General features: G+C 46.0%; 2 protein-coding genes and 2 gene segments (V, D, J or C); all 4 read left to right on the top strand.

Annotated features, from left to right (window-relative positions):
- Window positions 1-48,289: 48,289 nt before the first annotated feature.
- LOC131811716 (immunoglobulin lambda-1 light chain-like) lies at window positions 48,290-257,401 on the top strand. Its single transcript, XM_059140505.1, has 5 exons — window positions 48,290-48,359; window positions 48,744-49,018; window positions 72,014-72,034; window positions 255,594-255,633; window positions 256,917-257,401. The coding sequence occupies exons 1-5, from the start codon at window positions 48,314-48,316 to the stop codon at window positions 257,234-257,236; spliced, it is 702 nt and encodes a 233-aa protein (XP_058996488.1). The 5' UTR covers window positions 48,290-48,313; the 3' UTR covers window positions 257,237-257,401.
- LOC131811715 (immunoglobulin lambda-1 light chain-like) lies at window positions 71,531-275,719 on the top strand. Of its 3 annotated transcripts, none has more exons than XM_059140502.1 (4): window positions 71,531-71,591; window positions 71,739-72,034; window positions 273,814-273,853; window positions 275,260-275,719. In XM_059140502.1, exons 1-4 carry the CDS (start codon window positions 71,546-71,548, stop codon window positions 275,577-275,579), a joined length of 702 nt encoding a protein of 233 aa, XP_058996485.1. In that variant the 5' UTR covers window positions 71,531-71,545; the 3' UTR covers window positions 275,580-275,719. The 3 variants fall into 3 exon arrangements, with proteins under 3 accessions (XP_058996485.1, XP_058996486.1, XP_058996487.1); XM_059140503.1 differs by lacking the exons at window positions 71,531-71,591; window positions 71,739-72,034 and adding exons at window positions 79,662-79,753; window positions 80,139-80,431; XM_059140504.1 differs by lacking the exons at window positions 71,531-71,591; window positions 71,739-72,034 and adding exons at window positions 111,518-111,669; window positions 112,052-112,344 and having other exon boundaries at window positions 273,817-273,853.
- On the top strand, window positions 93,621-252,076 carry LOC131811713 (immunoglobulin lambda variable 4-3-like). The segment is given in 3 exon segments: window positions 93,621-93,681; window positions 193,423-193,710; window positions 251,592-252,076. Coding segments are annotated over 3 exon segments (654 nt in total).
- Window positions 260,828-262,726, top strand: LOC131811746 (immunoglobulin lambda constant 7-like; the record flags this gene model as incomplete). The annotated part of the segment is given in 2 exon segments: window positions 260,828-260,957; window positions 262,242-262,726. Coding segments are annotated over 2 exon segments (450 nt in total), but the record flags the coding sequence as incomplete, so codon positions are not given.
- Window positions 275,720-288,358: the final 12,639 nt, after the last annotated feature.

Below are 288,358 nucleotides of genomic sequence, written 5' to 3'. Positions count from 1 at the left end.
TTGGGGTTGGTGCCTACTCACATGTTTCTTCCTCAAACATCTTTCACCACTTTCCTTTTTGTGTTTCTTCCAACTCTCCAACCATCCAGCCAAACTGAGTCAGAGAACATAGGTTAGAAATAAGCCACTCTGTCCGGGTGAATAAAAAAAGCACTCTGCTCAAATGTTGCCTTATTGAAAAAATTTCCATATTCTGCAGGACTGCAGTCCTGCAGTCCCAGATGAGGGCTGCAGGACTACTATTGTTAACTAGCAGAGTTGGATGCACATGACACAGGAACATCTTAAACAAACCATGGTTTTTCCTCTGGATCAGCTGTTCATAGGATTGTCCCCACTGGGTCATAATTGTGCCAGACAGAGCAGAGACAATGCAGTATAGATTGGGGTCCTGGCCATCAGGCCTTTCCCTCATGCAACTGGCCTGTGCCTTCAGGACATGGGGAAGCCTAATCTCAAATCTATCTCTTTTGTTGGATGATGGAGAGCTGCTGTGACTGTCCAATTCCCTGGCATGGTTGATCTGAAAACACTCATTTCATGCAGGCAGCTTGATGACAGAGTAACTTAGTTGCTAATAAGGAGCATACAGTCTCCTTTAAGATTCAGAAACAAGCCAAAGCATGTGTCAGTTGGAACTTTCTAATAATAGAGATGCACAAAAAATTGGTAAGCTGCCCATATATTTCAGTTCTATGAACACTGCCATTCACCGATATCAGTGTGTTCTGTCAAATGAGTCTGATTGCTAACTTGGTCCTGTCATTCATTATGGTAACAACACACACCTTATCATTGGTGATAATAAGGAACTGCATGTCTCCTAAAAATGCAAAGACCCCCAAAACTACAACTTTGGCACCCAATCCAGAGATCAGAATCTCTAGAAAACGTATGTGTTTATACCATACGTAAAGGTATATATGTACACAAACACATCTCCAACATATACACAGCAGACACAATTCGTATATATGCACACAAGCACTCACAAGTATCTTCATAAATATGTATGTGTATCAGTATATGATAGAAAGGAGTGTGTGACAGGAATTGGATGTCATGTGGAAACACACACATAACATGTGTCATGTGGCACCACACAGAAGCCACAGTGACTGTCAGCTACAAACAGTCTCCAGCATCCCACTCAGTTTTCAGGGAGGTTCACATGGGGCTACTCTTGTGACTCACCTTCCCTGGAAACATACCACAGAGAATTCTAACACATCACACCCGTCACTCAGTTTTGAACATATGGGAAAATATCACCTTGGAACTCACAGACACCTAAGTTCCTCACTGTCCCTGCATCCTCAGACAAAGCAGACTCTTTCCATAAGACTGACTCCAAACACACTTCAGTTCTTGTTCCTTCTCTCCATCCTGGCAGCAGCCCCACAGTCCCTCCGCAGAGAAGCCTCCTCCAGCCTCTCCGCACACATGACCAGCCCGTCATTTTGTCTGATATCACTTCTTTCTCTGCACATCAACCAACACTGTCCAGGTTCTCCTATCATTTAATTAATTGATTGTTTTGTATGCGTTTTTATCCCAACTGGTCAGGAAGTTTTAATAAAATACATGCCCATCTCAATCAGAGGCATGAACATTCAAGCATCTATTTTCCTGCAGACAGAAGTAAGTCCGAAGACAGATTGTAGTTTTCCAGGTACTACCAGCTCTGAGAGGTACCAAATCCTCTCACTGTCTCTCGCACCACCACTACTATGGAGGCTTTGCTTTACCTTGTTGTTGACAACAGACCTCGGGATGGCTGCTACAGCTCTAGCTATGACTCATGAGTACAAGAGAAAGAGCCCTGCATAAATCTAGTCTCTTTCATTCACAGACAAAAGTCCCCAGAAAGATTCCCAGCAGAATGACACATCGATGGGATAGCTCTGGGACACAGGGTCACTGCTGACCTAGACATAAATAAGAATAGCAATAGTGGGGCTTCTCAATGATTATAGAAGACAAGATGAAGGTAGACGGGGTTAGTGATGGTGTGCTGTTTCACGAAAGCAGTTGTGTCCCCAGTGCTGTGCTGCCCAAGGCAGGAACCCAAGAAACACTTATGCCTTATTTACACTGATTTCTAGGGTGGAACCTATGGAAGACCAAGCTGGATCTGAATAAATGTTTCTTCAGTGACTGTCCTCTTGTTTCTCCCTTCAAGGCTGGAGCCATCATCACACTACTTGATGCTCAACAGCCAGATCAAGTGAGACAGTCCCTTATTCTTGTTCAGCCCCCAAACCACACCCATGACCCACCACCAATCCAGAAAGATGAGCCCTGAGGCCTCAAATTGGTCCTACTTTCTCTTCACATGAGCCTCTTCCAATTTTCATGGGAAATCTGACACCTCCTGCCTGCTCTCAAGGCTTCCAAGGGCCCCAAAGAGAAGAGAAAATCTTCTCCTGGGGCCAGCAGTGCATGGTTCAGAGGAATCAGGATGTGAACATTGGGTCATGAATCTCCACCTGGACAAAGGAGTTCCCTGCACTTCCAGCTTCCAGTGTGGACTCGCCACTAGGAAGCAGCAGAGATCACCTGACAAAACCTCAGGGATTCCAACTGGGAGGATTGGTTACCAGGACCCAAGACCAGAAGCTAAAGGTATAGGTTTACTACACTATCACCTTTGCTTTGATGTAAAATTCTGACTCAGAGTCTCTCATCACTACCCTGTGGAATTTGTCTTGGGCTCTAGCACACGTCCAGGACTTCATGACACTCCACCCCACCCCATTCCTGCTATACTCAATCACTGTGAATCCTTGCTCAAGCACTGGGTCTGTCCCTGGCAGGGAGGGCAGCCTTGGGATACTGAGGCACAGCATCTATGACCTGCCCCAGGAGCTCTCCCTTGGCACAGACTCCTATAGCAACATCAGTGGCTCCCTAAAACTCCATGTGCACCTGGCAAGGGAGGGATTTTGTTCCGGTTCTAATGTTCACAATATAAACCAAGAGTAGGACACACACTGACCCATGATCCTCTAGTACCTACAGAGGAAACTTTCTATGATGGGTTCAGAAAATGCAGACAGACTCCACCTCACAGCTCTGCTGTGAAGATGCCTGCCCAGAAGACAGGTCAGGACATGGAGAGGCATAGATTTTGGACCCCAGATTACAGAGACACAGGATGAGGGAAAATCCTCTGGCTTCAAGGCGGGTCCTCAGGGGCTGCCCCTCCCATCTCTGTGTCTCTTGGAGCTGAGCCCATTTCTAAAACCACAAACCCAGAGCTCTGGCTCATTTGCATAACCAGCAGCTGTCTCTAGCAAGGGGATAAGAGAGGCCTAGGAGGAACCCTGCCCAGCCTGAGCCTTAGGGAGAAAAATCGAGGGACCTGCACCATGGCCTGGACCCCTCTCCTCCTCGGATTCCTGGCTCACTGGGCAGGTGGTAAGACCAGGCTCACGTCCATCCCATCCCCGGGTTCTGGGACACTCCAGTCCTGGATTCTGAGCTCAGAAGTGGACTGTCAGTTGGTTGGGGGGGGACAGGATGATCAAGACCCTGCTGTGGGATGACAGGCTGGTGATAAACCTCCACTGTGCTCCCTGGCTCCTTGTTAGTCCCAAAGGGCTGCACCTGCCCAAAGAAATGGGGTGGGTGATTTTCATTTGTTCAAAGGCTCAATCTCTAAGGCAGGTAGGCCCAGGACCTAAGAGGACAGCAGGGTGGAAATGGCCTAAGGAATTGAGAAAGCTCAGGCCAGACAGGTGACATATATAGGGGATGATACCCTGGCTGGAACCCCAACTCTCATCTCCTCTCTTGCAGGATCCATGGCCTCCTATGTGCTGACTCAGCCTCCCTCGATGTCAGTGAACCTGGGACAGACGGTCAGGATGACTTGTGGGGGAAACAACATTGGAAGAAAAAGTGTTCCATGGTACCAGCAGAAGCCAGGTCTGGCCCCTGTGATGATTATCTATGGTGATAACAGCCGGCCCTCAGGGATCCCTGACCGGTTCTCAGGCACCAACTCGGGGAACACAGCCACCCTGACCATCAGCGGGGTCCGGGCTGAGGACGAGGCTGACTATTACTGTCAGGTATGGGACAACAGTGCTGATGCTCACAGTGACACAGACAGATGGGGAAGTGAGACACAAACCCCACCCCATCTGTGTCACACTTTCCTCCAGCCTCAGGAGATCTGCACACAAAGCAGGGAGCACTTCTGGCCTAGGTCCTCTCATCTGAGATCCCCACACCTCCCTCCCCATCCAGCTCTCCAGGCAGCTCTGCACAGGGTGGTCAGGAGAGCATTTACAGCTGACGGCACTAGGTTGCCTGCTTCTCTGGGCCTGGGTATCATCTACAGACAGAGGGACTGGGTAGAAAAAAGACACAGGGAGACTTTCATCCAGTGGTCATGATCTCATCATTTCCATGTGTGGTTGTGTGCTAATGCCCTCCCAACTGAACAGTATTAGAGCCCAACATGTCCCAGCTCAGCTGAGCTCCTGAAGCCCTGGGGACATGGGTGGAGATGCTTGTCCCACAGTGGAACAGACAAGTACAGGAGACACTAAGGTGTCACCCACATCTCCAGAGCTCTCTATTCTATTCCACTGATCGTGTCTGTTTTTGTGCCAATACAAACTGCCTGGTTGATTACATCTTTGTAATACAGCTTAAAGTCCGGAATTGTGATGTCACAAGCTTTGGTTTTCATTTTAAACATTCCCCTAGTTATTCTGGATCTTTCTAGTTCTATACACATGTTAGGATTATTTGTTCCAGCTCTGTGAAAAATGTCAATGGTATTTTGTCAGGGGCTTCAATTAATGTGTAGATTCCTCTTGGTAGCATAGACCAAGAATATGTATTCTTCCCACTCATTAACGTGGAATGTTTTTGTATTTCTTGTGTCTTTTCCCAATTTCTTTCACAAGTGTCCCGTAGTTTATAGAGTATGGATCCCTTACCTTTTTGGTTGGGTTTATTCCTAGGTATCTTATGGTTTTTGGTACTACTGTGAATAGGATTGATTCCTTAATTTCCCTTTCTTCTGTCTCATTGTTCCTGTATCTGTGCATTGATGGTATATCCTGGCACATTATTGAATTGCTGTATGAGTTCTAGCAATTTTGGAGTCTTTGGGTTCTCCACATAAAGTATCATGTCATCTGTAAAGAGTGAGAATTTAACCTCTTCTTTGCCACTTTGAATGCTTTTGTTTCTTTTTGTTGTCTGATTGATGAAGCTAGGACATCTATCACTATTTTGAACAAATAGTGCTAAGAATTGACACCCCTGTCACCTTCCTGAACTTAGGGAGAAAGCAGTGGTTTTCCCCATAGAGAACGATATTCATGGTGGGTTTTTTCTATATTACCTTGATGATATTGAGGTAGGTTCTCTCTATCCCTACACTGTAGAGAGTTTTAACCAAGAAAGGATGCTATACTTTGTCAAATGCTTTTTCTGCATCAATTGAGAGGATAACACAGCTCCTGTCCTTTCTCTTTTTTATGTAGTGTATCACACTTACTGATTTGCAATTGTAGAACCACCCTTGTATCCCGGGAATAAATCCTACCTGGTCATGGTGAAGAATCCTATTAATGCACTGTTCCATCCTGTTGCCTAGTATATTGGTACATAATTGGCATCCAGATTCAACAGGGATATTGGTCTATAGTTCTTCTTCGTGGGAAATTCTCCTTGTCTTATTTTGGGATCAAGGCAATGCAGGCCTCATAGAATGAGTTTGGAAGTCTACCTTCTGTTTCTGTTTTTTGAAACAGTTTCAGAAGAATAGGTAGTGATTCTTCCTTAAATGTTTGGTAGAATTCCCTTGGGAAGCCATCTGGTCCTGGAATCTTGTGTGTTGGGAGATTATTGGTTACTGCTTCAATTTCCTGGTTGGTTATGGGTATAGTCAAGTTTTCTATTTCTTTCTCTTTCCCTTTCAGTTGTTTATATTTCTAGGAAATTATCCATTTCTTCCAGATTGCTTAATTTGTGGCATACATGTGCTCATAATATGTTCTCAAAACTGTATTTCCTTGGTGTTGTTCATGATCTCTCCTCTTCTGTTCATAATTTTATTTATTTGGGTCCTTTCTCTTTCCTTTTTGGTAAGTCTGCCTAGGGGTATATTGATTTGGCAGTTCTTCAGAGAACCAGCTTCTAGTTCGCTTGATCTGTTCTACTGTTCTTTTCGTTTCTCTTTCATTGACTTCTAGTCTAATCTTTATTATTTCTCATCTGCTCCTTCCTTTAGGCTTTATTTGCTGTTCTCTCTCCAGATCCATTAGGTATAAATATAGCTTGTGTATTTGTGAATTTTCTACTTTCTTGCGATTATCTTGTATAACTATGTACATCCCTCATGGGACCAACTTTACTGAAATTCAAAGGTTTTGAACTGTTGTGTTTTTGTATTCATTTGCTTCCATGAACTTTTTAAATAATTCTCTAATTTCCTGGTTGACCCATTCATTCTTTCATAGAATGATCTTTAACCTCCATGTATGTGAGTTCCTCCTAAATTTCCTCTAGTGACTGAGTTCACTGTTCAAAACACTGTGGTCTGACAAAATGCGGGAAACAATCCCAATGTTTGGTGGGGGCCTGATCTGTGACCCAGAATGTGATCTTCTCTGGAGAAAGTTCCATATGCCCTTGAGAAGAATGTGTGTTATGTTGCTTTAGGATGGAATTCTCTGTATATATCTGTGAAGTCCATCTGGTCCAGTATGTCATTGAAAGCCCTTGTTCCCTTGTTGATCTTCTGTTTAGATGATCTGCCCATTGCTTTGAGTGAGCAGTTAAAGTCCCCTACTATTGTTATATTATTATCAGTGTGTTTCTTTAAGTTGGTCATTAACTGGTTTATATAATAGACATTTCCCATGTTAGGAGATAAATTTTATAATTGTTAGGTCTTCTTGTTAGATAGACACTTTAAGGATGATATAATGTCCCTCTTCATCCCTTGCTATAGTCTCTGGTTTGAAATCAAATTTGTGTGATAGGAGGATTGCTACTCCAGCTTTCTTTGATATCCATTACAGTGATAAATGTTTCTCCACCGCCTCACTTTCAATCTGGAATTGTCTTTGGTTCTAAAATGATTCTCATATACACAGCATATGGATCAGTCTTTTTTTTTTTATCAAATCTAATATCTAATAACTTTTTTTTTTACTTTTTTAAATATTTTTTAATTTATTTATTTTCAGCATAACAGTATCATTATTTTTTCACCACACCGAGTGCTCCATGCAATCTGTGCCCTCTATAATACCCACCACCTGGTACCCCGACCTCCCACCCCCCCCGCCACTTCAAACCCCTCAGACTGATTCTAATAACTTTTGATTGGAGCATTTCACCCATTTACATTCAGGGTAAATATTGAAAGATATGAATTTAGTGCCATCGTCTTACCTTTAAAGTCACTGTTCCTGTATATTGTTTCTGTTCCTTTCTGGTCTATGTTACTTTAGGGCTCTCTCTTCACTTACAGGATCCCCTTTAATACTTCCTTCAGGGCTGGTTTCATGATAACAAATTCTTTTAGTTTCTGTTTGTCCTGGAAGCTCCTTATCTTTCCTTCCATTCTGAATGACAACCTTGCTGGATATAGTATTCCTGGCTCCTTTTTTTCTTATTTAGTACCCTAAGTATATCCTGCCATGCTTTTCTGGCTGTCCAGGTCTCTGTGGATAGTTCTACTACCAGTCTAATGTTTCTAGCTTCGTAGGTTATGGACCTCTCATCTCAAACTGCTATCAGGATTTTTGCTTTACCTCTGAAATTTGCAAGCTTCACTATTATAGGTTGGGGTGTTGATCTCTTTTTATTGATTTTGGGAGGTCTTCTGTGCCTCTGGAACTTGAATACCTGTTTCCTTTCCCAGATTTGGGTACTTCCCAGCTATGATTGTCTCAACTACACCTTCTGTCCCTCTCTTACACTTTCTTCTTCCTCTGGGCCACAATTATTGTAATAGTCTTCCACTTTATGGTATTACTGATCGTTCAAGGCCTCTCCTCATAACTCATTAGTTGTTCTTCCCTCTTTTCTTCAGCCTCCTTGTGTTCCATCATTTCATCTTCTATGTCACTGACTCTCTTCCTCCTCATTTACTCTACTAGTTGAAGTACCCATTTTCAACTGCATATCAGTTAAAAATTTTTTTTATTTCAGCCTGATTAGTTTTTAGCTATTTTATTTCTGCATAAAGGGATTCTCTAGAGTCTTTTATGCTTTTTTTTCAATCCCAGCTAGTATCCTTATAATCATTATTTTAAATTCTACATCTGATGTTTGACTTATATCCATATGAATTAAATTTATGCCAGAGAGTACTACTTCTGATTCTTTCTTTTGTTGTGAAATTCTCCTTCTCATCATTTTGCCCAGAGAGGAATACATGAACAAAAGAACAAAATCAAAAATATCAACTATGACCCCAGCAAAATATATACTAAACAAACACAAAAAGATCAGTAACCAAAAAAATGAAGGGGGTGGGTAGGAAAAAATATATAATCTAAAAGACACTAGATCCCAAAATTGAAAGGGAAGAAAAACATATGTATACAAAAATAAATGTGAATACAGTGAGGGAAAGCCAAAAATGAAAAAAAAAATTATCTATCAAAGGTAAATGTAAAATGAAAATTTAAAAAAATACTCAAAAACAATGAGTTGATAAAATAAGAATCTTGTTAAAGAGAATAGGAAAAAAGTAAGTAATTTAAATGAAAGACTCAAGAGTCATGAGGAAAACCCCTCAAATTCCATATATTATTTTCCCCTACCACAAGCATTTTTCAGGTCTTTGTGATCCATAAGCTTGGTGTTAGCCTGATGTTCCTGCTGGTCTTCTGTGGGAGGGGTCCACTGGGCTGATTCTCAGGTGCCTTTGCCCTGTGGAGGGGCACTGCCTCTGGCCAGGGACCAGGCTCAGTGTAAGCTGCTTTGGCTGCTCTACATGCCTTTTGTTCCTGAAGACTTTCTGCACCTCAGGAGAGGATGAAACTGAAAATGACAATGGCCCAGTCTCCAGTCCCAGAGGTCAAAGATGGCAGTCCCCACTCTTCAGTTCACCCTCAGGGAAAAGGAGTCAGTCACTTCTGTGTGAACCAAACTCCACAGATTCCTTTAGTGTTCACCAGCCTGCTCCTCCAGGTGAAGGACAAGTGTTGGGGCAGTTGTCATGGTTGATTTGGGGGCCTCTAGTCAAAGAGTGTTTGCCTGACCATGCCACGGTTCATGGTCAGGTTACACCTAACCGAAAATCCCACTCCTGGCTTGCTGATTGCCACTGATTTCCCCATTCTAATACATAGTAACTCTACCACACTGATCCTCCCTTCTTTTCCTGTGAGCTAGGTTTCCTGAAACACACTCCCCCCCTAGGATTCAACCCTATCTTGCCACTGGAAGCCTTCTCAGGTAGGGACATCCCTCACCAGAGCAGACTTCTAAAAGTTCCAATTTGCAGATTCTGCTCTATCATCTTTTGGTAACAGGATTACAGAGGCTCCCTCCCCCCATGGCTTATCTTCCCATATATCCCCTCTGATTCACTTCTGCACAACTCCTACCTTGCATAAAAGTGGTCACACTTTGTAGAGTTGCAGCAGTTCCTTCTGTTGAGTCTGCAGATGGTCAGAATGATTTGATAACTATCTAGCTGAACTCCAGGGACTAGATGAAACAAGGGTCCCCTACTCTTCCACCGTCTTCTATCCTCTCTGACAGACTCTATTCTTAGACCACTTTTTTCACATCGCTACAGGAGCTAGGAACTGAACCAAGCTCCACTGACCGGAGCAAGAGAGTTAAGCCCCATGTCCCAGGTGGCACAGTAGGACCTAGGGAGATAAACAGAGGAAGTGAGATCCTCCATGTTGCCCTGAAGCCTTACCCTATGAAGCTCAGTGAACACACAGTCCCCTGAGGTGGGGGGTGCTCCCCAAGATGCTTCGGCATCCGCACAGTTCCAGATGGGGCCCAGGCATCCGCAGGTGGAACAGCTCCCATTCCTGCCAATGATGCTGGTCTTCCAGACACATCTGCGTACTTTCACCCCTGCTCCCCTGCTCTTCCCAAAACAGATGAGATGCCCACCAACAGACACAGTGTGAGGCACAGCTGTTCTGTCCTCCTTCCCACCCAGGGTCCATGGCGTTGGGCCCTTCCCTCACCAGTGTCCACATTGCTCCCTACTCTCAGGGCTGGGTCTTTCATTCATCCTGGGTCTGACTCAGCCTCCTATCTTCCTTAGAACTCTCTCCTCTCCTCTCTCACAGGCTCCATGCCTCCCCCGACCTGATGCTGACTCCCTCTGTGTCAGTGGCCCTGATCAGGCCTAAGATCCCTGCCCCAGGGATGAGCTCAGGTGTGAACCTACTTTTTGGCAGCAGCAGAAGCCAAGCCTGGTCCCCCAGCTGGTATATATACAGATATGAATGACCATCAAAGCCTGATTCTGAGGATGCAATACAGAGACATGACCCCACCGAGGAAGACCAGACTGAGGGTGAAGACTAGACTCACCATTGCTGTGACACTGACTGTGGCAGTGGGATTAACTGACAGTGACTTAGGTGACACAGAAGGATGGGGGGTGGTACACAAACTGTTCTCCATGGCCTGGTTCTCACTCTCCCCTGCTCTGCCCTGTCCTCTGTGCAGCAGCTGGTCAAGCCTAAGAGAAGGTGTCCTCCCTGATCCTGGCCTGGGCCCTGATGGAGGGGAGACTCCCACAGGTTCTCTGTTCTCACATCTGAGTTTACTCTACTGAGTAATGACAGAGTTAGGGGGCTCTTCTGACTCTGGGGACATAGATAATACAGTAGATAATACAGATTAAGGATGTCATGGTACATTACATGGGCTCCAAATATAATCAGGGCTCATTCAGGAGGGAGAAAGCTGTCTCAGCTCATTTCTGTGGAAATTCATCTTCTCCATGGCAATGGGCAGCCTGGGTAGGCTCCAGGGGCTCTGTGCCTCCACTGGTTCCTGGACAAGTGTCCCTAATTATGAAGGGCTGCCTCTGGGTTACTGAAGAAGGGAAAAGCCCCTACTGCCCCAGGCCCATCCCTTCTTAAGTTTTATAGAAATTGTGGAGGAAGTGCAGATACAATCTTTGGGCCCACCTGGGGGCTTTCTGCTGGCACCAGTGTCCTCTCCCTGCCCCAAGACACCTGCACCAAGCACATCTGACCCTTAGCTGACATCGGACCCACATGGACTCTACTCCCACCCCTCTGTGACCCTGTGTTTTGGCCACAGCTGCATTAGAGCCTCACCTGTAGCTCTGAAGGGAAAGAACATCTCCAACACATGAATGGATTTTTTACATAAATGGAATTACCCTTTCTGACTCTTTGAATTACAGTTTTAAAACTGATTTGTAGAACAATTCTTTGAGGTCAAAAAAAGAGATAAGGGGGGGTGCAAGATGGCGGGGAAGTAGGAGGAGGCGACTTTTCAACTTGTACCTCAAAGGGAGCTGATTACCTACCAAAGAATTCCAATCACCCATGAAATCAGCCTGAGATCAGAATTATACATGTCTGGATCGCTACAGGGGGAGAAGACGCCAGTGGGCAGGTAAAGCGGAGTAGGGGAACTGGGAACTGATATCAGAAGATAAACAAAAGGGGGAGGAAGCCACCAGAGGCGACCGGTTGGAAAGTAATACCCCAATACGAGCGAGAGTGCCCTGCATCTGGGGACCAGCATTAACTTGGAGACTGCTTGAAAGCACTCCAAAAGAGCAAAAGATCTTGGGGGGAAATTGTGGGAATCGAGATGGCTAGGGACAGGGGCTTAAGCCCCCGGTCACCGGACAACCTCCCCTGACGCTGAGGCAGAGAGAGTGCAGCGGGGAAACCAGCTCTTGGTCCCTAAGCCGCCAGCGCGCCCAAGAACGCTTGGGGTCCACTTCCTGTAAGGGGATGGGAGCCATGCCGGTGGCAGAACGTGAGAGCCCAGCTTTAGAGCCTGAGATACTCCCCTGAGAGAGATATAAAGGCCCAGCTAGTGCCCTTTGATACTCGCCATTGTTTCAGAGCCTGCACCAAACTCTCCCCCCAGAAAGGTGCATGAAGGCCCAGCCTGGTGCTCTTGGACATGCGCCCCTTTCTCAGAGCCTGAGACCCCTGCGCGGTGCGCGAACCTCAGTCTCTCCTGAAATTGGTGTGCGCAAGCCCAGTGTTCTTAGACCCAGATAGACCAGGCACTCTCAGCCCAGGCCAGCAGCAAAATCTCCGTGTGCGATTGCTGCTTGGAACCTCTCTGGTGGTCTGGAGCTCCCAGACAGCCGCCGCTGCCTTGGCTTTGGGTACAAGCAAAAGATCCTGCATCCCCAGGGACCGCGACTTGGAACCTGCTCTGCCAGCGGCCAAGGGGGAACTTATTTAGGCTCTGCACCCAGACTGAGGCTTCTCTCTGAGAGGGAGATCAGGGTGCGATTTCTTTTCCTCTAAAACTACAAAAACCAACAAAAGCACTCAAAGTGAGGGAAAAAAAAAAAAGTGAACAAACATAAAAACCGCCAGAGAACTAAAGCCTTAAAAAAAAAAAAAAAAAAAAAAAAACAGTATTCTCAGAGCCCACCCCCTTGAGGGGGGTGGGAGGACTTAAGTCAGGGAACATCATTGACTGAAAACCCACGTGGCAGGCCCCTCCCCCAAAAAACAAAGCAAGAAGGAAAAAAAAAGGACTACAAGAGAACAACCATGACTTCATAGGAAAACTTTTATTTTTCATTCATTCCCACTATTCTGGTATATATATATATATATATATATATATATATATATATGTAATTTTTTAAACCTAATAACCATCACAGCGAGCTGTCCAGTACATCAAATTCCATAATAACCTTCTAACCTGAACTTTTAGATACATACACCTATGTTTTTCTTTTGCATTTCTATTTTTTGAATTCCTTCTTTTTTTTTTAATTTTAGTTTAGTATAGTTTATTCCTTTTTATTTTTATCTTCTAATATTCATATAGAGTTAAACTTCAAAGTAATGCCCTTTCCCCAATCAATACTACCCCTATAGGTAAACTAATTTTTAATCCCCCTTTATCTTAGGAAAGTTGAGTCCTTTAACAAAGATATCAAGATACATCCAGGAAGAATCAAAACAACCTTCCTCACACATGTGAGAATTTATAACCACTCTCCAATCTTTTTCTTCCACAAGTGTTTATGTGTTTTTGTGTTTGTCCTGATACTATATAAATCTTACACGTGGGGTTCTTTTTGACGAGGTTCTTCCTTTATTTGCATATATTTTTTTCTCTTGTCATATACTTTTATCAGTCTTTTTGATTGTCTGTTTTTGTTTGTTTACTTCATAAATCTTACCTTGGGGCCCATTTGGGCTGAACCTTCTCTTTCATCTTCCCTTTCTTTCCTGTCTCTCTCTCTATCTCTTTTTTTTTCTTCTTCTTTTTATTTTTCTTTTCTTTTGTCTCTCATTTATGTGGGGAATCCTGATTGCTCAGAAGTGTTCCAGGGTGCACCTTGACTGCACCACAGTTAACACATCCAGCTACATCTGTTCAGTCATCTCCCACCAAAATGACTAGGAGGAGGAATGCCCAACAGAAGAAAAATACAGAGGATGGACCTTCTTCAACAGAGCTAATGGATATCAACATAGACAATATGTCAGAAAGAGAATTCAGGCTAACAATTATCCAGGCAATAGCTAGGTTGGAGAAAGCCATAGATGACCAAACAGAATTGATTAAGGCCGAGCTGAAAGCGACCAGACAGGATGTTCACAATGTTAGGGCGGAGCTTAAAGCTACCAGGGAGGAGGTTCACAATGCTCTCAATGAGTTCCAATCTAATCTAAACTCTCTCAAAGCTATGGTAACTGAGATAGAAGATAGAATTAGTGATCTGGAGGACAAACAGATAGGCAGAAAGGATCAGGAGGAAGCCTGGAACAAACAGCTTAGAAACCACAAAAACAGAATCAGGGAAATAAATGATGCCATGAAGCGTTCCAACGGCAGAATTATTGGAATCCCTGAAGGGGAGGAGAAAGAAAGAAGTTTAGAAGATATAGTGGAACAAGTTCTTCATGAAAATTTTCCCAGTCTCGCGAATGGAACCAGCGTTCAGGTTCTAGAGGCTGAATGGTCTCCACCCAATATTATACATTCCAAAAAACATCACAACACCTGATAGTCAAATTGAGGAATTATAACTGTAGGTATAATCTCTTGAAAGCCGCTAGGGCAAAGAAGCTCCTTACTTACAGAGGAAAGCCCATCAGAATAACATCAGACCTGTCCACAGAGACCTGGCAAGCCAGAAGAGGCTGGCAAGATATATTCAGGGCACTAAATGAGAAGGACATGCAGCCAAGAATACTTTATCCAGCAAGACTGACATTCAAAATGGATGGAGAGATAAAGAGTTTCCAAGACCGGCAAGGTTTAAAAGACTATGCAACCACCAAGCCGACACTGCATGAAATATTAAGGGGGGGTTCTATAAAAAAGGAAAATCCTAAGAATAGCATTGAACAGAAATATAGAGAGAATCTACAGAAAGAAAGACTTCAAAGGTAACTCGATGTCAATAAAAATGTATCTATCAATAATCACTCTCAATGTGAATGGCCTAAATGCACCCATAAAATGGCACAGGGTTGCAGACTGGATAAAACGACAGGACCCATCTATATGTTGTCTACAAGAGACCCATTTTAAGCCTAAAGATACACCCAGACTGAAAGTGAAGGGATGGAGAAGCATTTTTCATGTCAATGGGCCTCAAAAGAAGGCTGGGGTAGCACTTCTCATATCAGATAAATTAGATTTTAAACTAAAAACTGTAGTCAGAGATACAGAAGGACACTACATAATCCTTAAAGGGACTATCCACCAAGACGACCTAACAATTGTAAATATCTATGCCCCCAATATGGGAGCAGCCAATTACATAAGAAAACTTAATCAAGAAAAAGAGTCATATTGATATGAATACACAAATCATAGGAGATCTTAACACGCCTCTCTCAGAAATAGACAGATCATCAAAGCAGAAAATCAATAAAGAAACAAGAGCATTGAATGACACATTGGACCAGATGGACCTCATAGATATATACAGAACATTCCACCCTAAAACAACAGAATACTCATTCTTCTCAAGTGCACACGGAACCTTCTCAAGAATACACTACATACTGAGTCACAAATCAGGACTCAACTGATATCAAAAGACGGAGATTATTCCCTGCATATTCTCAGATCACAATGCTTTGAAACTGGAGCTTAATCACAAGGAAAAGTTCAGAAGGAACTCAAACACCTGGAAGCTAAAGGCCACCTTGTTTAAGAATGCTTGGATCAACCAGGAGATCAAAGAAGAACTGAAACAATTCATGGAAACCAATGAGAATGAAGACACTTCAATCCAAAATCTATGAGATACATCAAAGGCAGTCCTAAGGGGGAAATACATAGCCATCCAAGCCTCCTTCAAAAAAATTGAAAAAGACAGATTCCAAAAAATCTAGAAAAATCCAGAACACAGCAGCTGTCTCTACACCTAAAAGAACTAGAGAATCAACAACAAATCAAACCAACTCCACACATAAGAAGGGAAATCATCAAGAATAGAGCTGAGATCAATGAAGTAGAAACCAAAGATACAGTAGAACGTATCAATGAAACTAGAAGCTGGTTTTGTGAAATAATCAATAAGATCGATAAGCCACTGACCACACTAATCCAAAAGAAAAGAGAGAAGCCCAAATGCATAAAATTATGAATGAAAAGGGAGAGATCACAACTAACACCAAGGAAGTAGAAACAATCATCAGAAGTTATTATCAACAGTTATATGCCAATAAGCTAGCAACCTTGATGAAATGGATGTATTCCTGGAAAACTACAAACTCCCAAAATTAAACCAGGAAGAAATCGACAACCTGAATAGACCGATATCTAGTAAAGAGATTGAAGCAGTGAATAAAAACCTCCCAAAAAACAAGAGCCCAGGACCTGACGGATTCCCTGGGGAATTCTACCAAACTTTCAAAGAAGAAATAACACCTATTCTCCTGAAGCTGTTTCAAAAAATTGAAGCAGAAGGAAAACTTCCAGACTCTTTCTATGACGCCAGCATTACCCTGATCCTCAAACCAGGCAAAGACCCTACCAAAAAGGAGAATTTCAGACCAATATCACTGATGAATATGGATGCTAAGATTCTCAACAAGATCATAGCAAACAGGATCCAACAGCACATTAAAAAGATTATTCACCATGACCAGGTGGGATTCATCCCTGGGCTACAAGGATGGTTCAACATTCGCAAATGAATCAATGTGATAGTACAAATTAATAAGAGAAGAGAGAAGAACCACATGGTCCTCTCAATTGATGCAGAAAAAGCATTTGACAAAATCCAGCATCCGTTCCTGATTAAAACACTTCAAACTATAGGGATAGATGGAACATTGCTGAACTTCATCAAATCTATTTATGAAAGACCCACAGCAAATGTCATCCTCAATGGGAAAAAGCTTGCAGCTTTCCCGTTGAGATCAGAAACAAGACAAGGATGCCCACTTTCACCGCTCTTGTTCAACATAGTATTAGAAGTCCTAGCAATAGCAATCAGACAACAAAGAGAAACAAAAGGTATCCAAATTGGCAATGAAGAAGTCAAACTCTCTCTCTTCGCAGATGACATGATTCTTTATATGGAAAACCCAAAAAACTCCACCCCCAAACTACTAGAACTCATACAACAATTCAGCAACGTGGCAGGATACAAAGTCAATGTGCAGAAATCATTGGATTTCTTATACACTAACAATGAAAGTACAGAAAGGGAAATTAGAAAATCTATTCCATTTACTATAGCAACAAGAACCATAAGATACCTGGGAATAAACCTAACCAAAGAGGTAAAGGATCCGTACTTGAGGAACTACAGAACACTCATGAAACAAATTGAAGAAGACACAAAAAGATGGAAGACCATTCCATGCTTTTGGATCGGAAGAATAAACATTGTTAAGATGTCTATACTGCCTAGAGCAATCTATACTTTTAATGCCATTCCGATCAAAATTCCAACAATATTCTTCAAAGAGCTGGAGCAAATAATCCTAAAATTTGTATGGAATCAGAAGTGACCCCGAATCACTAAGGAAATGTTGAAAAACAAAAATAAAACTGGCAGCATCACGTTACCTGATTTCAAGCTTTATTACAAAGCTGTGGTCACCAAGACAGCATGGTACTGGCATAAAAACAGACACATAGACCAGTGGAACAGAGTAGAGAGCCCAGATATGGACCCTCAACTCTATGGTCAATTAATCTTCGACAAAACAGGAAAAAATATACAGTGGAAAAAAGACAGTCTCTTCAATAAATGGTGCTGGGAAAACTGGACAGCTATATGTAGAAGAATGAAACTCGACCATTCTCTTACACTATACACAAAGATAAACTCAAAATGGATAAAGACCTCAACGTGAGACAGGAATCCCTCAGAATCCTAGAGGAGAACATAGGGAGTAATCTCTTCGATATCAGCCACAGCAACTTCTTTCAAGACATGTCTCCAAAGGCAAAAGAAACAAAAGCGAAAATGAATTTTGGGGACTTCATCAAAATCAAAAGCTTCTGCACAGCAAAGGAAACAGTCAAAAAAAAAAAAAAAAAAAAAAAAACAAAGAGGCAACACACGGAATGGGAGAAGATATTTGCAAATGACAATACAGACAAGAGGTTGATATCCAGGATCTATAATGAACTCCTCAAACTAAACACACACGAAACAGACAATCATATCAAAAAATGGGAAGATATGAACAGAGACTTCTCCAATAAAGACATACAAATGGCTATCAGACACATAAAAAAAATGTTCATCATCATTAGCCCTCAGGGAGATTAAAATTAAAACCACATTGAGCAACATGGGGGCTTAAGTGGGTAGGAGAAGAATCAATGAAACAAGATGGGATTGGGAGGGAGACAAACTATAAGTGACTCTTAATCTTACAAAACAAACTGAGGGTTGCTGGGGGGAGGGGCGTTGGGAGAAGGGGGAGTGGGGTTATGGACATTGGGGAGGGTATGTGCTTTGGTGAGTGCTGTGAAGTGTGTAAACCTGGCGATTCACAGACCTGTACCCCTGGGGATAAAAGTACATGTTTATTAAAAAAAAATTAAAAATAAATAAATAACCACATTGAGATATCATCTTACACCAGTTAGAATGGCCAAAATTAACAAGACAGGAAACAACATGTGTTGGAGGGAATGTGGAGAAAGGGGAACCCTCTTACACTGTTGGTGGGAATGCAGGTTGGTGCAGCCTCTTTGGAGAACAGTGTGGAGATTCCTCAAGAAATTAAAAATAGAGCTTCCCTATGACCCTGCAATTGCACTCCTGGTTATTTACCCCAAAGATACAGATGCAATGCAAAGAAGGGCCATCTGTACCCCAGTGTTTATAGCAGCAATGGCCACCAAACTATGGAAAGAACCAAGATGCCCTTCAACGGATGAATGGATAAGGAAGATGTGGTCCATATACACTATGGAGTATCATGCCTCCATCAGAAAGGATGAATACCCAACTTTTGTAGCAACATGGACGGGACTGGAGGAGATTAAGGTGAGTGAAATAAGTCAGGCAGAGAGAGTCAATTATCATATGGTTTTACTTATTTGTGAAGCATAACAAATAGCATGAAGGACAAGGGGTGTTAGAGAGAAGAGAGTTGGGGTAAATTGGAAGGGGAGGTGAATCACGAGAGACTATGGACTCTGAAAAACAATCTGAGGGGTTTGAAGTGGTGGGGGGGTGGGAGGTTGGGGTACCAGGTGGTGGGTATTATTGAGGGCACGGATTGCATGGAGCACTGGGTGGGGTGAAAAAATAATGAATACTGTTGTGCTGAAAATAAATAATTTTAATTTTTAAAAAAGAGATAAGGAATTTATTACAAAGGAACAGCAGAAGCTTCCCCTATTTCTATCCTGGCGTGTATCAGAGGGACACCTACCTAGGAGAAAGAGACAGGTCAGAAAATTATTTTCCCCACACAAATTATGAAAAGTGTAATTGGAATCTTTTTTCTTAAAATTCCTCCTTGACTTGATGAACTAGAATGACAAACTTTGGTGAGACTCTTTGTGACAGAAATAATATTTCCAGGGATTTTTTTCAGGTTAAACGATCATAAAAATGTCCCTCACCTGGCAGAACTAAGAGTTAAGAAGTTGTCTCCTTCAGGACCTGGAACATGCTTGCTGAGGTTGGCTCACATCCTCTCTCAGTCTGAGCAGCCTTCCTCACCTGGTGTAGAGGATTTCTGCTGCCTCGCACCATCCAGCTTCTGCTCTTCTCTCTTCTACTCCAGGAACCAGGGACCTGCACTCCTCTCTCAGCCTCCCTTTCCTGTCAGGTACACTCCTCCCTCATGTTCCTGCTCAGCTCAGCCAATCTGTGGAGTGTCAGGGAAAGCAGTGACAGATAATCCACGTGTAAGAAGACATAGAGACAGGTTCAGAGACACAAGTAGACTCTGGTCTCCCTGTGGCTTTAGGTGGGTCATGGGGGAGAGGAGGAATAATCGCCACTGTCTTGAGGGCCTCACCCCCAGGAGTACTAAGGAGATCAAGGACACACAGAAGGAGACATCTGTGTCAACCCTGCCCCCACCCCAGTAGATTCCTCTTGGAGGCCATTCTCTGAGGAGAACACTCCATACTGACCCTGAACTGGGTTGAATTTCTGGTCCCTCAACTTTGCCCTGTTCTTTGAGATCCTCTATCCTCCCCAAGCCACTGAAGGGCACAACAGGGTTCTACACAGGTCTCTTTCTGACCTAAGCAGTGCCAGAGTTACCTGTTCAATAAGGACAGTGTCTTGATCATGCAGAGTGCCCAGGGAATGGGTGCCAATCATAGCAGCAATGTCCACAATAGCTAAACTGTGGGAAAAGCTGAGATTCCCTTTAACAGACAAATGGATAAAGGCGATGTGGTTCATATATACAATGGAATATTACTGTGACATCAGAAAGGATGAATACCTACATTTCCGTCATCAGGGGTGGAACTATAAGGGATTATGCTAAATGAAATAAGTCAAGCAGAGAAAGACCATTATAATATGGATTCACTTATATATAGAACATAGGGAACAGCACTGAAAACCATAGGGCAATGGAGGAAAAATTGAATGGAGAGAAATCAGAGAATGAGACAAACCATGAGAGACTCTTGACTCCAGGAATCAAACTGAGAGTTAAAAAAGGGATGGGGGTGGGGGAGGGTATAAGAAGGTGATGGGACTAAGGACGGTATGTGTTGCGATGGGCACCAGGTGTTACAAACAATAAATCCTTAAATATTACATTGGCCAGAAGTGGCCAATAAACCCTGACTTATTATGTGGAAATTGCCTTTTACCACAACTGATACATCTCTCTGTCCCCTGAATGATTATCTGAGGAGAACACTCCATACTGACCCTGAACTGGGTTGAATTTCTGGTCCCTCAACTTTGCCTTAAATATTATATTAATATTTGCCTTAAATAATTACATCAAAAACTAATGATGTACTATATGTTGGGTAACTGAACATTATTTGAAATATAATGTGTGTTTGGTGAACACACCATGAGTAGGGCCCAGACCAAGGATAAGCCTGACTCTTACTGTCAGGTGTGGGACAGCAGTGTTAATGCTCACAGGGACACAGACAGGGAAGTGAGACACAAACCCCTTCCCTGTCTGTGTCACACTCTCCTCGAGCCCCAGGAGGCCTGTAAGCAGAGCAGTGAGCAGATAAGACCATGTACCCACACATGTGATCCCCAGGGTTCCCTCTTCTCTACCCTCCAGGAGGGCTGTGTACAGGGAGGTTCATGAGTGAATTGGGGTCTGACAGGCCTAGGCTGCCCTGCTTGTCTCTGTGGGTATGACTCAGGGACAGAGGGTCTGGATAGATGGAAAGACAGAGACTTTCATTTCCATATAATGGTCACTGGGCTATACTTTTGCCTAATTGCCCAGGATTTGAACCCAGAAATTCCCAGCTCAGCTGAGCTCCTGAAAACCTGGTCCATGGCAGCTGAGATTCTGAGTGGAGCACACAAGGGCAGTGGACACTATGAGGTCACCTACATCCCCTCGTCTGAGATCACTCACCCATCCACCCCTGTGGGAGGCCCTAAAGGCTTACAAGGGAGCTCATCACAAGGAGGTGCTATCCTTCAACAATTTGCCTCCCCAAGTTTCAGCTTCTTTTCCGAGAGGTTCAAATGAATGATGGTCTTAGTCCAAGATCCCACAAGCTTATCCATGTTCAGATGTCCTGAAAAGTCCCAGATTTATAGCTCCCGACAGGAGGGAGGCATCACCTGATATCTCACTGTGGGTCTCTTCTCCTTTTGCCCAGGCTGACCTCCCCAGATACTTCCAGATTTTCTGCACATGCACTTCTCCTTCTCAGAGTCTGCTTCCAGGAACCAGGACACTGACAAGAGTCCTGAAACAGTAAGCACCTCACCTAGGAAATTCAGGTCCCCTCTCTCTCCACCCGTGTCCCCAGTGACCCCCAACAAGATCCTCGGGGAACTAAAGAGGCCAAAGTGTCCCCACAAAGCTGGGGTTTCTCGACTAATCACCAATGTGCTTGTCCAATCCCCAGACAGATCAGATTGTTCCTTCTATTTTTGTACACTGAAAGAAGATCCAGACACACTAGGTATTCTGAGTTCTGACAGATAGTTGAAGAGTCACATCCATCTTGATGGTGAAAGGGGGATGATGGGGCAGTTGCTGCTGCCAACACAGTGGCCAGAAGAAACACAGCCATGGGGAAGAAACAAACAATGGTCCTTCCTCACTTCTACCCCCATATCTATGCAGGAATCTCTTTATCCCCACCCTACCCAGACATACGGACAGACAAAAATTCTGTGAAACACAGCTCAGCCTATCAATTAATAAGTGACACTTAATAAGACACCACAGTCCCCCCTCGTCCACATGAAATCTAACAAGTTCCCCATTAACCTAAACACCAAGTAAAGAGAATGTGGGCAGCCATGTTTCCACCTAACATGATAAAACTCTCCAGGAAACTGTTACAAACATGCTCACTCTCTCCTCACAAGAGGATATAAAATACATCTTTGTCTCCTAATGATCTTTATTTTTTGTCCCAAATGATTTGATACCCTACAACTTCAATATTGAGATATAGCATTCACTATTGGTAACAATGCTATATTAGATGATAATGGGATAAGACATGAGAACAAAACAGAAACTTCTGATGAATATATTGTTGGGTCCGTTATCAAAGGAATGAGACAGAGACAAACTGAATTTATGCAAAGCCTTATTCTATGCCAATCATTGGAAGTTAGACTGACGGGCCAGGGGATCAAGGCTGAAACAAAGTGAAAATTATGTAAAGCTTTATTCTGTGTCAAGCGTTAGAAGTCAGACTAACCGGCCAGGACCCCTCTGAAGAGGGCGACCCTTCTTGGTCTTACAGGCTAGTTTTTATAGGGCACAACTGCAGACCTCCACATATGTGGCTTTGTCTGATTGGATGTGTCCTACCTGTGTGTTTTAGTAATGGTTACCCGGAACCAATACAACAAAATGGCCTTGTTTTAGGTATGTGTTTGAGCAAGGGTTACCCGGAACTGGTAACAGTGACTGTTGAAGCATTTATTAAACAACAAAATGACTACTTAGACAACATGGAGTCACTATGGCTAAGTAGGTCCAGGCAGGCCGTAGGGGTTTAACAGGTTTTAATGTGGAATCCACCCCAACATATATATCCAAACATATTCATGTCCACATAAAGAAGACACATGCTACTTTTATCTGGCTCATTTCTGCCACTACAGTGTGGTCAGTGTGGTGTCTATAATTACCTTCTTCACTGCTCACCCATATGCCCCTTCCCTTAGCAAATACCTGAGCATGTCCTGATCCTCACCAGTTACGACCACCAAACCTTCATTCTGGAAGATGGGTCCATTATCTGACGTGCTGCATTGGGTTGTGGTGAATTGGTGACTGTAATCACAGTCCTGAGGTATGCTAGGGGATCTCCTAAATCCCTATGTTCCTGCTTTTCCCGATTGTCTTGTAGACAGACAATTGCCCCATGACAGTCATTATGAAATACTCTGGGCAGTACCCTTACTTTGAATCCCTGCCAGGCAGAGTCAGAAGGACCCATGACGCACTCCCAGAGCAGGGCAGTCACACCCATCCCTCCCGCCTTGGTCAGGCTCTGCTCTGACCAGGGTCTGAATCCAGCACACGTGAGCTCCACTCCTGGACTCACCTCATTGTCCTCTGTTTTCTTGAGAAACTAGCCTCTCTGGGTACTCACTTCACCTACTGTGAAATGGGGAAATTTCTACTGATGTGAGAAACACTCTTCATCAAATTAATGTCATAAAACACTGAAGAGTTTAACTTATTAGGCAAATGCAGTGGGGTCTCAGTGAGTCACCCTTGGTGTTGGGAGTCTCCCATCTGCCTCTGTAGGCACACAAGGAAAAGTTTTTAGCTGTTCTGTAAACCACATCACATGCAATTTTACCCAAGCCCAAATTAGCAGATTCCCAATTGCACCAAACCACAGACAGAGTAGTTTAAAATTCTCCCACAACAACCTTCACAGGATGTGAGTTGTAATAAAATTAATAGTAGCAAAAATAGCAGTAATTAGAGTAAAATTTTCCCCATTCAACTGAACTAAGCTCCAGAAGCATCACCTGTCACTCTAATGACCCAACTACATGGATAGGGATGCAGGAAGCATCAGTCCTGGTTCCTAAATACATAGGAACCTAGTGGCTGTGGGACATCACACAGGATTGTCTGGACACTGACCCTTTTCAAATGCTCTACACTGAAGCCTGCACTCTCCTTTCTGAAACAAGACTGTGGGCTCTCCAGGGCATTACAACCCTGGGACAAGTACAGGAATCGCACCTGCCCTGCCTTCTGCACCTTGTATGTGACCTTCTGTGCTAGGCCGAGGACAGCAGAGTGGCAGCTGCCTGTGGAAGCTTGGAAACGCTGGTCCAAACCCTTTCTCAGGTGACAGGTGCTCTGGGGTGATCCTCAGGAGGGAAGCTTCAGGCCTGAGTCCTTCTCCACCAGCAGGGGGCAACAGAGCTGCATCAGGAGCCACAGAACAGAGGCTAGGGCTGCCAAGGGGGGAGACTTACATAGATGGCAGGCCTGCGGGTCAGCGGGTTGTCTGTGGTTCAGTCCTCAGAGGCTTTCAAGATGAACCACCCTAACTCCACAGGCTGCAAGGACCATGCTCTCAGGGTCAGACACACAGTGTCACCCAGGACACTGACAAGAGTACTGAAACAGTGAGCACCTCACCTGGGAAATTCAGGTCCCCTCTCTCTCCACCAGTGTTCCCAGGGACTGACTCCTCTGTTCTGGGCACAACCAGAGACACCCGATGACTCACACTCTGCCTCTCCTTCCCCAACTCCACCCCAACTCAGACCTGGGGCTGCAGCTCCTTTTTTTCAGACTATCTCAGGGGGCAGGAGGCAGAGGACTTGGGGTCCCTGGTTCCTGGAAGAAGCATCTACTGCCTCCTTGTGAGACTGTCTCCAGAGTGACATGACTTTCATGGCTGCAGGGACCATAGCTCACGCCCTTGAGCTACAGCATATGGGAACATGTGATTGTGTGGATCCTTACAAGATCACAAACCTTGAAGTTGTTTCTCATATATTTTCATATGTTCCCATGAAACATTGATGAAAAAATTAAGAGGAATGAAATGGCTGACAATGCCAATTGCTGGTCTGCTGTGGGATGGGAGCTGCGAGAGACAGCAGCATTATGTGTAAATAGACTCGAAATCCTGATGAATCTGCAGCAACAGGTGGTTAACAGGTAAGCACCCACTTTTGTAAGTGATGAACAAACCTCAGAATGAAAGTTTCCCATTTTGACGACATGCCAAGGATGGGATCACAGTGTCTGTGGGGGATGCAGAGGGGAACTGAAGCAGCAGGAGGAAGGTAAGGAAGCCAAGGGACCATCTTTCCATGAATCAGGTGTTTTCTGCATGTCCCAGATGAACCAGGTCAGCCTTATGGCCAGGCTCCTTTGAGGCCCCTGAGCCAGCCCTGGACAGACCACAGTCATATGGGATCCCAGCAGGAGTCTTGGGTTATAGGACAGACTCTGTGCTGTCTGGGGGACTTGAGACAGTCTCAGGGGAGGAGAATCAGACACTCTTGAAGAAGAAAGCACCTGGCTGAGGCCCATCTTCTGCTGCTGTGATAAGAGAGACTAAAGCAACTGGAAGGAGCCCAGCCATGCTGGTGTTGTGGGGAAATCAGACTTCTTATGGGTCACTGCATTAGTTTGCTGGGGCTGGGAGAAATGAGCCCCACAAACTGGGGGGAAAGAGCTGAGAACAGAAATGTATTGTCTCACGGTTCTGGAGGTCAGCAGTCTGAGACCAAGGCAACAGCAGATTGCTTGTTGTTTTGTAGGCTGTGAAGAGAATCTGTTTCATCTTCTCTCTTACAACACCTGGTGGTTCTCTGGCAATTTTTGGCATTCCTGGTCTTATAGATTCCTTCTCTAATTTCATAGGGTGACCTCCCCTGTCAGAATGTGTCTCCAAACTGTTGCTCTCATAAGGACCCCAGTCGAATTGGAATAGGGTCCAGCCTACTCCAGTGCAACCTCATCTGAATTTAAGGAATTAAGTCTGCATTGATCCTATACTGAAATCATGGCCCAGTGAGGGATGCTGGAGGTGAGGACTCAAACATACACTTGGGAGCTGTGGGACATAATTCAACCCACAAGTGTCCCTGCCATGGTTGGACACTCCCTCCCCTTGAGGGATTCTGCAGGTAGCATGGGTACTACAAAGCTCTCAGGGATCAGGTGGAGCATAACTAACAAACTCAGAGAAAGCCCTGAGCGTCTCCTACCTGACCCATCTGTATGTCTGGACATCCAGGCTCCATCCTTGCCCTCTGATTATCACCACAGTGAGAAAATGTCGAACTTCTGGTCTCTATATTCTACCAGGTAGGTCAGAAGTGAAACAAGATCTCATCATCATCAAGAGGTGGGGTACAGTACCTGCTGCCTCCCTGAAGGAGTTCCCCCAGGACACCAAGAGGATCTGCTTCTCCTCCAGCTGTATGTGTAGGGCCTTCTGAGCCCATCTCAGCTCTGCTGTGGACATGACATGTCTAGAGCCTGTTTAATCCCCATTGTGCTTCTCTGACTCCTAGAGGGATCAGTGTGAGGAGCCCCAGTCTCTCTGCCTGAGCCTCTTTTCCCTCAGTGCCACCAGCCCCAGCCCTGAGTCCCATCAACCCTCCCCTACCCACCCAGGCCTCTGTGCTACCCTCTGTGGTCGGGGCACAGGACACACACTGACTGGCAACCTATGTAGGTCAGGTTTGTAGTATCTACAGAACTATGTTCCCCCTCCCAGAACAAGGACATCACAGGTAGGACCAACTTTAGTGAGACAATGGGGATCACATGACACATATCACAAGGTCTGAAGAAGCAGGAAGTAGTTCTGATCTAGTTCAGCTGGGACATCCTGTGATGTCTCTGTTGGAGAACCAGGACCATGTCCCTGGGCCCATGACCCAGTGAGCAGGATGGCAGCCTGAGAGGGTGTGCCCCTTGTGACCTGTGCAATGGTAGTGCCTCTGAGAGCCAGGGTGTGTGTGTGTGTGTGTGTGTGTGTGAGAGAGAGAGAGAGAGAGAGAGAGAAAGAGATTTTAGGGTTACCAGGAAATTTTGCCCAATTTCAATAGTCCATAATTTCCCTCCATCCTCTAAACTCCAGCGACTTTTCTTTATATCATGTTTAAGGATAAAGGATACTAAAAGGAGCAGGAGGAGTAAAGATTTATATGTGCCTACCACATATGAGGCACTATTCCAAGCACTTCCTATTTATTAAATTTTTAAATCATGAGTATTCTACAAAAAAACATTCTGATTATCACCCCAATTCATAGAAGCAGAAGGTGAGGCAGGTAGGATATGTAAATTGCCTGAGGCCAAAGCTAAAAAGTGGCCAACCCAGCAGCAAACCAAGGGATTCTGATCCCGAAATCCCTGTGGGCCCATCACCAACCTATGGACATTTATGCTTTGAGGCTAAGACATGACCCCTTCTTAATGTTCCAGAAGCTTCTGTCTCCTTTGTAAAAAGCAAGTGACTGCTACTGGGACTTTGCAGAGCAGCCCATCCAACAGAAATAACATTCCAACCACATTCATAATTTAAAGTTTTCTAGCCACACACATTTTAAAAAATGAGAAGAAATGAGCAGAACTTGTTTTCATAGCACACTTTGTTTAGATCAGTTTTGTGAAATTATCACAACAATATGAATTACATATAAAAATATTTTTTACCTTATTTTTAATGCTATGTCTTTGAAATCTGGTGGGTCCCCCTGAACAACAACACTTCTCTATTGGGACTACCCACATTTGATGGCACACAGGTTTTCATGCCCTATAGGAGCCATGGACAGAGAAGGTAAATACATAAGGTTTCCTTAGGGTAACTGTCCCTCCAGCATAGACTCAGAGCCAGCAGGCTGTTTTTCCTTGGGAAACAGAGACACCACCATCATGAATATCTGATTATCGTCAGAACAGAACCTGGGAGGGCATAGACTGGAATAAAGGAGAGAGGGTGGTGACCAGAAGGTCTCAGTAGCCTTGGGATGAGGGGAGAGGGAGCATGGTGAGGGGTTGGTGCAGGGCGGGGATTGGAAGGGCAGGCTCTGGGACATCTCCTGGATTGGAAACTGGACTTACTCATCACTGTCATGGCAAATGAGAAATGAGAAAACCATGTAACCTCTCAATGTTAGATCCTTCATTTAAAAGAATGGAGGAAAATTGGGCCTTGAGCATAGGGCTACTATTTTTATTGTGTCTCATTCAGTGGAACCCGTACACACTCGCAAAGGTTTAAAACCTACTGAGGGCTCAGAAGTAGTCATTTTGTTAAACTAACAATGCACATAGGATGACATTCATCCCAGGGCGCCCAGGGGGGCACTGTGGGTCTTGTTTTCAGACCCCAGTAAGTCCAAATCCCTTGGGCTGTGCTCAGGTGCAAAGGGAATGACTGATGCTTCCACTGATGATTCTTGTGTAAAATCAACTCTCCACTTTAGAAACCTACACCTGTTCCTATTTCTAACCTCAGGAAATTACCAATATGAGGCTATTTAGCTCAGGACTCATACAAGAGCTCACACAGACCTACAGAAGAATAGAAAGTAGATTTGCATCTGATGCCCCACCTTCCTTGAGCTGTAAAAAACAGAGGATAAGATGGGAGTTTGAAGACTTCAGTCCCAGGAGCACAGCCCCAGAGAAGAGTTCTACGCAATTCCCCTCCACCATGGACTGGGTTCCCTTCTACCTTCTACCATTTATTATTGTCACAGGTCAGGGTTCCACGTCTTTGTCATTTCCCTCCAAGTACAATGCCCAGGGAACACCGTCCAGTGTCCAGTTCATTCAGCATCATTTTTGTGTTTGTGTTTCCAGTTTTCTGTGCTCTGCCTGTGCTGACTCAGCCTCCATCTGCATCTGCCTCCCTGGGAGCCTCTGTCAAGCTCACCTGCACCCTGAGCAGGGAGCAAAACACTGGTTCACTGGTATCACAGGATACTAGTTGTTCACTGCTGTCAACAGGCCCAGGGAAGGCCCCTCGGTATGTGATGAAGGTTAATAGTGACGGAAGCCACAGCAAGGGGGATGAGATCCCCAGTCACTTCTCAGGATCCAGCTCTGGGGCTGACCGCTATTTAACCATCTCCGACATCCAGTCTGAGGATGAGGCTGAGTATTACTGTGGTGACAGCCATAAAATCGATGGTCAATATGGTTAAGCCACAGCGATACACCCAAAGGGGAATTGAAGCTAAAACCTCCCACCTCCCTCTACTGTTCATCATGGGGACACAGAGGGAGCTGCTGCATCCCCCCTCTCCAGAGCCCTGAGACCTTTGACTTTCTCTGGAAACCCTGTCATCCTGCACAAAATCCCAAGACACCATTACAAAGAGACAGACACAGGGACGAATTTAGGTCATTTTGAAAACAGAACATGCTCTTTAGTTTGCCATACTGCTGGGAAAGACCAGATCATCCCAGACAGGAAAATGACCATGAGAGAGTAGGTAGTCTGAGATGAACCCATGAACCATCAGACCCTGTGCATCCATAACAAGTCTCTGCTCAGAGAATGGACAGAGATCTCCGAGTTCTGCAGATTACCAAGTAGGTTGGTTGAGTGAATACCATCATGATAATTTCATCATGAAGCATAATAGGATGCTTGCCAGTATTGAAGGTTCAAAAGGAAACATTTGGTCCACGAGGGAGGTATGCCACAGAGTCTTAGCCCATGATGGGTGCAGAGCTGTGGTGTAGTAGGAAAACAGAATGCATGTTAGAATGTCTCTGCCAGGACCAACATAGAACATGGCTTGGGTCTCTCCATCTGTACTCAGTTTTCAATTTTTGGTGCCAAGAATGAGTCCACATGCTGCCTATAGGACTTTTCCAGGTTCTTCCCAGAAACACAGCTACTGGTACAACAGCAAGGCATGGTGAAGGGGGTGCACCAACATGATAAATATATTGACTCCTCTGAATCTCATCCCTGTGAGTGATCCATCTCAAATACATATAATGGGAGAGGGGCCAGCTTACTGGACATGTTGAGCTCCATCATGGATTTTCTGATATCTGAAAAGCAACATCTTTCACACACACCCACGCTTCTGTGTTAACATTGAGCATCTGTATTGATTAAGGTAACCCTGGTCCCTGGGCATAGACCTGAGCACGGTTGGGAAGAATTGTGATGCTGGATCCCAGAAACTCTGGCCTGGTCCCCTTAGTGAGTGAGGCACTCTGAGATGGAAATTCCAGGGACTGCCCATAGCCTGGAAACTCCCACGAGGGTAGGAGGAGAGAAGGTGGCTATTTCTCTAGAGACAGAGTAGGCAAGAGTAAAAGAGGAGCAGGAGGAGAGGTGTACAGCAGGTCTCAGACTTGCAGTGACTTCTTTCAAGTACCTTGTGGGCTGAGTCACAGGGAATCACAGGCGCCTCTTAATCACTCCAGTAAAGGATTGTTTTCTACCAAAGGTTTGCAGAGATTGTGTCTCAAAGAAGGACTCCCACAGGTCTGTCTAGTGGGATTTTCCTCACCACATACATTGTAGTCCAGAGGATAGTAGGGAAATAATATCCAAACCCACACAATGAATCATCCCACCTCCAAAGGACCCACCTGGGGCCTTCTGGTGTGGATGAGTTGGAAGAAAATAACCCAGTGGGCACGGACAGACAGACAGATGGACAGACAGTGAAAACAATGAGAGGGACTGGAAAAGGAAGGCAGAAAGGAGCATTGTCTCCTGTGCTGAGATGGTAACCAATCAGTGAGGGAGTGACAACTACAAAGAGTTAGTTAAAGGGGTCAAAGGATTCCATTCGTGGAAATTACTATTTGTCAAGTTCATAACAGGATCAGGGTCTCAGTAAGAGACCACTGGCCAGCTCTTGTCCTGTAGAAGTGAGTAAGGAAAGTGTCAAGAGTGAGTGTTTCCTCCTGCATTGTTCCTCAACAGTGATTTCTGGCTTCACGGAGTGCCAGGTGATCCTGAGGCCAGGAATGAACATTTTTGTCAGAAGTTCTGATGTAGCTTGTGGCCGTAGCAGAGTCCTCACGAATAGAAATCCTGTAGTCCCATTGTCTCATTGGAGGAATCTCTTGGGCCTGATGAGAAACTTATTATTGAACACAGGGAGCACCTGAAACAGGTGATAAGCTCTAGCCAGGAGAGATGGAGGTGATGCCACTAACACTGTGAGGAGAGGCCAGGCAGTCTGACCCTCGCATGAGAGTGTGTTCAAGGAGATCCCCTTACCCCAGCGCCCCTACTCATTCTGCATCTCCCTTCCTTCCTCCCTTCCTTCCCCCCGCCCCACCCACTTCTCACTAGTTAATCAATGTTCTCACTTTCAATATCTTTCCCTGGAGACCTCTGGAATACCCCCCATGAGCCATATTCTACTCAATACTTTATCCACTGTGTGTTCCTTTTCCATGTATTCTATCATATATAGATGCAAGATGTATCATCTTGATTCCTAAATACAGAGGAATCTGGTGCCTTTGGGACATCAGGATTGTGTCAGTATCGACACTTTTCAATGCACTATATTGAAACCTGCAGTCCCCTTTCTAAAAGAAGATAGCAGGCTAGGCCAGGCACTTCAACCCTAGGACAAATACAGGAATCACACCTGTCCTGCCTCCTGCACCGTGTATGTGACCTGTCTGTGCTGGGCTGGGCAGGGCAGGGAGCGCAGCTGCCTCTGGGAGGCTGGAAACCCTGGTCCACACCCTTTCTCAGGTGACAAGTGCTGTTCAGTGACCTGCAAGGGGAAATTCCCTGGACTGAACCCTCCACCAGCAGCAGGGGACAGCAGAGCTTCAGCAGGGGCAGCAAGACAGAGTTTGGGGCTGCCCAGGATGCCAGGCCTGGGGGTCAGCAGGGGTCCAGGGTTCAGTCCCCAGAGAATGTTGGGATGGTCCATTCTATCTTCTCAGGCTGCAGGGACCTTATTCTGAGGGTCAGACACACAGAATATTGATGGGAGACCTAACACACTGGGTGGGATATGCAGGTCCTCTTATGGTCCACCAGTGTTCCCAGGCACTGACTCCTCTGTGCAGGTCATGACCAATCACCCTCAGCTCAACTTTCCCTCTTCCAGGCTGCAGCTCCTTGCTCAGGAGCAGCTAAAAGAGGGAAAGCAGGGACCAGTAAGCCCCTGGTCCCTGGAAAAGGCATCAGCAATGTCCTTTTAAGACTGTCTCCAGAGGGAAATGGATGCTCCCTTCTCAGGCCGGAGTTCTCGTCCCTGAAGCTGTCCTTGTGCAAGGATAGCATCTGCTTGCTACAGGGACACTGTCTCAAGCCCAGATAATATACAAACCCACATCATGAATTATCCCACCCCCAAGCCCACCTGGGGCCTTCCAGTGTTAATGACTTGGAAGAAAATAACTCAGTAGTCATGGACAGACAGACAGATGATGTTCACCAACAGTGAAAACAATGAGAGGGAATGGGAAAGGGAGGCAGATAAAGAGCATTCCCTCTTGTGCTGGGATGGTAACCAATCAGTGAGGGAGTGACAACTACAAAGCATTGATTAAAGGGGTCAGATGATTCCATTAGTGCCGATTACTAACTGCCAATTAGTAATTGGCAGTAATCCCATGCCAGGTGGGATTGTGTGACCTCGGGGACTCACACAAAGACTAGGAATCTTCCAAAGATTTTTCATGGCCTTTACATGTTTACATGAACCCATGATGAAAATAATTATGGTGGCCAATTTCTGCTCTCCTGTGGGATGAGGGCTGTCATAAGGATGAAAATAGCCTGTGTCAATAAATGAGATATTGTGAGGAATCTCCAACAGCTGCTGGTTGGTTAACAAGTCAACTCCCAGGTAGGAAGGCATGCAGGAACCCCAGAATGAGAGAGTTTCCCAATGTGATGACATGGCAAGCAGGGACCAGAGTGCAGTGGGGGCCAGAGAGGAGATCTGAGGCAGGAACAGGTTGGTAATGAGGCCACAGGAGCACCGATCCTGAATCAGGGGTTGTCTGCACACTCAGAGGGCCAGCTAACCCCATGTCCAGGACCCTGCAAGGCCCTGAGCCAGACCAATGTAGACCTCAGGCACAGAGGTTTCAGAGTCATAGGATCAGATCCCAGGAATTTCACTATTGAAACCAGACGTTAGAAACCAAGGTTGAGGGCGCCTGGGTGGCTCAGTGGGTTAAGCCGCTGCCTTCAGCTGAGGTCATGATCTCAGGTTCCTGGGATCGAGTCCCGCATCGGGCTCTCTGCTCAGCAGGGAGCCTGCTTCCCTATCTCTCTCTCTCCCTGGCTGCCTCTCCATCTACTTGTGATTTCTCTCTGACAAATTAATAAATAAAATCTTTAAAAAAAAAAAAAACAAGGTTGATTTTCTACCAGAAAGCTCCAAGAAGAAAGCCAGGGGCTCCTGGCTTCCTCCTCAGTCACCTATTTTGATCTCACAAGTGAATAATCCAGTCAGAAAGCATGGAGGAAATATATTTGCATAAATACTAGCAATCACTGCCCCATGGCCCTGGAGGGAATAAGAGAAGCCTGGTTGAGTCTGCCCTGCTGTGGGGTCTCTGGAGACAGAGCTCTGGGCATCTCCACCATGGCCTGGACCCTTTTCCTGCTCCCCATCATCACTCTCTGCACAGGTGTGACCCAGGCCCTTCACACAAGCTCAGACTTCATGGGACCTGAGCTGGACCTGCTCCAAACTCTGAGCTCAGCACCAACACTGATTCTATATTGGGCCCCTGGGAATGAGCCTCTGGACCTCACACCAACCCCTCCTCTCCTGTCTTTTCAGGTTCCATGGCCTCCAGTGGGCTGACTCAGCCGCCCTCTGTGTCGGTGACCCAGGGACAGACAGCTACAATCACCTGCTCTGGAGATGTACTGGGGAAAAGATACGCATATTGGTACCAACAGAAGCCAAGACAAGCTCCTGTGCTTGTGATTAATAAAAATAATGAGCGACCCTCAGGGATCTCTGACCGATTCTCAGCTTCTAAATCAGGAAACATGGCCACCCTGACCATCAGCGGGACTCGAGATGAGGATGAGGCTGACTACTATTGTCAGTCCTACGACAGCAGTGGTAATGCTCACAGTGACACAGGCAGGTGGGGAAGTGAGACAAAATCCACTTCCCTGACTGCGTTGCACTCTCCTCCAGCCCCAGAAGGACCATAGAAAAGCACTGAGCAGGTCTGTTCCAGGCACCCAGGTCTGAGGCTTCCAGAGCTCCTCCCCCACTCTGCTCTCAGGCAGTCCTGCACTCATTGGGTCAGGAGACCATTTACCTGGCTGCACCAGACTACCTGCTCTCTGGGCCTGTGTGTGAATGTGGGCCAGAGGGCTTCAGTGGAGGAAAGACAGAGGGAGCCTTTTGTCCAGTGCTCATGATCTCTGCATTTTCCTTGTGCTATGGGCCGCTCGTCACACAACAGACCAGGATTAGAGTCCAAATTTCCCAGAGAAACTGGGCTCCTAAAACCCTGAAGCCATCAGTGGGAGCCATCTGAGCAGAGAGGATGGGCACAGTAGACAGAGGGGTCACCCACATCCCCTCCTCTGGGCTCACACACCCACCCACTACTGCCTGGAACCCCTGACAGCTCACAGGGGGGCTTCTCACTGGGAAGTGCTTTTGCTTCAGAAATCTGCCTCCCCAAGTTATGGCCCTTCTCAGAAAGATTCAGGTAAATGATCACCTCAGGCCAGCACCCCAAGGCCCTGCCTCAGGTTCAGATGTCCTGAATGGTCCCAGCTTGAGATCTCCCCGCAGGTAGGAGGCCGCACCTGATATCTCACTGCAGGCCCCTTCTCCTTCTACACTGGCTGAGCTCCCCAACTCCTTCCAGATTTCCTGCACATGGACTTCTCCTCCTCAGAGACTGCTTCCAGGAACAATGGAGGAGGGTGAACATGCCTGACAGGGTTCTCAGGGACCTGAGGAGACCACTGTGTACCCACAGAGCTGGGCTTTCTCACCCAAATCACCAACGTACTTGTCCAATCTCCAGATAGATCAGTTTGTTACTTATATTTTTATACATTGAAAAAATATCCAGACACACTAGGTGTTCTGAGTTCTGACAGATTGTTGCACAGTCACATCCTTCTTGATGGTAAATGTGGATAATGGGGCAGTTGCCACTGCCTACAAAGTGGCCACAAGAAACAAAACCACCACAGGAGTGAGACCAGAATGGATCCTTTCTCACTTCCACCCTCCATATCGGGGCAAGAATCTCTCTTTACACCCATCCAGATACATGGACAGACAATAATTCTGTGAAATAGAGCTCAGCCTGTCAACAGTGACACTTAAGACACCACAGATGATCCCTCATCCACAGAAATCCACCCATGCCCCCACACCACAGTCTCCAAATAAAGAGAATGTTGGCAGCCATGTCTCCACCTAACATGATAAAATATCCTGTGAACAGTTACAACCATGCTCACCCCTTTCCCACAAGAGGATAAAAGTGTATCATTGTCCAATAGTGATCTTTATGTTTGTCCCTGCCATTTGATAATCTATATCTTCAATAATGAGATGTAAAGCTAACTATTGTTAGCATCTGTGATGTTAGATGATGAAGGGATGAAACAGGGAAGTAGAACAGAAACATGTGCTTAAAATATAACCAAACCTATTCATGTCAACATAAGGAAGAAACCTTTATTACTTTTATCTTATTCATTTCTACCACTACCCTGAGATCAACATGGAGTCTAGAATTACCTTCTTCATTGCTCACTCCATATCCCTTTCTCTCAGCAAATACCTGATCTACTCATGATGCCCCCCATGACCAAAAGTTCACTCTGGAAGGTTGGTCCATTATCAGATCTGCTGAATTGGACTCTGCTGAATTGATGACTGTCATCACAGTCCCGGATATCCTAGGGGATCTCCTGAGTCCATATACTCCTGTTCACCCAGTTGTGTTGTAGACACACAATTGCACTATGACAGTCATTATGAAACACCCCAAACAGTGCCCCCTACTTTGAGTCCCTGTCAGGAGGAGTCAGAGGTACCCAAGACACACTCTCCACAACCAGATCAGGGAAGTCACCCTCCCTTCCTCCCACTTGCCTCTGTTTTCCTGGGAAACTAGCCTGTCTGGGCAATCTACATTACCTGCTGCGAATTAAGGAAGCTTATACTGGTGTGAGAAACACTTGTTTTCAAATTAAATGATACAAAATATTGATGAGTTTAATTAATTAGACAAATGCAATGGGGTCTCAGCGAGCTAATCTTGGTGTTGGAGTCTCCTGTCTGCCTCTGTGGGTACACAAGGAAAAGTTTTCAGATGCTCTGTGAGCTGTATCATGTGCAATTATATCCAAGTCTGAATTAGCTGATTCCCAATTCACCAAACCACAGGCAGGGGAGTTCAAAATCCTCCCATGCCAAGCTTTAGGAGATGAGAGTTGTAATAAAAATTAAATCCGAAGTGACTAGGCCATGAATAAACAACCATCTGATAAATAAACATGCGCCGTATAACATGACCCTTTGCTATGGAGCCCACTGAATAAGATCAAGATTGGATGGAAAAGAAAGCTGACCATTGTCCCCAGACACGTCACATTATTCACCTGATTATTACTACCATTTCTTTTTTTTTTTAATTTTTTATTTTTTATAAACATATATTTTTATGCCCAGGGGTACAGGTCTGTGAATCACCAGGTTTACACACTTCACAGCACTCACCAAAGCACATACCCTCCCCAATGTCCATAATCCCACCCCCTTCTCCCAAAACCCCTCCCCCCAGCAACCCTGTTTGTTTTGTGAGATTAAGAGTCACTTATAGTTTGTCTCCCTCCCACTCCCATCTTGTTTCATTTATTCTTCTCCTACCCACTTACACCCACATGTTGCATCACCACTTCCTCATATCAGGGAGATCATATGACAGTTGTCTTTCTCTGCTTGACTTATTTCGCTAAGCATGATACGCTCTAGTTCCATCCATGTTGTCGCAAATGGCAAGATTTCATTTCTTTTGATGGCTGCATAGTATTCCATTGTGTATATATACCACATCTTCTTGATCCATTCATCTGTTGATGGACATCTAGGTTCTTTCCATAATTTGGCTATTGTGGACATTGCTGCTATAAACATTCGGGTGCACGTGCCCCTTTGGATCACTATGTTTGTATCTTTAGGGTAAATACCCAGTAGTGCAATTGCTGGGTCATAGCGCAGTTCTATTTTCAACATTTTGAGGAACCTCCATGCTGTTTTCCAGAGTGGCTGCACCAGCTTGCATTCCCACCAACAGTGTAGGAGGGTTCCCCTTTCTCCGCATCCTCGCCAGCATCTGTCATTTCCTGACTTGTTGATTTTAGCCATTCTGACTGGTGTGAGGTGATATCTCATTGTGGTTTTGATTTGTATTTCCCTGATGCCGAGTGATATGGAGCACTTTTTCATGTGTCTGTTGGCCATCTGGATGTCTTCTTTGCATAAATGTCTGTTCATGTCCTCTGCCCATTTCTTGATTGGATTATTTGTTTATTGGGTGTTGAGTTTGCTAAGTTCTTTATAGATTCTGGACACTAGTCCTTTATCTGATATGTCGTTTGCAAATATCTTCTCCCATTCTGTCAGTTGTCTTTTGATTTTGTTAACTGTTTCCTTTGCTGTGCAAAAGCTTTTGATCTTGATGAAATCCTAATAGTTCATTTTTTCCCTTGCTTCCCTTGCCTTTGGCGCTGTTCCTAGGAAGATGTTGCTGCGGCTGAGGTCGAAGAGGTTGCTGCCTGTGGTCTCCTCAAGGATTTTGATGGATTCCTTTCTCACATTGAGGTCCTTCATACATTTTGAGTCTATTTTTGTGTGTGGTGTAAGGAAATGGTCCAATTTCATTTTTATACATGTGGCTGTCCAATTTTCCCAGCACCATTTATTGAAGAGGCTGTCTTTTTTCCATTGGACATTCTTTCCTGCTTTGTCAAAGATTAGTTGACCGTAGAGTTGAGGGTCTATTTCTGGGCTCTCTATTCTGTTCCATTGATCTATGTGTCTGTTTTTGTGCCAGTACCATGCTGTCTTGATGATGACAGCTTTGTAATAGAGCTTGAAATCCGGAATTGTGATGCCACCAACGTTGGCTTTCTTTTTCAATATCCCTTTGGCTATTCGAGGTCTTTTCTGGTTCCATATAAATTTTAGAATTATTTGTTCCATTTCTTTGAAAAAGATGGATGGTACTTTGATAGGAATTGCATTAAATGTGTAGATTGCTTTAGGTAGCATAGACATTTTCACAATATTTATTCTTCCAATCCAGGAGCATGGAACATTTTTCCATTTTTTTGTGTCTTCCTCAATTTCTTTCATGAGTATGTTATAGTTTTCTGAGTATAGATTCTGTGCCTCTTTGGTTAGGTTTATTCCTAGGTATCTTATGGTTTGGGTGCAATTGTAAATGGGATTGACTCCTTAATTTCTCTTTCTTCTGTCTTGCTGTTGGTGTAGAGAAATGCAACTGATTTCTGTGCATTGATTTTATATCCTGACACTTTACTGAATTCCTGTATAAGTTCTAGCAGTTTTGGAGTGGAGTCTTTTGGGTTTTCCACATATAGTATCATATCATCTGTGAAGAGTGATAATTTGACTTCTTCTTTGCCGATTTGGATACCTTTAATTTCCTTTTGTTGTCTGATTGCTGAGGCTAGGACCTCTAGTACTATGTTGAATAGCAGTGGTGATAATGGACATCCCTGCCGTGTTCCTGACCTTAGCGGAAAAGCTTTCAGTTTTACTCCATTGAGAATGATATTTGCGGTTGGTTTTTCATAGATGGCTTTGATGATATTGAGGTATGTGCCCTCTATCCCTACACTTTGAAGAGTTTTGATCAGGAAGGGATGCTGTACTTTGTCAAATGCTTTTTCAGCATCTATTGAGAGTATCATATGGTTCTTGTTCTTTCTTTTATTGATGTGTTGTATCACATTGACTGATTTGCGGATGTTGAACCAACCTTGCAGCCCTGGAATAAATCCCACTTGGTCGTGGTGAATAATCCTTTTAATGTACTGTTGAATCCTATGAGCTAGTATTTTGTTGAGTATTTTCTCATCTGTGTTCATCAAGGATATTGGTCTATAAGCTCTCTTTTTTGATGGGATCCTTGTCTGGTTTTGGGATCAAGGTGATGCTGGCCTCATAAAATCAGTTTGGAAGTTTTCCTTCCATTTCTATTTTTGGAATAGTTTCAGGAGAATAGGAATTAGTTCTTCTTTAAATGTTTGGTAGAATTCCCCCGGGAAGCCATCTGACCCTGGGCTTTTGTTTGTTTGGAGATTTTTAATGACTGTTTCGATCTCCTTACTGGTTATGGGTCTGTTCAGGCTTTCTATTTCTTCCTGGTTCAGTTGTGGTAGTTTATATGTTTCTAGGAATGCATCCATTTCTTCCAGATTTTCATATTTATTGGCGTAGAGTTGCTCATAGTATGTTCTTATAGAAGTTTGTATTTCTTTGGTGTTAGTTGTGATCTCTCCTCTTTCGTTCATGATTTTATTTATTTGGGTCCTTTCTCTTTTCTTTTTGATAAGTCAGGCCAGGGGTTTATCAATTTTATTAATTATTTCAAAGAACCAGCTCCTAGTTTCGTTGATTTGTTCTATTGGTTTTTGTTTTTTGTTTTTTGTTTTTTTTTTTTTTTTGGTTTCTATTTCATTGATTTCTGCTCTGATCTTTATGATTTCTCTTCTCCTGCTGGGCTTAGGGTTTCTTTCTTGTTCTTTCTCTAGCTCCTTTAGGTGTATGGTTAGGTTGTGTACCTGAGACCTTTCTTTTTTCTTGAGAAAGGCTTGAACCGCTATATATTTTCCTCTCAGGACTGCCTTTGTTGGGTCCCACAGATTTTGAACGGTTGTATTTTCATTATCATTTGTTTCCATGATTTTTTTCAATTCTTCTTTAATTCCCCGGTTGACCCATTCATTCCTTAGAAGGATGCTGTTTAGTCTCCATGTATTTGGATTCTTTTCAAACTTCCTCTTGTGGTTGAGTTCTAGCTTTAGAGCATTGTGGTCTGAAAATATGCAGGGAATGATCCCAATCTTTTGATACCGGTTGAGTCCTGATTTAGGACCGAGGATGTGATCTATTCTGGAGAATGTTCCATGTGCACTAGAGAAGAATGTGTATTCTGTTGCTTTGGGATGAAATGTTCTGAATATATCTGTGATGTCCATCTGGTCCAGTGTGTCATTTAAGGCCTTTATTTCCTTTCTGATCTTTTGCTTGGATGATCTGTCCATTTCAGTGAGGGGAGTGTTAACGTCCCCTACTATGATTGTATTATTGTTGATGTGTTTCTTTGATTTTGTTATTAATTGGTTTATATAGTTGGCTGCTCCCACGTTGGGGGCATAGATATTTAAAATTGTTAGATCTTCTTGTTGGACAGACTCTTTGAACATGATATAGTGTCCTTCCTCATCTCTTATTATAGTCTTTGGCTTAAAATCTAATTGATCTGATATAAGGATTGCCACTCCTGCTTTCTTCTGATGTCCATTAGCATGGTAAATTCTTTTCCACCCCCTCACTTTAAATCTGGAGGTGTCTTCGGGCTTAAAATGAGTTTCTTGGAGGCAACATATAGATGGGTTTTGTTTTTATCCATTCTGATACCCTGTGTCTTTTGACAGGGGCATTTAGCCCATTAACATTGAGGGTAACTATTGAGAGATATGAATTTAGTGCCATTGTATTGCCTGTAAGGTGACTGTTACTGTATATGGTCTCTGTTCCTTTCTGATCTACCACTTGTAGGCTCTCTCTTTGCTTAGAGGACCCCTTTCAAGATTTCCTGTAGAGCTGGTTTGGTGTTTGCAAATACTTTCAGTTTTTGTTTGTCCTGGAAGCTTTTAATCTCTTCTTTTATTTTCAGTGAGAGCCTAGCTGGATATAGTATTCTTGGCTGCATGTTTTTCTCGTTTAGTGCTCTGAAAATATCATGCCAGCTCTTTCTGGCCTGCCAGGTCTCTGTGGATAAGTCAGCTGCCAATCTAATATTTTTACCATTGTATGTTACAGACTTCTTTTCCTGGGCTGCTTTCAGGATTTTCTCTTTGTCACTGAGACTTCTAAATTTTACTATTAGGTGATGGGGTGTGGGCCTATTCTTATTGATTTTGAGGGGCATTCTCTGAACTTCCTGAATTTTGATGCTCGTTCCCTTTGCCATATTGGGGAAATTCTCCCCAATAATTCTCTCCAGTATTCCTTCTGCTCCCCTCTCTCTTTCTTCTTCTTCTTCTGGAATCCCAATTATTCTAATGTTGTTTCGTCTTATGGTGTCACTTATCTCTCGAATTCTCCCCTCGTGTTCCAGTAGCTGTTTGTCCCTCTTTTGCTCAGCTTCTTTATTCTCTGTCATTTGGTCTTCTATGTCACTAATTCTTTCTTCTGCCTCATTTATCCTAGAAGTGAGAGCCTCCATTTTTTATTGCACCTCATTAATAGCTTTTTTGATTTCAACTTGGTTAGATTTTAGTTCTTTTATTTCTCCAGAAAGGGCTTTTATATCTCTCGAGACGGTTTCTCTAAAATCTCCATGCCTTTTTCGAGTCCGGCTAGAACCTTGAGAATTGTCATTCTGAAGTCTAGATCTGACATATTACCAATGTCTGTATTGATTAGGTCCCTACCCTCGGTACTGCCTCTTGTTCTTTTTTTTGTGTTGAATTCTTCCATCTTGTCATTTTGTCCAGATAAGAGTATATGAAGGAGCAAGTAAAATACTAAAATGGTGGCAACAACCCCAGGAAAATATGCTTTAACCAAATTAGAAGAGATCCCAAATCGTGAGTGGGGAGAAAGGGGATAAAAAGAGGTTCAAAAAGGAAGGAAGAAAGAAAAAAAAAAAGAAAAAAGAAAAGAAAAGAATTTAAAAAAACAAAACAAATAAGAAAAATATAAAAAAGAAAAAAATATATATATTAGATAAACTGGTTAAAAACGTTAAAAAAGAAAAAGGTAAAAGTTAAAAAAAAAAATTTTACCAGAAGGTGAGTAAAAAAAAAACAAAAAATTCAAAAGAAAAAAATAAAGTTAACTGCAAGACTAAAAAAAATCAAAGGGAAAAAGCCATGAGTTCCGTGCTTGGCTTTCTCCTCCTCTGGAATTCTGCTGCTCTCCTTGGTATTGAAACCGCACTCCTTGGTAGGTGAACTTGGTCTGGGCTGGATTTCTTGTTGATCTTCTGGGGGAGGGGCCTGTTGTAGTGATTCTCAAGTGTCTTTGCCCCAGGCGGAATTGCACCGCCCTTATCAGGGGCTGAGGTGAGTAATCCGCTGGGGTTTGCTTTCAGGAGCTTTTGTTCCCTGAGGCTTTCCTTAGAGTTCCTGAGGACAGGAATACAAATGGCGGCCTCCTGGTCTCCTGCCCGGAGGAGCCAAGAGCCCAGGGCCGCACTTCTCAGTGCCCCCTCAGAGAACAGCGCCCAGTTACTCCCGTCTGCCTGACCTCCGGCGGTGCTCCGAGCTCACCGAGCCTGCGACCGGTTCAAGGTAACACGGAGCTGCGAGCTTACTGTCGGCTCTGTCTCTGTAGCCGGCTTTCCCGTTCCAATACCCGCAAGCTCTGCGACACTCAGACACCCCCGATCCTTCTGTGACCCTGCGGGACCTGAGGCCACGCTGACCCCGCGTGGGCTTCGCTCTGGTTTAGCCTATGTAGTGATGTCCCTCAGCGGAACAGACTTTTAAAAGTCCTGATTTTGTGCGCCCTTGCTCCGCCGCTTGCTGGGAGCCGGCCCCTCTCCCCGGAGTCTATCTTCCCGTCGCTTTGGATTCACTTCTCCGCCGGTCCTACCTTTCAGAAAGTGGTTGTTTTTCTGTTTCCAGAATTGCTGTCTTCTCTTCGATCTGCCGATGGATTTTCAGGTGTTTGCAATCTTTAGATAAGCTATTTAGCTGATCTTCTGCTAGCTGAAGTAGTCTCAGCCTGCTACTTCTCCGCCATCTTGACTCCTCCCTCCACTACCATTTCTTTTGGAGGACAGAGTATGATAAACACTGAGGTAAAATTCTGTCTCATTGTCTCTCATCTGTCTCCTATAGAATTTGCCTCTGTCTCTAGCACAGGTCCTCTTCATGCCTCCCCATCCCACCCCAACTGCACTAAATTCAGTCCTCAGTTGGGTCTATCCCTGCACAGTGGGGGAACTCTCCCTTGCGACAGAATCCTCCATCACCTCAGTGACAGAATGATGAACAAATGTTCTGAGAATGTTCCACAGTCTAATGACATGGGAAGCATGGGATCACAGAGCCTCCGGAGGATGCAGAGGGGACACTATGCAAGAAGATGAGAAAGGTAATGAGGCTACAGGACTACCCTCCTTGTATCAACTGTTTTCTGTATCTTTCATAGGGCTCTGTCCAGCCCCACGGCCCTGCTACTGAAACACCACAGAGGGAGCCAAGGACTGGTGGCCAGCAGGGAGGGCACAGGGAATTTCATGTGGTCTTGTGCTCTCTTTCACTCTCTGACAAATAAAGAATGAATAGAATCATTAAAAAAAAAAAAAAAAAAAGAACCCCACAGTATATGAAATGACACTAAAACGTAAGCAAACTTTCGGGAACATTCCCACCAATTCTGCTCCACAATGTGGGACCTGAAACATTCTCAGGGAGCCGATACAAATTCGAGGAAGATGATTCGAGCTGAAAAAATAATGAAGGTGGAATATTTTCTATTATGTATTTAACACACAAAAGAAAAGAAATATTCACAGAGCATATTGCATGAGAATAACTAACAGAAATATCCTCACATGGCCCTTCTCACTTGAGCCTTTAAGATTTTCAAACACACAGTGACAAGAGTTCCCCTATGGAGCCCAGAGCTGAGCACCTCTCCACATGAACCAGATCCGTGAAGCCCACACAGAAGCAGAGGTTCTCTCCAGCAGCCTGAAAAGGAGCATTCTCATGAGGACTAGGAAGGGAATGAGAGAGATTTGGGGCAGCCAGGCTAAGCAGCAGACCAACTAGGTAGAAACCTGAGGTCCTGACTATGGCCTGGACCCTTACAAAATGCCCCCTCATCACTCTTTCCCCCTCCTCACAGCCCCAGGTCCTGCCCCTAAGCACTGACACAAGCTCAGCCCACACAGGACTCTGCCCATGACCCTGGCCCTGAGCTCTGCCCAGGCGATGCTGTAATGGTGGGCCCCTCCAGAATGAGTCCCACAGACTCCTGAAGCTGCACAACCGATGTACCATACACTAATCAGCTGTCCCTAGTAGTGTGTCCATGAGACCCCATTATTCCCAACTACTCAGGGAGAAAAGAGAAAGCAATAATACAGAGCAGAGCCAGCAGGCCCCAGACCAGGCTGCAGCATATCCAAATAACCTCCACCATCCCCACAGATTCTCCAGCCCTAACCCGGGACATCACCCCACTGACTCTCCTCACGCACAGGTTGGAGGGGCTCCTTTAGAGACCAGTCAGTTTGGGGGTGGCAGTGAGTCCTGGGATGCAAACCCTGCAGCCAAGCCTGGCCTCAGACTCCTGCATGCACTGGTCAAGCTCTGCCCCACAGAGACCAAGGTCTGAATCCAGCACACCTGAACTCTACTCCTGGACTCACTCCCACTTCTCTTTTCCTGGGAAGCTAGTCTCTCTAGGCATTGGCTTCGGCGGTTGTGAATCGGGAAGCTTACACTCAAGTAAGAAACACTGTTTTTGTTTTGTTTTGTTTTGTTTCATCCAATGATACATAAAATTGTAAGAGTCTTACTAATTAGAGAGACTCCATGTGATATCAGCCAGCTGACCGTGGAGATGGAGTCTCCTGTCTTCCTCTGTGGGATCCAAGGAAAAGTTTTCATCGGCCCTGTGAACTGCATCATCAGCAAGTGGATCCAAATCAGAATTAGCAGATTCCCAGTTCCACAAAACCACAGATTAGGCTACTTTACAGATCCTCCCACATCGAGCTCCAGGAGATGAGGCCTGTAACAGTAATAATAGTAGTAAATACAGGATTACTAAAGAGTAAGATGAAGATCTGCCTGCTCAACTGAATTTAGCACCAGAGGCATCACCCGGGGCTTAGAAAACCCAACTACACAGATAGAGATGCAGGAAGCATCGGTCCTGATTCCTACATACACAGGAACCTAGTGGTCGTGGGACATCACACAGGATTGTCTGGACACTGACCCTTTCCAAATGGACTACACTGCACCCTGCACTCTCCTTTCTGAAAGAAGACAGCAGGCTATCCAGCGCATTTCAACCCTGGGACAAGTACAGGAATCGCACCTGTCCTACCTCGTGCACCATGTTTCTGACCTTCTGTGCTGTTCTGGGCAGGGAAGTGGGGACAGCTGCCTGTGGGAGCCTGGAATCTCTGGTCTGCACCCCTTCTCAAGTGAGAGGTGCTGTGGGGTGACCTGCAGGAGGGAAGGTCCTAGTTTGAGTCTTCCACCACCAGTAGGGGGCAGCAGAGCTGCATCAGGAGCAGCAGGACAGAGGCTGGGCCTACCCATGGAGAGGTTCAAGGGGACCCAGGCCTGGGGGTCAGCAGAGGTCAAAGTTTCAGGCCTCAGAGGCTGTCAGGATGATCCAACCTATCTCCTTAGACTGCAGGGTTCCTATTCTAAGGGTCAGATACACATTGTTACCCAGGACACTGACAGGAGTCCTCACACACAGAGAGGACGTCAACTGGAAATTATACTTCCCTTTCTGCAGGGGTGTCCCAGAGGACACCTTACCATTGGTGATAAAATGGAACTTCCTGTCTCCTAAAACTGCAAAGATTCCCAAAAACTATAACTTTGGCAACCAATCCAGAGTTCAAAATCTCCAGAAAACATATGTGTATATATCATACACATGGGTATATATGTACACAAATACATCTCCAACATATGCAGAGCAGACACAATTAGTATATATGTGCACAAGCACTCACAAGTATATTCATAAATATGTGTGTGTATCAGTATATGATAGAAAGGAGTGTGTGACAGGAATTGGATGTCATGTGTCACATACACATAGGTGAGTCATGGAGAAGCCAAGGTCACTGTCAGCTACAAACGGGCTCCTACTTCCCACTCAGTTTGCAGGGAGGCTCACACGGGGTTCCTCTTGTGACTCACCTTCCCTGGAAACATATAACATGAGAATTCTAACACATCACCCACACCTGCCAGATTTTATAACCTATGGGAAAATATCGCCTTGGAACTCAACTAGCATAGAATCCCAGACACCTAAGGCCCTCACTGTCCCATATCCTCTCACAAACCAGCCTCTCACCCACAGGGACAGACTCCAAAACCGCTTCAGTTCTTGTCCCCTTTTCCCATCCTGACAGCATATGCTTCACATAAGCAGCCACACAGTCCCCTCTGCAGAGAAGCTTCCTCCAGCCTCTCCAGACACCTGATATGCCAGTCATTTTTTCTGATGTCGTTTCATTCTCTGCACAATCCCAACACCGTCCAGGTTCTCCTATCATTTAAATAACTGATTGATTTGTATTAGTTATTATCCCCACAGGACCAGAAGTTTTAATGCAATGTACACCCATATCAGTTGGTAGTAGGAACATTCAAGCAGCTATTTTCTGGCAGAGAGAAGTAAGTCTGAAGTCAGATGGTGGTTCTCCAGGTACAGCCAATTCCCTGAGGTCCCAAATCTTCTCAGTGTGTCTCCCACCATTGTGACTATGGAGACTTTGCTTTGTCTTATTGTTGACAACAGACCTCAGGATGGCTGCTGCAGCTCCAGCTATCACTCATGGGGACAAGGAAAAGAACATTCATAAATCTAGTCAGTTTCTTTCATTCACAGACAGAACTTCCCAGAAAGATCCCCCAGAATAATGACACGTCTGTGGGCTAGCTCTGGGACACAAGGTCAGTGCTGACCTAGACAGAAATGAGAAATAGTGGGGCTTCTCAATGATTATAGAAAACAAGATGCAGGTAGATGGGGTTGATGATGGTGTGTCCCCAGTGCTGTTCTGCCAAGGCAGGAACCCAAGAAAAACTTGTGTCTTATTTGCACTGATATCCCAGGATGAAACCTATGGAAGAACAAGTTGGGTCTGAATAAGATTTTGTTGGTTGAGTGTCCTACCGGCTCTGTCCTTGGAGCAGAAGCTATAATCAGACTATGTGGTGGTCCAGCAGTCAGATCAAGTGAGACAGTCCCTGATTCCTGTATCTCCTAGTGTTCATCTCCAAAATGACATCCATCACCACCCACCACCCCAGAGACATGAGCCCTGATACCTCAGATGGGTCCTGCCTCTTCTTCACATAAGCCTCTTCCTATTGTCATGGGTAATAGGACTCCTCATACCTACTCTTGCTGCTGGCAGGAGCCCCACAGACACGAACAAATCCTCCCCTGGAGGATGCATGCCAGCCGTGCATGGATCAAGGGGAATCAGGATGTGAGCACTGGATCATGAATCTCCACCTGGACAAAAGATTTCCTTGCACTTCCAGCTGCCAGTGTGGAGTGGCCACTAGGGGGCCAGAGATCACCTGGAAAGGCCTCAGGGATTCTGACTGAGAGGATTGCTTACCAGGACCTGAAACCAGAAGGTAAAGGTACAGGTTTACTACACTATCATCACCTGTGCTCTAATATAAAGTTCTGACTTGGAGTCTCTCATCTCTATCCTGTGGAATTTGTCTCTGGCTCTAGCATACGTCCAGGACTTTATGATGCTCCACCCCACCCCCATTTCTGCTTCACCAGTCACTGTGAATCCTTGCTCAAGCCCTGGGTTTGTCCCTGACATGGAGGGCACCCTGGGGATACTGAGGTACAGTATCTATGGCCTTCCCCAGGATCTCTCCATTGGCACGGACTCCTATAGCACATCAATGGCTCCCTAAAACTCCATGTGCACCTGGCAAGGGAGGAATTTTTTTCCTTTTTTGATGTTCACAATGTAAACCAGGAGTAAGACACACACTGACCTATGATCCTCAGTACCTATAGAGGAAACATTTCTATGATGGATTCGGGAAATGCAGACAGACTCTATCTCACAGCTCAGTTGTGACCATGCCTCCCCAGGAACCAGGTCAGGACATGGAGAGGGATAGAGTTTGGACCCCAGACTATGGGAACACAGGGTGAAAGAGAATCACCTGGGCTGAGGATGAGTTTGCAGGAGCTGCCCAGCTCTCTGTGTCCCATGTTGCTGAGGCCATTTCTCTCTCTCTCTCTCTCTCTCTCTCTCTCTCTCTCTCTGTGTGTGTGTGTGTGTGTGAGAGAGAGAGAGAGAGAGAGAGAGAGAGAGAGAGTTTTCTTAGTAGCTGAGTCCATCTCTAAAACCACAAGGCTCCTCAGCAGCAATCCCTGAGCTCTGGCTCATTTGCATAACCAGCAGGTGTCTCCAGCAAGCAGATAAGAGGGGGCTGGGAGGAACCCTGCCCAGCCTTGAGCTTCAGGGAGCAAAATCAAGGGACCTGCACCATGGCCTGGATCCCTCTCCTCCTCGGAGTCCTGGCTCACTGCACAGGTACTGAGGCCAGGCTCACACCCCCCTTATCCCCGGGTTCTGGAACACTCCTGGCCCTGACTATGAGCTCAACAGTGGACTGCCACTGGGGGGCAAGATCTCATGACTGTCCTTTGGGATGAGAGGCTAGTTGGGTGTAATCTCTTCCCACTGTTGTCATTGGCTCTGTCTGACCCCAAAAGGGCTGCACCTGCCCAGGGAAAGGGGAGGAATGGTTCTCATTTGTTCAAAGGGTCTATCCACAAGGCCGGCTCATGGGCCCCAGAACAAAGAGGACATCAGGGTGGGAACTATCTAGGGAATCACTGGGATTTAAACCAGGGGTGGTAGTGTCCAGGGGGTGATACTCTGGCTGGAACCTACCTCTCATCTTCTCTCTTGCAGGTTCCATGGCCTCATACGTGCTGACTCAGCCACCCTCACTATCAGTGAATCTGGGACAGACAGCCAAGATCACGTGTGGGGGAGACAACATTGGGAGGAAAAATGCTTACTGGTACCAGCAGAAGCCAAGACAGGCACCTGTGCTGATTATCTATGAGGATAGCAAAAGGCCATCAGGGATCCCTGACCGGTTCTCAGGCACCAACTCAGGGAACACGGCCACCCTGACCATCAGCAAGGCCCGTGCTGAGGATGAGTCTGACTATTACTGTCAGGTGTGGGACAGCAGTGCTAATGCTCACATTGACACAGACAGATAGAGAAGTGAGAAAAAAAACCCTTCGCTATCTATGTCACACTCCCATCCATCCCCAGGAGGCCTGTGCACAGAACAGGGAGCACTTCTGGCCCAGGTCTCGACCTCATCTGAGATCCCCAGACCTTCCTTCCTATCCAGCCCTCCAGGCAACTCTGCACAGGGAGGTCAAAAGAGCATTTACCACTGATGGCACTAGGCAGCCTACTTCTCTGTGCCTGGGTGTCAACTGCAGGCACAGGGCCTGGGTCGAAAAAAGACACAGGGAGACATTTGGCCAGTGGTCATGACCTCATCATTTCTATGTAGTGCTCATGGGCTAATGCTCTCCCGACTAATCAGGATTACAGTTCAAAATGTCCCGGCTCAGCTGAGTTCCTGAAGCTCTGGGGACATGAGAGGAGCCTCCTCTACCAAAAGTGGAACAGATGGGTACAGTGGACACTGAGAGGTCACCCATATCCCCTCTTCTGAGCTCACACATGCGCCCACTGCTTCCTAGAGCCTCTGGCCACTCACTCTAGTGAGCTCCTCACTAGAAAGTGCTGCCAGTTCAGAGATCTGCTTCCCCAGGTTTCTGTCCCTTCTCAGAGAGTTTCTTATGAATGATCTCCAGAGGTCCAGAGCCAAGGCCCTGCCTCTGGTTCAGATGTCCTGAAAGTCCCAGCTGGAGAGCTCCCTGAAGGAAGGAGGCGGATCGGATGGCTCACTCTCTGTGGGTCGCTCTCCTTCTGCCCAGGCTGATTTTCCTTCTCTTTCCAGGTTTTTAAGCATGAACTTCCTTATCTCAGAGTCTGCTTCCAAGAACCCAATCTGACATGGCCAGAGTCCTAGAGACAGTCCCCAGGGAACACAGGGGGCCACAGTATATATCCACAAAGCTGGGATGCCTTCCCAAAACCCACAAGGTGCATGTCCAGTCTCCACCAAATGAGATCCTTTTTTCTACTTCTATACAAGGAGAAAAGATGCAGACACACTAGGTGGTGCTCTGGGTTCTGACAGATAGTTGAAGAGTCTCATCTGTTCTGATGGTGAATGAGTGACATTGGGACAGTTGCCTCCTCCTCCACAGTGGCCAGGAAATATTCATCTATGGGAGTGACACACACAAGGAGTGCTCTCTCAATTCAGCCCCCTGATACACACACATTTTGCCCAAGAAGACTTCTTTACATGCACCCTACCCAGAAATACAGACAGAAAACAATTTTATGAAATGTAGTCCAGTCTCTCGATGCTGACACGTAAGAAGCCACCAGAGTCCCACCTTGCCCTCATGAAATGCACGAGACCCAAGCAAACCACAGTCTGCAAATAAAGGGAATATCAGTAATCTTTCTTCCTCTTGATAATATGCAACTATCCCACGACAACCACAAATAGGTTCTTTCTCCCATGAGAGGAAACAAAATACACTTTTGTCTGCTAGGGGTATTTGTTTTTGTCCCACATGATTTGATATCCTAAATGCTAACATTGAGATAGACCGTTTCCGACCATAACACACCTGATGTGAGATGACAATGGGATGAGGCAGGTGGAGAAAACATAAACAAATGATTACTCTGTATCCAAACACATTCCTACAACATAAGGAGAAATTCGTGTTATTTGCATGCTCACTTCTGCCACTACACTGTATTCAGAGAAAGGCAACTCTAAAGACTTTCTTCACCACCCACCCGCTGATCCCCTTTCTTCAGGAAAATACCTGAGCTGGTCCTCATCCCAGCCAGTTGGGAGGACTAGACCTTCACTCAGGAACATTGGTCTATTATCAGACATGCTGGATTGATCTGTGGCACGTTCGTGACCGTAACCACAAACCTGGGACTCCTAGGGGATCCCCTGAATCCATACATACCGTCCCTTGCCTCACTTGTGCAGTGGACACCCAGGACCCCCTGTGACAGTCACCATGAATCACCCCAGCCAGTGCCCTCACGTTGACTCCTGATTCACTCCCAGGAGGCGCTGAAAGAACGAAGACTCTGACTCTGCCCACAGAGCCGTGCAGTCAGTATGCCCCGGGGATCACCATCCACAGCACACTCTCCATAAGGCTGGTGAAAGTGCCATTCTGAATCAACTTTTCAGATCATACAAGGTATGGAGTTTAATTCAAGCTCCGTTACCCAGAGCAGGTCAGTGAAACCCCATGTCCCAGGTGGCCAAGTTGGACCTAGGAAATAAGAAGAAGTAAGATTTTCCATGGTGCCTAGACCCCACCCTGTGAAGCACAGCGAGCACACAGTCCTGGGGGATGGGGAAGCGGTTGCTCCCCAAGATGCAGATGCAGCTGCAGCCGGACTGGGTGAGGCCCAGGCATCTGCAGGTGGGACAGCTCTCCAGTGAGCCTGTGGTAGTGCTCTTCCGGGGACCCTTCTCTGAGTGGTTTCACCCCTGCTCTTCTCCTGCTTGCAACCAGAGTGAGAGGCCCACAGGGAGGCACAGTGGGAGGCACAAGTGACCCGATTTCCCTCTCAGTCAGGGTCCATGGGGTCAGGACCCATACTCACTATGTCCACATCACCCCCTCCCTTCACAGGGCTGTGACAGTCACTTCTGACTCAGCTGTCTTCCTCCAACACCACTTCCTCTCCTCTCTTACAGGCTCTGTGCCTCCACTGACCTGCGGCCGACTCCCTCCATGTCAGTGGCCCTAATCAGGCCCATGAGCTCAGGCATGAAGACACCTCTTGGCAGCAGCAAGCCTGGTCCCCCAGCTGGTATATATACAGATATGAGCAACCATCCGGGGCTGATTCTGAGGATGGAACATGGGTAAATGGCCCCCTAGGCATGACCAGGACTGAGAGCCAGGACTATGCTGACCATTGCTGTGCTACTTCACATACATTGAGAGTGCTGGCAGTGACTCAGGTGACATAGAAGGATGGGGGATGGGACATGAACCAACCTGTCATGGTCTGGCTCTCACTCTCACTGTCATCTAACCGGCTGCTGGTCAGGCCTAAGAACATGTTCCTAGTCCTGGCCCGGACCCTGAAGGATGGGAGAATAGCAGGTTCCCTGATCTCAGATCTATGTTAACACAACTGAACAGTGGCAGATGGTGGGCTCAGCATGGGAACTACAGCCAGGCTTCAGAGTAGATAATACAGATTTGGAGTGTCATTATACATCACGTGGTCCCCAGATGTAATCACGTGTCACTCTGGAGAGATGACAGCTGTATCAGAAAGCACAGCCCTATGGGAATTTCCCTTCTCCTTGGGTACAAGCACCTGGATGGGCCCCAGCGGCTCTGTGACTCTATCCTTTCCTGGATGAGGTTTTCAACAACCTACAGGGCTGCCCAAAACTTACTGAGAAGGGGACCAGGCCCCTGCTGCTCCAGGTGCTTCCCTTCTTTGGGTTTTACAGAAACTGAGGAGGAAAAGCAGACACCACCTTGGAGCCCACCTGGAGACTTTCTCCTGGCACCACTGTCTATCCACTGCCCCAAGTCACCTGCACCAGGCAAGTCTGACCCTTTGCTATGGTCTGACCCACATGGACTGACACCTATGTCCATGTGACCCTGTGTGGTGGCCCCAGCTACGTTAGGGCCTTACTGTAGCTCTGAGGAGAACGATATTTTCCAGTATTTGAAGAGATTTGTATCGTAAGTTCAATTTCTTTCCATGATTCTTTGACCTGTGATTTTGAAATTGATTTTGAGAGTAATTGCATGAGGTCCAAGGAGCAGATGAGGAATTTATTAAGAAGGAAGAACAGAGGCTTCTGCCATTTCCACCTTGGCTTCTGTTAGGAGGATACCTCTGTGGGAGACACAGAAGTGAGATCATTTTGTCCTCACAAAAGAATGGAGAGTTCCATTAGAATTTTTCATCTAAATTTTACTTAATGACCTGAACAATCAGAAACAGGATCTTTGGTGGCAAACTCTATGGCCAAAACAATCATTCCATGGATTTTTCAGGTGAAAGGATCATGAAAGGTCCCTCTAGAGAATTACAATCTGGAGATTCCCACCAGAGCCTTCTTCATCAACAACACAATGAATAGCCTGGTGCCTCCCTCCCTGGTCAGCTGGGAGGTCACTGTGGCCAAGTGCAGCAGCGCCCCCACAGGCCGCTGGCAGAACTGAGAGCAGAAGCTGTCTCCTTCAGGACCTGGACCATTCAGGATGAGGTTGTCCCACATTCCTTCCCAGTCTGAGCAGCCTTCCTCACCTGCTGCAAAGGACTCCTGCTGCCTTGCACCTGCCAGCTTCTGGGATGGGGACCTACACTCCTCTCCCTGTCCTCCCTTCCCTGTCAGGTGCAGCCCTCCCTCATGTTGCTGCTCAGAAAAGCAGTGACAGGTCATCCACGTGGGCCAAGACAGGGGGACTGGACCAGAGGCACATGTTGCCCCTTAATCACCTTGTGTCTACAGCTGGATAAGACAGGAAGGGAAGAATAGCAACTACTACCCTGATTGTCCTCCGCCCCCATGTGACCTAAGGTGAAATAGGGCTGGTCTGAACCCACCTTGTGTCAAACTTGTCGCCACCTCACCAGCTTCTTCCTAGAGTCCCCTCTATGTGCCCAACAGCTTCCTGGAAGACCTGATTTATTACCTGGAAATTGCCTCTTACCACACCTGACACATCCCTCTGTGACCAGAACACTCCCCTTAGGAGAAAAGTCCACATGAGCCCTGAACTGGGTTGGAGTCCCAGGTCCCTCAGGTTCCCCACCTTCCTTCAGATTCTCTACAACGGTCCCCAACGGCACTGACTGGGCTTTTCCCACTCGTGTCTTACTACTTCTTTCTTCTTCCTGACCTGAGAGCGGCTCCTGGACTCCCTCTTTAGAATGGGCCCTGACCTCTGATCATAGAGCAGCCTGCCTGTTCAGTTCTGTCTCATCTCTGGATCCATGTTCTCCAGCACAGAACTCACCACTGATGCCTTGGTCCCCATTCCGCCAGGAGGGTTTGCTTAGATGTGAAGAGTGGAGCTTACTTTCTTCACAAAGAGAAGTCCAAGGTAAGAAGATTGTTGTTTTCTGGGAGCTCACCAATTGCATGAGCACCCACAGTCTGGCTAGTGTTCCCTCTTCCTAACCCTATAATGTTGGCTTTGCTTCAACTCTTATTGATGATACACTCCAGGGAGCGCTCAGCTCCAACTCCTACCCCATGTTCCTCAAGAAAGGTGCTGCTGAATCCCATAACTTCCTTCCTCATGAGAGCAAGCTTCGTGAGAATATCTACCCATTACCTTACATCCGTGGTCCACACTGGACCACATGATCAAGTCTGACTGCCAGGGACCTGAAGAAAGCAAGCTTCTGACTTCCAATTAAATGTAGGTGACAATGCACACATAGAAAGGAGTTCAGTCTACCACCTGGGTCTGCACACCAGTGTGGCTATTATTGGGCCTCACACCCAAGATGGAGAGCAGACTCTGTCTCCTTCAGGTCAACACATGGGGGGGAATGTGCAAGACATAGTGGGTGAGAATACATGTTTTTTAGGGGATGTTCTCTTGTCTCTTTGGGGATTGAGCCGCCATTGCCACCTATCACTGCTGCATGCACAGCTGCTTCAGGGAGAACCAGCCCCTGAGTTCTGTGTGCTCCAGTGCCAAGCCCCGCGATCACCTGCATGACCTCCACCACCCCACAGATATCTATGGGGATGCGTCAGGAGGGCCCTGCCTCTTCAATCTCTAATAGGATTCTTCATGACACATCTGAGCCTGTCATGGCTGGTCTATGGGTGGCATAGCCCACACAGTGGAGAGGATTTTTTTCCTTCTGGTCAGCACTTCATGGGTCAGGGAAGCATGACTTAATCAGTGGATTCTGAATCTAAACATGGACGAAGACACCCTTGTAACTCCGGCAGCCAGTGTGAGCAACCACCAGGGTCAGCAGAGGTTACCTGGGAAAGCCACCTGGACAAGGGGAGGGTCTGGGCATCAGAGGCTCTAACATGCAGGGACTAATATTAGGACCTATCACCTTAAGGAAAGGTGTCTGTTTCTTAGAGAATCTTACTTCACACTGATTTCCAAATCCCACTGGCTTCAGGTCTCTTATATTTGACTTTTCTGGATTTTCTTACTCTTTTGGCACAGGCACTACAACTGTATTTCACCATCCCATGGCAAAATACAGACACTGTCCAGCATTCTTCTCAGAAGTGTTCTATATGAGCCTGTCAGCACATTGGGAACACTGAGGCACAGCATCTCTCTAGCGCCCCAGGAGCTCACATCAAGGACAGAATCTTACAGAACAGCAGGGACTCCTAGAATAGACTATATGCCCTTGGTAAGGGTGACATTTTAATGGGGTCTGACTCTCAGGAGCTGTGCTTGGGTTAGGATGCTACCCCAATCTTTGCCTTCTCATTTGCCTCATGAAACAGGTTCATAATATTCAGACTGACCTCATCTCTGAGTACTGCTATGGCCAACCTAGCCAGAAACCAAGGCAGGACATAGTCTGGGGTAGACATATCATCCCCAGATAAGGGACAAACAGTTGAAGGAGAATATCATGGGCCAGTGGTTGGGTCTGCAGATGTTGCTCCCCCTGCTGTATGCCCCTTAGTTCTGAGCTCTTCTCCAAAAACACAAAGCTCCACAGCAGCTGCCCCTGAGACCTAGCTGATTTGCATAACCAGCAGATGTTTTCAGCAAATGAACAAAAGTAACCTGTGTGGGTAAACCTGCCAACCTGGGCCCTGGGGAGAAGAATTGGGACACCTCTACCAGAGATTGAACCCCTGTCCTCTTCAGAATCCTGTCTCTATGCAGAGATACTAAACCCATGTTCATACACCTCTGGCCCCACAGATCTAGAAAAAGGCTGGACCTGATTCTGAGCTCAGCTAGGGGCTACCCATGGTGGGCAGGATACTCATGATCTTCCAGCAACATAAGGGGCTCATGGGCTAATACCAGAAGGACTTTGATCATTGGCTCTCCAGGACTGACCCTGCCAAGAGAAAAGGGGTGGGGAGTTCCATTACATCACAGACTCCATTCCCGTCAGGCCTATGGGCCCTTGGGACTGAGACTGGGTGAATTGGCAACTTGTGTTCCCACAGAATCCCTGGAGCTCAGTCTAGACTAGGTAGCTAGGAATATCTCCTAAGAATGTGTCTGTGTGGCTGCATGTAGAAGAATGTAAACTCGACCATTCTCTTACACCAAACACAAAGATAAACTCAAAATGGATAAAAGACCTCAACATGAGACAGGAATGCATCAGAATCCTAGAGGAAAATGTAAGCAGGAACCTCTTTGATATTAGCCACAGCAACTTCTTTCAAGATATGTCTCCAAAGGCAAAGTAAACAAAAGCAAAAATGAACTTTTGGGACTTCATCAAGATCAAAAGCTTCTGAACAGCAAAGGAAACAGTCAACAAAACAAAGAGGCAACCCACGGAATGGGAGAAGATATTTGCAAATGATGGTATAGACAAAAAGGTTGATATCCAGGATCTGTAAAGAACTCCTCAAACTCAACACACAGAAATCAGACAATCATATAAAAAAAGGGGGGGGGGGGTGCTGAAGACATGAACAGACACTTCTCCAATGAAGACATACAAATGGCTATCAGACACATAAAAAAATGTTCATCATCACTAGCCATCAGGGAGATTCAAATTAAAACCACATTGAGATACCACCATACACCAGTTAGAATGGCCAAAATTAACAAGACAGGAAACAACATGTGTTGGAGAGGATGTGGAGAAAGGGGAACACTCTTACACAGTGTGGAGATTCCTCATGAAATTTAAAATAGAGTTTCCCTATGACCCTGAAATTGCACTACTGGGTATTTACCCCAAAGATACAGATGTAGTGAAAAGAAGGGCCATCTGTACCCCAAAGTTTATAGCAGCAATGGCCACAGTCGCCAAACTGTGGAAAGAACCAAGATGCCCTTCAATGGACGAATGGATAAGGAAGATGTGGTCCATATGCACTATGGAGTATTATGCCTCCATCAGAAAGAATGAATACCCAACTTTTGTAGCAACATGGATGGGACTGGAAGAGATCATGCTGAGTGAAATAAGTCAAGTAGAGAGTCGATTATCATATGGTTTCACTTATTTGTGGAGCATAACAGATATCATGGAGGACAGGGGGATATGGAGAGGAGAAGGGAGTTGAGGGAAATTGGAAGGAGAGGTGAACCATGAGAGACTATGGACACTGAAAAACAACCTGAGGGTTTTGAAGGGGTGGGGGGTGGGAGGTTGGGGGAACCAGATGGTGGGTATTAGAGAGGGCACGTATTGCATGGAGCACTGGGTGTGGTACAAAAACAATGAATACTGTTAACGCTGAAAAGAAATAATAAAAAAAAAATGGGTCTGTATTCCAACACACCTCTCATCTTTCTCTTCCAGGCTCCATGGCCTCTTGCCTGCTAATCAGCCCCCCTCAGTGTTGATGACTCTGGGACAGACAGACAGGATCACCTGTGGGGGAAGCAACATTGGAAGGAAAGATGGTCAAGGATACCAGCAAAACTAGTCCAGGACCCCCTGCAGATTACCTATGGTGATAGCAACTGGGACAAAGGCATCCTTGACCAATTCTCCAGATCCAACTGGGAACATGGCACCCTGACCATCAGCAGGGCCATAGCTGAGGATGAGGCAAAATATTACCATCAGTCATTTGACCACAGTGGTAATGCTCACAGTGACACAGGCAGGCAGGGAAGTGAGACACATACCCCTTCCCCATCTGTGTCACACTGTCCCCCAACCCCAGGAGGCCTGTGCAGAGAGCAGTGTGCAGGTCTGACCCAGGTCCCCACATCTGAGGTCCCCTGAGATCCCGCTCAACCCAGCCCACCATTTAGGTTCTGTGCAGGGTGGATGGCAGAGGAAATGTACACAGATATTAAAACTACGTTTCACCTAGGACTGCAATGAAGGGATGACTAAACATGTAAGAAGAAGAAATGGAGATATTTTTTAAAGTCCCAAAATGAAAATTACATGATCAGAAATACACAAGCAAGATTGTCAGCAGATCTGATGATACAAAAGCAAAGATTAGTGAGCTTGAATATGTGGCCACAAAACTATTAAACCTAAAACACAGAGAGAAAAGCTGGAAAAGAAAAAACAAAAAAAAAAAGATTAAAGCCTCTGTACCTAAGATAACTTCTTGCAGCATAAAGTGTGTGACAGGAGCAACTAGGGGAGAAAAGATGGGGAGCCTGTGGTTAATTTAAAAAAAATTTCCAGAGATAATAGCCAAAAATATTCAAAATTTGGTGGACACATAATATATATTCAAGAAGCTCAGCGAAGAAGAGAGAAAGCATAGCACACATAGTAATCAAACTTTTACAGACCAGCGATGCAGACACTCTGATAGCCAGAGAGGGGAGTGTTGTTCTGTACAGAGAAACAGCATCATGGTGCAAGCAAGAAAACAGAGGAGCAATGACTAAAAATACTAAAAGAAGAAAACCTATAAACCTTGATCTCTACCCAGTGAAAATGTCATTGAAGAGTGAGGACAAAATAAAACTTTTCAGACTGCAAGCCTCACAGAACTGATCACCCACACACTTTCCCTACAAGTAATAAATAATAAAGGATGCCCCACAGGAACAATAACAGAGAGAAATGTAACATTATGAAAAGATATTTTTAAAATATCAGGTATCAGATCAGAGCTATATGGATAAATAAAAAAATTATATCACTTAATGTTTGTAATAAGTAGCCAATGATTTAAACAGAAATAATAGCAATACATTTTGATTTATAATGGTTGTAAAAACCAAAATATATGACAATGTTAGCAAAAATGATGTGAAAAGAAAAATCATGTTATCATGTTCTTATTGTACCTAAGGATGACTTTGTGCCATGAGGTAGTTTGATATATTAGAAAGTGAGAATGTCCACCTCAAAATAAGACATTAAAATCAAAGATTGAACCACAAAGAGAAAGAGCTGTTAGAGTACCTTCTTTAGGTTTCTCCAGAGAATATGGATCCAATAGAGCATGTATCTCATAAACACCTACATGTATATTCATATGTTACACACAGTGATACAAAGGAGGAGACAGAGAGACTAAAAGAAACTTATGTTAACAAACACATCATGCACCGATGCCTGGGTGGCTCAGTTGCTTAAGCATCTACCTTCAGCTCAGCTCATGATCAGGGTCCTGTGACTGATCCCTGAGTCAGGCTCCCTGCTCAGTGGGGAGCCTGCATCTCCCCTCTTTCTGCTTCTCTTTCTCTTTCTGTCTCTCTCTCTCTTATGCAAAAAGATAAATAAAATCTTAAAAAAAAAAAGAAAAAAACAACCATAGGGACAGACTGCCTACACTCAGAGGAAGGAAGAAAAGGATTCCAGTGGATTTTGCTTGGCATGAAATGTCAGAGACAGTGGATTAGCATCTTTATTGAAAATGGGGAAAAAAAGATCTTCACTTGGGGAAAATATCCTTAAAACATGATATCCAAATAAAAAATGTCCACAAGGGGGGGAAGAGTCAAGATGGCGGAGAAGTAGCAGGCTGAGACTACTTCAGCTAGCCGGAGATCAGCTAAAAAACTTATCTAAAGATTGCAAACACCTGCAAATCCATGGGCAGATCAAAGAGAAGAACAGAAATTGTGGAAACAGAAAAACAACCACTTTCTGAAAGGTAGGACCGGCGGAGAAGTGAATCCAAAGCGACGGGAAGATAGACCCCAGGGGGAGGAGCCAGCTCCCGGCCAGCAGCGGAGCAACAGAGCACAAAACCAGGACTTTTAAAAGTCTGTTCCGCTGAAGGACATCGCTCCAGAGGCTAAACCGGGGCGAGGCCACGCGGGGTCAGCGTGGCCTCGGGTCCCACAGGGTCACAGAAGAATCAGGGGTGTCTGAGTGTCGCAGAGCTTGCGGGTATTGGAACAGGAAAGCCGGCTACAGAGACAGAGCCGACAGTAAACTCACAGATCGGTGATACCTTGAACCGGTCGCAGGCTCGATGAGCTCGGAGCGCGGCCGGAGGTCAGGCAGACAGGAGTAACTGGGCGCTGTTCTCTGAGTGCGTACTGAGTAGTGGGGCCCCGGGCTCTCGGCTCCTCCGGGCCGGAGACCAGGAGGCCGCCATTTGTATTCCCGTCCTCCGGAACTCTACAGAAAGCGCTCAGGGAACAAAAGCTCCTGAAAGCAAACCCAAGCGGATTACTCAGCCGGGCCCCTGGTAAGGGCTGTGCAATTCCGCCTGGGGCAAAGACACTTGAGAATCACTACAACAGGCCCCTCCCCCAGAAGATCAACAAGAAATTCAGCCAAGACAAAATTCACCTACCAAGGAGTGCAGTTTCAATACCAAGGACAGCAGCAGAATTCCAGAGGAGGAGAAAGCAAAGCACGGAACTCATGGCTTTCACCCTGTGATTTTTTAGTCTTGTAGTTATTTTAATTTTTTTTTCTTTTTCATTTTTTCTCTTCTTCTGATAAAATTTTTTTAACTTTTACCCTTTTCTTTTTTAACGTTTTTTAACTAGTTTATCTAATATATATATTTTTCTTTTTTATACTTTTCTTTATTCATTCTCTTTTTTAATTCTTTTTTTTTTTTCTTTTTCATTCTTTCTTTCTTTCTGAACCTCTTTTATCCCCTTTCTCCCCCCTCACATTTTGGGATATCTTCTGATTTGGTTAAAGCATATTTTCCTGGGGTTGTTGCCACCCTTTTAGTATTTTATTTACTCCTTCATATACTCTTATCTGGACAAAATGACAAGACGGAAAAATTCACCACAAAAAAAAGAACAAGAGGCAGTACTGAAGGCTAGGGACCTAATCAATACAGACATTGGTAATATGTCAGATCTAGAGTTCAGAATGATGATTCTCAAGGTTCTACCGGGCTCAAAAAAGGCATGGAAGATATTAGAGAAACCATCTCGGGAGATATAAATGCCCTTTCTGGAGAAATAAAAGAACTAAAATCTAACCAAGTTGAAATCAAAAAAGCTATTAATGAGGTGCAATAAAAAATGGAGGCTCTCACTGCTAGGATAAATGAGGCAGAAGAAAGAATTAGCGATATAGAAGACCAAATGACAGAGAATAAAGAAGCTGAGCAAAAGAGGGACAAACAGCTACTGGACCACGAGGGGAGAATTCGAGAGATAAGTGACACCATAAGACAAAACAACATTAGAATAATTGGGATCCCAGAAGAAGAAGAAAGAGAGAGGGGAGCAGAAGGTATACTGGAGAGAATTATTGGGGAGAATTTCCCCAATATGGCAAAGGGAGCAAGAATCAAAATTCAGGAGGTTCAGAGAATGCCCCTCAAATCAATAAGAATAGGCCCACAACCCGACACCTAATAGTAAAATTTACAAGCCTTAGTGACAAAGTGAAAATAATGAAAGCAGCCCAGGAAAAGAAGTCTGTAACATACAATGGTAAAAATATTAGATTGGCAGCTGACTTATCAACAGAGACCTGGCAGGCCAGAAAGAGCTGGCATGATATTTTCAGAGCACTAAACGAGAAAAACATGCAGCCAAGAATACTATATCCAGCTAGGCTATCATTGAAAATGGAAGGAGAGATTAAAAGCTTCCAGGACAAACAAAAACTGAAAGAATTTGCAAACACCAAACCAGCTCTACAGGAAATATTGAAAGGGTCCTCTAAGCAAAGAGAGAGCCTACAAGTGGTAGATCAAAAAGGAACGAGACAATATACAGTAACAGTCACCTTCCAGGTAATACAATGGCACTAAATTCATATCTCTCAATAGTTACCCTGAATGTGAATGGGCTAAATGCCCCAATCAAAAGACACAGGGTATCAGAATGGATAAAAAAACAAAACCCATCTATATGTTGCCTCCAAGAAACTCATTTTAAGCCCGAAGACACCTCCATATTTAAAGTGAGGGGGTGGAAAAGAATTTACCATGCTAATGGACATCAGAAGAAAGCAGGAGTGGCAATCCTTATATCAGAACAATTAGATTTTAAGCCAAAGACTATAATAAGAGATGAGGAAGGATACTATATCATATTCAAAGGGTCTGTCCAAAGAGAAGATCTAACAATTTTAAATATCTATGCCCCCAGCATGGGAGCAGCCAACTATATAAACCAATTAATAACAAAATCAAAGAAACACATCAACAATAATACAATAATAGTAGGGGACTTTAACGCTCCCCTCACTGAAATGGACAGATCATCCAAGCAAAAGATCAGCAAGGATATAAAGGCCTTAAACGACACACTGGACCAGATGGACATCACAGATATATTCAGAACATTTCATCCCAAAGCAACAGAATACACATTCTTCTCTAGTGCACATGGAACATTCTCCAGAATAGATCAGATCCTCGGTCCTAAATCAGACTCAACCGGTATCAAAAGATTGGGATCATTCCCTGCATATTTTCAGACCACAATGCTCTGAAGCTAGAACTAAACCACAAGAGGAAGTTTGGAAAGAACCCAAATACATGGAGACTAAACAGCATCCTTCTCAAGAATGAATGGGTCAACCGGGAAATTAAAGAAGAATTGAAAAAAATCATGGAAACAAATGATAATTAAAATACAATGGTTCAAAATCTGTGGGAACCAACAAAGGCAATCCTGAGAGGAAAATAAATAGCGGTTCAAGCCTTTCTCAAGAAACAAGAAAGGTCTCAGGTACACAACCTAACCCTACACCTAAAGGAGCTGGAGAAAGAACAAGAAAGAAACCCTAAGCCCAGCAGGAGAAGAGAAATCATAAAGATCAGAGCAGAAATCAATGAAATAAAAACCAAAAAGACAATAGAACAAATCAACGAAACTAGGAGCTGGTTCTTTGAAAGAATTAATAAAATTGATAAACCCCTGGCTCGATTTATCAAAAAGAAAAGAGAAAGGACCCAAATAAATAAAATCATGAATGAAAGAAGAGAGATCACAACTAACACCAACGAAATACAAACTATTATAAGAACATACTATGAGCAACTCTACGCCAATAAATTTGACAATCTGGAAGAAATGGATGCATTCCTAGAAACATATAAACTACCACAACTGAACCAGGAAGAAATAGAAAGCCTGAACAGACCCATAGCCAGTAAGGAGATTGAAACAGTCATTAAAAATCTCCAAACAAACAAAAGCCCAGGGCCAGACGGCTTCCTGGGGGAATTCTACCAAACATTTAAAGAAGAACTAATTCCTATTCTCCTAAAACTGTTCCAAAAAATAGAAATGGAAGGAAAACTTCCAAACTCATTTTATGAGGCCAGCATCACCTTGATCCCAAAACAAGGGATCCCAAGACAAGGATCCCATCAAAAAAGAGAGCTATAGACCAATATCCTTGATGAACACAGATGCGAAAATACTCAACAAAATACTAGCCAATAGGATTCAACAGTACATTAAAAGGATTATTCACCCCGACCAAGTGGGATTTATTCCAGGGCTGAAAGGTTGGTTCAACATCCGCAAATCAGTCAATGTGATACAACACATCAATAAAAGAAAGAACAAGAACCATATGATACTCTCAATAGATGCTGAAAAAGCATTTGACAAAGTACAGCATCCCTTCCTGATCAAAACTCTTCAAAGTGTAGGGATAGAGGGCACATACCTCAATATCATCAAAGCCATCTATGAAAAACCCACCGCAAATATCATTCTCAATGGAGAAAAACTGAAAGCTTTTCCGCTAAGGTCAGGAACATGGCAGGGATGTCCATTATCACCACTGCTATTCAACATAGTACTAGAAGTCCTAGCCTCAGCAATCAGACAACAAAAGGAAATTAAAGGCATCCAAATCAGCAAAGAAGAAGTCAAATTATCACTCTTCGCAGATGATATGATACTATATGTGGAAAACCCAAAAGACTCCACTCCAAAACTGCTAGAACTTATAGAGGAATTCAGTAAAGTGTCAGGATATAAAATCAATGCACAGAAATCAGTTGCATTTCTCTACACCAACATCAAGAATAAAGAGAAATTAAGGAGTCAATTCCATTTACAATTGCACCCAAAACCATAAGATACCTAGGAATAAACCTAACCAAAGAGGCACAGAATCTATATTCAGAAAACTATAAAGTACTCATGAAAGAAAATGAGGAAGACACAAAAAAATGGAAAAATGTTCCTTGCTCCTGGATTGGAAGAATCAATATTGTGAAAATGTCTATGCTACCTAAAGCAATCTACACATTTAATGCAATTCCTATCAAAGTACCATCCATCTTTTTCAAAGAAATGGAACAAATAATTCTAAAATTTATATGGAACCAGAAAAGACCTCGAATAGCCAAAGGGATATTGAAAAAGAAAGCCAACGTTGGTGGCATCACAATTCCGGATTTCAAGCTCTATTACAAAGCTGTCATCATCAAGACAGCATGGTACTGGCACAAAAACAGACACATAGATCAATGGAACAGAATAGAGAGCCCAGAAATAGACCCTCAACTCTATGGTCAACTAATCTTCGACAAAGCAGGAAAGAATGTCCAATGGAAAAAATACAGCCTCTTCAATAAATGGTGTTGGGAAAATTGGACAGCCACATGCAGAAAAATGAAATTGGACGATTTCCTTACACCACACACATAAATAGACTCACAATGGATGAAGGACCTCAATGTGAGAAAGTAATCCATCAAAATCCTTGAGGAGAACACAGGCAGCAAACTCTTCAACCTCAGCTGCAGCAACATCTTCCTAGGAACATCACCAAAGGCAAGGGAAGCAAGGGCAAAAATGAACTATTGGGATTTCATCAAGATCAAAAGCTTTTGCACAGCAAAGGAAACAGTTAACAAAACCAAAAGACAACTGACAAAATGGGAGAAGATATTTGCAAACGACATATCAGATAAAGGACTAGTGTCCAGAATCTATAAAGAACTTAACAAACTCAACACCCAAAGAACAAATAATCCAATCAAGAAATGGGCAGAGGACATGAACAGACATTTCTGCAAAGAAGACATCCAGATGGCGAACAGACACATGAAAAAGTGCTCCATATCACTCGGCATCAGGGAAATACAAATCAAAACCACAATGAGATACCACCTCACACCAGTCAGAATGGCTAAAATCAACAAGTCAGGAAATGACAGATGCTGGCGAGGATGCGGAAAAAGGGGAACCCTCCTACACTGTTGGTGGGAATGGAAGTTGGTCTAGCCACTCTGGAAAACAGCATGGAGGTTCCTCAAAATGTTGAAAATAGAACTGCCCTATGACCCAGCAATTGCACTACTGGGTATTTACCCTATAGATATAAATGTAGTGATCTGAAGGGGCATGTGCACCCGAATGTTTATAGCAGCAATGTCCACAATAGCCAAACTATGGAAAGAACCTAGATGTCCATCAACAGATGAATGGATCAAGAAGATGTGGTATATATACACCATGGAATACTATGCAGCCATCAAAAGAAATGAAATCTTGCCATTTGCAACAACGTGGATGGAACTAGAGCGTATCATGCTTAGTGAAATAAGTCAAGCGGAGAAAGACAACTTTCATATGATCTCCCTGATATGAGGAAGTGGTGATGCAACATGGGGGCTTAAGTGGGTAGGAGAAGAATCAATGAAACAAGACGGGATTGGGAGGGAGACAAACCATAAGTGACTCTTAATCTCACAAAACAAACTGAGGGTTGCTGGGGGGGAGGGGTGTTGAGAGAAAGGGGGAGAGGTTATGGACATTGGGGAGGGTATGTGCTTCGGTGAGTGAAGTGTGTAAACCTGGTGATTCACAGGCCTGTACCCCTGGGGATAAAAATATATGTTTATAAAAAATAAAAAATTATTTTAAAAATGTCCACAATACACAAATACACAAAAACTGACGCAATTGCTCATGAATTGACCCAAAATACAAGCAGTAAATGAATATTCCTCATGCTGCCTGGGTGGCTCAGTTGCTTAAGCATCTGACTTTGGCTAGAGTCATGATCCCAAGGTCCTGGGATCAAGCCCCAAGTCTGACACCATGCTCAACAGGGAGCCTGCTACTCCCTCTCCTGCCCCCCTGCTCCCCCTGCCTGTGTTCTCTCTCTCTCTGTCAAATAACTAAAAAAAAAAAAATTTTTTTAAAGGACTCCCCTCAGGCACAGGAAGTGATTCCAGGAAGAATCTGAATCTACAAAAACAGTGTAAGGGACTCCTGGGTGGCTCAGTTGGTTAAGGGTCTTGCTTCAGCTCAGGTCATGATCCCAAGCTCCTGGGATCTGGTCCTGCATCAGACTTCTTGCTCTCCAGGGAGCCTGCTTCTCCCTCTGCTTGCTGCTCCTTCTGCTTGTGTGTTCCCTCTCTCTCGCTCTCACTCTGTCTCTAGCAAAGAAATAAAATCTTTTTTACAAAATCAATGTAAAAATCAGAAATGCTAACTAAAGGGACAAATACTAGACTTTTTTATTATCTAATCTCTTTAAAAGATTCATCACTGCAAAGCAGGACAAAATATCCAATTAAAAAAAGACAGTCACTTCAATAAATGGTGCTGGAAAAATTAGAAAGCTATGTATAGAAGGATGAAATTCATCCATTCACTTACACCATATCCAAAGATAAACTCAAAATGGATGGAAGACCACGACGTGAGACAGGAATCCACAAAAATCCTAGAGTAGAACATAAGCAGTATCCTCTTCGATATCAGCCACAGCAATTTCTTTCATGACACATCTCCAAAGTCAAGGAAAACAAATGCAAAAATGAACTTTTGGGACTTCGTCAAGATCAAAAGCTTCTGCTCAGCAAAGGAAACAGTCAACAAAACAAAGAGGCAACTCACAGAATGGGAGAAGATATTCTCAAATGGCATTACAGACAGAGGGATGATATTCAAGATCTCTAAAGAACTCCTCAGACTCAACACCCAAAAAACAGATAATCAAGTCAAAAAATGGGCAGAAAACAGAAACTGACACTTCTCCAATGAAGACATACAAATGATTAGCAGATATATGGAAAAATGTTCATCATCATTAGCCAACAGGGAAATTCAAATCAAAACCACATTGAGATACTGCCTTACACCAGTTTAGAATGGCAAAGATTAACAAGATATGAAACAACAAATCTTGGGGAGGATGTGTAGAAAGGAAACCCTCTTAAATGTTGGTGGGAATGCAAGTTGGTTCAGCCACTTTGGAAAACAGTGTGGAGATTCCTTAAGAAATTAAAAATAGAGTTACCCTATGACCCTGCAATTGCACTACTGGGTATTTACCCCAAAGATACAGATGTAGTGAAAAGAAGGGCCATCTGTATCCCAATGTTTATAGAAGCAATGGCCACAGTCACCAAACTGTGGAAAGAGACGAGATGCCCTTCACAGATGAATGGGTAAGGAAGATGTAGTCCATATGTACAATGGAATATTACTCAGCCATCAGAAAGGATGAATACCCAACTTTTGTTTCAACATGGATGGGATTGGAGGGGATTATGCTGAGTGAAATAAGTCAAGCAGAAAAAGTCAATTGTCATATGGTTTCACATACTTGTGAGCTAAGGGAATAACATGGAGGATATTAGGAGAAGGAAAGGAAAAGTGAAGTGGGGGAAATTGGAGGGGGAGATGAGCCTTAAGAGACTGTGGACTCTGAGAAACAAACTGAGGGTTTTGGAGGGGAGGGGTGAGGGATGCGTGAGCCGGGTGGTGAGTAGTAAGGGAGGCACGTATCCTATGGAGCACTGGGTGTTATACATAAACAATAAATCATGGAATGCTGCATGAAAAGCTGATGACGTATTGTATGATGACTAACAACACAATAAAACGTTTTAAAAAAGGATATGTCACTGTCCACACAAATATAGTAACTATGTATGCTGGAATTTCTGCCAAAAGTAAAATAATATGTAGGAAAATCACAGTGAATATGCTGAGAGGTGAGACACAGAAGGATGTTATCAGGTGCTTACGTTCCATGTAATGTGGCAGCATCATCAGAATGTGGACTATGGCAAGTTACTGATCATAAGACAGAAAGAACTTACAGCTTGTAAGCAGAAGAAGTAGATAAAATGGAATCATATCAAATGCTCCATTAATCTGATTAAGATACATGAAAAGAGGAAAAAGAACACATGGGACAACAAGAAAATAAAGGCAAGATGCTATATTGAAAGGACAGTACTAATCACATTCATGAATGCTCTATTAAAGACAATTAAAGACAGGGATTGTCAGACTGATGTCACAGCAACACCCAAGTGGCTGCTGCTGATGGGAAACTTCCAGTAAAGAAAATGACTCTGAAATCTAGGAACATTTGAGAACAATCCCCACCCAATTCTTCTCCATAATGTGAGCCTTGAAACATTCACAGAGAACAGAGAGAAAATCTGGGAAGATGAGTTGAATCCTTAAATTAATTAGGATGAATACTTTGTGTTATGTACTTTACACAGAGAGAAAGGAAGAAATAATCTGAGTGCACCTTTCATGAGAACAGAACTAGAAATGTCCCCCACATGTCCCTTCCTTCCCCAGGCTTAACGATGTTCAAACACACAGTGGCAAGAACTCCCTCTGCAGCCAAGAGGGGAGCACAGCTCCACGTGAACCAGATCCATGAAACTCACCCAGAAGCACAGAGATTCTCTCCAGCAGTGGGAGAAGGAATATCTTCAAGGGGACAAGTGAGGACATGAGGGAGGCTTCAGGTGGCCAGGGTCCAACTGGGGCTCAGGAGACAGAACTCTGGGGTCCCCACTGTGGTATAGTGGGGACCATCTCCTGCTCCCCACACTATTCTCAGCCTGGGTGCTGCCCTTGGGCCTGCCCACAGGCTCAGCCCTCACAATACTCTGAGCATGACCCTGACCCTGAATTCAGCCCAGGGGATGCGGTAAAGGAGGAACCCCTGAGAATGATCCCCACAGTCCCCTGAACCTGCAGTCACTGTGGACCTCAGATGACTCCGTGCTATTGTAGAATAGCCAGAACACCACTGGCACCCTCACCTGCTAGGAGAACACAGAGAGAGAACCAAACAATAATGCAGGGCAGAGCCATCAGGACCCAGGCCAGGTCTCTGCACCACCAAAGAGCCTCCACCCTCACAGGTTCTCCAGCTCTAACCTCGGACACAAACCCAAAGGTTCTCCCCACGTGCAGGCTGAGGGGCTCCTTTAGAGAACAGCCAGGATGGGGATGGCAGTGAGTTCAAGACAGAAACTCTGCTGCCCAGCCTGGTCTCACCCTTCCTCTCTCCAGTCCTGCTAAAGTTCTATCCCGAGAAGCCCAGGAGACCAGCACACCTGGTCTCCGCTCCTGGACTCAACCCACTTTCCTCTGTTTTCCTGGGAAGCTAGTTACACTGGTCCCCACCTTACCTATTGTGAAATGGGGAAGCACAACATATGTAACAAATACTTTTTTCATATTAAATGATACAAAACATTAAAGAGTCTCTTTCATGAGAATGACTCAGTGAGGTCTCAGTGAGTTAACCCAGTGTTGGAGTCTTCTGTCTGAAAATGGGTAATCCAAGGAAAAGTCTTCAGCTTTTCCACTACACTGTGACCTTCTTCATGTGCAGTTAGGTCCAGGTATGAATGAGCAGGATCCCATTTTCACAAAACCAGATACTAGGCTAGTTTACAAAGCCTCCCACACCAAATTCCAGGAGATGCAGACTGGAATAAGGGAAAAGAGGTAAAAACAGCAGTAATAGCAATAAAATAAAAGGTTTGCCTGTTCAACTGAATTTAGCACCAGAGGTATCACCTGTTGTTCTGATGACCCCGCTACATGGATAGAGATTCAGGAAGTATTAGTCCTGATTCCCAAATACACAGAAATCTAATGGCTGTGGGTCATCACACACGTTTGTCTGGACAATGACCCTTTTCAAATGCACTTGCACTGTACTCTGCACTCTCCTTTCTGACACAAGACTGCAGGCTAAGCCAGAGCATTTCAACCCTGTGACCAGTGCAGGAATCACACCAGACCCGCCTCCTGCACCTTGTATGTGACCTTCTGTGCTGGGCAGGGTACAGGTAGGGCAACTTCCTGTGAAAGCCTTAAAACCCTGGTTCACACCCCTTCTCAGGCAGCAGGTGCTCTGGGGTCACCTGCAGGATGGAAGCTCCTGGTCTGACTCCTCCTCCACCACCAGGGGGCAGCAGAGCTGCATCAGGAGCCCCAGGTCAGAGGCTGGGGCTGCCCAGGGGGAGCCTCACAGGGACACCAGGCCTGGAGGTCAGCAGGTTGTCTAAGGTTCAGTCCTCAGAGACTGTCAGGATGATCCATCCTATCCCCTCAGGCTGCAAGGACCATGTTCTGAGGTCAAACACACACAGTATCACCAAGGAGACTGGTGGGAGTCTTGACACAGAAAGCAACTCACCTGGGAAATTCAGGTCCCCTCTCTGTCCACCAGTGTCCCCAGGGACTGACTCCCTTCTGCTGGGCACATCCAGAGACACCCGATGACTCACACTCTGTCTCTCCTTCCCCACCTCCACCCCAAGTCAGTCCTGGGGCTGCAGCTCCTTTGTTCAAGAGCATCTCGGGGGGCAGGAGGCAGAGCACTCAGGACCCTGGTCCCTGGAAGGAGCATCCGCAGCCTCCTTCTGAAACTGTCTCCAGAGTAACATTATTCTCATGGCTGCAGGGACCATGGTTCAGACCTTCGAACTCACAGCATATGGGAGCATGTGATTCTGTGGATCCTCACAAGATCACAAACCTTGAAGTTGTTTCTCATGGATTCAGGCCCTTTACACAGGTTTGCATGAAACATTAACGAAAAAATTAAAAGGAATGAAATGGTTGATTATACCAATTGCTGGTCTGCTCTGGGATGGGGGCTGCATAGAGACAACAGCACCATGTGTAAATAGACTAGAAATCCTAATGAATCTCCAATAGCAGATGGTTGTTTAACAAGTAAGCACCTACTTACAAAATGATGAAAGAATCTCAAAATGAGAGAGTTTCCTATTTTGTTGTCATGACAAGGATGGGACCACAGAATCTCTGGGGGATGCAGAGGGAACAAGAAACCAGGGAAGGAGGTAATGAGGTCATAGGACCACCTCTCCCTGAATCAAGTGTTCTCTGCATTTCTCAGAGGGACCAGGCCAGCCCCATGGCCAGGATTCTGGAAGGCCCTGGGCCAGCCCCGGACATCCCTCAGGCAGAATGGGTAGGGACACTGGTTGTGTTTAAACTACAGGAATATGACTATGATACCAGATTTGGAGACCAATGTTCATTTCCTGACCTGAGAGCTGTTGGAGGAAGCCATGGGATCGTTTCTTCCTCCTCAGTCACCTGGTCTGAGCTCACAAGTAGTTTGAGTCCCAGAGAGGAGGAAATTTGCATAATTACTAACAACCACAGAACAAAAGGCCTGGAAAGAAATAAGAGAGGCCAGGGAGGCTGGCCCAGCTGTGGTTTTCAGAAGACAGAGCTCTGGGCACATCCACCATGGCCTGGACCCCTCTTTCACTCCTTGTCCTCACTCTCTGCATGGGTGCTCTCCCCTGTCCACACTCTCAGCCCCACAGGACCTGAGCTGAGCCTGCCACAAACCCTGAGCTCAGGCACAGCACAGCCTCAGTGTTGGGATGATGGGATGAGCCCCGACCTCATTGCAACTTCTCCTCTTCTGTCTTTTCAGGCTCCGTGGTCTCCAGTGAGGTGACTCAGCCACCCTTTGTTTCAGTGGCCCTGGGACAGACAGCTACAATCTCCTGCACTGGAGAGGAACTGGGCTATGGTTATGTACAATGGTACCAACAAAAGCCAAGGCAAGCCCTTCTGAAGGTGATTTATTTGGATAGTCAGCGGCCCTCTGGGATCCCAGAGCGATTCTCTGGCTCCAAGTCAGGGAACACAGCCACCCTCACCATCAGCAGCGCACAGGCCGAGGACAAGGCTGACTATTACTGTCAGTCCTATGACAGCTATGGTAATGTTCACAGTGACACAAGCACATGGGGAAGTGAAACATAAACCCCTTTCCTGACTGCATCACCTTCTCCTCCAGCCCCAGGAGGCCTGTGCACAGAGGAGTGAACAGGTCTGTTCGAGGTCCCCAAATCTGTGGTCCCCAGTCTGTCTCCTTTCTCCCAGTCCTGCACAAACTCTACAGCAAGGAGCCCGGGATCTGAATCCAGCACACCTGGGCTCCATCCTGTACTCACCCCCACTTTCCTCTGATCTCCTGGGAACCTAGTCTCCTTGGACCTCAACTTTATGTGATATGAAATGCAGAAAATTATACTGATGTTAGAAACACTTGGTTTCCAAATTCACTGATGTACAAATATTGACAGAGTCTTATGAATGAAACAAAGATTGTGGGGTCTTAGTGAGTGGGTGCTGGGCTGGGAGTCTCTTGTTCATCTTCTGCAGAAATATGAGGAAAGGGGCTTAGCAAAAGGGTGATGTGTATGACATGAAGTTGCACATCCTGGTCAGATTCCCAACTTCCCTGTTTCATCCAAATCACCTAAGAGGCTTATTTACAAACCATCCTCCCCCAAACAGCTAGTGCTATGGGTTGTAATAGAAACAGCAGTGGCAGAGATGACAGAAATAGGCCAATAAAGAGAGGTGCACATGTGAAGGTTAGTGCTAGAAAGATCACCTGTTGCACTGTGACCCAGCGACACTCACTGTGATGCAGGCAGCATCAGACTTGATTCTTAAATGGAGAGAAAGGGATGCCAATGGGATCTCGCAAAGGTTTCCTGGACTGTGACCCTTTCAAAATACACTACACTTGGGGTCCTGGGGGGGGGGGGGGGGCTCAGTGGGTTAAGCCTCTGCATTTGGCTCAGGTCATGATCCCAGGGTCCTGGGATTGAGCCCCAAATCGGGTTCTCCCCTCTGCGGGGAGCCTGCTTCCTCCTCTCTCTCTCTCTCTCTGCCTGCCTCTATACTTGTGATCTCTGTCTGTCAAATAAATAAATAAAATCTTTAAAAAAAAAAAAAAAAAACCTCACTACACTTCATCCTGCATCCAACATGTTGCAACGACCAGTAGGACAGGCTAGGGCATATCAACCCATGGACAAGTGGAAGGAATCCCACCTGTGCTGTCTCCTGCACAGTGTATGTGACCTTCTGTGCTGGTCTAGGCAGGGCAGTAGGGGCAGCTGCCCGTGGGACCTGAATAACCTTGTCCACACTCCTATTCAGGTGACAGGTGCTCTGGGGAGACATGCAGGAGGGAAGCTCCTGGTCTGAGTCCTTCTCCACCAGCAGGGGGCAGCAGAGCTACATCAGGAGGAGCAGGACAAAGGCTGGGACTGCCCAGAGGGAGTCTTAGAGGCACACCAGTCTGGGGATCAGCAGGGGTGGTCAGAGGCTGCCAGGATGAACCATCCTTATCTCCTCAGGCTGCAGGGACCTTATCCTGAGGGTCAGATACACATTGTTAGACACTGACAGGAGTCCTGACACCGGCAGTACCTCACATAGAAAATTACACTCTCCTCATTCTCCACCTAAGTTCCCAGGGAACTGACTCTTCTGTGCTGGGCACATCCAGAGACGCCCTGACTCCTCACCTTCTGCCTCTTCTGCGCCACCTCCAGGCGGACTCAGACCTGGGGCTGCATCTGCCTTGAGCGTCTCCTGAACAAGAGGTGGGGCGCTCGGAGCTAGTGGTTCCTGGAAGGAGAATCTGTAGTCTCCTTGTGAGACTGTTTCCAGAGTGAAGTGACTCCCACGGTCTCAGGCCACATCTCTGGTCCCTGTGCTTTCCTTGATTCAGTGACAGAATCCAGTTCCCAGGAGGAACCACTGACTATCCAGTCACCAGAGATCACACTGTGTGCAGTCATGACCCGGGGGACCCTCACAGACACACAGAGCTTAAAGTGAGTTCCTCAGTCAGGGATGGTTTCTGGCACTTCACACAAATCTATGTGAGACGTGGAAGAAAAAAATGAAAGGAATCAAAGTGTTGAGATGTAAGTTGCTGAACTCCTGTGGGATGAGGGGAGTCATACAGATACCCAGCCCATGTGGAAACAAACTAGAAGTCATGATGAATCTCTAATGGCAGGTGATTGTGTGACAGTAAATTCCCACATGTACTGTGATGAACAAGTGACAGAATGAAAGAGTTTTCCATTCTGATGACATGCTGAGAATAGGACCAGAGTTCAGTTGGGGGACACAGAGGGGACATGAAGCAGGAAGGGTAGATGGTGAGGCCACAGGACCACCTTTCCCTGAATCAGGTGTTGTCTGTAGCTCCACAGGAGCCCACCTAGCTCAGCCCCTTGGCCAGGCTCCTGAACGGCCTCCCTGGTGCTGACCCAGCTGCCCTGTGCTCACTGACCCTGGTCCAGATGGCCATGATCACACATCAGAGAGACAGTATAGAAATCTTCTGTGTGCAGTGGTATCAGCAGAAGCCAGGACAGGACCCTGGCCGGTCATATATGACAATAACAAGCCTCCCTCAGGGATTCCCTGATGCTAAGACTCCAACTAGGAAGACACGGCCACCCTAAACCCCAGCAGGACCAGGGCCAAGGACAAGGCTGATTATTACTGTCAGGTGTGGGACAACAGCAATGCTCACAGTGATAGAGCCAGACAGGGTTGTGAGACACAAACCCCTTTCCTATCTGTGTCAGACTCTCCTTCAGTCCCTGGAGGACTAAGGATAAAGCACAGAGGTCTGGTCCAGGGCTCCAGGTCTGAGATTCCCAGGCCTCTCTCCCAACACAGTCCTCCAGGCAGCCTCTGTGCCATGTGGATCAGGGGTGCCTATGCAGCAGGCGGGATGAGGCTGTCGTGGTTTCTTGCCTAGGGTAGTTTTTGGGGATGAAAGATCAGGCTGGAAGGGCAAGAGATGTCCATGGAGACAAGACAAGCTCAACGTGACAACAGGAAGTCTCACCATTTCGTTAAATAGAAGAATTGTGTTGTTTCTGGGTGAAGCAATTCTTATTTGGAACTAAGACCTCAAGGGCAGCAAAGTATACAGTCTTGGTACAAGGAGTGAAAATTTTATAGTGGGTCACTCGAATATCAGTGAATATGGACATTCCCAATTCTACCTCTTCATTCCTGGACCCATGAATTCTGGCTATTGGGAGAAATACCATCAAATAGAGGGCACATATTTAGTGCAAATATCATCTCCTGACATATCTTGCCACAGTCTCATAAGATGCTGCATGTGACTGGACAGTAAACAAATGTAATAGAGGCCGTAAGTCCATCATTCAAGCCAGTTGATTCAAACGGTGGGGGACATGGTAGAACGAGAAAATTCCATGGGCATCAGCACACTGCAGCCTTTTTCTGATGTGAAATGTGAGCCTTGGACAAAAGCTACACTGGATGAGGCATTTAGTAAGTCCAAGGGTTACAGTTTGGGAAGAAACACTTCAGGAAAAGAAAGCAAGTTCCTGTCCAGAGTAAATGTCTATTCCACTAAGGACAGAGCAATCCCTTCCATGATGGAAGAGGTCTAATGTCATTCATCTTCCATGAGGCTCCTGGCTGACTTCCCAGGGAAAGGTCTCATTCTGGAAACTCTAGGTTGGTCTCGATCTTGCAGATAGGTCCCACTGAAGTGGCCATATCTATATCAGCCTTATGAGTAAACAAACTTAAGGGTTATCCTATTAATAACCTACCAAGGTGCAGCGTAGCCACTTTAATATAGGGCCCCTGGACAAGTTCAACAGTGGATGGACAAGAAGGCCCACCACTGTCTGCTGAATGTCACATTACCCACCTGATGATGAACACCATTTCCCTCTGAGGACACACTCTTGTGGGCATTTTCATGGAACACAAATAGCTCTATGTTCATTTGGGGGTGGGGTCTACTCCTATGTCTCTTCCTCAAACATCTTTCACCACTTTCCTTTTTGTGTTTCTTCCAATTCTCTAACCATCCAGTCAAACTGAGTCAGAGGACATAGGTTAGAAACAAGCCACTCTGTCCTTCTTTCTGTCCAGGTGAATAAAAAGGCACTCTACTCAAATGTTGCCTTATTTAAAAACTTTCCATATTCTGCAGGGGTGTCCGAGATGAGGACTGCAGGACTACTATTGTTAACTAGCAGAGCTGGATGCACATCACACAAGAACCTCTTAAACCAACCATGGTTTTTCTCTGGATCAGCTGTTCATAGGATTGTCCCCACTGGGTCATAATTGTTCCAGACAGAGCAGAGACAATGCAGTATAGGTTGGGGTCCTGGCCATCAGGCCTTTTCCTCATGCAACTGGCCTATGCCTTCAGGACATGGGGAAGTCTGATCTCAAATCTTACTCTTTTGTTGGATGACGGAGAGCTGCTGTGACTGTACAATTCCCTGGCATGGTTGATCTGAAAACACTCAGTTCATGCAGGCAGCTTGATCACATAGTAACTTAGTGGCTAATAAGGGGCATACAGTCTCTGTTAAGATTCAATGGATGAATGGATAAGGAAGATGTGGTCCATATACACTATGGAGTATTATGCCTCCATCAGAAAGGGTGAATACCCAACTTTTCTAGCAACATGGATGGGACTGGAAGAGATTATGCTGAGTGAAATAAGTCAAGCAGAGATTGTCAATTATCATATGGTTTCACTTATTTGTGGAGAATAACAAATAGCATGGAGGACATGGGGAGTTTAGAGAGGAGAAGGGAATTGGGGGAAATTGGAAGGGGAGGTGAACCATGAGAGACTATGGACTCTGAAAAACAATCTGAGGGTTTTGAAGGGGCGGGGGGTGAGAGGTTGGGGTACCAGGTGGTGGGTATTAGAGAGGGAACGGATTGCATGGAGCACTGGGTGTGGTGCAAAAATAATGAATACTTTATGCTGAAAATAAAATAAAAATTTTAAAAAAAGATTCAGTAACAAGCCAAAGCATGTGTCATTTGGAACATTATAACAATAGAGATGCACAAAAAATTGGTAAGCTGCCCATATATTTCAGTTCTATGAACACTGCCATTCACTGATATCAGTGTGTTCTGTCAAATGAGTCTGATTTCTAACTTGGTCCTGTTGTTCATTATGGTAACAACATATACCTTATCATTGGTGATAATAAGGAACTGCATGTCTCCTAAAAATGCAAAGACCCCCAAAACTACAACTTTGGCACCCAATCCAGAGATCAGAATCTCTAGAAAATGTATGTGTTTATACCATACATAGGGGTATATATGTACATATCTCCAACATATGTACACATACATCTCCAACATATACACAGCAGACACAATTTGTATATACGCGCACAAGCACTCACAAGTATCTTCATAAATATGTATGTGTATCAGTATATGATAGAAAGGAGTGTGTGACAGGAATTGGATGTCATGTGGAAACACACACACACAGGTGTGCCACACAGAAGCCACAGTGACTGTCAGCTACAAACAGCTCCAGCGTCCCACTCAGTTTTCAGGGAGGTTCACATGGGGCTACTCTTGTGACTCACCTTCCCTGGAAACATACAACAGGGAATTCTAACACATCACACCCGTCACTCAAATTTGAACATATGGGAAAATATCACCTTGGAACTCACAGACACCTAAGTTCCTCACTGTCCCTGCATCCTCAGACAAAGCAGACTCTTTCCGTAGGACTGACTCCAAACACACTTCAGTTTTTGTTCCTTCTCTCCATCCTGGCAGCAGCCCCACAGTCTCTCTGCAGAGAAGCCTCCTCCAGCCTCTCCGCACACACGACCAGCCCATCATTTTGTCTGATATCACTTCATTCTCTGCACATCAACCAACACTGTCCAGGTTCTCCTATTATTTAATTAATTGATTGTTTTGTATGAGTTTTTATCCCAAATGGTCAGGAAATTTTAATGAAATACATGCCCATCTCAATCAGAGGCATGAACATTCAAGCATCTATTTTCCTGCAGACAGAAGTAAGTCTGCAATGGTGGTTCTCCAGGTACTACCAGTTCTGTGAGATACCAAATCCTCTCACTCTCTCTCCCACCACCACTACTATGGAGGCTTTGCTTTACCTTGTTGACAACAGACTTCGGGATGGCTGCTGTAGCTCTAGCTAGGACAACTATGAGACAGGAGAAAGAGCCCTGCATAAATCTAGTCTCTTTCATTCATAGACAAAAGTCCCCAGAAAGATTCCCAGCAGAATGACACATTGATGGGATAGCTCTGGGACACAGGGTCACTGCAGACCTAGACATACCTAAGAATAGCAGTAGTGGGTCTTCTCAATGATTACAGAAGACAAGATGAAGGTAGACGGGGTTGGTGATGGTGTGCTGTCTCACCAAATCAACTATGTCCCCAGTGCTGCGCTGCCCAAGGCAGGAACCCAAGAAATACTTATGCCTTATTTACACTGATTTCTAGGGTGGAACTTATGGAAGACCAAGCTGGATCTGAATAAATGTTACTTGGGTGACTGTCCTCTTGTTTCTCTCTTCAAGGTTGGAGGCATCATCACACTACTTGATGCTCAACAGCCATATCAAGTGAGACAGTGCATTATTGCTGTGTCTCCTGGTGTTCGGCCCCCAAACCACACCCACGACCACCACCACCAACACAGAAAGATGAACCCTGAGACTTCAAATGGGTCCTACCTTCTCTTCATATGAACTTCTTCCTATTTTCATGGGAAATATGACACCTAGTGCCTGCTTTTAGGGGTCCCAAAGAGAAGAGCAAATCCTCTCCTGGGACCAGCAGTGCATGGTTCAGGGGAATCAGGGTGTGACCACTGGGTCATGAATCTCCACATGGACAAAGGAGTTTCCTGCACTTCCAGCTGCCAGCGTGGATCCGCCACTAGGGGGCGGAATCCCTGGCCAAGCCTCAGGGATTCCAACTGGGAGGATTGGTCACCAGGACCCAAGACCAGAAGCTAAAGGTATAGGTTTACTACACTATCACCTTTGCTCTGATGTAAAATTCTGACTTGGCGTCTCTCATCACTACCCTGAAATTTGTCTTGGGCTCTAGCACACGTCCAGGACTTCATGACACTCCACCCCACCCCATTCCCGCTACACTCAGTCACTGTCAATCATTGCTCAAGCACTGCGTCTGTCCCTGGCAGGGAGGGCACCCTGGGGTTACTGAGGCACAGCATCTATGACCTGCCGCAGGAGCTCTCCATTGGCACAGACTCCTACAGCAACATCAATGGTTCCCTAAAACTCCATGTGCACCTGGCAAGGGAGGGATTTTGTTCCTGCTCTGATGTTCACAATATAAACCAAGAGTAGGACACACACTGATGTATGATCCTCTAGGACCTACAGAGGAAACATTCTATGATGGGTTCAGAAAATGCAGACAGACTCCACCTCACAGCTCTGCAGTGAGCATGCCTGCCCAGAAGACAGGTCAGGACATGGAGAGGCATAGATTTTGGACTCCAGACTATAGGGACACAGGGTGAAATAAAATCCCCTGGGTTCAAGGCGGGTCCTGAGGGGCTTCCCCTCGAATCTCTGTCTCTTGGAGCTGAGCCCATTTCTAAAACCACAAACCCAGAGCTCTGGCTCATTTGCATAACCAGCAGCTGTCTCTAGCAAAGGGATAAGAGAGGCCTGGGAGGAACCCTGCCCAGCCTGAGCCTTAGAGAGAAAAATTGAGGGACCTGCACCATGGCCTGGACCCCTCTCCTCCTCGGATTCCTGGCTCACTGGACAGGTGCTAAGGCCAGGTTCACACCCATCCCAGCCCCGGGCTCTGGAACACTCCTGGCCCTGATTCTGAGCTCAGAAGTGGATTGTCAGTGGGGGGTGGGAGGGAGACAGGATGATCAAGACCCTGCTGTGGGATGACAGGCTGGTGATAAACCCCCACTGTGCTCCCTGGCCCCTTTTTAGACAAAGGGCTGCTCCTGCCCAAAGAAATAGGGTGGGTGATTTTCATTTGTTCAAAGGCTCAATCTTCCAGACAGGTAGGCCCAGGAACTAAGATGACAGCAGGGTGGAAATGGCCTAAGGAATTGAGAGAGCTCAAGCCAGACAGGTGGCATATATAGCGGATGATACCCTGGCTGGAACCCCAACTCTCATCTTCTCTCTTGCAGGATCCATGGCCTCCTATGTGCTGACCCAGCCTCCCACGATGTCAGTGAACCTGGGACAGACAGTCAGGATGACCTGTGGGGGAAACAACATTGGAAGAAAAAGTGTTCAGTGGTACCAGCAGAAGTCGGGTCTGGCCCCTGTGATGATTATCTACGATGATAGCAGCCGGCTCTCAGGGATCCCTGACCGGTTCTCAGGCACCAACTCGGGGAACACGGCTACCCTGACCATCAGCGGGGTCCGGGCCGAGGACGAGGCTGACTATTACTGTCAGGTGTGGGACAGCAGTACTGTTGCTCACAGTGACACAGACAGATGGGGAAGTGAAACACAAACCCCTTCCCCATCTGTGTGGCACGCTCCGACAGCCTCAGGAGACCTGCGCACAGAGCAGGGAGCACTTCTGGCCCAGGTCCTCTCATCTGAGGTCCCCATACCCCTCTCCCCATCCAGCTCTCGAGGCAGCTCTGCACAGGACGGTCAGGAGAGCATTTACAGCTGACGGCACTAGATTGCCTGCTTCTCTGGGCCTGGGTGTCATCTACAGACAGAGGGACTGGGTAGAAAAAAGACACAGGGAGATTTTCATCACACATCATCATTTCCATGATGAAGAAGAAGCACATCATCATTTCCATGTGTGGTCATGGGCTAATACCCTCCCAACTGAACAGTATTAGAGCCAACAGGTCCAGGCTCAGCTGAGCTCCTGAAGCCCTGGGGACATGGCTGGAGACTCTTCTACCGCAGTGGAACAGACAGGTACAGTGGACACTGAGGTGTCTCCCACATCTCTGGGGCTCTCTATTCTATTCCACTGATCTACGTGTCTGTTTTTGTGCCAGTACAAACTGTCTGGTTGATTACATCTTTGTAATAGGGCTTGAAGTCCAGAATTGTGATGTCACAAGCTTTGGTTTTCATTTTCAACATTCCCACTGGCTATTCTGGATCTTTTCTAGTTCTATACAAATGCTAGGATTACTTGTTCCAGCTCTGTGAAAAATTTCAATGGTATTTTGTCAGGGACTTCATTGAATGTGTAGATTGCTGTCGATAGCATAGACCAAGAAAATGTATTCTTCCCACCCAGTAACGTGGAATGTTTTTGCATTTCATTGTGTCTTTTCCCAGTTTCTTCCATAAGTGTCCTGTAGTTTTTAGAGTATGGATCCCTTAACTTTTTGGTTGGGCTTATTCCTAGGTATCTTGTGATTTTTGGTACTACTATAAATAGGATTGATTCCTTAATTTCCCTTTCTTCTGTCTCATTGTTCGTGTATAAATATGCAACTGATTTCTGTGATTCACGGTATATCCTGGCATATTTTTGAACTGCTGAATGAGTTCTAGCAATTTTGGAGTGGAGTCTTTGGGTTCTCCACATAAAGTATCATATCATCTGTAAAGAGTGAGAATTTAACCTCTTTGCCACTTTGAATGGTTTGTTTCTTTTTGTTGTCTGATTGCTGAAGCTAGGACTTCTATTACTATTTTGAACAATAGTGCTGAGAATTGACATCCCTGTCACCTTCCTGAACTTAGGGAGAAAGCAGTGGTTTTCCCCATAGAGAACGATATTCATGGTGGGTTTTTTCTATATTATTTTGATGATATTGAGGTATGTTCTCTCTATCCCTACACAGTGGAGAGTTATAACCAAGAAAGGATACTATACTTTGTCAAATGCTTTTTCTGCATCAATTGAGAGGATCCTACAGTTCTTGTCCTTTCTGTTTTTTCTCTTTTTTTTTTTTTTTTTTTAATTTTTTTTTTTTAATTTTTTATTTTTTATAAACATATATTTTTTATATACATATATTTTTATCCCCAGGTCTGTGAATCACCGGGTTTACACACTTCACAGCACTCACCAAATCACATACCCTCCCCAATGTCCATAATCCCACCCCCTTCTCCTTTCTGTTTTTTAATGTAGTGTATCACCTTTATTGATTTGCAAATGTAGAACCACCCTTGCATCACAGGAATAAATCCTACCTGGTCATGGTGAAGAATCCTTTTAATGCACTGTTCCATCCTAATGGCTAGTATATTGGTGAAAACTTGACATCCAGATTCATCAGGCATATTGGTCTGTATAATTCATGTTGGTCGGTAATTCTCCTTGTTTATTTTCGGTTCAAGGCAATGCAGGCCTCATAGAACAAGTTTGGAAGTTTCCCTTCCATTTCTATGTTTTGAAACAGCTTCAGAAGAGTAGGTAGTAATTCTTCCTTAAATATTTGGTAGAATTCCCTTGGGAAGCCATCTGGCCCTAGACTCTTGTGTGTTGGGAGATTATTGGTTACTGCTTCAATTTACTGCTTGGTTATGGGTACAGTCAGATTTTCTATTTCTTCCTCTTTCCATTTTAGTAGTTTATGTTTCTAGGAATGTATTCATTTCTTCCAGATTGCCTAATTTGTGGCATATATGTGCTCATAATATGTTCTTAAAACTGTATTTCCTTGGTGTTGTTCGTGATCTCTCCTCTTTTGTTCATGATTTTATTTATTTGGGTCCTTTCTCTTTCCTTTTTGGTAAGTCTGCCTAGGAGTATATTGATCTGCTCAATTCTTCAGAGAACCAGTTTCTAGTTTCCTTGATCTGTTCTACTGTTCTTTTAGTTTCTCTTTCATTGATTTCTAGTCTAATCTTTATTATTGCTCATCTGCTCCTTCCTATAGGCTTTATTTGCTGTTCTTTCTCCAGATCCATTAGGTATAAATATACCTGTGTATTTGTGAATTTTCTACTTCCATATGATTATCTTGTATAATTATGTACGTCCCTCTTGGGACCATCTTTGCTGCAATTCAAAGGTTTTGAGCTGTTGTGTTTTCATTTTCATTTGCTTCCATAAATTTTTTTAATAATTCTTTAATCTCCTGGTTGACCCATTCATTCTTTCATAGAATGCTCTTTAATCTCCATGTATGTGAGCTCCTCCCAAATTTCCTCTAGTTACTGAGTTCAATGTTCAAAACACTGTGGTCTAAAAAAATACAGGGAATAATCCCAATGCTTAGGTGCTAGTTGGGCCTGATTTGTGACCCAAAATGTGATCTTTTCTGGAGAAAGTTCCATATGCCCTTGAGAAGAGTGTGTATTATGTTGCTTTAGGATGGAATTCTCTGTATATATCTGTGAAGTCCATCTGGTCCAGTATGTCATTGAAAGCCCTTGTTCCCTTGTTGATCTTCTGTTTAGATGATCTGCCCATTGCTGTGAGTGAGCGGTTAAAGTCCCCTACTATTGTTATATTATTATCAGTGTGTTTCTTTAAGTTGGTCATTAACTGGTTTATATAATTGACATTTCCCATGTTAGGAGAAAAAATATTTATAATTGTTAGATCTTCCTGTTAGATAGACACTTTAAGGATGATATAGTGTCCCTCTTCATCCCTTGCTACAGTCTCTGGTTTGAAATCAAGTTTGTGTGATAGGAGGATTGCTACTCCAGCTTTCTTTGATGTCCATTACAGTGATAAATGTTTCTCCACCGCCTCACTTTCAATCTGGAATTGTCTTTGGTTCTAAAATGAGTCTCATATACACAGCATGTGGATCAGTCTACTCTACCACACTGATCCTCCCCTTCTCTTCCTGTGACTTCAGTTTCCTGAGACCACACTGTCCCACCTGGGATTCAGCCCTATCTTCCCATTGGAAGCCTTCTCAGCAGGGACGTCCCTCAACAGAGCAGAATTCTAAAAAGTTCTAATTATGAAGACTCTGTTCTATCATCTTTTGGTAACATGCTTACAGAGTCTCCCTCTCCCCATGGCTTATCTTCCCATATATCCCATCTGACTGACTTCTGCGCAACTCCTACCTTGCATAAAAGTGGTCACACTTTGTAGGTTTTCAGCAGTTCCTTCTGTTGAGTCTGCAGATATTCAGAATGATTTGATAACTATCTAGCTGAACTCCAGGGACTAGATGAAACAAGGGTCCCCTACTCTTCCACCGTCTTCTATCCTCTCTGACAGGCTCTATTCTTAGACCATTTTTTCCACATTGCTGCAGGAGATAGGAAATGAACCAGGCTCCACTGACCAGAGCAAGACAGTTAAGACCCATGTCCCAAGTGGCACAGTAGGACCTAGAAAGATAAACAGAGAAAGTGAGATATTCCATGGCGGCCTGAAGCCTTACACTGTGAAGCTCAGTGAGCACACAGTCCTCTGAGGTGGGGGTGCTCCCCAAGATACATCAGCATTGCAGCAGTTCCAGGTGGGGTCCAGGCATCTGCAAGTGGAACAGCTTGCAGCCCCGCCAATGGTGCTGGTCGTCCAGACACATCTGCGTACTTTCACCCTTGCTCCCCTGCTCTTCCCAAAACAGATGTGATGCTCACGCCAGGCACAGTGTGAGGCACAGCTTTTTGTCCTCCTTCCCACCCAGCTGGGCCTTACTTCACCTGTGTCCACATTGCTCCCTCCCCTCAGGGCTGGGTCTTTCATTCAGCCTGGGTCTGACTCAGCCTCCTGTCTTCCCCAGAACTCTCTCCTCTCCTCTCTCACAAGCTCCACGCCTCCCTTGACCTGATGCTGACTCCCTCCGTGTCAGTGGCCCTGATCAGGCCTAAGATCCCTGCTCTAGGGATGAGCTCAGGTGTGAACCTGCTTCTTGGCAGCAGCAGAAGCCAAGCCTGGTCCCTCGGCTGGTATATATACAGATATGAGCGAACATCGAAGCCCGATTCTGAGGATGCAACACAGAGACATGACGCCACTGAGAAAGACCAGACTGAGGGCGGAGACCAGACTGACCATTGCTGTGACACTGATTGTGGCAGTGGGAGTACCTGGCAGTGACTCAGGTGACACAGAAGGGTGGGGTATGGACACAGACTGTCCTCCACAGCCTGGTTCTCACTCTCCCCTGCCCTGCCCTCTGTGCAGCAGCTGGTCAGGCCTAAGAGAAGGCGTCCTCCTGATCCCGGCCTGAGCCCTGCAGGAGGGAAGACTCCCACAGGTTCTCTGTCCTCACATCTGAGTTTGCCCTAATGAGCAATGACAGAGTTGGGGGGCTCTTCTGACTATGAGGATGTAGTCAAATAATACAGTAGATAATACAGATTAAGGATGTCATTGTACATCACATGGGCTCCAAATATAATCATGGTTCACTCAGGAGAGAGACAGATGTCTCAGCTCATTTCTGTGGAAATTCATCTTCTCCGTGGCTATGGGCAACCTGGGTGGGCTGCAGGAGCTCTGTGCCTCCTCTGGTTCCTGGGTAAGGGTCCCCACATCATGAAGGGCTGCCTCTGGATTCCTGAAGAAGGGGAAAAGCCCCTGTTGTCCCAGGCCCATCCCTCCTTAAGTTTTATAGAAATTGTGGAAGAAGTGAAGACACAATCTCTGGGCCCACCTGGGGACTTTCTGCTGTCACCAGAGTCCTCCCCCTGCCCCAAGACACCTGCACCAAGCATATCTAACCCTTAGCTGACATCGGACCCACATGGACTCACTCACTCCCACCCCTGTGTAACCCAGTGTTTTGGCCACAGCTGCACTAGAGCCTCACCTGCAGCTCTGAAGGGAAAGAACATCTCCAACACATGAATGGATTTTTTACATAAATGGAATTACCCTTCCTGACTCTTTGACTTGTGGTTTTAAAACTGATTTGTAGAACAATTCTTGGAGGTCAAAAAAAGTGATAAGGAATTTATTAAGAAGGAAGAGCAGAAGCTTCCCCTATTTCTGTCCTGGCGTGTGTCAGAGGGACACCTACCTGGGGAGGGAGAGACAGGTCAGAAAATTATTTTCCCCACACAAATTATGGCAATTGTAATTGGAATCTTTTGTCTAAAAATTACTTCTTGACTTGATGAACTAGAATGACAAACTTTGGTGAGACTCTTTGTGACAGAAATAATATTTCCAGGTTTTTTTTTTTTTTTCAGGTTAAACGATAATAAAAATGTCCCTCACCTGGCAGAACTAAGAGCAAGAAGTTATCTCCTTCAGGACCTGGAACATGCTTGCTGAGGTCAGCTCACATCCCCTCTCAGTCTGAGCAGCCTTCCTCGCCTAGTGCAGGGGATTTCTGCTGCCTCGCACCAGCCAGCTTCTGCTCTTCTCTCTTCTACTCCAGGAACCAGGGACCTGCACTCCTCTCCCAGCCTCCGTTCCCTGTCAGGGACACTCCTCCCTCATGTTCCTGCTCAGCCCAGCCAATCTGTGGAGTGTCAGGGAAAGCAGTGACAGATAATCCATGTGGAACAAGACATAGAGACAGGTCCAGAGACACATGTAGACCCTGGTCTCCCTGTGGCTTTAGGTGGGTTATGGGGGAGAGGAGGAATAATTGCCACTGCCTTGAGGGCCTCACCCCCAGGAGTACTAAGGAGATCAAGGACACACAGAAGGAGACATCTGTGTCAACCCTGTCCTCCACCCCAGTAGCTTCCTCTTGGAGGTCACTCTCTGTGTCCAGAAGTGGCCAAGAAACCCTGACTTATTATGTGGAAATTGCCTTTTACCACAACTGATACATCTCTCTGTGCCCAGAATGATTATCTGAGGAGAAAACTCCATACTGGCCCTGCACTGGGCTGGAATTCCAGGTCCCTCAGCTTTGTTCTGTCCTTTAAAATCCTCTACCCTCCCCACCCCACCAAAGGGCACAACTGGATTCTACACACGTCTCTTTCTGACCTGAGCAGTGCCAGAGTTACCTGTTCAATAAGGACAGTGTCTTGATCATGCAGAGTGCCCAGGATAGAATGGGTGCCAGTCATAGCAGCAATGTCCACAATAGCTAACTGTGGAAAAATTCGAGATTCCCTTTAACAGACAAATGGATAAAGAAGATTTGGTTCATATATACAATGGAATATTGACGTCAGAAAGGATGAATACCTACATTTCCATCAACAGGGGTCAACTGTAAGGGATTATGCTAAATGAAATAAGTCAAGCAGAGAAAGACTATTATAATATGGATTCACTCATATGTAGAACATAGGGAACAGCACTGAAAACCATAGGGCAATGGAAGAAAAACTGAATGGAGAGAAATCGGAGAGCGAGACAAACCATGAGAGACTCTTGACTCCAGGAATCAAACTGAGAGTTAAAGAAGGGATGGGGGTGGGGGAGGGTATAAGAAGGTGATGGGTACTAAGGAGGGTATGTGTTGCGATGAGCACCAGGTGTTACAAACAATAAATCCTTAAATATTATATCAAAAACTAATGATGTACTATATGTTGGGTAACTGAACATTATTTGAAATATAATGTGTGTTCAGGGAACACACCATGAGTAGGGCCCAGACCAAGGACAAGCCTGACTCCAACTGTCAGGTGTGGGACAGCAGTGTTGATGCTCACAGGGACACAGACAGGGAAGTGAGACCCAAACCCGTTCCCTGTCTGGGTCACACTCTCCTCCAGTCAGGAGGCCTGTAAGCAGAGCAGTGAGCAGATGAGACCCCACCCTTCCCAGACATATGGACAGACAAAAATTCTGTGAAACACAACTCAGCCTGTCAACAGTGATACTTAATAAGACACCACAGTCCCCCCTCGTCCACATGAAATCTTACAAGTTCCCCATTAACCTAAACACCAAGTAAAGAGAATGTGGGCAGCCATGTTTCCACCTAACATGATAAAACTCTCCAGGAAACAATTACAAACACGCTCACCCTTTCCTCACAAAGGATATAAAATACAACTTTGTCTCCTAGTGATCTTTATTTTTTGTCACAACTGATTTTATATCCTACAACTTCAATATTGAGATATAGCATTCACTATTGGTAACAACTCTATGTTAGAAGGTAATGGGGTAAAACATGAGAACAAAACAGAAACACATGATGAATCTATATCCAAACATATTCATGTCCACATAAAGAAGACACATGCTACTTTTATCTGGCTCATTTATGCAACTACAGTGCAGTCAGTGTGGTGTCTATAATTACCTTCTTCACTGCTCACCCATATGCCCCTTCCCTCAGCAAATACCTGAGCATGTCCTGATCCTCACCAGTTACGACCACCAAACCTGCATTCTGGAAGATGGGTCCATTATCTGACCTTGCTGCGTTGGGTTGTGGTGAATTGGTGACTGTAATCACAGTCCTGGGGTATGCTAGGGGATCTCCTAAATCCCTATGTTCCTGCTTACCCCGACTGTCTTGCAGACACACAATTGTCCCATGACAGTCATCATGAAACACCCCAGGCAGTACCCTTACTTTGAATCCCTGCCAGGCAGAGTCAGAAGGACCCATGACACACTCTTCACAACCAGAGCAGGGCAGTCACACCCATCCCTCCCGCCTTGGTCAGGCTCTGCTCTGACCAGGGTCTGAATCCAGCACACGTGAGCTCCACTCCTGGACTCACCTCATTGTCCTCTGTTTTCTTGAGAAACTAGCCTCTCTGGGTACTCACTTCACCTACTGTGAAATGGGGAAATTTCTACTGATGTGAGAAACACTCTTCATCAAATTAATGTTATAAAACATTGAAGAATTTAACTTATTATGCAAATGCTGACGGGTCTCAGTGAGTTACCCTTGGTGTTGAACTCTCCTGTCTGCCTCTCTGGGCACACAAGGAAAAGTTTTCAGCTGTTCTGTAAACTACATCACATGCAATTTTACCCAAGCCCAAATTAGCAGATTCCCGATTGCACCAAACCACAGACAGAGTAGTTTAAAATCCTCCCACACCAATCATCATGGGATGTGAGTTGTAATAAAATTAATAGTAGCAAAAATAGCAGTAATTAGAGTAAATTTTTGCCTGTTCAACTGAACTTAGCTCCAGAAGCATCACCTGTCGCTCTGATGACCCAACTACATGGACAGAGATGCAGGAAGCATCAGTCCTGATTCCTAAATACACAGGAAACTGGTGGCTGTGGGACATCACACAGGATTGTCTGGACACTGACCCTTTTCAAATGCCCTACACTGAAGCCTGCACTCTCCTTTCTGAAACAGGACAGTGGGCTCTCCAGGGCATTACAACCCTGGGACAAGTACAGGAATCGCACCTGCCCTGCCTTCTGCACCTTGTATGTGACCTTCTGTGTAGGCCGAGGACGGCAGAGTGGCAGCTGCCTGTGGAAGCTTGGAAACCCTGGTCCAAACCCTTTCTCAGGTGACAGGTGCTCTGGGGTGATCCTCAGGAGGGAAGCTTCAGGCCTGAGTCCTTCTCCACCAGCAGGGGGCAACAGAGCTGCATCAGGAGCCACAGAACAGAGGCTAGGGCTGCCAAGGGGGGAGACTTACAGAGATGGCAGGCCTGGGGGTCAGCGGGTTGTCTGTGGTTCAGTCCTCAGAGGCTTTCAAGATGAACCACCCTAACTCCACAGGCTGCAAGGACCATGCTCTCAGGGTCAGACACACAGTGTCACCCAGGACACTGACAAGAGTACTGAAACAGTGAGCACCTCACCTGGGAAATTCAGGTCCCCTCTCTCTCCAACAGTGTTCCCAGGGACTGACTCCTCCGTTCTGGGCACAACCAGAGACACCCGATGACTCACACTTTTCCTCTCTTCCCCAACTCCACCCCAACTCAGACCTGGGGCTGCAGCTCCTTTTTTCAGACCATCTCTGGTCTGAAAGAGAACTTTGGGTCCCTGGTTCCTGGAAGGAGCATCTGCAGCCTCCTTGTGAGACTGTCTCCAGAGTGACGTGACTTTTATGGCTGCAGGGACCATGGCTCAGGCCCTTGAGCTACAGCATATGGGAACATGTGATTGTGTGGATCCTCACAAGATCACAAACCTTGAAGTTGTTTTCCATGTATTTTCACATGTTCCCATGAAACACTGATAAAAAAAAATTAAGAGGAATGAAATGGCTGACAATGCCAATTGCTGGTCAGCTGTGGGATGGGGGCTATCAAGAGACAGCAGCATTATGTGTAAATAGACTAGAAATCCTGATGAATCTGCAGCTACAGGTGGTTGTTTAACAGGTAAGCACCCACTTTTGTAAGTGATGAACAAACCTCAGAATGAGAGTTTCCCATTCTGACGACATGCCAAGGATGGGATTTTGGTGTCTGTGGGGGATGCAGAGGGGAACTGAAGCAGCAGGAGGAAGGTACAGAAGCCATAGGACCACCTTTCCCTGAATCACGTGTTGTCTGCATGTCCCAGATGAACCAGGTCAGGCCCATGGCCAGGCTCCTGCAAGGTCCTGAGCCAGCCCCGGCCAGACCCCAGTCATATGGGATCCCAGCAGGAGTCTTGTGTTATAGGAAAGACTCTGTGCTGTCTGGGGGACTTGAGGCAGTCCTCAGGGGAGGAGAATCAGACATTCTAGGAGAGGAAAGCACCTGGCTGAGGCCTGTCGCCGACTGCTGTGATAACAGAGAATAAAGCAACTGGAAGGAGCCCAGCCATGCTGGTGTTGTGGGGAAATCAGACTTCTTATGGGTCACTACATTAATTTGCTAGGGCTGAGAGAACAGAGCCCTACAAACTGAGGGGGAAGGAGCTGAGAACAGAAATGTATTGTCTCACGGTTCTAGAGGTCAGCAGTCTGAGACCAAGGCACGGGCAGAATGGTTGTTGTTTTGTAGGCTGAGAAGGAGAATCTGTTTCATCTTCTCTTACAGCACCTGGTGGTTCTCTGGCAATTTTTGGCATTCGTGGTCTTATAGATTTCTTCTCTAACTTCATAGGGTGGCCTCCCCTGTCAGAATCTGTCTCCAAATTTTCGCTCTCACAAGGACACCAGTCCAAGTGGAATAGGGTCCAGCCTACTCCAGCGCAACCTCATCTGAATTAAAAGAATTACATCTGCAATGATCCTATACTGAAATCATGACCCAGGGAGAGATTCTGGAGGTTAGGACTAAAATATCCATTTAGGAACTGTGGGACATAATTCAACCCCGCAAATATCCCTGCCATGGTTGGGCATTCCCTCCCCTTGAGGGATTCTGCAAGTAGCATGGGTACCACAAAGCTCTCAGGGATCAGATGGGGCATAATTAACAAACCCAGAAAAAGCCCTGACTGTCTCCTAATGACCCATCTATATGTCTGGGCATCCAGGCTCCATCCTTGCCCTCTGATTATCACCATAGTGAAAAAATGTTGAATTTGTGGCCTCTATATTCACCCAGGTAGGTCAGAAGTGAGACAAGATCTCATCATCATCAAGAGGTGGGGTACAGTGCCTGCTGCCTGCCTGAAGGAGTTCCCCCAGGACACCAAGAGGATCTGCTTCTCCTCCAGCTGCATGTGTAGGGCCTTCTGAGCCCATCTCAGCTCTGCTGTGGACATGACATATCTAGAGCCATTTAATCCCCATTGTGCTTCTCTGACTCTTAGAGGGATCAGTGTGAGGAGCCCCAGTCCCTCTGCCTGAGCCTCTTCCCTCAGTGCCACCAGCCCCAACCCTGAGTCCCATCAGCCCTCCCCTGCCCACCCAGGCCTCTGTGCTACCCTCTGTCGTCGGGACACAGGACACACACTGACTGGCAACCTATGTAGTTCAGGTTTGTAGTATCTGCAAACTAGGTTCTCCCTCCCAGAATGAGGATGTCACAGGTAGGACCAACTCTAATGAGACAATGGGGATGACATGACACATATCACAAGGTCTGAAGCAGGAAGTAGTTCTGATCTAGTTCTGCTGGGACATCCTGTGATGTGTCTATTGGAGAACCAGGATCATGTCCCTGGGCCCATGACCCAGTGAGCAGGATGGCAACCTGAGAGGGTGTGCCCCTTGTGACCTGTGCAAAGGATAGTGCCTCTGGGGGCCTCTGTGTGTGTGTGTGTGTGTGTGTGTGTGTGTGAGAGAGAGAGAGAGAGAGAGAGAGAGATTTTAGTGTTGGCAGGAAATTTTGCCTATTTTCAATGGCCCAAACCCAAGATTTGATATGTTTCCATAATTTCCCTCAAACCTCTAAACTCCAGTGACTTTTCTTTATATCATGTTTAAGGATAAAGGATACTAAAAGGAGCATGAGGAGTAAAGATTTATATGTGCTTACCACATATGAACCACGATCCAAGCTCTTCCCATTTATTAAATCGTTTAATCATGAATACTCTACCAAAAAAGCATTCTGATTATCACCTCAACTTACAGAAGCAGAAGCTGAGGCAGGTAGGATGTGTAACTTGCCTGAGGTCAAAGCTAGAAAGTGGCCAAACCAGCAGCAAACCAAAGTCTGCTGACCCCAAAATCCCTGGTCTTCATCATCAACCTATGGACTTTTGTGCTTTCAAGCTAAGACATGGCCCCTTCTTAATGCTCCAGAAGGTTCTGTCTCCTTTTTCAAAAGCAAGTGACTGCTAGTGGGACTTTGCAGAGCAGCCCATCCAATAGAAATAAAATTCCAACCACATTCATAATTTAAAATTTTCTAGTAGCCGCATTTTAAAAGAGAAGAAATGAGCAGAACTTGTTTTCTGATCTAAACTTTTGTTTAAATCAGTTTCTTGAAAATATTCTCACAACAATATGAATTACATATAGAAATATTTTTTACCTTACCTTTTATGCTATGTCTTTGAAATCTGCTGGGTACCCCAGAACAACAAAACTTTTCTTTTGGGATTACCCACATTTGATGGTACAGAGGTTTTCATGCCTTGTAGAAGCCATGGACAGAGCAGGTTAAATGCATAAGGTTTCCTTAGAGTAACTGTCTCTACAGTATAGACTCACAGCCAAAAGGCTGTTTTTCTTTGGAAACACGGATGGCAACACCATGAAGATCTGAGCACTCTTCTGAACTGAACCTGGGAGGGCATAGACTGGAATAAAGGAGAGAGGGTGGTGACCAGAAGGTCTCAGTAGCCTTGGGATGAGGGAAGAGGGAGCATGGTGAGGGGTTGGTGCAGGGCGGGGATTGGAAGGGCAGGCTCTGGGACATCCCCTGGATTGGAAACTTGACTTACTCATCACTGTTATGGCAAATGAGAAATGAGAAAACCATGTAATCTCTCAATATTAGACTCTTCATATAAAAGACTGGAGGAAAACTTGTGCCTTGGTTTTTATTATGTCTCATTCAGTGGAACCTGTACACACTCACACAGGTTTAGCACCTACTGAGGCCTCAGAAGTAGTCATTTTGTTAAACTAGCAATACATATAGGGTGACATTCATCCCAGGCTGCCCAGGGGAGCACTGTGGATCTTGTTTTCAGAACCCAGAAAGTCCAAATCCCCTGGGTTGTGCTCAAGTGCAAAGGATATGACTGATGCTTCCATTGATGATTCTTGTGTAAAATCAACTCTCCACTTTAGAAACCCACACCTGCTCCTACTTCTGACCTCAGGAAATTACCAGAATGGGGCTCTTAAGCTCTGTGTGAGCTCAGACAAGAGCTCACACAGACCAACTGAAGAATGGAAAGTAGATTTGCATCTGATGCCCCTCCTTCCTTGAGCTGCAAAAACAGGATAAGATGGGAGTTTGAAGACTTCAGTCCTAGGAGCACAGCCCCAGAGAAGAGTTCTATGCAATTCCCCTCTACCATGGACTGGGTTTCCTTCTACCTCTTGCCCTTTATTATCTCTACAGGTCAGGATTCTGCCTCTTTGACATTTCCCTCTAAGTACAGTGCCCAGGGAACACCGTCCAGTGTCCAGGACATTCAGCATCATGCTGTGTTTTGTGTTTCCAGGTTTCTGTGCTCTGCCTGTGCTGACTCAGCCTCCATCTGCATCTGCCTCCCTGGGAGCCTCTGTCAAGCTCACCTGCACCCTGAGCAGGGAGCACAGCAATTACTATGTTCTCTGGTATCAACAGCGACCAGGGAAGGCCCCTCAGTACGTGATGAACGTTAATAGTGACGGAAGCCACAGCAAGGGGGACGGGATCCCCAGTCGCTTCTCAGGATCCAGCTCTGGGGCTGACCGCTACTTAACCATCTCCGACATCCAGTCTGAGGATGAGGCTAAGTATTACTGCGGTGAGAGCCATAAAATCGATGGCCAAGTCGGTTAAGCCACAGTGATACGCACAAAGGGGAAGTGAGGTTAAAACTTCCCACTCTGTCTCTTCTCTTCCCCATGGGGACTCGGAGAGCTATTGCATGCCCCTCTCCAGGGCCCTGAGACCTTTAGCTCTGCCTGGAAACCCTGTCATCCTGCACAAAATCCCAAGACACCATTACAAAGAGACAGACACAGGGACGAACTTAGGTCTTTTTGACAACAGAATATGCTCCTTAATTTGCCATACTGCTGGGAAAGACGAGATCAGCCTAGACAGGAAAATGACCATGAGAGAGTAGCTGGTCTGAGATGACCCCATGGGCCATCAGACCCTGTGCATCCATAACAGGTCTCTGCTCAGGAAATGGACAGAGATCTCTGAGTTCTGCAATTTACCAAGGTGGATGGTTGAGTGAATACCATCATGATAATTTCATTATGAAGCATAATAGGAAGCTTGCCAGTGTTCAGTGTTCAAAAGGAAACCTTTGGTCCATGAGGGAGGTATGCCACAGAGTCTTAAGACCATGGTGGGTGCAGAGCTGAGGTCTAGTAAGAAAGCAGAATACATGTTAGGATGTATCTGCCAGGAACCAACATGGAGCATGGCTTGGGTCTTTCCATCGGTACTCAGTTCTCAATTTTTGGTGCCAAGAATGAGTCCACATGCTGCCTATAGGACTTTTCCAGGTTCTTCCCAGAAACATAGCTACTGGTACAACAGCAAGGCACGGTGAAGGGGGTGCACCAAAGTGATAAATATATTGACTCCCCAGACTCTCAACCCTGTGAGTGATCCATCTCAAATGCATATAATGGGTGGGGGGCCAGCTTACTGGACATGTTGATCTCCTCCATAGATTTTCTGGGATCAGAAAAGCAGCATATTTCACAGACACCCACGCTTCTGTGTTAACATTGAGCATCTGTATTCATCAAAGTAACCCTGGTCCCTGGGCATAGACCTGAGCAGAGTTGGGAGGAATTGTGATGCTGGATCCCAGAAACTCTGGTGTGGTCCCCTTAGTTAGTGATGCAACTCTGAGATGGAAATTCCAGGGACTGCCCATAGCCTGGAAACTCCCACGAGGGTAGGAGGAGAGAAGGTGGCTATTTCTCTAGAGACAGAGTAGGCAAGGGTACAAGAGGAGCAGGAGGAGAGGCGTACAGCAGGTCTCAGACTTGCAGAGACTTCTTTCAAGTACATGGTGGGCTGAGTCACAGGCAACCACAGACTCATCTTACCCACTCCAGTAAAGGATTGTTTTCTACCAAGGGTTTGCAGAGTTTATGTCCCAAAAAAAGGACTCCCCTGGGTCCCTTTAGTGGGATTTTCCTCACCACATACATTGTAGTCCAGAGGATAGTAGGGAAATAATATCCAAACCCACACAATGAATCATCCCACCTCCAAAGGACCCACCTGGGGCCTTCCGGTGTGGATGAGTTGGAAGAATATAACCCAGTAGGCACGGACAGACAGACAGATGGACAGACAGTGAAAACAATGAGAGGGACTGGAAAAGGAAGGCAGAAAGGAACATTGTCTCCTGTGCTGAGATGGTAACCAAACAGTGAGTGAGTGACAACTACAAAGAGTTGGTTAAAGGGGTCAAAGGATTCCATTCGTGGAAATTACTATTTGTCAAGTTTATAACAGGATCAGGATCTCAGTAAGAGACCACTGCTCAGCTCTTGTCCTGTACAAGTGAGTAAGGAAAGTGTCAAGAGTGAGTGTCTCCTCCTGCTTTGTTCCTCATCAGTGATTTCTGGCTTCACGGAGTGCCAAGTGATCCTGAGGCCAGGAATGAACATTTTTGTCAGAAGTTCTGATGTAGATTGTGGCCGTAGCAGAGTCCTCACGAATAGAAATCCTTTAGTACCATTGTCTCATAGGGAGAATCTCTTGGGCCTGATGAGCAACTTATTATTGAACACAGGGAGCACCTGAAACAGGTGATAAGATCTAGCCAGGAGAGAGGGAGGTGATGCCACTAGCACTGTGAGGAGAGCCCAGGCAGGCTGAGCCACGCGTGAGAGTGTGTTCAAGGAGATCCCCTTACCCCAGCGCCCCTACTCATTCTGCATCTCCCTTCCTTCCTCCCTTCCTTCCCCCCGCCCCACCCACTTCGCACTAGTTAATCAATGTTCTCACTTTCAATATCTTTTCCTGGAGACCTCTGGAATACCCCCCATGAGTCATATTCTACTAAATTCTTTATCTTCCACTGTGTGTTCCTTTTTAATGTATTCTATCATATACAGATGCAAGATGTATCATCTTTATTCCTAAATACACAGGACTCTGGTGCCTGTGGGACATCAGGATTGTGTCAGTATCGACCCTTTTCAATGCACTACATTGAAACCTGCACTCTCCTTTCTGAAAGAAGATAGCAGGCTAGGCCCAGTACTTCAACCCTAGGACAAATACAGGAATCGGACCTGTCCTGCCTCCTGCACCATGTATGTGAACTGTCTGTGCTGGGCTGGGCAGGGCAGGGAGCACAGCTGCCTCTGGGAGGCTGGAAAACCTGATCCACAACCATTCTCAAGTGGCAGGTGCTATAGGGTGACCTGCAAGGGGACATTCCCTGGACTGAATCCTGCTCCACGAGCAGGGGACCGCAGAGCTTCAGCAGGGGCAGCAAGACAGAGTTTAGGGCTTCCCAGGGTACCAGGCCTGGGGGTCAGCAGGGGTCCAGGGTTCAGTCCCCAGAGACTGTTGGGATGATCCATTCTATCTTCGCAGGCTGCAGGGACCTTATTCTGAGGGTCAGACACACAGAATATCGATGGGAGACCTGACACACTGCGTGGGATATGCAAGTCCTCTTACTGTCCACCAGTGTTGCCAGGCACTGACTCCTCTGTGCTGGGCATGTCCAAGGACGACCTGACCACTCACCCTTAGCTCACCTTTCCCTCTTCTAGGCTGCAGCTCCTTGCTTGGGAGTAGCTAAGGGAGGGAACGCAGGGACCAGTGAGTCCTTGGTCCCTGGAAGGGGCATCAACAACCTCCTTTTGAGACTGTCTCCAGAGAGAAATGGAAGCTCCCTTCTCAGGCCTGAGCTCTGGTCCCGGAGTTGTCCTTGTGCAATGACAGGATCCGCTTCCTGCAGGGACACTGTCTCAAGCCCATGTAATATCCAAACCCACACTGTGACTCATCCCACGTCCAAGCCCACATGGGGCCTTCCAGTGTTAATGACTTGGAAGAAAATAACCCAGTAGGCATGGACAGACAGACAGATGCACAAACAGTGAAAACAATGAGAGGGAATGGGAAAGGGAGGCAGATAAAGAGCATTCCCTCTTGTGCTGAGATGGTAACCAATCAATGAGGGAGTGACAATGACAAAGCATTGATTAAAGGGGTCAGATGATTCCACTAGTTCCAATTACTAACTGCCAATTAGTAATGGGCAGTAATCCCATGCCAGGTGGGAATGTGTGACGTCGGGGACCCACAAAGACTAGGAAGCTTCCAAAGATTTGTCATGGCCTTTACATGTTTACGTGAACCCATGATGAAAATAATTGTGGTGGCCAATTTCTGCTTTTTTGTGGGATGAGGGCTGTCATAGGGATGAAAACAGCCTGTGTCAATACATGAGACATTGTGAGGAATCTCCAACAGCTGCTGGTTGGTTAACAAGTCAACTCCCAGGTAGAAAGGCATGCAGGAACCTCAGAATGAGAGAGTTTCCCAATGTGATGACATGGCAAGCAGGGACTAGAGTGCAGTGGGGGCCAGAGGGGAGATCAGAGGCATGAGGAGGTGGGTAATGAGGCTACAGGAGCACTGATCCTGAATCAGGGGTTGTCTGCAAGCTCAGAGGGCCAGCTAACCCCATGTCCAGGACCCTGCAAGGCCCTGAGCCAGACCAGTGTAGACCTCAGGCACAGAGGTTTCAGACAGAGTCATAGGGTCAGATCCCAGGAATTTCACTATTGAAGCAAGACCTTGGAAACCAAGATTGATTTTCTCACCAGAAAGCTCCATGGAGGAAGCCAGGAGCTCCAGGGTTCCTCCTCAGTCACCTATTCTGATCTCACAAGTGAGTAATCCAGGCAGAAAGCATGGAGGAAATATATTTGCATAAATACTATCAATCACTGCCCCATTGGCCTGGAGGGAATAAGAGAAGCCTGCTTGAGTCTTCCCTGCTGTGGGGTCTCTGGAGGCAGAGCTCTGGGCATCTCCACCATGGCCTGGACCCTTTTCCTGCTCCCCATCATCACTCTCTGCACAGGTGTGACCCAGGCACTTCACACAAGCTCAGACTTCATGGGACCTGAGCTGGGCCTGCTCCAAACTCTGAGCACAGCACAAACACTGACTCTATATTGGGTCCCTGGGAATGAGTCCCAGGACCTCACACCAACCTCTCCTCTCCTGTGTTTTCAGGTTCCGTGGCCTCCAGTGGGCTGACTCAGCTGCCCTCTATGTGGGTGACCCAGGGACAGACAGCTACAATCACCTGCTCTGGAGATGTACTAGGGAAAAGATATGCATATTGGTACCAGCAGAAGCCAAGACAAGCTCCTGTGCTTGTGATTAATACAAATAATGACAGACCATCAGAGATCTCTGACCGGTGTTCAGCCTCTAAATCAGGAAGCATGGCCACCCTGACCATCAGCGGGACTCGAGATGAGGATGAGGCTGACTACTATTGTCAGTCCTACGACAGCTGTGGTAATGCTCACAGTGACACAGGCAGGTGGGTAAGTGAGACAAAACCCACTTCCCAGACTACATTACACTCTCCTCCAGCCCCAGAAGGACCATAGAAAAGCCCTGAGCAGGTCTGTTCCAGGCACCCAGGTCTGAGGCCTCCAGAGCTCCTCCCCCACTCTGCTCTCAGGCAGTCCTGCACCCACTGGGTCAGGAGACCATTTACCTGGCTGCACCAGACTACCTGCTCTCTGGGCCTGTGTGTGAATGTGGGCCAGAGGGCTTCAGTGGAGGAAAGACAGAGGGAGCCTTTTGTCCAGTGCTCATGATCTCTGCATTTTCCTTGTGCTATGGGCCGCTCTTCACACAATGGACCAGGATTAGAGTCTAAATTTCCCAGAGAAGCTGAGCTCCTAAAACCCTGAAGCCATCAGTGGGAGCCACCTGAGCAGAGAGGATGGGCACAGTAGACAGAGGGGTCACCCACATCCCCTCCTCTGGGCTCACACACCCACCCACTACTGCCTGGAACGCCTGACAGCTCACAGGTGGGCTCCTCACGTGGAAGTGCTTTTGCTTCAGAAACCTGCCTTCCCAATTTATGACCCTTCTCAGAGAGATTCAGGTAAATGATCACCAGCACCCTGAGGCCCTGCCTCAGGTTCAGATGTCCTGAATAGTCCCAGCTTGAGATCTCCCTGCAGGTAGGAGCCCGCACCTGATATCTCACTGCAGGCCCTTCTTCTTCTACCCAAGCTGAGCTCCCCAACTCCTTCCAGATTTCCTGCACATGGACTTCTCCTCCTCAGAGACTGCTTCCAGGAACAATGGAGGAGGGCGAACATGTCTGACAGGGTTCTCAGGGACCTGAGGAGACCAGCGTGTACCCACAGTGCTGGGCTTTATCACCCAAATTACCAATGTACTTGTCCAATCTCCAGACAGATCAGATTGTTCCTTATACTTTTATACACTGAAAAAATATCCAGACACACTAGGTGTTCTGAGTTCTGACAGATTGTTGCACAGTCACATCCTTCTTGATGGTAAATGTGGATAATGGGGCAGTTGCCACTGCCTACAAAGTGGCCACAAGAAACAAAACCACCACCGGAGATACAGAATAGATCCTTTCTCACTTCTACCTTCCATATCGGGGCAAGAATCTCTCTTTACACCCATCCAGATACATGGACAGACAACAATTCTATGAAATACAGCTCAGCCTGTCAACAGTGACACTTAAGACACCACAGATGATCCCTCATCCACAGAAATCCACCCACGCCCCCCACACCACAGTCTCCAAATAAAGAGAATGTTGGCAGCCATGTCTCCACCTAACATGATAAAATATCCCGTGAACAGTTACAATCATGCTCACCCCTTTCCCACAAGAGGATAAAAGTGTATCATTGTCCAATAGTGATCTTTATGTTTGTCCCTGCCATTTGATAATCTATATCTTCAATAATGAGATGTAAAGCTAACTATTGTTAGCATCTGTGATGTTAGATGATGAAGGGATGAAACAGGGAAGTAGAACAGAAACATGTGCTTAAAATATAACCAAACCTATTCATGTCAACATAAGGAAGAAACCTTTATTACTTTTATCTTATTCATTTCTACCACTACCCTGAGGTCAATATGGAGTCTAGAATTACCTTCTTCATTGCCCACTCCATATCCCTTTCTCTCAGCAAATCCCTGATCTACTCATGATGCCCCCCATGACCAAACGTTCACTCTGGAAGGTTGGTCCATTATCAGATCTGCTGAATTGGACTCTGCTGAATTGATGACTGTCATCACAGCCCCGGGTATCCTAGGGGATCTCCTGAGTCCATACACTCCTGTTTACCCAGTTGTGTTGTAGACACACAACTGCACTATGACAGTCATTATGAAACACCCCCAAACAGTGTCCCCTACTTTGAGACCCTGTCAGGAGGAGTCAGAGGTACCCAAGACACACTCTCCGCAACCAGATCAGGGCAGTCACCCTCCCTTCCTCCCACTTGCCTCTGTTTTCCTGGGAAACTAGCCTGTCTGGGCAATCACATTACCTGCTGCGAATTAAGGAAGCTTATACTGCTGTGAGAAACACTTGTTTTCAAATTAAATGATAGAAAATATTGATGAGTTTTAAATTAGACAAATGCAATGGGGTCTCAGTGAGCTAATCTTGGTGTTGGAGTCTCCTGTCTGCCTCTGTGGGTACACAAGGAAAAGTTTTCAGATGCTCTGTGAGCTGTGTCATGTGCAATTATATCCAAGTCTGAATTAGCTGATTCCCAATTCACCAAACCACAGGCAGGGGAGTTCAAATTCCTCCCATGCCAAGCTCTAGGAGATGTGAGTTGTAATAAAAATTAAATCCAAAGTGACTAGCCCATGAATAAACAACCATCTGATAAATAAACATGCGCCGTATAACATGACCCTTTGCTATGGAGCCCACTGAATAAGATCAAGATTGGATGGACAAGGGGCGCCTGGGTGGTTCAGTGGGTTAAAGCCTCTGCCTTCTGCTTGGGTCACGATCCCAGGGTCCTGGGATCGAGCTTTGCATCAGGTTCTCTGCTTGGCAGTGAGCCTGTTTCCCACCCACCCCTCCCCGCCTGCCTCTCTGCCTACTTGTGATCTCTGTCTGTCAAATAAATAAAATATTTTTTAAAAAAGAGACTAGATGGAGAAGAAAGCTGACCATTGTCCCCGGACATGTCACATTATCCACCTGATTATTACTACCATTTCCTTTTGAGGACACAGTATGATAGACACTGAGGTAAAATTCTGTCTCATTGTCTCCCATCTGTCTCCTGTAGAATTTGCCTCTGTCTCTACCACAGGTCCTCGTCATGCCTCCTCATCCCACCTCAACTGGACTAAATTCAGTCACTGCAAACCATCCTCAGTTGGGTCTGTCCCTGCACAGTGGGAGAACTCTTCCTTGGGACATAATCCTCCATCACCTCAATGACAGAATTATGAACAAATGTTCTGAGAAAGTTCCACAGTCATGATATGGGAAGCATGGGATCACATGCTTGCCTCTGGGGGATGCAGAGGGGACACTGTGCAAGAACACAATAAAGGTAATGAGGCCACAGGACCACGCTCCCTGTATCAGCTGTTGTCTGTAACACTCAGAGGGCCTGTCCAGCCCAACGGCGAGGCTCCTGAAGCACCACAGACAGAGCCAAGTACAGGTGGCCAGGAGGGTGGACACAGGGAATTTCATGTGGTCTTGTGTTTGCTTTCTCTCTCTCTCTCTGACAAATAAATCAATAAATAGAATCCTTAAAAAAAAAAAAAAAAGAATGCCCCACAGTATATGAAATGACACTAAAATGTAAGTAAACCTACAGGAATACTCCCACCAATTCTGCTCCACAACGTGGGACATGAAACATTCTCAGGGAGCAGATACAAACTCTAGGAAGATGAATCGAAATAATTCAGATGGGACGTTTTCTGGACTATAAGTTTGCACACAAAAGAAAAGAAGAAATATTCGCAGAGCATATTGCATGAGAATAACTAACAGAAATATCCTCACATGGCCCTTCTCACTCTAACCTTTAAGATTTTCAAACACACAGTGACAAGAGTTCCCCTATGGAGCCCACAGTTGAGCACCCCTTTACATGACCCAGATCCATGAAGCCCACACAGAAGCAGAGATTCTCTCCAGCAGCCTGAAAAGGAGCATTCTCATGGGGACCAGGGAGGGCATGAGAGAGGTTTGGGGCAGCCCGGCTAAGCAGTGGACCAAGTAGGCAGTAATCTGAGGTCCCCACCATGGCCTGGGCCCCTACAAAATGCCCCCTCCTCATTCTCTCCCCCTCCTCACTCCCCAGGTCCTGATCCAAGCACTGACACAAGCTCAGCCCCCACAGGACTCTGCCCATGACCCTGGCCCTGAGCTCTGCCCAGGGGCTGCTGCAGGGGTGGGACCCTAGAGAATGAGTCCCACAGCCTCCTGAAGCTGTACAACCGATGGTCCCATATACTAATCAGCTGTCCCCACTTGTGTGGCCATGAGACCCCATTATTCCCACCTACTCAGGGAGAGAAGAGAAAGCAATAATACAGAGCAGAGCCAGTAGGCCCCAGACCAGGCCGTAGCACAGCCAAATGGCCTCCACCATCCCCACAGATTCTCCAGCCCTAACCTGGGACATGACCCCACTGACTCTCCCCATGCACAGGGTGAGGGGGCTCCTTTAGAGACCAGCCAGTTTGGGGATGGCAGTGACTCCTGGGATGCAAGCCCTGCAGCCAGGCCTGGCCTCAGACTCCTGCCTGCACTGACCAAGCTCTTCCCCCACAGAGCCCAAGGTCTGAATCCAGCACACCTGAACTCCACTCCTGGACTCACTCCCACTTCTCTTCTCCTGGGAAGCTAGCCTCTCTAGGCATTAGCTTCAGCAGCTGTGAGTGGGGAAGCTTACACTCAAGGAAGAAACACTATTGTTGTTTTCTTTTTTAGAAAAACAGCCATATTTATTACCAATCACATATGATTCTATATTTGCTTGACATGTTTCCATGTAGAAAGACTCACAGCTGACACAGAACCATTCACCCTATTTACAATGGCTTTCCTATACCCAAGCATCTATTGGATGTGCTCATTCTGCCAGACATCCTTCTGTGCTCCCTAATTTTTTATTAACCGGCTCAATTCTATCTATATATTTTAAAACTAATTTCAAATTCATTTCTTCAAAAAGATTCCCCCTGTTCTACTCTCGGTCCATCCTGATTGGCTTAATTCTTCCCCTTGCTGATCTTCCTCTCACTCTCTTTTTTAATAATCACCCCTAACAAAATCCTGTCTTGTAATACTTCCCATCTGAAGTGGGGTACATTGCCATTGTTGCCAATATCTTAAGTGTCTCTGGTGCTGAGGCAATGCCACCTATGTGCTCTGTATCCCTTAATAGGTCTAGCACAACCTGGGTTATAGCAGTTGAGTCTCTTCCACATTTTTTCTGTAGTCATAAGCAGACATTTTATATTGCTTTTTTTTTTTTTTTCAGCGTAACAGTATTCATTGTTTTTGCACCACACCCAGTGCTCCATGCAATCCGTGCCCTCTCTAATAACCACCACTGGGCTCCTCCAACCTCCCACCCCCTGCCTCTTCAAAACCCTCAGATAGTTTTGCAAAGTCCATAGTCTCTCATGGTTCACCTCCCTTCCAATTTCCCTCAACTCCCTTCTCCTCTCCATCTCCCTATGTCCTTCATGTTATTTGTTATGCTCCACAAATAAGTGAAACCATATGATAATTGACTCACTCTGCTTGACTTATTTCACTCAGCATGATCTCTTCCAGTCCCGTCCATGTTGATACAAAAGTTGGGTATTCGTCCTTTCTGATGGAGGCATAATACTCCATAGTGTATATGGACCACATCTTCCTTATCCATTCGTCCGTTGAAGGGAATCTTGGTTCTTTCCACAGTTTGGTGACCATGTCCATTGCTGCTATAAACATTGGGGTACAGATGGCCCTTCTTTTCACTACATCTGTATCTCTGGGGTAAATACCCAGGAGTGCAATTGCAGGGTCATAGGGAAGCTCTATTTTAATTTCATGAGGAATTCCCACACTGTTCTCCAAAGAGGCTGCACCAGCTTGCATTCCCACCAACAGTGTAAGAGGGTTTCCCTTTCTCCACATCCCCTCCAACATATGTTGTTTCCTGTCTTGCTAATTTTGGCCATTCTAACTGGCGTAAGGTGGTATCTCAATGTGGTTTTAATTTGAATCTCCTTGGTGGCTAGTGATGATCAACATTTTATCATGTGTCTGATAGCCATTTGTATGTCTTCATTGGAGAATTGTCTGTTCATATCTTCTGCCCATTTTTTGACATGATTACCAGTTTTGTGTGTGTTGAGTTTGAGGAGTTCTTTATAGATCCTGGATATCAACCTTTTGTCTGTACTGTCATTTGCAAATATCTTCTTGTTATACCTGTTGTTTTCTTTTACATCCAATGATACATAACATTGTAAGAGTCTTACTAATTAGAGAGGCTCCATGTGATCTCAGCCAGCTGACCATGGAGTTGGAGTCTCCTTTCTTCCTCTGTGGGATCCCAGGAAAAGTTTTCTCTGCCCTGTGAGCTGCATCATCGGCAAGTGGATCCAAGTCAGAATTAGCAGATATGCAGTTCCACAAAACTATGGATTGGGCTACTTTACAGATCCTCCCACACCGATCTCCAGGAGATGAGGCCTGGAACAATAAAAATAGTAGTAAATACAGGATTACTAGAGAGTGAGATAAACATCTGCCTGCTCAACTGAATTTAGCACCAAAAGCATCACCCAGGGATTGTAAAACCCAACTACACAGATAGAGATGCAGGAAGCATCGGTCCTGATTCCTACATACACAGGAATTTGGTGGTCGTGGGACATCACACAGGATTGTCTGGACACTGACCCTTTCCAAATGCACTACACTGCACCCTGCACTCTCCTTTCTGAAAGAAGACAGCAGGCTATCCAGTGCATTTCAACCCTGGGACAGGTATAGGAATCGCACATGTCCTACTTCCTGCACCATGTTTCTGACCTTCTGTGCTGTTCTGGGCAGGGCAGTGGGGACCGCTGCCTGTGGGAGCCTGGGAACTCTGGTCCACACCCCTTCTCAGGTGACAGGTGCTCTGGGGTGACCCACAGGAGGGAAGGCCCTGGTCTGAGTCCTCCTCCACCAGCAGGGGGCAGCAAAGCTGCATCAGGAGCAGCAGGACAGAGGCTGGGGCTGCCCATGAGGAGCCTCAAGGGGACACCGGGCCTGGGGGTCAACAGGAGTCCAAGATTCAGGACTCAGAGGCTGTCAGGATATTCCAACCTATCTCCTCAGACTGCAGGGACCTTATTCTGAGGGTCAGATACACATTGTTACCCAGGACACTGACAGGAGTCCTCACACACGGAGCACCACCCTTCATTCTCCACCTGAGATCCCAGGGAGCTGACCCTTCTGTGCTGGGCATGTCCAAGACACCATGACCCCTCACTCTCTGCATTTTCTGCCCCACTCCAGTCAAACTAAGATCTGGGACTGCAACTCCCTTGTTCATGAATGTCTCGGGGGGACAGGAAGTAGGGCACTCAGAGCGACAGGTCCCTGATAGGAAGGTCTGCAGCCTCCTTGTGAGACTGTCTCCAGAGTGATGTAATTCTCATAGCCTCAGACCACATCTCTGGTCCCTGAACTGTCCTTGCTTCAGTGACAGAACTCAGTTCCCAGGAAGGACCATTAACTATTCAGTCTCCAGAGCTCAAACCCTGTGCACAGATATGACCCTGGGGACTCACAGAGACACAGAACTTGAAGTGAGTCCCTCTATCAGGAATGGTTTCTGGCACTTTTCACAAGTTTACATGAGACATGGATGAAAAAAACAAAAGGAATCAAAGTATTGACGATGCAAGATGCTGGTCTGCTGTGGGGTGGGTGGTGTCACAGAGACAGAAGCACCACGTGGAAATAGACTAGAAGTTGTGATGAAACTCCAACAGCCTGTGAATGTATAACAAGTAAATTCCCATATGCACCATGATGAAAAAATGTCAGGATGCAAGAGTTTTCCATTCTGAGGACATGCTGAGAATGGGACAAGAATGCAGCTGGGGGAAGCAGAGAGGACATGAAAAAGGAGGGGTAGACGCTGAGGCCACATGACTTCCTTTCCCTGAATCAGGTGCTGTTTGCAGCTCTGCAAGGGACCAAGTCAGCCCCATGGCCAGGCTCCAAAAAGGCCGTCCTGGTGCTGACTCAGCTACCCTGTGCTCAGTGACCCTAGTCCCAGTGACTCCTGTCAGGGAGATGGTATAGAAATCTTCAGTGTACAGTGGTACCAGCAGAAGCCAGGACAGGACCCTGGCCGGTCATAGATGACAATAACAAGTGCTCCACAGGGATTCTCTGATGCTAAGACTCCAACTAGGAAGACACAGCCACCCTAAACCCCAGCAGGACCAGGGCCAAGGACAAGGCTGATTATTACCGTCAGGTGTGGGACAACAGCAATGCTCACAGTGACAGAGCCAGACAGGGCTATGAGAGACAAACCACTTTCCTATCTGTGTCAGACTCTCCATCAGTCCTTGGAGGACTGAGGACAAACAGAGGTCTTTGTCCCAGGACCCACATCTGAGATTCCCAGACCTCTCTCCCAACACAGCCCTCTAGGCAGCCTCTGCACCATGTGCATCAGGGTGCCTGTGCAGGAAGCAGGATGAGGCTGTCATGTTTTCTTGCCTAAGTCTAGTGTCAGGTATGAAAGATCAGGCTGGAAGGACAAAGAAACATCTATGGAGACAAGACAAGCTCAGAGTGACAAGGCGAAGTCTCAGTGTTCTATTGAACAGAATCATGGTGGTGTTTTGAGATGGAAGCAATTCTCCTTTACAGTTAAGTTCTCTAGGGCAGCAAAGTGTACGTTAATCATACAAGGAGTGAAAATTCTGCAGTGGGTCACCAGAATGTCAGTGAGTACGGACATTCCCAATTCTACCTCTTCATTCCTGGACCCATCAATGCTGGCTAAGGGAGAAACAGCATTGTGTATAAGACACGTATTTAGTGTAAATATCACCTCCTGCCAAAACTTGCCACAATCCCACAAGGTGTTGCATGTGAGTGGACAGTAAAAAAGTCTGTCTAAGAGGCCAGTAGTCCATCATTCCAGCCAGCTGTTTCGAACACTATGGAGCATGGTAGAACCAGTGAATTCCACACTGTGGAATGTGTAGAACCACACATTCTATAGTGTGCATTAGCATATTACAGTCCTTTTCTGAGGTGAAATGTGAGCTTTGGACAGAACCACACGGAATACTGGAACAGTGGGTGAGGCATTCAGTAAGTCCAGGGATCAGAGTTTGGGAAGAAGCACTGCAGTCAAAGAAAGCAAGCTCCCATCCAGAGTAAAGGTCTCTTCCACCAAGAACAGAGTGATCGCTTCCATGATGGAAGAAGTCTAATGTCATTCATCTGCCACCAGGCTCCTGGCTTATTCCTAAGGGAATGGTCTCATCCTGGAACTCTGAGTTGGTCTCTGCTCTTGGAAGATTGGTCCCTCAGAAGAAGCCACAGTCATGTCAGCTTTATGAGGGGACAAACCTAGGGAATATCCCATGAATAATCTAAAATCTTGCAACATGGCCACTTTGCTATAGGCCCACTGGACAAGTTCAAGAGTGGATGCAAAAGAAAGCTAATCACTGTCCCCAGATGTGTCACATTATCCACCCAAGTATGAACACCATTTCCCATTGAGGACTCACACTTCTGGGCATTCTCATGAACACAAATAGCTCTGTGTTCATTTGGGGGTGGGGTCTCCTCACCTATCTCTTCCTCAAACATCTCTTACCACTTCCTTTATTCCTCCCAAGGCTCGAACCTTCCAGCCAAACTGAGTCAGAGAACATAGGTTAGAAATAAGCCACTCTGTCCTTCTCTCTGTCAGGTAAATAAACCAAGCACTCTGCTCACATGGTGCCTTATTGAAAAATTGTCCATATTGTGCAGGGTTGTCCCAGATGAGGGCTGCAGGACTACGACTGTTAACTAGCACAGTTGACTGCTCATCACACAGGAGCCTCTTAAATTAACCACGGATTTTCTAGGGATCAGCTATCATAGGATTGCCCCTACTGGGCCATAATTGTGCCAGACAGAGCAGAGACATGCAGTATGGGTTGGGGTCATGGCCATCAGACCTTTTCCTCATACATCTCGCCTGTGCCTTCAGGACCTGGGGAAGCCTGATCTCAAATTTACCTCTTCTGTTCCATGATGGAGAGCTACTGTGAATACCCAATTCCATGGCATAGTTGATCTGATAACACAGTTTGTGCAGGCAGCTCAATCACATAGTTACTTAGTGGCGAATTAGGAACCTAGAGTCTCTGTTAAGTTTCAGTAGCAAGCCAAAGTATGTGCCCATTGGAGCTTTCTAAAAATACACATGCAAAAACAAAAAATGGTAAGGTGCCCATCTATTTCAGTTCTAGGAACAAAGTCTTTGATTGAAACCACTGTGCTCTGTCAAAATGAGTCTGATTACTAACTTGGACCTGCCATTCATTACGGTAACAACACACACCTTACCATTGGTGATAAAATGGAACTGCCTGTCTCCTAAAAATGCAAAGATTCCCAAAACTACAACTTTGGCATCCAATCCAGAGTTCAAAATCTCCAGAAAACATATGTGTATATATCATACATATGGGCATATATGTACACAAATACATCTCCAACAAATATACAGCAGACACAATCAGTATATATGTGCACATGCACTCACAAGTATATTCATATATATGTGTGTGTATCAGTATATGATAGAAAGGAGTGTGTGACAGGAACTGGATGTCATGTGTCATAAACACACAAGTGAGCCACGGAGAAATCACAGTGACTGTCAGCCACAAACGGGCTCCTGCCTCCCACTCAGTATGCAGGGAGGCTAACACAGGGCTCCTCTAGTGACTCACCTTCCCGGGAAACATATAACATGAGAATTTTAACACATCACATGCACCTGTCCCCGATTTTATAACCTATGGGAAAATATCGCCTTGGAACTCGACTAGCATAGAATCACAGACACCTAAGGTCATCACTGTCCCCACATCCTCTCACAAACCAGACTCTTCCCCACAGGGACAGACTCCAAGCATACTTCAGTTCTTGTTCCTTTTTGCCATCCTGACAGCAGCCACACAGTCCCCTCTGCAGAGAAGCTTCCTCCAGCCTCTCCCCACACATGACATGCCAGTCATTTTGTCTGATGTCATTTCATTCTCTGCACAATCCCAACCTAAATGATAGGTTCTCCTATCATTTAAATAACTGAATGATTTGTATTAGTCATTATCCCCACAGGACCAGAAGTTTTAATGCTATGTATGCCCATATCAGTCGGAAGCAAGAACATTCAAGCAGCTATTTTCTGGCAGACAGAAGTAAGTCTGAAGTTAGATGGTGGTTCTCCAGGTACAGCCAATTCCCTGAGGCCCCAAATCCTCTGTGTGTCTCCCACCATTGTGACTATGGAGACTTTGCTTTGTCTTGTTGTTGACAACAGACCTCAGGATGGCTGCTGCAGCTCCAGCTATCAGTCATGAGCACAAGAGAAAGAACATTCATAAATCTAGTCAGTTTCTTTCATTCACAGACAAAACTTCCCAGAAAGATCCCCAGAATAATGACACGTCTGTGGGCTAGCTCTGGGCCACAAGATCAATGCTGACCTAGACAGAAATGAGAAATAGTGGGACTTCTCAATGATTATAGAAGACAAGATGCAGGTAGATTGGGTTGATGATGGTGTGCAGTCTCACCAAAGCAACTGTCTCCAATGCTGCTCTGCCCAAGGCAGGAACCGAAGAAAGACTTGGGTCTTCTTCACACTGATTTCCCAGGATGAAACCTATGGAAGACCAAGCTGGATCTGAATAAGATTTTGTTGGTTGATTGTCCTACTGTCTTTGTCCTTGGAGCAGGAGCTATAATCAGATTATATGGTGGTCCAGCAGCATATCAAGTGAGACAGTCCCTGAGTCCTGTATCTTCTAGTGTTCAGCCCTAAAACGACATTCATGACCACCACCACCCCAGAGACATGACCCTGATACCTCAGATGGGTCCTGCCTCCTCTTCACATGAGCCTCTTCCTATTGTCATAGGTAATCTGACACCTTATACCTAGTCTTGATGCTGGCAGGAGCCACACAGAGACGAGCAAACCCTCTCCTGGAGGATGCATGCCAGCAGTGCATGGATCAAGGGGAACCAGGATGTGAGCACTGGGTCATGAATCTCCACCTGGACAAAAGATTTCCCTGCACTTCTAGCTGCCAGTGTGGGGTGGCCACTAGGGGGGCAACAGAGATCACCTGGAAAGGCCTCAGGGATTCTAACTGGGAGGATTGCTTACCAGAACCTGAGACCAGAAGGTAAAGGTACAGATTTACTACACTATCATCACCTATGCTCTGATATAAAATTCTGACTTGGAGTCTCTCATCTCTATCCTGTGGAATTTGTCTCAGGCTCTAGCATACGTCTAGGACTTCATGATGCTCCACCCCACCCCCATTCCTGCTACACTCTGTCACTCTCAATCCTTGCTCAAGCACTAGGTCTGTCCCTTTCAGGGAGGGCTCCTTGGGGGTACTGAGGAACAGCATCTATGACCTGCCCCAGGAGCTCTTCCTTGGCACAGATTCCTACACCACATCAATGGCTCCCTAAAACTCCATGTACACCTGGCAAGGGAGGAATTTTTTCCTGTTTTGATGTTCACCAATCTAAACTAGAAGTAGGACAAACTGACCTATGATCCCCTAGTACCTACAGAGGAAACATTCTATGATGGGTTCAGAAAATGCAGACAGACTCCACCTCACAGCTCAGTTGTGACCATGCCTCCCCAGGAGCCAGGTCAGGACAGGGTGAGGGATAGAGTTTGGACCCCAGGCTACGGAAACACAGGGGAAAGAGAATCAGCTGGGCTGAGGATGGGTTTGCAGGAGCTGCCCTCCCATCTCTGTGTCCCTTGGAGCTGGGCCCATTTGTGTATGTGTGTGTGTGTGTGTGTGTGTGTGTGTGTGTGTGTGTGTGTTTCTTAATAGCTGAACCCATTTCTAAAACCACAAGGCTCCTCAGCAGCAGTCCCTGAACTCTGGCTCATTTGCATAACCAGCAGGTGTCTCCAGCAAGGTGGATAAGAGGGGGCTGGGAGGAACCCTGCCCAGCCTTGAGATTCAGAGAGCAAAATCGAGGGACCTGCACCATGGCCTGGACCCCTCTCCTCCTCGGAGTCCTGGCTCACTGCACAGGTGCTGAGGCCAGGCTCACACTCCCTAATCCCCAGGTTCTGGACACTCCTGGCCATGACTCTGAGCTCAGCAGTGGATTGCCACTGACGGACAAGATCTCAAGACCATCCTTTGTCATGAGGGGCTAGTGGGGTGTAATCTCTTCCCACTGTTGTCATTGGCTCCGTCTGACCCCAAAAGGGCTGCACCTGCCCAGGGCAAGGGGAGGAATGGTTCTCATTTGTTCAAAGGTTCTATCCACAAGGCCTATGCATGGGCCCGAGAACAAAGAGGACATCAGGATGGGAATTATCTAGAGAATCACTGGGATTTAAACCAGGGGTGGTAGTGTCCAGGGGGTGATACTCCGGCTGGAACCTACCTCTCATCTTCTCTCTTGCAGGCTCCATGGCCTCATATGTGCTGACTCAACCACCCTCACTATCGGTGAACCTGGAACAGACGGCCAAGATCACATGTGGGGGAAACAACATTGGGGGTAAAAGCGTTCACTGGTACCAGCAGAAGCCAGGACAGGTCCCTGTGCTGATTATCTATAATGATAAAAACCGGCCCTCAGGGATCCCTGACCGGTTCTCAGGCACCAACTCGGGGAACACAGCCACCCTGACCATCAGCGGCACCCGCGCTGAGGACGAGGCTGACTATTACTGTCAGGTGTGGGACAGCGGTACTAATGCTCACGCTGACACAGGCGGATGGAGAAGTGAGACAGAAACCCTTTCCCCATCTATGTCACACTCTCCTCCAGCCCCAGGAGGCCTGTACACAGAATAGGGAGCACTTCTGGCCCAGGTCCCTGCATCTGAGATCCCCAGACCTTCCTCCCCATCCAGCCCTCCAGGCAGCTCTGCACAGGGAGGTCAGGAGAGCATTTACAGCCGACAGCACTAGGTTGCCTACTTCTTTGTGCCTGGGTGTCAACTGCACACAGAGGGACTGGGTAGAAAAAAGACACAGGGAGACATTTGGCCAATGGTCATGATCTCACCATTTCCAAGTGGTGATCGTGAGCTAATGCTCTCCTGACTGATCAGGATTACAGTTCAAATTGTCCCAGCTCAGCTGAGTTCCTGAAGCTCTGGAGCCATGAGAGGACCCTCCTCTACCAAAGTGGAACAGATGGGTACAGTAGACACTGAGAGGTCACCCATATCCCCTCTTCTGGGCTCACACATGCACCCACTGCTTCCTGGAGCCCCTGGCCGCTCACAGGAGAGCTCCTCACTAGAAAATGCTGCCAGTTCAGAGATCTGCTTCCCCAGGTTTCTGTCCCTTCTCAGAGAGGTTCAGGTGAATGATCTCAGAGGCCCAGGGCCCAAGGCTCTGACTCTGGTTCAGATGTCCTAAAAAGTCCCAGCTGGAGAGCTCCCTGAAGAAGGAGGTTCATCTGATGGCTCACTCTCTGTGGGTCACTCTCCTTCTGCCCAGGCTCATTTCCCTCCTCCTTCCAGGTTTTTACACATGCACTTCCCTGTTTCAGAGTCTGCTTCCAGGAACCCAATATGACATGGCCAGAGTCCTAGAGACAGTCCTCAGGGAACAGAAGGAGCCACTGTATATATCCACAAAGCTGGGATACCTCCCCAAAATCCACAAGGTGCATGCCAGTCTCCACCAGATGAAATCCCTTCTTCTATTTCTATATACGGAGAAAACATGCAGACACACTAGGTGCTCTGGGTTCTGACAGATAGTTGGAGAGTCACATCTATCCTGATGGTGAATGAGTGACAATGGGACAGTTGCCTCCTCCTCCATAGTGTCCAGAAGATATTCATCTATGGGAGTGACACACACAAGGAGTGCTCTCTCAATTCTACCCACTGACACACACACATTTGCCCAAGAAGCCTTCTTTACATGCACACTACCAACAAAACAATTTTATGAAATGCAGTCCAGTCTCTCAATGCTGACATGTAAGAAGCCACCAGAGTCCCACCTTATCCTCATGATCTCCACTAGATCCACACAAACCACAGTCTGCAAATAAAGGGAATATCAATAATCTTTCTTCCACTTGATAATATGAAACTATCCCAAGACAACCACAAATAGGTTCTTTCTCCCATAAGAGGAAATTAAATACACTTTTGTCGGGCGCCTGGGTGGCTCAGTGGGTTAAGCCACTGCCTTCGGCTCAGGTCATGATCTCAGGGTCCTGGGATCGAGTCCCGCATCGGGCTCTCTGCTCAGCAGGGAACCTGCTTCCTCCTCTCTCTCTCTCTCTGCCTGCCTCTCTGCCTACTTGTAATCTCTCTCTGTCAAATAAATAAATAAAATATTAAAAGAAAATTTAAAAACAAGTACACTTTTGTCTCCTAGGGATATTTTTTTAATTTATTTTCAGTTTAACAGTATTCATTGTTTTTGTACCACACCAAGTGCTCCATGCAATCCATACCCTCTATAATATCCACCACCTGGTACCCCGACCTCCCACCCCCAGCTCCTTCAAAACCCTCAGATTGTTTTTCAGAGTCCATAGTCTCTCATGGTTCACCTCCCCCTTCCAATTTCCCCCAACTTCCTTCTCCTCTCCATCTCCCCATGTCCTCCATGCTATTTTTTATGTTCAACAAATAAGTGAAACCATATGATAATTGACTCTCTCTGCTTGATTTATTTCACTCAGCATAATCTCTTCCAGTCCTTTCTGGGTATTTGTCCATTCTGATGGAGGCATAATACTCCATAGTGTATATGGACCACATCTTCCTTATCCATTTGTCCGTTGAAGGGCATCTTGGTTCTTTCCACAGTTTGGCGACCGTGGCCATTGCTGCTATAAACATTGGGGTACAGGTGGCCCTTCTTTTCACTACATCTGTATCTTTGGGGTAAATACCCAGTAGTGCAATTGCAGGGTTATAGGGAAGCTCTATTTTTAATTTCTTGAGGAATCTCCACACTGTTCTCCAAAGAGGCTGCACCAACTTGCATTCCCACCAACAGTGGAAGAGGGTTCCCCTTTCTCCACATCCCCTCCAACACATGTTGTTTCCTGTCTTGCTAATTTTGGCCCTTCTAACTGGTGTAAGGTGATAGCTCAATGTGGTTTTAATTTGAATCTCCCTGATGGCTAGTGATGATGAACATTTTTTCATGTGTCTGATAGCCATTTGTATGTCTTTATTGGAGAAGTCTCTGTTCATATCTTCTGCTCATTTTTTGATATGATTGTCTGTTTTGTGTGTGTTGAGTTTGAGGAGTTCATTAAAGATCTTGGATATCAACCTTTTGTCTGTACTGTCATTTGCAAATATCTTCTCCCATTCCGTGGGTTGCCTCTTTGTTTTTTTGACTGTTTCCTTTGCTGTGCAGAAGCTTTTGATTTTGATGAAGTCCCAAAAGTACATTTTTGCTTTTTTTTTCCTTTGCCTTTGGAGACATATCTTGAAAGAAGTTGCTGTGGCTGATATCGAAGAGATTACTGCCTCTAGGGTTCTGATGGATTCCTGTCTCACGTTGAGGTCTTTTATCCATTTTGAGTTTATCTTTGTGTACGGTGTAAGAGAAAGGTCAAGTTTCATTCTTCTATCCAGTTTTCCCAGCACCATTTATTGAAGAGACTGTCTTTTTTCCACTGTATATTTTTTCCTGCTTTGAGACAGATAGAAACTTATGTTAACAAACAAGCCATGCATGGATGCCTGGGTGGCTCGTTGGGTAAGCATCTGCCTTCAGCTCAGCTCATGATCAGGGTCCTAGGACTGAGCCCTGAGTCAGGCTCCCTGCTCAGTGGGGAGCCTGCATCTCCCCCTCTTTTGCCTCTTTCTCGCTCTTTTATATATATATATATATATATATATATATATATATATATATATTCTTAAAATAAAAAAAGAAGAAGAAGAAGCCATAGGGACAGACTCCCTGCACTCAGAGGAAGGAAGAAAAGGATTCCAGTGGACTATGCTTTGCATGAAATGTCATTGAGAGACAGTGGATTAACATATTTACTGAAAGGGAGAAAAAACAGTTCTTCACTTGGGGAAAATATCCTTCAAACATGATGTCTAAATAAAAAATGTCAACAATACACAAATACACAAAAACTGACACGATTGCTCATGAGCTGACCCAAATACAAGCAGTAAATGGACATTCCTCAAGGTGCCTGGATGGTTCAATTGGTTAAGCATCTGACTTTGGTTAGGATCATGATCCCAAGGTCCTGGGATCAAGCCCCGTGTCCAACACCATGCTCAGCAGGGAGCCTGCCACTCCCTCTCCTACTCCCCCTGCTTGTGTTCTCTCTCTCTGTCAAATAAATAAATAAAATCTTAAAAAAAGAAAAGTACATTTCTCAATCAGGAGAGGTGATTCCAGGAAGAATCTGCATCTACAAAAACAATGTAAGGAGCACCTGGATGGCTCAGTTGGTTAAGTGTATTCTTTCATCACAGATCATGATCCCAAGCTCCTGGGATCCATCCAGTCCCGCATCAGTCTTCTTGTCCACCGGGGAGCCTGCTTCTCCCTCTGCTTGCTGCTTCCCCTGCTTGTGTGTTCCCTCTCTCTCCCTCTTTGTCACTCTCACTCTATCTCTAGCAAATAAATAAAATCTTTTTACAAAATCGATGTAAAAATCAGAAATGCTAACTGAAGGGACAAATATTAAGACTTTTTTATTATCTAAATCTCTTTAAAAGATACATCACTGCAAAGCAAGAAAAATATCCAATGAAAAAAAGACAGTCTCTCCAATAAATAGGGCTGGGAAAATTAGACAGCTATGTATAGAAGAAGGAAACTTGACAATTCTCTTGCACCATACCCAAAGATAAACTCAAAATGGTTGAAAGACCTCAATGTGAGACAGGAATCCACAAAAATCCTAGAGTAGAACATAGGCAGTAACTTCTTCGACATCAGCCACAGCAACTTCTTTCAAGATATATCTCCAAAGGCAAAGGAAACAAAAGCAAAGATGAACTTTTGGGACTTCATCAAGATCAAAAGCTTCTGCACAGCAAAGGAAAGAGTCAACAAAACAAAGAGGCAACCCATGGAATCAGAGAAGATATTCACAAATGACACTACAGACAAAGGGCTGATATCCAAGATTTATAAAGAACTCCTCAAACTCAACACCCAGGAAACAGATAATAATGTCAAAAAATGGGCAGAAGACATGTACAGACACTTCTCTAATGAAGACATACAACTGGCTAGCAGACACATGAAAAAGTATTCATCATCATTAGCCATCAGGGAAATCCAAATCAAAACTACACTGAGATACTGCCTTGCACCAGTTAGAATGGCAAAGATTAACAAGACACAAAACAACAAATGTTGAGGACAATATGGAGAAAGGGAAACCTTCTTACACTGTTGGTGGAAATGAGAGTTGGTGCAGCCAATTTGGAAAACAGTGTGGATATTCCTTAAGAAATTAAAAATAGAACTATCTTATGACCCTGCAATTGCACTACTGGGTATTTACCCCAAAGGTACAGATGTAGTGAAAAGTAGGGCCATCTGTACCCCAATGTTCATTGCAGCAATAAGCACAATAGCCAAACTGTGGAAAGAGCCAAGATGCCCTTCGCAGACATATGGATAAAGAAGATGTGGTCCATATGTACAATGGAATATGATGTCTCCAACAGAAAGGATGAATATCCAACTTTGTATCAAAATGGATGGGACTGGAGGAGATTATGCTGAATGAAATAAGTCAAGTAGAAAAAGTCAATTATCATATGGTTTCACTTACTTGTGGAGCATAAGGAATAACATGGAAGATATTAGGAGGAAAGGAAAAGTGAAGGGAGGGGAGATAAATCTTGGAATGCTGCATCAAAAACTAATGATGTATTGTATAATTACTAACATAGCACAATAAAAATTTTTAAAAGGTTATGTCACTGTCCACAAAAATATAGTAACGATGTATGCTGGAATTTCTGACAGAGGTAAAACAATATGTAGGAAAATCACAGAGAATATGCGGAGAAGTGAGACACAGAAGGATGTTATCAGGTTCTTACATTCCATGTAACATGGCAGCACCATCGGAATGTGGACTTACTGCAAGTTACTGATCATAAGACAGAAAGAACTTACAGCTTGTAAGCAGAAGAAGTAGATAAAATGGAATCATATCAAATGCTCCATTAATCCAAAAAAGATACATGTAAAGAGCGAACAAAGAACGCATGGGACAACAACAAAAAAAAATAATGTTAATAAAGGCAAGATGCTATATTGCAGGGATACTACTAATCACATTCAGGAAATGCTCTAAACACCACAACTAAAGTCAGAGATTGTCAGATTGAGTTTCACAGCAACACCCAAGTGGATGCTGCCGATCAGAGACCTCCAGTAAAGGAAATGACACTGAAATCTATGAACATTTTAGGACAATTCTCACCCACTTCTGCTCCACAGCATGAGCCATGAAACATTCACAGGGAACAGAGAGAAAATCTGGGAAGATGAACTGATTGCTTAAAACAATTAGGATGAATGTATTGTTATGTATTTCACACACAGAGAAAAGGGACGAAATAATCTCAGTGCACATTTCATGAGAACAGGACTAGAAATGCCCCCCACATGTCCCTTCTTTCCCCAGGCTTGAAGATGTTCAAACACACAGTGATAAGAGCTCCCTATGCAGCCCAGAGAGCAGCACAGCTCCATGTGAACCAGATTCATGAAACTCACCCAGAAGCACAGAGATTCTCTCCACCAATGGGAGAAGGAACATCTTCAAGGGGACAGGTGAGGACATTAGGGGGGATTGAGGTGTCCAGGCTCTAACTGAGGCTCAGGAGACAGAACTCTGAGGTCCCCACCATGGCCTGGGCCCTCTCCTGCTCCCCACCCTACTCTCTGTCCGGGTGCTGCCCCTGGGCCTGCCACAGGCTCAGCCCCTGCAATACTCTGAGCATGACCCTGACCCTGAATTCAGCCCAGGAGACACTGTAAGGGAGGAACCACTGAGAATGAGCCCCACATTCCCCAGAGCTGCAGACACTGTGAACCTCAGATGACTCTGCCCCACCTGCTAGGGGAGCACAGAGAGAGGACCAAGCAATAATGCAGAGCAGAGCCAGCAGGACCCTGGCCAGGCCTCTGCATGGCCAAACAGCCTCCACCCTCCACAGATTCTCCAGTTCTAACCTCGAACACAAACCCACAGACTCTCCCCACGTGCAGGCTGAGGGGCTCCTTTAAAGAACAGCCAGGATGGAGATGGCAGTGAGTTCAGGACAGAAACCCTGCTGCCCAGCCTAGCCACCCTCCTTCCCTCCAATCCTGCTCAAGTTCTGCCCCCAAGGAGCCCAGGGTCTGAATCCAGCACAGCTGGTCTCCACCCCTGGACTCAACGCACTTTCCTCTGTTTTCCTGGGAAGCTAGCCACTCTGATCTCAACTTTACCTACTGTGAAATGGGGAAGCTTAACTCATGTAAGAAATACTATTTTTCACATTAAATGATACAAAACATCAAAGAGTCTCTTTCATGAGAACGACTCAGTAAGGTCTCAGTGACTTAACACCAGTGTTGGAGTCTCCTGTCTGCAAATGGGGGAATCCAAGGAAAAGTCTTCAGCTACACTGGGACGTTCTTCATGTGCAGTTAGATGCAGGTATAAATGAGCAGGATCCCATTTTCACCAAACCAGAGGCTAGGCTAATTTACAAATCCTCCCACACCAAACTCCAGGAAATGTAGGCTGGAATAAGAGAAAAGAGGTAAAAACAGCAATAATAACAATAAAATTAAAGGTTTGCCTGCTCAGCAGAACTTAGCACCAGAAGCATCACATTTTGCTCTCATGACCCAACTACATGGACAGGAATGCAGGAAGCATCAGCCCAGATTCTTAAATACACAGGAAACTGGTGGCTGTGGGATATCACACAGCTTTGTCTGGGCACTGACACTTTTCAAATGCACTACACTGTAGCCTACACTCTCCTTTTTGTAAGAAGACTATGGACTAGGCCAGGGAATTTCAACCCTCATCCAAGTACAGGAATCCCACTTGTTCTGCCTCCTGCACCCTGTATGTAACCTGTCTGGGCTGGGCTGGGCTGGGCAGGGCAGGCGGGAGGCAGCTGTCTGTGGGAGGCTGGAAACCATGGTCCACACCCTTTCTCAGGTGACAGGTGCTCTGGGGTGACCTGCAGGAGGGAAGCTCCTGGTCTGAGTCCTCCTCCACCAGCAGGGGGCAGCAGAGCTGCAGAAGGAGCAGCAGGATGGAGGCTGGGGCTGCCCAGGGAGGGGCTAACAAGGACACCACGTCTGGGGGTCAGCTGGCTGTCTAAGGTTCAGTCCTCAGAGACTGTCAGGATGATCCACCCTGTCTCCTCAGGCTTCAAGGACCATGTTGTGAGGGTCAGACACAGTGTCACCCAGGACACTGACAGTTGTCCTGACACAGTGAGCATTCAAGTCCCCTCTCTCCATCAGTGTCCCCAGGGACTGACTCCTCTGTGCTGGGCACATCCAGAGACACCCGATGACTCACTCTGCCTCTCCTTCCCCACCTCCACCCCCAATTCAGACCTGGGGCTACAGCTACTTTGTTCAAGAATATCTCAGGGAATAGGAGGGATCCTCGTTCCTGGAAGGAGCATCTGCAGCCTCCTTGTGAGACTGTCTCCTGAGTGACGTGATTCTTGTGGCTGCAGAATGCATGGCTCAGGCACTTGAGCTCATAACATACATGGATGTGTGATCCTGGGGATCCTTACAAGATCACAAACCTTGAAGCACTTACTCATGGATTCAAGCCCTTTTCACAGGTTTGCATGAAATATTGCTGAAAAAATTAAGAGGAATGACATGGTTGATGACTAAAATCGCACTTACAAGATTATGAACAAACCTCAGAATGAAAGATTCCCATTCTGTTGACATGCCAATGATGGGACCCTAGTGTCTGTAGGGGACACAGAGAGAACCTGAGGCAGGGGGAGGAAGGGAGTGAGGTCACAGAACCACCTCACATTGAATCAAGTGTTGTCTGCATCGCTCAGAACAACCAGACCAGCTCCATGGCCAGAATTCTGGAAGGGCCCGGGCCAGCCCCAGACAGCCACCAGGCAGAATGAGTTGGGACAGTGGTTGTATAAATTCCTAGGAATGTGACTGTGATACCAAACTTTGGAGACCAAGGCTCGTTTTCTGACCTGAGAGCTGCTTGGAGGAAGTTGGGGTTCCCCACCCTACCTCTTCAGTCACTTGGTCTGAGTTTATGAGGGGTTTGAATACATTTGGAGTCCCAGAGAGGAGGAAATTTGCATAAATACTAACAATCACAGTCCCTAGAGCCTGGAAAGAAATAAGAGAGGAGAAGGTGAGGTTGACCCAGTTGTGGTTCTTAGAAGACAGAACTCTGGGCACATCCATATGGCCTGGAGCCCTCTCTCACTCCTCGTCCTCACTCTCTGCACAGGCGCTGTCCCTGGGCCCTGCCCGCACCCTCTCAGCCCCACAAGACCAGAGCTGAGCCTGGCCCAAGCCCTGGGATCAGGCACAGCACAGTCTCAGTATTGGGACCTTGCAAATGAGCCCCTGGGCCCCATTGCAACCTCTCCTCTTCTGTCTTTTCAGGCTCTGTGACCAGTGAACTGACTCAGCCTCCCTCAGTGTCAGTTGCCCTGGGTCAGACCGCTACAATCACCTGCACTGGAGAGGAAGTAGAATATATTTATGTCTACTGGTACCAGCAGAAGCCAGGCCAAGCCCCTCTGACGGTCACTTACGATGATAGTGATCGGCCTTCAGGGATCCCAGAGCAATTCTCTGGCTCCACGTCAGGGAGCACGGCCACCCTGACCATCAGCAGCGCACAGGCCGAGGACGAGGCTGACTATTACTGTCAGTCCTATGACAGCAGTGGTAATGCTCACAGTGACACAAACAGATGGGGAAGTGAGACACAAACCCCTTCCCCATCTGTGCCACCCTCTCCTCCAGCCCCAGGAGGCCTGTGCACAGAGCAGGGAGCAGGTCTGGTCGAGGTCCCCAGGTCTGAGGTCCCCAGTCTGTCCCCTTCCTCCCAGTCCTCCAGGCAGGCTGCACAGGTGGATCAACAGGGGATTTGTAAACAGCTGTTAGAACTCCGTTTCCTCTGGGCCTGTGTGAGGAGGAAGAACAACACATGTGAGAAGCAGAAAAGGAAGATATTTTTAAAAGAACCTTTCTTTTAAAAGTTCCCTAAATGAATATGTCTGAAATTTAAAAATAGAGAGGACAGACTCACAGCAGATTTGATGCTGCAAAAGAAGAGAATGGGGAATCTGATGCCATAGGGATGTAAAGTGTTCAAAATGAAACACACAGTGAAATACCTAATAAAATTAACGAAGGCTCACTGCCCGGAAGACACCATCATGCGCCCAGATAGTGTGCAAGTGTAGGGACTCCAGGGAGGGAAGGTGAGGGTCTGAGGGTGAAATAAAAAGTCTGTGAAGATATAATCTACAAAAGGCTGCAAATGTGGAGAAACCCAGGAACCAATGTATCCAAGAAGCTCAACAAAGCTTGGGCACGGGGAGCATGAGAGACAGCGGAGGACACGTTGTATGAAATCGCTACAGATCAGTGATGCAGACACTCTCACAGGCAGAGAGGAGAATCGTATTCCCTATAGAGAACCAGCATTGTGCTGGGAGCACATTTCTCATCATGAACCGTGTAAACTGGAAAACAGGGAGCAATGTCTTCAAAATACTAATAGGAAATATCTGTCATCATTGGTCTTTACTGAAGAAAAATGTCATTAAAACGTGGAGACAAAATTAATGTTTCTCACACAGCAAACCTCCCAGAACTCATCACCCACAGACCCTCAGCACAAGTGACTGAGAAGGACACACCTCACACCAAAGGAAAAAATGACTTATGGAAATGTGAGTCTGCACAAAGTATAATAAGCTTGAGAAACCAAAACTACATGGATACACCTAAAACAAACTTTAGTGGTTAATGTCTGTAAGTACAGTCAAGTGCTAAGAGCAAAAACAATAGCAACATGTTTGATTTATAATGGAGGAACAGCTAAAACGTATGATGATGAGACCAAAAATAATGACAGACATGAGACCACATTATGACGTCCTTACCCTGTACCTGAGTGATGTCGTGTCACTGGGGAAATCTGATAAGATAGGGGATGAAGACTGCAGATCCACAAGAAACCCACCATGGCCTGGACCCTCTCCTGCTTCCCCTCCTCACTTGCTGCCCAGGTGCAGACCCAGGTGCTACCCAGAGGAACCCCAGAGGAACAACCTCCAGGGGAACCTGAGCATGACCTTGAACCTAAAGTCAGCCTGGAGGGTACTGCAGGAGTGGGACCCGGAGAAGGAGCCCCTGAGACTCCTGAACCTAGAGACCTTGTGTCCACTGCAGGACTCATTGACCCCAGTTGTGTGGCCAGAAGACCCCAGTCATTCCCTCCAATTTAGAAGAAAGAGAGAGAGGACCAATCAGTAGTGCAGAGCAGATCCAGGAGGACACGGACCAGGGCCATGTATAACCAAACACTCTCCACTGTCCCTACAGATTCCCCAGCTCTATCCTGGAATAGGACCCTACTGATCCTCCCCACATGCAGGTTGAGGGGACTCCTTTTTAGACCAGCCAGGACGGAGATGGCAGTGAGTTCAGTGACAGGAGCCCTGCTGCCCAAACTGGCCTCACACTCCCTCCCTCCCGTTCTGCACAAGCTCTGTCCAAGGAACCTGGGATCTGAATCTAGCATACCTGGCTCCATTCTGGACTGGCCCCCACTTCCCTCTGCTCTCCTAGGAACATAGACTCCCTGGACCTCAACTTTATGTGATATGAAATGGGGAAGATTAGACTGATGTTAGAAATACTTTGCTTCCAAATTCAGTGATGTACAAATATGGACAGAGTCTTGTGAATGAAACAGAGACTGTGGGGTTTCAGTGAGTGGGAAACAGTTTGGGAGTCTCTTGTTCATACTCTGCAGAAATCCGAGGTAAGGGGCTTAGCAAAAGTGTGACATGTATGATGTGAAATTGCACATGCGGGTCTGATTCCCAACTTCCCTGTTTCATCCACATCACCCGAGAGGCTCGTGTACAAACCATCTTCCCCCAGACTGCTACTGCTAGGGGTTGTAGTAAAAACAGCAGTGGCAGAGATGACAGAAATTGGCCAATAAAGATTTAGGTGCACATGAGAAGGTTAGTGCTAGAAGGATCGCCTGTTGCACTGTGACCCAGAGACACTCACTGGGATGCAGGCAGCATCGGACTTGATTCCTAAATGGAGAGAAAGGGATGCCAATGGGATCTCGCAAAGTTTTCCTGAACTGTGACCCTTTCAGCATACACTACACTTTTGCCTGCACCCACCCGTTGCAACAGCCAGTGGAACAGGCTAGGCCATATCAACCCCTGCACTAAAGGAAGGAATCCAACTTGTCCTGTCTCCTGCACCGCGTATGCAACCTCCCGTGCTGGGATGGACAGGGCAGTGGGGGCAGCTGCCTGTGGGAGGCTGGAAACCCTGGTCTACACCCTTTCTCCCATGAAAGGTTCAGTGTAGTGACCTGCAGGAGAGAAGCAACCGGTCTGTGTCCTCCTCCACCAACAGGGGGCAGCAGACTTCATCAAGAGCAGCAGGACAGATGCTGGGGCTCACTGGGACCCTAGGCCTGGGGGGCAGCAGGGGTCCAGGGTTCAGTCCTCAGACCCTGTCAGCATGATCTATCCTATCTCCTCAGTCTCCAGGGACCTTGTTCAGAGGGTCAGATTCACACACAGTTACCCAGGACACTGACAGAGGAGTCCTGACACAGTGAGCAACTCATCTGGGAAATTCCCGTCCCTGTCTCTCCACCTGAGGTCTCAGAGAGGATACCCAGCTGTGTGGGGCACGTCCACAGATGCCCTGACCCCTCACCCTCTGCCTCTTCTGCCCCACTCCAAGTGGATTCAGATCGGGGTCACAGTTCAGGAAAACTTTGCGATATCCCATTGGCATCCCTTTCTCTCCATTTAGGAATCAAGTCCGATCTGAGCAGCTGCCTTGCTCACAAGTGACTCAGGAAACAGGAGGTAGGGCACTCAGAGCCCCTGGTTCCTGGAAGGAAGGTCTGCAGCCTCCTTGTGAGACTGTCTCCAGAGTGAAGTGATTCCCACAGCGTCAGACCACGTCTTTTGTCCCTGTGCTGTCCTTGCTTCAGTGACAGAGCCCAGTTCCCAGGAGTGATCCCTGGCTATCCTGTCCTGAGAACTCGCTCCCTCTGCAAAGACATCACCATGGGGACCCTCACAGAGACATAAAACGTGAAGTGAGTCCCTCCATCAGGGGTGGTTTCTGGCACTTTTCAAAAACTTATGTGAGACATGGAAGAAAAAAAAAATGAAAGGAACCAAAGTGTTGAGATGTAGGCTGCTGGACTTTTGGGGGATGGGGGAGTCATAGAGATACCCAGCCCATGAGGAAATAAGCTAGAAGTCACGATGAATCTCCAAGAGCAGGTGATTCTAAAACAGTAAATTCCCACATGTATCATGATGAACAAGTATCATAATGAGAAAGTCTCCCGTTCTCATGACATGTTGAGGATGGGACCAGAGTTCAGCTGGGGGACGCAGAGGGGACGTGAAACAGGAGAGTTAGATGCTGAGCCACAGGACCACCTTTCCCTGAATCAGGTGTTGTCTGTAGCTCTACAAGAGCCCAGTTCAGCCCTATGGCCAGGCTCCTGAAAGGCCTCCCTGGAGCTGATTCAGCTCCCTGTGCTCAGTAACCCTGGGACAGATGGCCATGATCACCTGTCAGGAAGACAGTATAGAAATCTTCAGTGTTCAGTGGTACTTGCAGCAGCCATAACTGGTCCCTGGCTGGTCATATATGACAATAACGAGTGCCCCTCAGGGATTCTCTGATGCTAAGACTCCAACTTGGAAGACACAGCTGCCCTAAACACCTGCAGGACCAGAGTCAAATATAAGGTTGATTATTACTGTCAGGTGTGGGACAATGGCAATGCTCACAATGACAGAGGCAGACAGGGTTGTGAGACACAGACCCCTTTCCTATCTGTGTCACACTGTCTTTTAGCCCCTGGACAACTGTAGACAAAGCACCGAGGTCTGGCCAAGAGCCCAGATCTGAGATTCTCAGGCCTCTCTCCCAACACAGCCCTCCAGGCAGCCTCTACACCGTGTGGATCAGGGGTGCCTATGCAGGAGGCGGGATGAGGCTGTCATGTTTTCTTGCCTAGGGTTCTTGTTGGGAATGAAAGATCAGGCTGGAAGGACAGAGAGACATGCACGGAGACAAAACAAGCTCAAAGTGACAAGGCGAAGTCTCAGCTTTCCACTGAGCAGAACCATTGTGGTGTTTCTGGGTGGAAGTAATTTTCCTTTAGAACTGAAACCTTTAGGCCAGCAGAGCATATGGTCATCATACAAGGAGTGAAAGTTTTGCAGTGGGTCACCCAGAATACCAGTGAGTATGGACATTCCCAATTCCACCTCTTCATTCCTGGACCCGTCAGTGCTGGGTATGGGAGAAACAGCATCGTATATTGGACATATATTTAGTAAATATCACCTCCTGCCAAATCTTGCCACAGTCACACAAGGTCACACAAGATGTTGCATGTGACTGGACACTAAAGAGGTCTGCAAGAGGCCAGTAGTCCATCATGCCAGCCAGCTGTTTTGAATGGTGGAGAATATGGTAGATCCAGTGAATTCCACAGGCATCAGCACAATGCAACCCTTTTCTTTTTTTTTTTTTTTTTTACAATGTATTTTTTTAATTTCTTTTAAGCATAACACTATTCATTGTTTTTGTACCACACCCAGTGCTCCATGTAATATGTGCCCTCCCTAATACCCACAACCTTGTTCCCTCAACCTCCCACCCCCCACCCCTTCAAGACCCTCAGATTGTTTTTCAGAGTCCATAGTCTCTCATGGTTCACCTCCCCTTCCAATTTCCCTCAACTCCTTTCTCCTCTCCATCTCCCTATATCCTCCGTGTTATTTGTTATGCTCCACAAATAAGTGAAACCATATGATAATTGACTCTCTCTGCTTGACTTATTTCACTCAGCATCATCTCTTCCAGTCCCGTCCATGTTGCTACAAATTTGGGTATTCATCCTTTCTGATGGAGGCATAATACTCCATAGTGTATATGGACCACATCTTCCTTATCCATTTGTCCGTTGAAGGGCATCTTGGTTCTTTCCACAGTTTGGCGACCGTGGCCATTGCTGCTATAAACATAGGAGTACAGATGACCCTTCTTTTCACTACATCTGTATCTTTGGGGTAAATACCCAGGAGTGCAATTGCAGGGTCATAGAGAAGCTCTATTTTTAATTTCTTGAGGAATCTCAACACTGTTCTCCAAAGTGGCTGCACAAAACTTGCATTCCCAGCAACAGTGTAAGAGGGTTCCCCTTTCTCCACATCCTCTCCAACACATGTTGTTTCCTGTCTTGCTAATTTTGGCCATTTTAACTGGTGTACGGTGGTATCTCGATGTGGTTTTAATTTGAATCTCCCTGATGACAATGCAGCCCTTTTCTGATCTGAAATGGAAGGCTTCAACAGAAGCCACACTGAATACTAGAACAGCCAGTGAGACATTCAGTTAAGTCCAAGGTTAGAGTTTGGGAAGAAGCACTGCATTCAAAGAAAGCAAGTTACTATCCAGAGTAAAGGTCTCTTCCACTAAAAATAGAGCAATCCCTTCCATGAAGGAAGAAGTATAATGGAATTCATCTGCCACCAGGTTTTGGCTGATTCCCAAAGGAATGGTCTCCTCCTGAGAACTCTGGGGTGGTCTCTGCTGTTGGCGCAATGGATCTGAAAAGCAGCCATAGCCATGTCACTTTACGAACAGAAATCCCTAGACATTATGCCATAAGTAACCTCCCAACGTACAACATGGCCACTTTACTATAGGTCCACTGGACAAGTTCATAAGCGGATGCACAAGAAGGCCAATCACTGACCCCAGATGTGTCATATTATCCACCTGATTATTAATACCATTTCCCTTTGAGGACTCACACTTCTGGGCATACTCATGGAATGCAAATAGCTCTGGGTTCATTTGGGGGTGGGTTCTCCTCACATATCTCTTCCTCAAACATCTTTCACCGCTTTCCTTTTTGTGTTTCTTCCAAGTCTCTAACCATCCAGCCAGACTAAGTCAGAGACCATAGGTTAGAAATAAGCCACTTCTGTCCTTCTCTCTGTCCAGGTGAAATAAATCAAGCACTCTGCTCAAACGTTGCCTTATTGAAAAATTGTGCATATTGTGCAGGGGTGTCCCAGATGACGGCTGCAGGACTACTACTGTTAACTAGCACAGTTGGATACACATCAAACAGGAACCTCTTAAACCAAACATCATTCTTCCTCTGGATCAGCTGTTCATAGGATTGTCCCCACTGGGTGATAATTGTGCCAGACAGAGCAGAGACAATGCAGTATAGGCTGGGGTCCTGGCCATTAGGTCTTTTCCTCATGCAGCTTGCCTGTGACTTCAGGACCTGGGGAAGCCGATCTCAAACTTGTATTTTCTGTCTCATGATGGAGAGCTGCTGTGAATGCCCAATTCTGTGGCATGGTTGGTCAGATAACACCAAGTTCATGTAGGCAGCTCAACATGTGGTAACATAGTGGCTCATAAGGACTATACAGTCTCCATAAATGTTCAGTAGCAAGCCAAAGTGTGTGACAGTTGGAACTTTCCAATAATAGATATGTTAAAAAAAAAACTGATAAACTGCCCATATATTTCTGTTCTAGGAACCCTACCATTGACTGAAACCAGTGTGCTCTGTCAAATGAATCTGATTACTAACTTGGTCTCGATATTAGTTATGGTGACCACACCCACCTTATCACTGGTGATAAAATGGAACTGCATGTCTCCTAAAAATGCAAAAATCCCTAAAACTACAATTTTGGCATCCAATCCAGAGTTCAGAATCTCCAGAAAACATATGTGTATATACCACACATAAGGGTATATATGTACACAAATACATCTCCAATATACACAGCAGACACAATCAGTATATACGTGACATGCACTCACAAGTATATCATATATATGTATGTGTATAAATATATGATAGAAAGAAGTGTGTGACAGCAATTGGATGTCATGTGGAAACACACACACACAGGGGAGCCACAGAGAATCCACAGTGACTGTCACCTACAAACAGGATCCAGGTTCCCACTCAGTCTGTAGCAAGGTTCACACAGGGCTCGTCTTGTGACCCACCTTCCCTGAAAACATACAGCATGAGAATTCTAACACATCACATGTGCCACTGAGTTTTTCACTTATGAGGAAAATATCACCTTGGAACTCAACTAGCTTTGAATCACAGACACCTAAGGTCCTCTCTGTCCCTGTGTCCTCACAGAAAGACTACTCTTCCCCACAGGGTTGGAATCTAAACACACTTCAATTCTTATCCTTTCTTCCCATCCTGAGAGCAGCCCTGAGTACCCCCCTGCAGACAAGTCTCCTCCAGCCTCTCCCCACACACTACCTGCCTGTCATTTTGTCTGATGTGACTTCATTCTCTGCACATACCCAAACTCTCCAGGTTCTCCTATCATTTAAATAACTGATTGATTTGTATTAGTTATTATCCCCACTGGACCAGAAGTTTTAATGCAATGTATGTCCATATCAGTTGGAAGCATGAACATTCAAGTAGCTATTTTCTGGCAGACAGAAGTAAGTCTGAAGTCAGATGATGGTTCTCCAGGTACAACCAATTCCCTGAGGTCCCAAATCCTCTCAGTGTGTCTCCCACCATTGTGACTATGGAGACTCTGCTTTGTCTTGTTGTTGACAACAGACCTCAAGATGGCTGCAGCAGCTCCAGCTATCACTCATGGGGACAAGAGAAAGAGCTTTCATATATCTAGTCAGTTTCTTTCATTCACAGACAAAACTTCCCAGAAAGATCCCCAACAGAATGACACATCGATCGGGTAGCTCTGGGACACAGGGTCACTGCTGACCTAGACAGACCTGAAAATAACAATAGTGGGGCTTCTCAATGATTATAGAAGACAAGACAGAGGTAGACAGGGTTGGTGATGGTGTGCTATCATACCAAAGCAACTGTGTCCCCAGTGCTGCTCTGCCCAGGGCAGGAACCCAAGAAAGACTTGTGTCTTTTTTCGTTAAAGATTTTATTTATTTATTTGACAGAGATCACAAGTAGGCAGAGAGGCAGGCAGAGAGAGAGGAGGGGAAGCAGGCTCCCTGCTGAGCAGAAAGCCCAATGTGGGCTTAAGTGGGTACGAGAAGAATAAATGAAAGAAGATGGGATTGGGAGGGAGACAAACCATAAGTGACTCTTAATCTCAGAAAACAAACTGAGGGTTGTTGGGGGGAGGGGGTTTGGGAGAAGGGGGTGGTATTATGGACATTGGGGAGGGTATGTGTTTTGGTGAGTGCTGTGAAGTGTGTAAACCTGGTGATTCACAGACCTGTACCCCTGGGGATAAAAATATATGTTTATAAAAAATAAAAAAATTTATTAAAATTAAAAAAAATAATAATAAAACCTTGACGCTAAAAAAAAAAAAAAAAAAAAAAAAAAAAAGAAAGCCCAATGTGGGGCTCCATCCCAGGACCCTGGGATCATGACCTAAGCTGAAGGCAGAGACTTTAACCCACTGAGCTACCCAAGTGCCTCAGAAAGACTTGTGTCTTATTCACTCTGATTTCTCAGTATGAAACCTATGAAAGAAGGAGCTAGGTCTGAATAAATGTTTGTTGGGTGACTGTCCTCTTGTCTCTGTCTTTGAGGTAGGAGCTATCATCACACTACTTGATGTTCCAGCAGGCAGATCAAGTAAGACAGTCCCTGAGTTCAGTGTCCCCTGGTTCCCAGCCCCCAAACCACACCTGTGACCACCAGCAACCCAGAGATATGAGCCCTGAGATCTCAGATGGGTCCTGCCTTTTTTCACATGAGCTTCTTCCTATTTTCATGGGTAATCTGACTCCTCTTACCTGGTCTTGATGCTGGCAGGAGCCCCACAAAGATGAGCAAATCCTCCTCTGGAGCCAGCAGTGCATGGATCAAGGGGAATCGGGATGTGAACATTGGGTCATGAATCTCCACCTGGACAGAGTTCCCTGCGCCTCCAGCTGCCAGTGTGGTCTGGCCACTAGGGGGCAGAAGACATCACCTGGCAAAGCCTCAGGGGTTCTAACTGGGAAGATTGGCTACCAGGACCCGAGACCAGAAGGTAAAGGTATGGTTTACTACACTATCATCACCTGTGCTCGGATATAAAATTCTGACTCCGAGTCTCTCATCTCTATCCTGTGGAATTTGTCTCTGGCTCTAACACAGGTCCAAGACTTCAGGACGCTCCACCTCACCCCCATTAGTGCTACACTCAGTCACTGTCATCAATCCTTTCTCAAGCACCGGGTCTGCCCCTGACAGGGAGGGCACCGTGGGGATATGAGGAACAACATCTCTAACCTGCCCCAGGAGCTCTCCCTTGGCACAGACTCCTACTGCACCTCAATGTCTCCCTAAAACTCCATGTACCTCTGGCAAGGGAGGAATTTTCTTCATGTTCTGATGTTCACCAATATATACCAGGAGTAGGATACACACTGACCTATGATCCTCGAGTACCTACAGAGGAAACATTCTATGATGGGTTCAGACAATGCAGACAGACTTCATTTCACAGCTCTGCTGTGACCATGCCTGTCCAGGAGCCAGATCAGGACATGGAGAAAGATAGAGTTTGGACCCCAGACTATAGGGACATGGGGTGAAGGAGAATCCCCTGGGTTGAGGGTTGGTCTGCAGGGGCTATCCCTCCCATCTCTGTTTTCCATGGAGCTGAGCCCATTTCTAAAACCACAAGGCTCCTCAGCAGCAGCCCCAGAGCTCTGGCTCATTTGCATAACCAGCGGCTGTCTCCAGCTAGGGGTTAAGAGAGGCCTGGGAGGAACCCTGCCCAGCCTAGCGCCTTAGGAAGCAAGATCAAGGGACCTGCACCATGACCTGGACCCCTCTCCTCCTCAGATTCCTGGCTCACTGCACAGGTGCTGAGCCCAGGCTCACACCCATACTTGCCCCGGGTTCTGAGATAATCCTGGCCCTGATCCTGAGCTCAGAAGTGAACTGTCAGTGGAGATCAGGATGATCAAGACCCTTCTGTGGGGTGAGAGGCTTGTGATAACCCCCACCGTGCTCCTTCGTTCCTTTTGAGTCCCAAAGGGCTACACCTGCTCAGAGGAATGGGGGTGGGTGCCTTTCATTTGTTCAAAGGCTCAATCAACCAGGCAGGTCCAGGGAGCCCAGGAACTAAGATGACAGCAAGGTGGATATGGCCTAGGGAACCGAAAGAGCTCAAGCCAAGCAGGTGGGCACATACAGGGGATGACACCCTGGCTGGAACCCCACCTCTCATTTTCTGTCTTGCAGATTCCATGGCCTCCTGTGTGCTGACTCAGCCTCCCTTGGTGTCACTGAACTGGGGACAGATGGTCAGGATCACCTATGGGGGAAACAACATTGGAAGTAAAAGTGTTTACTGTTACCAGCAGAAGCTGGGCCAGGCTCCTGTGCTGATCATCTATTATAGCAACAGACAGCCCTCAAGGATTCCTGAGCGATTTTCAGGCACCAACTCGGGAAACACGGCCACCCTGACCATCAGTGGGTCCCAGGCTGAGGATGAGGTTGACTATTACTCTCAGGTGTCACACACCTACAATGATCCTCACAGTGACACAGACAGAAGGGAAAGTGAGACATAAACCCATTCTCCTTCTGTGTCATACTCTCCTCCAGTCCCAGGAGGCCTGTGCACAGAGCACTAATCACTTCTGGCCAACCTTGCCTCATATGAGATTCCCCAGAACTCCCTCCCCCTCCCCATCCATCTTGGGCACAGGGGTGTCAGGAGAGCATTTACAGCTGATGGCACTAGGCTGCCTGCTTCTCTGGGCCTGGGTGTCAACTGGGGACAAGGGCATTGGGAGAAAAAAGACACAGGGAAACTTTCATCCAGTGGGCATGGTCTCATCATTTCCATGTGTGGTCATGAGCTAGTGCTCTCCCAACTGACCAGTATTAAAGCCAAACATGTCCAAGCTCAGCTGAGCTCCTGAAGTCCTAGGGACATGGGTGGAGCTTCTTCTACCCCAGTGGAACAGACAGGTACAGTAGACAGAGGTGTCACCTACACCTCTGAGGTTCTCTGTTTGATTCCTTTGATCTATGTGTCTGTTTTTGTACCAGTACCACACTGACTTTATGATGACAGCTTTATAATAGTGCTTGAAGTCCAGAATTGTGATATCACAAGCTTTGGTTTTCATTCTCAACATTCCCCTGGCTCTTCTGGGTCTTCTCTCATTCTATACAAGTATTAGAATTATTCGTTCCACTTCTGTGAAAAATGTCAGTGGTATTTTGTCAGGGATTTCATTGAATGTGTGGATTGCTCTGTGTAGCATAGACCTAGGATATGTATTCTTCCCACCCATTAACGTGGAATGTTTTTGCATTTCTTTGTGTCTTTTCTCAATTTCCTTCAACAGTGTCCTGTAGTTGTTAGAGTACAGAACCCTTACCTTTTTTGTTAGGTTGATTCCTAGGTATCTTATGGTTTTTGGTGCAAATATAAATGGGATTGATTCTTTAATTTCCCTTTCTTCTGTTTCACTGTTTGTGTATAAAAGGGCAGCTAATTTCTGTGCATTGATGGTATGTCCTGGCACATTGTTGAATTGCTGTATGAGTTCTAGCAATTTTGGGGTGGACTCTTTTAGGTTTTCCACATAAAGTATTGTGTCATCTGCAAAGAGTGAGAATTTTACCTCTTTGCCGATTTGAATGCCTTTTGTTTCTTTTTGTTGTCTGACTGCTGAGGCTAGGTCTTCTAGTACTATGTTGAACAATAGTGCTGAATGTGGACACCCCAATCATCTTCCTGACCTTAGGGGGAAAGCACTGTTTTTCCCCATTGAGAATAATATTTGGTCTGGTTTTTTTTTTGTATATCACTTTGATGTTAAGGAGTTATGTTCTCTATATCCCTACATTGTGGACAGTTTTAATCAAGAAAAGAGCTGTATATTGTCAAATGCTTTTTCTGCATCAATTGAGAGGATCCTATAGTTCTTGTCCTTTCTTTTATTTATGTGGTGTGTAATGTTGATTGATTTGCAAATGTACAACCACCCTTGAATCCCAGGAATAAATCCTACCTGGTCATGGTGAATAATCTTTTAATGCAGTGATCTATCCTATTGGATAGTATCTTGGTGAGAATTTTGACATCCATGTTCATCAGGGATATAGGTCTGTAATTCTTTTTGCTGGGTTATTTGTCTAATTTTGGGATCAAGGCAATGTGGGCTTTGAATGAGTTTGGAAGTTTTCCTTCCATTTGTATTTTTTGAAACAACTTCAGAAGAAAGGTAGTAATTCTTCTTTAGATGTTTGGTATATTTCCCCTAGGAAACCATCTGGCCCTGGACTCTTGTTTGTTGGGAGACTATTGGTTACTGCTTCAATTTCCTTGTTGGTTATGGGTATAGTCAGGTTTTCTATTTCTTCCTCTCTCCCTTTTAGTTGTTTATATTTTTCTAGGAATGTATCCATTTCTTCCAGATTGCCTAATTTTTTGACATATTGTTACCCATAATATGTTCTTAAAATCATATTTCCTTGGTGTTATTCATGATCTCTCCTCTTTTTTTTTTTTTATTTTATTTTTTTTTTAATTTTTTATAAACATATATTTTTATCCCCAGGGGTACAGGTCTGTGAATCACCAGGTTTACACACTTCACAGCACTCACCAAATCACATACCCTCCCCAATGTCCATAATCCCACCCCCTTCTCCCAAACCCCCTCCCCCCGGCAACCCTCAGTTTGTTTCGTGAGATTAAGAGTCACTTATGGTTTGTCTCCCTCCCAATCCCATCTTGTTTCATTTATTCTTCTTCTACCCACTTAAGCCTCCATGTTGTATCACCACTTCCTCATATCAGGGAGATCATATGATAGTTGTCTTTCTCTGCTTGACTTATTTCGCTAAGCATGATACGCTCTAGTTCCATCCATGTTGTTGCAAATGGCAAGATTTCATTTCTTTTGATGGCTGCATAGTATTCCATTGTGTATATATACCACATCTTCTTGATCCATTCATCTGTTGATGGACATCTAGGTTCTTTCCATAGTTTGGCTATTGTGGACATTGCTGCTATAAACATTCGGGTGCATGTGCCCCTTTGGATCACTACATTTGTATCTTTAGGGTAAATACCCAATAGTGCAATTGCTGGGTCATAGGGCAGTTCTATTTTCAACATTTTGAGGAACCTCCATGCTGTTTTCCAGAGTGGCTGCACCAGCTTGCATTCCCACCAACAGTGTAGGAGGGTTCCCCTTTCTCCGCATCCTCGCCAGCATCTGTCATTTCCTGACTTGTTGATTTTAGCCATTCTGACTGGTGTGAGGTGATATCTCATTGTGGTTTTGATTTGTATTTCCCTGATGCCGAGTGATATGGAGCACTTTTTCATGTGTCTGTTCGCCATCTGGATGTCTTCTTTGCAGAAATGTCTGTTCATGTCCTCTGCCCATTTCTTGATTGGATTATTTGTTCTTTGGGTGTTGAGTTTGCTAAGTTCTTTATAGATTCTGGACACTAGTCCTTTATCTGATATGTCGTTTGCAAATATCTTCTCCCATTCTGTCAGTTGTCTTTTGATTTTGTTAACTGTTTCCTTTGCTGTGCAAAAGCTTTTGATCTTGATGAAATCCCAGTAGTTCATTTTTTCCCTTGCTTCCCTTGCCTTTTGCGTTGTTCCTAGGAAGATGTTGCTGCGGCAGAGGTTGAAGAGGTTGCTGCCCGTGTTCTCCTCAAGGATTTTGATGGATTCCTTTCATACATTGAGATCCTTCATCCATTTTGAGTCTATTTTTGTGTGTGGTGTAAGGAAATGGTCCAATTTCATTTTTCTGCATGTGGCTGTCCAATTTTCCCAGCACCATTTATTGAAAAGGCTGTCTTTTTTCCATTGGACATTCTTTCCTGCTTTGTCGAAGATTAGTTGACCATAGATTTGAGGGTCTATTTCTGGGCTCTCTATTCTGTTCCATTGATCTATGTGTCTGTTTTTGTGCCAGTACCATGCTGTCTTGATGATGACAGCTTTGTAATAGAGCTTGAAGTCCGGAATTGTGATGCCACCAACGTTGGCTTTCTTTTTCAATATCCCTTTGGCTATTCGAGGTCTTTTCTGGTTCCATATAAATTTTAGCATTATTTGTTCCATTTCTTTGAAAAAGATGGATGGTACTTTGATAGGAATTGCATTAAATGTGTAGATTGCTTTAGGTAGCATAGACATTTTCACAATATTTATTCTTCCAATCCAGGAGCATGGAACATTTTTCCATTTCTTTGTGTCTTCCTCAATTTCTTTCATGAGTACTTTATAGTTTTCTGAGTATAGATTCTGTGTCTCTTTGGTTAGGTTTATTCCTAGGTATCTTATGGTTTTGGATGCAATTGTAAATGGGATTGACTCCTTAATATCTCTTTCTTCTGTCTTGCTGTTGGTGTAGAGAAATGCAACTGATTTCTGTGCATTGATTTTATATCCTGACACTTTACTGAATTCCTGTATAAGTTCTAGCAGTTTTGGAGTGGAGTCTTTTGGGTTTTCCACATATAGTATCATATCATCTGCGAAGAGTGATAATTTGACTTCTTCTTTGCCGATTTGGATGCCTTTAATTTCCTTTTGTTGTCTGATTGCTGAGGCTAGGACCTCTAGTACGATGTTGAATAGCAGTGGTGATAATGGACATCCCTGCCGTGTTCCTGACCTTAGCGGAAAAGCTTTCAGTTTTTCTCCATTGAGAATGATATTTGCGGTGGGTTTTTCATAGATGGCTTTGATGATATTGAGGTATGTGCCCTCTATCCCTACACTTTGAAGAGTTTTGATCAGGAAGGGATGTTGTACTTTGTCAAATGCTTTTTCAGCATCTATTGAGAGTATCATATGGTTCTTGTTCTTTCTTTTATTGATGTGTTGTATCACATTGACTGATTTGCGGATGTTGAACCAACCTTGCAGCCCTGGAATAAATCCCACTTGGTCGTGGTGAATAATCTTTTTAATGTACTGTTGAATCCTATTGGCTAGTATTTTGTTGAGTATTTTCGCATCTGTGTTCATCAAGGATATCGGTCTATAGCTCTCTTTTTTGGTGGGATCCTTGTCTGGTTTTGGGATCAAGGTGATGCTGGCCTCATAAAATGAGTTTGGAAGTTTTCCTTCCATTTCTATTTTTTGGAACAGTTTCAGGAGAATAGGAATTAGTTCTTCTTTAAATGTTTGGTAGAATTCCCCCGGGAAGCCGTCTGGCCCTGGGCTTTTGTTTGTTTGGAGATTTTTAATGACTGTTTCAATCTCCTTACTGGTTATGGGTCTGTTCAGGCTTTCTATTTCTTCCTGGTTCAGTTGTGGTAGTTTATATGTTTCTAGGAATGCATCCATTTCTTCCAGATTGTCAAATTTATTGCCGTAGAGTTGCTCATAGTATGTTCTTATAATAGTTTGTATTTCTTTGGTGTTAGTTGTGATCTCTCCTCTTTCATTCATGATTTTATTTATTTGGGTCCTTTCTCTTTTCTTTTTGATAAGTCGGGCCAGGGGTTTATCAATTTTATTAATTCTTTCAAAGAACCAGCTCCTACTTTCGTTGATTTGTTGTATTGTTTTTTTGGTTTCTATTTCATTGATTTCTGCTCTGATCTTTATGATTTCTCTTCTCCTGCTGGGCTTAGGGTTTCTTTCTTGTTCTTTCTCCAGCTCCTTTAGGTGTAGGGTTAGGTTGTGTACCTGAGACCTTTCTTGTTTCTTGAGAAAGGCTTGTACCACTATATATTTTCCTCTCAGGACTGCCTTTGTTGTGTCCCACAGATTTTGAACCGTTGTATTTTCATTATCATTTGTTTCCATGATTTTTTTCAATTCTTCTTTAATTTCCCGGTTGACCCATTCATTCTTTAGAAGGATACTGTTTAGTCTCCATGTATTTGGGTTCTTTCCAAACTTCCTTTTGTGGTTGAGTTCTAGCTTTAGAGCATTGTGGTCTGAAAATATGCAGGGAATGATCCCAATCTTTTGATACCGGTTGAGTCCTGATTTAGGACCGAGGATGTGATCTATTCTGGAGAATGTTCCATGTGCACTAGAGAAGAATGTGTATTCTGTTGCTTTGGGATGAAATATTCTGAATATATCTGTGATGTCCATCTGGTCCAGTGTGTCGTTTAAGGCCTTTATTTCCTTGCTGATCTTTTGCTTGGATGACCTGTCCATTTCAGTGAGGGGAGTGTTAAAGTCCCCTACTATTATTGTATTGTTGTTGATGTGTTTCTTTGATTTTGTTATTAATTGGTTTATATAGTTGTATGCTCCCACATTGGGGGCATAGATATTTAAAATTGTTAAATCTTCTTGTTGGACAGACCCTTTGAGTATGATATAGTGTCCTTCCTCATCTCTTATTATAGTCTTTGGCTTAAAATCTAATTGATCTGATATAAGGATTGCCACTCCTGCTTTCTTCTGATGTCCATTAGCATGGTAAATTCTTTTCCACCCCCTCACTTTAAATCTGGAGGTGTCTTCGGGCTTAAAATGTGTTTCTTGGAGGCAACATATAGATGGGTTTTGTTTTTTTATCCATTCTGATACCCTGTGTCTTTTGACAGGGGCATTTAGCCCATTCACATTCAGGGTAACTATTGAGAGATATGAATTTAGTGCCATTGTATTGCCTGTAAGGTGACTGTTACTGTATAGGTCTCTGTTCCTTTCTGATCTACCACTTGTAGGCTCTCTCTTTGCTTAGAGGACCCCTTTCAATATTTCCTGTAGAGCTGGTTTGGTATTTGCAAATTCTTTCAGTTGTTGTTTGTCCTGGAAGCTTTTAATCTCTCCTTCTATTTTCAATGATAGCCTAGCTGGATATAGTATTCTTGGCTGCATGTTTTTCTCGTTTAGTGCTCTGAAAATATCATGCCAGCTCTTTCTGGCCTGCCAGGTCTCTGTGGATAAGTCAGCTGCCAATCTAATATTTTTACCATTGTATGTTACACACTTCTTTTCCCGGGCTGCTTTCAGGATTTTCTCTTTGTCATTGAGACTTGTAAATTTTACTATTAGGTGACGGGGTGTGGGCCTATTCTTATTGATTTTGAGGGGCATTCTCTGAACCTCCTGAATTTTGATGCTCGTTCCCTTTGCCATATTGGGGAAATTCTCCCCAATAATTCTCTCCAGTATACCTTCTGCTCCCCTCTCACTTTCTTCTTCTTCTGGAATCCCAATTATTCTAATGTTGTTTCGTCTTATGGTGTCACTTATCTCTCGAATTCTCCCCTCGTGGTCCAGTAGCTGTTTGTCCCTCTTTTGCTCAGCTTCTTTATTCTCTGTCATTTGGTCTTCTATATCACTAATTCTTTCTTCTGCCTCATTTATCCTAGCAGTTAGAGCCTCCATTTTTGATTGCACCTCATTAATAGCTTTTTTGATTTCACCTTGGTTAGATTTTAGTTCTTTTATTTCTCCAGAAAGGGCTTTTATATCTCTCGAGAGGGTTTCTCTCATATCTTCCATGCCTTTTTCGAGCCCGGCTAGAACCTTGAGAATTGTCATTCTGAACTCTAGATCTGACATATTACCGATGTCTGTATTGATTAGGTCCCTAGCCTTCGGTACTGCCTCTTGTTCTTTTTTTTGTGTTGAATTTTTCCGTCTTGTCATTTTGTCCAGATAAGAGTAAATGAAGGGGCAAGTAAAATACTAAAAGGGTGGCAACAACCCCAGGAAAATATGCTTTAACCAAATTAGAAGAGATCCAAAATCGTGAGTGGGGAGAAAGGGGATAAAAAGAGGTTCAAAAAGGAAGAAAGAAAAAAGAAAAAAAAAAAAAGAAAAGAAAAGAATATTTTTAAAGAAAGAAAACACCTAAGAAAAATGTAAAAATATATATATATATATTAGATAAACTAGTAAAAAATCGTTAAAAAAGAAAAAGGTAACAGTTAAAAAAAAAATTTTACCCGAAGGCGAGAAAAAAAAAAAAAATGAAAAAGAAAAAATTAAATTAACTGCAAGACTAAAAAAAATCACAGGAAAAAAGCCATGAGTTCCGTGCTTGGCTTTCTCCTCCTCTGGAATTCTGCTGCTCTCCTTGGTATTGAAACCGCACTCCTTGGTAGGTGAACTTGGTCTCGGCTGGATTTCTTGTTGATCTTCTGGGGGAGGGGCCTGTTGTAGTGATTCTCAAGTGTCTTTTCCCCAGGCGGAATTACACCGCCCTTACCCGGGGCCGGGGTGAGTAATCTGCTCGGGTTTGCTTTCAGGAGCTTTTGTTCCCTGAGCGCTTTCCGTAGAGTTCCAGAGGACGGGAATACAAATGGCGGCCTCCTGGTCTCCGGCCCGGAGGAGCCGAGAGCCCAGGGCCCCACTCCTCAGTGCGCCCTCAGAGAACAGCGCCCAGTTACTCCCGTCTGCCTGACCTCCGGCCGCGCTCCGAGCTCACCGAGCCTGCGACCGGTTCAAGGTAACACGGAGCTGCGAGCTTACTGTCGGCTCTGTCTCTGTAGCCGGCTTTCCCGTTCCAATACCCGCAAGCTCTGCGACACTCAGACACCCCCGATCCTTCTGTGACCCTGCGGGACCTGAGGCCACGCTGACCCCGCGTGGGCTTCGCCCCGGTTTAGCCTCTGGAGCGATGTCCCTCAGCGGAACAGACTTTTAAAAGTCCTGATTTTGTGCGCGGTTGCTCCGCCGCTTGCCGGGAGCCGGCCCCTTCCCCCGGGGTCTATCTTCCCGTCGCTTTGGATTCACTTCTCCGCCGGTCCTACCTTTCAGAAAGTGGTTGTTTTTCTGCTTCCAGAATTGCTGTTCTTCTTCTCTTCGATCTGCCGATGGATTTTCAGGTGTTTGCAATCTTTAGATAAGCTATCTAGCTGATCTCCGGCTAGCTGAAGCAGTCTCAGCCTGCTACTCCTCCGCCATCTTGACTCCTCCCCCCATGATCTCTCCTCTTTTATTCATGATTTTATTTGGGTCCTTTCTCTTTTCCTTCAAATAATTCTGGCTAGGGGTGTATTAACCTTCTCAGTTCCTCAGAGGGCAGAGGCCTGAGCAGGTTTTGGAGGAATTATGATGCTGGATCCCAGAAACTCTGGCCTGGTCCCCTTAGTTAGTGATGCAGCTCTGAGATGGAAAATCCAGGAGCTGTCCATAGCATGGAAACTCCCACGAAGGTAGGAGGAGAGAAGGTGGCTATTTCTCTAGAGACAGAGTAGGCAAGGATAAAAAAGGAGCAGGAGGAGAGGTGAACAGCAAATCTTAGACTTACAGTGACTTCTTTAAGCTACATGGTGGGCTGAGTCACAGGGAATCACAGACTCAACTTACTCACTCCAGTAAAGGATTGTTTTCTACCAAGGGTTTGCAGAGATTGTGTCCCAAAAAAGGACTCCCACGGCTCCCTCTAGTGGGATTTTTCTCACCACATACATTGTAGTCCAGAGGATAGTAGGGAAATAATATCCAAACCCACACAATGAATCATCCCACCTCCAAAGGCCCCCCTGGGGCCTTCTGGTGTGGATGAGTTGGAAGAAAATAACCCAGTAGGCACGGACAGACAGACAGATGGACAGACAGTGAAAACAGTGAGAGGGACTGGAAAAGGAAGGCAGAAAGGAGCATTGTCTCCTGTGCTGAGATGGTAACCAATCAGTGAGGGAGTGACAACCACAGAGTGTTGGTTAAAGGGGTCAAAGGATTCCATTCGTGGAAATTACTATTTGTCAAGTTTATAACAGGATCGGGGTCTCAGTAAGAGACCACTGGCCAGCTCTTGTCCTGTACAAGTGAGTAAGGAAAGGGTCAAGAGTGAGTGTCTCCTCCTGCATTGTTCCTCATCAATAGCTTTTGGCTTCACAGATTACCAGGTGATCCTGAGGCCAGGAATGAACATTTTTGTCAGAAGTTCTGATGTAGCTTGTGGCCGTAGCAGAGTCCTCAGGAATAGAAATCCTGTAGTCCCATTGTCTCATTGGGGGAATCTCTTGGGCCTGATGAGAAACTTATTATTGAACACAGGGAGCACCTGAAACAGGTGATAAGCTCTAGCCAGGAGAGATGGAGGTGATGCCACTAGCACTGTGAGGAGAGCCCAGGCAGGCTGAGCCACGCGTGAGAGTGTGTTCAAGGAGATCCCCTTACCCCAGCGCCCCTACTCATTCTGCATCTCCCTTCCTTCCTCCCTTCCTTCCCCCCGCCCCACCCACTTCTCACTAGTTAACCAATGTTCTCACTTTCAATATCTTTGCCTAAAGACGTCTGGAATACACCACATGAGTCATATTCTACTCAATACTTTATCTTCCACTGTGTGCTCCTTTATCATGTATTCTATCATATATGGATGTAAGATGTATCATCTTTATTCCTAAATACATAGGAATCTGGTGCCTGTGGGACATCAGGATTGTGTCAGTATCGACCCTTTTCAATGCACTACACTGCACCCTGCACTCTCCTTTCTGAAATAAGATAGTGGGTTAGGTCAAGGCATTTCAACCCTGGGACAAGTACAGGAATCACACCTGTCCTGCCTCCTGCACAGTGTATGTGACCTGTCTGTGCTGGGCTGGGCAGGGCAGGGAGTGAAGCTGACTCTGGGAGACTGGAAATCCTGGTCCACACCCTTTCTCAGGTGACAGGTGCTGTTGGGTGACCTGCAAGGGGGAATCCACTGGACTGAATCCTCCTCCACCAGCAGCAGGGGACAGCAGAGCTTCAGCAGGGGCAGCAAGACAGAGTTTGGGGCTGCCCAGGATACCAGACCTGGGGGTCAGCAGGGGTCCAGGGTTCAGTCCTCAGAGACCGTTGGGATAGTCCATTCTATCTTCTCAGGCTGCAGGGACCTTATTCTGAGGGTCAGACACACAGAATATTGACGAGAGACCTGACACACTAGGTAGGATATGCAGGTCCTCTTACTGACAACCAGTGTTCCCAGGCACTGACTCCTCTGTGCTGAGCATGTCCAAGGACGCCCTGACAACTCACCCTCAGCTCACCTTTCCCTCTTCCAGGCTGCAGCTTCTTGCTCAGGAACAGCTAAGGGAGGGAAAGCAAGGACCAGTGAACCCCTGGTCCCTGGAAGAGGCATCAGCAACCTCCTTATGAGACTGTCTCAGAGAGAAATTGATGCTCCCTTCTCAGGCCATAGCTCTGGTCCCGGAGTTGTCCTTGTGCAATGACAGGATCCGCTTCCTGCAGGGACACTGTCTCAAGCCCAAATAACATCCAAACACACACAGTGAATCATTCCACCTCCAAGCCCACATGGGGCCTTCCAGTGTTAATGACTTGGAAGAAAATAACCCAGTAGGCATGGACAGACAGACTGATGGACAAACAGTGAAAACAATGAGGAAATGGAAAGGAAGGCAGATAAAGAGTAATCCCTCTTGTGCTGAGATGGTAACCAATCAATGAGGGAGTGACAACTACAAAGCATTGATTAAAGGGGTCAGATGATTCCATTAGTGCCAAATACTAACTGCCAATTACTAATTGGCAGTAATCCCATGCCAGGTGGGATACTGTGATCTTGGGGACCCACACAAAGACTGGGAAGCTTCCAAAGATTTGTCATGCCCTTTATATGTTTACATGAAACAATGATGAAAAAAATTATGGTGGCCAATTTCTGCTCTCCTGTGGGATGAGGGCTGTCACAGGGATGAAAACAGCCTGTGTCAATACATGAGACATTGTGAGGAATCTCCAACAGCTGCTGGTTGGTTAACAAGTCAACTCCCCGGTAGGAAGGGATCCAGGAACCCCAGAATGAGAGAGTTTCCCGATGTGATGACATGGCAAGCAGGGACCAGAGTGCAGTGGGGGCCAGACAGGAGATCTGAGGCAGGAAGAGGTGGGTAATGAGGCTACAGGAGCACCGATCCTGAATCAGGGGTTGTCTGCAAGCTCAGAGGGCCAGCTAACCCCATGTCCAGGACCCTGCAAGGCCCTGAGCCAGACCAGTGTAGACCTCAGGCACAGAGGTTTCAGACAGAGGCATAGGGTCAGATCCCAGGAATTTCACTATTGAAGCCAGACCTTGGAAACCAAGGCTGATTTTCTTACCAGAAAACTCCATATAGGAAGCCAGGGGCTCTTGGCTTCCTCCTCAGTCCCCTATTCTGATCTCACAAGTGAGTAATCCAGTCAGAGAGCATGGAGGAAATATATTTGCATAAATACTAGCAATCACTGCCCCATGGGCCTGGAGGGAATAAGAGAAGCCCAGGTGATCCTGCCCTGCTGTGGGGTCTCTGGAGGCAGAGCTCTGGGCATCTCCAGCATGGCCTGGACCCATTTCCTGCTCCCCATCATAACTCTCTGCACATGTGTGACCCCGGCCCTACACACAAGCTCAGACTTCATGGGACCTGAGCTGGGCCTGCCCCAAACTCTGAGCTCAGCACCAACACTGACTCAGTATTGGGTTCCTGGAAATGAGCCCCTGGACCTCACACTGACCCCTTTTCTCCCATCTTTTCAGGTTCCGTGGCCTCCAGTGGGCTGACTCAGCCACGTTCTGTGTCAGTGACCCAGGGACAGACAGCTACAATCACCTGCTATGGAGATGTAGTGGGAAAAAGATATGCATATTGGTACCAGCAGAAGCCAAGACAAGCTCCTGTGCTTGTGATTAATAAAAATAATGAGCAACCGTGAGAGATCTCTGACCAGTTCTCAGCCTCTAAATCAAGAAACACGGCTATCCTGACCATCAGTGGGACTCGAGATGAGGATGAGGCTGACTACTATTTTCAGTCCTATGACAGCAGTGGTAATGCTCACAGTGACACAGGCAGATGGGGAAGTGAGACAAAATCCACTTCCCCGACTGCAATGCACACTCCTCCAGCCCCAGAAGGAATGGAAAAGCACTGAGCAGGTCTGGCCCAGGCACCCAGGTCTGAGGTCTCCAGAGATCCTCCCCGACTCTGCTCTCAGGCAGTCCTGTACCCACTGGATCAAGAGACCATTTACCTGGCTGCACCAGACTACCTGCTCTCTAGGCCTGTGTGTGAGTGTGGGCCAGAGGGCTTCAGTGGAGGAAAGACAGAGGGAACCTTTTGTCCAGTGCTCATGATCTCTGCATTTTCCTTGTGCTATGGGCCACTCATCACACAACGGACCAGGATTAGAGTCCAAATTTCCCAGAGAAGCAGGGCTCCTAAAACCCTGAAGCCATCAGTGGGAGCCACCTGAGCAGAGAGGATGGGCACAGTAGACAGAGGGGTCACCCACATCCCCTCCTCTGGGCTCACACACCCACCCACTACTGTCTGGAACCCCTGACACCTCACAGGGGGGCTCCTCACTGGGAAGTGCTTTTGCTTCAGAAATCTGCCTCCCCTGTTTATGCTCCTTTTCTGAGAGAGTCAGGTAAATGATCACCTCAGGCCAGTACCCCAAGGCCCTGCCTCAGGTTCAGATGTCCTGAATGGTCCCAGCTTGAGATCTCCCCGCAGGTAGGAGGCCGCACCTGATATCTCACTGCAGGCCCCTTCTCCTTCTACCCGGCTGAGCGCCCCAACTCCTTCCAGATTTCCTGCACATGGACTTCTCCTCCTCAGAGACTGCTTCCAGGAACAATGGAGGAGGACGAACATCCCTACAGGGTTCTCAGGGACCTGAGGAAACCGCTGTGTACCCACAGAGCTGGGTTTTCTCACCCAAATCACCAACGCACTTATCCTATCTCCAGACAGATCAGATTGTTTCTTATATTTTATACACTGAATGAATATCCAGACACACTAGGTGTTCTGAGTTCTGACAGATTGTTGCACAGTCACATCCTTCTTGATGGTAAATGTGGATAATGGGGCAGTTGCCACTGCCTACAAAGTGGCCCAAAGAAACAAAACCACCACAGGAGACACAGAATAGATCCTTTCTCACTTCTACCTTCCATATTGGGGCAAGAATCTCTCTTTACAAGAAGATGATAGTGGGAAAGTAAAAGGAGGTGCAGTTTCAACCTGTATCCTCAAGTGAGCTGATTATCTACCAAAGAACTCTGATCACCCATGAAATCAGCCTGAGATTAAAATCATACACGTCTGGATCTCTATGGGGACAGAAGAAGCCAGTAGGCAGGTAAAGCAGAGTGGAAACATAGGACTGATACCGGAAGATAAACAAAAGGGCAAGGGAACCACCAGAACTGACCCATTGGAAAGTAATACCCCAATACAAGAGTGCCCTGTGATTGGGGACCAGCACTAACTTGGAGTCTGGTTGGAAGCACTCAAAAAGAGCAAAGGATTGGGGGGGGGGGGAATTGTGGGAATCGAGCGTTTAGGGACAGGGGCTTAAGTCTGCCAACCCAGGACAGCTGTGCCTTGTGCTGAGCTAGAGAAAGTGTGGAGAAGAATCCAAGTCTTGGCCCCTGAGTCACTGGTATGCCTGAGAGTGTCTGGGTGGGGGCTCCTATGAGGGTGAGGGAGCCTTGCCAGCTGGCAGAACCACAGCCTTTTGCACTCTCCACGGGGGTGCTGTGCTACCAGAGTCTGACTCATGCCCCACATCCCACCCTGAGAGACCAGCCGGCCCTATCTTGGACCCCGGAGAGTCTGAGCACTCCTAACCCAGGCCAGCTTGAAAATCTCAGTTCCCTATAGCTGCTTGGGACCTCTGTGGAAGTCCGGAGCTGCCCAGACAGCCGTGGCTATCATGGTTTTGGGTACAAACAGGAGATCCTGTGACGCCAGAGACCCTGACTGGGAATGTGCTCTATCAGCAGCAGAGGGGGAATTTATGTGCTCTGGAGCACCCAGAGGAGAATAGACTGAGGCTTCTATCTGAGAGGGAGGTCTGGGTGCAGTTCGCTTTCCTCTAAACCTCCAAAATCCATCAAAAGCCACCAAGGGGAGAGAAAACAAATGAACAAACAAACAAAAAAACCTCCAGAGAACAAAGCCTGAAAAACCAGTTTCCTCAGAGCCCACCCCTTTGATAGGGGCAGGAGGACTTAACTAGCAAGACTCCCTGAAAACCCACATGGCAGGCCCCTCCCCCAGAAAGCCAACCAAAAAAAAAGACAAGAGGACAACCACCACTACTGCATAGATACAACTTTTATTTTTAATTCGTTCCCACTATTCTGGTTCTTTTCATTTTTTTAACATATATAACTTTTTAACCTATTTACCATCACAGTGAGATGTCCAGTACATCAAATTCCATAATAACCTTTTAACCTAAACTTTTGATAGATATACCTGTCTTTTTCTTTTGCTTTTCTATTTTTTAATTTTTTTTAATTTAATTTTATTTCAGTTTAGTTTATTCTTTTTTTAATATTCATATAGAGAAAAGCTTCAAAGTAATCCGCTTTCCCCAATCAATGCTACCCCTATAGATAAACCGGTTTTTAATCCCCCTTTATCTTAGGAAAGTTGAGTCCTTTAACAAAGATATCAAGATACATCCAGGAAGAATAAAAATAACCCTCCTCGCCCACACTGAGAATTTACAACCACTCTCCCATCTTTTTCTTCTGTCAGTGTTTCTGTGCATTTGTTTCTGTCCTGGTAATATATAAATCTTATACTTGGGGTTCTTTTTTTTTTTTCTTTGCATGTGTCTTTTTATTTTTTTTTAATTTTTTATTTTCTATAAACATATATTTTTATCCCCAAGGGTACAGGTCTGTGAATCACCAGGTTTACACACTTCACAGCACTCACCAAAGCACATACCCACCCCAATGTCCCTACCCCACCCCCATTCTCCCCACCACCCTCCCACCAGCAACCCTCATTTTGTTTTGTGAGATTAAGAGTCACTTATGGTTTGTCTCCCTCCCAATCCCTCTTCTCCTACCCACTTAAGCCCCCATGTTGCATCACCACTTCCTCATATCAGGGAGATCATATGATAGTTGTCTTTCTCCGCTTGACTTATTTCGCTAAGCATGATATGCTCTATTTCCATCCATGTTGTCGCAAATGGCAAGATTTCGTTTCTTTTGATGGCTGTATAGTATTCCATTGTGTATATATACCATATATTCTTTATCCATTCATCTGTTGATGGACATCTAGATTCTTTCCATAGTTTGGCTATTGTGGACACTGCTGCTATAAACATTCGGGTGCACGTGCCCCTTTGGATCACTATGTTTGTATCTTTAGGGTAAATACCCAGTAGTGCAATTGCTGGGTCATAGGGCAGTTCTATTTTCAACATTTTGAGGAACCTCCATGCTGTTTTCCAAGTGGTTGCACCAGCTTGCATTCCCACCAACAGTGTAGGAGGGTTCCCCTTTCTCCACATCCTCGCCAGCATCTGTCATTTCCTGACTTATTGATTTTAGCCAAACTGACTGGTGTGAGGTGATATCTCATTGTGGTTTTAATTTGTATTTCCCTGATGCTGAGTGATATGGAGCACTTTTTCATGTGTCTGTTGGCCATCTGGATGTCTTCTTTGAAGAAATGTCTGTTCATGTCTTCTGCCCATTTCTTGATTGGATTATTTGTTCTTTGGGTGTTGAGTTTGCTAAGTTCTTTATAGATTCTGGACACTAGTCCTTTATCTGATATGTCGTTTGCAAATATCTTCTCCCATTCTGTCAGTTGTCTTTTGGTTTTGTTAACTGTTTCCTTTGCTGTGGAAAAGCTTTTGATCTTGATGAAATCCCAATAGTTCATTTTTGCCCTTGCTTCCCTTGCCTTTGGCAATGTTCCTAGGAAGATGTTGCTGAGGCTGAGGTCAAGAGGCTGCTGCCTGTTTTCTCCTCAAGGATTTTGATGGATTCCTTTTGCACATTGAGGTCCTTCATCCCTTTTGAGTCTATTTTTGTGTGTGGTGTAAGGAAATGGTCCAATTTCATTTTTCTGCATGTGGCTGTCCAATTTTCCCAACACCATTTATTGAAGAGGCTGTATTTTTTCCATTGGACATTCTTTCCTGCTTTGTCAAAGATTAGTTGACCATAGAGTTGAGGGTCTATTTATGGGCTCTCTATTCTGTTCCATTGATCTATGTGTCTGTTTTTGTGCCAGTACCATGCTGTCTTGATGATGACAGCTTTGTAATAGAGCTTGAAGTCAGGAATTGTAATGCCACCAACGTTGGCTTTCTTTTTCAATATCCCTTCGGCTATTCGAGGTCTTTTCTGGTTCCATATAAATTTTAGAATTATTTGTTCCATTTCTTTGAAAAAGATGGATGGCACTTTGATAGGAATTGCATTAAATGTGTAGATTGCTTTAGGTAGCATAGACATTTTCACAATATTGATTCTTCCAATCCAGGAGCATGGAACATTTTTCCATTTCTTTGTGTCTTCCTCAATATTTCATGAGTACTTCATAGTTTTCTGAGTATAGATTCTGTGCCTCTTTGGTTAGGTTTATTCCTAGGTATCTTATGGTTTGGGGTTCAATTGTAAATGGGATTGACTCCTTGATTTCTCTTTCTTCTGTATTGTTGTTGGTGTAGAGAAATGCAACTGGTTTCTGTGCATTGATTTTATATCCTGACACTTTACTGAATTCCTGTACAAGTTCTAGCAGTTTTGGAGTGGAGTCTTTTGGGTTTTCCACATAGTATCATATCACCTGCGAACAGTGATAATTTGACTTCTTCTTTGCCAATTTGGATGCCTTTAATTTCCTTTTGTTGTCTGATTGCTGAGGCTAGGACCTCTAGTACTATGTTGAATAGCAGTGGTGATAATGGACATCCCTGCTGTGTTCCTGACCTTAGCGAAAAGCTTTCAGTTTTTCTCCATTGAGAATGATATTTGCGGTGGGTTTTTCATAGATGGCTTTGATGATATTGAGGTATGTGCCCTCTATCCCTACACTTTGAAGAGTTTTGATCAGGAAGGGATGCTGTACTTTGTCAAATGCTTTTTTAGCATCTATTGAGAGTATCATATGGTTCTTGTTCTTTCTTTTATTGATGTGTTGTATCACATTGACTGATTTACGGATGTTGAACCAACCTTGCAGCCCTGGAATAAATCCCACTTGGTCATGGTGAATAATCCTTTTAATGTACTGTTGAATCCTATTGGCTAGTATTTTGTTGAGTATTTTCGCATCTGTGTTCATCAAGGATATTGGTCTATAGCTCTCTTTTTTGATGGGATCCTTGTCTGGTTTTGGGATCAAGGTGATGCTAGCCTCATAAAATCAGTTTGGAAGTTTTCCTTCCATTTCTATTTTTTGGAACAGTTTCAGGAGAATAGGAATTAGTTCTTCTTTAAATGTTTGGTAGAATTCCACCAGGAAGCCATCTGGCCCTGGGCTTTTGTTTGTTTGGAGATTTTTAATGACTGTTTCAATCTCCTTACTGGCTATGGGTCTGTTCAGGCTTTCTATTTCTTCCTGGTTCAGTTGTGGTAGTTTATATGTTTCTAGGAATGCATCCATTTCTTCCAGATTGTCAAATTTATTGCTGTAGAGTTGCTCATAGTATGTTCTTAAAATAGTTTGTATTTCGTTGGTGTTAGTTGTGATCTCTCCTCTTTCATTCATGATTTTATTTATTTGGGTCCTTTCTCTTTTCTTTTTGATAAGTCAAGCCAGGGGTTTATCAATTTTATTAATTCTTTCAAAGAACCAGCTCCTAGTTTTGTTGATTTGTTCTATTGTTTTTTTGTTACTAGTTCATTGATTTCTGCTCTGATCCTTATGATTTCTCTTCTCCTGCTGGGCTTAGGGTTTCTTTCTTGTTCTTTCTCCAGCTCCTTTAGGTGTAGGGTTAGGTTGTGTACCTGAGACCTTTCTTGTTTCTTGAGAAAGGCTTGTACCACTATATATTTTCCTCTCAGGACTGCCTTTGTTGTGTCCCACAGATTTTGAACCATTGTATTTTCATTATCATTTGTTTCCATGATTTTTTTCAATTCTTCTTTAATTTCCCGGTTGACCCATTCATTCTTTAGAAGGATGCTGTTTAGTCTCCATGTATTAGGGTTCTTTCAAAACTTCCTCTTGTGGTTGAATTCTAGCTTCAGAGCATTGTGGTCTGAAAATATGCAGGGAATGATCCCAATCTTTTGATACCGGTTGAGTCCTGATTTAGGACCGAGGATGTGATCTATTCTGGAGAATGTTCCATGTGCACTAGAGAAGAATGTGTATTCTGTTGCTTTGGGATGAAATGTTCTGGATATATCTGTGATGTCCATCTGGTCCAGTGTGTCGTTTAAGGCCTTTGTTTCCTTGCTGATATTTTGCTTGGATGATCTGTCCATTTCAGTGAGGGGAGTGTTAAAGTCCCCTACTATTATTGTATTATTGTTGATGCATTTTTTTGATTTTGTTATTAATTGGTTTATATAGTTGTATGCTCCCACGTTGGGGGCATAGATATTTAAAATTGTTAGATCTTCTTGTTGGACAGACCCTTTGAGTATGATATAGTGTCACTTGGGGTTTTTTTTGACAAGGTTCTTTTTTGTTGTTGTTCTTATTTATTTATTTATTTATTTTCTCTTAACATCTACTTTTTTTGGTCTTTCTGTTCCTCTGGTTTTTTTTTTTATGATTTTATTTATTTATTTGACAGAGAGAAATCACAAGTAGACGGAGAGGCAGGCAGAGAGAGAGGAAGGGAAGCAGGCTCCCTGCTGAGCAGAGAGCCCGATGCGGGACTCAATCCCAGGACCCTGAGATCATGACCTGAGCCGAAGGCAGCGGCTTAACCCACTGAGCCACCCAGGCGCCCCGTCTGTTTCTCTCTTTTTGTTTGTATACCTCATAAATCTTATCTTGGGGCCCATTTGGGCTGGACCTTCTCTTTTATTTTATATTTCTTTTTTTTCCTGTCTCTCTCTCTCTCTCTTTTTCTCTTTTTTCTTTCTTTTGGGCGGGGACTCCTGATTGCTCATTCGAGAGTGCACCTTGCCAGCACCACGGTCACAGTCAATACATTCAGCTACACATCCGTTCAGCCTTCTCTCAACAAAATGACTAGGAGGAGGAATGCCCAGCCGAAGAAAAATTCAGAGACTGGGCCCTCTCCATCAGAGCTATTGGATATGGACATAGACAGTATGTCAGAAAGGGAATTCAGGCTAACAATTATCTAGGCAATAGCTACGGTGGAGAAAGCCATGGATGACAAAATGGAAGTGAAAGCCACCAGGGATGATGTTCACAATGTTTTCAATGAGTTCCAACATAATCTAAATTTTCTAAAAGCTAGGGTAACTGAGGCAGAAGATAGAATTAGTGATCTGGAGGACAAAGAGACAGAGAAAAAGGATCAGGAGGAAGCCTAGAACAAACAGCTTAGAAGCCATGAAAACCGAATTAGGGAAATAAATGATGCCATGAAACGTTCCAACATCAGAATTATTGGAATCCCTGATGGGGAGGAGAAAGAAATAAGACTAGAATATAGTTGAACAAATTCTCCCTGAAAATTTTCCCAATCTTGTGAATGAAACCAGCATTCACGTCCTAGAGGCAGAAAGGTTTCCCCGCAAGATCAGAGAATCTAGAAAGACCTCAAGACACCTGATAATGAAAATGATGAATCATAATTGTAGACAGCCGCTCTTGAAAGCAGCTAGAGCAAAGAAATTCCTTACATACAGAGGAAATCCCATCAGAATAATGTCAGACCTGTCCACAGAAACCTGGCAAGCCAGAAAGGGCTGGCAAGATGTATTCAAGGCACTAAATGAGAAGAACATGCAGCCAAGAATACTTTATCCAGCAAAACTGACATTCAGAATGGATGGAGAGATAAAGACCTTCCAAGACCAGCAAGTTTTAAAAGAGTATATGACCACCAAGCCGACACTGCAGGAAATATTAAGGGAGGTTCTATAAAAGAGGAATAAACCTAAGAATATTATTGAACAGAAATATATGAAGAAAATCTACAGAAACAAAAAATTCACAGGTAACACGGTGTCAATAAAAAAACGTATTTCTCAATAATCACGCTCAATGTGAATGGCCTAAATGTGCCCATAAAATGACACAGGGTTGCAGATTGGATACAATGACAGGACCCATCCATATGTTGTCTACAAGAGACCCATTTCGAACCTAAGGATACATCCAGACTGAAAGTGAAGGGATGGAGAAGCATCTTTCATGCCAATGGGCCTCAAAAGAAGGCTGGGATAGCAATTCTCATATCAGATAAATTAGATTTTAAACTAAAGACTGTAGTCATGGATACAGAAGGACACTACATTATTTTTAAAGGGACTATCCACCAGGAAGATCTAACAATTGTAAATATTTATGCCCCCAATATGGGAGCAGCCAATTACATAAGAAAACTATTAATCAAGATAAAGAGTCATATTGATACAAATATATTAAGTGTAGGAGATCTTAACATGCCACTCTCAGTAATAGACAGATCATCCAAGCAGAAAATCAATAAAGAAACAAGAGCATTGAATGGCACATTGTACCTGACCTCATAGATGGACCGCTTAGATATATACAGAACATACACAATACTCATTCTTCTCGAGGGCAAACCTTCTCAAGAAGAGACCACATACTGGGTCACAAATCAGGGCTCAACTGATACCAAAAGACTGAGATTATTCCCTGCATATTCTCAGATCACAATGCTTTGAAACTGGAGCTCAACCACAAGGAAAAGTTCGGAAGTAACAGAAACACCTGGAAGCTAAAGACCACCTTGCTTAAGAATGCTTGGATCGACCAGGAAATCAAAGAAGAACTTAAAACAATTTATAGAAACCAATGACAATGAAGACACTTCAGTCCAAAACCAATGGAATACAGCAAAGGTGGTCCTAAGTGGGAAATACATAGCCATCCAAGCCTCCCTCAAAAAATTGAAAAATCCAGAATACACCAGCAGTCTCTACACCTTAAAGAACTGGAGAATCAACAACAACTTAAGCTAACTCCACACACAAGAAGGTAAATAACCAAGATTAGAGCTGAGATCAATGAGATAAAACTGGAGATACAATAGAATACATCAATGAAACTAGAAGCTGGCTTTTTGAAAGAATTAATAAGATCGATAAACAATTGGCCAAACTAATTCAAAAGAAAAGAGAGAAGGCCCAAATTAATAAAATTATGAATGAAAAGGGAGAGATCACACTAACACCAAGGAAAGAGAAACAATTACAAGAAGTTATTATCAACAGTTATATGCCAATAAGTTAAGCAACCTAGATGAAATGGATGGATCCTGGAAAATTATAAACTTCCAAAATTGAACCAGGAAGAAATCGACAACCTGAATAGATTGATATCTAGTCACAAGATTGAAGCAGTGATCAAAAACCTCCCAAAAAACAAGAGCCCAGGACCAGATGGATTCCCTGGGGAATTCTACCAAACTTTCAAAGAAGAAATAACACCTATTCTCCTGAAGCTGTTTCAAAAAATTGAAGCAGAAGGAAAACTTCCAGACTCTTTTTATGAAGCCAGCATTACCCTGATCCCCAAACCAGGCAAAGACCCCACCAAAAAGGAGAATTTCAGACCAATGTCCCCGATGAATATAGATGCTAAGATTCTCAACAAGATCCTAGCAAAAAATATCGAACAGCACATTAAAAAGATTACCCCCCATGACTAGGTGGGATTCATCCCTGGGTTGCAAGGAAGGTTCAATATTTGCAAATCAAAGTGATAGAAGAACAAATCAATAAGAGAAGAGAGAAGAACCACACTGTCCTCTCAATTGAGGCAAAAAAAGTATTTGACAAAATCCAACATCCATTCCTGATTAAAACGCTTCAAAGTATAGGAATAGAAGGAACATTCCTCAACTTCCTAAAATCTATCTATGAAAAACCCACAGCAAATATCATCCCCAATGGGAAAAAGCTCACAGCCTTCCCTTTGAGATCAGGAACGCGACAAGGATGCCCTCTCTCACCATTCTTGTTCAACACAGTTCTAGAAGTCCTAGCAACAGCAATCAGACAACAAAGAGAAATAAAAGGAATCCAAATTGGCAATGAAGGAGTCAAACTCTCTCTGTTCGCAGATGACATGATGCTTTATATGGAAAACCCAAAAGACTGCACCCCCAAACTACTAGAACTCATACAGCAATTCAGTAATGTGGCAGGCTACAAAGTCAATGTACAGAATTCGGTTGCTTTCTTATACACTAACAATGAAAACACAGAAAGGGAAATTAGAGAACCAATTCCATTTACTATAGCAACAAGAGCCATAAGATACCTGGGAATAAATCTAACCAAAGAGGTAAAGGATCTGTACTCGAGGAACTACAGAACACTCATGAAAGAAATGGAGAAAGACACAAAAAGATGGAAGACCATTCCATGCTCATGGATCAGAAGAATAAACATTGTGAAAATGTCTATACTGCCTAGAGCAATCTATACTTTTAATGGCATTCTGATCAAAATTCCACCGGTATTCTTCAAAGAGCTGGAACAAATAATCCTAAAATTTGTATGGAATCAGAAGAGACATCGAATTGCTAAGGAAATGTTGAAAATGAAAAACAAAACTGGAGGCATCACATTGTCTGATTTCAAGCTTTACTACAAAGCTATGATCACCAAGACAGCATGGTACTGGCATAAAAACAGATACATAGACCAGTGGAACAGAGTAGAGAGCCCAGATATGGACCCTCAACTCTATGGGCAAATAATCTTTGACAAAGCAAGAAAAAATATACAGTGGAAAAAAGACAGTCTCTTCAATAAATGGTGCTGGGAAAACTGGACAGCTATATGTAGTAGAATGAAACTCGACCATTCTCTTACACCATACTAAAGATAAACTCAAAATGGATAAAAGACCTCAACATGAGACAGGAATCCATCAGAATCCTAGAGAAGAACATAGGCAGTAACCACTTCAATATCAGCCACAGCAACTTCTTTCAAGATATGTCTCCAAAGGAAAAGGAAACAAAAGCAAAAAATGAACTTTTGGGACTTCATCAACATCAAAAGCTTCTGCACAGCAAAGGAAACAGTCAGCAAAACAAAGAGGCAACCCACAGAATGGGAGAAGATATTTGCAAATGACAGTACAGACAAAAGGTTGATATCAAGGATCTATAAAGAACTCCTCAAACTCAACACACACAAAACTGGTAATCATGTCAAAAAATGGGCAGAAGATAGGAACAGACACTTCCCCAATGAGGACAAACAAATGGCTATCAGACACATGAAAAAATGTTCATCATCACTAGTCATCAGGGAGTTTCAAATGAAAACCACATTGAGATACCACCTTACACCAGTTAGAATGGCCAAAATTAGCAAGACAGGAAACAACATGTGTTGGAGAGGTTGTGGAGAAAGGGGAACCCTCTTACACTGTTGCTGGGAATGCAAGTTGGTGCAGCCACTTTGGAGAACAGTGTGGAGATTCCTCAAGAAATTAAAAACAGAGCTTCCCTGGTCCATGATCACCTGTCAGGGAGATGGTTTAGAAATCTTCAGTGTACAGTGGTACCAGCAGAAGCCAGGGCAGGACCCTGGCCGGTCATAGATGACAATAACAAGTGCTCCACAGGGATTCTCTGATGCTAAGACTCCAACTAGGAAGACACAGCCACCCTAAACCCCAGCAAGACCAGGGCCAAGGACAAGGCTGATTATTACCGTCAAGTGTGGGACAACAGCAATGCTCACAGTGACAGAGCCAGACAGGGTTGTGAGACACAATCCCCCTTCCTTTCTGTGTCACACTCTCCTTCAGTCCCTGGAGGACTGTAGACAAAAAACAGAGGTCTGGTCCAGGACTCCAGGTCCGAGATTCCCAGACCTCTCTCCCAACACAGCCCCCCAGGCAGCCTCTGCGCCATGTGGATCAGGGGTGCCTGTGCAGGAGGCAGGATGATGCTGTCATGTTTTCTGGCTTAGGGTAGTTGCTGGGGATGAAAGATCAGGCTGGAAGGACAGAAAGATGTCCATGTGCAGACAAGACAAGCTCAAAGTGACAAGGCAAAGTCTCAACTTTCCACTGAACAGAATCATTGTGGTGTTTGGGGATGGAAGCAATTCCTCTTTAGTGCTAAAACCTTTAGGGCAGCAAAGTGTATGTTAATGGTACAAGGAGTGAAAATTCTGCAGTGGGTCACCCAGAATGTCAGTGAGTATGGACATTCCCAATTCTACCTCTTCATTCCTGGACCCATCAATGCTGGCTATGGGAGAAACAGCATTGTGTATAAGATACGTATTTAGTGTAAATATCACCTCCTGCCAAATCTTGCCACAGTCCCACAAGGTGTTGCATGTAAATGGACAGTAAAAAAGTCTGTAAGAGGCCAGTAGTCCATCATTCCAGTCAGCTGTTTTGAATGCATGCAGAACCAGTGAATTACACACTGTGGAATGTGTAGAACCACACATTCCATAGTGTGCATCAGCACACTACAGTCCTTTTCTGAGGTGAAATGTGAGCTTTGGACAGAACCACACCGAATACTGGAACAGTGGGTGAGGCATTCAGTAAGTCCAGGGGTCAGAGTTTGGGAAGAAGCACTGCAGTCAAAGAAAGCATGTTCCCATCCAGAGTAAAGGTCTCTTCCACCAAGAACAGAGTGATCGCTTCCATGATGGAAGAAGTCTAATGTCATTCATCTGCCACCAGGCTCCTGGCTTATTCCTAAGGGAATGGTCTCATCCTGGGGACTCTGAGTTGGTCTCTGCTCTTGGAAGATTGGTCCCTCAGAAGAAGCCACAGTCATGTCAGCTTTATGAGGGGACAAACCTAGGGATTATCCCATGAATAATCTAAAATCTTGCAACATGGCCACTTTGCTATAGGCCCACTGGACAAGTTCAAGAGTGGATGCAAAAGAAAGCTAATCACTGTCCCCAGACGTGTCACATTATCCACCTGAGTATGAACACCATTTCCCATTGAGGACTCACACTTCTGGGCATTCTCATGAACACAAATAGCTCTGTGTTCATTTGGGGGTGGGGTCTCCTCACCTATCTCTTCCTCAAACATCTCTTAGCACTTCCTTTATTCCTCCCAAGGCTCGAACCTTCCAGCCAAACTGAGTCAGAGAACATAGGTTAGAAATAAGCCACTCTGTCCTTCTCTCTGCCCAGGTGAAATAAACAAACTACCCTGCTCAAACGTTGCCTTATTGAAAAATTGTCCATATTGTGCAGGGTTGTCCCAGATGATAGCTGGAGAACTACGACTGTTAACTAGCAGAGCTGGCTACACATCACACAGGAAACTCTTAAACCTACCACGGTTTTTCCTCTGGATCAGCTGTTCATAGGACTGTCCCCACTGGGTCATAATTGTGCCAGACAGAGCAAAGACAATGCAGTATGCGTTGGTGTCATGGCCGTCAGGCCTTTTCCTCATGCATCTCCCCTGTGCCTTCAGGACCTGGGGAAGTCTGATCTCAAATTTGCCTCTTATGTTTGATGTTGGAGAGCTGCTATGAATGCCCAGTTCCATGGCATGGTTGATCTGATAACACAGTTTGTGCAGGCAGCTCAATCACATAGTTACTTAGTGGTGAATTGGGAACCTACAGTCTCTGTTAAGTTTCAGTAGCAAGCCAAAGTGTGTGCCAATGGGAGCTTTCTACTAATACACATGCAAGAAAAAAATGGTAAGGTGCCCATCTATTTCAGATTTAGGGACAAAGTCTTTGATTGAAACCAGTGATGAGTCTAATTACTACTTGATCCTGCCATTCATTATGGTAACAACACACACCTTACCATTGGTGATAAAATGGAACTACCTGTCTCCTAAAAATGCAAAGATTCCCAAAACTACAACTTTGACATCCAATCCAGAGTTCAAAATCTCTAGAAAACATATGTGTATATGTCATATTTATCGGCATATATGTACACAAATACATCTTCAACATATACACAGCAGGCACAATTAGTATATAAGTGCACAAGCACTCACAAGTATATTCATATATATGTATGTGTATCGGTACATGATAGAAAGGAGTGTGTGACAAGAATTTGATGTCATGTGTCACAAACACACAAGTGAGGCACGGAAAAGCTATGGTCACTGTTAGCTACAAACAAGCTCCTGCTTCCCACTCAGTTTGCAGGGAGGCTCACGCAAGGTTCCTCTTGTGACTCACCTTCCCTGGAAACATATAACATGAGAATTCTAACACATCACCCACACCTGTCCCCGATTTTATAACCTACGGGAAAATATCGCCTTGGAACTCAACTAGCATAGAATCACAGACACCTAAGGTCATCACTGTCCCCACATCCTTTCACAAACCAGACTCTTCCCCACAGGGACAGACTCCAAGCATACTTCAGTTCTTGTCCCTTTTTCCCATCCTGACAGCAGCCACACAGTCCCCTCTGCAGAGAAGCTTCCTCCAGCCTCTCCCCACACATGACATGCCGGTCATTTTGTCTGATGTCATTTCATTCTCTGCACAATCCCAACACTGTCCAGGCTCTTTTATCATTTAAATAACTGATTGATTTGTATTACTTATTATCCCCCACTGGACTAGAAGTTTTTAATGCAATGAATGCCCATATCAGTCGGAAGCATGAACATTCAAGCAGCTATTTTCTGGCAGACAGAAGTAAGTCTGAAGTCAGATGGTGGTTCTTCAGGTACAACCATTCCCTGAGGTCCCAAATCCTCTCACTGTGTCTCCCACCATTGTGACTATGGAAACTTTGCTTTGTCTTTTGTTGACAACAGACCTCAGGATGGCTGCTGCAGCTCCAGCTATCAATCATGAGGACAAGGGAAAGAACATTCATAAATCTAGTCAGTTTCTTTCATTCACGGACAAATCTTCCCAGAAAGATCCCCAGAATAATGACACATCCGTGGGCTAGCTCTGGGCCACAAGGCCAATGCTGACCTAGACATAATTGAGAAATAGTGGGGCTTCTCAATGATTATAGAAGACAAGATGCAGGTAGATGGGGTTGATGATGGTGTGTCCCCAGTGCTGTTCTGCCCAAGGCAGGAACCCAAGGAAGACTTGTGTCTTATTTGCACTGATATCCCAGGATGAAACCTATGGAAGAACAAGTTGGGTCTGAATAAGATTTTGTTGGTTGAGTGTCCTACTGTCTCTGTCCTTGGAGCAGGAGCTATAATCAGACTATGTGGTAGTCCAGCAGCCAGATCAAGTGAGACAGTCCCTGAGTCCTGTGTCTCCTGGTGCTCAGCCCCAAAACCATACCATCACCACCCCCACGCCAGAGACATGAGCCCTGATACCTCAGATGGGTGCTGCCTTCTCTTCACATGAGCCTCTTCCTATTGTCATGGGTAATCTGACGCTTTATACCTAGTCTTGATGCTGGCAGGAACCCCACAAAGATGAGCAAATCCTCCCCTGGAGGATGCATGCAGGAGTGCATGGATCAAGGGGAATCAGGATGTGAGCACTGGGTCATGAATCTCCACCTAGACAAAAGATTTCCCTAAACTTCCTGCTGCCAGTGTGGAGCGGCCACTAGGGGGAAGCAGAGATCGCCTGGCAAAGCCTCCGGGATTTTTTGTTTGTTTGTTTATTTGTTTGTTTGTTTGTTTCAGCAAAACAGTATTCATTATTTTTTCACCACACCCAGTGCTCCATGCTGGAAGGATTGGTTACCAGGACCTGAGACCAGAAGGTAAAGGTATAGGTTTACTACACTATCACCTTTGACAGATGTAAAATTTTGACTCGGGTCTCTCATCTCTATCCTGTGGAATTTGTCTCGGGCTCTAGCACATGTCCAGGACTTCATGACGCTCCACCCCACCCCATTCCTGCTACACTCTGTCACTCTCAATCCTTGCTCAAGCACTGTGTCTGTTCCTGGCAGGGAGGGCACCTTGGGGATACTGAGGAACAGCATCTATGACCTGCCCCAGGAGCTCTCCTAGGCACGGACACCTATAGCACATCAATGGCTCCCTAAACCTCCATGTGCACCTGGCAAGGGAGGGATTTTGTTCCTGTTCTGATGCTTACAATATAAACCAGAAGTAGGACACACACTGACCCATGATCCTCTAGTACCTACAGAGGAAACATTCTATGATGGGTTCAGAAAATGCAGACAGACTCCACCTCACAGCTCAGTTGTGACCATGCCTCCCCAGGAACCAGGTCAGGACATGGAGAGGGATAGAGTTTGGACCCCAGGCTACGGAAACACAGGGGAAAGAGAATCAGCTAGGCTGAGGATGGGTTTGCAGGAGCTGCCCTCCCATCTCTGTGTCCCTTGGAGCTGGGCCCATTTGTGTATGTGTGTGTGTGTGCGTATGTGTTGTTAGTAGCTGAGCTCATTTCTAAAACCACAAGGCTCCTCAGCAGCAGTCCCTGAGCTCTGGCTTATTTGCATAACCAGCAGGTGTCTCCAGCAAGAAGATAAGAGGGTTCCAAGAAGAACACTGCCCAGCCTTGAGCTTCGGGGAGCAAAATCAAGGAACCTGCGCCATGGCCTGGACCCCTCTCCTCCTTGGATTCCTGGCTCACTGCACAGGTGCTGAGGCCAGGCTCACACCCCCTTATCCCTAGGTTCTGGGACACTCCTGGCCCTGACTCTGAGCTCAGCAGTGGACTGCCACTGAGGGGCAAGATCTCAAGACCATCTTTTGAGATGAGGGGTTTATGGGGTGTAATCTCCTACCACTATTATCATTGGCTCTGTCTGACCCCAAAAGGGCTGCACCTGCCCAGGGAAATGGGAGGAATGGTTCTCATTTGTCCAAAGGTTCTACCCACAAGGCTGGCACATGGGCCCCAGAACAAAGAGGACATCAGGGTGGGAATTATCTAGAGAATCACTGGGATTTAAACCAGGGGTGGTAGTGTCCAGGGGATGATACTCTGGCTGCAACCTACCTCTCATTTTCTCTCTTGCAGGCTCCATGGCCTCGTATGTGCTGACTCAACCACCCTCAATATCGGTGAAACTGGGACAGACGGCCAAGATCACGTGTGGGGGAGACAACATTGGGAATAAATATGCTTACTGGTACCAGCAGAAGCCAGGCAGGGTCCCTGTGCTGATTATCTACGAGGATAGCAAAAGGCCGTCAGGGATTCCTGACCGGTTCTCAGGCACCAACTCAGGGAATACGGCCACCCTGACCATCAGCGGGGCCCGTGCTGAGGACGAGGCTGACTATTATTGTCAGGTGTGGGACAGCAGTACTAATGCTCACAGTGACACAGGCAGATGGAGAAGTGAGACAGAAACACCTTCCCCATCTGTGTCACACTCTCCTCCAGCTCCAGGAGGCCTGTGCACAGAGCAGGGAGTACTTCTGGCCCAGGTCCCCTCATCTTAGATCCCCAGACCTTCCTCCCCATCCAGCCCTCCAGGCAGCTCTACACAGGGAGGTCAGGAGAGCATTTACAGCCAACAGCACTAGGCTGCTTACTTCTTTGTGCCTGGGTATCAACTGCACACAGAGGGACTGGGTAGAAAAAAAGACACAGGGAGACATTTGGCCAATGGTCATGATCTCACCATTTCCAAGTGGTGATCGTGAGCTAATGCTCTCCCGACTGATCAGGATTACAGTTCAAATTGTCCCAGCTCAGCTGAGTTCCTAAAGCTCTGGAGCCATGAGAGGACCCTCCTCTACCAAAGTGGAACAGATGGGTACAGTAGACACTGAGAGGTCACCCATATCCCCTCTTCTGGGCTCACACATGCACCCACTGCTTCCTGGAGCCCCTGGCCGCTCACAGGAGAGCTCCTCACTAGAAAATGCTGCCAGTTCAGAGATCTGCTTCCCCAGGTTTCTGTCCCTTCTCAGAGAGGTTCAGGTGAATGATCTCAGAGGCCCAGGGCCCAAGGCTCTGACTCTGGTTCAGATGTCCTAAAAAGTCCCAGCTGGAGAGCTCCCTGAAGAAGGAGGCTGATCAGATGGCTCACTCTCTGTGGGTCGCTCTCCTTCTACCCAGGCTCATTTCCCTTCTCCTTCCAGGTTTTTACACATGCACTTCCCTGTCTCAGAGTCTGCTTCCAGGGACCCAATCTGACATGGCCAGCTTCCTGTAGACAGTCCTCAGGGAACAGAAGGGGCCACTGTATATATCCACAAAGCTGGGATACCTCCCCAAAATCCACAAGGTGCATATCCACTCTCCACCAGATGAGATCCTTTCTTCTATTTCTATAGAAGGAGAAAAGACACAGACACAGTAGGTGGTCTGCGTTCTGACAGACAGTTGGAGAGTCTCATCTGTTCTGATGGTGAATGAGTGACATTGGGACAGTTGCCTCCTCCTCCAGACTGGCCAGAAGATATTCATCTATGGGAGTGACACACACAAGGAGTGCTCTCTCAATTCTACCCCATGACACACACACATTTTGTCCAAGAAGACTTCTTTACACGCACCCTACCAAGAAATACGGACAGAAAACAATTTTATGAAATGTAGTCCAGTCTCTCGATGCTGACACATAAGAAGCCACCAGAGTCCCACCTTGCCCTCATGAAATGCACGAGACCCAAGCAAACCACAGTCTGCAAAAAAAGGGAATATCAGTAATCTTTCTTCCTCTTGATAATATGCAACTATCCCACGACAACCACAAATAGGTTCTTTCTCCCATGAGAGGAAACAAAATACACTTTTGTCTGCTAGGGGTATTTGTTTTTGTCCCACATGATTTGATATCCTAAATGCTAACATTGAGATAGACCGTTTCCGACCATAACACACCTGATGTGAGATGACAATGGGATGAGGCAGGTGGAGAAAACATAAACAAATGATTACTCTGTATCCAAACACATTCCTACAACATAAGGAGAAATTCGTGTTATTTGCATGCTCACTTCTGCCACTACACTGTATTCAGAGAAAGGCAACTCTAAAGACTTTCTTCACCACCCACCCGCTGATCCCCTTTCTTCAGGAAAATACCTGAGCTGGTCCTCATCCCAGCCAGTTGGGAGGACTAGACCTTCACTCAGGAACATTGGTCTATTATCAGACATGCTGGATTGATCTGTGGCATGTTCGTGACCGTAACCACAAACCTGGGACTCCTAGGGGATCCCCTGAATCCATACATACTGTCCCTTGCCTCACTTGTGCAGTGGACACCCAGTCACCCCATGACAGTCACTATGATTCGCCCCAGCCAGCACCCTCACTGTTACTCCTGACCCACTCTGAGGAAGCGCTGAAAGAAATAAGGCTCTGACTCTGCCCACAGAGCCGTGCAGTCAGTATGCCCCGGGGATCACCATCCACAGCACGCACTCCATATGGCTGGTGAAAGTGTCCATTCTGAAACAACTTTTCAGATCATACAGTATCTGGAGTTTAATTCAAGCTCACTTACCCAGAGCAGGTCAGTGAAGGCCCATGTCTCAGGTGGCCAAGTAGGACCTAGGTAGATAAGAAGAAGTGAGATTTTCCAGTGCCTAGACACCCCCCACCCTGTGAAGCACAGCGAGCACACATTCCTGGGGAATGGGGAAAGGGTTGCTCCCCAAGTTGCAGATGCAGCTGCAGCCGGACTGGGTGAGGCCCAGGCATCTGCAGGTGGGACAGCTCCCCAGTGAGCCTGTGGTATTTCTCCTCCAAGGACCTCTCTCTGAGTGGTTTCACCCCTGCTCTGCTCCTGCTTGCAACCGAGGTGAGAGGCCCACAGGGAAGCACAGTGGGAGGCACAAGTGACCCGATCTCCCTCCCAGTCAGGGTCCATGGGGTCAGGACCCACACTCACTGTGTCCACATCGTCCCCTCCCTTCACAGGGCTGTGACAGTCACTTCTGACTCAGCTGTCTTCCTCCAGCACCACTCCTTATCCTATCTTAGAGGCTCTGTGCCTCCCCTAACCTGCGGCCGACTCCCTCCATGTCAGTGGCCCTAATCAGGCCCATGAGCTCAGGCATAAACATGCCTCTTGGCAGCAGGAGAACCCAAGCCTGGTCCCCCAGCAGGTGTATATACAGATATGAGCGACCATCCGGGGCTGATTCTGAGGATGGAACATAGGTAAATGGCCCCCTGAGCATGACCAGGACTGAGAGCCAGGACTAGACTGACCATTGTTGTCCTATTTAATGTACCACTGGGAGTGCCTGGCAGTGACTCAGGTGACATAGAAGGATGGAGGATGGGACATGAACCAACCTGTCATGGTCTGGATCTCACTCTCACTGTCCTCTGAGCAGCTGCTTGTCAGGCCTAAGAGCATGAGACCTTCCTAGTCCTGGCCCGGACCCTGAAGGATGGGAGACTAGCAGGTTCCCTGATCTCAGATCTGTGTTTACCCTACTGAACAGTGGCAGAGTGGTGAGCTCTTGCATGGGAACTACAGCCAGGCTTCAGAGTAGATAATACAGATTTGGAGTGTCATTATGCATCACGTGGGCCCCAGATGTAATCACGTGTCACTCTGGAGAGATGACAGCTGTATCAGAAAGCACAGCCCTGTGGGAATTTCCCTTCTCCTTGGGTACAAGCACCTGGATGGGCCCCAGTGGCTCTGTCACTCCTTCCTTTCCTGGATGAGGTTTACAACAACCTACAGAGCTGCCCAAAGCTTACTGAGAAGGGGACCAGGCCCCTGCTGCTCCAGGTGCTTCCCTTCTTTAGGTTTTACAGAAACTGGGGAAGAAGAGCAGACACCACCTTGGGGCCCACCTGGAGACCTTCTCCTGGCACCACTGTCCATGCACTGCCTCAAGTCACCTGCACCAGGCAAGTCTGACCCTTAGGTGACCTCTGACCCACATCCCTGTGTGACCCTGTGTGGTGGCCCCAGTTACATTAGGGCCTTACTGTAGCTTTGAGGAGAAAGATATTTTCCAGTATTTGAAGAGATTTGTATTATAAGGTCAATTTCTTTCCATGATTCTTTGACCTGTGATTTTGAAATTGATTTTGAGAGTAATTGCATGACGCCCAAGGAACAGATGAGGAATTTATTAAGAAGGAGGAGCAGAAGCTTCCGCCATTTCTACCCTGGCTTGTGTTAGAATGATACCTTCCTGGGAGTGGGAGACATTGAAGTGAAATCATCTTCTCCTCACAAAAGAATGGAGAGTACAATTAGAATTTTTCATCTAAATTTTACTTAATGACCTGATCAATCAGAAACAGGGTCTTTGATGGAAAACTCTATGACTAAAACAATCATTCCATGGATTTTTCAGGTGAAAGGATTATGAAAAGGTCCCTCTAGAGAATTACAATCTGCAGATTCCCACCAGAGCCTTCTTCATCAACAGGACAGTGAATAGCCCGGCACCTTCGGAGGTCGCTGTGGTCAGGTGCAGCAGCGCCCCCACAGGCATCTGGCAGAGCTGAGAGCAGAAGCTGTCTCCTTCAGGACCTGGATCGTTCTGGCTGAGGTTGTCCCACATCCCTTCCCAGTCTGAGCAGCCTTCGTCACCTGCTGCAAAGGACCTGCTGCCTTGTACCTACCAGCTTCTGCTCTTTCTCTCCGTCTCTGGTGACGGGGACCTACACTCTTGTCCCTGCCCTCCTTTCCCTGTCGGGTGCCCCCTTCCATCATGTTACTGCTCAGGAAAGCAGTGACAGGTCATCCACAGAGTACTGAACCAGAGGCAGGTGAAGCCCCTCAGTCACCCTGTGTCTACAGCTGCATAAGACGGGAAGGAAGGAATAGCCACTACTACCCTGATTGTACTCAGTCCCCACGTGACCTAAGGTGAAATAGGGCTGGTCTGAACCCACCTTGTGTCAAACTTGTCGCCACCTCAGCAGCTTCCTCCTAGAGGCCCCTCTACGTGCCCAGCAGCTTCCCTGAGGACCTGATTTATTACCTGGAAATGACCTCTTACCACACCTGACACTTCCCTCTGAGCCCAGAATGCTCACCTTAGGAGAAAAGTCCACATGAGCCCTGAACTGAGTTGGAATCCCAGGTCCCTCAGGTTCCCCACCTTCCTTCAGATTCTCTACAACGGTCCCCAACGGCACTGACTGGGCTTTTCCCACTCCTGTCTCACTACTTCTTTCTTCCTCCTGACCTGAGAGCGGCTCCTGGACTCCCTCTTCACGATGGGCCCTGACCTCTGATCATGGAGCAGCCTGCCTGTTCAGTTCTGTCTCATCTCTGGATCCATGTTCTCCAGCACAGAACTCACCAGTGATGCCTTGGTCCCCATTCCGCCAGGAAGGCTTGTCCACTGCAAGAACACACTGATGAATAGCAGAGACGTGAAGAGTGGAGCTTACTTTCCTCACAAAAAGAAGTCTGAAGTAAGAAGGTTGTTGTTTTCTGGGGGCTCACCAATCCCATGAGCACCCACAGTCTCACTAGTGTTCCCTCCTCTTATCCCTACAATGTTGGTTTTGCTTCCATTCGTACTGATGATGTACCCCAGGGAGTGCTCAGCTCCAGCTCTACCCCATGTTCCTCAAGAAAGGCGCTGCTGAGTCCCATCACTTCCTTCCTTCATGACAGCAAGCTTCGTGAGAATATCTACCCATTACCTTACATCCATGGTCCGCACTGGGCCACGTGGTCAAGCCTGGCTACCAGGGACCTGACAAAAGCAAGCTTCTGACTTTCAGTTAGATGTAGGTGACAATGTACATGTAGAAAGGAGTCTAGTCTCCCACCTGGGTCTGCACACCTGTGTGTCTAGTATTGGATCTCACCTTCAAGATGGAAAGCCCTGAGAGAAGATTCTGTCTTCTTCCGGTCAACACACGAGGGGGAATGTATAAGATAAAGTGGGTGAGAATACACATTTTTAGGGGGATGTTCTCTTGTCCCTTTAGGGATTGAGTTGCCATTGCCCCCTATCAGTGCTTCATGCACAGCTGCAGCAAGGAGAACCAGCCTCTAAGTTCTGTGTGCTCCAGTGCCACGCCCCGGGACCACCTGCATGACCTCCACCACCCCAGAGACATCAAAGGGGATGTGTCAAGAGGGCCTTGCCTCTTCAGTCTCTAATAGGATTTCTCATGACTCGTCTGAGCCTGTCATGGCTGGTCTATGGGTGGCACAGGCCACACAGTGGAGTGGATTTCCTCCCTTCTGTTCAGCACTTCGTGGATCTGGGAATCACAGCTTGATGAGTGGATTCTGAATCCAAACTTGGATGGACAGAGGACATCTTTGTACCTCCGGCAGCCAGCATGGAACAGCCATGAGGGGGCAGCAGAGGTCACCTGGGAAAGCCACCTGGACAAGGGGAGGGTCTGGGCATCAGAGGTTCTAATATGCAGGGACTAGTATTGGGACCTAACACCTGAAGGAAAGGTGTCCGTCTCCTAGAGAATCTTACTTCAATCTTGACTTCCAAATCCCGCTGGCTCCAGGTCTCTTAGATTTGTCTTTTCTGGATTTTCTTACTCTTCTGGCACAGGTACTACATCTGTATTTCACCAGCCCATGGCAAAACACAGACACTGTCCAGCATTTTTGCCAGAATTATTCTATATGATCCTGTCAGCACATTGGGAACACTGAGGCACAGAATCTCTGTAGTGCCCCGGGAGCTCACATCAAGGACAGAATCTTACAGAATGGCAGGGACTCCTAGAATACACTATATGCCCTTGGTAAGGGTGACATTTTAATGGGGTCTGCCTCTCAGGAGCTGTGTTTGGGTTAGGATGCTACCCCTATCTTTGCCTTCTCATTTCACCATAGAACAGGTTCATAATATTTAGACTGACCTCACCTCTGAGTGCTTCTATGGCCAGACCTACCCAGGAACCAAGACAGGACATAATCCGAGGTAGAGATATCATCCCCAGTTATGCGACAAACAGTTGAAGGAGAATATCATGAGCCAGTGGTTGGGTCTGCAGATGCTGCTCCCCTCTGCTGTGTGCCCCTTGGTGCTGAGCCCTTCTCTGAAACCACAAAGCTCCACAGCAGCTGCCCCTGAAGCATGGCTGATATGCATAACCAGCAGACGTTTTCAGCAAATGAACAAAAGTAAGCTGTGTGGGTAAACCTGCCAACCTAGACGCTGAGAGCAGAATTGGGCCACCTCTACCATAGCCTGAACCCTTGTCTCCTCAGCTTCCTGTCTCTCTGCAGAGATCCCAAACCCATGTTCACACACCTCTGGCCCCACAGATCTAGGAAAAGGCTAGACCTGATTCTGAGCTCAGCTGGGGGCTACCCAGGGTGGGCAGGATACTCGTGATCATCCTGCCACATAAGGGGCTCATGGGCTAATACCAGAAGAACTATGATCACTAGATCTCCAGAACTAACCCTGCCAAGAGAAAAAGGGTGGGGAGTTCCATTACATCACAGATTTCATTCCCCTGTCAGGCCTATGGGCCCTTGGGACTGAGACTGGGTGAAACGGAACCCTGTGTTCCCACAGTATCCCCAGACCTCAGTCTATGCTAGGCAGCTAGGAATATCTCCTAAGAATGGGTCTGTATATTCCAACACACCTCTCATATTTTTTTTCTTCCAGGCTCCATGGCCTCTTACCTGCTTATCAGCCCCCCTCAGTGTTGGTGACTCTGGGACAGACAGACAGGATCACCTGTGGGGGAAACAACATTGGAAAGAAAGATGGTCAGGGGTACCAGCAAAGCTAGTGCAGGACCCCCTGCAGTTTATCTATGGTGATAGCAACTGGGACTAAGGCATCCTTGACGGATTCTCCAGATCCAACTCGGGAACATGGCACCCTGACCATCAGCGGACCCATGACTGAGGATGAGGCAGAATATTACCGTCAGTCATTTGACCACAGTGGTAATGCTCACAGTGACACAGGCAGGCAGGGAAGTGAGACACAAACCCCTTTCCCGTCTATGTCACACTCTCCTCCAACCCCAGGAGGCCTGTGCACAGAGCAGTGAGCAGGTCTGACCCAGGTCCCCACGTCAGAGGTCCCCTGATCCCACTCCACCCAGCCCACCATTTAGGTTCTGTGCAGGGTGCAAGGCCAAGGAAATGTACACAGATACTAAAACTATATTTCACCTGGGACTGCAATGAAGGAATGACTAAACAGGTTAGAAGAAGAAATGGAGATATTTTTTAAAGATCAAAACTTTTAAAGTCCCAAAATGAAAATTGCATGATCAGAAATACACAGGTAAGATTGTCAGCAGATCTGCTGATACAAAAACAAAGATTAGAGAGCTTGAATACATGGCCACAAAGCTACTAAACCTGAAACATAGAGAGAAAAGCTGGGGGGAAAAAAGAGTAAGGCCTCTGTGCCTAAGATAACTTCTTGCAGGGTCAAGTGTGTGATTGGAGTAACTACAGGAGAGAAGGTGGGGATCCCGTGGTTAATTTAAAAAAAATTTCCAGCGATAATAGCCAAAAATGTTCAAAACTTGGTGGACACATAAATCAATATATATTCGAGAAGCTCAGTGAACAAGAGAGACAGCATAGCACACATGGTAATCAAACTTTTACAGACCAGCAATGCAGATACTCTCATAGCCAGAGAGGAGAGTGTTGTTCTGTACGGAGAACCAGCATCCTGGTGGGAGCAAGAAAACAGAGGAGCAATGACTGCAAATACTAAAAGAAGAAAACCTATAAACCTTGATCTCTACCCAGTGAAAATGTCATTGAAGAGTGAAGACAAAATAAAACTTTTCAGACTGCAAGCCTCCCAGAACTGATCCCCCCACACTTTGCCTACAAGTAATAGTAAAGGATGCCCCATAGGAACAATGACAGAGAGAAATGCAACTTTATGAAAAGATATTTTTAAAAATCAGATGTCAGAGCTATATGGATAAATAGAAAAACTGTATAACTTAATGTATGTGATAAATAGTCAATTATTTAAGCAGAAGTAATAGCAATACATTTTGATTTATAATGGTTATAAAAACCAAAATATATGACAATTTTAGCAAAAATGATGGGAAAAGGAAAATTATTTTATCACATTCTTATTGTACCTAAGAATGACGTTGTGCCAGGAGGTAGTTTACATTAGGAAGTGAGGATTTCCACGCCAAAATAAGACATTAAAATCAAAATATTTGAACTACAAAGAGTAAGAGCTGTTAGACTACCTTCTTTAGGATTCTCCAGAGAATATGTATCCAATAGGGCATGTATCTCATAAACACCCACATGTACATTCATATGTTACACACAGCGATACAAAGGAGGAGACAGAGAGAGACTGAAAGAAACTTATGTTAACAAACAAGACATGCACGGATGCCTGGGTGGCTCAGTTGCTTAAGCATCTGCCTTCAGCTCAGCTCATGATCAGGGTCCTGTGACTGATCCCTGAGTCAGGCTCCCTGCTCAGAGGGGAGCCTGCATCTCCCATCTTTTGCTTCTCTCTCTCTCACATAAATAAATAAATAAAATCTTAAAAGAAGAAGAAGAAGAAGCCGCCATAGGGACAGACTCCCTACACTCAGAGGAAGGAAGAAAAGGATTCCAGTGGATTTTGATTGACATGAAATGTCAGTGAGAGACAGTGTATTAATATCTTTATTGAAAAGGGGGAAAAACAGTTTTTCACTTGGGGAAAATATCCTTCAAACATGATGTCTAAATAAAAAATGTCCACAATACACAAATACACAAAAACTGACACGATTGCTCATGAGCTGACCCAAAATACAAGCAGTAAATGAATATTCCTCAGGCTGCCCAGGTGACTCAGTTGGTTAAGAATCTGACTTTGGCTAGGATCATGATCCCAAGGTCTTGGGATCAAGCCCCAAGTCCGACACCATGCTCAGTAGGGAGCCTGCTACTCCCTCTCCTGCTCCCCCTGCTTGTGTTCTCTCTCTGTGTCAAATAAATAAATAAAATTTTTTTAAAAAAAGACATCCCTCAGGCATGGGTGGTGATTCCAGGAAGAATCTGAATCTACAAAAACAATGTAAGGGATGCTTGGGAGACTCAGTTGGTTAAGTGTCTTCCTTCAGCTCAAGTCATGATCCCAAGCTCCTGGGATCCTGTCCTGTCCAGTCCTGCATCAGCCTTCTTGCTCACCAGGGAGCCTGCTTCTCCCTCTGCTTGCTGCTCCCCCTGCTTGCGTGTTCCCTCTCTCTCACTCTCACTCTATCTCTAAAAAAGAAATAAAATCTTTTTACAAAATCAATGTGAAAATCAGAAATGCTAACTAAAGGGACAGATACTAGGACTTTTTTATTATCTAATCTCTTTAAAAGATTCATCACTGCAAACCAGGAAAAAATATCCAATAAAAAAAGACAGTCACTTCAATAAATTATGCTGGGAAAATTAGAAAGCTATGTATGGAAGGATGAAACTCATCCATTCTCTTGCACCATACCCAAAGATAAACTCAAAATGGATGGAAAACCTCGACATGAGACAGGAATCCACAAAAATCCTAGAGTAGAACATAGGCAGTAACCTCTTCGACATCAGCCACGGCGATTTCTTTCATGACACTCTCCAAAGACAAGGAAAACAAATGCGAAAGTGAACTTTTGGGACTTCATCAAGATCAAAAGCTTCTGCTCAGTGAAGGAAACAGTCAAAAAAACAAAGAGGAAACACACAGAGTTGGAGAAGATATTTGCAAATGACAGTACAGACAAAAGGCTGATATCCAGGATCCATAAAGAACTTCTCAAATTCAACACACACAAAACAGATAATCATATCAAAAAGTGGGCAGAAGACAGAAACAGACACTTCTCCAAAGAAGACATACAAATGGCTATCAGACGCATGAAAAAATGTTCATCATCACTAGCCATCAGGGAGATTCAAATTAAAACCACATTGAGATACCACCTTACACCAGTTAGAATGGCCAAAATTAGAAATACAGGAAACAATGTGTGTTAGAGAGGATGTGAAGAAAGGGGAACCCTCTTACACTGTTGGTGGGAATGCAAGTTGGTGCAGCCGCTTTGGAAAACAGTGTGGAGATTCCTTAAGAAATTAAAAATAGAGCAACCCTATGACCCTGCAATTGCACTACTGGGTATTTACCCCAAAGATACAGATGTAGTGAAAAGAAGGGCCATCTATGTCTCAATGTTCATAGCAGCAATGGCCACAATCACCAAACTGTGGAAAGAGCTGAGACGCTCTTCAACAGATGAGTGGATAAAGAAGATGTGGTCCATATGTACAATGGAATATTACTCAGCCATCAGAAAGGATGAATACCCAACTTTTGTTTCAACATGTATGGGACTGGAGGAGATTATGCTGAGTGAAATAAGTCAAGTAGAAAAAGTCAATTATCATATGGTTTCACATACTTGTGGAGCTAAAGGAATAACATGGAGGATATTAGAAGGAAAGGAAAAGTGAAGGGGGAAATCGGAGGGGGAGAGGAACTTTAAGAGACTGTGGACCCTGGGAAACAAACTGAGGGTTTTGGAGAGGAAGGGTGGGGGATGCGTGAGCCTGGTGATGAGTAGTAAGGAGGACACGTATTGTATGGAGCACTGGGTGTTATACGTGAACAATAAATCTTGGAATGCTACATCAAAAACTAATGACATATTGTATGATGACTAACAACACAGTAAAACTTTAAAAAAGGATATGTCACTGTCCACACAAATATAGTAACTATGTATTCTGGAATTTCTGACAAAGGTAAAATAATATGGAGGAAAATGACAGTGAATATGCTGAGAGATGAGACACAGAAGGATGTTACCAGGTGCTTACATTCCATGTAATGTGGCAGCATCATCAGAATGTGGACTATGGCAAGTTACTGATCATAAGACAGAAAGAACTTACAGCTTGTAAGCAGAAGAAGTAGATAAAATGGGATCATATCAAATGCTCCATTAATCCGATTAAGATACTTGAAAAGAAGAACAAAGAACACATGGGACAACAAGAAAATAAAGGCAAGATGCTATATTGAAAAAACAGTACTAATCACATTCAGGAATGTTCTAAACACCACAATTAAAGACGGGGATTGGCAGATTGATGTCACAGCAACATCCAAGGGGCTTCTGCTGATGGGAAACCTCCAGGAAGGGAATTGACACTGAAATCTAGAAACATTTGAGGACAATTCCTACCCAATTCTGCTCCACAATGTGAGCCATGAAACATTCACAGGGAACAGAGAGAAAATCTGGGAAGATGAGTTGAATCCTCAAAATAATTAGGATGAACACTTTCTGTTATGTATTTTACACAGAGAGAAAGGAAGAAATAATCTGAGTGCACATTTCATGAGAACAGGACTAGAAATGCCCCTACATGTCCCTTCCTTCCCCAGGCTTAACGATGTTCAAACACACGTTGACAAGAGCTCCCTCTGCAGCCCAGAGGGGAGCACAACTCCACATGAACCAGATCCATGAAACTCACCCAGGAGCACAGAGATTCTCTCCAGCAGTGGGAGAAGGAATATCTTCAAGGGGGCAAGTGAGGACATGAGGGAGGCTTCAGGTGGCCAGGGTCCAACTGGGACTCAGGAGACAGACCTCTGGGATTCCCACTGTGGCGTAGACCATCTCATGCTCCCCACACTATTCTCAGCCTAGATGCTGCCTCTGGGCATGCCCACAGGCTCAGCCCTCACAATACTCTGAGCATGACCCTGACCCTGAATTCAGCCCAGGCTATGCTGTAAGGGAGGAACCCCTGAGAATGATCCCCACAGTCTCCTGAACCTGCAGTCACTGTGGACCTCAGATGACTCCATGCCCCTTGTAGTATAGCCAGGACACCATTGGCACACTTACCTGCTAGGAGAGCACAGAGAGAGAACCAAACAATAATGCAGGGCAGAGCCATCAGGACCCAGGCCAGGCCTCTGCACAGCCAAACAGCCTCCACCCTCCACAGATTCTCCAGTTCTAACCTCGAACACAAACCAACAGATTGTCCCCACGTGCAGGCTAAGGTACTCCTTTAGAGAATAGCCAGGATGGGGGTGGCAGTGAGTTCAGGACAGAAGCTCTGCTGCCCAGCCTGGTCTCACCCTCCCTCCCTCTGGTCCTGCTAAAGTTCTGCCCCAAGGAGTCCAGGAGACCACGACACCTGGTCTCCACTCCTGGACTCAACCCACTTTCCTCTGTTTTCCTGGGAATCTAGCTACCCTGTTGCCCACCTTATCTACTGTGAAATGGGGAAGCATAACTCATGTAACAAATACTTTTCTCGTATTAAATGATACAAAACATTAAAGAGTCTCTTTCATGAGAATGACTCAGTGAGGTCTCAGTGAGCTAACCCTGGTGTTGGAGTCTCCTGTCTGCAAATGGCGGAATCCAAGGAAAAGTCTTCAGCTTTTACACTATACTGTAACCTTCTTCATGTGCAGTTAGGTCTAGGTATGAATGAGCAGGATCCCATTTTCACAAAACCAGATACTAGGCTAGTTTACAAAGCCTCCCGCACCAAATTCCAGGAGATGCAGACTGGAATAAGGGAAAAGAGGTAAAAACAGCAGTAATAGCAATAAAATTAAAGGTTTGCCTGTTCAACTGAATTTAGCATCAGAGGTATCACCTGCTGTTCTGATGACCCAGCTACATGGATATGGATTCAGGAAGTATTAGTCCTGATTCCCAAATACACAGAAACCTGGTGGCTGTGGGTCATCACACACATTTGTCTGGACAATGACCCTTTCCAAATGCACTTGCACTGTACCCGGCACTCTCCTTTCTGAAACAAGACTGCACGCTAAGCCAGAGCATTTCAGCCCTGTGACCAGTACAGGAATCACACCAGACATGCCTCCTGCACCTTGTATGTGACCTTCTGTGCTGGGCAGGGTACAGGTAGGGCAACTTCCTGTGAAAGCCTTAAAACCCTGGCTCACACCCCTTCCCAGGTAACAGGTGCTTGCTCTGGGGTGACCGGCAGGAGGGAAGCTCCTGATCTGAGTCCTCCTCCACCAGCAGGGGGCAGCAGAACTGCATCAGGAGCACTGGGACAGAGGCTGGGGCTGCCCAGGGGGAGCCTCACAGGGACACCAGGCCTGGAGGTCAGCAGGTTGTCTGAGGTTCAGTCCTCAGAGACTGTCAGGATGATCCATCCTATCCCCTCAGGCGGCAAGGACCATGTTCTGAGAGTTAAACACACACAGTGTCACCAAGGACACTGGTGGGAGTCTTGACACAGAGAGCACCTCACCTGGGAAATTCGGGTCCCCTCCCTGTCCACCAGTGTCCCCAGGGACTGACTCCCCTCTGCTGGGCACATCCAACGACACCCGATGGCTCACACTCTGCCTCTCCTTCCCCACCTCCACCCCAACTCAGACCTGGGGCTGCACCTCCTTTGTTCAAGAGCATCTCAGGGGGCAGGAGGCAGAGCACCCAGGACCCTGGTCCCTGGAAGGAGCATCCGCAGCCTCCTTCTGAGACTGTCTCCAGAGTGATGTGATTCTCATGGCTGCAGGGACCATGGTTCAGGCCCTCGAACTCACCACATATGGGAACATGTGATCGTATGGATCCTCACAAGATCACAAACCTTGAAGTTATTCCTCATGGACTCAGGCCCTTTGCACAGATTTGCATGAAACACTGATGAAAAAAATTAAAAGGAATGAAATGGTTGGTTATACCAATTGCTGGTCTGCTGTGGGATGGGGGCTGCATAGAGACAACAGCACCATGTGTAAATAGACTAGAAATCCTGATGAATCTCCAACAGTAGGTGATTGTTTAACAAGTAAGCATCTACTTAACAAAAAGATGAAAGAGTCTCAAAATGATAGAGTTTTCTATTTTGTTGTCATGCCAAGGATGGGACTACAGAGTCTCTGGGGGATGCAGAGGGAACAAGAAACCAGGGAAGGAGGTAATGAGGTCATAGGACCACCTCTCCCTGAATCAAGTGTTCTCTGCATTTCTCAGAGGGACCAGGCCAGCCCCATGGCAAGGATTGTGGAAGCCCCTGGGCCAGCCCCAGACATGCCTCAGGCAGAATGGTTAGAGACACTGGTTGTGTTTAAACCACAGGAATATGACTATGATACCAGATTTGGAGACCAATGTTCATTTTCTGACCTGAGAGCTGTTGGAGGAAGCTATGGGAGCTCATGTCTGAGCTCACAAGTGGTTTGAGTCCCAGAAAGGAAGAAATTTGCATAATTACAAATTATGCATTATTACATACAAATACATACAAATTACAAATTATTGCATAATTACTAACAACCACAGAACAGAAGGCCTGGAAAGAAAGAAGAGAGGCCAGGGTGAGGCTAGCCTAGCTGTGGTTTTCAGAAGACAGAGCTCTAGGCACATCCACCATGGCCTGGACCCCTCTTTCACTCCTTGTCCTCACTCTCTGCACAGGTGCTCTCCCCTGTCCAGCCCACACTCTCAACCCCACAGGACCTGAGCTGAGCTTGCCCCAAACCCTGAGCTCAGGCACAGCAAAGCCTCAGTATTGGGACCCTGGGATGAGCCCCTGGACCTCATTGCAACTTCTCCTCTTCTGTCTTTTCAGGCTCTGTGGTCTCCAGTGAGGTGACTCAGCCACCCTTTGTGTCAGTGGCCCTGGGACAGACGGCTACAATCACCTGCACCGGAGAGAAGGTGAAATATAGCTCTATACACTGGTACCAGCAGAAGCCAGGGCAAGCCCCTCTGACCGTCATTTATGCAGAGATTGAGCGGCCCTCTGGGATCCCAGAGCGATTCTCTGGCTCCAGGTCAGGGAACACGGCCACCCTCACCATCAGCAGTGTACAGGCCGAGGATGAGGCTGACTATTACTGTCAGTCCCATTACAGCTATGATAATGCTCACAGTGACACAAGCAGATGGGGAAGTGAGACCCCAACTGCTTCACCCTCTCCTCCAGCCCCATGAGGCCTGTGCACAGAGCAGGGAATACTTTTGGCCCAGGTCCCCTCATCTGAGATCCCCAGACCTTCCTCCCCATCCAGTCCTCCAGGCAGCTCTGCACAGGGGAGTCAGGAAAGCATTTACAGCTGACAGCACTAGGTTGCCTGCTTCTCTGGGCCTGGCTGTCATCTACAGACAGAAGGACTGGGTAGAAAAAAGACACAGGGAGACTTTCATCCAGTGGGCATGACCTCATCATTTCCACGTGTGGTCATGGGCTAGTGCTCTCCCAGCTGAACAGTATTAGAGCCAACAGGTCCCGGCTCAGCTGAGCTCCTGGAGCCAGGGACATGGGGACATGGGTGGAGACTCTTCTACCACAGTGGAACAGACAGGTACAGGAGATACTAAGGTGTCACCCACATCTCTGAGGCTCTCTATTCTATTCCACTCATCAACATGTCTGTTTTTGTGCCAGTACAAACTGCCTGGTTGATTACATCTTTGTAATAGAGCTTTAATCCAGAATTGTGATGTCACAAGCTTTGGTTTTCATTTTCAACATTCCCCTGGTTATTTTGGATCTTTCTAGTTCTATACAAATGTTAGGATTATTTATTCGAGCTCTGTAAAAAATGTCATTGGTATTTTGTCAGGGGCTTCACTGAATGTGTAGATTTCTCTGAGTAGCATAGACCAAGAATATGTATTTTTCCCACCCATTAACGTGGAATGTTTTTGCATTTCATTGTGTCTTTTCCCAAGTTTCTTTCATAAGTGTCCTGTAGTTCTTAGAGTATGGATCCCTTACTTTTTGGGTTGGGTTTGTTCCTAGGTATCTTATGGTTTTGGGTACTACTATGAATAGGATCGATTCCTTAATTTCCCTTTCTTCTGTCTCATTATTCCTGTAAAAATATGCAACTGATTTCTGTGCATTGATGGTATATCCTGGCACGTTGTTGTACTGCTGAATGAGTTCTAGCAATTTTAGAATGGAGTCTTCGGGTTCTCCACATAAAGTACCATGTCATCTGTAGAGTGAGAATTTAACCTCTTCTTTGCCACTTTGAATGCCTTTTGTTTCTTTTTGTTGTCTGATTGCTGAAGCTAGGACTTCTATTACTATTTTGAACAATGGTGCTGAGAATTGACACCCCTGTCACCTTCCTGAACTTAGGGAGAAAGCGGTGTTTTTCCCCTTTGAGAACGATATTCACGGTGGGTTTTTTGTATATTACTTTGATGATATTGAGGTAGGTTCTCTCTATCCCTACACTGTAGAGAGTTTTAACCAAGAAAGGATGCTATACTTTGTCAAATGCTTTTTCTGCATCGATTGAGAGGATCCTACAGTTCTTGTCCTTTCTTTTATTTATGTAGTATATCACATTTATTGATTTGCCAATGTGGAACCACCATTGCAGGCCAGGAATAAATACTACCTGGTGATAGTGAGTAATCCTTTTAATGTACTGTTCCATCCTAATGGCTAGTATATTGGTGAGAAATTGGCATCCAGATTCATCAGGGATATTGGTCTATAATTCTTATTGGTGGGAAATTCTCCTTGTCTTATTTTGGGATCAAGGCAATGCGGACCTCATAGAATGAGTTTGAAAATTTTCCTTCCATTTCTATTTTTTGAAACAGCTTCAGAAGAATACGTAGTAATTTTTCCTTGAATGTTTGGTAGAATTCACTTGGGAAGCCATCTGGCCCTGGACTCTTGTTTGTTGGGAGATTATTGGTTACTGCTTCAATTTCCTTGTTGGTTATGGGTATAGTGAAGTTTTCTATTTCTTCCTCTTTCCATTTTAGTAGTTTATGTTTCTAGGAATGTATCCATTTCTTCCAGATTGCTTAATTTGTGGCATATATGTGCTCATAATATGTTCTTAAAACTGTATTTCCTTGGTGTTGTTCATGATCTCGCCTCTTCTGTTCATGATTTTATTTATTTGGGTCCTTTCTCTTTCCTTTTTGGTAAGCCTGCCTAGGAGTATATTGATCTGCTCAATTCTTCAGAGAGCCAGTTTCTAGTTTCCTTGATCTGCTCTACTGCTCTTTTAGTTTCTCTTTCATTGACTTCTAGTCTAATCTTTATTATTTCTCATCTTCCTTTAGGCTTTATTTGCTGTTCTTTCTCCAGATCCATTAGGTATAAATATAGGTTGTGTATTTGTGAATTTTCTACTTTCTTGCGATTATCTTGTATAATTATGTACGTCCCTCTTGGGACCATCTTTGATGCAATTCAAAGGTTTTGAGCTGTTGTGTTTTCATTTTCATTTGCTTCCATGAATTTTTTTAATAATTCTCTAATCTCCTGGTTGACCCATTCATTATTTCATAGGATGCTCTTTAATCTCCATGTATGTGAGTTCCTCCCAAATTTCCTCTAGTTACTGAGTCTAATGTTCAAAACACTGTGGTCTAAAAAAATACAGGGAATAATCCCAATGCTTAGGTGCTAGTTGGGCCTGATTTGTGACCCAAAATGTGATCTTTTCTGGAGAAAGTTCCATATGCCCTTGAGAAGAGTGTGTATTATGTTGCTTTAGGATGGAATTCTCTGTATATATCTGTGAAGTCCATCTGGTCCAGTATGTCATTGAAAGCCCTTGTTCCCTTGTTGATCTTCTGTTTAGATGATCTGCCCATTTCTGTGAGTGAGCAGTTAAAGTCCCCTACTATTGTTATATTATTATCAGTGTGTTTCTTTAAGTTGGTCATTAACTGGTTTATATAATTGACATTTCCCATGTTAGGAGAAAAAATATTTATAATTGTTAGATCTTCCTGTTAGATAGACACTTTAAGGATGATACAGTGTCCCTCTTTATCCCTTGCTACAGTCTTTGGTTTGAAATCAAATTTGTCTAATAGGAGGATTGCTACTCCAGCTTTCTTTGATGTCCATTAGCATGATGTTTCTCCGCTGCCTCACTTTCAATCTGGAATTGTCTTTGGTTCTAAAATCAGTCTCATATACACAGCATATGGATGATTCTTTTTTTTATCAAATCTGATATCTAATGACTTTTGATTGACACATTTAGCCCATTTACATTCAGGGTAAATATTGAAAGATATGAACTTAGTGCCATTGTATTACCTGTAAAGTCACTGTTCCTGTATATTGTCTCTGTTCCTTTCTGGTCTGTGTTACTTTTGGGCTCTCTCTTCACTTACAGGATCCCCTTTAATACTTCTTTCAGGACTGGTTTCATAATGATAAATTCTTTTAGTTTCTGTTTGTCCTGGAAGCTCCTTATCTTTCCTTCCATTCTGAATGACAACCTTGCTGGATAGAGTATTCTTGGCTGCATTTTTTCTCATTTAGTACCCTGAGTATATCCTGCCATGCTTTCCTGGCCGGCCAGGGCTCTGTGGATAGTTCTACTGCCAGTCTAATGTTTCTAGTCTCATAGATTATGGACCTTTCATCTCAAACTGCTGTCAGGATTTTTGCTTTATCTCTGAAATTTGCAAGCTTCACTATTATAGGTTGGGCTGTTGATCTATTTTTATTGATTTTGGGAGGTCCTCTGTGCCTCTGGAGCTCGAATACCTGTTTCCTTCCCCAGATTTGGGTACTTCCCAGCTATGATTTTCTCAACGACAACTTCTGTCCCTCTCTCCCACTCTCTTCTTCCTCTGGGACCCAATTATTGTAATAGTCTTCCACTTTATGGTATTGCTGATTCCTCGAGGCCTCCCCTCATGACTCATTAGTTGTTCTTCCCTCTTTTCCTCAGCCTCCTTATGTTCTATCATTTCATCTTCTACGTCACTGACTCTCTTCCGCCTCATTTACTCTGGTTGTTAGAGTCCCCATTTTCCACTGCAAATCAGTTAAAACATTTTTTATTTCAGCCTGATTAGCTTTTAGCTATTTTATTTCTACATAAGGAATTCTCTAGTGTCTTTTATGCTTTTTTTCAATCCCAGCTAGAATCCTTATAATCATTATTCTAAATTCTACATCTGATGTTTGACTTATATCCATATTAATTAAATGTATGCCAGAGAATAGTACTTCTGATTCTTTCTTTTGTTGTGAAATTCCCCTTCTCATCACTTTGTCCAGAGAATACATGAACAAGAGAACAAAATCAAAAACATCAACTATGACCCCAGCAAAATGTACACTAAACAAACACAAAGAGATCAGTAACCAAAAAAATGAAGGGGGTGGGTAGGAAAAAAGAATATACTCTAAAAGACACTAGATCCCAAAATTGAAAGGGAAGAAAAATATATATATACAAAAATAAAATTGAATACAGTGAGGGGAAGCCAAAAGTGGTAAAAAAATGTATCTATCTAAAGTAAATGTAAAATGAAAATTTAAAAAATACTTAAAAACAATGAGTTGATAAAATAAGAATCTTGTTGAAGAGAATAAATAGGAAAAAATTTAGTAATTTAAATGAAAGACTCAAGAGTCATGAGGATAAACCCTCAAATTCTATATATTATTTTCCCCTACCACAGGCATTTTTCAGTTCTGTGTGATCCATAAGCTTGTTGTTAGCCTGATGTTCCTGCTGGTCTTCTGCGGGAGGGATCCACTGGGCTGATTCACTATGGTGTCTTTTCCCTGTGGAGTGGCACTGCCCCTGGCCAGGGATCAGGCTCAATGTAAGCTGCTTCAGCTGCTCTACATGCTTTTTGTTCCTGAAGCCTTTCTGCACCTCAGTAAAGGATGAGACTGAAAATGACAATGGCCCAGTCTCCAGTCCCGGAGCTCAAAGATGGCAGTCCTCACTCTTCAGTTCATCCTCAGGGAAAAGGAGCCAGTCACTTCTGTGTGAACCAAACTCCGCAGATTACTTTAGTGTTCACCAGCCTGCTCCTCCAGGTGAAGGAGGGAGTGTTGTGGCAGTTGTCATGGCTGCTTTTGGGGCCTCTAGTCAGAGAGTGGTTGCCTGACCATGCCACAGTTCATGGTTTATGGTAACACCTAGCCGAAAACCCACTCCTGGCTTGCTGATTGCCACTGATTTCCCCATTCCCATATGTGGGAACTCTACCACACTGATCTTCTCAGTGACTGTGACTCCAGTTTCCTGTGACTCCAGTTTCCTGATACCACACTGTCCACCTAGGATTCAGCCCTGTCTTGCCACTGGAAGGCTCCTCAGGCAGGGATGTCCCTCACCAGAGCAGACTCTGTTCTATCATCTTATGGTACAGGTTTTCTGAGGCTCCCTCTCCCCATGGCTTATCTTCCCATATATCCCCTCTGATTGACTTCTGCACAACTCCTACCTTGCATAAAAGTGGTCACACTTTGTAGAGTTGCAACAGTTCCTTCTGTTGAGTCTGCAGATGTTCAGAATGATTTTATAACTATCTAGCTGAACTCCAGGGACTAGACGAAACAAGGGTCCCCTACTCTTCCACCATCTTCTATCCTCTATGACAAACTCTGTTCTTAGACTGTTTTTTTCCACATCACTAGAGGAGCTAGGAACTGAACCAAGCTCCACTGACAGGAACAGGACAGTTAAGCCACATGTCCCAGGTGACACAGTAGGACCTAGGGAAATAAACAGAGAAGTGAGATCTTCCATAGTGGCCTGAAGCCTTACACTGTGAAGCTCAGTGAGCACACAGTCCCTGAGGTGGGGGGTGCCCCCCAAGATGCATCGGCATCCACACAGTTCCAGGTGGGGTCCAGGCTTCTGCAGGTGGAACATCTCGCAGCCCCACCAATGGTGTTGATCTTCCAGACACATCTGCATACGTTCACCCCTGTTCCCCTGCTCTTCCCCAAACAGATGAGATGCCCACAGACAGGCACAGTGTGAGGCACAGCTTTCTGTCCTCCGTCCCACCCAGGGTCCATGGTGTTGGGCCCTGCCCTCACCTATGTACACATTGCTCCCTCCCCTCAGGGCTGGGTCTTTCATTCCTGACTCTGCCTCTTGTCTTCCCCAGAACTCTTCCCTCTCCTCTCTCACAGGCTCCATGCCTCCTCTAGCCTGAGGCTGACTCCCTCCGTGTCAGTGGCCCTGACCAGGCCTAAGATCCCTGCTCTAGCGATGAGTTCATATGTGAACCTGCCTCTTGGCATCAGCAGAAGCCAAGCCTGGTCCCCCAGCTGGTATATATACAGATATAAGCGACCATCGAGGCCTGATTCTGAGGATGCAACACGGGGACATGACTCCACCGAGGAATACCAGACTGAGGGCCAAGACTAGGCTGACCATTGCTGTGACACTGACTGTGGCAATGGGAGTACTTGGCAGTGACTTAGGTGACACAGAAGGATGGAGGATGGGACACAAACTGTCCTCCACAGCCTGGTTCTCGCTCTCCCCTGCCCTGACCTCTGTGCAGCAGCTGGTCAGTCCTAAGAGTAGGTGTCCTCCCTGGTTCTGGCCTGGGCCCTGAAAGAGGGGAGACTCCCACAGGTTCTCTGTCCTCACATCTGAGTTTGCCCTACTGAGCAATGACAGAGTTGGGGGGCTCTTCTGACTATGGGGATGTAGTCAAATAATACAGTAGATAATACAGATTAAGGATGTTATTGTACATCACATGGGCTCCAAGTATAATCACGGTTCACTCAGGAGGGAGACAGTTGTCTCAGACAGCTCATTTCTGTGGAAATTCATCTTCTCTGTGGCTATGGGCAGCCTAGGTGGGCTCTAGGGGCTCTGAGTCTCCTCTGATTCCCAGGAGGAGAATCATGAAGGGCTGCCTCCGGGATCCTGAAGAAGGGAAAAATCCCCTGTTGCCCCAGGCACATCCCTCCTTAAGTCTCATAGAAATTGTGGAGGAAGTGCAGATACAACCTTTGGGCCCACCTGGGGACTTTCTGCTTGCACCAGTATCCTCCCACTGCCCCAAGACACCTGCACCAAGCACATCTGACCCTTAGCTGACATCAGACCCACATGGACTCACTCCCACCATGTAACCCTGTGTTTTGGCCACAGCTGCATTAGAGCCTCACCTGTAGCTCTGAAGGGAAAGAACATCTCCAACACATGAATGGATTTTTTTACATAAATGGAATTAATCTTCCTGATTCTTTGACTTGTGGTTTTAAAACTGATTTATAGAGCAATTCTTTGAGGTCAAAAAAGGAGATAAGGAATTTATTAAGAAGGAAAAGCAGAAGCTTCCCCTATTTCTGTCCTTCCTTGTGTCAGAGGGACACCTACCTGGGGGGGAGAGACAGGTCAGAAAATTATTTTGCCCACACAAATTATGAAAAGTGTAATTGGAATCTTTTGTCTAAAAATTACTTCTTGACTTGATGAACTAGAATGACAAACATTGGTGAGTCTCTTTGTGACAGAAATAATATTTCAAGGGATTTTTTCAGGTTAAATGATCATTAAAATGTCCTTCACCTGGAAGAACTAAGAGCAAAAAGTTGTTTCCTTCAGGACCTGGAACATGTTTGCTGAGGTTGGCTCACATCCCCTCTCAGTCTGAGCAGCCTTCCTCACCTAGTGCAGGGGATTTCTGCTGCCTCGCACCAGCCAGCTTCTGCTTTTCTCTCTTCTACTCCAGGAACCAGGGACCTGCACTCCCCAGCCTCCCTTCCCTGTCAGAGACACTCCTCCCTCATGTTCCTCCTCAGCTCAGCCAATCTGTGGAGTGTCAGGGAAAGCAGTGACAGATAATCCGTGTGGAACAAGACATGTGTCCAGAGACACATGTAGACCCTGGTCTCCCTGTGGCTTTAGGTGGGTCATGGGGGAGGGGAGGAATAATTGCCACTGCCTTGAGGGCCTCACCCCCAGGAGTATTAAAGAGATCAAAGACACACAGAAGGAGACATCTGTGTCAACCCTGTCCCCACCCCAGTAGATTCCTCTTAGAGGCCACTCTCTGTGTCCAGCAGTGGCCAAGAAACACTGACTTATTACCTGGAAATTGCCTTTTACCACAACTGATACATCTCTCTGTGCCCAGAGTGATTATCTGAGGAGAAAACTCCATACTGACCCTGAACTGGGCTGGAATTCCAGGTCCCTCAGCTTTGTCCTGTTCTTTGAGATCCTCTACCCTCCCCACCCCACCGAAGGGCAAAACTGGGTTCACAGGTCTCTTCCTAACCAGAGCAGTGCCAGAGTTACCTGTTCAATAGGGACTCTGTCTTGAATATGCAGAGTGCCCAGGATTGAATGGGTGCCAGACATAGCAGCAATGTCCACAGTACTTAAACTGTGGAAAAAGCCAAGATTCCCTTCAACCAACAAATGGATAAAGATGGTATGGTTCCTATATACAATGGAGTATTACTGCGATGTCAGAAAGGATGAATACCTACCGTTTCTAGCAACAGGGGTGGAACTGGAAGGGATTATGTTAAATGAAATAAGTCAAGCAGAGAAAGACTACTATAATATGGATTCACTCATATGTAGAACATAGGGAACAGCACTGAAAACCATAGGGCAATGAAGGAAGAACTGAACAGAGAGAAATCAGAGAGCGAGACAAACCATGAGAGACTCTTGACTCCAGGAATCAAACTGAGAGTTAAAGAAGGGATGGGGGTGGGGGAGGGAGTAAGAAGGTGATGGGTACTAAGGACGGTATGTGTTGCGATGAGCACCAGGTGTTACAAACAATAAATCCTTAAATACTACATCAAAAACTAATGATGTACTATATGTTGGGTAACTGAACATTTTTTAAAATATAATGTGTGTTCAGGGAACACACGATGAGTAGGGCCCAGACCAAGGACAAGCCTGACTCTTACTGTCAGGTGTGGACAGCAGTGTTGATGCTCACAGAGACACAGACAAGGAAGTGAGACACAAACCCCTTCCCTGTCTGTGTCACACTCTCCTCCAGCCCCAGGAGGCCTGTAAGCAGAGCAGTGAGCAGATGAGACCATGTACCCACACATGTGATGCCCAGGGTTCCCTCCCCTCTACCCTCCAGGCAGGCTCTGTACATGGAAGTTCATGAGTGAATTGGGGCCTGACAAGACTAGGCTGCCCCGCTTGTCTGTATAGGTACGAATCAGGGACAGAGGGCCTGGGTAGATGGAAAGACAGAGACTTTCATTTCCATATTGTGGTCCCTGGGCTATACTTTTACCCAATTGCCAAGGATTTGAACCCAGAAATTCCCAGCTCAGCTGAGCTCCTGAAAACCTGGTCCATGGCAGCTGGGATTCTGAGTGGAGCACACAAGGGCAGTGGACACTGTGAGGTCACCTACATCCCCTCTTCTGAGATCACTCACCCACCCACCCCTGTGGGAGGCCCTAAAGGCTTACAAGGGAGCTCGTCACAGGGAAGTGCTATCCTTCAACAATCTACCTCCCCAAGTTTCAGCTTCTTTTCAGAGAGGTTCAAATGAATGATGGCCTTAGTCCAAGATCCCACGAGCTTGGCCAGGTCCAGATATCCTGAAAAGTCCCAGATTTGTAGCTCCTTATAAGAGGGAGACCTCACCTGATATCTCACTGTGGGTCTCTTCTCCTTTTGCCCAGTCTGACCTCCAAAGATACTTCCAGATTTCCTGCACATGCACTTTTCCTTCTCAGAGTCTGCTTCCAGGAACCCAGTCCTGGAAGGCAGTCATCTCCAACAGGGTCCTCAGAGACGTGAGGAGGCCAAATTGTCCCCACAAAGCTGGGGTTTCTCAAGTAATAATCAATGTGCTTGTCCAATCCCCAGACAGATCAGATTGTTCCTTGTATTTTTGTACACTGAAAGAAGATCCAGACACACTAGGTATTCTGAGTTCTGACAGATAGTTGAAGAGTCACATCCATCTTGATGGTGAAAGAGGGATGATGGGATAGAAGCTGCTGCCAACACAGTGGCCAGAAGAAACACAAACACGGGGGTGAGACAAACAATGGGTCCTTCTTTACTTCCACCCCATATCTGCACAGGAATCTCCAGTTATCCCCACTCTTCCCAGACATATGGACAGACAAAAATTCTGTGAAACACAGCTCAGACTGTCAACAGTGATACTTAATAAGACAACACAGTCCCCCCTCATCCACATGAAATCTTACAAGTTCCCCATTAACCTAAACACCAAGTAAAGAGAATGTTGGCAGCCATGTTTCCACCTAACATGATAAAACTCTCCAGGAAATAATTACAAACATGCTCACCCGTTCCCCACAAGATGATATAAAATACATCTTTGTCTCCTAATGATCTTTATTTTTTGTCCCAACGATTTGATATCCTACAACTTCAATATTTAGATATAGCATTCACTATTGGTAACAACTCTATATTAGATGATAATGGGATGAAACATGAGGACAAAACAGAAACACATGATGAATTTATATCCAAACATATTCATGTCAACATAAAGAAGACACATGCTACTTTTATCTGGCTCATTTATGCAACTACAGTGCAGTCAGTGTGGTGTCTATAATTACCTTCTTCACTGCTCACTCCATATTCCCCTTCCTTCAGTAAATACCTGAGCATGTCCTGATCTTCACCAGTTAAAACCACCAAACCTTCGTTCTGGAAGAAAAGTCCATTATCTGACCTGCTGCTTTGGGTTGTGGTGAATTGGTGACTGTAATCACAGTCCTGGGGTATGCTAGGGGATCTCCTAAATCCCTATGTTCCTGCTTACCCCGATTGTTTTGTAGACACACGAGTGTTACATGACAGTCATCATGACACACCCAGCAGTGCCCCTAGTTTGAGTCCCTGAAGGAGGAGTCAGAAGGACCCATGACACACTCTTCACAACCAGAGCAGGGCAGTCACACCCATCCCTCCCGCCTTGGTCAGGCTCTGCTCTGACCAGGGTCTGAATCCAGCACACATGAGCTCCACTCCTGGACTCACCTCATTGTCCTCTGTTTTCTTGAGAAACTAGCCTCTCTGGGTACTCACTTCACCTACTGTGAAATGGGGAAATTTCTACTCATGTGAGAAACACTCTTCATCAAATTAATGTCATAAAACATTGAAGAGTTTAACTTATTATGCAAATGCAGACGGGTCTCAGTGAGTTACCCTTGGTGTTGAACTCTCCTGTCTGCCTCTGTGGGCACACAAGGAAAATTTTCAGCTACATTGTGATTTGCATCACATGCAATTTTACCCAAGTCCAAATTAGCAGATCCCCAATTGTACCAAACTAGTTTAAAATCCTCCCACACCAATCATCATGGGATATGAGTTGTAATAAAACTAATAATAGCATAAATAGCAGTAATTAGAGTAAATTTTTGCCTGTTCATCTGAACTGAGCACCAGAAGCATCACCTGTCACTCTTATGACCCAACTACAGAGATATGGATGCAGGAAGCATTGGTCCTGATTCCTAAATACACATAAACCTGGTGGCTGTGGGACATCACACAGGACTGTCTGCACATTGACCCTTTTCAAATGCACTACACTGTACCCTGCACTCTCGTTTCTGAAAGGAGACAGTGGACTATCCAGGGCATTACAACCCTGGGATAAATATAGGAATCGCACTTGCCCAGACTCCTGCACCTTGTATGTAACCTTCTGCGTTGGGCTGAGGATGACAGAGGAGCAGCTGCCTATCAAGCCTGGAAACCCTGGTCCACACCCTTTCTCAGGTGACAGGTGCTGTGGGGTGACCTGCAGGAGAGAAGCTCCTGGTCTGAGTCCTCCTCCACCAGCAGGGGGCAGCAGAGCTGCATCAGGAGGAGCAGGACAGAGGCTGGGGCTGCCAGGACCATTCTCACAGAGACACCAGGCCTAGGGGTCAGTGAGTTGTCTGAGGTTCAGTCTTCAGAGGCTGTTAGGATAATCCATCCTCACTCCTCAGACTGCAAGGACCATGTTCTGAGGGTCAGACACACAGTGTCACCCAGGGCACTGACAAGAGTCCTGAAATAGTGATCACCTCACCTGGGAAATTCGGGTCCCCTCCCTGTCCACCAGTGTCCCCAGGGACTGACTCCCCTCTGCTGGGCACATCCAGAGACACCCGATGACTCACACTCTACCTCTCCTTCCCCAACTCCACCCCAACTCAGACCTGGGGCTGCAGCTCCTTTGTTCAAAACCATCTCAGGGGGCAAGAGGAAGAGAACTTGTGGTCCCCGTTCCCTGGAAGGAGCATCCGCAGCCTCCTTGTGAGACTGTCTCCAGAGTGACGTGATTCTCATGCCTGCAGGGACCATGGCTGAGGCCCTGGAGCTCACAACATATGGGAACTGTGATCGTGTGGATCCTCACAAGATCACAGTCCTTGAAGTTGTTTCTCATGGATTCAGGCCCTTTTAATATGTTCCCATGAAAGACTGATGAAAAAATTAAAAGGAAACAAATAGTTGACAATGCCAATTGCTGGTCTGCTGTGGGATGGAGGCAGTCATAGAGACAACAGCATGCGTAAAAAGACAAGAAATCCTGGTGAATCTCTGGCAGCAGGTGTTTGTTTAACAGGTAAGCAGCCACTTTTGTAAGTGATGAAAAAACCTCAGAATGAGAGAGAGTTTCCCATTCTGACGACATGCCAAGGATGGGATCATGGTGTCTGTGGGGGATACAGAGGGGAACTGAAGCAGGAGGAGGAAAGTAAGGAAGCCACGGGATCACCTTTCCCTGAATCAGGTGTTGTCTGCATGTCCCAGAGGAACCAGGTAAGCCTGATGGCCAGGCTCTTTCAAGGCCCTGAGGCAGCCCCAGACAGACCCCAGGCAGGTGGGATCCCAGCAGGAGCCTTAGGTTATAGGACAGACTCTGTACTACTTGTAGGACTTGAGGTAGGCCTCTGGGGAGGAGAATCAGACACTCGAGGAGAGGAAAGCACCTGGCTGAGGCCCCTCCCTTGCTGCTGTGATAACAGAGACTAAAGCAACTGGAAGGAGCCCAGCCATGCTGCTGCTGTGGGGAAATCAGACTTCTTATGGGTCACTACATTGGTTTATTAGGGCTGAGAGAACAGAGCCACACAAACTTGGTGGAAGGAGATGAGAACAGAAATGTATTTTCTCACAGCTCTGGAGATCAGCAGTCTGAGACCAAGGGACTGGCAGATTTGTTGGTTTTTTTTGTTTGTTTGTTTGTTTTGTTTTGTTTTGTTTTGTAGGCTGTGAAGGAGAATCAGTTTCATCCTTCTCTTATAGCCCCTGGTGGTTCTCTGGCAATTTTTGGCATTCCTGGTCTTGTAGATTTCTGCTCTTACCTTATAGGGTGGTCTCCCTTGTCAGAATCTTTCTCCAAATTTTCTGTTTCATAAGGAAACCAGTCCAATTGGATTAGAGCCCAGCCTACTCCAGTGCAACCTCATCTTAATTTAACAAATTACATCTGCAAAGATCCTATCCTGAAATCAGGGTCCAGTGAGAGATGCTGGAGGTTAAGACTCAAACATACATTTGATCCCCCAGAGGGATCAGTGTGAGGAGCCCCAGTCTCTCTGCCTGAGTCTCTCTTCCCTCAGTGCCACCAGCCCAACCCTGAGGCCCATCACCCCTCTCCTGCCCACCCAGGCCTCTGTGCTGCACTCTATGGTCAGGCCAGAGGACACACACTGACTGGCAACCTATGTAGTTCAGGTTTGTAGTAGCTGCAGAACTAGGTTCTCCCTCCCAGAACTAGGACATCACAGGTAGGACCAACTCTAGTGAGATGATGGGGATCACATGACACATATCACAGGGTCTAAAGAAGCAGGACGTAGTTCTGATCTAGTTCAGCTGGGACATCCTGTAATGTCTCTGTTGGAGAACCAGGACCATATCCCTGGGCCCATGACCCAGTGAGGAGGATGACAGCCTGAGACGATGTGCCTCTTGTGACCTGTGCAAGGGATAGTGCCTCTGGGGGCCTCTCTCTCTCTCTCTCTCTCTCTGTGTGTGTGTGTGTTAGAAAGAGAGAAGAGAGAGAGAGAGATTTTAGAGTTGCCAGGAAACTTTGCCAATTTTAAATGTCAAAATCCAAGACTTGTTATGTTTCCATAATTTCCACCCATCCTCTAAACTCCAGTGACTTTACTTTATATCATGTTTAAGGATAAAGGATATTGGGATGCCTGGGTGGCTCAGTTGGTTAAGCAGCTACCTTCGGCTCAGGTTGCGATCCCAGCATCCTGGGATCGAGTCCCACATTGGGCTCCTTGCTCAGCAGAGAGCCTGCTTCTCCCTCTGCCTCTGCCTGCCACTCTGTCTGCCTGTGCACTCTCTCTCTCTCTCTCTGACAAATAAATAAATTTTAAAAATCTTTTTTTAAAAAAGATAAAGGATATTAAAAGGAGCAGAAGGAGGAAAGATTTATGTGTGCTTACCACATATGAGGCATGATTCCAAGGACTTCTCACTTATTAAATTGTTTAATCATGAATACGCTACAAAAAAGCATTCTGATGATCACACCAATTTACAGATGCAGAAGCTGAGGCAGGTAGGATATGTAACTTGCCTGAGATCAAAGCTAGAAAGTGGCCAAACAAGCAGCAAACCAAAGTCTTCGGACCCCAAAATCCCTGGTTTCCATCACCAACCCATGGACTTCTGTGCTTTCAGGCTAAGAAATGGTCCCTTCTTAATGCTCCAGAAAGTTCTGTCTCCTTTTTCAAAAGCAAGTGACAGCTACTGGGACTTTGTAGAGCAGCCCATCCAACAGAAATAAAATTCCAACCACATTAGTAATTTAAAATTTTCTAGTAGCCACATTTTTAAAAAGAGAAGAAATGAGCAGAACTTGTTTTCATAGTACACTTTGTTTAGATCAATTTCTTGAAAATATTATCACATCAATATGAATTACATATAAAAATATTTTTTACCTTATCTTTTATGCAATGTCTTTGAAATCTGCTGGGTACCCCAGAACGACAAAACTTTTCTTTTGGGTTTACCCACATTTGATGGTACACAGGTTTTCATGCCTTGTAGGAGCCATGGATAGAGCAGGTTAAATGCATAAGGTTTCCTTAGGGTAACTGTGTCTACAGTATAGACTCACAGCCAGCAGGCTGTTTTTCTTTGGGAAACAGAGACAGCAACACCATGAAGATCTGAGCACTCTTCAGAACAGAGCCTGGGAGGATGTAGACTGGAATAAAGGAGAGAGAATGAAGACCAGAAGGTCTCAGTAGGCTTGGGATTAGGGCAGAGGGAGGATGGTGAAGGGTCGGTGCAGAGAGGGGATTCAAAGGGCAGGCTCTGGGATGTCTCCTGGGTTGGAAACTTGACTTATTCATCACTGTCTTGGCAAATGAGAATGATAAAATCATTTAATGTCTCACCATTAGATTTTTCTTTTAAAAGACTGGAGGAAAATTGTGCCTTGAGGCAACTATTTTTATTATGACTCATTCAGTGGAAACTGCACACATTTACAATAGGTTTAGCACCTACTGAGGGCTCAGAAGTAGTCATTTTGTTAAACTACCACTACATGTAGGGTGACATTCATCCCACGGGTCCGGGGGGCACTACTGTGGGTCTTGGTTTGAGACCCCAGTAAGTTCAAATCCCCTGGTCCATGCTCAAGTGCAAAAGTATAACTGATGGTTTCTTTGATGATACTTGTGTTGTGCAGAATCAACTCTCCACTCTAGAAACCCACACCTGCTCCTTCTTCTGACCTAAGGAAATTACCATGAGGCACTGAAGCTCAGGGGTTAGACAAAAGCTTCCACAGACCTACTGAAGAATGGAAAGTGGATTTGCATCTGATGCCCCTCCTTCCTTGAGCTGCAAGAGGATAAGATGGGAGTTTGGAGAGTTCAGTCCCAGCAGGAGATTCAGAGCAGACTTCTACGAAGTTCTCCCCACCATGGACTGGGTTCCCTTCTACATCCTGCCCTTCATTTTCTCTACAGGTCTGGGTTCCACCTCCTTAGCATTTCCTTCCAGACACAATCTCCAGGGACTACTGTCCAGTGTCTGGTACATTCAGCATCATTCTTGTGTTTTGTTTCCAGGTTTCTGTGCTCTGCCTGTGCTGACTCAGCCTCCATCAGCAAATGCCTCCCTGGAAGCCTCAGTCAAGCTTACATGCACTCTGAGCAGGGAGCACAGCAATTACTATGTTCTTTGGTATCAACAGGAACCAGGGAAGGCCCCTCGGTATTTGATGAAGGTTAATAGTGACGGAAGTTACAGCAAGGGGGATGGGATCCCCAATCGCTTCTCAGGCTCCAGCTCTGGGGCTGACCGCTATTTAACCATCTCCGACATCCAGTCTGAGGATGAAGCTGAGTATTACTGCGGTGAGAGCCATACAATCGATGGCCAAGACGGTTAAGCCACAGTGATACGCACAAAGGGGAAGTGAGGCTAAAACCTCCCACTCTCTCTCTCCTCTTCCCCATGGGATCCAGGGGGAACGGCTGTATGCCCCCTCCAGGGCCCTGAGACCTTTGCCTCTCCCTGGAAACCCTGTAACTCTGACCAAATACCAAAACAATATTACAGAGAGACTGATACAGGGAATAACTAAGGTCATTTTGACAACAGAACATTCTCTTTTGTTTCCCATACTTCTGAGAAAGATCAGATCAGCCCAGACAAGAAAATGAACCTGAGACAGTAACTGGTCTGAGAAGAAAGCTTGAGCCATCAGACCTTGAGCATCCATGATGGGTCTCTGCTCAGGAAATGGACAGAGAGATCTCAGAGTTCAGCTTACCAAGGAGGTTGGTTGAGTGAATACCATCAAAATAATTTCATCATGAAGCATAACAGGACTCTTGCAAGTGTTGAATGTTTTCAAGGAAACATTTGGTCCCCAAGGGAGGTATGGCAGAGAGTCTTAAAACCATGGTGGGTGGGAGGAGTCAAGATGGCGGAGAAGTAGCAGGCTGAGACTACTTCAGCTAGCAGAAGATCAGCTAGATAGCTTATCTAAAGATTGCAAACACCTGCAAATCCATTGGCAGATCGAAGAGAAGAAGAACAGCAATTCTAGAAACAGAAAAACAACCACTTTCTGAAAGGTAGGACCGGCGGAGAAGTGAATCCAAAGCGACGGGCAGATAGACCCCGGGGGGGAGGGGCCGGCTCTCGGCCAGCAGTGGAGCAACGGAGCACAAAACCGGGACTTTTAAAAGTCTGTTCCGCTGAGGGACATCGCTCCAGAGGCTAAACTGGGGCAAAGCCCACGCGGGCTCAGTGTGGCCTCAGGTCCCACAGGGTCACAGAAGGATCGGGGGTGTCTGAGTGTCACAGAGCTTATGGGTATTGGAACGGGAAAGCCGGCTACAGAGACGGAGCCAACAGTAAGCTCACAGCTCGGTGTTATCTTGAACCGGTCGCAGGCTCGGTGAGCTCGGAGCGCGGCCGGAGGTCAGGCAGACAGGAGTACCTGGGCGCTGTTCTCTGAGGGCACACTGAGGAGTGGGGCCCTGGGCTCTCGGCTCCTCCTGGCCAGAGACCAGGAGGCCGCCATTTGTGTTCCCGTCCTCCGGAACTCTACGGAAAGCGCTCAGGGAACAAAAGCTCCTGAAAGCAAACCCGAGTGGATTACATACCCAGGCCCCGGGTAAGGGCGGTGCAATTCCGCCTGGGGCAAAGACAATTGAGAATCACTACAACAACCCCTCCCCCAGAAGATCAACAAGAAATCCAGCCAAGACCAAGTTCACCTACCAAGGAGTGCGGTTTCAATACCAAGGAGAGCAGCATAATTCCAAAGGAGGAGAAAGCAAAGCACGAAACTCATGGCTTTCTCCCTGTGATTTTTTTTAGTCTTGCGGTAATTTAATTTTTTTCTTTTTCATTTTTTGTTTTTTTTTCTCGCCTTCGGGTAAAATTTTTTTTTAACTGTTACCTTTTTCTTTTTTAACGATTTTTTACTAGTTTATCTAATATATATTTTTTTTCTTTTTTATATTTTTCTTAGGTGTTTTCATTTTTTTTAAATTCTTTTTTTTTTTCATTTTTCTTTTTTTTTTCTTTCTTCCTTTTTGAACCTCTTTTTATCCCCTTTCTCCCCCCTCACGATTTGGGATCTCTTCTAATTTGGTTAAAGCATATTTTCCTGGGGTTGTTGCCACCCTTTTAGTATTTTACTTGCCCCTTCATATACTCTTCTCTGGACAAAATGACAAGACGGAAAAATTCAACACAAAAAAAAGAACAAGAGGCAGTACCGAAGGCTAGGGACCTAATCAATACAGACATTGGTAATATGTCAGATCTAGAGTTCAGAATGACAATTCTCAAGGTTCTAGCTGGGCTCGAAAAAGGCATGGAAGATATTAGAGAAACCCTCTCGAGAGATATAAAAGCCCTTTCTGGAGAAATAAAAGAACTAAAATCTAACCAAGTTGAAATCAAAAAAGCTATTAATGAGGTGCAATCAAAAATGGAGGCTCTCACTGCTAGGATAAATGAGGCAGAAGAAAGAATTAGTGATATAGAAGACCAAATGACAGAAAATAAAGAAGCTGAGCAAAAGAGGGACAAACAGCTACTGGACCACGAGGGGAGAATTCGAGAGATAAGTGACACCATAAGACAAAACAACATTAGAATAACTGGGATTCCAGAAGAAGAAGAGAGAGAGAGGGGAGCAGAAGGTATACTGGAGAGAATTATTGGGGAGAATTTCCCCAATATGGCAAAGGGAACGAGCATCAAAATTCAGGAGGTTCAGAGAACACCCCTCAAAATCAATAAGAATAGGCCCACACCCCGACACCTAATAGTAAAATTTACAAGTCTCAGTGACAAAGAGAAAATCCTGAAAGCAGCCCGTAAAAGAAGTCTGTAACATACAATGGTAAGAATATTAGATTGGCAGCTGACTTATCCACAGAGACCTGGCAGGCCAGAAAGAGCTGGCATGATATTTTCAGAGCACTAAACGAGAAAAACATGCAGCCAAGAATACTATATCCAGCTAGGCTATCATTGAAAATAGAAGGAGAGATTAAAAGCTTCCAGGACAAACAAAAACTGAAAGAATTTGCAAACACCAAACCAGCTCTACAGGAAATCTTGAAAGGGGTCCTCTAAGCAAAGAGAGAGCCTACAAGTGGTAGATCAGAAAGGAACAGAGACCATATACAGTAACAGTCACCTTACAGGCAATACAATGGCCCTAAATTCATATCTCTCAATAGTTACCCTGAATGTTAATGGGCTAAATGCCCCTGTCAAAAGACACAGGCTATCAGAATGGATAAAAAAACAAAACCCATCTATATGTTGCCTCCAAGAAACTCATTTTAAGCCCGAAGACAACTCCAGATTTAAAGTGAGGGGGTGGAAAAGAATTTACCATGCTAATGGACATCAGAAGAAAGCAGGAGTGGCAATCCTTATATCAGATCAATTAGATTTTAAGCCAAAGACTATAATAAGAGATGAGGAAGGACACTATATCATACTCAAAGGGTCTGTCCAACAAGAAGATTTAACAATTTTAAATATCTATGCCCCCAACGTGGGAGCAGCCAACTATATAAACCAATTAATAACAAAATCAAAGAAACACATCAACAATAATACAATCATAGTAGGGGACGTTAACACTCCCCTCACTGAAATGGACAGATCATCCAAGCAAAAGATCAGCAAGGAAATAAAGGCCTTAAACGACACACTGGACCAGATGGACATCACAGATATATTCAGAACATTTCATCCCAAAGCAACAGAATACACATTCTTCCCTAGTGCACATGGAACATTCTCCAGAATAGATCACATCCTCGGTCCTAAATCAGGACTCAACCGGTATCAAAAGATTGGGATCATTCCCTGCACATTTTCAGACCACAATGCTCTGAAGCTAGACCTCAACCACAAGAGGAAGTTTGGAAAGAACCCAAATACATGGAGACTAAACAGCATCCTTCTAAAGAATGAATGGCTCAACCGGGAAATTAAAGAGGAATTGAAAAAAATCATGGAAACAAATGATAATGAAAATACAACGGTTCAAAATCTGTGGGACACAACAAAGGCAGTCCTGAGAGGAAAATATATAGCGATACAAGCCTTTCTCAAGGAACAAGAAAGGTCTCAAGTACACAACCTAACCCTACACCTAAAGGAGCTGGAGAAAGAACAAGAAAGAAACCCTAAGCCCAGAAGGAGAAGAGAAATCATAAAGATCAGAGCAGAAATCAATGAAATAGAAACCAAAAAAACAATAGAACAAATCAACGAAACTAGGAGCTGGCTCTTTGAAAGAATTAATAAAATTGATAAACCCCTGGCCAGACTTATCAAAAAGAAAAGAGAAAGGACCCAAATAAATAAAATCATGAATGAAAGAGGAGAGATCACAACTAACACCAACGAAATACAAACTATTTTAAGAACATACTATGAGCAACGCTACGCCAACAAATTTGACAATCTGGAAGAAATGGATGCATTCCTAGAAACATATAAACTACCACAACTGAACCAGGAAGAAATAGAAAGCCTGAACAGACCCATAACCAGTAAGGAGATTGAAACAGTCATTAAAAATCTCCAAACAAACAAAAGCCCAGGGCCAGACGGCTTCCCGGGGGAATTCTACCAAACATTTAAAGAAGAACTAATTCCTATTCTCCTGAAATTGTTCCAAAAAATAGAAATGGAAGGAAAACTCCCAAACTCATTTTATGGGTCCAGCATCACCTTGATCCCAAAACCAGACAAGGATCCCACCAAAAAAGAGAGCTATAGACCAATATCCTTGATGAACACAGATGCGAAAATACTCAACAAAATACTAGCCAATAGGATTCAACAGTACATTAAAAAGATTATTCACCACGACCAAGTGGGATTTATTCCAGGGCTGCAAGGTTGGTTCAACATCCGTAAATCAGTCAATGTGATACAACACATCAATAAAAGAAAGAACAAGAACCATATGATACTCTCAATAGATGCTGAAAAAGCATTTGACAAAGTACAGCATCCCTTCCTGATCAAAACTCTTCAAAGTGTAGGGATAGAGGGCACAAACCTCAATATCATCAAAGCCATCTATGAAAAACCCACCGTAAATATCATTCTCAATGGAGAAAAACTGAAAGCTTTTCCGCTAAGGTCAGGAACATGGCAGGGATGTCCATTATCACCACTGCTATTCAACATAGTACTAGAAGTCCTAGCCTCAGCAATCAGACAACAAAAGGAAATTAAAGGAATCCAAATTGGCAAAGAAGTCAAATTATCACTCTTCGCAGATGATATGATACCATATGTGGAAAACCCAAAAGACTCCACTCCAAAACTGCTAGAACTTGTTCAGGAATTCAGTAAAGTTTCTGGATATAAAGTCAATGCACAGAAATCAGTTGCATTTCTCTACACCAACAGCAAGACAGAAGAAAGAGAAATTAAGGAGTCAATCCCATTTACAATTGCATCCAAAACCATAAGATACCTAGGAATAAACCTAACCAAAGAGGCACAGAATCTATACTCAGAAAACTATAAAGTACTCATGAAAGAAATTGAGGAAGACACAAAGAAATGGAAAAATGTTCCATGCTCCTGGATTGGAAGAATAAATATTGTGAAAATGTCTATGCTACCTAAAGCAATCTACACATTTAATGCAATTCCTATCAAAGTACCATCCATCTTTTTCAAAGAAATGGAACGAACAATTCTAAAATTTATATGGAACCAGAAAAGACCTCGAATAGCCAAAGGGATATTTAAAAAAGAAAGCCAAAGCTGGTGGCATCACAATTCTGGACTTCAAGCTCTATTACAAAGCTGTCATCATCAAGACATCATGGTACCGACACATAACCAGATACATAGATCAATGTAACAGAATAGAGAGCCCAGAAATAGACCCTCAACTCTATGGTCAACTAATCTTTGACAAAGCAGGAAAGAATGTCCAGTGGAAAAAAGACAGCCTCTTTAATAAATGGTGTTGGGAAAATTGGACAGCCACATGCAGAAAAATGAAATTGGACCATTTCCTTACACCACACACAAAAATAGACTCAAAATGGATGAAGGACCTCAATGTGCGAAAGGAATCCATCAAAATCCTTGAGGAGAACACAGGCAGCAACCTCTTCGTCCTCAGCCGCAGCAGCATCTTCCTAGGACTATCGCCAAAGGCAAGGGAAGCAAGGGCAAAAATGAACTATTGAGATTTCATCAAGATCAAAAGCTTTTGCACAGCAAAGGAAACAATTAACAAAACCAAAAGACAACTGACAGAATGGGAGAATATATTTGCAAACGACATGTCAGATAAAGGGCTAGTGTCCAAAATCTATAAAGAAATTAGCAAACTCAACACCCAAAGAACAAATAATCCAATCAAGAAATGGGCAGAGGACATGAACAGACATTTCTGCAAAGAAGACATCCAGATGGCCAACAGACACATGAAAAAGTGCTCCATATCACTCGGCATCAGGGAAATACAAATCAAAACCACAATGAGATATCACCTCTCACCAGTCAGAATGGCTAAAATCAACAAGTCAGGAAATGACAGATGCTGGAGGATGTGGAGAAAGAGGAACCCTCCTACACTGTTGGTGGGAATGCAAGCTGGTGCAACCACTCTGGAAAACAGCATGGAGGTTCCTCAAAATGTTGAAAATAGAACTGCCCTATGACCCAGCAATTGCACTACTGGGTATTTACCCTAAAGATACAAACGTAGTGATCCAAAGGGGCACGTGCACCCAAATGTTTATAGCAGCAATGTCCACAATAGCCAAACTATGGAAAGAACCTAGATGTCCATCAACAGATGAACAGATAAAGAAGATGTGGTATATATACACAATGGAATACTATGCAGCCATCTAAAGAAATGAAATCTTGCCATTTGGGACAACATGGATGGAACTAGAGGGTATCATGCTTAGCGAAATAAGTCAAGCAGAGAAAGACAACTATCACATGATCTCCCTGATATGTTGAAGTGGTGATGCAATATGGGGGCTTAAGTGAGTAGGAGAAGAATGAATGAAACAAGATGGGATTGGGAGGGAGACAAACCATAAGTGTCTCTTAATCTCACAAAACAAACTGAGGGTTGCTGGGGGGAGGGGAGTTGGGAGAAGGCGGGTGGGGTTATGGACATTGGGGAGGGTATGTGCTTTGGTGAGTGCTGTGAAGTGTGTAAACCTGGTGATTCACAGACCTGTACCCCTGGGGATAAAAATATATGTTTATAAATAATTAAAAATTAAAAAAAAAATACACAGGTGAGATTGTCAGAAAAATTGATGCTACAGAAGTAAAAGTTAGTGAATGTGAATACAGGGCAATGAAAACTGTTAAACCTGAAACAGAGAGAGAAAAGCTGGAAAAAATGAATAAAACCTCTGTGCCTAAGATAACATCATGCAGCCCAAAGAGTGTGATTAGAGTAACTAGGGGAGAGAAGATGGGGAGCAGGTGGTTAATAAAAAAAATATTTCCAGAAATAATAGCCAAAAATATTCAAACTTTAGTGACTACATAAGCCAATATATTCAAGAAGCTCAATGAAGCTTGGGAACAGGGAACATGAGAGACAGCACAGCAGACATTGTAATGAAATTACTACAAACCAGTGATGCAGAAACTCTCACAGCCAGAGAGGAGAGTCATGTTCCCTACAGAGAAACTAGCATCCTGATGGTAGTGCATTTCTCATTATAAGCCTTGTGAGCAAGAAAACCGAAGAGCAATGTCTGAAAACACTTAAAGAAGAAAACCTATCAACCTCAATCTCTACCTAGTGATAATGTCATTGAAAAACGAAGACAAAATAAAACTTTTCAAACTGCAAGCCTCACAAAACTGATCACCTGTACACTTTCCCTACAAGTAATAGTAAAGGATGCCCCATAGGAACAATGACAGAGAGAAATGTAACTCTATGAAAAGATGTAAAAAGCATCAGATATCAGAGCTATATGGATAAATAGAAAAAAGTTATAGTTAATGTCTGTAAAAAGTAGTCGACTATTTAAGCAGAAATAATAGCAATACATTTTGATTTATAATGGTTGTAAAAACTAAAATATATGACAATGTTAGCAAAAATGACAGGAAAAGAAAAATCATGTTATCGCATTCTTATGGTACCTAAGGATGGCTTTTTGGCATGAGGTACTCTGATGAGTTAAGAAGTGAGGATTTGCACCCTGAAATAAGACATTAAAATCAAAAGATTTGAACCACAAAGAGAAAACTCTGGTAGAGCACCTTGTTTAGGATTCTCCAGAGAATATGGATCCAACAGGGCATGTATCTCATATACACCTACATGTGTATTCAAATGTTACACAGAGAGATACAAAGGAAGAGACAGAGAGAAGCTCATGTTAACAAACAGGTCGTGCAGAGGCACCTGGGTGGCTCAGCTGGTTAAACATCTCCCTTTGGCTCAGGTAATGATCAGGATCCTGGGACTGAGCCCTGAGTCAGGCTCCCTCTTCAGTGGGGAGCCTGCATCCCCCCTCTTTCTGTCTCTCTCTCTCAAATAAGTAAATAAATAAAACCTTTAAAAAAAAAAAAAGGAAGCATCCATAGGGACAGAATCCCTGCACTCAGGGAAAGGAAGAGAAGGATTCCAGTAGATTTTGTTATGGTGAGAAATCCAGTGAGAAACAGTGGATTAACACCTTTACTGAAAAGAGGGGAAAACTATTCTTCATGTGGGGAAAATGTCTTTCAAACATGAAATCTAAATTAAAGATTTCCACATACACAAAAACTGACACAATTGATCAAAAACTGACCCAAACCACAAGCAGTAAATGGACATCCCTCAGGGTGCCTGTGTGGCTCAGTCAGTTAAGCATCTGACTTCATCTGAGTCACGATCCCAAGGTCCTGGAATCAAGAACCCTGCTCAGGAGGGGGCCTGTTACTCCCTCTCCTGCTCCCCCTGTTTGTGTTCTCTCTCTCTGTCAAATAAAAAATAAAATATTTTAAAAAATGGACTTCCCTCAGGCAGGGGAGGTGATTCCAGGAAGAATCTGAATCTATAAAAACAATGTAAGGGATGCCTGGGTGGCTCAGTTGGTTAAGTATCTGCCTTTGGTTCAGGTCATGATCCCAAGGTCCTGGGATGGAGTCCTGCATCAGGCTTCTTGCTCAGCAGGGAGCCTGCCTCTCCCTCTTCCTACTGCTCTCCCTGCTTGTGCGTTAGCTCTCTCCCTCTCTCTCACTCTCACTCTATCTCTGGAAAATAAATAAATAAAATCTTTTTTTAAAAATCAATGTAAAAATCAGAAATTCTAACTAAAGGGACAAATAATAAGACTTTTTTTATTATCTAAATCTCTTTTTTAAGGTTTTTTAAATTTATTTATATGACAGAGATCACAAGTAGGTGGAGAGGCAGGCAGAGAAAGTGGAAGAAGCAGACTCCCTGCCGAGCAGAGAGCCCGATGCGGGACTCGATCCCAGAACCCCGAGACCACGACCCAAGCCAAAGGCAGAGGCCCAACCCACTGAGCCACCCAGGTGCCCCATTATCTAAATCTCTTTAAAAGATACATCACTGGGGCGCCTGGGTGGCTCGGTGGGTTAAAGCCTCTGCCTTCGGCTCAGGTCATGATCCCAGGGTCCTGGGATGGAGCCCCGCATCGGGCGCTCTGCTCAACAGGCAGCCCGCTTCCACCTCTCTCTCTCTCTGCCAGCCTCTCTGCCTGCTTGTGATCTCTGCCTGTCAAATAAATAAATAAAATCTTTAAAATAAAAAAAAAAGGTACATCACTGTAAAGCAGAAAAAAAAATCCAATGGAAAAAAGACAAGTCTCCTCAATAAATTGTGCTGGGAAAATTGGACAGTAGAATTAAACTTGACCATTCTCTTATACCATACCCAAAAATAAACTCAAAATGGATGAAAGACCTCAATGTGAGACAGGAATCCATTCAAATCCTTGAGGAGAACATAGGCAGTAACTTCTCAACATTGCCCACAGCAACTGCTTTCAGGCACATCTCCAAAGGCGATAGAAACAAAAGCAAAAATTAACTTCATCAAGATAAAAGGTTTCTGCACAGCAAAGAAAACAGTCAATAACACAAAGAGGCAACCCATGGAATGGGAGAAGATATTCATAAATGACCATACAGACAAAGGGCTGATATCCAATATCTATAAAGAACTTCTCAAACTCAACACTCAACAGATAAGTCAAAAAATGGGCAGAAGACAGGAACAGACACTTCTTCTCCAAAGAAGACATACAAATGGCTAACAGACATGAAAAAAATGTTCATCATTAGCCATCAGGGAAATTCAAATCAAAACCACATTGAGATATCACCTTACACCAGTTAGAATGGCAAATATTAACAAGACATGAAATAACAAATGTTGGGGATGATGTGGAGAAAGGGAACCTTCTTACACTGTTGATGGGAATGCAAGTTGATGCAGCCGCTTTGGAAAACAGTGTGGAGATTCCTTAAGAAATTAAAAATAGAGCTTCCCTATGACCCTGCAATTGCACTACTTGGTATGTACCCCAAAGATACAGATGTAGTGAAAAGAAGGGCCATCTGTACCCCAATGTTCATAACAGCAATGTCCACAATAGCCAAACTGTGGAAAGAGCCAAGATGCCCTTCAACAGACAAATGGATAAAGAAGATATGGTCCATATATACAATGGAATATTACTCAGCCATCAGAAAGGATGAATACCTACCATTTGCATCACATGCATGGAATGCAGTGACTATACTGAGTGAAATAATTCAAGCAGAGAAAGCCAATTATTATATGGTTTCACTTACTTGTGGAGCATAAGGAATAACATGGAGGACATTAGGAGAAGGAAAGGAAAAGTGAAGGGGGGGAAATCAGAAGGGGAGATGAACCATGAGAGACCATGGACTCTGAGAAACAAACTGGGGGTTTTGGAAGGGAGAGGGGTGGGGAGATGGGTGAGCCTGGTGATGGGTATTAAGGATGGCATATATTGCATAGAGCACTGGGTGTGGTGCATAAACAATGAATCTTGAAACATTGCATCAAAAACTTATGATGTATTGTATGGTGACATAATACGAATAATACGAAAAAAATTTATAAAATGATGTCACTGCCCACACAAATATAATAACTATTTATGTTGAAATTTCTAACAGAGGTGAAATAATATGTAGGAAAAATCACAGAGAATATGTTGAGAGGTGAGACACATAAAGATGTTATCAGGTGCTTATTGTCCATGGGACATGGCAGCATCATGGGAATATGGACTATCGCAAGTTACTGATCATAAGACAGAAAGAACTTACAGCTTGTAAGCAGAGGAAATAGATAAAATGGAATCATATCAAATGCTGCATTAATCCAAAAAAGATACATGGAAAGGGGGAACAAAAAACACGTGGGACAAAAGATGCTATATTGAAGGGACAGTGTTAATCACATTCAGGAATGCTCTAAACACCACGATTAATTACAGGGTTTATCAGACTGAGTGTCACAGCAACACCCAAGTGGCTGCTGCTGATGGGAAACCTCCAGTAAAGGAAATGACACTGAAATGTTTTAGGACAATTCTCACCCACTTCTGCTCCACAATGTAAGTCATGAAACATTCACAGGTAACAGAGAGAAAATCTGGGAAAATGAACTGAATCCTTTAAATAATTAGAATGAATGTACTCTGTAATGTATTTCACACACAGAGAGAAAGGAAGAAATAATCTGAGTGCATATTTCATGAGAACAGGACTAGAAATGCCCCCACATGCCCCTTCCTTCCCCAGGCTTAACGATGTTCAAACACAAAGTGGCAAGAACTCCCTCTGCGGCCAAGAGGGGAACACAACTCCACGTGAACCAGATTGATGAAACTCACCCAGAAGCACAGGGATTCTCTCCACCAGTGGGAGAAGAAACATCTTCAAGGGGAAAAGTAAGGATATGAGGGAGGCTTAAGGTGGCCAGGGTCCAACTGGGACTCAGGAGACAGAACTCTGCGGTCGGTCCCCACCGTGGCCTGGGCCCTCTCCTGCTCCCCACACTACTCTCTGTCTGGGTGCTGCCCCTGGGCCTGCCCACAGGCTCAGCCCCCACTATACTCTGAGCATGACCCTGACCCTGAATTCAGTTCAGGGGATGCTGAAGGAGTAGAAACCCTGAGAATGAGCCCCACATTCCCCAGATCTTCAGACACTGTGGACTTCAGATGACTCTGTGCCCCCTATAGAATGGCCGGGACATCAGTGGAACCCCCATCTGCTTGGGGGAGCACAGACAGAGAACCAAGCAATAATGCAAAGCAGAGCCAGCAGGACCCAGGCCAGGCCTCTGCACATCCAAATAGCCAGGATGGGAATGGCAGTGAGTTTGGGACAGAAGCCTTGCTGCCCAGCCTGGCCCCTCCCTCCCTCTCATCCTGTTCAAGTTCTGCCCCAGGAAGTCCAGGGTCTGAATCCAGCACACCTAGTCTCCACTCCTGGACTCAACCCACTTTCCTCTATTTTCCTGGGAAGATAGCCACTCTGGTCATCAACTTTACCTACTGTGAAATAGGGAAGCTTAGCTCATGTAAGAAATACTCATTTCACATTAAATGATACCAAACATTAAAGAGTCTCTTTCATGAGAATGACTCTGAGGTCTCAGTGAGTTAATCCTGGTGTCGGAGTCTCCTATCTGTGAGTGGGGGAATCCAAGGAAAAGTTTTCAGCTACACTGGGACCTTCTTCCTGTGCAGTTAGATGAAGGTATGAATGAGTAGTTTCCCAAGTTCACCAAACCAGAGACTATGCTAGTTTACAAATACTCCCACACCAAATTCCAGACGATGTAGGCTGGAATGAGGGAAAAGAGGTAAAAACAGCAGTGATAACAATAAAATTAAAGGTTTGCCTGCTCAGCAGAATTTAGCACCAGAAGCATCACCTGTTGCTCTGATGACCCAACTGCATGGATAGGGATGCAGGAAGCATCGATCCTGATTCCTAAATACATAGGAACCTGGTGGTTCTGGACACTGACCCTTTTTGAATGCATTATACTGTAGCCTGCACTCTCCTTTTTGTAAGATAATACCGGGATATGCCAGGACATTTCAACCCTGGGACAAATACAGGAATCCCATCTGCCCTGCCTCCTGCACCTTGTATATGACCTTCTCTGCTGGGATAGGCAGACCAGGGGGGCAGCTGCCTGTGGAAGCCTGGAAACCCTGGTCCACAGCATTTCTCAGGTGACAGATGCTATGTGGTAACCTGCAGGAGGGAAGCTCCTGCTCTGAGTCCTTGTCCACCAGGAGGGGACAACAGAGCTACATCAGGAACAGCATGACAGAGGCTGGGGCTGCCCAGGGGGAGTCTCACAAAGGACACCAGCCCTGGGGGTCAGCGGGTTGTCTAAAGTTCAGTCCTCAGAGACTACCAGGATAATCCATGGTTGCAGGGACCATGTTCAGATGGTCAAAAACACAGTGTCACCAAGGACACTGACAAGAGTCCTGAAACAGTGAGCACCTCACCTGGGAAATTCAGGTCCCCTCTCTGTCCACCAGTGTCCCCAGGGACTGACTCCCCTCTGTGCTGGGCACATCCAGAGACACCCCAATAACTCACCCTGCCTCTCCTTCCCCACTTCCACCCCAACTCAGACCTGAAGCTGCAACTCCTTTGTTCAAGAGCATCTCAGGGAGCAGGAGTCAGAGCACTCGGGGTCCCTGGTCTCTGAGATGCAGCCTCCTTGTGAGACTGTTTCCAGAGTGACATGATTCTCATAGCTGCAGGGACCATGGCTCAGGTCCTCAAACTCACAACGTATGGGAACATGTAATCGTATGGATCCTCACAAGACCACAAACCTTGAAGTTGTTTCTCATGGTTTCAGTCCCATTACACAGGTTTGCATGAAACACTGATGAAAAAATTAAAAGGAATGAAATAGTTGACAATACCAATTGCTGTCATTGCTGTCTGCTGTGCGATAGGAGCTGTCATAGAGACAAGAGCACCATGTGTAAATAGAGTAGAAATCCTGATGAATCTCCAACAGCAGGTGGTTGTTTAACAGTTAAGCACCTACTTACAAAATGATGAAAGAATCTCAAAATGAGAGAGTTTCCTATTTTGTTGTCATGCCAAGGATGGGATCACAGAGGCTCTGGGAGATGCAGAGGGAAAAAGAAGCCAGGGAAGGAAAGTAATGAGGTCACAGGACCACCTTTCCCTGAATCAGGTGTTGTCTGCATCTTCCAGGATTCTGGAAGACCCTGGGCCAGTCCCGGACAAACCCCAGGCAGAATTGGTAGGGTCAGTGGTTATGTTCAAACCACAGGAATGTGACTGTGATACCAAATTTGGAGACCAAGTCTCATTTTCTGACCTGAGAGCTGTTGGAGGAAGCTGCAAGATGCTTTCTTCCTCCTCAATCACCTGGTCTGAGCTCACAAGTGATTTGAGTGCCGGAGAGGAGGAAATTTGCATAATTACTAACTTTCACAGACAAAGAGGCCTGGAAAGAAATAAGAGAGGCCAGGGTGAGGCTGGTCCAGCTGTGATTCTTAGAAGAGAGAGCACTGAGCATATTCACCATGGCCTGGACCCTCACTCACTCCTCGTTCTCACTCTCTGTACAGGTGCTCTCCGCAGTCTGGCTCACACTCTTACCCCACAGGACCTGAGCTGAGCCTGCCCCAAACCCTGAGCTCAGGCACAGCACAACCTCAGTATTGGGACCCTGGTATGAACTCCTGGACCTCATTGCAACCTCTCCTCTTCTGTCTTTTCAGGCTCCATGGTCTCCACCTTTTGTCTCAGTGGCCCTGGGACAGACAGCTACAATCACCTGCACTGGAGAGGAAATGGACTATGATTATGTACACTGGTACCAGCAGAAGCCAGGGCAAGCCCCTTTGATGGTCATTTATGCAGATAGTGAGCGGCCCTCTGGGATCCCAGAGTGATTCTCTGGCTCCAAGTCAGGCAACATGGCCACCCTGACCATCAGCATGTCACAGGCCGAGGACAAGGCTGACTATTACTGTCATTCCTATGACAGCAGCAGTAATGCTCACAGTGACACAGGCAGATGGGGAAGTGAAACACAAACCCCTTCCCTATCTATGTCACCCTCTCCTACAGCCCAGGAGACCTGTGCACAGAGCAGTGAGGTCTGGCCCAGGTCCCCAGGTCTGAGGTCCCCAGTATGTGCCCTCCCAGTCCTCCAGGCAGCCTGTGCAGGGTGAATTAGCAGGAGATTTGTAATCAGTTGATAGAACTCTATTTCCTCTGGGACTATGTGTAAAGGAAGAACTACACAGGTGAGAAGCAGAAATAGAAGACATTTTTTAAAGAACACTTCTTTTAAAACTTCCAAAATAATGTCTGGAAATTTAAAAATACAGGAGACAGCCTGACAGCAGGTTTGATGCTGCAAAAGAAGATATTAGGAAACTTGATGTCATAGTGATGGAAAGTATTCAAAATGAAACACACCCTGAAATACCTAGTAAAATTAATGAATGCTCAGTGCCCAGAGGACATCTTCACTCCACCCAGAGAGTGTGCAAGTGTAGGGACTTCAAGGAGGGAAGGTAAGGGACTGAGGGTGAAATTAAAAAAAAAAAAAAAAAACCTGTGAAGAGTACATTAAAAAGGTTATCCACCATGACCAGGTGGGATTCATCCCTGGGTTGCAAGGGTGCTTCAACATTCACAAATCAATCAATATGATAGAACAAATCAATAAGAGAAGAGAGAAGAACCACATGGTCCTCTCAATTGATGCAGAAAAAGCATTTGACAAAATCCAGCATCCGTTCCTGATTAAAACGTTTCAAAGTGGGGTGCCTGGGTGGCTTAGTGGGTTAAAGCCACTGCCTTCAGCTCAGGTCATGATCCCAGGGTCCTGGGATCGAGCCACATCGGGCTCCCTGGTCAGCAGGGAGCCTGCTTCCTCCTCTCTGCCTGCCTCTCTGCCTACTTGTGATCTCTGCCTGTGAAATAAATAAATAAAACCTTTTTTTTTTTTAATGCTTCAAAGTATAGGGATAGAGGGAACATTTCTGAACTTCATAAAATCTATGAAAAACCCACAGTGAATATCTTCCTCAAAGGGAAAAAGCTCACAGCCCTTTCCTTTGAAATCAGGAACACAATAAGGATGCTCACTCACACCACTCTTGTTCAGCATAGTACTAGAAGTCCTAGCAACAGCAATCAGACAACAAAGAGAAATAAAACGTATTCAAATTGGCAATGAAGAAGTCAAACTCTCTCCTTTCACAGGTGACATGATACTTTTTATGAAAAACCCAAAAGAATCCACCCCCAAACTCCTAGAACTCATACAGCAGTTCAGTGATGTGCCAGGGTACAAAATCAATGTACAGAAATTAGTTGTTTTCTTATACACTAACAATGAAAATACAGAAAGGGAAATTAGAGAATCGATTCCATTTACTATAGCACCAAGAACCATAAAATACCTGGGAATAAACTTAACCAAAGAGGCAAAGGACCTGTACTCAAGGAACTACAGAACACTCATGAAAGAAATTGAAGAAGACACAAAATATATGTATATAAAAAATATATGTTTATAAAAAATAAAAAATAAAAAAAATAAAAAAATAAAAAATATGGAAGACCATTGCATGCTCATGGATGAGAAAAATAAACATTGTTAAAATGTCTACACTGCCAGAGCAATCTATACTTTCAATGCCACTCCAATCAAAATTCCACCAGTATTTTTCAAAGAGCTGGAGCAAATAATCCAAAAATTTGTATGGAACCAGAGGAGACCCCAAATTGCTAAAGAAATGTTGAAAAAGAAACACAAAACTGGGGGCATCACGTTGCCAGATTTCAAGCTTTAACAAAGCTGTGATCACAAGACAACATGGTACTGGCATAGAAAAGACAGAGTGTCCAGTGGAACAGAGTAGAGAGCCCAGATATGGACCCTCAACTCTATGGGCAAATAATCTTTGACAAAGCAGGAAAAAATATACAGTGGAAAAAAGACAGTCTCTTCAATAAATGGTGCTGGGAAAAAATTGGACAGCTATGTGTAGAAGAATGAAACTCAACCATTCTTTTACACCATACACAAAGATAAACTCAAAATGGATAAAAGACCTCAACGTGAGACAGGAATCCATCAGAATCCTAGAGGAGAACATAGGCAGTAACCTATTTGACATCGGCCACAGCAACTTCTCAAGATCTGTCTCCACAGGCAAAGGAACCAAAAGTGAAAATGAACTTTTGGGGACTTCATCAAGATCAAAAGCTTCTGTACAACAAAGGAAACAGTCAACAAGACAAAGAGGCAGCCCACAGAATGGAAGAAGATATTCACAAATTACAGTCCAGACAAAGGGCTGATATCCAAGATCTATAAAGAACTCCTCAAACTCAGCACAAACAAAACAGATAATTATGTCAAAAAATGGGCAGAAGATAGGAACAGACACTTCTCCAAAGAAGACATGCAAATGGCTATCAGACACATGAAAAAATGTTCATCATCACTAGCCATCAGGAAGATTAGAATCAAAACCACATTAAGATATAACCTTACATCTGTTAGAAAGGCCAAAATTAACAAGACAGGAAACAACATGTATTGGAGAGGATGTGGAGAAAGGGGAACCCTCTTACACTGCTGGTGGGAATGCAAGTTGGTGCAGCCACTTTGGAAAATAGTGTGGAGGTTCCTTAAGAAGTTAAATATAGAGCTTCCCTATGACCCTGCAATTGCACTACTGGGTATTTACCCCAAATATACAGATGTAGTGAAAAGAAGGGCCACCTGTACCCCAATGTTCATAGCAGCAATGGCCATAGTCACCAAACTGTGGAAAGAACCAAGATGCCCTTCAACAGACAAATGGATAAAGAAGATGTGGTCCATATATACTATGGAGTATTATGCCTCCATCAGAAAGGATGAATATCCAACTTCTGTATCAACATGGATGGGACTGGAAGAGATTATGCTGAGTGAAATAAGTCAAGCAGAGAGAGTCAATTATCATATGGTTTCGCTTATTTGTGAGCATAGGAAATAACACGGAGGACATGGGGTGATGGAGAGGAGCAGTGAGTTGGGGGAAATTGGATGGGGAGACGAACCATGAAAGACTGCGGACTCTGGGAAACAAACTGAGGGTTTTGGAGGGGAGGTGGCTGGGAGGTTGGTGAGCCTGGTAGTGGGTACTATGGAGGGCACATATTGCATGGAGCACTGGGTGTGGTGCATAAACAATGAATTCTGGAATATTGAAAAGAAATTTTTACATAAGTAAATAAAAATTTTTTAATTTGTGAATAAATCATCTACAAAAAGCCTTCAAATTTGGAGAAACCCAGGAGCAAATATATTCAAGAAGTTCAAAGAAACTCAGGTACAGGGAACATGAGAAACAGCACAGGACACATCGTATGAAATTGCTACAGATCAGTGATGCAGACACTCTCACAGCCAGAGAGGAGAGTCATGTTCCCTACAGAGAACCAGCATCATTCTGGGAGCACATTTCTCATCATGAACCATGTAAATTGTAAAACAGGGAGAAATGTCTTCAACATACTAATAGGAAATATCTGTCATCTTTGGTCTTTACTGACGAGAAATGTCATTGAAAAGTGAAGACAAAACCAATGTTTCTCAGACAGCAAACCTCCCAGAATTGATCACCCGCAGACCCCCAGGACAAGTGACAGTGAAGGATGTTCCTCAGTCAGAAGGAAAGAGTGGCATATGGAAATGTGAGTCTACATAAAGTATAATAAGCTTGGGAGACCATAACTACATGGATAAAAATAAAACAAATTTTAGTAGTTAATGCCTTTAAGTACAATCAAGTGCTAAAAGCAAAAACAATAGCAACGTGTTTAATTTATAATGGAGAACCAGGTAAAACGTATGACAATGTGAGCAGAAATAATGGTGGAGTTGAAACCAAGTTATGACGTCCTTATCCTGCATCTGAGTGATCATGTCCCTGGAAGGAACTCCAATAAGGTAGGAGGTGAGGAATGCAAATCCAAAAGAAACCCACCATAGCCTGGACCCTCTCTTGCTTCCCCTCCTCACTTGGTTCTACCACCACATTGCTCCACAACCAGGTTCTTTTTTTTTAATTGCCATAATTCTTTTAATAATTTTTTTAAATAAGTCTCCCATTTACCCCTATCCTTGCCAAGTTCACTAAGCTGAATCTTTCCCTGTCTCACATGACCATATTGCTTTGCCCAGTAGAATGTGGACAGTCAAAACATACACCACCCCCAAGTAGAGGTTTTATTTTATCATTTTTTTCTTTTATATCTTTATTTTTTTAATTTTTTATTTCTTTTCAGCATAGCAGTATTCATTGTTTTTGCACCACACCCAGTGCTCCATGAAATACGCACCCTCTCTAATACCCACCACCTGGTTCCCCCAACCTCCCACCCCCGCCCCTTCAAAACCCTCAGATTATTTTGCAGAGTCCATAGTCTCTCATGATTCACCTCCCCTTCCAATTTCCCTCAACTCCCTTCTCCTCTCCATCTCCCCTTGTCCTCCATGCTATTTGTTATGCTCCACAAATAAGTGAAACCATATGATAACTGACTCTCTCTGCTTGACTTATTTTACTCAGCATAATCTCTTCCAGTCCCGTCCATGTTGCTACAAAAGTTGGGTATTCATCCTTTCTGATGGAGACATAATACTCCATAGTGTATATGGACCACATCTTCCTTATCCATTTGTCCGTTGAAGGGCATCTTGGTTCTTTCCACAGTTTGGCGACTGTGGCCATTGCTGCTATAAACATTGGGGTACAGATGGCCCTTCTTTTCACTACATCTGTATATTTGGGGTAAATACCCAGTAGTGCTATGTCAGGATCATAGGGAAGCTCTATTTTTAATTTCTTTTTTTTTTTTGGCTTTTTAAATTTTTATTTAAATTCAACTTAGGTAACATATACTGTATCTATTTTTAATTTCTTGAGGAAACTTCAAACTGTTTTCCAAAGTGGCTGCACCAACTTGCATTCTCACCAACAGTGTGAGAGGGTTCCCCTGTCTCCACATCCTCTCCAACATATGTTGTTTCCTGTCTTGCTAATTTTGGCCATTCTAACTGGTGTCAGGTGGTATCTCAATATGGTTTTAATTTGAATCTCCCTGTTGGCTAGTGATGAACATTTTTTCCTGTGTCTGACAGCCATTTGCATGTCTTCTTTGGAGAAGTGTCTGTTCTTATCTTCTGAGGAGTTCTTTATAGATCTTGGATATCAGCCCTTTGTCTGGACTGTAATTTGTGAATATCTTCTCCCATTCTGTGGGCTGCCTCTTTGTCTTGTTGACTGTTTCCTTTGTTGTACAGAAGCTTTTGATCTTGATGAAGTCCCCAAAAGTTCATTTTCACTTTTGGTTCCTTTGCCTGTGGAGACAGATCTTGAGAAGTTGCTGTGGCCGATGTCAAATAGGTTACTGCCTATGTTCTCCTCTAGGATTCTGATGGATTCCTGTCTCACGTTGAGGTCTTTATCCATTTTGAGTTTATCTTTGTGTATGGTGTAAGAGAATGGTCGAGTTTCATTCTACTACATATAGCTGTCCAGTTTCCGCAGCACCATTTATTGAAGAGACTGTCTTTTTTCCACTGTATATTTTTTCCTGTTTTTTTTTTGAAGATTATTTGCCCATAGAGTTGAGGGTCCATATCTGGGCTCTCTACTCTGTTCCACTGGACACTCTGTCTTTTCTATGCCAGTGCCATACTGTCTTGGTGATCACAGCTTTGTAGTAAAGCTTTAAATCAGGTAACGTGATGCCCCCAGTTTTATTTTTGTTTTTCAACATTTCCTTCGCGATTTGGGGTCTCTTCTGATTCCATACAAATTTTTGGATTATTTTTTCCAGCTCTTTGAAAAATACTGGTGGAATTTCGATCAGAATGGCATTGAAAGTATAGATTTCTCTAGGCAGTATAGACATTTTAACAATGTTTATTCTTCCGATCCAAGACCATGGAATGGTCTTCCATCTTTTTGGGTCTTCTTCAATTTCTTTCATGAGTGTTCTGTAGTTCCTTGAGTGCAGGTCCTTTACCTCTTTGGTTAGGTTTATTCCCAGGTATCTTATGATTCTTGGTGCTATAGTAAATGGAATCGATTATCTAATTTCCCTTTCTGTGTTTTCATTGTCAGGTATAAGAAAGCAACCGATTTCTGTACATTGACTTTGTATCCTGCCACATTACTCAATGCTGTATGAGTTCCAGTAGTTTGGGGGTGGAGTCTTTTGGGTTTTCCATATAAAGAATCATGTCATCTGCGAAGAGAGAGACCTTGACTTCTTCATTGCCAATTTGAATACCTTTTATTTCTCTTTGTTGTCTGATTGCTGTTGCTAGAACTTCTAATACTATATTGAACAAGAGTGGTGAAAGTGGGCATCCTTGTCGTGTTCTTGATCTCAATGGGAAGGCTGCAAGCTTTTTCCCTTTGAGGATGATATTTGCTGTGGGTCTTTCATAGATAGATTTTATGAAGTTCAGCAATGTTCCTTCTATCCCTATACTTTGAAGCGTTTTAATCAGGAACAGATGCTGGATTTTGTCAAATGCTTTTTCTGCATCAATTGAGAGGACCATGTAGTTCTTTTCTCTTCTCTTATTAATTTGTTCTATCACATTGATTGATTTGTGAATGTTGAACGAACCTTGTAGCACAGAGATGAATCTCACCTGGTCATGGTGGATAATCTTTTTAATGCTGTTGGATCCTGTTTGTTAAGATCTTGTTGAGAATCTTAGCATCCATAGTCATCAGGGTTATTGGCCTGAAATTCTCCTGTTTGGTAGGGTCTTTGCCTGGTTTGGGGATCAGGGTAAGGCTGGCTTCATAGAAAGAGTCTGGAAGTTTTCCTTCTGCTTCAATTTTTTGAAACAGCTTCAGGAGAATAAGTGTTATTTCTTCTTTGGAAGTTTGGTAGTATTCCCCAGGGAATCCATCAGGTTCTGGGCTCTTGTTTTTCGGGAGGTTTTTGATCACTGCTTCAGTCTATTCAGGTTGTCAGTCTATTCAGGTTGTCAATTTCTTCCTGGTTCAATTTTGGGAGTTTATAGTTTTCCAGAAATGCATCCATTTCATCTAGGTTGCTTAGCTTATTGGCATATAACTGTTGATAGTAACTTCCGATGATTGTTTCTACTTCCTTGGTGTTCGTTGTGATCTCTCCCTTTTCATTCATAATTTTATGTATTTGAGCTTTCTCTCTCTTCTTTTGGATTAGTGTGGCCAATGGTTTATCAATCTTATTGTTTCTTTCAAAAAACCAGTTTCTAGTTTCATTGATATGTTCTATTGCATCTCTAGTTTCTATCTCATTGATCTCTGCTCTAATCTTGATTATTTCCCTTCTTATGTGTGGAGTTGGTTTGATTTGTTGTTGATTCTCCAGTTCTCTAATGTGTAGAGACGGCTGGTGTATTCTGGATTTTTTAATTTTTTGGAGGAAGGCTTGGATGGCTATGTATTTCCCCCTTAGGACTGCCTTTGCTGTATCCCATAGGTTTTGGACTTAAGTGTCATCATTCTCATTGGTTTCCATGAATTGTTTAAGTTATTTGATCTCCTGGTTGATCCAGGTATTCTTCAGCAAGGTGGTCTTTAGCTTCGAGGTGTCTGAGTTCCTTCTGAACGTTTCCTTGTGATTGAGGTCCAGTTTCAAAGCATTGTGATCTGAGAATATACAGGGAATAATCTCAGTCTTTTGGTATTGGTTGAGTCCTGATTTGTGACCCAGTATGTGGTCTATTCTGGAAAAAGTTCCATGTGCACTTGAGAAGAATGAGTATTCTGTTGTTTTAGGGTGGAATGCTCTGTATATATCTATGAGGTCCATCTGGTCCAATGTGTCATTCAATGCCTTGTTTCTTTATTGATTTTCTGCTTTGATGATCTGTCTATTACTGAGAGAGGCATGTTATGATCTCCTACTATTAATGTATTCATATCAATATGACTCTTTATCTTGATAAACCGTTTTCTTATGTAATTGGTTGCTCCCATATTGGGGGCATAGATATTTACAATTGTTAGATCATCTTGATGGATAGTCCCTTTAAGAATTATGTAGTGTCCTTCTGTATCTCTGACTACAGTCTTTAGTTTAAAATCTAATTTATCTGATATGAGAATCGCTACCCCGGCCTTCTTTTGAGGCCCATTGGCATGAAAGATGCTTCTCCATCCCTTCACTTTCAGTCTGGGTGTATCTTTAGGTTCAAAATGGGTCTCTTGCAGACAACATATGGATGGGTCCTGTCGTTTTATCCAATCTGCAACCCTGTGTCATTTTATGTATGTACTTATGCCATTCACATCGAGAGTGATTATTGATAGATACGTTTTTATTGACATCGTGTTAACTTTGAAGACTTTCTTTCTGTAAATTGTCTCTATATTTCTGTTCAATGCTATTCTTGGGATTTTTCCTCTTTTATAGAACCCCCTTTAATATTCTCTTCAGTGTCAGCTTGGTGGTTGCATAGCCTTTTAAGCCTTGCCGGTCTTGGAAACTCTTTATCTCTCCATCCATTTTGAATGTCAGTCTTGCTGGATAAAGAATTATTGGCTGCATGTTCTTCTCATTTAGTGCCCTGAATATATCTTGCCAGGCCTTTCCGGCTTGCCAGGTTTCTGTGGACAGGTATGACGTTATTCTGATGGGCTTTCCTCTGTATGTAAGGAGGCTCTTTGTCCTAGTGGCTTTCAAGAGATTGTATCTACAATTATGATTTCTCAATTTGACTATCAGGTGCCTTGATGTCTTTTTGGAACCTATAATCTTGGGGGGAGACTGTTCTGCTTCTAGTACATGAACGCTGTTTCCACTCATGAGATTGGGGAAATTTTCATGAAGAACTTGTTCCACTATATCTTCCAGACTTCTTTCTTTCTCCTCCCCTTCAGGGATTCCAATAATTCTGACGTTGGAACATTTCATGGCATCATTTATTTCCCTGATTCTTTTTGTGTCTTCTAAGCTGTTTGTTCCTGGCTTCCTCCTGATCTTTCTATCTGTTTGTCCTCCATTCACTAATTCTATCTTCTGTCTCAGTTACCCTAGCTTTTAGAGAATTTAGATTAGATTGGAACTCATTGAGAGCATTGTGAACCTCATCTCTTGTGGCTTTCAGTTCTGCCCCAATATTGTGAACATCATCCCTGGTGGCTTTCAATTCTGCCCTAATCAATTCCATTTGGTCTTCCGTGGTTTTCTCCAACCTAGCTATTGCCTGGATAATTGATAGCCTGAATTCTCTTTCCAACATATTGTCTATGTTGATAGCCATTAGCTCTGTTGCAGAAGACCCATCCTCTGTATTTTTCTTCTGTTGGGCATTCCTCCTCCTAGTCATTTTGGTGAGAGATGACTGAACAGATATAGCTGGATGTATTGACCATGGTGCAGTCAAAGTGCACCCTGGAATGCTTCTGAGCAATCAGGATTCCCCACCCAAATGAGAGAAAAAAGAAAAGAAAAAAAGAGAGAGAGAGAGAGGGAAAAAGGGAAGATAAAAGAGAAGTTTCAGCCCAAATGGGCCCCAAGGTAAGAATTATGAAGAATACAAATAAAAACAGACAAACAAAAAGACTGATAAAAGTATATGACAAGAGAATATATATATATATATATATATATGCAAATAAAGGAAGAACCTCGTCAAAAAGAACCCCAAGTATAAGATTTATATACTATCAGGTCAAACACAAAAACACAGAAACACTGGCGGAAGAAAAAGATGGGAGAGTGGTTATAAATTCTCAGTGTGGGCAAGGAAGGTTATTTTGATTCTTCCTGGATGTATCGTGATATCTTTGTTAAAGGACTCAACTTTCCAAAGATAAAGGGGGATTAAAAATTGGTTTACCTATAGGGGTAGTATTGACTGGGGAAAGGGGATTACCTTGAAGTTTAACTCTATATGAATATTAGAAAATAAAAATAAAAAAGGAATAAACTAGACTAAACTAAACTAAAATTTTTTAAAAATTTTTAATAGAAATGCAAAAGAAAAACACAGGTGTATGTACCAAAAAGTTCAGGTTAGAGGTTATTATGGAATTTGACGTACTGGACATCTCACTGTGATGGTAAATAGGTTAAAAAAGTATCTGTATAAAAAAAAAAATGAACCAGAATAGTGGGAACGAGTTAAAAATAAAAGCTGTATCTATGGTTGTTCTCTTGTAGTCTTTTTTTTTTTTTTTTTTTTTTTCCTGGTTGGTTTTCTGTGGAAGGTGCCTGCCACGTGGGTTTTCAGTCAATGATGTTCCCTGAGTTAAGTCCTCCCGCCCCCCTCAAGGGTGGGCTCTGAGGAAACCGGTTTTTTCAGGCTTTTGTGCTATGGAGGTTTTTGTTTGTTCATTTTTTTTCTCTCACCTTGACCGCTTTTGATGGTTTTTGGAGGTTTAGAGGAAAGCAAACTGCACCCTCACCTCCCTCTCAGAAAGAAGCCTCAGTCTGCTCACCTGTGGGTGCTGCAGAGCCCATATAAATTCCCCCTTGGCCACTGGCAGAGCAGGTTCCAAGTCTCAGTCCCTGGGGATGCAGGATCTTCTGCTTGTAGCCAACATCATGGCAGCGGTGGCTGTCTGGGTAGCTCCAGACCACCAGAGAGGTTCCAAGCAGCGATTGCACACTGAGATTTCCCGCTGGCCCAGGCTGGGAGTGCCTGGTCTTTCTGGGTCTAAGAGCACCCGGCTTGTGCGCACCTCTCTCAGGAGAGGCTGTGGGTCTCGCGTGCCTCTCAGGCTCTGAGAGTGGGACGCAGGTCCTAAAGCACCAGGCTGGACCTTCATTCACCTCTCTCAGGGGAGAGTTTGGGGCACCCATCTTAGGCTCTGAAACAATGACGCGGGTCTAAGAGCATCGGGTGGGCCTTTGTGCACCTCTCTCAGGGGAGGATGAGGGGCAAGTGCATCTCAGGCTCTATAGCAGGGCTTGCACGTTCTGCCATCTGGTGTGGTTCCCATCCCCTCACAGGAGCCAGACAGCATGCAATCTTGAGCGCGCTGGTGGCTCAGGGACCAAGACCTGGTTTCTCCACTGCACTCTCTCTGGCTCAGTGCCAGGGGAAGCTGTCCTGGGTCTGGGGACTTAAGCCCTTGTCCCTAGTTGCCCCAATTCCCACAATTTCCCCCCCTGCAATCCTTTGCTCTTTTGAAGTGCTTTCAACCAGTCTCCCAGTTAATGCTGGTCCCCAGATGCAGAGCACTCTCGCTCATATTAGGGGTATTACTTTCCAACCGGCCGCCTCTGGTGGCTCCCTACCCCTTTTGTTTATCTTCTGATATCAGTCCGCCGTTCCCACTCCGCTTTACCTGCCCACTGGTATCTTCTGCCCCTGTAGAGATCCAGACGTGTATAATTCTGATCTCAGGCTGATTTCAAGGGTGATCAGAGTTCTTTGGTAGGTAATCAGCTCACTCTAGGGTACAGGTTGAAAAGACGCCTCCTCCTACTTCCCCGCCATCTTGTCCACCCCCAACACCATTTCCTTTTGAGGACACATTATGGTAGAAATTTTTAGGGAACATAAATAGCAACCACATTCATGTTCTGCTGCTGCCCCTCGGAACAATTTGTTACTTAAACTGTAACCCCTGGAGGATTTTACTAGTTGCCAAGCACATTTAGATATGGCCTTAAGAAATACATATACTGACAACAGGTCTTTGGGGAGAAGGACGATGTACAACCGTGAAGCTGTGCATCTGGGGATGCCTGGCCCGCCCAGGGCGGAACACCGCCTGCTTCAGGGAAGCCGAGCACCCGGGAACGCCCAGTCAGCTCAGGGTGGAAGGAAAACCGCCTGCTTTCCTTTTCCGTTATTGCTTCTTTCTCTGCCCAGAAGTGCCCATTGTTAGTTAGAGGAGTCCTTTGAATGTGCTTGGTTAACTATAAACTTTATCCTCCTTCTTGCTTGTCTGCAAGATGGGATTAACTTTTGACCTTCATCAGTCCTTCTGTTGGCTATTGTTTTCTATCTAATAAAAGTGAGACTGTGGAGTTGCTCGTGGCAGCAGTCCTTTTTGACTGTTGTCCCCTGCTCCCAGCCTTTTCCAACTGACTTGTTTGTGCCTAATTCTTCTCTCGTCGCCGACTGGAAGTGGCAATGTTCGTTTGTGGATTTCTACTCACATAACTCTTCTTCAAATGTCTTCACCAATTTTCTTATTGTTTTTTTCCAAAATTGAACATCCAGCCAAATTATGAGTCAGAGCCCATAGGTTAGAATAAAGCCACTTCTGTCTTTCTCTCTGTCCAGGTAAAAAAAAAAAACAAAAACAAAAACAAAACTAATTACTCTGCTCAAATACTCCTGCACCCATATTATGCAAGGGTGTCCCAGATGCGGCTGCAGTAGAAATATTATTAACTGTCAGAGTTGCCTGCATATCATTAGGAACCTCCGTAAACTAGCCCTATATTTTTTTTTTTCTCTATATCAGCCGCTCATTTGATTATCCCCATTGGGCCATAGCTGTGTGCAACAGAGAAAAGATAATGGAGCAGGGGTTAGAGGTTATAGACATCTGGCCTCTTCCTCACGCAACTCACCTGTTCCTTTAAGACCTGTCGAAGCCTGATCGCAAATTTTTCTCCTCTGTTTGATGATAGACAGCTGTCTAGATGAGCTGTCGTTGCTCAGATGGCACCCAGTCCTTGCAGGCAGTCAGGGCACATGGTGATTTAGTAGCTAATAAGGAGCACACAATCTCTGCTAAGGTTCAGTAGCAAGTCAAAGTGTTTGACAAAGGCAAATATTTCTATTTATACATATGTTTTTAAAATAGTAAGCTGGACACCTGAGTGGCTCAGTTGGTTAAGCCACTGCCTTCAGCTCAGGTCATGACCCTGGAGTCACAGGATCAAGTCCCACATCAGGCTCCCTGCTTGGCAGGGAGACTGCTTCTCCAGCTGACCTCTCTTCTCTCATATTCTCTCTCTCTCACTCACTCTCAAATAAATAAATAAAATCTTTTAAAAAATGGTAAGCTGCCCATCTATTTCACTTGTAGGAACTCCATAATTAACTGACTGATATCAATGCCCAGAGTCAACAGGGTCTGATGACTAATTTGGTCCTGCTATTCATTAGGGTAACAACACCCAGCTTATAATTTCTGATGAAATGAAACTGCATGTCTCCTAACAACACAAAGACCCCATCAATAGCAACTTGCTACACAATTCAGAGTTCAAAATCTCTAGAAAATACGTGTAAACATGTATACACGCACACACACAGAGACACAAATGTAACCACAAACACACATACAGCAGACGCAATTAGTATGTATGTGCACACATACAAATATACTTGTATATGTGTATGGGTATAAATATACAATATATAGGAGTGTGACAGGAATTTGATGTCATACAGAACACCAATACACACGTGAGCCACAGAGAAGCCACAGTGACTGTCAGCTACAAATGGGCTCCTGCTTTCCACTCAGTTTGCAGGGATGTTTACATAGTGCTCCTCTTCTGATTCACCTTCCCTGGAAACATACAACATACAAATGCTAACATATTACAACTGCCCCTCAAATTTTTAACTTCAGAAAATGTCACCTTGGAACTCAGCTAGCTTTGAACCACAGACAACTAAGGTCCTCACTGTCCCTGAATCCTCACACAAACCAGCCTCTTCTACACAGGGACTGACTCCAAACACACTTTTTAGTCTTGTCCCTTCTTCCAATCCTGAAGGCAGCCCCACAGTCTCCTCTGAAGAGAGCCCTCCTCCAGGCTCTCCCCACACATGACATGCTTGTCATTTTGTCTGATCTCAATTCATTCTCTGCACATCACCCAACACTGCACATGTTCTTCTATAATTATCTTATTAATTATTAATTGACCATTTTATGTTTATTGTCATCCTAACTGGTCAGGAATATTTTAAGGCAATACATGCACATCTTGACAAGAGGCATGAACATTCAGATGCTTATTTTTCTCCCACAGAAATAAGTCTGAAGTCAGATGGTGGTTCTCCAGGTACTCAACAGTTCTGTGAAGTCCCAAATCATCTCACTTTCCTCCCACCATCACTACTATGGAGGCTTATCTTTGCCTTGTTTTTGACAACAGACCTCAGGATGGCTGCTACAGCTCCTGCTATCACATCTGAGTACAAGAGAAAGAGCACAGCATAAATCTAGTCTATTTCCTTCATTCACAGATCAAAAATCTCCAAGAAGATCCCCAGGAAAATGACATATCCATGGCCCAGCTTCAGGCCATGGATGGGGCCAATGTTGACCCAGTGGCACCTGAGAATAGTTATAGTGTGACATCTAAAGGAATATAGAAGATAAGATGCAGATAGAAGGGGTTGGAGTCTATATGCTGTATCAGCAAAGCAAGTGTGTCCATTCTGCTGCCCCAAGATGGAAACTTTGACACCAGAACTATGTCTTATTCACACTAATTTCCAGGATGGGATGTCTGCTTGATCAAAGTGTGTCTGAATAAATGCTTGTTAAGTGACTCTTCTCCTATCTCTGGCTTTGAAGCAATAGTCACCTCTGCCCTAGGTTGGTCCTGCATTAGCCACTGGCACTAGTAAGAGGCAGTCCATGAGTCCTGCGTCCCCTAGGGCCAAGCTCCATAACCACATGCGTGACCACCCACCACCCATATGACAGATGAGCCCTAAATTCCCTTCCTCTAAATGAGCCTGTTCATATTTTCATGGGTAATCTAATGAGCTCCCGTATGATCTTGAGGCTGGCAGGGACTGCTTAGAGAAAAGCAATTCTGGGGAGGAGTAAAATGGTGGAGAAGTAGGAGATCTAAATTTCATCTAGTCCCAGGAATTCAGGTATATAGTTATCAAACCATTCTGAACACCTACAAACTCAACAGGAGATTGAGGAAAACAAATAGCAGCAGTTCTAAGAAAAGAAAAGTGACCATTTTCTTGGGATTGGGAGGGAGACAAACCATAAGTAACTCTTAATCTCACAAAACAAACTGAGGGTTGCTGGGGGGAGGGGGTTTGGGAGAAGGGGGTGGGATTATGGACATTGGGGAGGGTATGTGCTTTGGTGAGAGCTGTGAAATGTGTAAACCTGGTGATTCACAGACCTGTACCCCTGGGGATAAAAATATATGTTTATAAAAAATAAAAAATTATATAAAAAAAAAAAAGAATGTAAATGTCATGGAAAAAAAAAAAAAAAGAAAAGTGACCATTTTCTGGAAGTCAAATTCTACCTCCTCATTGTATTTAACCTTATTTTTTGTATGTATACAGTTTTCCTTTCTTTAAAATTTTGGGAGGCAGAAAACAAATTGGGGGAGGCAGTTTCCTCTAACAGACCAAAACACACTCAAAATCTAGTGTGTGGCTCTGTTCTATTCACCAGCCTAATCATTTTATTTTTTTCTTTCTTTCCCCCCCAGTTTTGGGTCTCTTCTGAATTGTTTAGTGTATATTTTGGGGGGTCATTTTTACTCTTTTAGCATTTTGTTCTCTCATTCATCTATTCTCTGGCAAAATGACAAAATGGAAAAACTCACCTCAAAAAAAAAAAAAAAAAGGAACAAGAGGCAGTACCGACTGCCAGGAACCTAATCAATACAGCCATTTGTAAGATGTCAGAACTAGAATTCAGAATGACATTTATAAAGACAGTAGCTGGCTTTGAAAAAAGCAGAGAAGATAGTAGAGAATCCCTTTTTGGAGAAATAAAAAAACAAAAATCTAACCAAGTTGAAATCTAAAAGGCTATTAATGAGGTGCAATAAAAAATGGAGGCTCTAACTGCTAGGATAAGTGAGGCAGAAGAGGGAACTAGTGATATAGAAGACAAAATGATGGGGGGAAAAGGAAGCTGAGAAAAAGAGAGACAAACAACTTCTGGATCACGAGGGGAGTATTTGAGAGAGAGATGATACCATAAGATGAAACAATATTAGAATATTTGGGATCCCAGAAAAAAAAGAAAGAGAGAGGGGGGCAGATGGTATATTAGAGAAATTATAGTGGAGAACTTCCCTAATTTGGGGATGGAAATAGGAATCCAGGAAACACAAAGAACCCCCCTCAAAATCAATAAAATGTCAACACCCCAACATCTTAATAGTAAAACTTACAAGTCTCAAAAACAAAAAGAAAATCCTGAAAGCAGTTCAGGACAAGAAGTCTGTAACCTACAATGGCAGAAACATTACTTTGGCAGCAGATCTACCCACAGAGACTTGACAGGCCAGAAAGGACTGGCATGATATATTCAGAGCACTAAATGAGAAAAATATGCAGCCAAAAATATTATATCCAGCCAGCTGTCACTGAAAGTAGAAGGAGAAATAAAAAGCTTCCAGGACAACTAAAAGAATTTGCAAACACCAAATCAGCACTACAGGGAATATTTAAAGGGGTCCTCCAAGCAAACAGAGAGCCTAAAAGTAATATAGACCAGAAAGGAACAGAAAAAATAATCAGTAACAATCACCATACAGGCAATACAATAGCACTAAATTCATATCTTTCAATAGTTACCCTTAATGTAAATGGGCTAAATGCCCGCAATCAAAAGATAGAGGGTATCAGATTGGATTAAAAAAATAAGACCCAACAATATGCTAAGAAGCTCATTTTAGACCCAAAGACACCTCCAGATTTAAAGTGGGAGGGTGGAAAACCATTTACCATGCTAATGGACATCAAAAGAAAGCTGGAGTGGCAATCCTTATATCAGGTAAATTAGATTTTAAACCAAAGACTGTGATAAGAGATGAGGAAGGACACTATATCACTCTTAAAGGGTCTATCCAACAAGAAGATCTAACAATTTTAAATATATGCCCTTAACCTGGGAGCAGCCAATTATATAAGCCAATTAATTACAAAATCAAAGAAACACATCAATAATAGTACAATAATAGTAAGGAACTTTAACACCCCCATCACTGAAATGGACAGATCATCCGAGCAAAAGATCAACAAGGACATAAAGGTCTTAAATGATACACTGGACAAGATGGACTTCACAGATACATTCAGAACATTCCATCCCAAAGCAACAGAATACACATTCTTCTCTAGGGTGCATGGAACATTCTCCAGAATAGATCACATCCGAGGTCACAAATCAGGTCTCAACCAGTACCAAAAGATTGGGATCATTCCCTGCATGTATTCAGACCACAGTGCTTTGAAACTAGAACTCAATCACAAGAGGTAACATGTAAATAACTCATTTAGGAGGCTAAAGAGCGTCCTATTAAAGAATGAATGGGTCAACCAGGAAATTAAAGAATTTTTAAAAATTCATGGAAACAAGTGAAAATAAAAACAACTGTTCAAAATCATTGGGATGCAGCAAAGACAGTCCTAAGAGAAAAGTATATAACGATACAAGCCTTTCTCAAGAAACAAGAAAGGTCTCAAATACACAACCTAACCTTATATCTAAGGAGCTGGAGAAAGAACAGCAAAGAAAGCCTAAACCCAGAAGGAGAAGAGAAATAATAAAGATTGGATGAGAAATCAATGAAATAGAAACCAAAAGAACAGTAGAACAAATCAACAAAACTAGGAGCTGGTTCTTTGAAAGAATTAATAAGATTTATAAACGCCTGGCCAGATTTATCAAAAAGAAAAGAGAAAGGATCCAAATAAATACAAGTATAAATGAAAGAGGAGAGACCACAACCAACACCAAAGAAATACAAGAAATTATAAGAACATATTATGAGCAACTACATGCCAGTAAATTAGACAATCTGGAAGAAATGGATGCATTCCTAGAGATGTATAAACTAGGAAAACTGAGCCAAGAAGAAATAGAAAACATGGATAGACCAATAACCAGTAAGGAATTGAAACAGTTATCAAAAATCTCTCAATAAACAAGAGCCCAGAACCAGAACCAGATGTCTTCCCAGGGAAATTCTACAAAACATTTGAAGAACTAATACCTATTCTCCTGAAAATGTTCCCAAAAAATAGAAATGGAAGGAAAACTTCCAAACTCATTTTATATGGCCACCATCACCTTGGTCCCCAAATCAGACAAAGACCACATCAAAAAGGAGAATTACAGATCAATATCCCTGATGAAGATGGATGCAAAAATTCTCACCAAAATAATAGTCAATAGGATCCAACGGCAAATTACAAGGATTATTCACCACGACAAAGTGGGATTTATTCCTGGGCTGCAAGATTGGTTCAATATCAGCAAATCAATCGATGTGATACAATACATTAATGAAAGAACAAGAGTCACATGATACTCTCAATAGATGCAGTAAAGGCATTTGACAAATTTTCTTTCCTTCTTTCTTGATTAAAATTTTCACAGTGTAGGGATATAGGGTGCATACCTCAATATCATAAAAGCCATCTATGAAAAACCCACAGCAAATATCATTCTCAATGGGGAAGAACTGAGAGCTTTTCCCCCAAGGTCAGGAACATGGCAAGGATGTCCACTATCACCACTACTATTCAACATAGTACTAAAAGCCCTAGCCTCAGCAATCAGAAAACAAAAAGAAATAAAAAGCATCTGAATCAGCAAAGAAGTCAAACTCTCACTTTTTGCACATGATATGATACTTTATGTGGAAAACCCAAGAGACTCCACCCCAAAACTGCTAGAACTCTTATAGGAATTTGGTAAAGTGTCAGGATATAAAATCAATTCATAGAAATCTGTTGCATTTCTACAGATGAATGGATCAAGAAGATGTGGTATATATACACAATGGAATACTATGCAGCCATCAAAAGAAATGAAATCTTGCCATTTGCGACAACATGGATGGAACTAGAGCGTATCATGCTTAGTGAAATAAGTCAAGCAGAGAAAGACAACTATCATATGATCTCCCTGATATGAGGAAGTGGTGATGCAACATGGGGGCTTAAGTGGGTAGGAGAAGAATCAATGAAACAAGATGGGATTGGGAGGGTGACAAACCATAAGTGACTCTTAATCTCACAAAACAAACTGAGGGTTGCTGGGGGGAGGGTGTTTGGGAGAAGGGGGTGGGATTATGGACATTGGGGAGGGTATGTGCTTTGGTTAGTGCTGTGAAGTGTGTAAACCTGGTGATTCACAGACCTGTACCCCTGGGGATAAAAATATATGTTTATAAAAAATTAAAAATTAAAAAAAAGAAATCTGTTGCATTTCTATACCAACAACAAGATAAAAGAAAGAGCAATTAAGGAGTCAATTCCATTTACAATTGCACTCAAAACCATAAGATATACCTAGGAATAAATCTAACCAAAGAAACAAAGAATCTGTACTCAGAAAACCATAGAATACTCATGAAAGAAATTCAGGAAGATGCAAAGAAATGGAAAAATCATAGACTGGAAGAACAAATATTGTGAAAATGTCTATGCTATCTAGAGCAATCTACACATTTAATGCAATTCCTATAAAAATACCATGAACTTTTTTCAAGGAAATGGAACAAATAATCCCTAAATTTGCATGGAACCAGAAAAGATCCTGAATAAGTAAAGGAATGTTGAAAAAGAACATCAAAGCTGGTAGCATCACAATTCCAGACTTCACGCTCTATTACAAAGCTGTAATCATCAAGACAGTTTGGTACTGGCACAAAAACAGACACATAGTTCAATGGAAAGAATAGGAAGCCCATAAATTGACCCTCAACTCTATAGTCAACTAATCTTCAACAAAGCAGGAAAGAATGTTCAATGAAAAAAAAGAGAGTCTCTTCCACAAATGGTGTTGGGAAAATTGGAGAGTCACATGCAAATGAAACTGGGCCATTTCCTTATACCACACACACAAAAAATAGACTTAAATTGGATGAAATGTGAGACAGGAATATATCAAAATCCTTGAGTAGAACATAGGTATCAACCTCTTCAACCTCAGTCGCAACAGTTTCTTCCTAGAAACATCCCCAAAGGCAAGGGAAGAAAGGGGGAAATGAACTATTGAGACGTCATTAGGATAAAAAGCTTTTACATAGCAAAGGAAACAGTCAACAAAACCAAAAGACAACCAATGGAAAGAGAGAAGCTATTTGCAAATGACATATTAGATAAAGGGCTAGTATACAAAATCTATACAGAATTTGTCAAACTCAATACCCAAAGAAAAAATAATCCAATCAAGAAATGGGCAGAAGACATGAACAGACATTTCTACAAAGAAGACATCCAAGCAGCAAACAGACCTGGTAAAGTGCTCAACATCACTCAGCCTCAGGGAAATACAAATCAAAACCTCAATGAGATACCACTTCACACCAGTCAGAATGGCTAAAATTAACACGTCAGGAAAAGACAGATGTTGACAAGGATGCGGAAAAAGAGGAACTCTCCCACACTGTTGGTGGGAATGCAAGATGGTGCAGCCACTCTGGAAAACAGTATGGAGGTTCCTCAAAAAGTGGAAAATAGGGGCACCTGGGTAGCTCTGTGGGTTAAGCTTCTGCCTTTGGCTCAGGTCATAATCTCAGGTCCTGGGATTGAGCCCCACATCAGGCTCTCTCCTCAGCAGGGAGACTGGCTCCCCCTCTCTTTCTGCCTGCCTCTCTACCTACTTGTGAGCGCTCTCTCTCTCTCGCTCTCTCTCTATCTCAAATAAATAAATAAAATCTTTTTTTTTAAGTTGAAAATAGAGCTACACTACCACCTAGCAATTCCACTACTGGGTATTTAACCCAAAGATACAAATGTAGAAATCCAAAGGGGCATGTGTACCCCAATGTTTACAGTCGCAGTCCACAATAATTAAACTATGGAAATATCCTAGATGTCCATCAACAGATGAATGGATAAAGAAGATGTGGTATATGGAATATTATGCAGTCCTCAAAAATGAAATATTACCATTTACAACAATGTGAATGGAACTAGAGGGTATTAAGTTGAGTGAAATAAGTCAATCAGAGAAAAACAGTTATCATATGACCTCACTGATATGAGGAATTTGAGAATTAAGACAGTGTATCATGGGAAAAAATGAAGCGAGATGGAGCCAGAGAGGGAGGCAAACCATAAGAGTCTCTTAATCTCAGGAAACAAACTGAGGGTTGCTAGAGGGGAGGGGTTTGGGAGGGATAGGGTGGCAGGTGATGGACACTGGGGAGGGTATGTGCTATGGTGAGCACTGTGAATTCTGTAAGACTGATGAATCACAGATCTGTACCCCTGAAACAAATAATACATTATATGTTAAGGAAAAAAGGGAGGGAGGGAAGGAAGGAGGGAGAGAGGGATGGAGGGAGGAAGAGGGAAAGAAAAGCAATGCCTCACATGGAGCCAAAGGTCCATGGATCAGGGACTCAAGATCAGAGCAATGGATTCAGAATCTCCACCTGGAGGAAGGTCTTCCCTGCACCTCCAGTCACCAATGTGGGAGTGGCCTCCAGGGGACAGTAGAGATCACTTGGCAAAGTCTCCTGAACATGGGGGATGTCTGGGCATCAGGGATTCTAGCTGGGAAGGAGAGTTTGTCACCACCACCTGAGACCTAAAGGAAAAGTCTTAGTTTCTATAGTGTCATCTTTACCATCGACATGAAATTCTAACTCCATGTCACTCAGATCTGTGTCTCCTAGAATTTCCCTGCCTCTTGCACAGGTCCAGGACTTCGTGCCTCTCCAAACCAGCCCATTTCTGCTAAAACCCAGTCACTTTCAAACCTTGCTCAAGCACTGCATCTATCCCAGGAACTGAGCACAGACTGGGGAGACTGAGATACAGAATCTAGGAGCTCTAGGAGCTCTCCCTGAGGACATCACCTACAGCACCTCAACAGCTCCTGCAAATATCCATGCATGCTTAGCAAGTGAAGAATTCTCTTCATCTCATGGTCACAAACAGGGATCTGAGCAGAAACTGGAGCAAGGAGAGGACATTTCAGAAACAACTACAGGGCAAGTTGATAAAGTAGAACCCCCCTGAGCTGATGGAAGGTCTTCAGGGTCCGCCCCTACCCCTCTGTGTCCCTTGGGGATGACCCTTCTCTGAAACCACAGAGCTCCTCAGGCAGAGCCCCTAAGCCCCAAATGATTTGCATAACCTGCAGATGTTACCAGTAAGGGGTTAAGAGAGGAATGGGGAAGAATGTTCCAGCCTAGGGTCTCAGGGAGCAAACTGGGGCACCTTCATCTGCCTGTGTCGCAGTGAGCACCATGGCCTGGACCCCTCTCCTCCTGGATTCCTGGTTCACTGCACAGGTGCTGAGCCCAGGCTCAGACCCACCCAGACCCACAGAACTGTCATAAGCCTGGCCCTGACATGGAGCTCAGCAGGGCACTGCCTGTAGGGGCAGGATGCTCAGGACCCAGCTACAGGATGAAGGGCTAGAGGGCTCTGTGTGAACCCTAAGGGGCTGCACCTGCCCAGGGAAAGAGGATCATGGTTCTTGTTTGTTCAAAAGCTCTACCCACCATCCAGGCACAGGGTTCCCAGGGCCTGAGACATATGAGAGAGGTGCCCTGTATGCCCAGAGTATCCCTAAACTCCAAACTAGGTGAGGAGGGTGTGGGCTTGCTAATGACGAAACCCAAGTTTGAAAAAAAACCCTCTCCTTTTCTCTCTTACAGGTTCTTTTACTGCCTATGTGCTGACTCAGCCACCTTCAGTGTCAGTGAACCTGGGACAGATGGCCAGCATCACCTGTGGGTCTTCTGACATCACTCACCCACCTACCCCTGCGGGAGGCCCTGACAATTCACAGGGGAGTTCCTCACAGGAAAGTGTTGTGCTTCAAAAATCTGCCTCCCCAGTTTTCTGCCCCTTTTCAGAGAGGTTCAGTTTAATGATGGCCTCAGTTCAAGATCTCAAGGGCCTGCCCAGGTTCAGATGTCCTGAAAGGTCCCAGCTTTAGAGCTCCCTGCAGGAGGGAGACTCCCCTGATGTCTCACTGTGGGTCCCTTCTCCTTCTGCCCAGGCTGGCTTCCCCAGCTCCTTCCAGATTTACTGCACATGCATTTCGCCATCTCAGAGTCTGCTTCCAGGAACCCAATGCAGGAAGGCAGGTATCCCAGACAGTATCCCCCAGGACCTAAGGAGGCTACTATATACAAAGCTGGTGTTTCTTTCCCAAATCACCAATTTGCTTGTCCTAGACAGTTCAGATTGTTTCTTGTGTTTTTATACAATGGGAAAAGATGCGCACACACTGTGTGTTCTGGGTCTTGAAAGGCAGTTGGAGAGTCACCTCTATCTTGATGCTGAATGGGGGATGATGATGCAGTTGCTGCCGCTGACAGAGTGACCTGAAGAAACACAACCAGGGGAGGAGACCCAAAATGGGTCCTTCCTCACTTCTATCCCCAAATCTGTGCAAGAATCTCTCTTTAACCCCACCCTACCCAGAAATATAGACAGACAACAGTTCTATGAAACACAGCTCAACTTATCAACAGTAACACTTAATGAGACACCACAGTCGACCCCTCATTCACATAAAATCTAACAAGAGCCCCACAGACCATAGTCTCCAAATAAAGAGAATGTTGGCAGCCATCCTTCCACCTGATATGATAAAACTATCCCATGAACAATTACAAGCATGCTCACCTTTTCCCCACAGGACATAAAATAAATTTTGTCTGCTAGTCATCTTTATTTTTGTCCCAGCTTAACTGAGACATAATGTTAACTACTGCTAACACATATGATGTTAGATGATAATGGGATCAGACAGGAGAACAAAACTGAAACACATTATGACTATATATCCAAATGTATTCATGTCAACATAAGGAAGAAATCTTTATTACTTTTATCTTATTCATTTCTTCCACTACCCTGAGGTCAATATGGAGTCTAGAATTACCTTCTTCATTGCCCACTCCGTATCCCCCTTCTCTCAGCAAATCCCTGATCTACTCATGATGCCCCCCAAGACCAAACTTTCACTCTGGAAGGTTAGTCCATTATCAGACCTGCTGAATTGATGACTGTCGTCACAGTCCCAGGTTATTTTAGGGGATCTCCTGAGTCCATATACTCCTGTTTACCCCAATTGTGTTGTAGACACACAATTGCCCCATGGCAGTGATTATGAAACACCCCAGACAATGCCTCTACTTTGAATCCCTGCTAGGAGGATCCAGAAGAACCCATGACACACTCTCCACAACCAGATCAGGGAAGTCATACTCCTCCCTCCCACCATGGTCAAGCTCTGCGCCAGGGAGCTCAGAGTCTGAATCCAGCACACCTGAGCTCCACTCCTGGACCTGCCCCACTCTCCTCTGTTTTCCTGGGAAGCTAGCCTCTCTGGGCACTCACTTTATCTGCTGTGAAATGGTAAAGTTTATACTGATGTGAAAAATACTTGTTTTCAAATTAAATGGTACAAATTATTGAAGAGTTTAATTAATTAGACAGACCCAATAGGATCTCAGTGAGTTAACCTTGGTGTTGGAATCAACTGTCTACCTCTGTAGGCAGAGAAGGAAAAGTTTTCAACTATTCTGTGATCTGCATCACATGCAATTTTACCCAAGTCTGAATTAGCACATTCCCAATTTCACCAGACCGCAAATAGGGTAGTTCAAAATCCTCCCACACCAAGAACCAGGAGATGTGAGATGTTAAAAAAAAAAAAAAAAAATCCAAAAACTTATAGCAGTAAAGATGGCTGTTAAGAAGAGTAAAGTAAAGGTTTGCCTGCTCAACTGAACTTTGCACCAGAAGCAACACCTGCTATTCTCTTGACCCAAGTACATGGATAGGGATGCAGGAAACATCAGTCCTTATTCCCAAATACACAGGAAACTGGTGGCCATGGGACATCACACAGTTTGTCTGGACTTTGACCCTTTTCAAACGCACTACACTGTACCCTGCACTCTTCTTCCTGAAATAAGACAGCAGGCTCTCCAGGACATTTCAACCCTGGGACAAGTACAGGAATCCCACCTGTCCTGCCTCCTGCACCATGTATGTGACCTGGCTGTGCTGGGCTGAGCAGGACAGGGGGACAGCTGCCTGTAGGAGGCTGGAAACCATGGTCCACACCCTTTCTTAGGTGACAGGTGCTCTGGGATGACCTGCAGGAGGGAAGCTCCTGGTCTGAGTCCCCCTCCACCAGCAGAGGACAGCAGAGCAGCATTAGGAGCAGCAGGACAGAGGCTGGGACTGCCCAGGGGGAGCCTCACAGGGCCACCAGGTCTGGGGGTCAGCAGAGGTCCAGGGTTTAGTCCTCAGGAGGAAGCTGGAGTGATCACTCCTATACCCAGCTGCTGAGGAGACCTTGATCTGAAGGTCGGACACAAAGTGACACCCAGGACACTGACAGGAGTCCTGACACAGTGAATGTCTCACATGGGAAATGCAGCTCCCTGCACTTTGTACCGGTGATCTGGGAACTGGATCCTCTGAGCTGGACATGTTGAGAACCCCCTGACCACCCACCTTCTGCCTCTGTTTCCCACCTCCAGGCAGACTCAAGCCCAGGCTGTAACTTTGCTGCTCAGGAGCAACTCAAGGTGAGGGAGGATGAACACTGGGAACTCCTGGTGCCTGGAATGACCATCCACAGTCTCCTGATGAGACTGTCTCCAGAGTGAATGGGTTTTCACTACCTGAAGCCACAGTTCTAGTCCATTGAGCTGTCCTTGGTTTAGTGACAGAATCCAGCTCCTGCAGGGACCCTGGCTCTGGCTACAAATCTCACCCCAAGTGGGAAGAAATGACCCTGGGGACCCTGACAAGACATGGAGCTTGATGGTGGTTTTTTAACTTAGGGATGGTTTCTCATGAAATTTGCATGACTGTATCTAATATTGATGAAAAAATAAAAGAAAATTATTGACAATGTCAATTGCTCCTCTGTTTAGGATACGGGGTGTCACTCACAGAGACAAAATCACCATGTGACTATAGACTAGAAGACGTGATGCATCTCCAACAGCAGGTGGTGGGTTAACTAGTGAACTCCCACAGACAAAAGGATGCAATTAATTAATTAATTAACTAATTAACTAATGAGAAAGTTCCACAATTTAGTGACATGGGAAGCATGGGATCACAGTGCTTCTGTGGAAACAGGGGACACCACACAGGAGGATAAGGAATGTAATGAGGCCACAGGACCACCCTCCCTATATCAGTTATTGTCTGTACTCTCAGAGGGCCCAGCCCAGCCCCACGGCCAGGGACCACAGAGGGAGAAAGACCACAGAGGGAGCCAAGGACAGATGGCCAGCAGGGTGGGCACAGGGAGTTAGTTATGTGGTCTGATCCCCAGAAAGTCTATGGGTCTATGATCCCAGGCCCTGCAGACAAAGGCTGATGGTCTGAACTGAGAGTTGGCTGGAGGAATCTAGGGGCTCCCCTCTGCCTCCTCAGTCACATGTTCTGATCTCACCACTGGTTTATCATGTAGGAGCGCAGAAATGGAGGAAATTTGCATAAGTACTAACAATCACAGTCCCAAGAGCCTGGAAGGGAATTAAAGAGCCTGGGGTAGAGCCCAGCAGGTTTGTGGGTCTTAGGAGGCAGAGCTCTGGGCACATCCACCATGGCCTTCACCCCTCTTCTGCTCCCCATCCTCACTCTCTGCACAGGTGCTGCCCCCAGGGCTGCCACATGCTCAGTCCCCCAAAGAATTGAGTTGCATCTGAAGTGAACCCTGAGCTCAGACCAGCACAGGTTCAAGATTGGCTCCCTAGGAGGAGCCCCTGAACCTCACACCAACCTCTCCTCTTCTGTCTTTTCAGGCTCCATGGCCTCCAGTGCTCTGGTTCAGCCTCCCTCGGTGTCCGTGTCCCTGGGACAGACGGCTACTATCACCTGCTCTGGAGAAGCACTGAACGAATACTATACACAATGGTACCAGCAAAAGCCAGGCGCAACACCCAAGCTGGTCATTTATAAGGACACTGAACGGCCCTCAGCGATCCCTGACCGATTCTCTGGCTCCAGTTCAGGGAACACAAACACCCTGATCATCAGCGGGGCCCGGGCCGAGGATGGGCTGATTATTACTGTCAGTCATCAGAGGAAACTGGTACTGCTCACGATGACACAGGCAGACAGGGAAGTGAGACACAACCCCTTCCCCATCTGTGTCACACTCTCCTCTATCCCCAGGAGGCCTGTGCACAGAGCAGTGAGCAGCTCTGACCTAGGTCCCCACACCCAAGGTCCCCAGACCTCACTAGCCACCCCACCCTTCAGGCAGTACCTGTACAGGGTATATCAGGGTTGATCTGGGGCTCCTGAGATTGTCTGGGCCTGAGTGTGTTTGTAATTGGAGGGCCTGGGTGGAAGGACAAGCTGAAAGAACCTCCATCCATGGTCATTAACCGTGCATTTCCATGTGGTGGCCATGGGCCACCCCTTCACTGACCAGGATTTTAGAGTCTGGAATTTTCCAGCTCAGCTGAGCTCCTGAATCCCTGATGGCATGGCAGCTGGGGATTCTGAGTGGAGCAGACCAGTGCATTACCCACTGAGGCCACCCCTCTTCTCGGCTCATACACGCCCCCATTTTGTCTGAGGCCCCTGGCAGCTCACAGGGAAGCTCCTTGCTTGGAAGTGCTCTTGGTTCAGAAGGTGGCTTCCCTCCAGGTTTCTGATCCTTCTCAGAGAGATTCTCTTGAACGATGGCCTGAGTCCAAGATCTCAAGACCCTTCCTCAGGTTCAGATGTCCTGAATGGTTGAGAGGTCCCTGCAGGGAGGAGACCTCATCTGATGGCTCGCTGTGGGTCCCTTCTGCTTCTGCCCAGGCTGACCTCCCCAGTGCACTTCTCCAGGAGTTTGCTTCCAGGAACCCAATGCAGGAAAGCTGGCACCTCCAAAAGGGTTCTCAGGGATCTGAGAAGGCTATTTTTACCCGCAAAGCTCTGGTTTGTCCCTCTAAACCCCATTACATGTGTCAAAATCCCCAACAGATCATTTCATTCCCTGTGTTTTTAAACAATGAAAAAGGTGCAGACACACTAGGTGCTCTGGGTTCTGACAGACAGTCGGAGAGTCACATCTATCCTGATGGTGAATGAGGACAATTGGGAGAGTTGTCCCCTCCTCCAGAGTGGCCAGATGAGACTCAATCACAGGAGTGAGACCCCTGATGGCTGCTGCCTCGCTTCTACTCCCACCACATCTTGCACAGGAATCTCTCTACCTCCATCCTACCCAGAAATATGGACAGACAATTCTGTGGATACAATCAGCTTGTCAATGTTGACACTTAATAAGCCATCCCAGTCCACCCCTCATTCACATGAAATCAACCCAACTCAGGCTAACCACAGGCTCTAAATGAAGAAAATATTGGTAACTTTTCTTCCACCTAATATGATGAATCCATCCAATGAAAAATGTTAAACACACTCACCCTTTCCCCACAAGAGGAATCAAAATATACTAATTGTCTGTAGTGATGATTGTTTTTGTCCCAGCTGATCTGATTTCCTCTAATTTCTATATTGAGATATAAAATTAACTATTAACACATCTGTTATTAGACAATAATGGGATAAGACAGGAGAATAAAACAAAAGCATATGGTTAATATATATCCAAACATATTCATGGAATGAGGAAGAAATACTTGCCCTTGTATCCTGCTCATTTCTTCACTACCTATGGTCAAGCAGGGACCTGCCCACCCTATATTCCCCCTCCCTCAGCAAAGACCTGAGCTAGTCATCAACTCTGCCAGTTGGGACAACCAAACCTTCATTCTGGAAGATTTGTCCATTATTAGATCTGCTGCATTGGATTGTGGTGAATATGTGACTGTAATCACAGTCCCAGGGGGTATTAGGGGACCTTCTGAATCTATACACCTACCTGCCAACCCCAAATGGGTAGTAGATACCCAAGTCCCCCATGATAGTCACCATGAGTCACGGCAGCCAGTGTCCCCTACTTTTCTGGTGCCTCATTACAAGGAGGAGCCAGGAAGGGCCACAGAGCTGTCTCAACCAGCAAGTGCGGCAGTCAGTCAGAGAGCAAAGTGCCAGGGATGAGAAGGGAACATTTTGCTGGTGGCCCACTGGGGGTAAGAGTGAGTGCTGCCATTCCCATTTCCACCCCGATTCTTAGACCCATGAATCCTAACCCAGAGAGAAGCAATACCACCTACATCTAACATATAACCAGCTGAAAGCGTTTACAGCATCCTGACATGGCGTGAATGACCTGTGTTTTTGCCACAGCCCAGGGGGCAGCAGAGATCACCTGGCTAGCCACCTGGTGAAGGAGTGGGCCTGGCATCAGGGGTTCTAACCTGCAGGGAGTGTTAGTTACCGTGACCTGACATCTGAAGGGAAAGCTGTCTTCCTTGTTGAGTATCATGTTTGACACCAATGTACAAAATCTTTTGGCTCCTTCTTATGCTGATCCAGATCTTGCAGTAATTACCCATTTATCTGGCACAGATTTGGAACTTCGATCTCTTACCCACCCCTCAGTGGTGTGGAAGCTCTCAAAACTCTATAAACACACCTCCCACTGAAGACACACCTCCCTCTCCCACCCCTCCTCTGTGCTCTGAGAGCTTCCTTGTCCTACTACAAGGAGTTCCTCCTTTCCCACTCTGTCTCCAGGAGGCTGGTGCCAATTATTTTCCTTTTTCTTTTTCCACTCCAAGGATCCAATAACCATTACTCAACCTCATAAATTATAACAATTTTTACTACTTAATGAATTTTTGCTAGCAACTGGAATTAAAAATGTAATTTTAATTTCGCATGAAGCATTCTTGGAATTTACTACCAAATTTCATTCTCTTATACTCAAGTCATATCTTTTGAGCACATAATGTGTCTCTGCCCTAGCCAGGGTACATAGGAGATACCGAGAAATTGGCACCACCACCTGTCCAGGAGCAGACAGCCCCATGTGCCCCTGGCAAGAGAGGAACTTTACTCAGATTCTGATGTTCACAGCTCACAAACTGTGACAGGACACTGCCCCTGTCTAAGCATGCAGGGTTTTCCTGGAGTGGGAATGAGGAAGGTCACTGCATTGGGGCCTGGGAGTGTCAGAGGAGACACAGCATGGAATGTTCTGAAGGTGGAGCTGGGAGCGGACCAGCATGCAGCCCCTACCACAACACAAGGATGGATGAGACACTTACGAGTCCTGGGTGATATTAACCACCTGCCTCCTGAGACAGAATGGAACAGAGGGAAGAGAAAGATTGTTCTGGGGGTCCAGAACAATCTCAGCATCACCACCATGACTCTGGCCACCTTGATGACAGGATCCAGAAGGATTCTGTGAGCAGGACTTAGGTTCCCTGGAAAACAGATTCTGCTTCTCCAATCAGAATAGCCCAGGAGCTATGCCAGGGCACAGCCTAAAACTGGAGTTGTAGCCCCAGACTCCACAACAACAAGAGGGATTCCCTGAGCTGAGGGAATCCAGTCTACGCCCCTTGGGGCTGAGCCCTTCCCTTTCTGCAACCACAAAGCTCCTCAGCAGCAGCCCCTGAGGCCTGGCTGATTTGCATAACCAGCAGGTCTGTCCTGCAAGGGGATAAGAAAGGCCTGGGAGGAACTTTGCCCAGCCTTGGGCCTTGGGAGCAGAATCAGGGTGCCTCCATCATGGTCTGGACCCCTCTCCTCCTCAGCCTTCTTGCTCACTGCACAGGTGCTGTGCCCAGGCTCACTGGGATCCAGTAGGGGACAGAATCCCCTACTGAATCCTGCTGCAGAATGAGGGGCTAGACAGGAGAAACCCGCTACTGTGCTTACTGGCTCTGTGTGAGCTCTAAGGAACTCACCTACCCAGAGAAAGGGTCTGGGGGCTCACGTTGGTTCAAAGGCTCTATCCAAGGCTCTGGGTCCCTTGGGCTGAGATTGCTGGGAAGGAGTAACTCTGGGGGCCAAGAGAACCCCTGGAGCTCAGTCCAGGCCAAGAAAGCAGAGTCCCCTTAGCTGGGAGCCCACATCTCATGTCCTCTCTTGCAGGTTCCACAGTCGCTTATGAGCTGACTCAGGACTCCTCGGTGTCAGTGAACCTGGGACAGACGGCCAGGATCACGTGTCGGGGAGACAACATTGGTAGTAAATATGCTTACTGGTACCAGCAGAAGCCAAGCCAGGCCCCTCTGCTAATTATCTATGGTGATAGCAACCGGCCCTCAGGGATCCCTGAGCGATTCTCAGGAACAAACTCGGGGAACACGGCCACCCTGACCATCAGCGGTGCCCAGGCTGAGGATGAGGCTGACTATTACTGTCAGGTGTGGGACAGTGGTAATGCTCACGGTGACGCAGGCAGATGGGGAAGTGAGCCACAAACCCTCCTAACCAGACCTGACACTGTCACCAGCTGTCTGAGCAGCTACAGGCCTGAGGGCCAGGCATCCTCTCTGGTCCCAGCTCCGACCCTCCAGGGTTGGGAGACTCCAGCAGGTTCTTTGCCCTCTCAGGGTCTCTATTTACCCTGCTAAGAAATGGCAGGTATGGGCCTGTTTTGAGTCATAGAGGTTGTCATCAGCGCCCTGTGGGTCCAGACGTCCCCCTACTAGCTGATCCCTGGGACTGCTTTGTTCCCTCTCCAGGTTTAGCTCCTCGCTCGCTTCCCTCAGGACTGATCAGAGGAGTCAGGATACTGGAAGGAGGGGTGCCTGGGTGGCTCAGTCGGTTAAGCAACTGCCTTCGGCTCAGGTCATGATCCCAGGGTCCTGGGATCGAGCCCCACATCGGGCTCCCTGCTCAGTGGAGAGCCTGCTTCTCCCTCTCCCTCTGCCTGCCCCTCAGATTATTTGTGCACTCTCTCTCTCTTTCTCTCTATCTCTCTGGCAAATAAATAAATAAAATCTTGTTAAAATTAAAAAAAAAAAATACTGGAAGGGAAGGACACAGCTACAAGCTGGCTTCCAGCTCACGGCAATCCTGCTTGTTGATTTATGTGATCACCCTGCGCTGAGACCCAGGACATTTATGCATTAGAGAAGAGCCTCCTTGGGGGAGGGGGACAGGGCCTGCAGCTGAACCCTCGGCAGCATGGCCCACCCATTCTCCAAGAATCGGGGTTCAAGCTCCCTGCTGCTTTGTAAGTAGACCTGTAAGGTTTTGACCATAAGTTTATAAAATGTTCTCAATGTTCTTCTATATGTAGAGAGAGAATGTAAGTGAGTATCATCATGATTGGACATCCACTCTTTTTGAAAATTCTTCTTTAACATTTGGAAATTTTCCATCTTTTTCTTCCCTCATCTTGAACTTTGTTTTCACTCCATACCCTGCATTGAATTTGACCTGCTCATACATTTTTACACCTGTCATGCATTTAGACAGGATCCTGTCCTCATTTTATTCATTATCCTGTCATGCATTTCTGTCCTAAAAATATACATTAAGTTTACATTCTAAAATTCAGTTTCACAGCCTGTGACTTTGAGTGTTAAAAGTATTTTCTGCCACACCGAGTTGGCATCTTAATTATTCATAGCAGTATGTAATTGAAACAACAAAAACATACTAAAATTTACACAGATAATCATTAAGTAGTGTCAATTTGTGAATCCACTGATGAATATGAGATCCTGCCAGAATGAAGCAAGGCCCTGCATCTATTCTGTTCTGGCTTTCATTTTTATATGAAACTCAAAGAAACCTTCACCTCATAAACAGAACTTTTGTAATAGAATTTCACTCACAGAACTGAGCTTCTTCCTAATTATATGCCAAAAATCATTAGTGGTTGATGGTCAAAAATTATTTTTTTCAATTGTCTATTAGCTTGCAGCTCTATCTCAAATACTTTTAATTTTGCTGAAAGCAAAGAATTAGAAACCACCTGCCTTTGAGAGGATTTGAACTGGTAGACAATTTGATGCACCACTTGACCCTTTCTGGAATGAAGGGTTTATTACCCCATCTGCTAGAGATGCCTGCAAACAGCCCTGCCCTCATCTGTCAGCTCCCTTGATGAAGAGAGCCACCCAGAGCTGAGCCGTGTTCCTGCCCTGAACAGCTGGCCTCTGAAAGCTGATGAGTGTGAAGGTGTGAAGACCAATCCTCTCAGCCCACTTGGGGAAGCTGAGAAGGACCATCCCAACAGCAAAGCTCCACTATATCTGATTCCTTCCTCTGCCCATTCTGCTTCGCACCCATCCCTTGCACATGGGTTGGTCCCAAGCATTCTCTATAAACCTCCTGCCGTCTGTCTCCATCCCAGAATCAGCTCCCTGCACAGAGGTGTCACCTAGCCATTTGTCGTCTACTTTCCCAGGTTCACATCAGGGACACGCACCAAGAAACTTGACTGGAAGTTACTGAGAGACCTCTTGTGCATGATAGAGTTTAAAAGACTGGGGGAAAAAAATTAAAATCTGTAATTGTCTTGCATCTTTGCAAACACAGTATTTTTTTTCCTTTTTTTTTTTTTTTTTTTTTTTTTTTGAGAAACACGCTTTCATCTTCTCATGTGCTGCAGGTATATTTTTCCTTCAAAACTTGGTGGTGCCGACTTGAACCATTCAATCCAGGAAAAGCCCCACTGTGTTATCTAAATGGCAAATCCAGTCCTCACTGTCAAAGATAGTATTCAGATGTGCTTCTGTTAGTAATCATCTGGCTGTATTTGTCAACACATGTAAACATCTGGGTGGGTATTTGAGGGAATATTATAAAATCATTGAAAATCAAAAAATGTGTCTGGAGACATGGTCAAGCAATAAAATGATGTTGATATTATGTGATTATCCATTTTATAATAACTTTTTATGAACTAGGTTGGTGGCTAGGCTATTTGTCCATATTAAGTTTGCAACATACAATGCAACAGTTACTATGTTGTGCCACACAGATTTATAAATAGATATGAGGGTGTGTGAGCTTTGGAGAATAATGACATCAGAATCAGATATAGATTACATTAGTATTGGTAGCCATCAGGATGGAGTGCTTTCTATGAATGTAATAAAGGAGATGGTACCACTCTCTAAGGAGGTGCCTTGTCCCCATGAGGACCTGCCAGGATGATTGTTGCTGGTAGACAGTTGAAAGAGCTGTGGCTGTTACAAAGCCACCACCTGCCATGCAGGTCCTCACCATGCTCCCAGGTATCAATCCGACTTTGGAAAGGGCCTGGAAAACTGGGATTCGCTATGCAAATATCAACCCACCTGGTCAGCTGAGGCTGGAACCTCAGGCCGCTGGTCACACCCACTCCAGAACCCCGCCCTCCGCTTAACCCCACTCCCTCAACAGGTTTCTCAGAGTTCCGGACACAGCCAGGATTAGTGTGAGCAGAGTAAGACACTGTCGTTGCGTGTAAAATTTAAGGGAGGACCCCAAAACTCAGTAATCAAGATAAATAGTATCTAATGCAGTTTTTTTTTTTTTAAATCATAATGAATGCAGAAAAACTCCATGCAAAACTGTAAGTCAGGTCAGTATCCCGCCCTACACTGGACTGACTCGATTCACTCGCCTCCCCACCCCACCCCCAGGTGATGGTTCCAGGGGTGAGGTGGGCGTCAGGGAAGTTGAAGAACCAGAGTCCAGCCTCTGCACCCTCCCACCTGCCCCACTGCTGGAACCCTTCCGTGGCCTCCCCCACCAACCCCTCCCGACTCCAGCTCTTTGTAGGGTTTAGCCTCCTTCTACTGCTGGTCTCTGCTGCCCCCTATTGGACTGTCCTCTTGGGGCTGCACTCCAGGCGACTAGATTGGGAGCCTTAAAGGTTAAAGCCCCGAAATGTTTTGAAGCATCCCCACCCTTCAGTTCCAGGTTGGCCCCACCTCATGTGAGAAATAAATAAATAAAGAGAGAGACAGAGACGAAAGAAAGAAAGAAAGAAAGAAAGAAAGAAAGAAAGAAAGAAAGAAAGAAAGAAAGAAAGAAAGAAAGAAAGAAAGAGAAAGGATGGTCCTCCCCGTTCTCAGAATAGTACTGGTAAGTTCCAGAACATCATGTTTACACCGGGTTGTTGTGTGTCTTGGAAAGAAACTCTCCCTCTCTGTGCTGCAGTTTCTTCATCAGTTGAAGGATCTAGAAGGTCCCCACCAGCATGGTGAGTCTGTGACATCTAGAGAAGCAGTAGAATTCCCTTTCCATTTGCTGGAGGAAAGCTGGGGGTGGGGAGAGACTGCCCCTCCGGATCAGCAGAGGTGGGGAGGTCTTCAGGGTTCCTGGGGACCCCTTGGAGGGGGGCTCAGGAGCTGCAGAGCCAGATCCTGACTCTGAGGATTCTGAGAGATTCCAGAACACTTGTCACATCCCTGGACAGACACTTTGTGACACACACACACACACACACACACACACACACACACACACACACCAGAAAAATAGTGAGATGAAAAGGCCCAGCCAACTTTAGTTTGGCGTGGAAGGGAGCAAGGAGCTGAGGAGACCTGGTCGCAGGCAGTCTCTGAGGTCTGTGGAATAGAGAGTGGGCAGGAGACTGATCAGCAGGAGGCAGGGGAACCCTCTGACATGGGAAGCAGGGCTGACGTGACTGGACAGGGGCACAACCCTTCCACTCCATGAGGGGAGGGCTGGGACAGAGGACAGAGGAGCCAGGAACCCTCAGCAGGGAGCCCACCAGGACAGCCATACCTGAACTCCTCTGGCCCAATGTGAATCCAGCCCTTGACACTTCTCAATCCAGGGACGATGTGAGGGGCAGGCTTGAGTAGACCAGAGTTGCAGCTGCACCAGCTGGGAAGACCAGCTCATCCCTCAAGAGTCCTCCAGGAAACAGCCCAGGCCCAGATTTCTGACCACAGCCACCACAATAGGATGTGGTCTGTGACGGTGGCTGCCCAGACGCTGTGGCAGGTGCATGGGTGGGCACAGCTGAGATGCTGCCTTTAGGGAAAGCCCCTTTTTCTTTCCAAGACTTGGGGCTGTCCCCTGGAGGACCACAACTTCTGGGCCTTAGGTAGCAAGTGAGTTTCACACCCACACAGGGATGCTGGAAGGGAACAGCTTCAGCCTGGACCACTGAAGCCCACCCTTCCCCAGCCCTCATGGTGCCAAGGTCAGAGGCATGGCCTTCATCCCATGGAAAGGACAATCTTGGCCAAATGTAGCAGGAAAATTAAGGTGTGCTTGACTCAAAACATGGGCCAGACAACTATTAGAGGGATCTCCCAGGAAAGTCACTTAGGCAGGCCCCGGGAGGCCTCTTTTAGAGCTGCTGACATAGAAATGAGAAGCTGCAAACCCAGATTTGAGCAGGTGTATGAAAGACCTTGCAGCAGAAAAGGCAACTGGAAAGCAAAATAGGAGGTGCTGGGTGACAGGCGGGATCCTGTCACCTGCTCTACACTGAGCTGTGTGACTTCACCAGACCCAGAGAGTGGAATCATCATCAACAAAGCATGTTCTGAAGCCATGCCAGGGCCAGACGTCTGCATAGAATCTGCTTGAACATCAATTTCCTCATCCTCCAATGGGCAAGACAATCTCAGCTGAGCCACCAGTTGGCCCCGTTTCCTGCATCAATCTCATTGCATTAGGTTTTATATTCCTGGGCTTTCCAACGGACTCCAACCCAAAGCACCCGTGCGGCCCATCCCTCCTGCACCCCTGCCCAACAGAGCCTATATCTTGGCTCCCTTGTAAGCAAAGCATGAGCCTTCTAGATGGACAGAAGGCTGAAGTGCAGGGGACAAGCTCACTCCTAGATTCTCAATCACTCTGCAGCCCACTCCCAGAATGACTTGGCTCCTGCATTCACTTCCAATGGACTTTACTTTTTTTCACCTGTGAAGCAGGCACACTTGCCCCCACAACATGCCAACGGTTGTTCTAAAGCCCAAATCTGAGGGGCATTCAGTCAACACCTGCTACATCTGGGCTTAGCAGTCACATGATCTCATTCATCTTCATGACTGCCCTGCTGCATAATAATCTAAATCTAAATCATAATCTAAAATCTAAAATCTGTCCATTTTACAGATGAGGAAACTGAGGTCCAGAGAGACCTAAGTCTGGAAGGCTTCAACATTCTTGAGCCTGATGTTACTCTTTGAGTGAGGGATATAGAATCACTCTCTGCAGGGCCCTTGTCTGGCTGAGATGACCAAAGGCGAAACAGCCATTCTTGACCAAACCTGCCAAGGAACTGGAGTATGAAGGGACCCAGCCTGGGGGACTTGTCAAAAGAGAATTCCTAGCCCCAGTTCCACCTCAGTGAATCAGGCCTTGGTGGTTCTTGATCCATGGGCACTCAGCTGCTCCCTGTGGCCCCTTCAAGCCCCAGGGAGATGCTCCTTAGATCTGGGACACCCCTGGGGAAGAGGGAAATAAGGTAGGTCAGGTAGGCCCCACCCAGGGCCCCAGGAGCAGGGACTGTGGGCGGACTTCAATGGGAGGAGGTGGAGCCCAGTATGTGACCACAGCAGGGCAGTTGGCGGATTTCACTCTGAGGGAGTTCCCCAGGGGTAACAGCCATGAGCCCTGGAGAGGGCTGGGCACTGGGTGTAGGGACCAGAGAAGGCCCAGGCAGAAGACAGGGTCATGTGGGCCAGGAACACTGGGAAGGCTGCTGTCAGCAAGAGAGACTAGTGGCCCCTCTCCAGCAAGTTCAAGCCAAGCTTCCAGCCTGAGGGCAGATGAGGCCCAAGACAGGCCAAGAGGGCTGTGATGGCCCCTGGGGGGGCAAAGCCCTGACCCAGGCAGCGCTGGCCCCTACTGCTGCAAAGCCTGGCCATGGGCACCCAAGTCCTGCTGTCCCCAATGCAGCACCACCAAGCACAGCCCCAGCAGAAAGGAGCTTGTCCAGCTTCCGAAGCCTATGAGACAGGTAAGGAGCCAAAAGAGTTATGGTGGGAATATGTGGATCTCCCTGAGGTGGGAGCCAGGAGTGGGCATCCAAAGAGGAGAGCAGCAGTGAGGGGAAGAATGGAGTGAAGGAAGAATCAGCCAGAGAGAAGGAGCTTGGGCAGAGACTGGCTGTATTTAAAGTGCTGATATTTGTCCTCCACGGATTTTTTTTTTTTGCATTGATTTTTAGCTTTTAATATTACATAAAAATATGATTTATCTTGATGACTGAATTTTTGGCACCCCTTAAATTTTGCACTAGTGCCACCCTTGCCTCACACTTGTCCTCCGGGCAGGGCAGAAACATGGAGGCAGGAGCAAGATGTACCCAGAGGCACTAATCATTTTAGAGGCAGAACGTCTCTCTCTGTACCCCAAGTTAGATCCTGCTGTTATCCCCATCTTGCAGAGGAAGGTAGGGGTCCAGAGACGTAAATTGACCTTTCCAAGGTCACAGAGCATAGGCACAAACAGTCTGGGGACTAGAAGTCCGAGGCCCAAATGCTGTGATCCCATCATCGTGTCCTGTGTTGAAACAAAATGGTGCAACAGAAGAGGTGGCCTGCAAGGCAGTTAGGGGAGCAAGGGCTTGGCTGAGTCTCCCCCAAGGATGTCCACTCTGCAACTTTTTCATAAATACTTACAGGAGCCAGGACTAGGGACCCAAAGAGGGTGGACCTGAACCAAAGAGGTCACAGGCACAGGGACAGATCACACTGATCAGACAGATGCACGGAAACTGAAGCGTGAGGCTGGCGCTCAAGGCACTGGGAGATGCCTGGGCTGCGTGCAGGGTGCACAGGCGCAGCAGGGAGCTCCCTGCCCGAAGCAGGGGTGAGCAGGCGCCACACCGTGCTGTGCGTTGTGTTTTTTCGGTGCGTCCTTGATCTTGGAGTACAGGGGAGTTGTTGAGAGATTTAAGCAGCAGACTGTCAGGGTCGGATTCGTGTTTGGAAAACTATTTTCAAATAGGAGACTAGTGTGAGGCCAGATTAGAGGACCAAGGATGGATAATGGCCAAAGCTTGCGCCTTGGGGATGGGGAGGAAAGGCCAAGTACCAAGATCTCCTATAAAATTAGCAAGTACCAGAGTTTGACCAGGGAGGAATGGGCACTCTCATGGACTGTCTATAGAAAGTCTAAAACGTATAACCATCTTAACAATATGCAGCAGGTCACTTTTTAAAAGTCTATATATTTAAATTGTGTGATTACACTGCTAGGAATTCATGGGGTGGTAAGGGTAGGGGAGGAATAATCAGAAATGTAACCAAAGGTTTACAAAAAAGAATGGCTAGCTCAACATTATTAATGGTGGGAGAAAACTGGAAATAATCTAAATATCCAACAGAAAGGGTGTGACCAAATACCTTCGGAACATCCATCATAAGGAATCTTACACAAGCCTCCAAAACTCTCTTTCTGAAATTGGGCTTTTTTTTTTCTCTTTCTGAAATGTGTGCACATTTTCAAAAGACTGTCCGAAAATATAGAAAAATATCAATGGTATGTCTCTGGCTGATGGGACTTCAGCTCATTTAAATTTTTGCTTTCTAATTTTCTATACTTTTGAAAATGTTCACAGGAAGATATATGTTTTGTTTTTATCTTCTAAAATAATTTTTAATATAAAAGTAACATGTACTTGTAAAAAAAAATAAAAGATTAAGCAAAGAAGTATATTAAAGAAAAAGTGTAATGTTTCTGCTTACCTTCTCCACACATCTTACCCTAAAACCCATTGTCCAGAGATGACCACTGTCAGGTTGGCCTATATATTTCTATTCCTTCTCCCATGTGGGTATGTCCCTGAAAACACACACACACGCATCTAGTTGGTTATACATCCATTATTTGGAAAAAATGAAATCATGCTCTGCTTATTATCCGGCAACCAGCTTCTTAAACCGTTTTTTACTGATGTTTTCTATCTCAATCTGTATGGATCTCCCATGTTCTTATAATGGCTTTGTAAGACTTCAAAATTTGGATGACCCAGAGGGTATGTAATCATTACCTTATTAATGGAAATTTAGGTTGTTTCCATTTAAAATATAAATTACAAGTGATGCTGTCACGGAAATACCCACATATGTGTGCATATGTTGTGTGTGCTTGAAGTGCACTTAAGTGTCTACTTTGGACTAATGACTATACTGGAATTATTGGACCAGAGAGAATGGGCTTTTGAAATGTTCTTTATATACTACCCAAATGTCCTTCTGCAAGGCTGTCCCAGCTTATATTCACTGCAGTGAATGACAGTGCCCTTTCCTCACATCCTTCCCAATACTGTGACACTGCTGACCTTTTTTATTTGCTCATCCCTGATGAGTATTAATGAGGATGTGTTCGTGTTTAATTGCGTATGGGATCGTGGGTGAGCGTTCTTCCCTTCCATATTTTTTTGACTGATTATATTTTCACTGTGAATTTTCCTGTCGTAATTTTGCCTATTTTCCCATTTGATTCCTTGTGTTTTCTTATCGATCTATAGAAACTCCTCATATGTGAATCCCTGGTTAAGTGTATATCTTGTAAATATTATTTGGTGGAATTTCCTTTTCATTTTATGACTATGGAATAAGATTTGACAGTGTCATTGGTGGATGTGTCTTCTGGTCCCTTGGGTCAGTAAGATCTCCCAAAACATTCTACTTTCCCTTAAAAGGTAGTGGCTGGGAGGGCAGAATGGCCGATCATGGGACTCCCCCACCAGGATATGAACCCACAGCCTCCCCAAACCATTCAGTCTGCTTCCTGTGCTTGCAAAGGGCTTCTGGCATCAGGGGCTTCAGGAAGTCCAGCTTGGACTTGTAAAACCACCACCCAGAATGGTTGGTAATAGCATCAAAGGGCCAAGGTCAAGTGGACCTTTTTAGGTAGCATTAACTACCTGCAGGTTCAGTGACTCCTCCATCTGATGGGAAGGGTGCATGGCGGCAGTATTTCCTCTCTGTTGACCCTCTCCTATGAGGACAGGGCAGCACGTGCCCATGAAGGGAGTGCCTTGATCTCCTCTTTATTCTCCCAATGACACCTTGATATCTAGGGAAAAGAAGAAATGTAAATAGTTCCCTAATGTTCCCCACTTTATAGAAGGATGGTCAGTTCCCTCCATCTTCCCCTACTGATTTATCACTGCATGATAACCTGGTAAATTCTTAGATCTTATGGATCAGTTTAGGGGTTCACACAAAGGTCATCCTTTGTGCATGATGGAAATGTGGCTTCACATATGGACATCAGTCCAGTGGGAGCCTCCTCGGGAGACTCCTAGGTACACACACATGACCCCAGGAGATCTCTAAGCTCCTGCTTGCTGATTGAGGATACACTCTAGCTCATCTGTGCCTACCCAACTGGGGCATGAAATCAGTCACTCATGCTAGTTCCAGTTAGTGGGAGTGGGGATTGAAGACTCCTTGAAAGGAACAGAGCAGAAGTCACACACCAGACCATTTCCGACATGAGACCAGATAAGGGATTGGCTAGAGCTGCTCCCGAGGTCATTTGGACACAGGTTGGCATGCTCTACAGAACCAACCAAGACTTAATGTAAAACAGTCCCTAACTAGGACATTCCCAAGAAGAAAAATCTGAGCTTTCTAGCGCGATGGCTGGGGACATAGGAACGTTCCAATGGCTCATGAACACATACACACCTTCTTTTAATTGCAAAGGAAGGTTTCAGAAGCAGGGTTCACCCTCTGCCCTCAACTCATGGTGTTACCAAGAATTGGGGTTGTTTGAAAATGCTGAGAGGGGATGTCCTGTTCATCTGCATGGAACCTAATTCAAAAGATTACACAGGCCCTCCATAGACTCAATCCAATTCCCGGGAGATGGTAGTACCAAGAGCAGATCAGATATCAGCTTCCTTTGGAAGATCTGTTTCCAAGGATCCTGTTGCAGAACACATGGGGTCACTGGTCCTGTCATCTGCTAGGATGGGGGTCGTGTCTCTCCTTCATGCTGAGCAGACACCAGCCTAGAGGAGTGCCCCTACTTCCTCCACCACAGCTGCAGGTGGGGGGCTACTGGGTGGGGCACAGCTCCCAGGAGGGGTTTTTGTATGAGCCTGTGTCACAGTGTCCGGTGTTCGGCGGAGGGACCCAGCTGACCGTCCTAGGTGAGTCTCCTCAACTCCCTCCTTCCTTCCCTGCTCTCCCAGAGGTCTGGGTGATTTTCTGCCTTTTTCTTTTGTGTCTTTTATGTCTCGTCTCAACCATGGTCATGCTTTCACCTGGGATCCCAACGTCTGGGACGCTGACCTCCTCCTCTCCCCATTGGATTTTCCTGCTTACTTCTTAGGTCATCACCAGCCCCTTACCTCCACCCCGAGAGGCAGACAATGGTTGGGATGACTAAAAACTCCTCTCTCTGTCTGCCGGGGTCGTGCTGGGTCCTACGTGTGCTCTGTTCTGGCCCCTGATGCTCCACTCGTATCAATGGGAGGCACTGGGGTCCGCCATCCTAAAGGGAAGAGGGCAGAGGGAGCATTGGGGGGGGATGACCATTTGGGGCCTTTAGAGGGACCCAGCACCCTCAGGTCCTAGGCTGGGGACACACAGGTTAGAGGTTCTGAGAAGGCCCCAGGGCTCTGGGACAAGGATCCAAGGATGGTTGCAGGGGTGGAATGGCTCCCGCCGGCCTCTCCAGGCTGCCACCCAGCGCTCTATGGGCAGAGAGCCAAGCAACACTGCAAGACAGGAGAGAGCAGGGAGGACAAGGTGCTCCAGTCAGGAAGCCTGGAACAGGGTCATGGAACGACAGGGTGTGGGGAAAAGACAGACTCCTGGCTCTTATGGGAAACGAACAGTTACAAAATGAAGCCAGTATGGACAGTATGGCTACTGACCTGACTAATTGGCCAGGGGAAACACCAAGGGACAAGGCAGAGGGGACACCCAAGAACCTTCAGGCAGACCGTGGTCTTATGGGGTCCTTGGCTCATTACAGACTTCGAGAGAGATACATTTGGGTAAATATAATTGCCACAGAGGAGAGATCCAGAGGCCTCCAGAGCAGAAATACCAGATCACAGGAGACCACAGAGAGTTCTTGTCATCCACTCCGGGGACAGGCAGAATGTCACAGGAAGAGGCCAAGAGAGTGAGGGCGAGACATCTGTGTGACAGGCCAGGGCCCAGACGGTTCTCAAGTCAGGAGATGGCAGGGGTACAGTGTGACAGCTACCCATGAGGGATGGGAAATAGTTAGAGGAAGATGCAAGCCACCCTCTTGAGAATAATTGCTCAGACAGAGGTTGGTCCCTAAACAGGGGCCCATGCCCTGGGCCTGGACACCCAGGCCTGTGGGTGTCTCTAACCTTGATGTTAGAGACACTAACAACAGGGTCTCCCGCAAATGGAAATGGAATCAATGACCCACTGCCCCCACCATGCCCCACAGGTCAGCCCACGTCCGCACCCTCGGTCACGCTCTTCCCGCCCTCCTCTGAGGAACTCGCCGCCAGCAAGGCCACCCTGGTGTGCCTCATCAGTGACTTCTACCCCAGCGGCGTGGCGGTGGCCTGGAAGGCAGACGGCAGCCCCGTCACCCAGGGCGTGGAGACCACCAAGCCCTCCAAACAGAGCAACAACAAGTACGCGGCCAGCAGCTACCTGAGCCTGTCGCCTGACAAGTGGCAATCTCACAGCAGCTTCAGCTGCCTGGTCACGCACGAGGGCAACACCGTGGAGAAGAAGGTGGTCCCCTCACAGTGCTCTTAGGTCCCTGAGACTTCCAGGGATGGGGGCCTTCCTCTCCCAGATACCCCTTTCCCAGCTCACCATGTCCCCCTGAGTCCCCACCCAGGTTCTGCTCAGAGCAGGCAGGTCACAATGCCATCCCTGTTTATTATTTGCTCAATAAAGATCTCATCATTTATCATCTGATATTTCTGATGTGTATTTTCTATCTGGTTGTGCCTAGGTTAAAGTTTCGGTAGTTAAGGGAAGGGACAGTTATGGAACATGTGATATTATCCGCTCATCGTCTACTCAGCTAACTCTGAAAGGACCCCCTCTGAGCTCTGTTTGTCCCAGTCAGTGACACATAGCAGGAAAGAGTCCTGTGGATCTGGGAGCGCCACCATGCGATCCTTGTCACCTGTAAAGTGCAAAAAGCTGACTGAGATGGACCAGGGGGCCTCCGGGGTAACAGGGAGAAATGGTGAGGGCTCCAGGAGCCAGCAGTGGGCACAGACAACAATAAGAAGGAAGGTGATCCTTGAGCCAAAACAATGGCTTTCCAGAGCAGGAGGGAACTTCCCTGTTCCAATACAAATGACCCAGAGGGAGAGCGATGACCACCCAATGAGCAGTCCATGTTTGGCCCATTAGCAGGGAGCCAGGAAAGCTTTGAACAGTGCCTCTTAGAAATACATTTCTCAAACTTCCACAATGCCTGTCAGCTATGTAAAGACCATAGCAAGTTCTACAGCAAACAGTTTAACATCTTGTAGCCTAACACTCCCCAACCTCGTTGACTCTCCCAACCAGCTCAGGGAGCCCTGGAACACTCTTCAAGACAGCAGAGTCCCCTTCACTAGTGCTGAGATCTAAGAGTCAGGCTGAAGCACAAGGAAGCCCAGTTAATGTTCTGATGGGCCTGGGTTAGGTTCAGGATCAGAGTGGCCCTAGCAGGGGGCTGGCACCTCAATCAGTGAGGTCAAGGAGAGCGCTACTCTCTGGGTAGGTTATGAATGAAGCCGATGATGTTGGCCTGCGTGTGGTGGAGATTTGGAGAACTGGGTCAGTAGAAAGGCAAGCAAGTGGGCATCCAATGATTGTCCCTAGGACAGAGAGTCAATTCCATTCAAGGAGTATAGTTGGACTGGGGCAGATAAGTCAGGAGGGTGAGTGTGGCTTGAGGACTACAGCAAGGTCAAGCTTCCCCAAGCATCAGGGCCCTCCACCCTCCTCTGCTTGGGCCTACAGGACTTTCACTCACTCGGGCTCAATCCTGACTGCACATGCAGTCTGGTGTCAGACATACACTCCCAGGGCCCTGAAGCAGGCCGGGTAATCCCCCTGTCTATGTCTGGAGCTTATGGGGAACGAGGAGGAGCCTTCACCAGAACTCCTAGGGTGCTGAGTCAGGCCAAGGACAGAGCCTACAAAGCCAGGGAGTTTAAGGACCACAATGGTACAGAGCACAGGGACCCCTTATTAAGGTTTCATCCCGCCACTCCCACCCTAGAGAATCCTAAGAGGTAGAAGGAAGAGTAGAGGGTCCTGGTATCACACAGCACCTGCTGGCCTCATTTCATGGATCTGACTACAGAGGCCCAAATGAGGGAGAAGACCACCCAGGTCTCCCTCATTTCCATGGCCCTGCAGGCAGAAGCCCGGAATCTCCCTGCCTCCGGTACGACCCCTCACTTCCTGTAAGTTTACATTTAGGAAGAGTAAAACACCAAAATACAAAGATGGAGGAATAAGAATACCTCCAAATTCATAAACTCCAGGTTGCAGTTTACCAGTTCCCTGATGATGCTGACCCAACGACAGAATAATTGCTCTGTTATGAAATATTTTGAAGCAAGCTCCAGGTATCATGTCTTCTATAGATAAATATTTTATCTATGGAGCGACAGATAAGGTCCTAGCAGAAACAAAAGTATTATTATCAAACCTACACAAACACTATGAATAAACCATTTAATCCAAAACTCTTTCTCCTCAGAGTTATCACAATTGCCATAACAGAATTCAAGGAGTTACATTTCAGGTCCTGTACTTATTTGATGGTATTTCCTATTATGACTATAGAATACGGTTTGTCACTGTGATCGGTGGATGAGTCTTCGGGTCCCTTGGGTCAGTAAGAATGTCCTCAATCACTCTACTTTCCCTAAAAAGATAACGGCGATGATGGCAGAGATGCCGATTCTGGAAATCTCCCATGTGGAAATGAAGCCACGGCTTCTCTGAAACATTCAGTCTGCTTCCGGTACCTGCAAAGGGCTTCTGGCATCAGGCGCTTCAGGAGTGCAGCTTGGACTTGGCAAAACCACCGCCCAGAATGGTTGCTACATTGCATCAAAGGGCCCGGGTCAAGTGGACCTTTTTAGGTAGCATTAACTACCTGTAGGTTCACTGACTCCAGCCATTTGATGGGAAGGGTGCCTCATGGCACCCTTGACCTTGACCTTGACCCATGACCACTCATTGGGTGGTCATCGCTCTCCCTCTGGGTCCTTCTGTCCTATGTCCTTTCTGTCCTCCTTCTCCTGTGAGGAAAGGGCAGCACGTGCCCATGAGGGAAATGCAGTAGTACAGTGTGACAGCTACCCAGCTACAGACCCTAGCTGGGTAGCTCCTAGTCCTAAAGACTCCTCTTTATTCTACCCATGGTGCCTCTGATATCTAGGAAAAAGAAGAAATGGAAACTGTCCCCTATTGTTCTCCCTTTATAGAAGGATGGTATGTCCTCTCCATCCTCCCCTGTTGAATCATCACTATGTGGTGAACTGGTAAACCCTGAGATCTTATGGATCACTTTGGGGGATCATACCAGGGTTGTCCTCTATGCACGATGGAAATGTGGCTGCACATATGGACATTAATCCTGTGGGAGCCTCTTTGGGTGGCTCCAGGGTAGACACACATGACCCCAGGACACCTCTAAGCTCCTGCTTCCTGATTGAGGATATACTCTAGCTCATCTATGCCTATCGACCCTGGGCGTGAAATCAGTCACTCATGCCAGCCTTGGTTAGTGGGAGTGGGGAATGAAGACTCTTTGAAAGGAACAGAGCAGAAGTCACACACCAGACCATTCCCAACATGAGACCAGATAAGGGATTGGCTGGAGCTACTCCCGAGGTCATCTGGACACAGGGTGGCATGCTCTACAGAACCAACCAAGACTTAACGTAGGACAGTCCTAACTAGGACATTCCCAAGAAGATAAATCTGAGACCTCTGGAGTGATTGTTGTGGACATAGGAAGTTTCCAGTGGCCCATGAACCCAGACCCACCTGCCTTTAACTGCAAAGGAAGGTTTTGGGAGGGAGGACACACACAGGGCCCTCACCTGATGGTGTCACTAAGGAACTGGGATTGCGTGACGATGCCGAGAGGGGATGTCCTGTTCCTTTCCATGAAACCTAACTCAAAGGACATACAGGCCTTCCACAAACTATTCTACGTCCTGGCAGACAGTAAAACCAAGAGCAGATCAGATCAACTCCCTTTGGGAGAATTGTTTCCAAGGATCCTGTTGCAGAACACATGGGGTCACTGGTCCTGTCATCTGCTCAGGGTGGTGGCCGTGTGTCTCCTCCATGCTGAGCAGACGCCAGCCTAGAGGAGTGACCCCACTTCCTGCACCACAGCTGCAGGTGGGGGGCCAGTGGGTGGGGCACAGGCTCCCAGGAGGGGTTTTTGTATGTGCTTGTATCACAGTGTTATGTGTTCGGCGGAGGGACCCAGCTGACCGTCCTAGGTGAGTCTCCTCAACTCCCTCCTTCCTTCCCTGCTCTCCCAGAGGTCTGGGTGATTTTCTGCCTTTTTCTTTTGTGTCTTTTATGTCTCGTCTCAACCATGGTCATGCTTTCACCTGGGATCCCAACGTCTGGGACGCTGACCTCCTCCTCTCCCCATTGGATTTTCCTGCTTACTTCTTAGGTCATCACCAGCCCCTTACCTCCACCCCGAGAGGCAGACAATGGTTGGGATGACTAAAAACTCCTCTCTCTGTCTGCCGGGGTCGTGCTGGGTCCTACGTGTGCTCTGTTCTGGCCCCTGATGCTCCACTCGTATCAATGGGAGGCACTGGGGTCCGCCATCCTAAAGGGAAGAGGGCAGAGGGAGCATTGGGGGGGGATGACCATTTGGGGCCTTTAGAGGGACCCAGCACCCTCAGGTCCTAGGCTGGGGACACACAGGTTAGAGGTTCTGAGAAGGCCCCAGGGCTCTGGGACAAGGATCCAAGGATGGTTGCAGGGGTGGAATGGCTCCCGCCGGCCTCTCCAGGCTGCCACCCAGCGCTCTATGGGCAGAGAGCCAAGCAACACTGCAAGACAGGAGAGAGCAGGGAGGACAAGGTGCTCCAGTCAGGAAGCCTGGAACAGGGTCATGGAACGACAGGGTGTGGGGAAAAGACAGACTCCTGGCTCTTATGGGAAACGAACAGTTACAAAATGAAGCCAGTATGGACAGTATGGCTACTGACCTGACTAATTGGCCAGGGGAAACACCAAGGGGCAAGGCAGAGGGGACACCCAAGAACCTTCAGGCAGACCGTGGTCTTATGGGGTCCTTGGCTCATTACAGACTTCGAGAGAGATACATTTGGGTAAATATAATTGCCACAGAGGAGAGATCCAGAGGCCTCCAGAGCAGAAATACCAGATCACAGGAGACCACAGAGAGTTCTTGTCATCCACTCCGGGGACAGGCAGAATGTCACAGGAAGAGGCCAAGAGAGTGAGGGCCAGACATCTGTGTGACAGGCCAGGGCCCAGACGGTTCTCAAGTCAGGAGATGGCAGGGGTACAGTGTGACAGCTACCCATGAGGGATGGGAAATAGTTAGAGGAAGATGCAAGCCACCCTCTTGAGAATAATTGCTCAGACAGAGGTTGGTCCCTAAACAGGGGCCCATGCCCTGGGCCTGGACACCCAGGCCTGTGGGTGTCTCTAACCTTGATGTTAGAGACACTAACAACAGGGTCTCCCGCAAATGGAAATGGAATCAATGACCCACTGCCCCCACCATGCCCCACAGGTCAGCCCACGTCCGCACCCTCGGTCACGCTCTTCCCGCCCTCCTCTGAGGAACTCGCCGCCAGCAAGGCCACCCTGGTGTGCCTCATCAGTGACTTCTACCCCAGCGGCGTGGCGGTGGCCTGGAAGGCAGACGGCAGCCCCGTCACCCAGGGCGTGGAGACCACCAAGCCCTCCAAACAGAGCAACAACAAGTACGCGGCCAGCAGCTACCTGAGCCTGTCGCCTGACAAGTGGCAATCTCACAGCAGCTTCAGCTGCCTGGTCACGCACGAGGGCAACACCGTGGAGAAGAAGGTGGTCCCCTCACAGTGCTCTTAGGTCCCTGAGACTTCCAGGGATGGGGGCCTTCCTCTCCCAGATACCCCTTTCCCAGCTCACCATGTCCCCCTGAGTCCCCACCCAGGTTCTGCTCAGAGCAGGCAGGTCACAATGCCATCCCTGTTTATTATTTGCTCAATAAAGATCTCATCATTTATCATCTGATATTTCTGATGTGTATTTTCTATCTGGTTGTGCCTAGGTTAAAGTTTCGGTAGTTAAGGGAAGGGACAGTTATGGAACATGTGATATTATCCGCTCATCGTCTACTCAGCTAACTCTGAAAGGACCCCCTCTGAGCTCTGTTTGTCCCAGTCAGTGACACATAGCAGGAAAGAGTCCTGTGGATCTGGGAGCGCCACCATGCGATCCTTGTCACCTGTAAAGTGCAAAAAGCTGACTGAGATGGACCAGGGGGCCTCCGGGGTAACAGGGAGAAATGGTGAGGGCTCCAGGAGCCAGCAGTGGGCACAGACAACAATAAGAAGGAAGGTGATCCTTGAGCCAAAACAATGGCTTTCCAGAGCAGGAGGGAACTTCCCTGTTCCAATACAAATGACCCAGAGGGAGAGCGATGACCACCCAATGAGCAGTCCATGTTTGGCCCATTAGCAGGGAGCCAGGAAAGCTTTGAACAGTGCCTCTTAGAAATACATTTCTCAAACTTCCACAATGCCTGTCAGCTATGTAAAGACCATAGCAAGTTCTACAGCAAACAGTTTAACATCTTGTAGCCTAACACTCCCCAACCTCGTTGACTCTCCCAACCAGCTCAGGGAGCCCTGGAACACTCTTCAAGACAGCAGAGTCCCCTTCACTAGTGCTGAGATCTAAGAGTCAGGCTGAAGCACAAGGAAGCCCAGTTAATGTTCTGATGGGCCTGGGTTAGGTTCAGGATCAGAGTGGCCCTAGCAGGGGGCTGGCACCTCAATCAGTGAGGTCAAGGAGAGCGCTACTCTCTGGGTAGGTTATGAATGAAGCCGATGATGTTGGCCTGCGTGTGGTGGAGATTTGGAGAACTGGGTCAGTAGAAAGGCAAGCAAGTGGGCATCCAATGATTGTCCCTAGGACAGAGAGTCAATTCCATTCAAGGAGTATAGTTGGACTGGGGCAGATAAGTCAGGAGGGTGAGTGTGGCTTGAGGACTACAGCAAGGTCAAGCTTCCCCAAGCATCAGGGCCCTCCACCCTCCTCTGCTTGGGCCTACAGGACTTTCACTCACTCGGGCTCAATCCTGACTGCACATGCAGTCTGGTGTCAGACATACACTCCCAGGGCCCTGAAGCAGGCCGGGTAATCCCCCTGTCTATGTCTGGAGCTTATGGGGAACGAGGAGGAGCCTTCACCAGAACTCCTAGGGTGCTGAGTCAGGCCAAGGACAGAGCCTACAAAGCCAGGGAGTTTAAGGACCACAATGGTACAGAGCACAGGGACCCCTTATTAAGGTTTCATCCCGCCACTCCCACCCTAGAGAATCCTAAGAGGTAGAAGGAAGAGTAGAGGGTCCTGGTATCACACAGCACCTGCTGGCCTCATTTCATGGATCTGACTACAGAGGCCCAAATGAGGGAGAAGACCACCCAGGTCTCCCTCATTTCCATGGCCCTGCAGGCAGAAGCCCGGAATCTCCCTGCCTCCGGTACGACCCCTCACTTCCTGTAAGTTTACATTTAGGAAGAGTAAAACACCAAAATACAAAGATGGAGGAATAAGAATACCTCCAAATTCATAAACTCCAGGTTGCAGTTTACCAGTTCCCTGATGATGCTGACCCAACGACAGAATAATTGCTCTGTTATGAAATATTTTGAAGCAAGCTCCAGGTATCATGTCTTCTATAGATAAATATTTTATCTATGGAGCGACAGATAAGGTCCTAGCAGAAACAAAAGTATTATTATCAAACCTACACAAACACTATGAATAAACCATTTAATCCAAAACTCTTTCTCCTCAGAGTTATCACAATTGCCATAACAGAATTCAAGGAGTTACATTTCAGGTCCTGTACTTATTTGATGGTATTTCCTATTATGACTATAGAATACGGTTTGTCACTGTGATCGGTGGATGAGTCTTCGGGTCCCTTGGGTCAGTAAGAATGTCCTCAATCACTCTACTTTCCCTAAAAAGATAACGGCGATGATGGCAGAGATGCCGATTCTGGAAATCTCCCATGTGGAAATGAAGCCACGGCTTCTCTGAAACATTCAGTCTGCTTCCGGTACCTGCAAAGGGCTTCTGGCATCAGGCGCTTCAGGAGTGCAGCTTGGACTTGGCAAAACCACCGCCCAGAATGGTTGCTACATTGCATCAAAGGGCCCGGGTCAAGTGGACCTTTTTAGGTAGCATTAACTACCTGTAGGTTCACTGACTCCAGCCATTTGATGGGAAGGGTGCCTCATGGCACCCTTGACCTTGACCTTGACCCATGACCACTCATTGGGTGGTCATCGCTCTCCCTCTGGGTCCTTCTGTCCTATGTCCTTTCTGTCCTCCTTCTCCTGTGAGGAAAGGGCAGCACGTGCCCATGAGGGAAATGCAGTAGTACAGTGTGACAGCTACCCAGCTACAGACCCTAGCTGGGTAGCTCCTAGTCCTAAAGACTCCTCTTTATTCTACCCATGGTGCCTCTGATATCTAGGAAAAAGAAGAAATGGAAACTGTCCCCTATTGTTCTCCATTTATAGAAGGATGGTATGTCCTCTCCATCCTCCCCTGTTGAATCATCACTATGTGGTGAACTGGTAAACCCTGAGATCTTATGGATCACTTTGGGGGATCATACCAGGGTTGTCCTCTATGCACGATGGAAATGTGGCTGCACATATGGACATTAATCCTGTGGGAGCCTCTTTGGGTGGCTCCAGGGTAGACACACATGACCCCAGGACACCTCTAAGCTCCTGCTTCCTGATTGAGGATATACTCTAGCTCATCTATGCCTATCGACCCTGGGCGTGAAATCAGTCACTCATGCCAGCCTTGGTTAGTGGGAGTGGGGAATGAAGACTCTTTGAAAGGAACAGAGCAGAAGTCACACACCAGACCATTCCCAACATGAGACCAGATAAGGGATTGGCTGGAGCTACTCCCGAGGTCATCTGGACACAGGGTGGCATGCTCTACAGAACCAACCAAGACTTAACGTAGGACAGTCCTAACTAGGACATTCCAAGAAGATAAATCTGAGACCTCTGGAGTGATTGTTGTGGACATAGGAAGTTTCCAGTGGCCCATGAACCCAGACCCACCTGCCTTTAACTGCAAAGGAAGGTTTTGGGAGGGAGGACACACACAGGGCCCTCACCTGATGGTGTCACTAAGGAACTGGGATTGCGTGACGATGCCGAGAGGGGATGTCCTGTTCCTTTCAATGAAACCTAACTCAAAGGACATACAGGCCTTCCACAAACTATTCTACGTCCTGGCAGACAGTAAAACCAAGAGCAGATCAGATCAACTCCCTTTGGGAGAATTGTTTCCAAGGATCCTGTTGCAGAACACATGGGGTCACTGGTCCTGTCATCTGCTCAGGGTGGTGGCCGTGTGTCTCCTCCATGCTGAGCAGACGCCAGCCTAGAGGAGTGACCCCACTTCCTGCACCACAGCTGCAGGTGGGGGGCCAGTGGGTGGGGCACAGGCTCCCAGGAGGGGTTTTTGTATGTGCTTGTATCACAGTGTTATGTGTTCGGCGGAGGGACCCAGCTGACCGTCCTAGGTGAGTCTCCTCAACTCCCTCCTTCCTTCCCTGCTCTCCCAGAGGTCTGGGTGATTTTCTGCCTTTTTCTTTTGTGTCTTTTATGTCTCGTCTCAACCATGGTCATGCTTTCACCTGGGATCCCAACCTCTGGGACGCTGACCTCCTCCTCTCCCCATTGGATTTTCCTGCTTACTTCTTAGGTCATCACCAGCCCCTTACCTCCACCCCGAGAGGCAGACAATGGTTGGGATGACTAAAAACTCCTCTCTCTGTCTGCCGGGGTCGTGCTGGGTCCTACGTGTGCTCTGTTCTGGCCCCTGATGCTCCACTCGTATCAATGGGAGGCACTGGGGTCCGCCATCCTAAAGGGAAGAGGGCAGAGGGAGCATTGGGGGGGGGATGACCATTTGGGGCCTTTAGAGGGACCCAGCACCCTCAGGTCCTAGGCTGGGGACACACAGGTTAGAGGTTCTGAGAAGGCCCCAGGGCTCTGGGACAAGGATCCAAGGATGGTTGCAGGGGTGGAATGGCTCCCGCCGGCCTCTCCAGGCTGCCACCCAGCGCTCTATGGGCAGAGAGCCAAGCAACACTGCAAGACAGGAGAGAGCAGGGAGGACAAGGTGCTCCAGTCAGGAAGCCTGGAACAGGGTCATGGAACGACAGGGTGTGGGGAAAAGACAGACTCCTGGCTCTTATGGGAAACGAACAGTTACAAAATGAAGCCAGTATGGACAGTATGGCTACTGACCTGACTAATTGGCCAGGGGAAACACCAAGGGACAAGGCAGAGGGGACACCCAAGAACCTTCAGGCAGACCGTGGTCTTATGGGGTCCTTGGCTCATTACAGACTTCGAGAGAGATACATTTGGGTAAATATAATTGCCACAGAGGAGAGATCCAGAGGCCTCCAGAGCAGAAATACCAGATCACAGGAGACCACAGAGAGTTCTTGTCATCCACTCCGGGGACAGGCAGAATGTCACAGGAAGAGGCCAAGAGAGTGAGGGCCAGACATCTGTGTGACAGGCCAGGGCCCAGACGGTTCTCAAGTCAGGAGATGGCAGGGGTACAGTGTGACAGCTACCCATGAGGGATGGGAAATAGTTGGAGGAAGATGCAAGCCACCCTCTTGAGAATAATTGCTCAGACAGAGGTTGGTCCCTAAACAGGGGCCCATGCCCTGGGCCTGGACACCCAGGCCTGTGGGTGTCTCTAACCTTGATGTTAGAGACACTAACATCAGGGTCTCCCGCAAATGGAAATGGAATCAATGACCCACTGCCCCCACCATGCCCCGCAGGTCAGCCCACGTCCGCACCCTCGGTCACGCTCTTCCCGCCCTCCTCTGAGGAACTCGCCGCCAGCAAGGCCACCCTGGTGTGCCTCATCAGTGACTTCTACCCCAGCGGCGTGACGGTGGCCTGGAAGGCAGACGGCAGCCCCGTCACCCAGGGCGTGGAGACCACCAAGCCCTCCAAACAGAGCAACAACAAGTACGCGGCCAGCAGCTACCTGAGCCTGTCGCCTGACAAGTGGCAATCTCACAGCAGCTTCAGCTGCCTGGTCACGCACGAGGGCAACACCGTGGAGAAGAAGGTGGTCCCCTCACAGTGCTCTTAGGTCCCTGAGACTTCCAGGGATGGGGGCCTTCCTCTCCCAGATACCCCTTTCCCAGCTCACCATGTCCCCCTGAGTCCCCACCCAGGTTCTGCTCAGAGCAGGCAGGTCACAATGCCATCCCTGTTTATTATTTGCTCAATAAAGATCTCATCATTTATCATCTGATATTTCTGATGTGTATTTTCTATCTGGTTGTGCCTAGGTTAAAGTTTCGGTAGTTAAGGGAAGGGACAGTTATGGAACATGTGATATTATCCGCTCATCGTCTACTCAGCTAACTCTGAAAGGACCCCCTCTGAGCTCTGTTTGTCCCAGTCAGTGACACATAGCAGGAAAGAGTCCTGTGGATCTGGGAGCGCCACCATGCGATCCTTGTCACCTGTAAAGTGCCGAAAGCTGACTGAGATGGACCAAGGGGCCTACCGGGTAACAGGGAGAAATGGTGAGGGCTCCAGGAGCCAGCAGTGGGCACAGACAACAATAAGAAGGAAGGTGATCCTTGAGCCAAAACAATGGCTTTTCAGAGCAGGAGGGAACTTCCTTGTTCCAATACAAATGACCCAGAGGGAGAGCGATGACCACCCAATGAGCAGTCCATGTTTGGCCCATTAGCAGGGAGCCAGGAAAGCTTTGAACAGTGCCTCTTAGAAATACATTTCTCAAACTTCCACAATGCCTGTCAGCTATGTAAAGACCATAGCAAGTTCTACAGCAAACAGTTTAACATCTTGTAGCCTAACACTCCCCAACCTCGTTGACTCTCCCAACCAACTCAGGGAGCCCTGGAACACTCTTCAAGACAGCAGAGTCCCCTTCACTAGTGCTGAGATCTAAGAGTCAGGCTGAAGCACAAGGAAGCCCAGTTAATGTTCTGATGGGCCTGGGTTAGGTTCAGGATCAGAGTGGCCCTAGCAAGGGGCTGGCACCTCAATCAGTGAGGTCAAGGAGAGCGCTACTCTCTGGGTAGGTTATGAATGAAGCCGATGATGTTGGCCTGCGTGTGGTGGAGATTTGGAGAACTGGGTCAGTGAGAATGGCAAGCAAGTGGGCATCCAATGATTTTCCCTAGGACAGAGAGTCAATTCCATTCAAGGAGTATAGTTGGACTGGGGCAGATAAGTCAGGAGGGTGAGTGTGGCTTGAGGACTACAGCAAGGTCAAGCTTCCCCGAGCATCAGGGCCCTCCACCCTCCTCTGCTTGGGCCCACCAGACTTTCACTCACTGGGGCTCAATCCTGACTGCACATGCAGCCGGGTGACCCCTCCAGTGGCTGGGACCTCATTCAATAATGTCCCCAACACTCGACACATTCATTTACCGTTGTATTGGGGATGGAGCAGTGATGTCAGTCTGCATAAAGGAGTGCCTCGGGAGTACTGGTCAATAAGAAAGGCCACCATGAGTGCCTCAGGAAAGGCTTCCAGTGATTTTCCCACGACAGAGTCAATTTGAATTCAGAAGTAGAGTTAAGGCAGGTCAGACCAGCCTGAGACCCATGTCCAGTTCAGGCTTCCCCAAGTACACAGGGACTCCAAACACCAGACCCATAGGACTCCTCCACCTGCCATCACTATGGCTTTGTGGAGAGTTACCTGCTGCTTCTAGTCATAGACACAATCACTCCAGGGCCTGAGGCACACATGTCAACCTCTCAGAGATACAGGCCCTGCTCTGCCAGTCCTCCAGTCCCTAGGTTTGACAGATACACTGTCTGAGCCTCCAGCTCCTCGGGGACATGAAGCTGCCTTCCACAGACCTGCTGGGGGGCAGGGACTGCCCCAGGACAGAACTTTCAAATGCTATGCTCTCTTGGGCCACACTGCATCAGAGGATAGGGGTTCCCTTGCAGCTTTGTCACAGCCATCGGTCCCCACATGGTAGAAACACAGGGATCAGCATTTTCCTGAGTCCATTTCTCAGACAGAAACACTAACACCTCAACGAACAAGGGGACCACTCATCTCATGGGTCCTGCTGGAAAGAATGACACCTTCCACCCTACCCAGAGCTAGTGTCACCCCAAGACAAAATATTCTGTTCATTGTTATAAGTTTGCAGTATGAAAAAACTGAGGACACAAAGAGACAAGACAAAGAAGAGCCCCCACATTCCTATCGACCAAGTCCCCGAGTCATAGTGACCCACGCACAGCAGAATAACTCCTCATATGCAGCATTTTAAAACAAATGTAATGTCATATCATTTATTCTGTATATAATTCATTTGTGAACTGGAAACACGGAAACTGAAAGAGAACGAGTACAACATCATTACCAATTCTAAGCAGAAACCATCAATAACTTCTTTTTTAAATTTTTTATTTAAACTCAATTTGGGGGGCACCTGGGTGGCTCAGTGGGTTAAGCCACTGCCTTCGGCTCAGGTCATGATCTCAGGGTCCTGGGATCGAGTCCCACATCGGGCTCTCTGCTCAGCAGGAGCCTGCTTCCCTTCCTCTCTCTCTGCCTGCCTCTCTGCCTACTTGTGATCTCTCTCTGCCAAATAAATAAATAAAATTCTTTAATAAAAAAAAAAAAAACTCAATTTGGTTAACATATAGTGTACTATTAATGAGGGTAGATTTAGTGATTCATCAGTTGCATGTAACACCCAGTGCTCATTACAACTAGTGCCCTCCTTAATGCCCATCACCCAGTTACCCCATCCCCCCACCCAACTCCCCTCCCGCAACTCTCACTTTGTTTCCTATAGTTTGAAAAGTTGCTTATGGTTTTCTTCCCTCTCTGTATTCATCTTATTTTATTTTTCCGTCCCTTCCCCTATGTTCATCTGTTTTGTTTCTTAAATTCCACATATGACTGAAGTTATATGGTATTTTTCTTTCTCTGACTGACTTATTTGTTCAATAGACTCTAGTTTCATCCACATCATTGCAAAAGGCAAGATTTCATTCTTTTGAAGGCTGAGTAGTATTCCATTGTATATCTCTATACCATATCCTCTTTATCTATTCAAGCACCCACGGACTTCTGGTCTCTTTCCGGTTTCGCTATTGTGTACATGCTGCTATGAACACTGGGCAGCATGTGCCCCTTCGAATCACTGTTTTTGTGTAGGGTTGTTCTATTTTTAACATTTTGAGGAACCCCCACACTGTTTTCCAGAGTGGCTGCACCAGCTTTCATTCCCACCAACAGTGTAAGAGGGTTTCCCTTTCTCTGCATCCATCCCAACATCTGTTGTTTCCCAATCTGTTGATTTTAGCCATTCTGACTAGTGTGAGGTGGTTGTTTATTGTGGATTTGATTTCTATTTCCCTGGTGACAAGTGATGCTGAGCATCTTTGCATGTGTCTGATGGCCATTTGTATGTCTTCTTAGGAGAAATGTCTCACTCATTTCTGTCCATTTCTTCACTGGATTGTTTGGTTTTGGGGTATGGAGTTTGATAAGTTCTTCAGAGATTTTGGACACTAGCTCTTCATCTGATATATCCTTTGTAAATTTCTTCTCCCATTCCATAGGTTGCCTTTTACTTTTGCTGATTGCATCCCCTGTTGTGCAGAATTTTTATCTTAACGAAATCCTCATAGTTCATTTTTGCTTGTGTTTATCTTGTTTTTGGAGATGTGTGTAGTAAGAAGCTATTGCAGCCTAGGTCAAAGAGGTTGGTGCCTGTGTTCTTCTCTAGGATTCTGATGGATTCCTACCCACATTTAGGTCTTTCATTCATTTTGTGTTTAATTTTTGGCATGATGTAAGTAGTGGTAAAAGTGGTCCAGTTTCATTCATCTGCATGTGGCTGTCCAATTTTCCCAACATCATTTCTTGAAGAGACTATCTTTTTTCCATTGAATATATTTTCCTGCTTTGTCAAAGATTAGTTGACTGTAGAGTTGAAGGTCCATCTCTGGGTTCTCTGTTCTCTTCCATTGATCTATGTGTCTGTTTTTGTGCCAGTACCATACTGGCTTGATGATTACAGCTCTGTTATTGCTTGAAGTCCAAAATTGTGATGCCTCCAACTTTGGTCTTCTTTTTCAACATTCCTCTATCTATTCGGGGTCTTTTCTAATTCCATACAAATTTTAGGATAGTTTTCCCCAGCTCTGAAAAATGCTGATGGCCTTTTGATAAGGATTGCTTTGAATGTGTAGATTGCCTTGAGTAGCATCAACATTTTAGCAATATTTGTTCTTCTAACCTGTGAGCATACAATATTTTTCCATTTCTTTGTGTCTTCCTCAATTTCTTTCTTAAGCATTCTATGGTTTTCAGAGTACAGATTCTTACCTCTTTCATTGGGTTAATTCCTATGTATTTTATGGTTCTCCAGTGTAATTGTAAATGGGATCGATGCCTTACTTTCTCTTCTTCTGCTTCATTCTTATTGTATAGAAACGCAACTGACATTTGCAAATATGACAGTACAGACAAAAGTTTGATATCCAGGATCTATAAAGAACTCCTCAAACTCAACACACACAAAAGAGACAATAATATTTAAAAATGGGCAAAAGATATGAACAGACGCTTCTCCAATGAAGACACACAAATGGCTATCAGACACATGAAAAAATGTTCATCATCACTAGCCATCAGGGAGATTCAAATGAAAACCACACTGAGATACCACCTTACACCAATTAGAATGGCCAAAATTAGCAAGACAGGAAACAACATGTGTTGGAGAGGATGTGGAGAAAGGGGAACCCTCTTACACTGTTGGTGGGAATGCAAGTTGGTTCGGCCACTTTGGAAAACAGTGTGGAGATTCCTCAAGAAATTAAAAATAGAGCTTCCCTATGACCCTGCAATTGCACTACTGGGTATTTACCCCAAAGATACAGATGTAGTGAAAAGAAGGGCCCTCTGTACCCCAATGTTTATAGCATCAATGGCCACGGTCACCAAACTGTGGAAGGAACCAAGATGCCCTTCAACAGACAAATGGATAAGGAAGACGTGGTCCATATACACTATGGAGTATTATGCATCCATCAGAAAGGATGAATACCCAACTTCTGTAGCAACATGGACAGGACTGGAAGAGATTATGCTGAGTGAAATAAGTCAAGCAGAGAGAGTCAATTATCATATGGTTTTACTTATTTGTGGAGCATAACAAATAACACGGAGGATATGTGGAGATGGAGAGGAGAAGGGAGTTGGGGGAAATTGGAAGGGGAGGTGAACCATGAGAGACTATGGACTCTGAAAAACAACCTGAGGGTTTTGAAGATGTAGGAGGTGGGAGGTTGGGGTACCAGGTGGTGGGTATTAGAGAGGGCACATATTGCATGGAGCACTGGATGTGGTGCAAAAACAATGAATACTGTTACGCTGAAAAGAAATTTAAAAAAAAAAAAAAAGAAAGAAAGAAACGCAACAGACTTCTGAGCATTGATAATATATCTGTGACTTTACTAAACTCCTGTGTCAGTTCTAGCAATTTCTTGGTGGAGTCTTTGGCTTTTCTACACAGAGTATCCTATCATCTCTGAAGAGTGAAAGTATGACTTCTATACCAATGTAATGCCTTTTCCTTCTTCTGTTGTCTGATTGCCGAGGGTAGGACTTCAGTACTATGTTGAACAGAAGTGGTTAAGAGTGAACATCCGTGCTGTGTTCCTGACCTTAAGGGAAAAGCTCTCAGTTTTTCCCCATTGAAGATGATATTCACTGTGGGTCTTTCATATGTGTCTTTTATGCTGTTGAGTTGTGTTCCCTCTATTCCTAAAGCCAGAGGACTTTTATCAAGAAAGGATACTGTATTTTGTCAAATACTTTTTCTGCATCTATTGAGAAGATCATATAGTTCTTCTACTTTCTCTTATCAATGTTGTGTATCAAATTGATTGAATTGCAGATGGACTTCTTAATCTCAAAATAATATTCTATTTTTTCTGCAAAAGCCTTACACTTCTCGTAAGTGAATTCATGGAGTAATATAAATGATGTTGTTATTTGGTGGTATTTTCTTTTCCTTTTGTGACTATGGAGTAAGGCTTGCCTCTGGGATTGGTGGATGTGTCTTCAGGTCCCTTGGGTCTGTAAGAATCTCTCAAATCACTCTACATTTCTTTGCAGTGAAGTAGCCATGGGGGCTGAGCTGACAGTCCTGGGACTCTTCAACGTGAATATGAAACCACAGCCTCCCTGAACCCTTCAAGCTGCTTCCTCTTCCTGCAAAGGGCTTCTGGCATGAGCAGATTCAGGAAGTCCAGCTTGGACTTGGCAAAACCACCAGCCAAGATAGTTGGTTTCTTTGCATCTAAGGGCCCAAGTCAAGGTGACCTTTTTAGGTAGCATTAACTACCTGCAGGTTGAGTGACTCCTCCATATGATGGGAAGGGTGCATCATGGCAGTACTTCTGCTCTGTCTTCCCTCTCCTGTGAGTGCAGGGCAGTACATGCCCATCTTCTCTTTATTATCCTCATGACACCTTTCATATCTAAGGAAAAGAAGTGTTCCCCCACTTTATAGAAAGATGGTCGGCTCCTTCCATCGACCCTGCTGAATTATCACTGTGTGATGACCTGGTAAACTCTGGGATCTTATGGATCAGGTTGGGGGATCACAACTGGGTTTCCTCCATACATTATGGAAATGTGGCTGCACAGATGGACATCAGTCCTTTGGGAGCTTCTTTGGGTGGCTCCTGGGTACAGGCACAGTTCTGGTTAGTGGGAGTGGGGATTGAAGACTCTGTGAAAAGAACAAAACAGAAACCATACACAGACCCTCCTGAACATGACTACAGATAGGTAACTGGCAGGAGCTGCTCCAAAGGTCACCTGGACACAGGTTGGCATGTCCTTCAGGACCACTCCAGACTTTACTTAGGACAGTCCCTAACTAGGACATTCCCAAGAAGATAAAACTGACCCCTCTGGAGTGATGGCTGGGGACATAGGACGTTCCCAATGGCCATAAACCCATAAACCCTTTGCTTTTCCCTGAAAGGGAAGGTTTGGGAGGGAGGGGAAACACAGGGCCCTCACATCATGGTGTCACTAAGGAATTAGGATTCTTTGAACATGTGAAGAAGAGATGTCCTGTTCATGGAACCTAACTCAAAAGGACACACAGGACTTCTGCAAACTATTCTATGTCCTGGCAGATAGTAAAACCAAGATCAGATCAAATATCAACTCCCCTTGGAAAAATTGTTTCCAAGTATCCTGTTGCAGAACACATGGGGTCAGGGGTCCCATCATCTGCTAGGGGTGGGGGCCGTGTGTATCCTCCATGCTGAGCAGATGCCAGCCTAGAGGAGTGCCCCCACTTCCTCCACCACAGCTGCAGGTGGGGGGCTAGTGGGTGGAGCATGGCCTCCCAGGAGGGGTTTTTGTATGAGCCTGTGTCACAGTGTTGGGTGTTCGGCGGAGGGACCCAGCTGACCGTCCTAGGTGAGTCTTCTCATCTCCCTCCTTCCCTGCTCTCCCAGAGGTTTGGGTGATTTTCTGCTATTTTTTTTTTCTCTGCATGTCTTGTCACAGCTTTGGCCATGCTTTCACCTGGGATCCCAGCCTCTGGGGACCCAACCTCCTCCCTTCCCTGTATGCATTTTCCTACTTACTTCTTTGGTCATCACCAGACCCTTACCTCCGACCTGAGAGGCAGGCAATGGTTGGGATGACTAAAAACTCCACCTTCTGTCTGCCAAGGTCATGGTGGGTCCTACGTGTGCTCTGTCCTATCTGGCCCCTATTTTTCATCCTTGTCTCTGGGAGGCACTAGGGTCCCCCATCCTAAAGGGAAGAGGGCACAGGGAGCATTGTGGGGATGACCGTTTGGTGCCTTTAGAGGGATGGAGCACCCTCAGGACCTAGGCTGGGGACACACAGGTCAGAGATTCTGAGAAGGTCCCCAGAGCTATGGGACACTGGATCCATGGCCAGGATTGTTACAAGTGTTGACAGCCTTGCCTGGGCCTCCTAGGTCTACAGTGCAGAGGTCTGAGCTGGCATGGGGATCTCAGGGAAACTTGCAACACAGAGGACTGTGCAGGGAAGAGAAGGACCTAGAGAAATGACGGGATGCGAAAACTATATAGACTCCTGAGTCTCTGCAAGACGTATATCCTGTCCGCACGAAAGGCAGAATCTAAGACATAAAGGCTCTAGGGATGTGACTAGCTCACAGGCGATGAAGGGAGAGGCTGCTGAAAGATTTAGAATAACGGAGACCTTAGGACAGACAGATACAATTTAAGGGATTAGCAAAGTTCCCACTCCATCCAGGACAGCCCAGGAGAGTTAGTTCTGAGTAAAAACAGAATCATTAGAGCAAAGACTCTAATGCCCTGAGCACCGGAGTCTCAGCACTGAATGTCCTCAGGATTATTCAACCAGTGGTCAGACAGCTCATAGAATCACCTGCGGTACTGAGAAACAGACATAGAGCCCCAGACAGACACCATCAGAAAGACAGAGGAAGTAGGAGCAGGAGTGAGATTTGGCCATCTGTGTGAGGAGAATCGTCCCAGGAGAGTGTCAAGATGAGTGCAGGCAGGTGTCCCACTCAAAGCTTCCCAGCAAAAGTACTCAGTTGTTTAAGGAAAAACTAAAACTGCCCTCCATGGCCTAAACCTGCACACACTGAGTTGAAACAAGGAAACGTAGTGGGTACTCAGGTACATGTACATCACAAAAAAATGGAATCAAGTGACCGATGACAGATGATAAGGGTCTAACCTCCTTCCATAATACCTCTAACAGGTCAGCCCACATCGGCACCCTCGGTCACGCTCTTCCCACCCTCCTCTGAGGAACTCGCCGCCAGCAAGGCCACCCTGGTGTGCCTCATCAGTGACTTCTACCCCAGCGGCGTGACGGTGGCCTGGAAGGCAGACGGCAGCCCCGTCACCCAGGGCGTGGAGACCACCAAGCCCTCCAAACAGAGCAACAACAAGTACGCGGCCAGCAGCTACCTGAGCCTGTCGCCTGACAAGTGGCAATCTCACAGCAGCTTCAGCTGCCTGGTCACGCACGAGGGCAACACCGTGGAGAAGAAGGTGGTCCCCTCACAGTGCTCTTAGGTCCCCGACACCCTCCCCCACCCAGCGGGGCCTGGAGCCACAGGACCTCCAGGACGATCTTTTCTCCGCCCAGGGTCATCCCAGCCCTTCTCCCTGCACCCCGTCAACACTCAATAAAGTGTCCTTTATTCAGTCAGAAATCATCCTCTCTGCTCATTGCGTCTCAAACACTCTGTGTCCTGAACTTGACCGCCTTTAGCGGTGAACATATAATTCTTCTGCCTCGGGGAAAAGGGGTCTACAGAAGACTCGTAGTTTGGGAAGGGGAAGTTTCCCTCTCACCTAAAAGGACAAAGAATATTCCAAACAGAAAATACCTACAGGAGAACCAAGATAGAAGACGACCCCTCACAATAGTTCTATGCTTTCTTTTCTTTGTGGGGACCTTGGCCACGGTCAGTCATTGCTGCCCTTGCTGACATTGGCTCTCCATTCTGTGGGGAAAATGTTCAAGGGTCTCCCCGAGCCCGGGCTCTCAGGATCTGGAACTAGAACCCATCAGAAGACGTCCACTCTCCTCTCCCTTTAGGGCCCTCCTCTCCGTGCCGAGAGTTCCCTGGGTTCCTTTCCCCTGGGGACCTTTCCCACGATCACATCCTAGAACACCTGCCATTCCTTAGGGGACACCCTCACCTGACTGCCCCGGGACATGGTTTGTGTCCTCTACCACAGACCCTACCAATGACTGTCAGGGCAGAACACTCTGAGAGGACACTGGTCACCCCCACGCTCACTCCCACTCCCACTGGGGGCTCCTTCTCCCATGTTGTCCCTTGGTTCCCACATGGATTCATTCTGTCTGGCAGACAGACACCATCTATGCTCTCTAGGACCCTCCCAGGCCAGGCAACCCAGGAATCCGCTACTTGTGCTGGGGTGACCTGCCTGAGGCCTCTGTCTAAAATCTAGGGTCTAATTCTAGAAATGGGCTGCCACAAGATCTCTCAACTGACTCATCAACTTAGGACTCTAGTGTGGGTGCTGAGCGAGAACAACACCGCACGCACACGCACAGTGAACACAAACATCCACACGATGCACACACACGATGACCGCACACGATGACCACAAAGGCACTGGTCCCTTTCCAAACGCAGCCATGCTGGGCAACTCTTGAGAAGGACCAGGAAGAGATAGAGTACAGGGTCTACTCCGAGCACCGGGTAGAACATGAGCAAAGAACGCTCTGTCGCCGCAGTCCCCACCAGCGCCAGGCAGTGCCAGACGGAAGGCCAGGAGGTTCCAGTACATGATGGTGTGAGACAAGACACATGATGAGCTCCCGGGATGGACAGTCTGCACGGGGAGGTCCAGGCACATCAGGGAGGAGAGCAACAGTGCTGACACAGCGTGCCACCGACTCACAGAAACAAGGAGGCTAGGTCTGTGTGTCCCCTGCCTGACATCAGCAGCTGACATCCCACCTCTGGGTGCCGGCCAAGGCCGTGGGGGTCAGGGCCCCCTCACCATTTGAAGGTCCATTGCCAGGGTACAGTATGTGTCCTGAGTGCTGGGGACACCCTGTTCCACTGGCCAGCAAGACCCCCACAACGAAACTCTAGGAGAACGTCTGGAAGCAGTCACTGCCTCGACACCCACCGGGTCCCCCAGGACTTTAAGGTGGATATTCAGCCCATACATCCCTACAGACTGACGTCTGCTCTCCCCGGGCTCAGGTTGGGGGCTACACAAAACCACCCCCTATTCCTTCCTCATGAACCAGCAAGGACACCATTCTGGATCTCAGGACCCACTGTAGGGATCCGGAGTGCTTGAGGGGAACCTGCTTGTCCTCCCACCACCCACTTTCCATTTCGGACCCCAAACCCGCACGGCCTGCGTCAGCATGTGCTGACGATGTTGTGGTATTCAGGACCCCTCCACGAGTCCCAAGTCTGCAAAGGGGTCCCAGCTCTATCATGTCTGTGTGATACAGGCCTCCTCACACCTTCCACAAGGACACCCTGACACACAATCCTTCCTCAGGATGGAGTTCGCTGGGAACTCCGAGGCCACAGGCAGACAATCTCCCCAGCTCCTCGCCACGACTGAGGATGGATGCACTCTGAGCTCTCCATGGACATGAAATTCCAGATCCCCAGGTGCCACCCCCGCCCACCCGCCCATCTGCCCGGCCAGCACCCGTGACAAAGACACTGCACTTTGGGCCTCCCGAGCAGCTGCAGGTGGGCCTGGGGCAGGGCTGGAGGGGCTCACAGAGGGTTTGTGCTCGAGGCTGTGTCACAGTGTGCTGTGTTCGGCGGCGGGACCCAGCTGACCGTCCTCGGTGAGTCTCTCCCTTGCCCTCCCCTTTGGGATCTGGGGTACAATTTGGGGGTGTGCTTCGCTCCTTTCAATCTGGACAGGGCTGAGGCTCAAGGTCTGTGGGTCTGTACCTTTCGTCCGCTTTGTCTGCGCCTCGTGCCTCCACTGGTGTCATCTTGTCCGATGTCTGTTCAGAGCTGTAGGGGACCAGACCCCAAACCCTGAGTAATTCCTCTATGTGGGCCCAGCTCCCTCCTGAAAGGAGAGTTCTCCTCTGGGCTCACGGAAACTGGGCTCCCCACTCAGGGTCTATTGGCTTCAAGAGTCTGGGGGCAATTGGGGTGGTAGACAAGGAGGAGGGAGGCTCAGCCTGCCGTCAGGGCCAGCGGATGAGAGAAGGAGGCTGGAGTCTGCTCAGGCTGTGGCTACTGTCTCTGCGGTGGCCCAGACCGAGGACTGCCTGGTACACAGTGAGGAGATCCTTAGTCTGCTGACCCTGGAACAAGCAGGGGGATGGAGGACAAGGGGTCAAGGATCAAGCCCAGAATTCAGAGAAGGGGGCCCAGCGTGTTGGGAACACGAACCTCCCTGGGGACAGTCAGACACATGAACGGGACCGGTCTCAGGACACTCAGGCAGCAGAGCTCCATCCGTCCCCAGCCCACCACAGCTGGAAAGCACCCTGAGCAGATGGATACTTGGCTCAGGGGACACTGAGAGGGACAGGTAACAGGGAAAGTGCCTGCCAGACACTCAGAAAGTCTAGGACAGATGGATCTCTCAGCACAACTTTGCAGAGCAGGCAGAGTCCTAGAACAGACCTGGCCCCTGCCTCCGAAATAAAAACACAGCTCGCATGAAAACTGTGCCTCTGCGGACTCTCTGCAGTCGGGCACCAGGGCCTCACAGCCCTTCCCCACTCAGCATCCGTACCCGCGGTTGGGGCTGTCTGTTGGAGGGAGTCAAAGCTGATGTGAAGCTGTGAGGGGGTCTAGGGCCAGGACTCCTACTTCTCCCGTGGTAACAGAGCCCTACAACCAGGGACAGGCCAGCTCTAGGAAATCCCGGGTAAGCAATCTGGGGGAGGTCACATCGAGAATGAGGTCCAAGCACAGACAGAGCCAGAGGGCTCCCGGGGTCTCAGGGCCAGTCCGGCCAGGTCTGGGGCTGGCCTGGGTGAATTCCAAGGCAATGTGTCCTGGAGAGAGCCTGAGGCCATGGAAGGGCCCATAAACTAGAGGCCGTGATGCTCAGAGTCTCCCAGCAGAACATGAGTGACCCAGCCCAGGCTGACCTGAGCCCAGGACAGCAAGGGCCACCTGAGGCCCAAGCCAGGGACATGGCACAGCTGCATCCGTACATCAGGACAGAGGAAGGAGCTGACAGAAGAAACCTCTGACCTTGACCTGCTGCCCTCCATCCCCACAGGTCAGCCCACGTCCGCACCCTCGGTCACGCTCTTCCCGCCCTCCTCTGAGGAACTCGCCGCCAGCAAGGCCACCCTGGTGTGCCTCATCAGTGACTTCTACCCCAGCGGCGTGACGGTGGCCTGGAAGGCAGACGGCAGCCCCGTCACCCAGGGCGTGGAGACCACCAAGCCCTCCAAACAGAGCAACAACAAGTACGCGGCCAGCAGCTACCTGAGCCTGTCGCCTGACAAGTGGCAATCTCACAGCAGCTTCAGCTGCCTGGTCACGCACGAGGGCAACACCGTGGAGAAGAAGGTGGTCCCCTCACAGTGCTCTTAGGTCCCCGACACCCTCCCCCACCCAGCGGGGCCTGGAGCCACAGGACCTCCAGGACGATCTTTTCTCCGCCCAGGGTCATCCCAGCCCTTCTCCCTGCACCCCGTCAACACTCAATAAAGTGTCCTTTATTCAGTCAGAAATCATCCTCTCTGCTCATTGCGTCTCAAACACTCTGTGTCCTGAAATTGACCGCCTTTAGTGGTGAACATGTAATTCTTCTGCCTGGGGGGAAAGCGGTCTACAGAAGACGTCCTCCTGGTTTTGGGAGGGGAAGTTTCACTCTCACCTGTAGGGCCAGAGTAAATTCCAGAGCAGTAGATACGAACAACAGAACCAAGATAGACCACCTTCCCCAATGTCTCTTTACTTGCTCTTGTTGTGTGAACCACATCAGTCACCATGAACACCAAAGCCTGCTTCTCTTGGTTCTCCATTGACTCCTGGATAGTGTGATCTCCTTCCTGGATCTGGGGCCTCCGCATCAGGGACTAGCTCTTTTCTGAGATATCTACTCTCCTTTCTTTGTATCTCCCTCATTGCCATGTTTTGGCTGGTTATCTACTCCGTATAGATATTCCCTATTTTCAGCCTAGAGTATTCACCCTTCCTTAGGTTACCCCCTGCTCCTGCCTCCCCAGGAACACTGTCCTGTGTCCCTCCCACAGACGTCTCTGTCGCACTCAGTACTGGACCCTCAGTCCCTGGACCCTAGTCACTCAATCCCCCACTGCCACTGAGGACTGCTCCTCCTCCCACATGTGTCATCGGGTCCCAACTGTATTCAGGGTCCCTGGGAGGTGGGGACCCCTTAGAGTCCAATACACCACTGACCCCACCACAAGCACTAAACCAAAATGTCCATGGGTAGTCACTGGGGCCATGAGTTCAAAATCAAGTTTACATTCTGTAGTGTGTGCTGGACATCTGTGAACCATAAGCCAGCTCACCTTCTTACGAGGTGACAATAGACCCTGAGAACCAAGGAGACTACTGTGCTAGGAGCTAGCTCAGGACCTCGGGACCCAACTCCACGTCCCACAGACAGACTGGACACATGCACACACCTGGTCAGATCGTATGCACATGCTAGTACACACGCATGTCTGCTATTGCGCACATGGCCAGGTTGGGCATGTGTCTACGATGTGTGGTGGCATCCAGAAGCCTCCATGGGCCTCCGCTCAGCCAAGGGCACAGGCCCCATCATGTCTGTGGTGGAAACAGGTCTGTCGGTTCTGCCGGGTGGCATTCCCCAAGCAAGCCGAGCCACACACAGAGCTCCTTCCAGGAAGCTCCCTGGGATGGGATATGTCACTCAGACTCTCCCCGCTGCCCCTCCATGGCTCAGGACTGGTGGAAGCTCACCCTCCCCGCCACCAAGGACCTGAAGATGGGGGTGGGGAGGGAGCCCCCTCTCAAGCTCCCATGGGCCAGACCAGCCCCCCAAGGAGCAGGCTGGACCTTGAGCCTCCCAAGTAGCTGCAGGTGGGCCTGGTTTTGTCAGGGCGGCCGTGTGCTGCCGGGGGCGACAGAGGGTTTGTGTTCCAGGCTGTGTCACTCTGTTATATGTTCTGCAGAGGGATCCAGGTGATTGTCCCAGGTGAGTCTCCCCCATTCTCTCTTTCCTGACCAGAATCAAATTTGGGGGCATTTTTCTCTCCTTTCTGTCCTGACTCTGACTGGGGTCTGAATTGCTCTGGCAATCTGGAAAGTTCGCTTTTGTCTGGCCATCTCACCCCCTGTAGCCTATTCCTGCTCTGCAGCACCTGGTGGGGACAGGATGGGCCAGTTCCCGTGACCCCTTCCTGTCCTCGACGCTGGGACTCAGATCTTCTTCTCCAGTTGACCAGCCCTCTGGCCTCTGGGATAAAAGGAATCTTCAATTTTCCTCATGGGGTAGTTTCATTCTTACCCAGAATAGCCAAAAGAATATTCCAGAATAGAAGACAGGCCAGCAGGACAGGACAGTCCACCCTCTGCTCCTTCCCTATGTTTACCATGCTTGTGTGGACCATGTCCCACCCAAAGCGGTCTTCAGGCTAATGGCTAAGCTCCTCCCTGGAATCCTGGGATCTCACTGGCTGGGAAGGGAGGAAAGCCTGAAAGATAGACACAATGTTAAAGACAGAAGGACCATTTTGAGTCTATTTTTGTGTGTGGTGTAAGGAAATGGTCCAATTTCATTTTTCTGCATGTGACTGTCCAATTTTCCCAGCACCATTTATTGAAGAGGCTGTCTTTTTTCCATTGGACATTCTTTCCTGCTTTGTCGAAGATTAGTTGACTGTAGAGTTGAGGGTCTATTTCTGGGATCTCTATTCTGTTCCATTGATCTATGTGTCTGTTTTTGTGCCAGTACCATGCTGTCTTGATGATGACAGCTTTGTAATAGAGCTTGAAGTCCGGAATTGTGATGCCACCAACGTTGGCTTTCTTTTTCAATATCCCTTTGGCTATTCGAGGTCTTTTCTGGTTCCATATAAGTTTTAGAATTATTTGTTCCATTTCTTTGAAAAAGATGGATGGTACTTTGATAGGAATTTCAATAAATGTGTAGATTGCTTTAGGTAGCATAGACATTTTCACAATATTTATTCTTCCAATCCAGGAGCATGGAACATTTTTCCATTTCTTTGTGTCTTCTTCAATTTCTTTCATGAGTACTTTATAGTTTTCTGAGTATAGATTCTGTGCCTCTTTGGTTAGGCTTATTCCTAGGTATCTTATGGTTTTGGGTGCAATTGTAAATGGGATTGACTCCTTAATTTCTCTTTCTTCTGTCTTGCTGTTGGTGTAGAGAAATGCAACTGATTTCTGTGCATTGATTTTATATCCTGACACTTTACTGAATTCCTGTATTAAGTTCTAGCAGTTTTGGAGTGGAGTCTTTTGGGTTTTCCACATATAGTATCATATCATCTGCGAAGAGTGATAATTTGACTTCTTCTTTGCCGATTTGGATGCCTTTAATTTCCTTTTGTTGTCTGATTGCTGAGGCTAGGACCTCTAGTACTATGTTGAATAGCAGTGGTGATAATGGACATCCCTGCCGTGTTCCTGACCTTAGTGGAAAAGCTTTCAGTTTTTCTCCATTGAGAATGATATTTGCAGTGGGTTTTTCATAGATGGCTTTGATGATATTGAGGTATGTGCCCTCTATCCCTACACTTTGAAGAGTTTTGATCAGGAAGAGATGCTGTACTTTGTCAAATGCTTTTTCAGCATCTATTGAGAGTATCATATGGTTCTTGTTCTTTCTTTTATTGATGTGTTGTATCACATTGACTGATTTACGGATGTTGAACCAACCTTGCAGCCCTGGAATAAATCCCACTTGGTCATGGTGAATAATCCTTTTAATGTACTGTTGAATCCTATTGGCTAGTATTTTGTTGAGTATTTTCGCATCTGTGTTCACCAAGGATATTGATCTATAGCTCTCTTTTTTGATGGGATCCTTGTCTGGTTTTAGGATCAAGGTGATGCTAGCTTCATAAAATGAGTTTGGAAGTTTTCCTTCCATTTCTATTTTTTGGAACAGTTTCAAGAGAATAGGAATTAGTTCTTCTTTAAATGTTTGGTAGAATTCCCCCAGGAAGCCGTCTGGCCCTGGGCTTTTGTTTGTTTGGAGATTTTTGATGACTGTTTCAATCTCCTTACTCATTATGGGTCTGTTCAGGCTTTCTACTTCTTCCTGGTTCAGTTGTGGTAGTTTATATGTTTCTAGGAATGCACCCATTTCTTCCAGATTGTCAAATTTGTTGGCGTAGAGTTGCTCATAGTATGTTCTTATAATAGTTTGTATTTCTTTGGTGTTAGTTGTGATCTCTCCTCAAAATGGATGAAGGACCTCAATGTGAGAAAGGAATCCATCAAAATCCTTGAGGAGAACACAGGCAGCAACCTCTTTGACCTCAGCCGCAGCAACATCTTCCTAGGAACAACGCCAAAGGCAAGGGAAGCAAGGGCAAAAATGAACTATTGGGATTTCATCAAGATCAAAAGCTTTTGAACAGCAAAGGAAACGGTTAACAAAATCAAAAGACAACTGACAGAATGGGAGAAGATATTTGCAAACGACATATCAGATAAAGGACTAGTGTCCAGAATCTATAAAGAACTTAGCAAACTCAACACCCAAAAAACAAATAATCCAATCAAGAAATGGGCAGAGGACATGAACAGACATTTCTGCAAAGAAGACATCCAGATGGCCAACAGACACATGAAAAAGTGCTCCGTATCACTCGGCATCAGGGAAATACAAATCAAAACCACAATGAGATATCACCTCACACCAGTTAGAATGGCTAAAATAAACAAGTCAGGAAATGACAGATGCTGGCTAGGATGCAGAGAAAGGGGAACCCTCCTACACTGTTGGTGGAAATGCAAGCTGGTGCAGCCACTCTGGAAAACAGCATGGAGGTTCCTCAAAATGTTGAAAATAGAACTGCCCTATGACCCAGCAATTGCACTACTGGGTATTTACCCTAAAGATACAAACGTAGTGATCCAAAGGGGCACATGCACCCGAATGTTTATAGCAGCAATGCCCACAATAGCCAAACTATGGAAAGAACCTAGATGTCCATCAACAGATGAATGGATCAAGAAGATGTGGTATACATACACAATGGAATACTATGCAGCCATTAAAAGAAATGAAATCTTGCCATTTGCGACAACATGGATGGAACTAGAGCGTATCATGCTTAGCGAAATAAGTCAAGCAGAGAAAGACAACTATCATATGATCTCCCTGATATGAGGAAGTGGTGATGCAACATGGGGGCTTAAGTGGGTAGGAGAAGAATCAATGAAACAAGGTGGGATTGGGAGGGAGACAAACCATAAGTGACTCTTAATCTCACAAAACAAACTGAGGGTTGCTGGGGGGAGGGGGTTTGGGAGAAGGGGGTGGGATTATGAACATTGGGGAGGGTATGTGCTTTGGTGAGTGCTGTGAAGTGTGTAAACCTGGTGATTCACAGACCTGTACCCCCTGGGGATAAAAATATATGTTTATAAAAAATAAAAAATTAAAAAAAAAAAAAAGACAGAAGGACCAAGCTGGACAGACAGAATCCCTGCATGAAGACACTAGGGAGAGTTACCTGGGGGAGATCTCATGCAGATCAATGCTGGAGGACAGATGGATTTCACAAGGAACTCTAAGGTCTCAAGGCTGATGCAAGCCAGGAAAAGGACAGCTCAGGGCTGGGATGCCTCAGGGGTATGATGAGGACAGGTGAACCTGCAGAGGGACCGAGACTAAAGAGAGGGTGCCAGGGCTCTCCCAACTGAGGCATTGAGATGAACCCGACAGGCCTGGGGGGCTTTTGCCAATGCTCACACCTGTCATCCCCAGCCCTGCTCCGGGCACCCAATCAGCGCTCAATAAAATGTCCTTTTGTCAATCAGAAATCATGCTTTCTGCTAATTTCTTTGGGTCTCACACTTGATTAGCAGCCTCTCCAGGATTCTCAGGGTGACGTGCATGAGAAAGTAGCCCAAGAGGAGCCCAAGCATAGGAAAGTAGCCCAAGAGGAGCGGCCCACACTCTTCTTGGGGCGTCTCTCGGGATAGGAGGAGTCTGGTCACTAGAACCTCTGTCTCTCTGTCCTCTCCTTCCACCATTCCTCCTCCAGCACAGAACCGTGCCCATTCCCAGCTATCTCTCTGGTCGGAGGGGCCATGGCTGTGATCTCCAGATAAGCTCTACCTCCCCGACCTTGTAGGGACCCTCCACACCCTGGTGTCCTCTCTTTCCTCAACCTGGAAACCCTGCTCTGACCTGGGCCCCCTCTGCTCCTGGCCCTTGTCCCCCTATGCCCTCCTCTGCCCACCCTGCCCAGGTCAGTTTCTGTCCACTTCACTTCCTCCCTGTCTCTCCCTCAGGCTGGACCACCCATAGGGTCCAGGACACTCCAGTAGCTCGGTTTCACAGGCTCTTGAATCTGGACTTGAATTCCTCACTGGATGGCAGGTTCAGAGATGTAAGAGGAATAGAAGGAAGCCAGGAAGAAAGTGTTGCACATACGGCCTGCTGGGAGGTTTGGGCATCTGCAAAAGCTCTGAGTTCCCCAGGAATCAGTGCAAGGAGGGAAATAGGTGCCCCACAATTTCTCTGAGAAAGACACCCTGCTGAAGGGAAACCAGTGTCTCAATGCCAAGGCCAGTATCTTGTACCATAATAAAACATGGAAATCTGTTTCACCCGAGGCCTCCCCAGGGATGGTACTTGGGCTCAGACACACACACAGATAACCATCCAACTGCCTCAGGATACATCAATGACCTTGAGGACCATTCCGCTGCCTCTGCATGGAGAACCCCCTGTGTTCCTGTCTCAAGGTCACCATAGCCCGGTGGGGCGGGGGTGGGGGGCGGTTGCCTAGTTACAGTCCCCTGATTTGGCCCAGTGCATGCCCACCAGGCAAGCTCCTGCGCCTGGACCCAGAATGGACCCCCTGGAGTCAAGTCCCAGCGTCCCACACCCACTGCAGGCCCAGCCCACACCCACTCTGCCTGATGGCCCCTTGGCTACTCCGGGGCCTATGAGTTACTCCCCACTTGTGCCCCAGCTCTGCCAAAGAAAGATAAGGTAGTATTCCAAGTGTGAGGCTCAGAAAGTCACCCATCACCTTCTGGGGGCCAGGGGAGGCATCACTTATTCAGAATTCTCTCCATTCAACCCTGGAAGTCACTGGGGAAAGCAGAGTCCATCTGGGAATGTTCTGGGTGGTGCTGTGGGGCTCCGGAGGCCGGGGGTTCTGGCCACTCTCAGACATGATGGGTGGTGAGTAGAACCGGCCCCAGCACCCACAGTCCTTCTTGCTGGGCCCCTGGGCTCCCACTCCCCCCTCTGCATTCTGGGGGCCTAAAGGGGGATGGGCCAGGCATGTCACCACTCTGTGGTGGCCACACTAAGTGTCCTGGGTAAGTCGCTCCCTTGGCTCCTTGAGTCCATTCCCTGTGCCTGCTGTCACAAATCACCACAATCTTAGCTCCTGAAAACAACACACACTTATTATCTTACAGATCTGGAGGTCAGAAGTCTGAAACAGGTCCCAAAGGCAGAAATCAAGGTATCACTGGGCCGCTCCTTCTGGGGGTTCCAGGGGAGAATCTGTGACCATATTCCTGGGCTCGTGACACCCCCTTCCCTCTTGCCAAAGCTGCAGTGGCATCTTCAAGTCTCTCCCTTTCTCTCTAACCTCTGCTTCCACCGCCACAACTCCTCTCTCCCTACCTCCCTCCTCTTTTAGAAAGACTCTAGCTGGGGCCACCCACGTAATCCAGGATCACCTCCCCACCACAAGGTCCTCAATTCCAGCACATCTGCAAAACCCTTGTTGCCAGGTAAAAAACTATATTCTGGGGGTTAATAGGTGGACACCTCTGGGGACCTTATTCAGCTGACTGTAACTCCATTGCCCCGTTCCCTGGGTGTCTGAGAACTCTCTTCCGTATTCCTTTCTCTCCCTGCATCCTGCTCAGTCTGGGCCACCTTTGGGGCCTCCTCAGCCCAGACTCTCCCCCCCTTTTCTCTGGTCTCCTTCAGGCCCTTCTCCTCCTGGGGTCACAGGAAAAGGACTTTGATTTTAGCTACGGCTTTGCGGCATTCTTTCCAGGAGGTCCCCAGTTAAATGCTCTCCAGGCCTTACCTATCACTGCCTTCTATCCTTGGAGGAAGAGCCTCTTATACTCCTTGTCCTAAGAATGGAGACACCAAGGCCCAGAGACCCTGAGTGACTTGCCCAAGGTCACAGCAGGGAGTCAACCTGGACACCCCATCACTACCTACTCCAGATCTCGGCTCCTGACCCCAGGTCACAGGCCACTGTTAGCTCCCTGTCCACCTCAGCCAGGCCCTCCTGATTTGTCCAGCTACCTCCCTGGAGAGCTCTGAGCCCCTCTGAACTCAGGTCCCTGTCCCGGGACCCACGGCCTCAGGGGATAGAGTTATGGGGGCCAACGAGAGACCGAGGAAAACAGAGCCTGAGTCAGAGTGTCTGGAGTCCTCACGCCCCTTCACCTTCCTCTGGGTCAAAAATCAGGGTCAGGGTGCTTGGGAAAGGAGCCAAGAGAGGGTCCCCTCCCCCTGGAGGCCCCACTTCAGGCGAGGGTCACAGCAGGGCTTACGTTGGTTGCCCTAGCACCAAAAGCATCAGTCCTTGGCAGTTGGCTTCTCCAGCTCAATCCCCCAACTCCCTTGTCCCAGCTGCTGCCCATCAGGATCTGTAACACCTTCAGTCAGGGGATAATCTCCTGAGGGAAAAACACACAAAACTTCTGGTATGGGATTCCAGGGGAAGGGGGTCCGGTGCCAACCAGAGTGGCTGCTTCAGGGCAAGCTGTCAAAAGGCCCCATTGACGCAAGTGGCATTCTCCAGGTAGAAGGCCAGGACAGAACACACCCTGACAGGTGAGGTCACTGGGCTGCTTTTCCACTCGGTTCTTGACCACCACCCCCACCCCAGTCCACCTCCACCCCTGCCCTTTCCTGCTGAGGACCTTCCAGAACTCCTCTGTTTCCTCTAGGATTACATCTGGAAGCGAGCTTTGGTGGTATAGTGGTGAGCATAGCTGCCTTCCAGGATTATGTCTGGAGATGTGAGGTGTCCCCACAGCTCCAGGAGAAGGTGCAGAGGGGTGTGCAGCAGAGGAGACGGGACTTCTAGAGCCTTCAGATCCCAGGATGGACAGACACCCTATGAGGAAGTATGGGGCTGGGTGGGGATGGGGATAGCAGAGCGTGGTGCTTTGCCCTGTGGGACCCACCTCCCAAAAACTCTCCCACCCAACCCTCAGTGAAATGTTAGTGACACTCTTCCCTGAGGTCACTGCAATTGCATGTCACTCCAGTCCCCTTCCCTAGGCCCAGCACCAGCTTTCAGGCCTCCACATCTCCATGTGAGGAGCCACTGTCCCTGCCAATGGCCATGACAGGACCACAGACATATATCCCAGGGAGAAGAAGTAAGCCAGAAGTAATGAAAGGCCTGGACTCAGAGATGGCCCATCTCTGACCCAACAGACTCTTGAGGATTCTATTTCCCAACCAGAAATTAACGGGGCATCTGTGTGTGAACCCATCCCTCTAACAGATTGTGTGGGAAAGCCCCCCTAAAGCTGGGTCGCCAGGCACTCCGTCAGAGCCTCTGACCTCTGACCTCCCTCAGTTATCGGGCACCCCCAGGAGCTTCCAAGGCACTTGGTCACTCCAGAGTAGACCATCTGGAGCCCCAGTCTGCCCCTCAAGCACCCCACCCCCATACATGCTCTGATCCTCCAGGATGGCACAGCCGGGCCAATCCACCTGCCCCTCACCTTCTCCTGTCCCCTTGGCCATAAACCTACTCTTTCTCCCACCCCCACAATGCATCTTGGATGCCACCTTCTGTCCTGTTGCTACCTACCTCTCCCCTGCCCCCACCTCCAGGGGTCCATGTACCCCTTGACCCTGTCTCAAACCAGGGTCTCCTGTCACCCCCCACCTGTCCCCTGCATTTTGCCAGGGCACCAATGGCCCTCAAGTGCCCTGATCCAAGGGTCTCCTCACCATCCTCCTCTCTGCCGAACTTCTGGGCAGACTTGAGGACTGCACACCAGTCTTACCATGTTGAAGTCCTCAGGCCCCCAAGGCCCATCTCATGAGTCCTCCTTTCTATCTTCCATCCTCTTCCACCCGCTTTGTTCTGCTGTCACCCATCAGGGCCACGGGGAGCTGGCCCCTGTGCCTACTCTTTCTTTCTCTCTGCAAGCCATGAAATGGATCTAAAAAGGTCTCTTTTTTTTACCGACCCAATCTCCCAGCCTGGCCTTGGGGTCAACCACCCAACCGGACTGCTGACGTCACTCTGGATGGTGGTGGCCTGCTCCAGCAGAGTGATACACGACTCAGAGATGCGGGATGCCCCGAGGTGGGGGCCGTACCTCCCTTCATCCCACAAACCCTTGACCGGATGCCGGACTAACGTCACTGGCGCTCCCCATGACTGCTGCCCTGGGGTGGGGCTGTCCTCCCCCTCGAGATGTTAGCCCACTAGCCATATGGATGGCGACCCCCTGGCTGAGTGCTGCTTCTGGGGAAGCTTGGCACTGATGTCTGACATGCATGTCCTGTGTAATTCCCAGACCACACCCCAGGCAGGTGCTAATACCCCCCCCAAACACACCTTAAGGTTGAGGAGGCAGACGTTCCCAGAGCTGGTCAGGGTCACACAGATGGAAGATACCCAGGCCTCCAGACCCAAGGTCACCATACCTCCCCCCACCCCATACAAGACAGGAAGCTGTGCCTGCCTGGGTCCTGCGAATATCCAGGGATCCCCAGCCTGAAGCCACTGTGTCTTGTGAGGAGGCCATGCCTGCATCAGACCAGGAAAAGGTGCTAAGCATATAGAATCCCACAACCTCCAGAAATCAGAGGCATCCTGAAGGTTCTGTGGGACCTGAATTCTTCATTCTACATTGACTGAGGGTGGGTAGGAAGCGGGCAGGAGGGGAGTCATGGGAGGACTCTCTGAATCCAGAAAGCAAAGCAGGGGCAAGTGTTATGTACCAATTTCACAGATGAGAGAACTGAGGCTCTGGTGGTGGATGGGCAGGGGCACTGCCAGGGTCACATGGCTGGTTGCTGCCAACCTGCTCCCCAGGCTCTTTCCACAGGAGCTCAGCCCAATATGATATGTCATTCATTCATTCACACCCTCCTTCATTCAACAGTCCCTCAGTGAGCACTGCTGTGGGCCAGGGCTGAGTGCAAGGGACCAGGACCCCGTGCCCAGGAAGAGCTCATATGCTAGGGAAAACAGCTGTGTAGACTGCCACTGACCCCACCCTCATCCCTGAGCCCCCACATCAGCTCCCAGCCCAGGGAGGATCTGATGCAGCAGATTCTGCTCACTTAAGATTGAACCAACAGAAACATCAGCAGGATGCCATCACAGTCCCTCCTGGACCCTTGATGTCCCTGTTAGGACTGTCATAGCCCATTTCACTGAAGGTCACTGAGCATAAGGGTTGCACTGGGGCTGCCCTGCCCAGGTAAGAGCAGGGTCATCCCTCCCTGGAAGGAGTGATGGCCCTGGGGCACATCAGGCAGGCAAGTCCACGTAGGATGGAGAAGAGGGACAAGTCTCAGGAGGGGGCTTGACCTGGCCCTGCCTGCCTAGCTGTAGGACCCAGGGCAGCCCCCTCCCTTGGGGCTTCCTTCCTACTGGAGGCCTGGGCTGAAGGACAGGACTGGGACTGAGTCAGATGGGGGAGGGAGGCTGTGACTTCCTTCTCAGCCCAAAAGACCGAGCCCAGAATAGCCTCAGGCAGGGGAGGGCAGAGGGACCTGGGGGGATGGGCGAAGAGAGGTGTCAGCTCTGGGACCTGGGGTAGGGTAGGAGAGGGAGGTGGCTGCTGAGGGCCCTGGGGGAGGGGAGGGAGGACATAGAGAGGTGTTAGCTCTGGGCCCTGGGGGAGGGTAGGAGTGGGAGGTGACTGCTGAGGGCTCTTGGGGAGGGGAGGGAGGAGAAGGAGAGGTGTCAGATCTGGGCCCTAGGGAAGGGGGAGGAGAGGTGACTGCTCAGAATATGGGGAAAGCCCAGGGCTCCTGCTGAGCTGAGCTAAGTGACTCACCCATCCACCCAGCCCCCCTCCAAGCCTGCACAGGCACCAAGATACTGCTGCCCAGCCAAGCCTGGACAGGAGGACACCCTCTTCCTCCACCCCCCAGTATTCACTGAGTCCAGCAGAAGTGGGAACAGGGTGTGACCCCAGCCTGTGTTTTATGGAGACGTAGGCACTACCAAGAAACCTGGGTTTCCAGGCACCTGGATAATATAGTTTCAAGGGGCGTCAAACAGCTCCCCACTGGACAGCCCACTGGCACGACATAGCACAGTGACAGTCCACACCTCAGAGTGGGCTCCCCTTCACCCTCCGTCCCTTCCCACACAGCAGTGTCCTCTCCAGGGCCTCTGTGCCCTCCCACGCCCCACCCCAGTTGCATCCTCCTGTGTGATCCCACATCTAACCTCCCCCATGTGGCTCCTGAACAGCTTGTCAGGGAGGAACAGTAACCCTCGCCCCACACACGGGAATGTCTCAAACCAGCATCTGCAGAGCTGGCGGGGTCTTTCCCAAACACACTGTTGGGCAACGTCCCGAGACCTTGCTCCCTCTAGAGTGATCTGGGGGACCCTCTGCTCCCGTTCAGACACCTTGAGCAATTGCCGATGACCACAAATGTCACAGAAGGTAAGGGCCAGTTTTTCTAGAAAGCTAGTTGATGACTTGGGATTATGGCAAACCTTATTTGGCCAGGAACCCCATAAGCGACAGTCACCCCCAAGAACCCCATAAGGGACAGTCCACCCCCAAGAACAGAACACCTGTGCCTAGTGAGGGGTGGGTTATTGCGGGGGACCCGCATCCTGGATTTCCCTGGACATTCCCAGTTCAGGCCTGTGTTCCAGTGTGATTTTTTTTTTAAAGATTTTATTTTTTATATTATTTATTTGAGAGAGAGACAGGGAGAGAGAGCATGAGTGAGGAGAAGGGCAGAGAGAGAAGCAGACTCCCCGTGGAGCCCGATGCAGGACTCGATCCCGGGACTCCGAGATCATGACCTGAGCCGAAGGCAGTTGTCCAACCAACTGAGCCACCCAGGCGTCCCTCCAGTGTGATTATTAATAGCAACCCTTCCACTTCCAGAAATGTCCCAGTTTGAATAATAAATTTTGATCATCTGAGCTCATAACTGTTTGCTGAATGACTGA

Source organism: Mustela lutreola, chromosome 11 (genome assembly GCF_030435805.1).
Source record: "Mustela lutreola isolate mMusLut2 chromosome 11, mMusLut2.pri, whole genome shotgun sequence".
In the NCBI taxonomy this organism is placed as follows: Eukaryota; Metazoa; Chordata; class Mammalia; order Carnivora; family Mustelidae; genus Mustela; species Mustela lutreola.
This window is presented reverse-complemented; position numbering and strand designations above follow the sequence as displayed.

Excerpts from the sequence above, each read along its gene's own strand:
- LOC131811716 (XM_059140505.1), top strand. The coding sequence starts at position 48,314 with ATGGCCTGGATCCCTCTCCTCCTCGGAGTCCTGGCTCACTGCACAG. Across the intron at positions 49,019-72,013 it reads AGTCTGACTATTACTGTCAG|TCCTATGACAGCTATGGTAA; the intron begins GTGTGGGACAGC and ends TATTACTGTCAG. Across the intron at positions 72,035-255,593 it reads CCTATGACAGCTATGGTAAT|TGTTATGTGTTCGGCGGAGG; the intron begins GTTCACAGTGAC and ends CTTGTATCACAG.
- LOC131811715 (XM_059140502.1), top strand. The coding sequence starts at position 71,546 with ATGGCCTGGACCCCTCTTTCACTCCTTGTCCTCACTCTCTGCATGG. Across the intron at positions 72,035-273,813 it reads CCTATGACAGCTATGGTAAT|TGTGCTGTGTTCGGCGGCGG; the intron begins GTTCACAGTGAC and ends GCTGTGTCACAG. Across the intron at positions 273,854-275,259 it reads GACCCAGCTGACCGTCCTCG|GTCAGCCCACGTCCGCACCC; the intron begins GTGAGTCTCTCC and ends CCATCCCCACAG.